Here is a 288,358-nt window from a genome sequence, read left to right on the forward strand (position 1 = left end):
CGGACCGCAGTTCTTCGCTTCCGCCGCTAGCGCGAGCATGTCTCCGTTAGATGCACAAGCGGACGCCATTAGATTCGCCTTGCCCGCCCCGGGCTCTTGGCTCCCCAGTGCGAGGCTGCCTCCGCTGGGGACACAAGCGCTGGTCTCCGTACCACAATTCCTTGACACCGCTACCACCGCTACCCCGAGCCTATCTCTGTTAGACGCACAAGCGGCCGCCATTAGATTCGCTTTTCCCGCCCCTGGATCTTGGCCCGCGGCGCCGGAATTGATTTCTGGGGTGAGGCTGCCTCCGTTAGAGTCACAGGCCTCAGTCCCTGGGCCTCATATCTCCGGCGCCGCTGCCAACGCTAGCACGAGCTTGTCGCCGCACAACGCGCAAACGACTGCCATTCTCTCTCTTCAACAGGCACGCCCCACGTTTTCATTGGCCACAGCCGCTGCGATGCCAGCGCCTCCACACGTGCATGTGATGGAACCTCCACCAGTCTCCAGCAACATCAGAGCGCAGATTTTGGCAGAAGTCCAGGCTGCTGGCGCTCGAAGCGGACCCCAGGCCTATTCCTGTACAACCTTATCCGGAGTTGATCTTCCAGTGAATCACCCACTGCAAACGCTTCTCGATGCCTCTCTCAATTCCATAACTAAGGCAGTTTCCCCCAGGACCCTGCAATCATACCTCACGGCGTGGAGAAGCTTCAGATCATTTCACCAGGCTTTCAGCATTCCCTTCCCAGAATTTTCTCTCCTCACAATTACCTCATACATCTCATTTCTCAACACCGCAAAAAACCTTCAGGCCAGCTCCATCAGAGGTTACCTCAGCGGACTCCAGTTCTTCCATAAATTGATTTTCAACTCCCCGTCACCGGCCATAGCAAGCTCCCAAACATCAATGGTTATCCAAGGCATACGAAGATCCCAACCCGCCCGTCAGGACGCTAGGAGGCCCATTACCTTGGAGATTCTCACCAAATGCATCTCCACCCTCCGCAAGGGATATCACTCCACACATGTTGCCCGCACACTTGACGCCATGTTCACATTGGCGTTCTTCGGCTTTCTACGATGCTCAGAGATCACCACCACATCCAAATTCAACCCTTCAGTTCACCCCACCATGAATGACCTCCAGGTGCTGGATTCGGAGACGATTTCTTACTCGATTAAGCAAAGTAAGACTGACCAGACCAGGAGAGGTCATTTCGTCTACGTGTTCAACATCAATTCACCGATTCAGCCATATCGAACCCTCCTAGCCTACCTTCGCTACAGACAACCCCGGTCAGCGGCCTTATCGGATCCCCTCTTCGTCGACGACTCTAATCGCCCGGCCTCACGCTTCTGGTTTCAGAAGCACCTCAAAGCCGTCCTGCTCCAATCTGGCATCCCAGCAGACAACTTTTCCGGTCACTCCTTCCGCATAGGCGCAGCTACCACAGCCGCCCAAAAGGGCCTATCCCAGCCGCAGATCCAAGCCCTAGGCCGTTGGTCATCAGAGGCTTTTAGAAGCTACATCCGGACAGACTTGTCGCTCCTCAGGGAAGCCCAGCAAACACTCCTTGCCCGTATCATCTGATAGTCTCGGATGTTAGTTCAAACCTCAGCCACTTTGACTCATGATTCCTTGAAGATCGCATCACCTTCGGACCAATCGACTCAAGCAGGCGTCACATTCACAAGTTACCAGTTGTCCAGCTTTGACACCCGGGAACACCTTCGGAGGAGATGGTTCTCACATCTGGGGCTCGGCTGAGCCAGTCTTCTTTGCTGAAGGCGGCACCACAATACAGTTTGTTAACAAGGCAGCCAGCGCTTCCATCTCACGACGTTGTTCTCAAAGTCTCGAAGACTGCACCACTCGCCCAACCGGCCCCGCAGGGGTCCTAGCCTCCAACAAGTGCTCCGTAGCAGTAGGCACCACCAGCAATGAAGCCAGTATCGCAGCAGCGACCGCCCCCGCAGGGGCCCGAGCTTCCAACAAGTGGTCTGTAGCAGCAGGAACCACCAGCAATGAAGCCAGTATCGCAGCAGCGACCGCCCCCGCAGGGGCCCGAGCTTCCAACAAGTGGTCTGTAGCAGCAGGAACCACCAGCAATGAAGCCAGTATCGCAGCAGCGACCGCCCCCGCAGGGGCCCGAGCTTCCAACAAGTGTTCTGTAGCAGCAGGCACCACCAGCAATGAAGCCAGTATCGCAGCAGCGACCGCCCCCGCAGGGGCCCGAGCTTCCAACAAGTGCTCTGTAGCAGCAGGCACCACCATCAATGAAGCCAGTATCGCAGCAGCGACCGCCCCCGCAGGGGCCCGAGCTTCCAACAAGTGCTCTGTAGCAGCAGGCACCACCAGCAATGAAGCCAGTATCGCAGCAGCGACCGCCCCCGCAGGGGCCCGAGCTTCCAACAAGTGTTCTGTAGCAGCAGGCACCACCAGCAATGAAGCCAGTATCGCAGCAGCGACCGCCCCCGCAGGGGCCCGAGCTTCCAACAAGTGCTCTGTAGCAGCAGGCACCACCAGCAATGAAGCCAGTATCGCAGCAGCGACCGCCCCCGCAGGGGCCCGAGCTTCCAACAAGTGGTCTGTAGCAGCAGGAACCACCAGCAATGAAGCCAGTATCGCAGCAGCGACCGCCCCCGCAGGGGCCCGAGCTTCCAACAAGTGTTCTGTAGCAGCAGGCACCACCAGCAATGAAGCCAGTATCGCAGCAGCGACCGCCCCCGCAGGGGCCCGAGCTTCCAACAAGTGCTCTGTAGCAGCAGGCACCACCAGCAATGAAGCCAGTATCGCAGCAGCGACCGCCCCCGCAGGGGCCCGAGCTTCCAACAAGTGGTCTGTAGCAGCAGGCACCACCAGCAATGAAGCCAGTATCGCAGCAGCGACCGCCCCCGCAGCACTCGTGCATTGGTCACGCAACGCGCATTGGTCGCACAAGGGTCACACTCGTGCATTGGTCACGAAACGCGCATTGGTCGCACAAGGGTCACACTCGTGCATTGGTCACGCAACGCGCATTGGTCGCACAAGGGTCACACTCGTGCATTGGTCACGAAACGCGCATTGGTCGCACAAGGGTCACACTCGTGCATTGGTCACGCAACGCGCATTGGTCGCACAAGGGTCACACTCGTGCATTGGTCACGAAACGCGCATTGGTCGCACAAGGGTCACACTCGTGCATTGGTCACGAAACGCGCATTGGTCGCACAAGGGTCACACTCGTGCATTGGTCACGAAACGCGCATTGGTCGCACAAGGGTCACACTCGTGCATTGGTCACGAAACGCGCATTGGTCGCACAAGGGTCACACTCGTGCATTGGTCACGAAACGCGCATTGGTCGCACAAGGGTCACACTCGTGCATTGGTCACGAAACGCGCATTGGTCGCACAAGGGTCACACTCGTGCATTGGTCACGCAACGCGCATTGGTCGCACAAGGGTCACACTCGTGCATTGGTCACGAAACGCGCATTGGTCGCACAAGGGTCACACTCGTGCATTGGTCACGCAACGCGCATTGGTCGCACAAGGGTTCCCAGTCACACTCGTGCATTGGTCACGCAAGCGCATTGGTCGCACAAGGGTCGACCGCCCCCGCAGGGGCCCGAGCTTTCAACAAGTGCTCTGTAGCAGCAGACACTACTAGCAATGAGGTTAGTATCACAGCAGCAACTGCCCCCGCAGGGGCCCGAGCTTCCAACAAGTGCTCTGTAGCAGCAGACACTACTAGCAATGAGGTTAGTATCACAGCAGCAACTGCCCCCGCAGGGGCCCGAGCTTCCAACAAGTGCTCTGTAGCAGCAGACACTACTAGAAATGAGGTTAGTATCACAGCAGCAACTGCCCCCGCAGGGGCCCGAGCTTCCAACAAGCGCTCTGTAGCAGCAGACACTACTAGCAATGAGGTTAGTATCACAGCAGCAACTGCCCCCGCAGGGGCCCGAGCTTCCAACAAAGCTCTGTAGCAGCAGACACTACTAGCCATGAGGCCAGTATCGCAGCAGCGATAACCCTAACAGGCCCTCATCCTTTCGTTTATTAAATTTCAGGTTGTACCTCCGTAACGCACAGCATGGCATTTTTGGGGGGGTGTATGCGTACTTCGGCGGTTGTCCAGCTTTATTTGCATTTGGGGGGTGTGTTCTGGGCTCGAGCCGGTTCCGAGCCCGGAGCACTTGCTCTGAGCAGGGTAGAGTGCTCCGGGTTCGGATAGATCCGGCGGGCTCGGAGCCCACTCCCTGCACAACACGCCAAATACGCATAACCTTCATTCCCATGCTTTACCATCTATCCCAACAAGGAGCTGTTTATTAGCGAGGGCGAACTCGTGAAATGATGTTTTATTAACAAAGTTCGGGAGGAACCTAAGCATATAAATCAGCCCGATGTTCCATCAGCAGTAATCACCTATCAGCCGAGCACGCTATCTCTACTTAATTATCTAGGCTGGTTCACCATCAGCAATCACCTATCAGCCGAGCACGTAATCTCTACTTAATGATCTAGGCTGGTTCACCATCAGCAATCACCGTATCTACCCTATCAGCTCCTGCAAGCTCTATCATAAATAGACAAACAATCTTACCTGTTGCATCTTGTCAGATAAGCATCCCTCCTCCACCCCAGCTCCTCTCATTTTTCTAAAGTCCCGCAGGACCCCCGGGGGGGTGTGTTCTGGGCTCGAGCCGGTTCCGAGCCCGGAGCACTTGCTCTGAGCAGGGTAGAGTGCTCCGGGTTCGGATAGATCCGGCGGGCTCGGAGCCCACTCCCTGCACAACACGCCAAATACGCATAACCTTCATTCCCATGCTTTACCATCTATCCCAACAAGGAGCTGTTTATTAGCGAGGGCGAACTCGTGAAATAGCAATTTCCTGTGGAAAAAGCCCCACAGTATCAGCCCTAAATTCTTGGTTACACACTGGTTATATTTTGTAAAGGCACGTTTAAACCACAATAAAAACCACAATAAAAATCCTTCAAAAGTAACCCATTCCCTGTCATACTCTCTCTTCTTTTTCTTCCTATCCATGTCTTAAATTAGAGCAGTGGTTCTTAACCTTGTTGGAGGTACTGAACCCCACCAGTTTCATATGCGCATTCACCGAATCCTTCTTAATTGGAAAAATAAAATATGATTTTTTTCAAATTCAAAACGGGTATATATTTTACTGGTGCACAAAATGAACCGTGCATCAACATCACTGTGTTTTAAAGAACAAAACCATTAAAACTTTATTTTTACACAAAAACACAATAATGAATATTTACTGCAAGTCAGTGTGACTTCTGCTGTTGCCTTTCAGAGACCAGTTCAGAAATGCGCGGCTTCACCTTAGCAAGTGCCACTCTCATGTCATTTTCGCAACAAAGTCTGTTCCTTTTCTTCGTTTTTATGTCCGGCATCCTCGAAAAGGATTGCTCGCAAAGATCTGTTGTAACAAACGGTATGAAAATCTCCAGAGCTTTCTTAGCAATAACAGGGTACTTTACCATTTGTTGACACCAAAACGTTGAGAGCGTTATTGTTCTGAAGAGTTGCTGTTGAACCTGGCTCTGCTGAATTTCAATGATTTCATCAAGGTATTCATCATTGACATCTGTTGTCTCAACACTAAACGTGAACGGCTGTCTCACCCATGCTGGATATGACTCTCTTCTAGGGAAGTATCCGTCGAGAGAATTTGCAAGCTCATCTAAGTGCGTGGCAATTGCTTGCTTCAGTTCCGCGGGTACAGAAATGTCTCCGATTCCAGATACATTTTCGATCTTACTTACACAGTCGTCTAGCAGGGGAAAGTTTGCGAAGTTATCGTTCTCTGTACGTCATTTCCATAACGGTAGCTTTTTTTGAAAAGCCTTCAGGTTTTCTTCCGCTTCGATGATGTTGACTCCACCGCCCTGCATCTGTTGATTGAGATGATTGAGAGCTGCGAAGATATCAGCCATGTACGCTAAAATGAGAATGAACTCAGAATTTTTGAAGCAATCTGCATGACAATGTTGGTGCTCTTGCAAAAACAGGGCTAATTCCACACGCACGGCAAAAACATGATTCAGCACCTGTCCCCGGGATAACCACCGAACGTTAGAATGGTACAGAAGTACCTCGAATTCAGAGCCCATTTTTTTTACACAGCTCACTGAAGATGCGGTGCCTCAGAGCACTGTTTCGCACATAGTTCACGCATTCCACTACAATTTTTAATACTTCTGCCAGTTTTGGAGGCAAGGTTTTTGTTGCCAACGCATGCCTGTGCAGAATACAATGCGTAACAATGATGTGTGGTGCATCGGCTTTCACTAGCGCACCAAAACCAGACTTTCTTCGCAGCATGACTGGAGCTCCGTCCGAACAAACTGCAGAAACCATATCCCACGAAAGATTGTTGTCTTTGAAGAAGTCATCCATGATTTTCTTCACATCGGCTGCCTTAGTTGTTGTTGTAAGAGGCTTACAAAATAAAAAATCTTCCTTTATCACGTCGTCTTTCACATAGCGCACAAATACAGCAAGCTGGCTTAGATTGGAAACGTCTGTGGTCTCGTCGAGTGGAAGGCTGAATTTTGTCGGGCTAGAAATCAGATCTGCAACTACTTGAGCCAAGATGTCTTTGCTCATGTCCTCTATTCTGTCGCTGATGGTGTCATTTGAAAGAGGAATTTGGGATAACTTGACTTCAGCCGCTTTTCCCAGCATGATATTCGCCATCTTCAACACAGCTGGTTTTATGAGTGTTTCACCAATGGTGTGTGGTTTGCCCTGCTTTGCGATCAGGTAAGCAACTTCGTACGATGCTGTGAGGACCGGTTTGTTTATGGGTACAAAGCCGAGAACAGGCAGAGTAGCCGTTTCATCGAATCTGGCTCTCTTCACCTTGAATTCAGCGAGCGTTGTGTTCTTGTATTTTCCATCTCCATGCAGCTTAAGGAAGTGTGCTCTTAGTTTTGCCGGTGCTAGACTAGAATTGCTCAGCTTGGCATTGCAAATCATGCAGTTAGGACGCTGACTCCCATCACGTTCTGTTATACATGTGAATCCATATTTTACATATTCGTCCGACCAATTTCTTTTTTTGCTCGACATAGTAATTATGAAGGGATTAAAATATTAAGAAATAAATCACACGACGTACAATCACGACAGTCTACTGGGCGCTCTAAATTCCCTGCAGCACAGATAGGCCAAGCGATGTTGCCTGATCACCTGCAGCCAATCATGGTCAATCGGGGCTTGTCATCACCAATCATATGAGTCGGGTGTGTGTCTTGACCAGTAGCGGTTTTAGGCACGGGCGAACCGGGCGGCATTTTTTCATGTCACATGGGGGGCGGCACCGGCACGAGCAGTAAAAAAAACTCTTGGCCGCCGTGAAGCGATTTACTATTATCTATCATTCATTAATTGTGAGGAGAATTCGCGCCCATGAATGCTGAGAAGGTGCCGTGTGTGTGACGGGGAAAGGGGAGGGGCGCACACAGGGGATAGTTCACCTCTCGGTGTTCACATCGAACGCGAATGAAGCGTTAAGCGCGAGTGATTAGATGTTAAGTCAATGCAAAGAAGCGATGACCTACTTGCGGTGCGATTTGCGCAAATGAGGTGGCGCATAAAATATGAACTTTGGTGAAAATTCGCGCCCCGTTAACCAATCAGGAGTCTTCTCTAGTAGTGCCGTGATTATGACATAGCGAGCGGCAGAAGCCCCTCCCATGACGCGAATTCAATTAGAGGTGGTCTCTCCCGGGGTGCAATTCTATGTAGAACCGCCACTGGTCTTGACCTCCGCCGAACCCCTGAGACTGACTCACCGAACCTCTGGGGTTCGATCGAACCCAGGTTAAGAACCACTGAATTAGAGTGAGGGAGAGAAAGAGAGAGAGCGTCTTAATGAACTTAAAGGACTAGTTCAGTCACACATGGAAGTCATCATTTACTCTCCCTCAGTAAAGGTTAGTTAAGTGTTCTTTAGGCTGCTAAGAAATGAGTAGTGCTAAAATGGTTCTGTGGGATTGCTTTGAGAAGCTTAGTATAGAATTAGTATTTTGACCAGCTAAAATGGTTTAAAGTAATTTGTTTAAATGTTTTGCTATGGTGTGTTAGTAGGAAACATCCAGAAGAGCTGTGGCAACGTCTCCACGATGCTTTAAGAAACCACCTGCGAAGCTACAGTATTGTTAAAAGTTTTAGGCACTTTAGTAAAAATGCTGTAAAATTAGGAGGCTGTCAAAAATATTGTCATACATAGATTTTATTTATCAATTAACTTGTATTAACTAAATAAAATCAATATTTGGTGTGTCCATTCTTTGTGGTTAAATCAGATTATGCCCTAGGTGCAATTGTGCCTTGTTTTTCATGTAGCTTTGCAGGTAGGTCTCTAGAAGCATCTTGGAAATGTTGCCACAGTTCTTCTGGATTTTATCTGTCTCATCATATCAGACAGACTGTATGATGATGAGATCGGATCTCTGTTTGGCGCACTGGCCGTGGTTTATTTATATTGTCCTGGATTCCCAGCAAGCAATTTTTGGTTTAAAAGACGTCTATTAGCCGTCTAAACCCAGCCCAGACGTCTAGGCTAAAACAAGGCTAAATTTGGGCTGTCAGTGAAAAGTTAATAGACGTCTAATCACTACCGAAGAATAGCCTAGTCATCAAATAGACCGCTATTAAACGAATACACGTAGACGTCAGTGGTGTGCGGTGGACTTAAAAAATGAGGAGGCAGATTTCTACCCATGTAATTTTTGTTCATCTCTGTACTATTAACAAGTGCGTTTGTCAGTCATTTCAGTGTTTATGTGTGAAAAATTCCTTTTAATTACTACAAGTTCATTACAGTATGTACTTCTGATTTTTGTAGTTTTATATTTTCCCTGCTTTGGGAAAAGGTACATCAACACCACCTTCATCTTCCTCTGGTACTATATTTCCTATATAAGAATTCCAGGGCCAGACGGAATCTGCAGACTTTTTTTGTTAATTCTGCGCAAAATTTTTTTCTTAATCTGCGGAATAGTTTTTATATTGTTTGAAATATGTTGAAAAAAGGTTTTAAAATAAATTTGTTAAAAGATTTGAGAGAATGGGCCTTTAAACTTTACAAAATAAAAGCATTTACAAATCAGCTGTCAAAATTGCAATTAAACCTAAATAAAAACGTTATCAACATGTTTTATAAACACCATAATAGAATATAGACAAGCTTGTTTATTTATAATATACATTTAACATGCAGAATGACATATTTTTATAATGATGATCATACATGTAAATGCTGTTCACAGCTTTAAACTCTGACGATCTCAGTCGTGTTTTTGACTACTTTAATGGATCTTTCAGTGTTACTGTCTCAGCACATGAGATGAAGAAGAAAGGAATTAATGTGGAAAAAAACATAAGCGCTTTAACAAACTTGTTTGCTCATTGCATTGTTGTGTGTGAGTTTGCTGCGTCTGATTACGCAGCGCTTCTTAAACCCAAGTTTTATGTGTAGGCTAAGCTTGCTTTTATCAACAAAAACATGTGATGCAATACGAACACGACAACCATATCGTGTGGACATTTATATAGACAGGCTGCTTCATTAGTGGTTTTTACTTTTGCTTTGCGTGAGGTAATATTCGCTTGTTCTGTAGCCTATTTTAGAAACGATCACGATCTATAAGATTCGCTTGAGAAGTAGACTGTGGGTGTCTTTGGAATCGATCACGCCATAAAATCATCAGATTGCAACACTAAACAGCAGAGCACTTGATGCGTACTCAGCGAAAATATCCGCGGGTACCTGCGGACGCGCATTCCGTCTGGCCCTGATCATTACCAATAGCATCAATTTAATTATTAATAGTCCCAGAAATACTCAAAGCATTTAAGAGATCAAATCAAATAGATGTGACTTACTTTAAACTTGCTCTTATCCTGAGCAAGCCTGATCACAAGCAAACGTTTTTGAACAAATCTGAACCACGTAATATTCTGTCAACAATCGATAAGTCCTCTGCCTCCGCCATCTCCGACACGAATCCTACAGGTCCCAAACTCCGATTAATACAACTAATAAAACTATTTAATTAACGTTCAATCTAATTTAGCGCCCGCAGTTTAAAATGAATGACGAAGACGAGCAGGAAGGCGGGATCTCGCTGATGAGTTAATCCAATCATAGCCCGTTGGAGGCATTGCCTCCTCTCACGTGACTTTTCTCCATTCTTTTCAATTACCCCCACTCAAACTCACGGCACGCTTTAGCGGGTATATGTAAAGTCAATGAGCTTAGAGGAGGCAAGAGAAACGCTGTCTCCCTTTGGAATTCTTTCGAGCGGGGTCGCTGTTTCACACTGTTGTACACGCTGATTTATCTCATATTTCGCTTAATACATTCTATCCGCTGTCCTATTTTATTTCTGAACTGTTAATAATATTCTCATTCGATTATTTTCGAGGGGGAGGGGAGGCACCGCCTCCCTTGCCTCCTCGGAGGAAACGCCCCTGGTAGACGTCTAATAGACGGTGAATTTGGGTCTCTAAGCTAAAACAAGGCTGAATTTGGGCTGTCAGTGAAAATTTAATAGACATACAACTATAGCCACAGAATAGCCTAGTCATCAAATAGACCGCTATTAAACGAATACACGTAGACGTCTAATAGACGGTGAATTTGGGTCTCTAAGTTACAACAAAGCTGAATTTTGGCTGTCAGGGAAAATTTAATACGTCTAACCATAATCATCAAATAGACAGATTATGAATGCCTACATAATAGATAACCACACAATACCCAAAATATTTTTTGTTAACTAAATTGAACATGTTCTTCTCATAAATAGCAATTAATACAAACAAATTAAATATAAAGCTTTTATTAACAAAACCAACAATTGTAAAAAAGACAAAATGGAAAACATAAGCAATAATATAACAAAATCAAATCAATTAAGATTTAAACTTCTTTAGAGTCTTTTTAAATAAAGGACAACCAAAAATAATACAAATAACAATAAAATCTAACAATAGTAAACGGATTCATTGTTATTGTTTTCTATACCCACACCCCCCACTCTCCTTAATAATAAAACATACATTTGTAAAAAAGATAAAATGTAAAACATAAGAAATAATATATTTGTTACCACAAAAACAAATAAATTAAGATTTGAACTTCTTTAGATTCTTTTTAAATAAAGGACAAGCAAAAATAATACAAATAACAATAAAATCTAACAATATTAAACGGATTCATTGTTATTGTTTTTTATACCCACCCCCCCCCCCCCCCCCCCACTCTCCCTGGTGATTGCTTAAAATGCTCCCCGATGGCATTCCTCAATTCTAATTCAGTTGCCGTTGGGAAGCTGGTCATCACGGCATCTGCAAAGAACAAAAAATAAGCATGATAAAAGGCTTTTTGGACATCATCGTGTTTTAGTTTAATTACATTAATTGTGACAGAGTGTCTTTCTATATTTCTTTGATAATAGGTCTCGGTAATATAGCGCTGACATATATACTGATTTGGAAAATGTTTATATCAACACAGACTGATGTCATAAAGGTGATGTATGATTTTAATGATTTAATATATTTTCTTTAAGTCAAAAGACAGACATAAGCTCTCGGAGAAATGTTTACATGCAAACACACGTACATACCTGCAATGACCTTGAACAGAGCGGTCTTCTCAAAAGCTGCCTTTTGCAGCGTACCACCCCCCTTCATATTAAATTTGGTCATAAGGCTGTTTTGCAAAACCCTAAAACAAAAAAAAGGTTAACAATTGGTAACAAATACGAACATGACAAATTGTTTATTTTTTGGAAAAACTTTTACAATATTACAATACTTTGTTGTGAAAACATGGAATAATTATTGAGTATGGTCACCACAATGATTGATTAATGTTGCATGTTTTGAAGGCTTTACCTGTCCAGCATCCTTCTGGTACAGTCTTTAACATTTCTGCCACCGACTTTAAACAGTTTGGACACCTGAGTAACAAATGTAAATGTCAGGCAGATAGAAATTTATGCTTCAGTGTACAAGTGTGCACCGACCTTAAATGTTAATGACCATTGAGCTGCAAGTTTTCCATCATTGACCCTATAAAACTCCCCCTGTAGGTCCCCCCACAATCGGTGTCTGCCTCAATACTGTCTGCCAAAAGTTAACTCTGTGGTAGTAACTAAAAAGTAGTCACGTAAACATTTAAACCTCAACGGTACATCAACAGCACTATTCTAATACACACAGATACTTTTTGTAATCGCTAATTTTATATTGACAATTTAAATTTGAATTTTTTTAACACTGTAATATGCAATCATTTTGGAAGTTTCAAACTTTGTTATGGTACTTCGTCACAAAACCGTCTATTCTATTAGATCCATCTCTGTATGCAACAAGCCATTGCACTGTCACACTTTCAATATTACAGATTAAATTATTTTTGGACTTTATGAAAGGTGAAAGCTTTAGTGAGGGCATGTTGTTGTTGTTTTACCATTGCTGCCCGGGTCTCCATACTCTCCAGCTGCCTTTCCAAGCACTGGAAATCCTCCATAGAGGCCAATGCAGACAGTTGGACTCCAGTGTCTGTTTGAACCCTTTGGCCAACTCTTTTTAATTCTTCTTTTATTTCAACCAGAAGTGTTAGCACCTTTCTTTGAAACCCTAAATGCAACAAAGGCAGTGTTACTGTCAAATAATAAAAAAAGTGTAAGGGTTCAACCCTAGATGATAAATATCTTTGTGAATCCAAGAGCAGATTGAGCAAACGAGTCAAGAGTCTTTTAAACTAAATAGAATTTACTAGAGAAACAAAGGTTCCAAAAACAATATTCCAACACAAAAGACCACTTCAATATAGTTAGGTATAAGCAATGGGTAACGTAAGCTCAAGATTGAACAAAGGGTAGAAAACATGAGTCACTTTAAATAGGGTTAAGTTCAGGTGTAGCGCATCAGGCTTGATTAGGGCGGTGTTGATGTTGGATCCAGAGTAGATCGCCCCCTGCTGGTCCGGAGGTAAGGAGAGATCTCGTGGTAGATCCTTACAGGAGCCCCTCCTCTAAGAACGGCTCCCGACGTTCTCTTGATGGAGTCTCTGAGCGTGACGGAACTCAGAGATGAGAGTTGGGTCCAGAATGTCTCGAGCCGGTACCCAAGAGCGTTCTTCTGGGCCATATCCCTCCCAGTCAACCAGATACTGAGTTTTACCCCGGGACTGACGTGAATCCAACAGTCTGCGTACAGTGTATGCGGGTTGCCCATCGATGATGCGTGCAGCGGGTGCCGGCTTGTGAGCTGGAGAGAGAGAAGAACAAGCAAAAGGTTTTAGTCGGGAGATATGAAATGTAGGGTGAATCCTCATGGACCTGGGGAGAAGCAGCCGGTAAGATACTGGGTTTATCCTCTTAAGGATCTTGAAAGGTCCAATGAACCGTGGAGCCAGCTTGCGAGACTCCACTCGCATAGGGAGGTCCCTGGTTGAGAGCCACACCTTCTGACCTGGGCGAAGTCTTGGTCCTACCCTTCTGCGTCGGTTTGCTTGCTTTTGCTGTTGTTGCCTGGCCCTTTGCAGTGCTGTTCGAGCTCTCTGCCAGGTCCTCTGACAACAGCGAACCAGTTGAGCTGCTGCAGGAACACAGACCTCTGACTCCTGTCCGGGGAACAAAAGCGGGGGAAACCCAAACTGGCACTCAAAAGGGGACATGTTAAGAGATGAGTGGTGGAGTGTGTTATGCGCAAACTCAGCCCATATTAAACGGGAACTCCAGGTGGTCTGATTGTCTGCTGCCAAACATCTGAGTGTCTTCTCTATCTCCTGGTTAACTCTCTCAGTCTGCCCATTGGACTGAGGATGGTATCCAGACGATAGGCTGATGTTGGACCCGATGAGGCTACCGAAAGCCTTCCAGAACCGAGACGTGAATTGGGAGCCTCTGTCTGACACCATATCCTCGGGGAAGCCATGAATCCTGAATACATGCTGCAGGAGAAGGTCTGCAGTCTGGCCTGCTGTGGGAAGTTTGGGTAGGGCCAGGAGATGGCATGCTTTAGAGAACCTGTCCACTACCACGAGAATGACTGTATTACCTTGGGATTTCGGTAAGCCTGTGACAAAGTCGAGAGATATGTGTGACCACGGCCGCTTAGGGATGGGCAGGGGATGCAGAAGTCCTTGAGGGTGGGTTCTGGGTTCCTTGTTCTGGGCACAAACTGTACAGGCAGCCACAAAGTCCCGGACATCATTTTGCAACCTTGGCCACCAAAACCTCCTCCGAATGAGTCTGCCCGTCCTCGCGGCCCCAGGATGACCAGAGGGAAGGGAATCATGTGCCCACTGCAACACATCTGAACGGACTCTGTTAGGCACAAAGAGGCGTCCAGGTGGACCATTACCTGGGTCTGGTTGTTGTTGTTGGGCCTTCTTGACCGCTGTTTCAATGCCCCACTGGACCGCCGCCACCATTCTAGAGGAGGGTAGGATGGGTTCTGGTCTTGGGACCTCCTCTGGTGCGTCAAATTGCCGTGAGAGTGCATCAGGTTTAGCATTCTTGGACCCTGGTCGATAAGAGAGGACAAAATCAAACCGATTAAAAAACAGAGCCCAACGTGCTTGACGGGAGTTGAGTCTCTTGGCATCTCGAATATAGGTCAGATTCCTGTGATCCGTCCAGATGAGAAAAGTATGTTTAGCTCCCTCCAACCAATGTCTCCAGTCCTCTAGGGCTACCTTTACCGCCAATAACTCCCGATTTCCGATGTCATAATTTCCTTCTGCAGGGGTTAGTCGACGAGACAGATAAGCACAGGGATGAAGCTTGTTATCCTTTCCAGACCTTTGAGATAATACTGCCCCTATCCCCACATCTGAGGCATCCACCTCCACTACGAAAGGCAACTCTGAGTCCGGGAGTGTTAGAATGGGGTCTGAGGTGAATAGACGTTTCAGTTTGGAGAAAGCTTGGTCTGCTTTCTCTGTCCACTTGAAAGGTTGAGCTGATCTTTTAGTCAACGCGGTAAGTGGTTCTGCCACAGAGCTGAAGTTCCTAATGAAGCGTCTATAGAAATTAGCAAACCCAAGAAATCGCTGGACCTGTTTTAAAGAGGTTGGGCTGAGGCCATTCTCGTACCGCACGCACCTTGCCGGGATCCATCTGGAGACTACCCCTCGAGACAATAAAACCAAGAAACGAGACTGAGGGCACATGAAACTCACTCTTCTCCAGTTTCACGAAGAGGCTGTGCTTGAGTAAGTGGGACAGGACTTGGCGGACATGTTGGACGTGATCTTGGTAGTTGGTTGAAAAAATTAGGATATCATCAAGATAGACGAAGACAAACTTGTCTAGCATCTCTCTGAGAACATCGTTGATCAGGGCCTGAAACACTGCGGGGGCGTTGACCAAACCAAACGGCATCACCCTGTACTCGTAATGGCCTGTCGGGGTGTTGAATGCAGTCTTCCACTCATCTCCACTTCGGATCCTGACCAGATGGTAGGCATTTCGGAGATCCAACTTGGTGAAGATGGTAGCACCCTGTAGGATCTCGAAGGCAGACGTCATCAGGGGTAGAGGGTAGCGGTTCTTAATGGTTATGTGATTGAGACCTCTGTAGTCGATGCATGGCCTGAGGTCTCCATCCTTCTTCTCGACAAAGAAAAACCCCGCTCCTGCAGGTGAGACTGAAGGACGGATAAAACCACTCTCCAGGGCATCCTTCAGGTACTTCTCCATGGCTAATCTTTCTGGGGCGGAAAGGGAGTAAAGCCTGCCCCGAGGTGGAACTGCTCCTGGAATCAGGTCTATCCCACAGTCGTATGGTCTGTGTGGAGGCAGTGAGGTGGCTCGAGACTTGCTAAAGACTTCTCTGAGATCATCATACTCTGGAGGAACTCGGGATAACTCGGAAAGAGGTGAGGAAGGTATCCTCGTCTGGGTCTCGGGACTAGAAAGCCTGGGTGACTCCGTGGGTTTGGAGGCTCGGGACGACTCGGGATGAAGGGCTGGAAATCTTGTGACGGGCTTGAGCTGTGAGATTGATAGACACCGCTTGCTAGGCATGTCCTGTCTGGCAGGACATCTGGGGGGAGTAGAGGGTTCTGGGATGGTTCCTTGAGTCTCCGGGGAGCGACAAAGAGAGAAAGCAGAGGTGCAACAGTTAGTTCCCCAACTCTGGATACAACCCTCGGCCCAGTTGATCTGTGGATTATGACAGGTTAGCCATGGATAACCAAGAACTAGAGGAAGCTCTGGGGATTGAGTCAGGAAAAATTGTATACATTCCTTATGGTCGCCAACCTCAAAATGTAGGAGTGAAGTGCAATGACTGACCTGTCCTGAGCCCAGTGGTCTGCCGTCCAACGCTGTGATGTTAAGGGATCTTCTAAGAGGAACAATTGGGATGTCTAGCTCCCTGGCTACCTTCAGATCCAAGAAGTTTCCAGCTGCTCCTGAGTCGATGAATGCCCCTATCTGGTGACGCTGATTGTTATGTGAGATGGTTGCCTGTATAATCACTCCAAGGGTACAGGAAGGGGAGAGGAGGTTTACTCTCGACCCAGTTCCCCTCTTCCTGGGCGAGAGCTCGCTTTTCCCGACAATTCAGGGCAGTTGGAACGAAAATGGCCAGAATTTCCACAGTACAGACATCGGTGTTCCCTCATGCGTCGGTCCCTCTCCACCCGGTCGAGTCTGGATCTACCAAGTTGCATTGGTTCTTCTGTATCCCTGGTTCTCCAGTGCCATTCATCAGTTCTGAGAGGTACTTGGGGAAAGCACACACTAGCCCCTCGGTCTCGTTCCTGTTGCCGTTCTCTGAGACGGAAGTCTACTCGGATAGCCATATTGATAAGGGACTCCAGATCGGGCGCAGGATCTCTGTAAGCCAGCTCATCCTTGAGTTCAGGACATAAGGCTTGATAGAAAGTAGCCCTAAGGGCTCGTTGATCCCACCCACTCTCTGTAGCCAGAGTACGAAATTCAATGGCGAACTCCGCCACAGTCCGGGTGCCCTGAGAAAGCTGAAGCAGGCGATACTCCACATCTCCAACGCTGGCTGGGTGATGGAATACCTTCTTCATCTCGCTTATAAACTGCCCACTGTCAGAGGTGAGTGTGGATCTCTGTTCCCACAGCGCCGAAGCCCAGATTAACGCTCTGCCGGTGAGAAGCGTGATTATATAGGCCACCTTGCTGTTCTCTGTGGGAAAGCTGCCAGGCTGCAGCTGAAACACCAGGGTACACTGAGTAATAAAGCCACGACATTTCTCCGGACTACCATCAAACCGCTCCGGTGCTGGAAGTTTCGGCTCTGACAGGGGCGCTATCATCAACTGAGGTGGACTCCCGGATAACTGTTGAGATTCTGTAGGTGCTGCCGACCGAAGACTCAGTTGTTGAAGAACCTCATTGAGCATCTGGTCATGTCTGTGAATGGCTGTTGCTTGTTCTGAAAGGGCAGACAAAATACGATCCACATTAGAGGGTGGTGAGGCTCCTTCCGCTGGATTCATCTCTTTCGGTTCAATCTTGCTGTAAGGGTTCAACCCTAGATGATAAATATCTTTGTGAATCCAAGAGCAGATTCAGCAAACGAGTCAAGAGTCTTTTAAACTAAATAGAATTTACTAGCGAAACAAAGGTTCCAAAAACAATATTCCAACACAAAAGACCACTTCAATATAGTTAGGTATAAGCAATGGGTAACGTAAGCTCAAGATTGAACAAAGGGTAGAAAACATGAGTCACTTTAAATAGGGTTAAGTTCAGGTGTAGCGCATCAGGCTTGATTAGGGCGGTGTTGATGTTGGATCCAGAGTAGATCGCCCCCTGCTGGTCCGGAGGTAAGGAGAGATCTCGTGGTAGATCCTTACAAAAAGTTTCACAACACTCAAAAACTTACATAACAAAAACTTAACATGACAAAATGAGCATGTATGTATGTATGTGTGTGCGTGTGTGCGTGCGTGCGTGCGTGTATATACATACACACATATACACTAATTACTTTTGTCAGACATTGGGAAATTGTCATGTTGGTCTATAGAAAAGAGATAAGAAAACATGTAACACAGAAGCAATTTCTAAAAACTGAATGATGCCAAACAAAATCGGCAATGTACTTTTGCTGGATCATGATTTTTCATCCATTTTCACATAGTAACGATTTAAAAATGAATGGATATTTGATTGATTGTGCCAAATTGCTACAAATGTATAGTTATTTTGTGTAATCTACCATCAGAATTGTGTAGCACATTTCTTACTTCTTATATATTAAAAACATATCAATAACTAGAAACACTGTCCAGATGTTCAGTGTTGTTTATTAAAAAAGTAAAAAGTTAAACAAACAAAAGGTCCTTCTGTTATTTAGAGTGATAATCTTAACAGGCATAACATATATCCATACCAACCTTGAGGATTTCTGCGTTGAGGTGTCCTGGCTGAACGGCTTTGAGTCCCAGCAGCTGTAATGAAGTATGAAGGCATTTGTATTTACAATACTCACACATCAGCAGCTGAAAACAGTGGCAAAACAAGACCATGCAAACCTTCAGGAATTCTGCATTGAGGTGTCCTGGCTGAACGGCTTTGAGTCCCAGCAGCTGTAATGAAGTATGAAGGCATTTGTATTTACAATACTCACACATCAGCAGCTGAAAACAGTGGCAAAACAAGACCATGCAAACCTTCAGGAATTCTGCGTTGAGGTGTCCTGGCTGAACGGCTTTGAGTCCCAGCAGTAATAATGTCTATACTGCCTGTGAATGATGGTTTCAGGGAAAGATAATGTAGAATTCCCGGCTCCAAACCATAGTATGTGTACTGGCCCCCACATACATTCTTGATTTCAAAACCTGAAGGGGTTGCTAGCAGTGTTCTACTGTCTTTTGGAAGAGTATGTCCATGTGTTCTCAATATTCCAAGCAGCTTATTCAACGCAGCGTGTGTCTGACCTGTTGTTGTTGCCCATTTAGCCAAATCTTTGTGTAAAGATGGTGTGTCATCAGAATCTGAAGAATCAAGCTCTGTATTAGAGTCACTAGAATCAGCATTTTCCTTGTATCCGTAGTCTGAATCATGTACTACCGAACCATCAGCAGTTGATGGACCCTCTTCTGCATCTATTTCCGAAGCCAGACCCTCCTCATACAAATGTTCTTGTGTGGATGAACCCTCTCCAGAAACATCCCCTTGCATGGAAGGACCCTCCACAAATAAATCTTGTTGCAACTGTACATCAAATTCCGGGTAATCATCCAAGCTGCTACTCGAGGCAGCAAGTACATCAACTCTGTCTCTCAGTCGACGCCATTCTCTTAGGTATTTGGGATCCATTACTGTTAAATATGATAATAAATTTTACATTACAACTGATTATGAATGTTAGTCTGTAGGACATGTCTGCCTACTAACATCATATGATTTGAAATCAAATAAACTTTATATTTGAAATTGTAATGATGTTAGTAACAGTTTCACATAAAAAAAAATCCCCTCAATTTTAAGCCAGTCTCTTCCACTGAGCCATATCGGTACTAAACAATTGTATGCACACAAAAAATAATTTGTCAACACTGTGCATAACAACAACAAAACTGGTTTGCTACTTTTACTCCTTTGTGTGTTAAATATGGTGTTTTGTTCTGCATATTTATTGCTTTGCTTTGTTCACTGGATAATTATCAATAAAATGTTTAGTGCATTTAAATCAAAGAACGTGGATCACATCACTCCAGTTCTGAGGTATTCATACTGAATTCCTGTCTTTAAAAAGCATGTACTTCAACGTAATTGCTAAATTCAACGCTAGATTTATAAAGCACTGAAAGTTTTAGGGCCTCTTAGCTCTGCTTTCAGTCCGCAGTGACAAAACTATATTTGGTGAATAAGAATTCAGTTTTTATATAGAACAAACAGCCAGAAGCCGAAAGACTATTTGCACATTGTACTTATTACAGGGTGCATAAAGTTGACTGGTACAAACATTTTATTACTTCCACGGTTGATATAAAATAATTTAGACCATGTATCTTGGTGATTGCCATCGGGATATAAAGAGATTTCCAACCAACATAACACAAAGTGCTTTTAAACCAAATCCCTTGCTTTGAGATAACCACTAAATGGCATACTCTAGCCCTGCTATCTGCTAAAATTTCACGGTCCCTACAAAATATCAAATGTAGAATGGAAACATGACAAAGAGATAACACAGAAACTTACTTAAAATGTACTTATTCCTTTTGCCGTCTGTTGATCGCGTTGTTTAGCTACTATACCTGTGGCTTCTGCTCACGTGTTGGTTATTAAAAAAATGGCGTCGGCGGTATTGTTTATCGCGAGATGTGGCCGAATTCTCTACCAACTTCCAAGTCTCGCGTTGGCAGTCGCCAGTACTAGGGCAAATTGCCACCAACAGGTTGGGATATGTAATTGCATGTTTATTTAACAAAGTACAAAATTCTAATCGGGAAATGTAATGTGTGACAGACAAATAATGCAAATTAAAACTTGGCCAAAATTACTTGGTTGTTATGATGTCATGCATCCCACACGCTGTACATGTAAACAATTTTAGACTAGCTGGTTCAATATAGGGCTATAGCCAAGTCGTTGAAATTAGACCACAGATTGCCTTTGTTTAGCCCATACACAGCCTGTCCAATTCAGTGATAAATCGTGGCTACAGATGTCACGAAATAACACTTATTGTTTAGATATTATTGATAATGCTAACATGACGGGAAACATTTCGCCCAAGGGCTAAAAGCAGACTACACGTAGCCCGTCCAATTTAGTGCTAAAACGTGGCTACATATAGACCATGTCAAGAAACACTTGTATTTGTGTAGATGTTGAGACGGCGAACATGAAGGGATATGAACCATGCACTTCCTGGTAATCAGCTGCCTGGACAAAACCTATAGTGCCTCAGTTTGCACTATGTGTGGGCTACAAATAGCTGCTCTGACGACGAGCAAAATAGCGTATACGCTCAGGCTATTGAACATGTCAAAGAAATTAAACCAAATACCTTATAAACGCTGTTCATTTTGCTTACATGATGTAATATCATATATCTCACAAGTTATTTAGCCAAAAACGACTTTAAACAAAATTCTAGGTTCTTTGGGCTAGAAGTGGGTTACACATAACCGGACTACATCTGGTCTATAGTTAACCGAGACGTTGAAATGACGGCTATTGCTTGCTGGGTTACTACAATTAATGTCAAAAGGAATATTTGGAAATGTAAGATGATATTTCCTACTAACACAATATATCCTACTAAAACAATATAGTAAAAGTTAAAAATAAGATGCGAGCAACTTTAATATCATAGAGAAAATTAATCGGCTATGTTAATTCATTTACACTTTACAAGATTGCCATATGTTTAAACCCTTAAGTATAATTTCTAAATAAATGCATTTAACTCTTGTGAGCCATTCAGAGAGAATATGTCAAGGTTAAGAATATTGACAGGACTTTCACAATCAAATTGAACTTACTGCTTAGATGTGAATGACTGGTGGATCTAAAGCGATCCAAAACGACAGCTGAAATGAAAGAAATAAGAATGTAAATTTATGAAAGCTTTACTGGTGTAGACAACAGTTAAACTTGTTAGTGTAGCTCAAGGTCATGATAACTCTCTGTGCTAATAAAAACATCGCTTTTGACTCGGTCTGTTACAGAGGAACCAGAGTGTCTCTGACTAAAACTATTAGGAAAAAACTATCAATACTAATGTTTTTTTGTTTCCAACGTTCTTCAAAATAGCTTCTTCTGAGTCCTGCATAAGAAAGGAAGTCATACATGTGTGACATCAAAATAAGAGATGATGAGATGTTGCATTTTTGGGTGAACTGTCCTTGTAAGTGTACATTGGTTGAGCGTGGAGACGGGACTTCAGTGTGAGGTTTTTATGTGCAAAATGGACTTACTGGTATTGAATGTAAACGGCGATCTAAAGCAGTCCGAAACGACAGCTGAAATAATCATAGTGTTACTGAAAAGGAAAATCATATCATATGAAAATCAACTCCAATGTGGTTACAAATGTATTTCTATTTATACACATACCAGATGATTATTTCATCCAACTTCAGATAAAACTTAAACCTGCACATGAATGCTTGCATGCAATATAAGCGGGTAACTGTAAGGGACTATAGGGATTCCCATTCCCACATAATAAAACTGGACATATCATCAAACTCCAAATATATACAGTACACGCGGTGCAATGATTGGTGCATATGAACTGTGGGCGGTCGCTTGTGCAGCAGAGGTATAAGTGCAAAGTTTACCTCAGTGTGTGTGGGTCAGTCACAGTTTAATTCAACTTTAGTCTCAAATAAATCATTGTTATTCGTCAAATTTGATATATCTGGAACGAGTTTGTCTCGTATAAAAACAAATGCTATACCTTTAGAAGGCAGAGCCTACATTTGATTTGATTATTTATGAGTGAAAGTGGTTGTTATGTATTTTGTTTTGGGAAAAATTCTGTCAGAAAAAAATAAACTGAAACCTTTACAATTACAGTAATAAGACGATTTTTGACATAAAATGAAACAGCAGTAATATTTCTAAATGGGTTATTATCAACATTTTTCAAATAAATTTCAATAAAATCAGTTTAAATAAAAAAAATTACCTGAGAAAAACTCTCTGGCGACTCTGATACAGCTGGAGCTGAGCTGTGCGCGTGCTGGGTACAGACCCCAACTCATGCACCGGTTGGCTGTTTTTTCACGGTTACTGCACCAGACTAAGAATTTAACGTTATGACAGTTAAAGCTACAAATACAAAAAGTATTGATTTTAGTATAATTAATACCTTAATATTTTACATTATTTTCAATGAGTATTTTAGTTTTCAGCTATTTTGCTGTGTTTTTTTAAATGCATTTTATTTAATTGTAGTTTAGAAACTGTAAAAAAAAACTGGAAAGTTTTTAAACATTTAATTTATTCATAAAAATAAAAATGTATCTAATTTAAGTGAATTTGAAAGAAAATATGTATTTAGTAACAATCCATTTGTTAAGCTTGACGTCACGCACCACCATATATGGAAGGGCAAACCGCTTCCGTGTCCAAATGCTCTCAGATAGATTCCACAGTCAAATACAAACATGCGATTTTAAACACTCATGGTGAGCTGCAATATCGGATCTAATGGCCAGACTGACATCATTTTAATCATCTTTTCAGACAGTAGTGTGTACTGTGAGTTTATATAAATTTCACTTTGATATATAGGATTAAACAGTGCTCATAACAAAGTGGTTTAATCTGTTACCTTGCTTGGACCCGTAAACAGTTATATAATACTAATCCAATATAACATAATAACACTTTTCAATGACTCTTTTAGCTGCCCTACCACAAAAATCCACTAGGGTTCTTCAATGCTTACCAATGTTTGCTCTTTAAACTTAGTTACTTGGTATGACATTTAACAATAAAGAAACACATTGAGATGCTTTTTTCACTTTCTTTTTACTTTGTCCACGAGCAGACAAAATGAACAGTGACAAATGGACACAAAATAATAATAAAAATAAAGAAATGGATAATATATGGATTTTAGAAAACGTTACCAAATTAACAATTTCCATTTTTCAACATTTTACGAAGTATTTACAGCATTTTAGAACATTCTAACTGTTAACTTTCTATTACAACAATTATTACAAATTATGTTCATCATGCCAGTAATTGAAACACTCTTGGAAACAGCAACAGATTGCATGCAGGGCACATTACTGGGGTTTTTTGATGTTACACGTCTCCTTTCATCTTTGCCTGGCTCTGTGATGTGCTTTATGGCCTGAGATGAGGTGGAAGGAGCAGAAGTGGAGCAGCTTTCATTCTGAGGCCTCCAGTCTGCAGATCCAGCGCCTCACGGAGTTCTTTCATCTGCCTTCGGTTCTTTTGTGCAGCCAGTTGCTGGTGCATTATGAAGGCATTGATCACAAAGTGGTAAAACAGAGATCGATAGCACTTTCTGGATCCATCGCATGGTTCCACGCTGGGCGTTTTTAGAAGTTTTTAAAAACTTTTATACGCACAATCTTGTTATTTTCTGAATTTCATAAAGTACTGATCATATATGCATTCTTGAGTCCTAGACCTTTCCGACAATACATATTATTAAGTAAACGTATGTGTACCGCCAGACATTGAGCAGTACATAAATGTTTCTTATGCACACTCTTGTAATTTATGAATCAATTATAAATATTGAAATATTTATTCTAGAGTCTTAGACCTTTCCAACAATATAAGGTTTATAAGGTCACAATAAGATAAGTATTCACATGCATAATACTGAAGTAAATGTTTTTTTTCCCGATGGAGGGACAACATTTTTAATGCATACTCTTGTCATTTATAACTCAGTCACTCTTTCTTCATAAATTATTCCATAAAGTACTGATCATATATCGTATATTCCGAAAATATATAGTTTGTCATGATAAGATGAATATTTTGGATGAAAATTATTAAGTAAATGTACGTGTACCACCAGACATTGAGCAGTACATAAATGTTTCTTATGCACACTCTTGTCATTTATGAATCAATTACTCTTCTTACATAAATGATTTTATAAAAACAGTGATGAAATATTTATTTTAGAGTCTAAGACCTTTCCAACGACATAAGATTGGTCACAATAAGAAAAGAATTCACATGCATAACATTGAGCGATGTGAATAAATTGTTAGAGACACTGACAACGTTTAGTTTCATGAAAGTGTGTTCCAATTGTCATGGTGTATGTCCGCCACCTAGTGGCCATTTTCCAGTATTGAAGTCTGCGCAGTGTTGAGATCTAGATCGCCTAGTTTCGGTTCACAACGCGAACAAACTTTGCTTGGAGAAATCTAAACCTGTAAGTTTATTTACTCTCTGTTAGCGTTCATATTATGTGTTAACATGATATTGATTCTTTCATCAATATAAAACATTTTAACACCTAAAAAAACGTGTCACAAAAGTTACCGTTTGGTCTTTGTTTTAACACACATGATATTTATGTTTTAAACTATTTTCTAAAACATAGCACTCAGGTATTTTTTCTTAAGAATTTTTTTTAATATATGGTGTGGTTTTTAAAATGTTTTAAAAAAGTTGTACTGCAACATTATCTAATTGTAACAAAAATGCAACGTTGTTAAAAGTTGTAACTAGATTTTATTTTAGTTGCATATTTTTTTAATACGGTGTGGTTTTTAAAACGTACTGCAACATTGTAACAAAAATGCAACGTTGTTAAAAGTTGTAACTAGGTTATATTTTAGTTGCATATTTTTTTAAATATACGGTGTGGTTTTTAAAACGTTTTTAAAACGTTGTACTGCAACATTACCTAATTGTAACTAAAATGCAACGTTGTTAAACGTTGTAAAAACGTTTTGTGTTTGCTGGGTAGGCCTCCAGGGCACCACACAGATTTTATTAAAGAATTTGTTGGGTTCTTATCAGAACTAGTACTGGCTGCAGACAGAGTCCTTGTTGTTGGTGACTTTAATGCTTTAGGAATGGCTTTTTAAGACACTCTTAACTCCATGAGTGTTAGACAACATGTGTCAGGATCCACTCACCTCCGTAATCATACTTTAGATTTAATATTGTCTCACGGTACAAATGTGGACGACGTAAAAATCCTTCAGCAGAGCGAAGACATTTCGGATCATTATCTGGTATCATGCTTGCTTCACTGGCCTATGGCTGCAGCTCAAGCTCCTAGTTACAAATATGGTAGAACAATAACTTCAACTTCCAAAGGTGCGTCTCTTGATAATCTGCCTGAACTGTCTCAAATCTCTAGCACGAGTAATAACGTCGAAGATCTTGACTTTACCATTGAAAATTTTAACGCTACCTTTATGGAGTTAATATTGTGCCTTAATTAAATAAACTATTCCGGCGTTTTGCAAACAAACTCAATTTTCTTTGCAAAGAGAAATCTCGCCTCGCAAACAAACGGAAAGCAATATGTGCAAATACAAAGGTCCGTTTGAGCGAGAACGCAGATGATTAACAAATATAAATTGTGTTTTACAAATATAAATAAAGGAGCCTAGATAATATTTCGCAAACAAATACAAGCCATCCTACAAATTACTTGTAACCTGTGAACAAAAACAGGACTGCATTTGTATGCCCTAGGTTTAAGTATGTTACGATTGTGAGACACTTGTCTTTTTAAGAGAATCTCTCGGCTCGATTTTCTCACAAATGCAGTTGAGCAACTTCCTCTTCCAAACAGCAGATGGCGCTATAGGGGATCATTTTAACGCTAGTCTTTCCCGGGAGAAGCACCGAAGGATTTGAAACGCGCGCTTGCTTACAGATGACGAACATGAGCGGTGAACAGGTGAGTTTCGGTCTTACTGAATATATATCATTTACCTTTTTGAGGACAATGCCAACCCAACATTAATAGTAACCCCCACCCAATAAATTAAAAATATTATTGTGACCGATCAGTGCAAAGTTAGTAGTGACGTGGCTGAAAAGATAACGCTAGGGAGTTTTTCTTCCCATAACAATAGATCTATCCATTCTGTTTATCCACTTTGTTTCACGGGATATCAAAATATACTTTATATAATTTGTGTAAATAATGATGAAATTCTTGATGCAGAGGACTTTTAAAATAATGCAGAGGTGTATGAATGTATCATGTCACAATATATCACCATTCAAAAATGCTAAATGTATTTTGGATAACTTTAATTTTGGGGAAATATATTGCTGCTTAGACTTTTAGGCCCGGTTTAACAGACAGGAATTAGCCTAAACCAGGATTAGGCCTTAGTTCAATTAGAGTATTTAAGTAGCTTTTATAAACGTACCCCCAAAAAAACATCACTAGTGTGCATCTTGAGACAAAACAATGACCCTGACATGTTTTAAGATATACCAGTTTAAGTTTCTTTCAGTTAACAGCTCAAACATGCATTTTAGTCTAGGCCTAGGACTGGTCTGTGAAACTGGGGGTTATTTTTGTATCAGACGTGTTAATGTCACATCAGATATGGTAAACCAAGAAAAATAAAGGGAACCCCTAAATCACACTACATTAGATTACCTTACCTGGAAAGACCACTGGATCTGCTAATATCACTGACTGAAGAACAGAAAAACATAAGATACTCTTGACCTTTAGCTCAGCTTAATGATTAATGATTGAAGTCAAGGCATTCTGTGAAGGAAACACGCTGTCAAACATAACAAAAGCTACTGAAATATGTCGTTTAATTTATTAAATAATATTATTTTCTCTTTCAATTTATACTATAAAGGTTGCATTAAGTGAGAAAACCTGATGAGAGAAGCTACTGGTTTGTGTTTAACAAGGGTTGTTTTGTAAGTGCTGGTCTCTTACCTTCAGATAAGCCATGGTCCTTGATCGCTGGGTGCTTCATTGCATTGAGATCCTCTACGTTCCACTCCATCCCAATCGTCATCGTGAGGAGCAGAGTACCCAAAGAATTGATTGTCTTTGAAACCGCTTCCGTTCGCTCTATAACGCAAGCCAAAGTAAGCAATCATTTCATTAGCAAACGTCCAAGTGACAGTATAATGGGATCAATCCATTACTGTAAATTTTGACAAGCTCGAGTTTGAGTTGAATACAGTTTCTGTAGAAGGGACTCTACATTGTGGCTTAATGCTACGGCAACACAAAACGTCTCGGTTACGTCTGTAACCTCGGTTCCCTGATGGAGGGAACGAGACGTTGTGAGAGACTGACTGGGGTTTGATCTTGAGAACCTACCTTCTCCGAGATAATTAATTATAAAATGCCAATGGGCTTGGCGAATGGCACGCGCACGCCAGTCTCCGCCCCGTGCATACGGGTATAAAGGAAGATGGCGGCGGTCATTCACTCACCCTTTGTACTGAGGACCCTGAGAGGGCACTCCCGTTCACTGCAGTGATTCGGTGCAGCGTTGTGGCATGAAGTCACAACGTCTCGTTCCCTCCATCAGGGAACCGAGGTTACAGACGTAACCGAGACGTTCCCCTTCAGTCGGTCTCTCGACGTTGTGAGAGACTGACTGGGGATCAATCTTAAACGCCACAGCGCTTGCACCGATATCACGACCTCTAGCGGAGCGACCCTGACTGGGCTAGCGAGTCACAAGAGTGCTACCGCGAGACGTAATCTTCCAGTCATATAGTATTGGTCATACTGAGAAGCCTCTACTGACGGCCTCACGGACAGTGGCGTACGCCTCTAGTAGCGAGGAGCTGTCCGGAGCCGAACACTGGGGAAACACTGCTCTCCTCTTAGAAGAGTGTGTTACGGAGGCCACATCCTACCCGGAGGGGAGGTACATGTGGAGACATGACATGGTCTCCCCGGCGGGGAGAACAACATGCGGAAAGGTGTTAGCCCGAATAGGGGACAATCCAGGTGGGATTACCACCGGCGGGGAGGTCACAGATTCACCAATCGGGAAATCCTGAGTGAGGAATTCAACACACGGGACGACCCAGTGGGGAGTCACTACGTATGGGGCACTAGTCCTAATACAGGGGTCTGCCTGAGCAGGGATGACTCTACCTATAACGGACCTGGTTCTAACAGACGGCTCCGCTCAGTCTGTTACCAAGTGCAATGCTTAGTGATGGATGGAATGCCTATACTTCGCCCGAGAGGGGAAAGTAGGTAGGCTACAATAGCGCACTAGTCTCACCTGGTGAGGGGAGAAGGCGCTTTCGCAGGCGTACGCCCCAACCAGGAGCCCACCCTAAACGTTGGCGGCGTTTAAGGGCATGTGCTGCAACTGGTTCCACGTGGAGATTGTAAAACCTCGTGAAGGTACTGGGCGTAGCCCAACCCGCAGTTCTACAATGTCTGCCAGAGAGGCGCCCTGCCAGTGCCCACGAGTGGAGTGGGCTCTCACTGCCAGCGAGCACGGCGATCCTGGGATTGGTACCCAGTGCGCCACCTCTGTTTGGAGACAGCCCCCCCCCGGGTGCTGTCTCCCAGAACAGACAAAGAGCTGCTCAGAGCTTCTGAGGCTCTGTGTGCGGTCCAGACCGAGGCGCAGCGCGCGTACTGGACACAACACATAAAAAGGTTGGGTCTTCCTCTCCGGAGGGGAGCGCCTGCAGGTTCACCACCTGGTCCCGGAAGGGAGTAGTGGGAAGCTTGGGCACGTCGTCGGGACAGGATCTCAGGACCACGTGAGAATTACCGATCCCGAGTTCCAGGCACCTTTGGGACACAGAGAATGCCTGTAGGTCCCCCACCCTCTTGAAGGAGGTGAGCGCCACAAAGAGTGCATCTTTCATCCAACTGAGGAAGATTGACAATTCTAAGGGGCTCACCAGGGTACCAAGGCCCTGTAGGACCACATTAGGGTCCCAAGAGGGTACGGAGCGCGGCCAAGGTGGGTCCACCCTTCTCGCGCTCCTGAGGAACCTGGTGACCAGGATGTGCTGACGGGGATACTTACCTGCGGGTCAGCACTGATCCGATCAGGCAACTCCGCGGGTTCTCCTCCCGGGGAGAACACCAGGACAATTTGGCGCCACTATAAGCGTATAACCGCCTAGAGGTGGGGCTCTAGCCTGTAAGACAGTCTCCCGGACCGCTAACGGGCAAGCCCTCGTCCCGTCCAGGGGCCAGGCATGGAGGTTCCAGAGGCCTGCATTGGGGTGCCACAACGTGTCCTTCGTCAGGGGAATGGGCCAGGGGGGGCCGTCTTCAGATCTACCAGATCCGAGAGCCAGGTCTGGTTGGGGCAGTATGGCGCCACTCACCAGAACCTGATGCCCCTTTTCCCTGACCTTGCACAGGACCTGTGCAAGGAGGCTCACTGGGGGGAAAGGTGTACTTCTGCTTGTCCCGCGGCCAGCTGTGTGCTAGGGCATCCGTGCCGAGGGGACCCTCGGTCTGGGAATACCATAGCGGGTAATGGGTGGAGTCCGGGGAGGCAACAGGTCCACCTGTGCCTGCCGAACCGCTTCCCACATGAGCCGGGCTGCACGGGGATGGAGTCGCCACTCTCCGCGGGGAGTACACTGTCGAGAGAGCGCATCGGCTGTCTGGCTCAGGTTGCCCGGAAGAAACGTGGCCCGCAGGGATTTCACCTGCTGACTCCAAAGGAGGAGGCGTCGGGCGAGTTGTGATAACTGCGGTGAGCGTAGGCCGCCTTGCGATTGATGTACGCCACGGCAGTCGTGCTGTCCACCCGGACTAGCACGTGTTTGTCCTGCACGAGGGGCTGGAGCCTCCTCAGTGCCAGAAGGACTGCCAGCAACTCTAGGCAGTTGATATGCCAACGCAGTCGGGGACCCGTCCACCGACCCTATACTGCGTGCCCACTTGCACACCGCACCCCACCCTTGCAGGGAGGCGTCGAAACCTGTCCGAGCGGAACCCCCGCTCGGAGAAAGGTCAAGTCTGACCAGGGTAAGAGAGTGCGAAGGCACTGAGGCGTTTTCCGTAATCCGCCTGGTGCAGGCGTGCCACGCCGTCCATGGAACCCGACTCTGCAGCCAGTGCTGAAGCGGACGCATGTGCATCAACCCGAGAGGGATTACCCCCGTCGAGGACACCATGTGCCCCAGGAGCCTCTGAAAATTATTCAGCGGCGTCAAGGGATTCTGACTGATCAACCTCAGACAGCGCAGCACTGACTGTACACGCTCGTTGGTGAGACGTGCTGACATACGGACAGAGTCTAGTTCCATACCGAGGTAAGAGGTGCTCTGCGCGGGGGAGAGCTTGCTCTTCTCCTGGTTGACCCGGAGGCCTAGACGGTCTAGGTGCCGAAGCACAAGGTCCCTGTGCGTGCACAACACATCTCGCGAGTGTGCCAAGACAAGCCAGTCGTCGAGATAGTTTTGCACTCGCACGCCTTGCTCCCTGACAGGAGCTAAGGCAGCCTCCACTAGCTTGGAAAAAACCAGTGGAGACAGGGCCAGACCGAATGGCAGGACCCTGTACTGATTCGCCCTTCCCTCGAACGCGAACCGTAGGAACGGCCGGTGTCGGGGGAGAATAGAGACGTGAAAGTACGCGTCCTTCAGGTCGATTGCCACGAACCAATCCTGGTGACGTACCAAGCCCAGGATGCGTCTCTGCGTCAGCATTCTGAACGGCAGCCTGTGCAGGTGCTTGTTCAGGCGACGCAGATCCAAAATGGGCGCAGCCCCCCGCCCTTTTTGGGCACGATGAAGTACGGGCTGTAAAACCCGGACGACATCTCGGTTATAGGGACGGGTTCGACCGCAACCCTTCGCCTCCTGCCGAAGCACGGAAGCATTCTCTCCTCGCACCGAGGTGTACAGAATGCCCCGAAACTTGGGGGGGCGCTTGGCGAATCGGATCGACAAGTGGCCCGCGACTGCACGCTCCACGCGGGGGACGTGAACATAGCCTCTAGCCGCCCCACCAACCAGGGAAGTCACAGCCACCCAAAGGGGCGCATTCCAGGACTTGGCGAGCTCGTCATGCACCTCCGGGAAGAATGGTAACGGGGCGGGGCATGGCTTTTGACCACGCCCCCGAAACCGCGCATCTAGCCGCGAGCGTTCCGAGGAGGATGTTGTTACACCCTGCAACCCGATGCACGCGGCTGCCCGGGAAAGCATGGCCGACATCTCAGCGTCAGTCTCCTCCGGAGCTCGACTGCCTGACGACAGGAGATCAGAGGAGTCTTCCGTATCCGATGCCAGCAGGCAGCTGTCTGACGCAGCGACAGAGATAGCGTCATCATCCGTATGCGAAGTCTTACCACTATGAGACGGCCGTCTGCCGCTCGTAGGGGACGAACCAGGTGAGCGTGAAGGGGTATAGATGGTCCGCGAGCGTGAAACTGACGGAGCAACATCTATCGGCGTCCCTAAATCACCCCCGCCGCTCGCCAAAACGGTCAACCTCGCCGAAACGGCAGCTGAACACGCCTGGGAAACAGACGGGGTGGTGGCAGCGCTCAAAAGCACGTAGCCACCGTGACCGCAACACCCTGATTGCTATGTCCGCACACACGGGACATACCGCATCAGTGAAACCTGCCTCAGCATGCTTGAGCCCCAAGCAAGTGACACAGGAATCATGGCCGTCAGACTCCGAGATGAGTCTGTCGCACCCAAGGATACAGCTACGAGACATGCTCGTAGCCGGAGGGACTTACCTCTTAAGGTCTGTAGCCTTCTGCCGAAATGCCCAGGGGAAGTCCACCGAAAGGAAAAGTCCGCTGCTCCGCGTCATAAATCCAGCAGGTTCTCGAAGTCGAGTATCGCGTGTAGCATCCGCAAACACACAGGTTCCGAAGAACAAAGGATGAGTGAATGACCGCCGCCATCTTCCTTTATACCCGTATGCACGGGGCGGAGACTGGCGTGCGCGTGCCATTCGCCAAGCCCATTGGCGTTTTATAATTAATTATCTCGGAGAAGGTAGGTTCTCAAGATCAAACCCCAGTCAGTCTCTCACAACGTCGAGAGACCGACTGAAGGGGAACTCAACTCACCTTTACATCCAGAGTCTGGTGTGCTACTAGATGAGATTAAATGGCTGATTCCAAAGTCGATCAATTTGAGCTCCTTCGTTTGTGTGTTGATCAGGATGTTTCTGTCGTGTATGTCCCCGTGGAAGACATTGTGGTCAATGCAGTGTTTGGCTGCCTTCACTGCTTGACGCATGAGATCACCGGCCTGATTTTCCCTCAGACATCCTCTACTATGACTTTCAATGAATTCCTCCAAGGTCTCGCAGGGACATGGATATTCCAAAATGAGGACGTGTTTGCCATCTTCTATAAACCAGTCCAGCATCTCTACAATGTTGGGGCATTTGTCTGGTTTTTGTACCAGCAGATTCAGAGCCACTTCCTCCAACAGATCTTTGTCATGCCCAGGCTGGAAAAAAGGTTAAAAAAAGGTTAGCTCACAGTAGGCAACTTTTCTACTTTTATGAATCATTTGTGTTGATACACACTAAGAGAAATGCATTTTTCTAGTTATCTTATTGTTAGTACAAACCATGTTTTAAGTAACTATGCGAGTATGAAGGACATTTATGAAGGTCTCAAAATTTTTATAACAGTTTTTATAAAAGCATGCACGGTGTGCACAAAACCTGATGATTCATTTTCAGCATGTTATTAAAACATTTCAAACAGCATCTTTCACCACAAATAGAAATCTGACTTTTTGTAAGAAGGTGTTACATGTCAAGTCTGATTGGAAATGGTGCAGAATCTTTGAAGATTTCTGCTCAATTTGTCAAAGGTTTTTGGACCCTACTGTACATATGAAATCTTGTCAACTCACAATTTTAACATATATGTCACCCGGAACTATTTGGATAAATTTGATGGCAACCTGCAAAGAGAAATCATCACATGTAAGCTTAAAAGCAATACACCAAACTCAACAGTCTGTAAATTCATTTCAACATATCTGGATCAACACACTAAATATGTTAAGAATCTTTAACCACTTTAAAGGTTTAAAATGTTTGAAGAATAAAGCAAAGGTGTTTCTACCTTTAGGCAATCAGATCTGCGAGTCCTGAAGGATTTTTATTGTGATTTTTATTGTGGTTTAAACGTGCTTTTACATTTAATATGCTTTATGATTTCATTATTGATCACTAACTGTGCATGATATGTTGAAAATATAACCAGTGTGTGAGTTGAGTTAACCAAAAGACTTATTTGGAGTGAACTTTCTGTACCAAAATAATATGTGTGTGTGTGTAAAGATCAGGTTACGCAGAGCTCATCGGAATTTGGATTTCATGTGATGCTCCACAAATAGTCGGGATAAGCAGTGTGAGCTGGTTGGCTGAGGCAGAACAAAGGAGAGAAAGCGGATTGGACGTGTTCCCAGGATTCCACGTCCGAGAAAGGACATCAGCTTCTCGGACTAAGAAAAGATATCATAAATATTATAAATACCATGCAAAATTGTTCTTCGGTGTGGGTCCTTTGTCAGACGTCGCTTATTTGTGTGAGACGTGTGCGTCTGAGGCAACCCACCCAGCAGCTGTTGTATTTTTGAATCTTCTGATCAATAAACTTCAAGATTTTACGTCAACTGGCCTCTCTCCAATTCTGAACGCGCAGAACATTGAAAAAATGTTCATCAGATGGTGACCCTAGACGCGATTGGAGAAAGGCCTTTAAAGAGAATTGTAAAACTCGGGGATTGACCGAAAATCGGGACGTGACAACTTTAACTTCAACACACTGTCGACAGAATAACATAAGGTAAGCAGAGACCTGTTTAAACAAACTTCTGCAGATTGAATATTCCAAATTTATGTGTTGAGTTTGAAGTATATCCGTACCATTGATTACAAATTAGAAATTGGTGATATTTGTTGATCAGAATAAAATACGATTTTTTATATTATATTACGGGGTAACCAGGCCCGCGTCACGATTTTTATATTACGGGGTAACCAGGCCCGCGTCACAATTTTTTATATTATATTACGGGGTAACCAGGCCCGCGTCACGATTTTTTATATTAAAAGATGGGGTGAGAGGCCCGCGTCACGATAGTTAAGAAGAACTATTGTTGTTAAATACTTTTGAAACGCCTATAAGTAACCAGGCTTATTGCACACCAAAAGGCATTTTTAAAACACTGTTGGTATAAAGTCCACGGCATGATAAAAATGAGATAATTGTGAAATCCTTTTAAACACCTGCAAGTATAAAAATCTTGCGGCATGATAAAAGTGAATAAACAGGGATAAATGCTTTTAAAACGCTAAAGATACGCTAAAAGCTGATTAAACTGTGTATATTAATTGTGTATTTTATACTGTAATATTATTGTGTAATATGTCTGAATTTGAGAGGAAGTGTGCGGAGTATGGGTGTTCCCTGTAATTATGCAATGGGAAAAAATTGTGGATATGTTAATGGCTCAGTCGGAGCCGAAAAATCATATAAAGGAAAGAAAGATTTGGGAGAGTAAATTGAGTCAGATATGTATGGAAAATGTATGGAAGGAATCAGAGAAGGTGTTGATTAAGATAACACCAAAAATCAGGGAAATGGAGGAAAAAGCGCATGCAAGTTTAAACAAACATGTAGAAGGAGGAAAAGATGTGAAGTGGTTGGAGAAGAATAAGCATAAAAAGGAGGAAGAGAAACTGAGAGAAGAATTACGATTGTGGACACGCATTGTACTGACTGCAATTGCTTTAAGTTCCACAAAAAAGAGCACAGAACATGTGCAGTCGGAAAAGTCAGAGAAAAAACTGATGAGAGAGTCAGGAAGTGCAGGGGCCAGTGTCTCGTGTCATACTGAGACCGCCCCCTTATGTTCTGATTTGAATAAGCTGTTGCCATTGCCCTATGTACCAGCATCACAGCAAGTGCAAGTGAATGTGAAAGATTCCAGGGTGGCGGTAGACATGCCAGATCTAGATGTTTTAAAGGATCAAATAAACGTGTTGACAGCACAATTAGAAATAATGGGACAGGAAACGTTACAAAGAGAGGATAGCATAACAAGCCAAAGAGCACGAGTAGTGCACAATGAGGAGAAAGACAAAGACATGAAGGGACAGGGAGCATGTAACAACAGTGAGGATGGAGGGCCACTGCAGGTATGTAGGGACGTAGTCATTAAAGAAACTATGATGTCTACCCCAGTGTCACAGGGTACTAGGAGTCGTACCAGAGCCTGTCAATCCACTCCAGCCTGTCAATTCACTCCCCCTCAAGAGAGACAATGGGACAGTATGTGTCGCCCAGGCAGTGAGTATGATGAAAGGAATGTTAATGTGCCAAACGCCCAACTAATGTCAGGAGGGGCAACTAATATGCCTCTGATACAGGGCAACCGAGGGGTACCAAAGTACCAGCCCTGGAGCCATAGTGACATGACAGCTGTGCTGGCAAAATCGCCCCCCATTACATCTGGTGGAGGCAGATGGCTTACAAAGTTGATGGCATTGTGCCACGGCACCACCTTGGCGGTGGGAGACATAAGATGCCTTTTAGGCCAAGTTTTTACTGTTTCGCAGATGGCAGAGATTGAGAAGGATGCAAACCTTGAAGACGAACCCAATGACGTACGGTATACCACTGTCAGTACAGCGATCGCCAGGGCCCTCAGAGAAAAATTTCCAACACTCCCAACCGTATACCAAAACATTAAGTTCCGCATTAAGCCTGGTGAGACTGGAGCGAGTTACTATTTTAGATGCGCAGCTGAATAGGAGCAGATGGTAGAAGAAAACAGTCTAAGTAATCCAATTACGCGTGATATATTTAGAACTGCCGTAATGACAGGGGCCCCCAACGGTGTCAAGCAGGCAATGGAATGTAATCCTGACACTCCAGTTGCCAGCAAAGAAATGTGGGAAAGACATCTGGTGTTCCATATTGATAGATCAGTTGATAAACAGGATAAAGAACAGGAGGAATTAGAAAAGACAAAGCAACAATTGTTAAAACTACAATTAGAAATGGCTAAGGCAGACAGTAAAAAACCAAAACAAATGCCACAACGTCCTGTGAGCAGCGGCTTTGACGGGCAGCCCGGGGTAAAGACCCCACCTTTTCCCATAGTCACACCTGCTTTCCTTTCTGGGATTGACAGGTTTCAGCAGAAACTATATACCTATGTATGTAGCAGTCACTAAGCCATTACGAGACATGGTCAAGGAACAAGGCATGAGAAATGTGCAGGCAAAGTTAACATGGACCCCTGAAGCAGAGACTGCGTTCATTAAATTGAAAGGGGAGCTGTCACATGCAGCATATCTGCATAGCCCTGATTACAGCAAGGCATTTTTCCTGGACGTCTCTGAAACAGGGAATAGCGCACATGGAGTACTTTTCCAGAAGCAGTCTAGTGCTAGACGTGTGCTCATGTATGTCAGTGTCCTAATGGACGCCATTGAACAACGCCAGCCGGCTTGTGCCAGGTTCGCTGCAGGATTGGCAAAGATCATTGAAAAGACATCACACATTGTGATGGGTCATCAGTTAACGGTCCTGACCATGCACTCTGTCATGTCGTTTGTCAACTCTGTATCATTTACATTTTCACCGTTGAGGCAGAGAAAATTGTCCAAATGTCTAACGGCGCCAAACATAACATATAAACACGACGGCATTAACATGGCAGATTTGTTCACCAAAGGGGAACCACATGACTGTGCACCAATCACTGACCTGGCATCTCGTGTTCGCCAGGACTTAACTGCAACCCCTATCCCTGAAGCCTCGGACGTGATTACACTTTTCACGGATGGGTGCTGTTTCAGAGCTCATGACGGCTCTTTGGTCTCGGCTTACTCTGTTGTGCAGTAAACAGACTTAGGTTACACCACTAGGGAAGCAGAGAAAATAGAAGGCAAGCAGTCAGCACAGAGAGCAGAACTAATTGCGGTCACACAAGCACTAAAACTTGCAGGCTCTGGTAAAGTCAACATTTACAGTGACTCAGCTTATGTCGTGGGTGCTGTCCATGTCGAACTCGCAGTTTGGCAAAGGAGTGGATTCGTCACTATGTCTGGTAGGCCTATAGCACATGACGCAGAAGCACGTGCACTGTTGGACGCATTGAAAATCCCAGCAGCTGTTGCTGTCATAAAATGTCAGGGCCACTGTAAAACAGACAGTGCTGTAGCACGGGGAAATGAGGCTGCTGACTTGGCTGCCAAAACAGCTGCAGGCTATCAGGTGACCATGATGGTACAGACTGACTGTTCATATGTGAAATTGTTACCATCTTTCAGCAGAGAAACACTTGTGGCCGAACATGGCAAATGCACACCAGAAGAACTGTCGACGTGGACAGAGTATGGGGCCCTGTGTGCACCAGATGGTCTGTGGCAGGCCCCAGATGGCAGACCAGCATTGCCGTGAGCCTGTCACGCTCTATCATGAACCAAGCACACACTATGTCGCACTTGAGTTCAAAACAGATGATGAAAACATTGCAATATTGGTGGCATCCTTTTTTGACGGCTATGGTGTCTAACTTTGTACTTTCATGCGACATTTGTCAAAAACATAACGTCAAACCAACCTTGAAACAGTTAAAGGGCACATTTTTGCCGTTGCGAGGCCCAGGAAAGGAAATCGTGATTGACTTTACAGACATGGTAGAGAGGGTGCAAGGGAAACGGTATTTGTTGGTGATAGTTGACCAATTCACAGGTTGGCCTGAGGCTTTTCCTTGTGGAAAAGAAGACAGTACTGCAGTCATTAAATGTCTCATAAATCATTATATCCCGCATTACGGTTTTCCCAGGCGTATCCGGTCAGATAACGGCTCGCATTTCAAAAATGAGCATCGCTGGGTCAAACGCATGCGTTTGGAGCCGTCTATCATCCTGAATCGCAAGGTAAGGTCGAACGGATGAACCTAACGCTGAAACTTAAATTGTCTAAAATCTGTGCACAGACCAAATTATCATGGCTATCAGCTCTTCCGCTGGCTCTAATGTCTGTACGTTCCTCTGTTAACAGAATCACTGGCTTTACACCTTTTGAATTGCTTACAGGTAGATCTTTTCCAGGACCGTCGACGCCGCTGAAGCCGGACACCTGTGTACCATTTTCACATTGTGTATATTTTGACAAATTGACTGCTATGATTCAACATTTCTCTCAGCAGACTCCCTCTGACATTGCTGAAGAACCTGTCGAGCCCCGTTCACAGTGGGTTCGCCTGAAGAAGTTTCGAAGGAAGTGGAATGAGCCACGCTGGACGGAGCTTCTGAAAGTGACGACAAGGGCGACACCTGGAATCACTTGTCTTCTTGTGGTAACGGTGATCCACCAAACAGGTCGCTGTCAGAGACTGCTGTGGACCTGAGGGCTCAGGTCCAAGAGAGGGAGGGTATCTCTGGAGCAGCAGAAAGTGGGACACAAGCATCAACAACAGTGGCATTAAACATTAAAAATATAATCTAGTGCAAAAAAGGCTGTGGTTTTGACAATTTAGATTTTCAAAAAGTCAAGAGTATATTGAGATAGGTGTTCACAGGAGTACAGATAGTGATAACCATAAACTCATTATAATCAAGGGTTATCAACATTTTCATATAAATTTTTATCGTAATCTCAATATCTTAATTTTCTTTCTAATTCTTTATAATCAATATATATTGTTGTTATTGTGATTTTTCATATTGTAATATTCACATTTTCCATCATTTCCATTTTTCATATTTTTGTATTCACAGTTTTTATATTTTTCATATCCAGTATATTCCATATTTTTATATTGCTATTGTGATTTTTATATTGTCATATTCATGAACGTATGACCATTTAGTCCTTACAATTAGGTACAGTTTGTGTGATTTTAACCATATATATTTTTCCTTAATCGCATATTCCCATTAAGTATACGGAATTTCAACCATTTAAAATTTTTCAAGATTGTGTTTATTGTTCCTTTAAAGTCCAAGACAGGGTAACGAGATGAAGCTGTGGGAAAACTGTAAGCTGTTGGGGATCTTATTAATAATCTTAGGAGTTGAGGTGGAATAATTTTTAGCCTAACTGAGGGTCAGGAAAGCAACAACACCATATCGAGACCGAGACACAAAAGGGCCATAGCCGATACGAGGTTACCATGTGAACAACTCGTAATTAACTATGTTTGGGGTAAGACCACATCATTTACTTTCGACCTATGCGCTGTCATTAATTGTGGGGAAAAAAATAGCTCATGGAGGGGGTACGAGGTATATGTATGTATGGACGGGAATATGGACAGTGTTTGTAAGGCATACCAGTTTAGGCAAACCCATAGGGGCCAATGGTGTCCGTCATGGAATAAGGTAATAGCATATACCGGTGGTTGGACCCCGAAAGAACCCAGCCTTTGGACCCGTACCTCGGCAAAATTTGATTTCAAAATGCAGAGAGATTACAGTGCAAGCCAAAATCCACTCACCCTTTCAATATCCACCAGAACGGGATCAGCCAATTATACAGTTTTTCCTTATAATGGGGGTGCACATGCAAGGAACAGATAGTAAAGCAGTAATAAAATTTGTTGTGGACAGTTCACCTGAGGAGGAAAGAAATGAGACAGTAGCTGAGCTATTATCGGTAGAACAGAAGAATGGGGTGGTAGAAATAGATTACACCATGTTAAAACCAGAAGATATGATAGAAAGAGCCACAGGATATGGGGAAAATAATTTGTGGCTGGAATGGATAATTACCACAGCCAGAGAACAGAGCTTAGATGATTGTGTAGGATGTGCTAATGCAAGACCCCATTTATATATTGAACCAGCCCCGTTGTACCAAAACGATACGTGGGGCTATGAGTGTATGTTGGCATTGACACGGATGGCCAGTCCAAAAAATTGTACCACACTAGCAGCAATATTTCAACCAATAACCAATCTTTCACGGGCAGGTCCATTTACACCAAAGAAAGCAAATTACACTTGTTATGATATTAAACGTCTATCACCAACCAGCAACCTGGGGGAGATAAACAAGGAGTGGTGTGATCAGATCATAGTAGATAATGGGACTAAAATAGGTACGTGGGCTAGGGCAGGTTTGTATTATTATTGTGGGGATCGAAGATTGTTTACTAGGATACCTGAGAAGGCAAAGGGAGTGTGTGCTTTGGTAAGACTGGGAGCCCCAATAACCCTGATAGGAGACAGAGCAGTCAGAACGGAAACCATAAATTCAGCAACATTGACTAGAAGACGTAGGAGACACATTATTACAAAGAGAGCAATAGGTTCAAGTGTAGATTTATCATTAAATAGTCCGACGTATATCGATGCGATAGGAATTCCACAAGGTGTACCGGATGAATATAAGCTAGCGAACCAAGTGGCAGCAGGTTTTGAGAATATACCAATAATAGCTGCAATAATAGATTGGCTAGACAAGGCACTAGGCAAATGGAAATCAGTATTAATGTCGATTGTGGTATCAATAGCTGTATTTGTAGGTATTTTGGTCTCATGTGGATGCTGTTGTATTCCCTGTATCAGATCACTGTGTAACCGGCTGATATTAGCGTCAATAGAAAAGACAGACCTAACCCCACCCAAATATACCATGCCTCTATTGTCTGGCGACCGATTCCTAGATAACGATGATTGTGATGATGTATGACCACTTACAGTGGTCAAGAGAGGGACTGTAGGGTTTTTATTGTGATTTTTATTGTGGTTTAAACGTGCTTTTACATTTAATATGCTTTATGATTTCATTATTGATTACTAACCTGCATGATATGTTGAAAATATAACCAGTGTGTGAGTTGGGAAAACCAAGAGTTAGGATGATATTGATTGTGTTTCCACAGGAAACGGTATGTGTGTGTGTAAAGATCAGATTACACACGGAGCCCCATGGAATGTGGTGGATTGTGGAGGCCTCTATATAATGTGTTGCAGATGATTCAAGAGCAAAGCAGTGTGACCTGGTTGGTTGAGACAGGACAAAGAAGAGAAAGCTGATTGGATGAGTCCTAACCCCCAACTGGAGAAGAGACCCGTCGTGAAATATTATAAAAAGCTGTGAAACTGTTTTCGTGGTTGGTTCTTTGTGTAAGACTTTGCGTCTGAGAACTCACCCAGCAGCTGTATTGTTTGAGACTTCTGATCAATAAATTTCAACATTTTCTTAACTGGCCTCTCTCCAATTTTGAACACGCAGAACATTGTTTTAATGTTCATCACTCACAATGTCCGGCTTCTGCACCTGGTGACGTAAAAATGAAGCTGTATGCCTTATTCTGCATTACATTTTTCATAATTGGATGACACATCGTTAAAAATCGCTTGACTGATAAAATGGCACAACAGTTCAACTATTTACTCTGCACGCATGCAAATGCTTTCTATTTAACCTTTATAATCATTTACGTTATCAATGCCATCTTCATGCACAATTCTTTTGCTGGGTACGGATGAAAGCAGTGGGCTGCTGGCTGACGGGAGGGAAGCTGCATGTCTTGTCAAGTTCAACGTCGTGCCTTGGGTTGTTCCAGGAGAAGCCAACGAACTGCAAACGTCAGCTTCCATCGCTGCTAGCCTCAAAAGCACGGACTCTAATTTCCCTCCCAGAGTGGCCATTCTGTTGACCCCCGATTTCTCCATGGCCTCCACTTTGACCTCAACCTTCTGTAGGGCGGTTTTAAAGGTTTCTTCCAGCAGCTGGAGGTCGCATCGGATCTGTCTATGTGTCCTCTCTGTATTGTGTTGCAGCTCCTCGAAGTTCTTCTCGGTTGTCAAAGCAACAAAACGTTTAATATTGTATTGTATTCATTGTGTTTCAGTTTCTTTCTTACTCTGTTTCAATCTGTCTTCTTTTATTAAGTAATGTGAAAACAAACGGTTTGATTTATCATGGATAAAATATAAATGTATGGATTGCCACATTCATATGATGTAACAATGTTAAAGTACTTTAACTGTGTGTGTGGAATTATTTGGGATTTCATGCAACGAACAAAATAATTACCAGGAACATTGAGAAGAACGACAAAGAACTCTTTCTCATGAAACATTTATTTGAACAAATAACAGTATAAAATACAATTGAATCTTTTTATTGAAACCGATGATTAATTCAGTTCTATAATGGCCTTGTTTATTTGGAGCTTCTGCTGTAATGCAATTTTCTCCTCCTCCACAACCATCTCACTTCTTGTCTTTTTAACGGTGGTTTTTATTTTTTCAGCTAAAAAATGTTGCAAATCCTTGTTGCCGCGAGGACTCCAAACGCCATCCCTCTCACCTGCCTCTTTAAAGACATCTGCCTTGTCATAAAGGCTCTTGGTGTCTGAAGAAAGGGAACAGGATAATTCAGCATCCATGTGAACTCACACTAACATTAAAGGTTAAGATGCAGCATACAGCAGTAAAGAAATTGTTGAAAGTCAAAAGAATTCTCGTAATGTAATGTAAACTCACTATTAACTCTCACTCGCTTTAACTGATATTTGAAATAGGCCAGCTGGACGGTATTGATGGGAGACTGAGAAGCCAACGGACTTTGTATGTCAAACGAGGTCTCCGCATCTTGCTCCTGCATGGATGAAAGCAGTGGGCTGCTGGCTGACGGGAGGGAAGCTGCACGTCTTGTCAAGTTTGACGTCGTGCCTTGGGTTGTTCCAGGAGAAGCCAACAAACTGCAAATGTCAGCTTCCATCGCTGCTAGCCTTGAAAGCACGGACTCCAATTTCCCTTCCACAGTGACCCTTCTGTAGACCAAAGATTCCTCCATGGCCTCCACTTTGACCTCAACCTTCTGTAGGGCGGTCTTAAAGTTTTCTTCCAGCAGCTGGAGGTCGCATCGGATCTGTCTGTGTGTCCTCTCTGTATTGTGTTGCAGCTCCTCCTCGAAGTTCTTCTCCGTAACCTCCATGAAAGCCTTTAATTCCCCCTGCACCTCCTTCTGGACAGAAAACACAGCTTCTCTTTAGGCCTTCGGTTCCTGGACGAAAAAGTCCCTCATGGTCTCGTGCCTTAAGAGGAACTCCTCTTCTGTGGTAAGAAGATCTTCCACTTCAAAGTCATCCTGCTGACCTGCAGACATGTCTGTCTGAAACACAGGACCACCGTAAACAAACGAAGGACATGAACAGGTGATGCAGACGCACTCATACACTTGTTCCTTCTGATAATTTGTTGTTCGACTGTTTAATGCAAGAGCAAATCTATGAAGCAGTCCTGAGTCTATCCCTTCTGAAAACTGGAATAAAGTAACTACACAAACATGATTCACAATAAAATGATGTGGCCGACTCTATACTGAATTATTATAAAAGTGTCTACACTATTTTCCCTTTATGTACCACCAACAATGAAAAGATTTGGCTTAGCATTGCTTTCTACTTGAACTTTTTGAAGTAAAGCAGACTTACCTGTGTAAAGAAGTATTAACGAAATGAAAAAGAGCACTGGAGTATTCAGTCGGTGGGTCTTCGAGCAAGAGAAGCCTAAATACAGAACAGCTCTTTTTATAGCAGGTGATCCACTATGCAATAAGATACAAAGTGAACTGACATAGTAACCTGGAGAGTTGATCTGTACAATAGACTTGAAAATACATTCATGTGATAACCTGCAGACGTCACAAGTAAAATAGGCTTGATGATAAATCAACATGGTAATCTACAGACATTAGCAGACATATATCTAAAGCTACGTGCTCAACACTAAAAATGATCACGTAGACCACACGAAACACTCACCCTATTTTTGTATTTTATTGACTTATGTGAGAGCAAAAAGACACGGACATAAATCGATTGCCATATCGCATCCCCGAACCCGCACGCCTACACCCTCTTCTTGATGTTTAGACTAATAAAAGACTATTTAATTTAAAATGAAACGCATACAACAAAGTATACAATGACAGGCACTTGGATAAAAACCATCCGCATAATCGGACCTAATCAGGACTCTTACCGTGAAGAAAGTATTTTACTCTGTAAAGTCTGTTCGTCAGCCGGTTACAGTAAAGCCGACATCAGCGTAGAAGACGCTCTGCTCTTCGTTTGACCAGTAACAATAGCTGCACAGTATAAATGATAAAAACAGATATTAAAGTTGATAATAAATGCTTAGGAGATAATCGCAGGCTTAGTTATGGAAAAGGGTAACAATCTTATGCCAGAATCATTAGACGCTGTTAAATGGACATGTTGATGTTTTAAGCTTAAGTTAACAAGCTGATATATTTCATACCAAAATATGTTATGGTAATAAATAAAATAATGTGAATTGTTTAATACTACGTTGGTATTTTATACCTGACGTATTATGTGTCATGAGTCTGCCTTCATGTCATGTCTATTCTTGAGGCAGATTCATGACAAAGTCTTGTGTTTTATGTGGAGAGAAACATGTTATTGTCAATCAGGACATAATATGCGTTCTCTCCAGTCTCGTCATTTGGCCCCGTCCCTCTCGTTCCTAGTATAGCTTTCCTCCTGTGTCTCATTACCAACACCTGCCCATCGTTATCTCCTTTGTTAGTCTCCCTATTTAATGCCCTCTTGTCTATTGTCTTGTGCTGGTTCGTTGTATATTGTTCCTGCTCTGTATTACCTTGGTCTTGAGAAATACGTCTAAGTATATTCTAGTCTGTGTTAGTGGTTTGTTTCAGTCTTAGTGTTTTATAGTTAAGTTCTTGTTGAGTGTTTAGTTATCAGTTTATTGTGTACTCTGCTTTTTACCCCCTCGTGGGTTTTTGTTTTGTTTCCTGTGTTATTATTTATTCAAATCCTGTTACCCCTTCATCCCCGCTGCCTGCGCTTGGGTTCTTCCTCTGTGATCCATAACATTATGTTAACGAAATATTTGGCTCTAGTTTATTTTTTATCATTTTGATACGGTGATGTGATGTCACCAGGCGGGCGGTGCGTAAAATTTATATTTATATAGATATATTTATAACTTGTGAACTGTTTAAGAACATGGCTACAAATTATTTTTGTATGTGTATTATAAAGATGAGACAAAGACGTGTTAAATAAGACCGAGGATTAGTGTTTTCTGTGGCGCCGGTCAATTTCGCTTTAGAGGTAAAAAATGTCATTTTCGCATTAGGGATACAAGGGGATTCATTACAGCCAAAACTGTATTTAATGATATTTGGAAAAATTGCTTTTGTCGGCTGTCTTTTTATGATCTAAGATTTCCCAAATATTTACAGGATGACATTGTGAGTAATAAGCTCAAATGTAATTTCGAATTATTTGTCTTTATTGTTTAAAAACAGTGAAGTATTATAATTCATGGATTAATAACCCTTCTATGTGTTTACCTGCAGTCACCTGTGATAGACTTGGTTACTTCAGTTGTGCAAGTTTGCATCATTCATGTAAGTGCACTTATTGTTTCTCTGCATTGTTTAAAAAGTTCACTTCAATAAATGTTTGTATAAAACACTTGTTTCTCTGCAGTCTCCTGAAATCACAATAGACCTGGTGTTCTCGTCTGCAATGACGTGATGAGTGTAAGTAAACGTAATGTTTATGTAAAAAATTGTCACCAGACAATGTTAAAAAAAGGCAGAAATCTTATATCCAAATTGTTTTATTGTATAAAACGGATTGAAAAAAAATGTAAAACTCTAGTTAAGTTATAAATCAAGGAACGAGTGACTCATCCAGGGTTGTTGAAAGTTTTTATATAAAGTGCAATGACACAACAAGCTATATACACAAACACACATCAAGAAAAATAGATAACAGCGAAAAAAAGATACAAATTAAAATAAAATAGAAGTACTTCTTTTTAACGTGTTTCGTTAAATATAATACAAAATAACACGCACTCAAAAATAAGACACGGTGTCTTCAAAGTTTAAAATATGTTGCAGATCTTCCAAGTCCAGAGTCACAAGCTGACTAAGAAGCTGAATATCTTGATTTAAAGATGAGTCTGTAAAATAAAACATTTGCTTAACTTCAATGCAAGTGAAACAATAAAGAGTGGGTATACTAATGTGCCGCTATGACCAATGTGTAAATTAATCTGGTAGCACTTTATAATAACTGCACATTAGTGTTGATTATTTAAGAAGCATTTGCCCCATATTAATAGACATTAGTAAGCAGTTCATAAATACAGCTATAAATGCGTTATTCTTGATTTATAAGCATGTCAAATTTTCATACATTACTAAGGATAAATTCATCATTTCTAAATTAAGGATTAGTTGTGAGTTGTCAGTAGTTCATGAGATCATTTAGCAAGTGTTATATAAATGTGAATTCAAAGAGTTTATTAATCATTTACTATCTTATTATTCATGTAGTTACTCAAACATTCCTGCTGTAATTCATGATTAGTTAAGGTAGTTACAAAACATTTACTAGTTGTTAGATAACGATTTTTGTGAGCTCATCTAAAGCCTTGTAAAGCATTTACAAATGAGAGTTAAAGGCAGTTATCTTCTAAACAGAAAAAGGAAAAACACAACACAGAGGGATACAGAACATAGAAATATTTATTTCAAGCAACAAAATAAATTAAACTGTACAACTGTACATATTAATGAATATAAAACGATTTAATATAAAATGAAAAAACTAAACCTCTGCAAAATCAAAATTGTGCAACTGAACATATAAATTTAAATAAAATGAATTTATATAAAATAAAAACCTCTGCAAAGTCATAGATTTTTTTTATGCACACCTCAAGAACAAATATCACTGTGCATTAAAATGCAACTAGGATTTATTTTAAGTGCAAACATTGCTGAATACAAATTTACCAGTGCCAAAACTGGATTATAAAATACAACAAATGTATTTTTTTAAAACGGTAATATAAAATATTTCAAAACCTCAGTACAAACTTCAAACATTACAGAACAGCAGTGCAGATTGTGGGTGGATTTCGGTTCACATTCCAACTTTAAATATTATTTTGTAAGATTTATTGTGAAAACTTCCCCAGATACTAGGTCAGTTCACTGTCGTTTAAGGGGAAGCAGCTTACCGGAAGCCTTAAAGGCTTTGATAGTATCTTTTACAGCTGGATCCTCCTGAATTACGGCAGCACACTGTGTGGCAAATGCACTAAGTTTAACATGACTGCTGTGGTTTTTAAGGAGTTCCTTATACTTGTCATGTGCAGCTATGTAAAGCTCTGCGATTGGAGCGTTGACCACTACCGTGTTCCTGTCCACGCCAACATGCTTGAAAGCAGCTGACATGGTCCCTCCTCTAATGAAATGCCGAAGAACTTTTTTGTATCGGGCCACCACCTGCTGTGGTGTTTGGGCTGTAATTCAGAAAAAAAAGAATTGTTATTATATGTTTTTGACATCACGTGACATCATGCAGCAAGAACCAGCCAAGAGAGAAACAACTAGGCCTATACAACAGACACTACCTTTCAAAAGTTTGGGATCAGTAAGGTTTTTAATGTTTTTACAAACCTGTCTCTTATGCTTATAGGCTGCATGCATTTGATAATTTTCACAATGTTACTGTCTTTCTGTATTTTTTATTACAATTTATAATAATGGTTTTCAATTATAATATTTTTTTTAAATATCATTTGTAACTTTATAACAAAGCAGAATTTTCAGCATCATTAGTCTTCAGTATCACATGATCCTTCAGAATCAGAATCCTTCATGATTCTTTGACGCATAAAATGAACAGCATTTATTTAATAAAGCAATCTTTTCTAACAATATAACTATTGACTTTACTATCACTTCTAATCAATTTATCACATCCTTGCTAAAAAAAGTATTTCAAAGTAATCAAAAAAATGTTCATGTGTATTATTACAAAGGATTTCTATTTTGAGTATTTCTATTTTACAAAGAAACCAGGGGGAAAAAAATCACACATTCCAAAAAACAAAAGCACCTTAAACTGATAATAAATCTGACTGATGAAGGATCATGTGACACTGAAGACTAGAGTAATGACTGATGAAAATGTTGCTTTGATGAGAGGAATAAATTCTATTTTAAAGTATATTAATATAAATCACCATTATTTAAATTGTAATAATACTTCACAATATAACTGTTTTCTTTTTTCCTTTATTTTCAAACAATGAATGCAGTCTTTAAATAACTGAACCCAAATCTCTGAATGCAGTGTAAGTAGTGGTAAGTAGTTAAGAGCTGTTAAAACGGAGACATACATAAGGCTCATCACATCATACACAGGAACACAAAGCTGAACTCGCATAATAAAACTCAACTGTACTGTAATTTTGAACACGTGTGTTGTGAGACTTACCTGACACCAGTTGCTCTTTTAAATAGTCCCTCTCCTTGGTCAGCTCGTCAATCTTCTCTTTTTGCCACTCTACTCTCAGTTTACACATCTCCAACTCATGGGATTTTCTTTTGTCTGCCAAATGTGCAGTGGGGGCCATGGAGACACCTGATGGAAAGGAATAGTTGATTATTGAATTAACTGAGAACGTTTACTTTCTTGTTATCTTACAAACTCTTACACATTACACAATGAAAGTCAAAATGTCATTACAAAAGTGAATTGTTGACAGCCAGACTGTCTGCCTGAGAGTGCATGCAGTGAGGTACATCCCACTCGCAGCGCCCCCGCCCCCCTGTGCGTCCCCAGTGTGTCTAGCGATTAGCTTGCTAGCCATCATCAATAATGTGTGCCATTGGATAGAGAAACATACTCACCACTAGTGCCACTGACGCACGTCTTCTCCAACGCATCAATTTCCACGCTGTCATTCCTTTTGGCCCGGGTCCGCGGGCCTTTTCGACTTTTATCGGAATTCTCCATATTAGGTTAACACACCGCTGCACAATTCCTTTGTCTCCCGTTGATGACGTTTGGAAGCGCGACTTTTCCTTTGTCGCACACTGATTGCGTATGAAAGCGGCAGCACAATTTCTCATGCCCACCAGATCACAATCGAGATGTCTCTCAACAATCATCATTATATAAACTAAGTAATACAAAAAAATGAGATTTACCCAGCTAAAGAAGATTTTTAATGAGCCCACTTCTATAAAGAAAACCCTGAAGCTTATTAAGTGGCTTCAGAAAAGTAAACCGCTAAAAACTAAAATTAAATGCAGAATATGCCATCGGAAGATGAAAATGAAGAAAAGGACGAACAGTGGAGATCAATATGCTTGGTAAGAAATAAACACACACACACACACAGTATATAAATATATATCAATATTGAAAAATAAATCATCATGTTTTTTTACAATAGGATTTGTCGACAAATTGTACATGGGGAAGGGCAAAACAAATTTCGATCAGGCACAAATCAATCTTTAGTGGATCAAAGGTCTCCTTCAGCAAGTGGATGCAGTTCATGTACAGGTAGGCAAGTAATAACAGTTGTAACATAAACACTAGTATTTTCAAGAGCAGTTTTTTTTTAAATCCGTTATTAATTTATTTTGCAGTAGTGTGTCATTAGGAAATATCAGTTTAAATTACCAAACATTCATTTGGCATTGAATTGTAATAATCTAGTGAGATTTTTGAGATTTGATCTGATCATCATCCAGTATGTCTTGAATGACATGAAGAAACAGTTCTTCTGGATTGAGTCTGTCTGAGTTTGTACTGTGTCTACAAGATGCTTCAAGAAACCTACCTGCAAAGCTAAAGTACTGTTAAACATTTTAGACACTTGTGTAAAAATGCTGTAAAATGAGGATGCTGTCAAAAATAATGTCATGAATAGATTTTCATCGTCAGTTAACCTCTAATAACTGATTAAAATTCAGAATGAAAATTACTTGTCAGCATCTTTTGTGTTTAAAGCAGCTTTTGTCCTCGGTGCACTTGAGCAGAGTCTTTCAGGAGCTTTGCAGGAGGTTTCTTGAAATGTCTTGGAGACAGTTCATCTAGATTTAGTCTGTCCAGTTTCTTCATGTCATTATTGTGAATAGAGAAGCAAAAAGTCAGCTGAAGTGTGCAGTAGTGGGTAAGTCTGCTATTTTCCCTGCTATCTTGTTTTTAACTGTTGAACTGGACTGTTGCCTGTTGTTAGTTATGATTATTTGTGCTTGTTCATTTAATTACTCGTTGATTGAGTGTTAAAGTGTTAGCGTGTTACTGTAGTCACATTGTCTCACAATTGCCATTAGCCCCTCATTACGGCTAGACATTAGTTTTTCACTTAAAAGCATGGAGCTAGTTGATCGCTGTGTGATCCGTGGCCTATTCAAGTCGCTCTGGGTTTGTTTTACTAATCGAGCGTGTTAAGCTCTGCTCTGTTCGCGCTCATCTTAACCCATACTTAAGCAGTGCCTCTGTGCTGGCACGGTACACGTCAGCAGTAGCGTCAGCCCTGGTGTGCAGCCCTCCTCGTGTGATAACCAATGAGAGTAAAGACCTGCGACTCAACCTGCACGACTCCACCGACTCCTCCACATCACACCCTTACTCAAGAAACCCATATTGGACCCCGCTACTACGGACAGTTATCGACCTGTCTCTCTCCTCCCTTTTATTTCGAAAACTCTTGAATGGGCAGTTTTCAAACAAGTCTCTTCATACCTATCCCAGAACAAACTACTGGATGACAAACAGTCTGCCTTCAAAGCAAACCACTCCACTGAGACTGCACTGCTATCGGTCACAGAAGCACTGTGGCTTGCCAAGGCGGAATCCGAATCCTCTGTCCTGATTCTGCTCAACCTATCTGCAGCGTTTGACATGGTCAATAACCAGATACTGCTAGCAACCCTGTCATCTTTTGGAATCTCAGCCTCCCCGCTCCGCTGGTTCCAATCCTAGCTCTCCGGCAGATCCTTCAAGGCGTCATGGAGGGGCTCGCTGTCCACTGCTCACCACATGATCACTGTGGTCCCTCAGGGATCGGTGCTTGGACAGCTGCCTTTTTCCATCAACATGACATCATTGGGACCCATCATACAGGCACACGGCTTCTCATATCACTGTTATGCAGACGACACCCAGATCTACATCTCGTTTCATCCAGACGATACCACTGTAGCAGCTCGCATAACAGCCTGCCTAGATTACATCTCTGCTTGGATGAAGGAACATCACCTCCAGCTGAACTAGGCCAAGACGGAACTGCTAGTGTTTCCGGCACACCCACGATGCAACATGATCCCCCCAATCCAACTTGACAATTCCACAATCACTCCCTCCGAATCAGCCAGGAACCTCGGAGTCACATTTGATGAACGACTGTCCTTCAAAGATCACATTGCAAAGACAACGCGATCCTGTCGATATGCCTTATTCAACATCCAAAAGGTTACACCATATCTCACGGAGCATGCGGCACAACTGCTTGCCCTGGCCCTGGTAATCTCAAGGTTGGACTACTGCAATGCTCTCTTTGCTGGTCTTCCTGCAAAGGCCATCAAACCACTTCAGCTGTTTCAAAATGCAGCAGCACGCCTCGTCTTCCAACAGCCCAAAAGGGCTCATGTGACGCCCCTTTTCATTTCTCTCACCTGGCTACAGGTTGAAGCCCGTATCAGATTGAAGTCGCTGATGTTTGCGTACAGGACTCTACACCGGCATACTTTCACACCCTACTACACTCCTACACCCCATCAAGAACCCTGCGTTCAGCAAACGAGCGGCGCCTTGTAATGTCTTCTCATAAGGGCACTAAATCACTTTCCCGCTCATTCTCCTTCACAACTCCTTCCTGGTAGAACATTCTTCCTAACGCGGTCCGGTCAACCACATCTCACACAACCTTCAAAACACGACTTAAAACCCATCTCTTTAGTTAATTACCCGACAGACAAATGATGAAAAAACAACAACACACTAGTTTCAACAAAAGCTTGACAACTACCTGTTGAGAGAAGTGAGGGTTAGTAACTTTGTATTAGCACCTATCGTACTATTGCTCCCTGAACTCTTTGAAAATCGCTTTGGATAACAGCTTCTGCTAAATGACTAAATGTAAATGTATTACAGTTAATGGCTAAATTAATGTTTGGAAATGTAAACTGATATTTCCCACTGACAGCAAAAGAAAGAAAAGACTGACTTAAAACCCTTTTTAGCTGCCGAAAATACTAGTGTTCTATTCATTTTGCGCACCACTGTATATCTTAAACTCACTTTGTTGCTGTTCCCTATGTAATTTGCATAACATTTGCAAGAATTCATACAATGTCAGTAATTTTACATAAAGAGAACTACATGCCCTTAAAGGTTTTCTCAGGGTCTATGGTTACGCCAGATAGACATGATGGATGACAGCATTGCGGGTAGTTCAGCTACTCTTAGTAAAATGGCAAAGAAAATAAGGGAGGTCTGTGTCACAGCAGTTGAAAGGATGAGACGGCGTACAGGCCAGCAAATTGGTGGAAGAAGGGAGTTTGTTGTGGTCGACGAAAGCCATTTTCGGCACAAAAGAAAGGTATGTTATAGCAATAGTGACTGTAACTAAATGTGAAATATAGATACCAAAATTATTGTTATTATAATCTATCTGTTTATATCTGTGTTTGTTGTGTTTTTTCTCCATTAGTATGGTAGAGGAAGAATGGCTGGTGGGTGGAAAAGAAAGAAGTGGGTCTTTGGGATGTTAGGTGTGAGGCATCAACAGCAGCAAAGATCTGGAAAACCTGTTCTACGTCTTGTGGAGAGAAGATCTCGAAGACATCTAGTGCCTTTGATTGCACATCATGTGAGGCCAGGGTCATCAATTATCAGTGATGAGTGGCGTGCCTATCGCATACTACCCACACTAGGGTACAATCATCACACTGTCAACCATAGCAGGTGGTATGTTGATCCCCACACTGGTGCCCATACCCAACATATTGAGAGGGCCTGGAGATCCTACAAGGAGCAGATCTGGAGGCTTAGGGGAAATCGGACAGAGAGTTTGCTCTCTGACCACCTTGCAGTGATTGAGTGGAATGAATGGCTGGCAAAGAAACACTCTGATGGGGCATTCGGCAGACTGATTTATGACATTTCAAGAAAGTATAAGTAGTAAAATGTAGAATTTATTTTATTCATTTTAGTTTTTATTAAGATTTTGTGTGGAATTTTTGGCACTTAAAATAAAAAAGTACAAAATAACAAAAAAAAATTTCATCAAGTTTCATGGCTGTGTTAAAATTATTTGTCATTTTATATTAAATGGTTTTATATTCATAAATATGTACAGTTTAATTTATTTGTTGCTTGAAATAAATATTTCTATGTTCTGTATCCCTCTGTGTTGTGTTGTGTTCTTCCTTTTTCTGTTTAGAAGATAACTGCCTTTAACTCTCATTTGTAAATGCTTTACAAGGCTTTAGATGAGCTCACAAAAATCGTTATCTAGTAGAGGCGGGGGAAGTGCGGAGGGCTAAGAGCTAGGCTAAAGCTAACACCACACCGGCTCTCTTTACCCAGCATTTTCCTTGCTAATGTTCGATCATTAGTGAACAAAATGGACGAGATAAGACTCCGCATCATCAACAGCAAAAGACTTTTGAACTGCAATGTCATAATCTTCACGGAAACATGGCTACACAGCGGTATACCGGACAACGCTATTGCGTTAGCGGGCTACAACACACACCGGGCGGATAGAACGGCAGAGAAATCCGGTAAGACGAGGAGGTGGATTGTGCATTTACATCAACAAAGCTTGGTGCACGAACTCTGTTATTGTCGGGAGACACTGCTTGGCTAACCTTGAGTTTCTCATGGTTAAATGTAGACCGTTTTATCTGCCACGGGAATTCACTTCTACCATTATAACGGCAGCTTATATTCCACCGGATGCTGATGCCAAGCTTGCTATGAAAGAACTTCATGCAGCCATCAGTAAACAACAGACTGCTCACCCGAAGGCTGCATTTATTGTTGCAGGAGATTTTAATCACTCAAACTTAAAGACAGTGCTCCCTAAATTTCACCAGCATGTTTCCTGCCACACAAGAGGAAACAAAACTTTGGACCATGTCTACACAAATATGGCTAAAGCTTACGCCGCGACACCCCTCCCCCACCTGGGTCAATCTGATCACCTTTCTTTGTTCCTCGCCCCCAAATACATTAACCTCATTAATCGTGTGAAGCCATCAGTAAAGACCATCAAGGTGTGGCCTGCAGGGGCAGACTTTACACTCCAGGAAAGGTTTCTACACACAGACTGGAGTCTGTTTGCTTCTCAGGCCACCAGTGGCTCTCACACGGACATCAACAGTTACACCTCCTCTGTATTGGACTACATAAATTCCACCATTGACAGTGTCACAACCCTGAAGCAGATCACCACGTACCCTAATCAGAAGCCATGGATGAACAAGGAAGTGCGCCTCCTGTTGAAAGCACGTAACACTGCCTTCCGATCGGATGATGCACAGGCCTATAGTACTTCTAGGGCAAATCTGAAGAGGGGCATCAAAAAGGCCAAACACTGCTACAAGCTGAAGCTAGAGGAGCATTTTTCCAATTCTGACCCTCGACGCATGTGGCAGGGCATCCAGGCCATCAGTGACTACAAACCCAAACACTCCACCCCCATAGGCACAGATGCCGTCTTCCTGAACGAGCTTAATGACTTTTATGCTCGCTTTGAGAGAGACAACAAGGAAACAGCTACCAAGCTCACACCCTCTGCTGACCACCCAATCATCACACTTAACTCCACTGATGTTCACAATGCACTAAGTCGGATCAACGCGCGCAAGGCTGCTGGACCAGATGGCATCCCTGGTCGCGTACTCCGGGCATGCTCAGAGCAGCTCGCTGGGGTCTTCACGGACATCTTCAACCTGTCCCTCGCCCAAGCAGTGGTTCCAGCATGTTTTAAATCCACCTCCATTGTGCCCATTCCAAAAAATTCTAACCCGACGTGCCTGAACGACTACCGCCCTGTAGCACTCACACCCATTGTTATGAAGTGCTTTGAGCGGCTGGTCCTGGCACACCTAAAGGACTCTCTACCACCCACACTGGACCCATACCAATTTGCCTATCGAAACAATAGGAGCACAGATGATGCAGTGTCTATGGCGCTGCACTCCGTGCTCACACATCTGGACAATAAGGACACTTAAGCCCGTATGCTGTTCGTAGACTTCAGTTCTGCTTTCAACACTGTCATCCCTTCCAAGCTAATCGTCAAACTTGGAAACCTAGGCATTACCAACCCTACCTGCAACTGGATTATGGACTTCCTGACGAACAGGCCTCAGCTTGTGAGGTTAGGCCCCATCTGCTCCACCACCACCACCCTCAACACTGGTGTACCACAGGGCTGCGTACTGAGCCCCTTTCTCTACTCCCTTTTCACACTCGACTGCAGGCCTTTGAACGGATCTAACTCCTTCATCAAGTTTGCAGACGACACAACAGTGATTGGTCTCATCAGCAACAACGATGAGACTGAATACAGGGTGGAGGTCCGGCACCTGGCCACATGGTGCTCAGACAACAACCTGCTCCTTAACACCTCCAAGACAAAGGAGATCATTGTGGACTTCAGGAAGGCGAAAGGAGGCACACACGACCCCATCCACATTAATGGGATGGCTGTTGAACGTGTTTCCAGTTTTAAGTTCCTGGGGACTCACATTTCGGAGGACCTGTCCTGGACCACCAACACCTCATGCCTGGTCAAGAAGGCTCACCAGCGTCTCTTCTTTCTGAGGACACTGAAGAAGAACCAACTGTCTTCAACTATCCTGGTGAACTTCAATCGCTGCACGATAGAGAGCATCCTGACCAACTGTGTCACAGTCTGGTACGGGAACTGTTCTGTTGCTGAGCGCAAGGCACTGCAGCGGGTGGTGAAAACAGCCCAGCGCATCACAGGGACTACACTTTCTCCCATTGAGGACATCCAGAAGAAACGCTGTCTGCGACGAGCTCGCAGCATTCTCAAGGACTCCTCTCACCCTGCTCATAGACTGTTTACTCTCCTGCCTTCCGGTAGGTGCTTCCGGTGCCTCCGGACAAGAACCAGCAGACTAAGAAACAGCTTTTTTCCCAGAGCTGTTTCATTATTGAACTCTGCCCCCCACTGATTCCTCTACCTCTCATACCTTTAACTCCAATGCTGCTACAACATTGTTTACATTGTTTACATTGCACTACAGGGCTGAATGCATGACTGACTGTACACACCAGTACTTCATGTTATCTGCTCTACCGGACTGTTTACACACACACAGCATCATTTGCACTCTATACTGCTCACTTGCACACCAGGAATATTTAACTGAATGCTCATTTGCACCAATGGACCACTTCCATAACTGCACTAACCTATATACTGCACAGTAATTCTATTAACTACTCATCTATTGCACTGTAACTTCAATAACTGCATTAACTAATCTACTGCACGGTAACTCTATTAACTGCATTTACTCATCTATTGCACTGTAACTTCAATAACTGCATTAACTAATCTAATGCACGGTAACTCTATTAACTGCATATACTCATCTTCTGGACTGCAACCTATTAACTGGATTAACTCGTATACTGCATCGTAACTTTAATAATTGCATTAACTTCAACAACTGCATTAACTCACCTATTGCACTGCAACTTTAATAGCCAATGTCTATTTTACACTATCTAAATTATTATCTGTTCACATCCATCCTGTACATTTATGTTCATAGTATATAGCCATCTGTATATATTGTTCATAGTATATACCTACTTTCATATTTTCATAGAACATACCTACTGCTAAATATTTTTATAATCCATGCCCACTGTATTATATTCTCTCATTGTACTCTGTATTTATTTTAACTGTATATCCTGCACTTGCTAACTGCACTTCTGGTTAGACCTAAACTACATTTCGTTACACTGTACTTGTATATGTGTAATGACAATAAAGTTGAATCTAATCTAATCTAATCTAGTAAATGTTTTGTAACTACCTTAACTAATCATGAATTACAGCAGGAATGTGTGAGTAACTACATGAATAATAAGATATATAAATGTGCATTCAAAGAGTTTATTAATCATTTACTAACACTTTCTAAATGATCTCATGAACTACTGACAACTCACAACTAACTGGTTTGCAAGTAATGTAATCCTTAATTTAGAAATGATGAATTTATCCTTAGTAATGTATGAAAATTTGACATGCTTATAAATCAAGAATAATGCATTTATAGCTGTATTTATGAACTGCTTACTAATGTCTATTAATATGGGGCAAATGCTTCTTAAATGATCAACTAACTATTTACTGATGCTTAAGTAATGTGCAGTTATTATAAAGTACTACCATTAATCTTTATAACATGTCATACGATCATCTACCCAGGACTTGAAGCAAATCTTCAGGACTCTGAGGTTGAGAAAGACGGTCCTGTAGGTTGTACGTCTCGTTTTCTTGTGGGGCTAAGGTCAAGTGGTCTTTCCAGTGTTGTTGCATATTCCTACACACACACACACAAACAAAAAACATGTAATGTAACCATTGAAATGATATCTATGTTTGAGATTACAATCGTTTCATTTAAATATATATATATGTATATATATTCAATGAAAACCAGCTATACACACTCACACATGAGAAAATATAGGTGATACTAATCTGAAAAAAGTAGATACTAAATTTAATTAAAATAAAATAGTAGTACTTTTTTCAAAGTTATTTGTCAAGTATAATAAAAAAACAAGACATGGGATATTCAAAATCTACAACTTACAAGCTGACGAGGAAGCTGAATATTTCCCTCTTGATTTGAAGAGTAGTCTGTAAAATAAAACATTTGCTTAACTTCAATGCAAGTGAAACAATAAAGAGTGGGTATACTAATGTGCCGTTATGACCAATGTGTAAATTAATCTTTATAGCATGTCATAAGATCATCTACCCAGGACTTGAAGCAAATCTTCAGGAGGTTGAGAAAGACGGTCCCGTGAGGTGTACCTTTCATTTTCTTGCGAGGCTAGATCGAGATTGTTATTCAGAGGTATTTGGGGGTTTGATGCCCTCAGCTCCGACAATTTTTGTCGTGTGAGACTCAATTTGAGGTCACTTATAATTTCTGATACCCCAGAACTCTGAAAATGAAAAAAAACGAACATAGTTGATATAAATGGTATCTCACATTATATAAACGTTGTGTTATCACTTCTATCACAAAACCCCTTGAATATACTCACAGTTAGATTAGGGTGGTTTTTAACAATGTGCTTTTCTATGTACTGCATCATTCTTGAGCACACGGGACATCTTATATTTCGTAGCAGCACTCTTCCTCTGGCAAGTTTCAGCAGAAGTTGACGTTCTTCCTGATTTACTATCCCGTGCACGTTTCTCAAATGATGCACTAGACTGTTCACTCGGGCAACGCAAAGGGGGCAATCCAACGTCATCTATAAATGTGTAAAAAAACCTAATTATGAAATTTAATGATTTAAATCTTGAAAAAAATAAGCACCGCGTGTCTAGAAAGACTGCTCGACTTACCTTGATAAAAAGGGAGAAGTTCTTACTGACGCGTCCTCTGGAAATATAGCTACAGCGCAAGTTCTGCCGGGAAGACTCAATCTCGCATCATCCACTACCAATCAACACCTAACCAATCACACCCCAACATAGAATATAAAAGATCGCCACTTACCCCTTTCTACGTCCGCAGTCGAAGCAACCTTGATTCACAGTAATCCATCAGCTACGACTCGCAGACTTCGTTATGTCACAGAACGCATTTTGTGAATACAACGATTCCGACGAGGATTTCATCCCTACGACTCCTGCCAACGTGAGGCGTAGTTCAAGAATCCAATGTCGGGATTCTCCATGGGCCCAGTGGCGGTCAGAAGTGATCTTCAGCAAACTAGAGGCAGCAGGCATTTCAGCCGACCCCGATCTTTCCAGGGACGATCTGCTCGCGCTGACCTTCAACGCCCTGGGCGCCCCACCCGCAACGGCCGACGCATCTCCAACAACATCAGCGTTACCAACCCAGCCCAAACAAGCCGGTAGGAAGCGAACCGGTAAATCCTCTCCGCCTCGGCAATCCAAAAAGTGCCAGCAGCCCACAAAGATCTACTCTCCTCCGCAAGCATCCTGCGATGCTAACGATCAGCTACTGCAGGCCGTTCGATCGCTGTCCGCCACCGTTCAAGGCCTACAAACAAAGATGGTGCATTTCGAGACAGCGCTCAGCAACCCAGGATTTAACATCAGGACGCAGTCCACACCATCGACTGACCTTCTCATCCCCGGAATATATGATCAACCAAGCATCCCGTCGACGTCTACCCCTGTAGCTACTACAAGTATCATCCAGACACCATTCCAGGACGCAACTGCTCTGCCGGCGACAGCACATTTTTCCCTCGCCACCGCCACCTCAGCCAAAGCTTTCGGCAGGCGATTCGTCCCTCCGGCAGAGGCTACGGTATCTCTAAGGAATAACATCATCCAAGGTAAGGACATTAACTTGGCTTTACTCCTACTCCCCTCGCCGGCAGCCGACAGGAAAATGGTCGAGTGCGGTGACGTGGCAGTCTTTCTCCGGACGTCCGAAATGTAAGAAAGCACTCAGACGCTAGGGGTCGGGACATCATAAATTTTAACGGCACTTCTCTTTGTAATAATTTTAACAAATCTGTCTGTTCTTTTCCCCAATGCAAATTCGCCCACGTATGTAGCTTTTGCAAAGACCCACACCCGAAATCCGTCTGCCCCAGAAGATTCAGGCCAGCTATCCGAGAGGAAGCCGGCGATCGGAAGAGAAAATTTTAATTAATCTCGTATCTACTCCCATTAAAGTCCCAATCCTCTCAAACTACCTATCGACGCACCCCGATAAATGTTTCGTAGATTATTTGCTAACCGGGCTATCTCAAGGGTTCCGGGTCGGCATCACGTCACATCTCACAGCCTCCTTCATCAGCTATGTCAGAACCTGCAATCGTCTCATCCATGCTGGAGAACGAAGTTAATAAAGGTTATGTAACCGGCCCGTTCGACTCCCCTCCTTATTCCTTGTTACGGATTAACTCAATTGGCTTTGCCACTAGAAAATATTCAGGTAAAAAACGGCTCATCTTCGACATGTCTTCTCCTCATTCCAGCACGACCGCAAGCGTCACCGAATGCATCCCTCTAGAACCCTTTTCACTACATTACGCATCCGTCGATAACGCTATTAGGCTAATAAAGCTAGCCGGACTTGGGGCTTTGCTAGCCAAGGCCGACATCAAAGACGCCTTCAAAATCATACCGCTACACCCTGCAGATCGCCACCTGTTCGGCGTAGAATGGCAGTCTAAATTTTATTTCGCCGCAAGACTCACATTCGGTTGCAGAAGCAGCCCCAACATTTTTAATTGTCTCTCCGAAGCCCTGTGTTGGATCCTGCTGAACGTATATAAACTGCCCTTCGTCCTACACTTGCTCGACGATTTCCTACTTATTGATTTCCCCAATTCCCAAACGTCCACCCTTGACACACTTGACAGACCTTCGACGACATAGGCGTCCCCTGTCCACTGAGAAAACACAGGGACCATGCACGGCTTTAACATTTCTAGGCATTTATCTCGATTCGGTCAAAATGCAAGCTTCCCTTCCCCGTGATAAACTCATAAGAATCAGGTCGTTCATAAAAGAGTTCTCGGCACGCAACGCAGCTTCCAAACGAGATATGCTTTCCCTCCTAGGCCACCTAAACTTTGCCACAAGCATAATTCCGCAAGGCCGGTCATTCATATCACGCATGCTTACCCTGACTCATTCGGTGTCGGAATTAAGCGATACGATTTCAATAGACGAAGGAAGCCGTTCCGACCTCAGATTTTGGTCTTACTTACTAAATAATTGGAACGAACAAACTTTTTTTATAACGACGCTTCAGAATCACCGCTCGACCCGAAATTGTTTACAGACGCCGCCCCCTCTATCGGCTTCGGGGGATTTTTTCAAGGACATTGGTTCGCTGAGAAGTGGCCACACGATTTCCCCAAACCCGCTTCCGGGTTCGCTTCGTCCGCTCTCCACGAGATTTATCCAATAGCGGTCGCTAGCGTCATATGGGGATCGGCGTGGTCTCGCGAACGCATCACCCTTTACTGCGATAATGAGGCAACAGTTGCCATAATTAACAAAGGGAGATCTCACTGCCAGACGATAATGCCATTCGTAAGACGTCTGATCTGGCAGTCAGTTCTCTATAATTTTATAATCACAGCCAGACACATTCCGGGTCACCATAATGAAATCGCTGATGCTCTATCTCGTCTTCGTCTGCAGACGTTCAGACGACTCTACCCTTCAGCAGACCAGGACCCATTGCGCTGCCCCGATCTAGAGGAGATAAAACTGGACTAGACTATCTTCGACAATCAGTCAGACGCTACATGACCAAAGGAGTGGCCCCGTCGACACTCAAGGCATACACTTCCGCCTGGTCCCAGTTTAAATCGTTCTGCTTCTCCTTCCAAATTCCGCTATTCCCCATCTGGACCTCTTCAGTCTGCTGCTTTCTCGTCCATAATTATGAGAACCGGAACCAGATTACTAGCTGGGAATTCAATTTTATGCAAGGCATCATAATAACGATTATCCGAGCCTCTTCACCAATCCCTCAGTGCGTTTGTTACTTAAAGGCTTTACCCAGTCGGCGCGCAGTCATCCAGATAGACGCAAGCCTATCACACTATCTATATTACACAGACTTATTGATTCCCTCCGCGGCAGGCTTTTTACTCCTTATTTAAACGCACTGCTGGAGGCCATGTTCCTCTCAGCTTTCTATGGCTTCATGCGCCCGGGGGAACTAATGCCAGACTCAATTAAAAATTTCGACCCAACGAAAGACCTTTCGCTTTCCGACATCCAGTTTACCTCGCAAGCCTTCTCAATCACCCTTAAACACACAAAATCCGACACGAAGCGAGCCGGCGCCACAATAAATTTCCCAAAAATCAACACCAGCTTCTGTCCATTCACGTCCATGACGCTCTACTTGAAAGTCTGTCCCAAACCCCCCCCCACTCTCCACTTTTTACTCTACCGAACGGCGCGCCAGTCACTAAAGCCTGGTTCAGAACCAAACTACTGCAATCTCTCGCCCCTCCTGTACATCGGACACTCATTCAGGATCGGAGCAGCCACTACTGCCGCCGAACGCGGAATTCCAGCAGAAACCATCAAACGGATGGGCAGATGGTCATCTTCTGCTTACGAGTCCTACATAAGACTGGACTCCTCTATCATCACGGCAGCTCAACGAGCTATATCCGGTCAAGATCCAGGTAAATTCATGCAATTACTGGTGGTGGTGTCTATTTTCCTCAGTCACCTCGTTCAGTGTCGTTGCCCATCAGGGCCCAGTCTCAGTGTCGTGGCCTATCGGGGCCTCGTCTCGGTGTCGTTGCCTATCGGGGCCTCGTCTCGGTGTCGTGGCCTATCGGGGCCTCGTCTCGGTGTCGTGGCCTATCGGGGCCTCGTCTCGGTGTCGTGGCCTATCGGGGCCTCGTCTCGGTGTCGTGGCCTATCGGGGCCTCGTCTCGGTGTCGTGGCCTATCGGTGCCTCGTCTCGGTGTCGTGGCCTATCGGGGCCTTGTCTCGGTGTAGTGGCCCATCGGGGCCTTGTCTAAGCCAACAAACATCTTAGGGGTTGGCTACGCCCCCGTCTCCATCTTAAGACGGGAAGTGGAGGACTTCGTGGCCCTCCGGATGCGAGCCACGGACAGGGCCTACTCCAAAGAAACCCAATAACCATATTTACCATAACCATATATTCTGTTTACCAGCTGTTTAATAAATGTTCAATACTCTACACTTTGCCTCCCGAGTCTTTCTGGTAGAACTAAGCAAATACGGAGAACAGGTTAGAGTACAAAGAGCATATTTGCAATGACCCGATTCCCGACAAGACTTGACAAGGCAGGGGGGACTTGGACAGAGTTACTCCTTCCATCGGAGAATCACAAACAATCTGACAACGAGGAAAAGAGAGGAAAGAAGTAGCGATCGCAATCAAAGGGAAGAGAGTTCAGGTGCGCGGAATCTGGTGCAAAGCAGGGGGAAACAAGAAACAGCTGGAGGAGATGAGTGTGTGCGTAAAGTAGGTGTGAGTGTATAATACCGTGTGTGATCAGGAGAGGGAAGCACAGGATAGTAAGAAAGACAGGATCATAACAGAGTCAATCCTAGGCTGTGAATCAGGGCTATTAAAGTTTTAAGCTGATATATTTGCACCCTGTGATGATGGTAAATTTTCTGGATCTGCTCAGCAAAGGTCTAAACGTTTCATCCCACTATTATAAGAGATTTGGCGCTGTCTGATCATTTCTGTCCTGCCACTGAAGATAGACCGGTCTCTGTAAGAAAGAGATTCATAAATTGAATGCTTTTTTTGTCCCCAAATATATCTGCAGATTCTAATGCAAAAGTTAAACATGCTATCGATGCCATTGCTCCAGTAAAGGTCAAGATGATAACTGGCAAGCGTAAAGCATCCTGGAGAAACTCACCAGCAGTACAAAGCGTGAAAAGAACACACAGAAAATCTGAGCATATGTGGCAAAAGACAAAGCTTGAAGTTTATTATAACATCTATATAGTCTGCATATACCTTCAATGTTTAGGCAAAGCTGGAGAGAAGATTATTAACTGCAACATAAACAACAGTTTAACTGTGTTTACACTGTAAAAAAGTCAGTCAAATATACAGCAAAACACCGTCAAATTCCAACGGTAATGGAGCGTAAAACCAAAAACTTATTTTTACTGTATTAAATAGATTGAATAACCGTTAATTGTGAGACTGGATAAAACTGTTTTTTACTGTAATCAAATGTTGAAATTATAAATATTTTCTGTGAAAACAAATAAATATGCATACATTTTACAATTAAATATTGTAATGTTGAAAATGTCTGAAAACCTTACATTTTACGGTATTATTTGAGTAAAACTACGTCTTTTGGGGTTGTGCACATTGGAATTCACAGTATAAATCTGTAGATTTTTAAGCAAACAAAAACATTCATTTTTACAGAAGCAATATGTTAAAAAATAGGTTCCACCGTAATAATACAACCAGTAAATACCATTAAAAAAAGCAAATATCAGCAGTAAAAGACAATAAAATTGATAGTATTTTTTATTTTAAAATTCAGATACTGATATACAGATTAATTTACCATTCACCCCCAATTTTGGCAAGTGCTGCATACATCACATACCCAAAATAAAAAGGTTGCTGGTCATAAGTCATTCTGAATAGACACATAACCAACATATATTTTAGATAATTAATAATTATTTCTCCAAATATGCGCTCTATTGGACTAAGAGCCCTGTCAGATTCTGTTTATTAAATGTATTTGAGCACAAATAAACCGGAGAAGACGAGAATGAATGTTGTGTGAGTTTTGATTTCTATTCAAAATAACGAACGTTACAGATTAATTATTTTGCACTCCTGGCATACATTAAGAAATTAATGTCACTGCAAACCAGTTTAATCATAAACAGTGGTCAAATATCGAAGCTGGAGTCTTAAAACTTTCTTGTGATGCTGATTCTGTCCAGATCAAGTAAGAGTGTGATGTTTTGACGAGCAATGCATTTTGAACAACAATAATCCAGCATCACCAGTGATCCTATGACGGGCAAGGGGTTAAAAGTTAGGCCTGCAGTAGGCTATATCATTGTTAAGCTTCTGATAAAAAAATCGACAGCAAAAGAAGATGTTTAAAATAAAGTTCATGGTTGTGAATAAAATGTATTTCAATAATCTTTTTTAATTAATATTTTAAAACACCTTTATGTTATTTTCACGCCATATTATCAGACCACCTTAAGTGGGTCCGCCTTAAATTTGGAGTTTGTGTGATCGCTGTTGATTGGCAGCTAAACTGCTGGTAAACTGTGTACAGACGTTTTACGTTCGAATTTCAGATAATTTATTTTTCTGGTAGTAACATTGTGGGGTATGAGCGAACCATTTCACCCTCTGATCAAACCTCCTCCTAAAAAAACATTTATTTTTTTGTCTGTGTTTTTCAGAGCAAATTTTTTTTTCTCCTAAAGAAACAAAGAACAACATTGCATTGCGGGATGACATCACCTGAAAATGACCAATAGCGCGGCGCGCTGCTGAGCTGTGTGCAGACCGCTCTTTTTTTTCTTGCAGGAGACGCAGTTTGAATGTTCGCGCCATTTTTAGCTGCTTGCACCACAGCATCTTCGGAATTTGTAGATATTCTGGCAATTAATTCGAGGTGAGGTAACGTTACATGCGACTATCTCTGTTATAAAAACCCACCAGCCCAGCTTTTATAGATAATTTTTGGAGTTAGTTTTTTTATGAGTGAGGTTGTGAATTTAGTTCTTATTTTTGAGTTGAGTTAGCATTACTGTGGTGAGGGAAGCATTGCTCTTGATTAGCTTCTGTGTTTAGCGTGCTTAATTTGCTAGGGAGGAATTACTCAAGTACATAGATATGTTAACCTGTAATTTCTGTGGTAAGGTAGTTCAGTCATCAAGGGGCTACGTGCTTCATTGTAAACTTCATCGGAATGAGCCACGTTGTTTATTTCGGTGTATTGAAGCAGACTGCAAGCAGACATACACCAGGTATGGCGCGTTTAAGGCTCATTTTTACCGAAGACACTCGGCCCCTAACGTTACCCATGTCACTGGTGTGGCGATGGTTTCTGCGTTTACATGTGCAATGGCGATGTGTGAACGTCAGTGTCAAAACTCCAAAGAGTTAATAGCTCATCTGAAGAGCCATATTGTGGAAGGACACGTGGTCACTTGTCCAGTAAGAGGATGCACAAATACCTTTAGAGTTAAATCATCTTTTACTGCCCACATGTCACGTAAACACAGAGAGTTTTCAGACAGCAGCATTGGTGATTTATATAGAGAGTCTGCATGTCAATCATCATCTGTTCCAACCACATCAAATGACTTTGTACCCTTGATTTCTGAGCCTGCTGCACAGTCTATTACAGATGAAGATAACATGGAAATGTCCCCTGAATTCTGTGATCTTTTTCTGAGAAACGTTTCACAATTCTACTTAAAATTGCAGGGTCAGTTTCTACTGCCTGCTTCAACCATACAGAACATTGTGGAGGAAATGCAGAACATACATGAGTTGGGACAGACATACATTTTGGGTAAACTTGCATCACTGTTAAAAGATGACACATCATTATCAGAGGAGGACATCAACAAAGTCTGCGAGTCTGTCAAAAGCTATGATCTGTTTACTGCATGTCATACCGGGCCATTGAGGACAGTCTACTCCAGATCTCAGACCTTTAAAAAAGCCTTCAACTATGTGGAACCAAAGAAAATATTTTTGGGGAGAGATGAAAACAGAAAAGATAGGTTTGCCTATTATGTGCCTTTAAGAGAGACTTTGAGAAGTCTGCTAGTGTCTGATCTGTGTTAGAAATCAGAAGAGCCCTCTACTGAGCCTCCTGCTGATGTTCTGTGTGACATAAGTGATAGTAAGCTGTTTAAATCAAATGATTTTTTTTGTCAAAACCCATCATGCCTCAAGCTAGTACTCTATCAGGATGCCTTTGAAGTCGTTTACCCTTTAGGCTCTGCAAGGACAAAACACAAGGTATTAGCTGTATATGCATCAGTGGCAAACTTGCCACTTCATGTACGCTCAGACACAGACCACATGTCTCTTGTCTTACTGTGCAGGGAGAAAGATTTTAAAGAGTTTGGTCATGCTAATGTGTTCTCTGAATTACTAGCAGACTTGAAAGAATTGGAGGACAGTGGGATTGTTGCATCAGATGAAACTAGAGTCAAAGGAACTTTGTTTTGCACTGTATTGGTGGCTTCACTGAAAATTTTAGTTCTTCAAAGTACTTCTGCAGGTACTGCCTGATAACGAAATCTGAATTTCAGGGTGCTGACCCAAATCTGTGTGGACCAGAACGTACCAAAGAGAACTACAACTCTGCTGTTGATCGCCTCCAGATTGACAATACACCAGACGTCGAAGGAGTGAAGTTCAGGTCAGTGTTCAATTCACTGAAATACTTCAACGTTTGTATGCCAGGCTTGCCACCATGTCTAGGTCACGATATCTTTGAGGGAGTTTTGGCTTATGATGTGGCACTGTATCTGAAGTACTTCATAAAGAAAAAAGCATGGTTCACTTACTCCACTCTGAACCGACGCATCAAACAGTTTAGTTACCATGCCTCTGATGCTTCTACAAAGCCATCTGAGGTCAGCCCTCAAGCAGCTAAACTCTCAGGACAGGCTGTACAGAACTGGAACTTCCTCCGATTGCTGCCTCTCATAGTTGGTGACATAGTGACAGACCCCACAGATGATGTGTGGAACTTAACTCTGCAGCTGAAAGATATTGTAGACATGGTGTGTGCTCAGAAAATTTCAGTGGCTCAGGTAGCATATCTTGATATTCTTATTCAAGAATATTTAGAGTCAAGAAAAGCTCTGTTCCCAGAATGCAACCTGAGACCAAAACACCATTTTCTACGCCATTACCCAGCACTGATTCTGAAATTTGGCCCACTGATAAGATTATGGACAATGCGCTTTGAAAGTAAGCACAGTTATTTCAAGAGATGTGCCAGAAATTTGAAAAATTTCAAAAATCTCTGCCATACACTCTCTGAAAGACATCAGATGTTTCAGGCCTATCTAGCAGCAGGTTCATTGTGTCAATCTGTCTTGAAAGTCAAAGATGGTTCTCCATTTTACTCAGTGCTGTACAGTAAAGCCATTCAAGATGCAGTCCAAATGTTTGACTTTACTGAAACCAATACAAAGGTCACAGTAGAGATGATGTACAAGGGAACACAGTACAAGAAAGGACACTTCCTTGTCACAGGGGGCTCTGACTCTGTTGAGTTTGGTGAAGTAGTTCTCATTTTGATTAAGAATGACAGTGTTTATTTTCTGGTGTCGGTGCACGTGACAGAATACCATTCTCAGTATCATCTGCACTCAGTGAGAAAGGAAAAAGAAAAGATGCAGTGTGTGAACATCATTGACTTAATTGATTTCTATCCATTAACATCTTACATGAAGCATGGGTACCAAATGGTTCCATTGAAACACTGTGTGCTGTCACAATAATGGGGCTGTTAGTTTGGTACTTACGAAACACTGTATTAAGGTGTAGTATTAAGCAAGATCAGCTTCATATTTTAAGACCAAAGGTAGGGTGAATGCTGGTAAAGTGGGACACTTTCTGATAATTTACCTTCTGCATAATGTTTAATTATGATCCAAATGTCTTAGCCCCTCATATGATACTATTCTAAATAGCTTAAGAGCTTTACTACACGATACAGAATAAAAAAGAAAGAAACATTAAACACAGGATGGATGAGTCTTCCTCAAACACACATTGACCCCAACCACATTTTTCAAGGCGCTACTGTCAAACTGGGACACCTTTATTGGCAAACTGGGACACTTCAAACACATTAAATTGTTATTTAAATGTAGGCCCAATGAATGAAATGCACAATAACAACATAAACAACAAAAATAATAAAAATCACTTTTTTAAGGAGGGGTGCAGGTACAGCAGATTCTTTCCACCCCTTCCTCCCTCGCCTGTCCACAATATTTTTGTATTGGGTTTAGTTTATTTCATATAAATGTAAAAAATATAAATCTTCATAAACATTTCTTCTTATAGGCTAATTTTATTCCACACAGGCTAAATTTCATTTATTTTTGTTGAAACGTTTTTTGCAAATATTGCACATGTCCCGGCCATCCAAGCTCCATCTTTCTTGTTTTGTTTTTTGGGTTTTGTGTTGGAATTGGCATTGTTTTTTTAAAATCAGTTTACAATCTTTGTTGAAATATCTAGCTAGCGAACTAAACTTATGAGGGGCATACAAAAAGGGAACTCAATTCCCCCATTATAATGACTTAATTGGCTGTCCCAGTTTACCAGTAATACCCTGTCCCAGTTTAACAATACGCTATTGGCAAACTGGGACAGTGTCAAAATCACATAAAAAACAAAACAAAAAGATTCATATGAATGTGATTTTTACAAATTCTGACTCACCATTACATCCTATAACAAAATATATAACAATTACAATGTTTTAATTTTTTGTTTTTTATTATCTTACCATTATTCACCTCAGAATGCTATGTCATTTTACTTTACCATCACGGTTCACTGTATGGTTGTTGAATATGGTGTGCCACACCCCAGGAAGTTATGTCATAGCCACAGAATCTATATTTTTTTATCACATACTTGCTTATGATGAGCTCAGTGTTGATTTTTTGTAATGGAATCATTTACATGTAAAGATAGAAATTAAGAAGCTTAACTGTCCCACTTTACCAGTATTCACCCTACCACTTGGTGTAAATTGACCTTTATTCACATTCTTTTATCAGACATCTCGGAAATGGGGGACAGCATAAGGAGTTCCATTACTAAGGTACTGCCGGACCTGTCTGACAAAATCCTTGAAATTGTACTGGAGGCACTACAATCATTAGGAGTGGAGACATCTGAGGACTTGCAGTTCATCAGTGAGACTGATCTGAACTCTGTCCTGAGACCAGTTCAGGCAAGAAAACTGCTGGCTGCCTGGAAACAAACCAGTAAGTATTATGATTTCATTGCACAATAGCCATGAAGGGCTTTCTGTTTTTTTTCTATTATACTTGGGCCAAGGTCCAAAAAGTAAAATGAATCAGATCATTTGTGATTTTGTTTTACAGCACCAAATACGGACATTTCAAGCCAGGCCAGCATATCGTCTCCATCTTCTTGCTCCTCATTTTCTGCCTCCCCCTCACCCAGTCCAATATATTCTCTAGACTGGATAGATAAATTTAGAATTCCATGTGAAGATTTTCCAGAAGACTTGATACAGTGTCTTCAGAGAGAGAAAAGACCAAAGCCTCGATTGCGGAGGGAGATGATCCGCATCATTGTGAAGGAGATGATGAAAGCCTGTGCCTCTCCAACAAGAAGAGCCTCGACTGAAATTGCAAAAAAACTGGTTGCGATGTATCCCAAGTCACTGCAGGATGTCATAGAGGGGGATGTGGTAGGACAGGGGTACCACTCTTTGGTAAAAACAGATTCAGGCACGAATTGAAAATGTGAAGAGGTCTACTTCACCAGTATTACAGAAGCGCAAACTGGGAGCATCAGATGACACCGATGAAGTCACACCTGAAAAGCGAGCATCTGTTCAAGACACATATGGCTGCATAAAGTGGGATATGAAGTTTTTGCCAGTCAGTGAGACACTGGAAACCCAGCAGGAGAAGATAGAACGTATGAAGATTCTCAGTGAACAGACAAGCTTCAGTCATGAAGAAGTAAAAACTCTAATGAAATGCACCTACTACTCTCAGCGCAAAGCAATAAACAGCGGAGCAGACATGCAAACTATCATGGAAGAGTGGCCTTTTTTGTTTCAGGCGATTGGAATGACAGTCCACTTTGAAGAACTTACTGGGGTACCGCTGAAAGAGACTTTCCTTACCAGTCTGGAAAAGAAGGGAAAACGGCTTCTGGACTTTCTGAAAAACACTTGTGCAGACAAGAGCAAGCGTGTCTTTGAGGCTGTCATAAAGCTTCGGATGCAGAGGGGACAGCTGAAGGGCTGCTCAGAAGACTTTAAAGATATGATGCTCCTCCTTCTCTCCTATTTCGATGAAAAAGAGGAGACCCTCTTCCACTATGTTGATGAAACATGTCTGGCAAAAGAAGTCCATGTGGAAAGCCTGCCTGTGACACCATGTATCATTGTTTGTGGTGAGTTGAAAATCAGTACAACTGCACAGAACCTAAGCTAATGCAAGGATAGGCTATATTAAATGTCTCCACTTTCACTATTTTAAGACACATTTCAATGGTAAAGAGGGTTTTACAGTTACAGTTTTAATTCTTTTACACTTGTATTTCATTCCAAGGATCCTCCTGCTTTGCATCGAGACTGTTCATGCTCAGCATTGACCACAAAGTCGTGAATGACCAAATAACTGACTTCATCTCTGCAATCTGTCTGATGCTTGGTAGCTACTACTGCCTGAATATCCACTATCCACTGGAACTTGGCTCCACACTTGAATTCCTTCAGAAGTAATTGTTTTACTTTTCCCTCGCCTTTCCCTTTTTTTCCTGTTGTATAGTGTTTTATTATGGATTATTGTGTTTATCAAGGTGTTTCTTCAACATTAACCCAGAGAAGGGAATAAAAGTTGAAAAAACTAAGAAGAAGACACTGCATGTGAACCCAAGAGTACTCACCCTCATCGCCGATCTCTCTGATCACGAGTGGCGAGAGACCGTTTAAAGACATTTTGAACGGATCGTTACAGTCAGCTTAACTGTACCTTGACTGGGAACTACTGTGTTGTTTATGTTTTCATCTATCCCAGCTGATATTGAGTACTCTAACCTGATTTCTGTTATCACAGGCTTGCTTTTCAGAGGTTTTGATCTTAGATCTAACTAGGGATTGTTATTGAGAAATGTTCTATATTATATACAACAGAGTTTAAACTATTTGAATTTTGTATTGCCCTAATTAGCAAACAAGTTAAGTGTTGCACTGAACTGTTAACATTGAAATTCAAACAGCACTGTCTGTTACAAACATTACTTGACATTAACTGTTATTATAGCATTTTGTAGCTGTAAGGTTCTGCAAAAATTGATGTCACAAGCCTATGTGCATGTGTGCTTGATTACTTATGTAAGTCATACTTTAAACATGATGCTATTGCATTTCTTGTCATTTATTCATTGAGGCAGTAATTTTTCTGTTTTTGCTTATAGAATTCAGGAAATGAATGTAATTCATGTTTTCCTGAAAATGGTTAATATACATTTGTTAGTTGACTTTAAGTGCAGAGTTTAAGCAGTTTTGGCTTTCTTTTTTCATAATGCCAGGAGAAGCTTTAGATGCTTGTTTGGCCTTTATTTGTTCAAAGCAATATATTGAAAAGTGTGTGTGGAGGTCAAAATATGTTCAAGACAATAAAAATGTCAGTGAAGGACATCTGAGATTTTGTTGCAATGGTTTTCTGATGCATGTGTTTAAGGTTTAAGGTCTAGCTAAGACCCGAGAGTCTCTTTCAAGGTTAGTAAAGTAAACAGATTCTAGAAGATAATTTACACATTTCTCTGTTGTCTCTAAATCTTATTTTGTCTTTATTATGATTAAAAAGGTTTGTTTTGTTCCTGCCCTTTTCAGACACTGAATCTGAGCAGAAACCATAAGGATACTCAAAGGACATGTGACTCTCAGGAAATGGTGAGATTTATATATATTATTATTTTTTTCATGAATTCATTTTCCTTTGTCCCTTTACAATATTGCTGTTTTGTTTTTGTAAACAGCATCAAATGAGAGGGACAGGTGAAACAGTTTCAAGACAATGGCAGGAAAAGCATGCTGAAGATTGAATCAAACCTTGGCTGGAAATATTTGGTATGTGTTTTACCGTAAATCAAATTGTTGAAAAACATCCAGCTACACTGCAACACAGGAAAACTTGTTTTGCACTTATTTTCTTGTTAATTTAATTTCTTGTCTCATTATTTTTGTCAGTTATTATTATTTATGGCGTATGCCCTTTTGTTTTCTTTCTAAATGCAGAAGGGATCTAGCCAGTCCACAATGAAAGCTTCGTTGCCCCCCTGTGAGTCTTCTGGAAGAAATGATGGCGCCTGTATTCTTTGGTTTCCTTAAACATCACACCCTGTTTATACGAGGCTCTTCAATTAAGTCTGCACCCAAAGATTCAATAAGAGGTAAGCAGTGGTATTATTCAAGTTTTGCAAAAGAAAGATGGACAGGAGACACTAATCTTAATTAGCCGAGCTCAGGTTCATGTCCAGGTGAGCAGTTTCATACGATGAAGGAAACTGACGCTATAAAATGTAGATTGAATGATAGGTCTCATGCATTCAGTCATTAACTTCAAGTTCTATGATAAATCAATAGGAAATTTAAATACGTTTTCCAACAAATTATGATTGTGATTAGGGCTGCGTTGTCAATGTATTTTACATAAGTAGATTTAAGAACTGCATACTTTACACCTAAGAAATAATTTATCATTAGATCTGTTGACAGCACGTTTCATTTCTGTGCATTTTGCTCAAGCACTGATCAAACTTTTGAAACTTTGTCCATTTTTTGCTGCAGAGGGGATCCTGCCAGTCCAAAGTGAACTCCTGATGGACATTGAAGTACTCCTGCAGAGCTTGTTTCTTCGACACCATGCGCATTAGAAACTCCACTGAGTGCTTTCCTTCACCAACGCAGGACCCAGTGACTAATTACTGTTGATCGGTCAGGGGCAGGTCATTTTTTGTTTCATGTTTATTAATTCCTCCATGGATTACCAGCCATATATATGGACACATGCTGTATTCTCAAGATCTATGCTGTTTGGTAGGAATAGAGAAAATGATATGTCTGTTTTCAAATGGTATGTCAAATTTTCTCATTGTTTATCAGTAATATTCACTACCTTCGTTATATATGAGCATCTTTAGATTTTTCTATATTTAGCGGTTGCAAATGTAAAATGTACGGTAAACTCATATTGTACTGTATTTTAGCGGTAAAATACCGGCAGCTGTGGTTGCCAGGAATTTACCGTAAAATGTATCTGGTCAAAATAAAATCCTGTAATTTGTTATACAATCTCACTGTGTTTTTTACTGTCAAAGGTTTTAATAAGGTTTAACATATTTCTGTTATTTTTACAGTTATTTACCATAATAGGGTCTATCCTATTACTGTTAAATTAACAACAAATTACTGTAAATATTATTATATTAGAACTTTTTTTTACTGCAAATATCCGTAAAAAGCTTTGGAAAGTTGCATTTTTTTACATAAAATTACCGTATAATTGACAAATATATTAGTTTTTTTCTACCATGATTTTGGTAAAAAAAAGTACGTTGTCTACTGTAAAATTTAGGGTTACAAAACCAGTATACCGTATTGTCAGATTCCACATTTTTTTCACGGTATATTCCTGGCAACCACAGCTGCCGGTATTTTACCGTAAATTTGACAGTTTTGTTTTTAACAGTGTGAGGTGTGCGTATATGACAGCCTGAACACAAACATCACCAAGCAGACTGATCAAAAATTATCCTGGTTGATTCGTCCACAAGCCCCCCAGTTTATAATAAAAAACAGCTGTACAAATGCAGCAGTCATCTAGCAGTTGCAGACTTTTTGCATTGGCCTTTGCAACTGTGTTATGTGATGGAGTCAAACCAGAAGAGTGCCAGTTTCAAGAAAGAAACATGAGACGAACACTGTACAGAACTTTGAGGAACAAAAAGGCTCCAGTTTTTACATATCAACCAATACAGGCAAAACCTGAAAGGGCCACAGTTCAGGTGGACGTTCACTGTATCTGCAGAACCTCACACGACCAAGAGGTGATGGTGCAGTGCAGCAACTGCAATAATTGGTACCGCCCCAACTGTGTTTCTGTCCCACACGAAGCTTTGGACACCACCGCAGAAGAGTGGAATTGTGAAATCTGCACTAATTAAAATGTGCATTATAATGGTTTGTAATAAATCTTATACTTAATGTTTAAGCTAACATTGAAATGTTCAGGTACTTGGGATGATATTGCAGAATATAGAATGAGTAAATGTAACGTCACTAACCATGTCTTTATTCACATGTACGTAGTTCAGAGAAGCAGCATTGGAAACAGGTTAGTGTTGAAATCAATGTACACTGAAAGCACTTAGCTTGAGCATAAAAAGTTATTGGTTTGTTGCAGGTGCTTATGGACGTGTAGTGCAGTCTTGGAGAAGACTTACTGATGACTGGCAAGAATCCAACTTAAGTAGCCAACTGAGTAATTCCATGTGGAGAGATGAGACCAAGACTATGCTTCTGCCTGTGTGTGTGTATGTCTGTGTGCGTGTGTCTGTGTGTGTGTGTGTGTGTCTGTGTCTGTGTGTGTCTGTGTGTGTGTGTGTGTGTGTGTGTGTCTGTGTGTGTGCGTGTGTGTGTCTGTGTGTGTGTCTGTGTGTGTGTGTGTCTGTGTGCGTGTGTGTGTCTGTGTGTGTGCGTGTGTGTGTGTCTGTGTGTGTGCGTGTCTGTGTGGGTGAGTGTAGGAGTGTGTGTGTGTGTCTGTGTGTGTGTGTGTGTGTGCGCGTGTGTGCGTGCGTGCGTCTGTGTGTGTGTGTGTCTGTGTGCGTGTGTCTGTGTGCGTGTGTCTGTGTGTGTGTGTGTGTCTGTGTGTGTGTGCGCGTGTGTGCGTGCGTGCGTCTGTGTGTGTGTGTGTCTGTGTGCGTGTGTCTGTGTGCTTTTCCTTATATCAGGGGCCTGTACCATGAAGCTGGTTTAGGTGGCTAGCCAGCTATGTTTCGGTTTAGTTTGTGCCAACCCTGGGTTTTAGGTACCATGAAAGTAGCTCGGCTTTAATCGGTGTTCGTCGCCATGGTATCTTACGCTGCACGGCTAACCTGCTCCGGGGCAGATTATGTTCTGGATTCGAGATCTCAGACTGAAGTTTGACCAATCAGCTGTGAGCAAAGAAACATATAGGTGACGTAACTGACTCACAGTGCGTGTTAGAATGGCTAGTTATTTTTTATTCTGTTTAATAAAATAAAAATATAAAATAAAATATTGGTTACTATTGTAATGTTAGGATGGCACTCGTAGGAATAAGGACCATACACACGCACGTCTGTGTTAACTCGTAGTCGTCTTTATTAACATTTCACAGGCCATGGCATTACGGATGAACCCCGTACTGCTACCGTAGTCCCCGTCTTAAGCGGGCAGTACATAACGTGCAATGATTACCGTAATGACCATCACTACAACTATATAGGTAAAATCAGATTTTACAGATTTGCTGGCTTTCCCTTACACTCATATGAAATTCAATATACTTATATTCCACTTTTATTGTATCACATGTATTTGCATTGGATTTTTTACATTCTTGTCTGTGGTGCAGAACATCTAGAAACACTTTCAGTTTCACTGTATAAGGACATTTTTCTTTGTCCTGAACAGTAGTTTTTATTAAGGCTTCAATGAAATGACTGACCCTGGTTAATGGCGCAAAGTTTATTAAATGCAAAGGCTTATGTATTCTGTTGTAAAGCAGCCGTTTTATTAAGTGTAATTCTTATATTTTCTTCCGCTTCTCTGTGTTGCAGAACACACCGCTATTTTATATTTCTGAGCTCCGTTGTCTTTCTGCAAAAAAAATTGTTTTTCTGCAGAGCATCATATCAGACTAAAAGGAGACCAACATGCAATCAGTCCGCGTTATTTTTTGGGCAACTTGTTTGACATGAACCATCAGTACACGGTGCATGTTTCATTGATTTTAAACACGTAAGATGTCAGAGTTTAAAATGCAGAAGCGGTGCGTGTCATTTGCCTGTCAAAATAGCCGTTTACAGCTTAAACAAATTTGTACATAAGTTTAGAAATATATGAGAATGAACTTTATATGCACGCAACTCCTCTCATGTGTACTCGGAAGGGAAATGATGAAGCAGATAACTGCTTCTGCTGCCTGAATGGATGTTTTTTGTCCGCACGCAGGTTAAAATTGCAATATGCAGGAGCTTCAATTAACTTTGTTGTAATATTTCTGTACGCATGCCTTACATAAAAAAAGTTGCCCGCAAGGACACGGACCCCTTGTAGTTCCACCGAGGACCCCGCGGATCCTGTTTGCCCTACAGCACTACAGTAAATGTGTGTACTATAGTCGTTTAATTTAACATTAAGGCAATCAGCAGTGTTTCTGAAACACATCTCTCTTGCGTAGACAGCAGAAACATATCAGTCCATGGCTGAAATTCAACTTTGTGTTCATATTGTGGAAATCGCTTTATCCATTTATAATGCGATTGGTTTAGCCATGCTGACGTCACTCGTTCATGTGCACGCGCACGTAAACTAATCTTAGCTTCAGGATCAAAGCTTGAGTTGACAAAGAAACTCCACGAGCTGCTTCATGGTACCAACAAAGCTTGATCACGTTGGTTTGGTTTTGTCAACCCAAAACTAATCCTGTAACCCTGAGTTTGTTCAGCTACATTCATGGTACAGGCCCCTGGTGCCATACAGTGACAACCACTGCTAATAATAAATAATATTGTTTAGAGCTGCAACTAACGATTATTTTAATAATCGATTAATCTGTCGATTATTTGTTCGATTAATCGATGAATCGGATACAAATTTTTAAAAGCATTCATTTTCAACCCTTTATTGAAAAATAGAACTGACATTGCAAAACATATTTCAAAAGCTTTATTATTACTTATTATATTATTATTACAGCTGGCTGTGGTTTACATGATGCATTTCCCATCAAGAAGCCTCTCATGGTTTGCTGTTTTTTTCTGGAATTTTTTCGGGTCTCTCTGATGGTCTTTCCTCTACCTCCGCTCTGCTTTTTTTATTTATTTTTCCTCCGCTATGCTGCGCGGCGCGATCAACTTTTTTTAGTCCTGTGACACACTAGATGCGTGGCGTGAGCGTCTCAGAAGCCTGGCGTGACCGTTTTTAAATCGGCTCCCATGTTAACAGGTTAGAGCTTGCACACTGCCTGCGTGAGACGAGCCGCACGGAAAACGCGCGCATGCTAGGAATTGAATCGACGCCTATTTTTCACGAGACACGCAAGCGTGTTGGAAGCGTTTCCAGGCAAAATAGAATAGGAAAAGATGTTTATATGTAATTTTGTACACGAATACATATTAATGAATGCCATTTTGATGTTTGAAAGCTAATCATCATTTATTTGAACGTATTTTCAAATTGAATTTCATTAAACCAACATCTACACGTTACGGGGTTTACATGTCCACTGTAGAAAACATCAGGACTTAAATCATGTTTATAATGCATTTTTGGAGAAACAGCAAGTGAATATTGAAATAAATTATACATTAATATTCCTATTAAGTATGAGATATTATTACTAAAATGTTGCAAATGAATACTCCAATTAACCACTTTTTTCCATAAAATCTTCCTCCAAGAAAATGCTTAGGCTATATCCAATGAAAAGATACATTGCATTGAATGGGAATATTAATTTATGTCCATCTTATACACATATTGCATAAAGTAAACTCGTGCATCAATTGATTACGTTACATCTTTAATAACATATCTGAGAATCATCTTAATACGAATTGTGGTTCGTATTAAACCCCAAAATGTATTGGTGACTGAATTATTTTTGTTTTTTATGCTCTTAACAATGTGATTAAAAATGGAAAAAAATATGACACACTACAATAACAACGTAGTCTAGTGTGTCATCTGAGTGACGGTCCAACATCAGGTAATAAAGCTACAAAACATTTGGAAATGTTATTTAAATAAACAGACAGCCTACTTACTCATTTTTCGGATTTTGGAAGGTGTAGGTTATGTGAAAAAAGTTTAAACTTGTCGTGAATACAAGACCCTTGTCTGTCGGCGGCCTCCCTCTATGTCACCTATAGCAGCAGCAGCGCGCCAGCGCCGCGTCAGGCACGGTGCTGGTGTGCAAAGATACAGAAAACACGACGCAGCCGCCACAGAGCTGACACGCAACAGAAACGCCACGCTCACGCCACTCAAACATGTGGCGCGCGTTATAGTCGCGCGATACAACGAATCGATAATGAAATTCGTTGCCAACATTTTTAATAATCGATTTTTATCGATTTTATCGATTCGTTGTTGCAGCCCTAATATTGTTCATGACTTTGGTGTGCAGTTATTAAAAACTGAAACAGTGAAAGAAGCCAAAAATCACCACAAGGGTACTTGGGGAGACCTAGAACAAGAATCTGATAGAGTTTCCAGAAAACAATTTGATTTGTTATTTTTATGATTTTTTTAAATGTCTGTATGAGGGACCAATTTTTTGAAACGGGTAAACAGGATGAAAACTTCATATAAAATCCTCCATTGTGTATAATTGAATACAATGTTTTTAATGTCATTTGATACGGAACATGATTCTGAATCAAAATAAAACTTTCCCACTAAATGATTATCTTATAGAATAATTTTTATTAAGTTGATCACACTTGTTAAGCCTGACATCACACCATATATATATATATTTTTTTTAACAATTATTTGTATACAAAACAACATGGCATTACAAAATGTAATAGAAAATACAGTACATGTGCATAAAATAAATACAATTATAATAAAACCATAACCAAACAAAAATATATTTTTTAATAAAAATGAAATAAACAAATTATAAATAATTAAACAAGGGGCAATGGTTTTTCTTGTAAGTCATATTCTAGAATATGTCATACCATATATAAAAGGCCATATGCCGGTTCCGGATCCAAATGATCTGATTGCACAGGCAAACCAAAAAAATGGGAATATACACTTATTGTTTGCTGTAAAAGCACGATCATAACCTTTATCACCATAACGACATGTCCAGACAGCGGTTACTTTTCACAATTCGACTTTTCAAGAGGATCGCTACCGTACAACCCTGTGTAGACGCGCAATGTACTTTTGAGCGTAGATAGCGTGACCGCACTTATCCGAACCGCAGATGGCGTGACTCCAGTAAATCAACAGAGATGGACAGGAAAAAGGTCAAAGTCATCAGGTGCACAATTAAGAAAAAAAAAGAAAAGAAGAAGAGCAAAAGATAAAGGTTTGCAACTATAATGTTCTCTCTGTGGTATGATTACTGTATCCATGTTGTCATCTGAAGGGCTTATGTTAACTGTAGGTTTAATAATTCTTACGTTTGTTAGCCTTTTTGCAATGATGCTTGCGATGCTGATATAAAACATTTGGTTTTAAGTCAACAAACAAGTCAATAATTTCACCATAATATTGTGCTTTGCAACAAAACTGTTACAAGTTCAGTTATTATTTTTACTGATTTCCATCAGTTGGGTTAACGTTAGGCCCTTTAATGAGCAAAAATCATTTTCAAATCTGTAGGTAGTTTCAAAGACGAACATAACCTTTGCTATTTATTTGCTTCATGACACATGTCATGAATATGAAGGAGGTTTTATGCATTGTTACGTCCTATGATGTTATTTGCCTGGGGTCGATGTTTTTTTTTCTCCTCCCTCCTTTTATCTCTCTTTCGCTCTTAGTGGGACGATACGGCCACCTGATTGGCTAATCCATCTGTCAATCATCGGGATGCTCGGTGATGATACATCACGGCTCCACCAATGAGGGCGCGCGATGTGACCTATAAGAGCGCACCTGTGTTGGCTTTCTGTTATCGTTCTGTAATGCACTTTTGCCCTGTACTGTTGTGAAATCTAGTGTTCATTGAGAACTTTGAAAGACAGGCTCACTCTGGCCTTTTCTCTGTGAGTTGTTTCTGTTTTGGTCATTGGACCTGTGATTAAACGGGGAAGAGAAAAGAACCGGTGAGATATCAGGTGATCTACATTTGCCACACTGAGTTATCAACTGTGTATAGAACATTAGTTTAGCTAAAGTAAATTGTTACTGTCCTGGAATTGTCTTATTCCTTAAACTAGGTGAGTCAGCCCAGACAAATGGAACACACAGAAAAGGCATGACGTTTCTTTGCAAATCATTTTATTGTCGAGCAATGAGCATGGTGCAGAGAGAAGGAGCCTCTTCTCTGCCCAACAAATATATACACTCACCTAAAGGATTATTAGGAACACCGGTTCAATTTCTCATTAATGCAATTATCTAATCAGCCAATCACATGGCAGTTGTTTCGATGCATTTAGGGGTGTGGCCCTGGTCAAGACAATCTCCTGAACTCCAAACTGAATGTCAGAATGGGAAAGAAATGTGATTTAAGCAATTTTGAGCGTGGCATGGTTGTTGGTGCCAGACGGGCCGGTCTGAGTATTTCACAATCTGCTCAGTTACTGGGATTTTCACACACAACCATTTCTAGGGTTTACAAAGAATGGTGTGAAAATGGAAAAACATCCAGTATGCGGCAGTCCTGTGTGCGAAAATGCCTTGTTGATGCTAGAGGTCAGAGGAGAATGGGCCGACTGATTCAAGCTGATAGAAGAGCAACTTTGACTGAAATTGTAAGGATCTACCACGAGATCGCTCCTTGCCTCCGGACCAGCAGGGGGCGATCTACTCTGGATCCAACCTCAACACCGCCCTAATCAAGCCTGATGCGCTACACCTGAACTTAAAAGGTACCAAAAACAATATTCCAAAACAATAGACCACTTCAATATAGCTAGGTGCAAACAATGGGTAACATAGGCTCAAGACTGAACAAAGGGTAGATAACATGAGTCCCTTTAAATAGGGTTGTTTTTCAAGTAAACTCTATTTAGTCTAAAAGACTCTTGACTCGTTTGCTGACTCTGCTCTTGGATTCATGAAGAAATCTATCATCTAGGGTTGAACTCTTACAGAAATATCCACTCGTTACAACCGGGGTATGCAGCAAAGCATTTGTGAAGCCACAACACGCACAACCTTTAGGTGGATGGGCTACAACAGCAGAAGACCCCACCGGGTACCACTCATCTCCACTACAAATAGGAAAAAGAGGCTACAATTTGCACGAGCTCACCAAAATTGGACCGTTGATTACTGGAAAAATGTTGCCTGGTCTGATGAGTCTCGATTTCTGTTGAGACATTCAGATGGTGGAGTTTTTCGTAAACAGAATGAGAACATGGATCCATCATGCCTTGTTACCACTGTGCAGGCTGGTGGTGGTGGTTTAATGGTGTGGGGGATGTTTACTTAGCACTTTAGGCCCCTTAGTGCCAATTGGGCATCGTTTAAATGCCACGGCCTACCTGAGCATTGTTTCTGACCATGTCCATCCCTTTATGACCACCATGTACCCATCCTCTGATGGCTACTTCCAGCAGGATAATGCACCATGTCACAAAGCTCGAATCATTTCAAATTGGTTTCTTGAACCAGACAATGAGTTCACTGTACTAAAATGGCCTCCACAATCACCAGATCTCAACCCAATAGAGCATCTTTGGGAAGTCGTGGAACGGGAGCTTCATGCCCTGGATGTGCATCCCACAAATCTCCATCAACTGCAAGATGCTATCCTATCAATATGGGCCAACATTTCTAAAGAATGCTTTCAGCACCTTGTTGAATCAATCCCATGTAGAATTAAGGCAGTTCTGAATGCGAAAGGGGGCATTAGTATTAGTAGGGTGTTCCTAATTATCCTATAGGTGAGTGTAAAAGTGCAGTCAAGATATAGACATTAGTATTGCAGCACGAAGCAAAAATGGCGGACACCCCGTCCCTTCTAATCACCAATATAAGGTGTAATTTACATAAAACAAGGGAAAAAACACAAAAATATCCACCAAACATATATTTGCTGGTTTAGTGTGCATTACCACCCGTGTTACAATGCCATTAAATGAATTAGAAAACTGAATCGCGATCACTGTTGTGAAACTGCAGAGTCATTTACCAATAGTTGTAAATTTAGAAAAACGCAAAAACTTGGCTGTTAGCACTCATGAATATTATAACACTTCAAACTTGGATTAATATTGATAGTTTCTTCGTCATTGAAACAACACTGCACAAGAATTCAATAATTACAGTTATCCTCGCAATAATTTTGTGTGTACTAACATCGGACTGGACTGATACAATCCTTATCCGGTACATGAAGAGAAAACCTTGTAGGCCGTTAAGTGTAGCAATAGCGCCACCTTCTGGAAAGGTCACGCAAGAGAACTTTGTGCACTAATAATGACATGGTAAGACTTAATAACAAGGTTAAATTTGTTAACAATTACTTAATGCATTAACTTACATGAACAACACTTGTACAACATTTATTAATCTAAGTCTTTGTTCATTTACGCATATACTAATATATGTTTAAAATCCAAAGTTATATATGTTAATAAGTTAATGCATCACAAACCTACATGAAAAGTTTTTTATTAACTATGAAACTTTAATAACCAGCCTAATAGCTGTATAAGTGTGTGAGTCGCCATGCATTAAAGAAAAAAATTAAAGACAATTAAAACGTCATCTGTGTCGACTTCTTGTGTTAATAAATTACCAATAATCATTTTTATATTCAGTTAATCTCATCCACCAAAGATCTATTGACGTCATTCGAGGATGGATAAGACTCCGGCTGCACAGCCGCGTGTCTTTGTTGCCTTTTTGTACTTTGTGTTTAATAAATTTTCCACTAACGAATCTGCTCTTGGGTCTTCCTTCTGTCCCTGACAATAACAATCTGACACAATACTGAAAGACAAATTTGAGCAGACTGAGGGCATCTAAACACGTGCGTCTCATGTGTGCGAGTTAGCAACAATGCTTTAATCCTGTAATTATTTAACGGACATATAAGGAAAATTCTGTAGTTCAGCCGAACGTTGCACAACACGTAAGCATCCGGCAGTAATGTTACACGACAATCCAACGTGAAGATCGATAGAATTTTTTTTTCAAAATTCATCCTTAAAACATACAAACAGACATTTAAGAACCTACATTGTGCTAAAACCATCCTACAGGACTAACATGAAACAATGAAAGTTTAATATTATAACAGAGCTACTCAACCGCGTGACTTACCCGCTACAGCAAGTAGACGAATGGAGTCCTGTTTCGGGCAAAACCGGAAGATGTTCTCTCTAACAACCAAACATACACCACCTAGTGCTTAAAACACGAAAATATGGCTACAAAAGTAACACCAGGTTATTTTATATATTACATATCAATTATATTATTTAAAACTTTAATGAGTTATTATTATACATTTTATAATTCTGTGTGTGTAGGGGTACAGATATTATATTTTAACAAGGGAATCATAGTTGCTCTCCAAATAACAATTGATCTCTGTCAGGGATCGGGTCTAGCACTCCCTATGTTGTCTGTGTTGTCCTCTGTCTTTGTTGTGTCGGGCACGTGGAGCTGTTTTGACACCTCCCACCTGTCCGGAGTCCGCGTGATTTTCCCGCCTCAGCTCGTTTCCTCATTAATGTTTAATTTGGTTAACTCCCCTCACCTGGTCTCTCATCTCCCTTTTTCATTGCACTCGACTGGCCTCCCTTTTCCCCATTAGTTTCTTTTTCTTTATATACCGTGTGTTTTCCTTTGTCCTTCGTCAGACCTTTAATGTGTAGACCACAGTCTAGTCTTGCCCGAAGGATTACTTATCCAGTCTGTTCTAGTTTTTGATTTAAGTAATCATTTAGTTCACCCTGTTTTGTCCTGTCTGACTCCAGTGTTTCTGACTCCAGTCCTTGGTGTGGGCATCTATTGACTGTAGCTCCGTCATTACTGACTCTCTGATAGGGGTGTTTCAAGACTCTATTGTTTTCCCTATTTTTAACCTCTTGTCATTGCTTCCTGACTATCTGGGTTTTCCGCCACAGCGGTCTTCCAAACGCTGAACATAATAAAGAGGTTGCCTGTCTGATTCTGCATCTGACTCCTGTGTGTCTCCTGCGCAAAACCACTATTCTGCCCAGTTGCCAATTAGTAGCAAAGTGTCCACGAAACCACTATTCTGCCCAGTTGCCAATTAGTAGCAAAGTGTCCGCAAAACCACTATTCTGCCCAGTTGCCAATTAGTAGCAAAGTGTCCACGAAACCACTATTCTGCCCAGTTGCCAATTAGTAGCAAGGTGTCCGCAAAACCACTATTCTGCCCAGTTGCCAATTAGTAGCAAAGTGTCCACGAAACCACTATTCTGCCCAGTTGCCAATTAGTAACAAAGTGTCCACGAAACCACTATTCTGCCCAGTTGCCAATTAGTAACAAAGTGTCCACGAAACCACTATTCTGCCCATTTGCCAATTAGTAGCAAAGTGTCCGCAAAACCACTATTCTGCCCAGTTGCCAATTAGTAGCAAACCACTATCCGCGAAACCACTATTCTGCCCAGTTGCCAATAAGTAGCAAAGTGTCAACGAAACCACTATTCTGCCCAGTTGCCAATAAGTAGCAAAGTGTCCGCGAAACCACTATTCTGCCCAGTTGCCAATTAGAAGAAAAGTGTCCACGAAACCACTATTCTGCCCAGTTGCCAATAAGTAGCAAAGTGTCCGCGAAACCACTATTCTGCCCAGTTGCCAATTAGTAGCAAAGTGTCCACGAAACCACTTTTCTGCCCAGTTGCCAATTAGAAGAAAAGTGTCCACGAAACCACTATTCTGCCCAGTTGCCAATTAGTAGCAAAGTGTCCACGAAACCACTATTCTGCCCAGTTGCCAATTAGTAGCAAAGTGTCCACGAAACCACTATTCTGCCCAGTTGCCAATTAGAAGAAAAGTGTCCACGAAACCACTATTCTGCCCAGTTGCCAATTAGTAGCAAAGTGTCCACGAAACCACTATTCTGCCCAGTTGCCAATTAGAAGAAAAGTGTCAACGAAACCACTATTCTGCCCAGTTGCCAATTAGTAGCAAATTGTCCACGAAACCACTATTCTGCCCAGTTGCCAATTAGTAGCAAAGTGTCCACGAAACCACTATTCTGCCCAGTTGCCAATTAGTAGCAAAGTATCCACGAAACCACTTTTAGTAGCAAAGTGTCCACGAAACCACTATTCTGCCCAGTTGCCAATTAGTAGCAAGGTGTCCGCAAAACCACTATTCTGCCCAGTTGCCAATTAGTAGCAAAGTGTCCACGAAACCACTATTCTGCCCAGTTGGCAATTAGTAGCAAAGTGTCCACGAAACCACTATTCTGCCCAGTTGCCAATTAGTAGCAAAGTGTCCACAAAACCACTATTCTGCCCAGTTGCCAATTAGTAGCAAAGTGTCCACAAAACCACTATTCTGCCCAGTTGGCAATTAGTAGCAAACCACTATCCACGAAACCACTATTCTGCCCAGTTGCCAATAAGTAGCAAAGTGTCAACAAAACCACTATTCTGCCCAGTTGCCAATTAGTAGCAAAGTGTCCACGAAACCACTATTCTGCCCAGTTGCTGGTACGTAGCAAAGTGTCCACAAAACCACTATTCTGCCCAGTTGGCAATTAGTAGCAAACCACTATCCACGAAACCACTATTCTGCCCAGTTGCCAATAAGTAGCAAAGTGTCAACAAAACCACTATTCGGCCCAGTTGCCAATTCATAGCAAAGTGTCCACGAAACCACTATTCTGCCCAGTTGCCAATTAGTAGCAAAGTGTCCACGAAACCACTATTCTGCCCAGTTGCCAATTAGTAGCAAAGTGTCCACGAAACCACTATTCTGCCCAGTTGCCAATTAATAGCAAAGTTTGGACGAAACCACTATTCTGCCCAGTTGCCAATTAGTAGCAAAGTGTCCGCAAAACCACTATTCTGCCCAGTTGGCAATTAGTAGCAAACCACTATCCACGAAACCACTATTCTGCCCAGTTGCCAATAAGTAGCAAAGTGTCAACAAAACCACTATTCTGCCCATTTGCCAATTAGTAGCAAAGTGTCAAAGAAACCACTATTCTGCCCAGTTGCCAATTAGTAGCAAAGTGTCCACGAAACCACTATTCTGCCCAGTTGCTGGTACGTAGCAAAGTGTCCACAAAACCACTATTCTGCCCAGTTGCCAATTAGTAGCAAAGTGTCCGCAAAACCACTATTCTGCCCAGTTGCCAATTAGTAGCAAACCACTATCCGCGAAACCACTATTCTGCCCAGTTGCCAATAAGTAGCAAAGTGTCAACGAAACCACTATTCTGCCCAGTTGCCAATTAGTAGCAAAGTGTCCACGAAACCACTATTCTGCCCATTTGCCAATTAGAAGAAAAGTGTCCACGAAACCACTATTCTGCCCAGTTGCCAATTAGTAGCAAAGTGTCCACGAAACCACTATTCTGCCCAGTTGCCAATAAGTAGCAAAGTGTCAACAAAACCACTATTCTGCCCATTTGCCAATTAGTAGCAAAGTGTCAAAGAAACCACTATTCTGCCCAGTTGCCAATTAGTAGCAAAGTGTCCACGAAACCACTATTCTGCCCAGTTGCCAATTAGTAGCAAAGTGTCCACGAAACCACTATTCTGCCCAGTTGCTGGTACGTAGCAAAGTGTCCACAAAACCACTATTCTGCCCAGTTGCCAATTAGTAGCAAAGTGTCCGCAAAACCACTATTCTGCCCAGTTGCCAATTAGTAGCAAACCACTATCCGCGAAACCACTATTCTGCCCATTTGCCAATTAGAAGAAAAGTGTCCACGAAACCACTATTCTGCCCATTTGCCAATTAGAAGAAAAGTGTCCACGAAACCACTATTCTGCCCAGTTGCCAATTAGTAGCAAAGTGTCCACGAAACCACTATTCTGCCCAGTTGCCAATAAGTAGCAAAGTGTCAAAGAAACCACTATTCTGCCCAGTTGCCAATTAGTAGCAAAGTGTCCACGAAACCACTATTCTGCCCAGTTGCTGGTACGTAGCAAAGTGTCCACAAAACCACTATTCTGCCCAGTTGCCAATTAGTAGCAAAGTGTCCGCAAAACCACTATTCTGCCCAGTTGCCAATTAGTAGCAAACCACTATCCGCGAAACCACTATTCTGCCCAGTTGCCAATAAGTAGCAAAGTGTCAACGAAACCACTATTCTGCCCAGTTGCCAATTAGTAGCAAAGTATCCACGAAACCACTTTTAGTAGCAAAGTGACCACGAAACCACTATTCTGCCCAGTTGCCAATTAGTAGCAAACCACTATCCGCGAAACCACTATTCTGCCCAGTTGCCAATAAGTAGCAAAGTGTCAACGAAACCACTATTCTGCCCAGTTGCCAATTAGTAGCAAAGTGTCCACGAAACCACTATTCTGCCCATTTGCCAATTAGAAGAAAAGTGTCCACGAAACCACTATTCTGCCCAGTTGCCAATTAGTAGCAAAGTGTCCACGAAACCACTATTCTGCCCAGTTGCCAATTAGTTGCAAAGTGTCCACGACAAAATACACGGACAAACATGGCTCCTAAAGGAAGAAAGAGTCTGTGCCCACTGTGTGAGTGACACTGCGAGGTCGAGACAGAGACACACTTTCTCCTTATTGTCCTCAATGTAAAGATGTGAGAGAGAAACACTTTGAGAAGATGTGGAAGGTCATGCCAGAGTTTCAGAAGTGTTCAGAGAGAGAGAGAGAGCGAGAGAGTGAGAGAGAGCGAGAGAGAGCGAGAGAGAGAGAGAGAGCGGATGTTACTGGGGGAGAACAGACACTTATCAGCTGCTGCTAAATTCATCTTTTAGCTTTTATGCTTTGGCAACCTTGTTATAACGTGCAATCATGCCAATAATGTATTTTGAAAGTGGAAACTACTCACTGGCTGTCATGATTCTCGAGTGGTGAGACAAGGACAGAGGGGTTAGCATATATTTCATGAATAATAAAACAAAGACCCACGTGATGGTAACATTACATAACATGTCATGGGTACAATAACAAGACAAGACTAAAACTACCTACACTTAAACAAGACTAAAATAAACTATCAACACCCACACCCACAAGACATGTGAACTCACCACACAACCACAATAGTCCAGCACAAGACAGAAGACACAAGGGCATTAAATAAGGGAGAAAATCAAGAGGGGAACAGGTGAAGGGCATGAATCAATAACGAGGTAACCAGTGGGGCAAAAAGTGGGTATGCGCTATATGCGCCGCACCATGGGGGGGTCCAACGCGATGGTTTAAAAAATTTTAAATAATAAAAGTTATATACATTTAGGAGGACTAACCGGCTAGGCGGCACCGGTGCCCTCATAAGATTCCATCATATAATTTATTTTGACATAGAAGGGTAATATCGTGAGGGGGCGGGGCGCCGTGAGTTACGTTAAGTACGCAGTAACGTTGGTGAGTTGTCGTTGAAATTTGAATTTGAAAAAGATGGATTAAACCAAAAAAGCCTTCGGGGGCTAAAATAGAAAAAGAAAGATGGAAAAAGGAGATGGCCTGTCAAGGGATGCGACAGCAGCTAAATACGTGGATGGTGAAAGGTAACAGGTAGGATTTAAAATGTGACGTCTATTCTTACAAATACAATATTCATGTTAACAGACTAAAGTTAGCTAGCGAGCTTGCTGGGCACCCGACCGTGGAATCATGAATAGATTTGCTACCAAACTTGGAGACTTGCAAATATAAATGTTGACTGGCAAGTGTTTGCTAACTTAATGCAAAATAATGTTACTGCTGATTTCTACATTTATATTTTGGTTAAACCCTATTGTACCAATGCCATTTGTCAGGATTTGTTTTACCATTAGCTTCATGTTAGCTCAGCTGTGCTGTCAGACATACAGGCTACTTTACATCTGCTGGGTGACATGGAAGCTGCAAGTGTAGCATTCCCAGCTGATGAAATAGACTTTACTCTCTTGCACTGATGTTTATGTCCTTTATTTTCTCGTTAAACACTGTGAGCATCATAAACACCGTAAGAGCTGAATAGAAAGTAGAAACAAACAAACAATAAAAATACACGAAAAATATCTATAAACATCTCCATATCAAAACCGTAACTAATAAATACAGAATAACAATACAAGTATTTACAGTGATATGTTAAGCTAGCGTGACAAGCTAACGTGACAAGCCAGCTTGACTAGCTTGCGTGACAAGCCAGCGACTAGCTAACATTAGTCAAACGTTTCAGAGTAAACCTGACAACATTTAAAGTTTCTCAAAATTATTACAAGAAAACTGACACGGTACCTTGTGCCCTTATCAGCCAGGAGCTAAGTATCCTTAGGACTATGCTTGAAAGCGTGCTTATAATTGTACAACCTCCGCTGCCGATAACATTAGTCAGAATGGCGCTTCACGTAAACCTTGCGCTCATATTCTCTAGCGGCGCTATCAAACTTCCTCTTTCGGATTTCAAAATAAAAGTATGTGCAAAAAGAGACACAAAAGGCCCCAATAAACAAATATGAAATGAAAATGAAATGAAATGAAATACCATAACGAAACAAGTATAATACATTAAAGAATATAACAAACAATACAACAAACAAAGGTCCACCGTTCCATTCCATCTGTAATAAGTCTTGTAAAAGTCCTTTCTCCATATCCAAGGAAAAACACCGACCTCTATGGCGGCAGATGAAAGGGCAGGACAATTCAATGAAAGGTTAATTTGGAGGTCATCAACAGCAAGGGCCACATTTCTCTCTCTTTAAAGATCCGTGCTATATGTGTATGTATGTATGTATATGTGTATATATATCAGCACAGACCTTTAAAGAGAGAGAGATGTGACCCTGTAATGACTTTTATATATGTATGTGTGTGTGTGTCATATTTGTACTGTTAATGTAATTTCAAAAGCAGCACATCCTTACTGCATAATAGTTGTCTTATCTGATGCCATCCCTAGGCTGATTTAAACATTTTATTTAGGCTGCTATATTTAACAGCGAGTTCATTTTATTAAGGTGTGAGGATGGTGGATCAGGAAAGACAGGGGAAAGCAACCGGTACATTAGGTGGAAGTGTAGAGGGAGCTTGATACCAACAGATTAATTTCTTAATATTATTAATATGGAAAAGGTGGGGGTGTAACGGTTACAATGATACACTTGTGTCACGTTTCGGTACGGATCGTTACGTTTTAGATACGGCAAAAAGAAAGAAAGTGCCATGAATACATTTTTATATATTTGTGTCCATATACCATATTATTGTGGTAGGCTTACAGTAGCTGTCTGATATACTTTTAAAATAAACCTTTATTATTTCGAGTCCATACATGATGATGTCCGGCACACTTATATATTTAGCAGGGGGGGGCGCCAAAACTGTTTCTGCATACCCCCCTAACATTGGGTAGTTGCGCCCCTGGAGGTAACGAGAGTATGGGAACAGAGACGAGACCGGAGAGAGTGTATGGAAGGCCATAAGTGCCATAAACACCTCTCTCCACTCAAAACATCAGATTCTGTAATGATCCTGCCACTAAACCAAGAGAAACATGACATGATGCGGCAGAATCATGACACTAGCTATATTGTAAATCAACTTTTGATTCGAGGATATACATGAAAAGGCTCTTTTAATTAATTCAAATAACTAATAAAAAACGATATAAATTATTACAAATGAATTGTATATTAAAGCATTTTTATGTAGGATGATATCAATTCAACTATGGCACACACACACACACATATAGCCTACTCTAGGTAGTCCCAAACTTTTGCGAGCAGTCCACATCGCCATTGCTCTAACAGGCACGTGGAAACGGGTTCAGGGACGCTGCGCGGGGAAGCCCCCGGATTTTTCGGGGGTCCGATGCCCGGCACAATGTCGGAGGGGACCGCCCCGAGCCGACCTGGGGCGGAAGCGCGGCCCCTCGCCCCGGGGGGTCCGGACGCGCCAAGCGAAGAGCTCCCCAGCCGCGCTTCGGCATAGATCCACAGTGTGGCACCAAGCCCGTCCACGGCCCAGTTAAAGCCAATGGGCCCGATCCCATTGCCGTAGTCCAGGGGTGGGCTTTTTGCACTTCCCCCGGGAGACCACGAACGCGATATTCATCCCACTGACCAGCTATCTTTGGCCGGTGGGCTAGGGACCCCAAACCCTCTCACGGATTGGTCCCTCGGTTGCCGGGCCACGCCCCCCGCCACGCCCCCCGTACCACCAAACCACTATTTGTCCACTGACCAACTATTGTTGCCAAAGTGGTCAGGTGACCACCCGGTCGACCCCCGCCCCCCCGTACCACGAAAGCACTATTTGTCCACTTACCAACTATTTTTGCCAAAACGGTCAGGTGATCGCCGGGGTCGACCGGTCAGGTGACCGCCGGGGTCGACCCCCGTGCCACGGAGGCCCTATTCGACCGCTTACCGGCTACTATTGAAAAGGAGAAACGTCCACCTGCGGTTTATTTTAATGGCCCGCACGTAGTAGGTTGGTGGACACGCTTTAGAATAATCTATACGCATTAACGACCCCGTTAGTCTGTTGGTACACTTAAATAGACACACATATGTAAGCAGCAGCTCACGGATTGCTTATTTATTCTTAAAAAATGAGTTTCCACCAACTCACTACACGTGGTGCATTCATATAGACTGCAGGTGGTCACTTCCTCTATGACCTAGTGAAAAACGGGGCGAAAGTCTACGTGCATTAACGACCCTGTTAGTCTGTTGATACACTTTAATAGACATACACACGTAAGCAGCAATTCACATAATGCTTATTTATGCTTAAAAACGAGTTTCCACCAACTCACTACGCGTGGTGCATTCATATAAACTGCCCGTGGTCCCGTCCACCTGCAGTTTATAGTTAATGGGCGACGCGTATTAAGTTCGCGGACACACTTTATAGTAATCTATATGCATTGACGACCCTGTTAGTCTGTTGGTACACTTAAATAGACACACATATGTTAGTAGCAACTCACAGAATGCTTATTTATGCTTAAAAAATGAGTTTCCACCAACTCACTACACGTGGTGCATTCATATAAACTGCAGGTGGTCACTTCCTCTATGACTTAGTGAAAAACGGGGCGAAAGTCTACGTGCATTAACGACCCCGTTAGTCTGTTGGTACACTTTAATAGACATACACACGTAAGCAGCAATTCACATAATGCTTATTTATGCTTAAAAATGAATTTCCACCAACTCACTATGCGTGGTGCATTCATATAAACTGCATGTGGTCCTGTCCACAGACCTCATAGGCGAAGTCCATTCAAATAAACTGCATGTGTTCATTTCCACCTGTAGATTACAGTAGTAGTCCACACGTATGAAGTTCGTGGACACACTTTATAGTAATCTATATGCATTGACGACCCTGTTAGTCTGTTGGTGCACTTAAATAGACACACATATGTTAGTAGCAACTCACAGAATGCTTATTTATGCTTAAAAAATGAGTTTCCACCAACTCACTACGCGTGGTGCATTCATATAAACTGCGGGTGGACACTTCTTGTATGACTTAGTGAGAAACTGGACAAAAGTCCACCTACGGAAGCCGTAAAGTGCCAAACAAAACAACAAATCGCAAAACGCAACACCAAATCTGAAAACACATTAACAAACCATAAAGCACAACAACAAATCCGGAAACAAAATAACAAATCAGAAAACACAACGACAAGTCAGAAAACACAACGACAAATCCAGAAACAAAATAACAAATCAGAAAACACAACGACAAGTCAGAAAACACAACGACAAATCCGGAAACAAAATAACAAATCAGAAAACACAACGACAAGTCAGAAAACACAACGACAAATCCGGAAACAAAATAACAAATCAGAAAACACAACGACGAGTCAGAAAACACAACGACAATTCGGTCAAACCGGAAAAGGTAGGTCTTTTGTGTGACCGGGGTAGTTACTGCTGATTGGAAGGAACCCCTGTCAATCAAGATAAACAGGAAGTACTGTTCTGTAGCTAGCGGCACAGAATAACAAGAAGTAGCTGGCGTCAGTGTACACAAATATATAATGTATTATCCTTATTGTGGGTTCAAATTTGGTGTTTTGCATCTGCTCTGAAAGCATTCCTGACATCGATTAATAGGGAATCGTTTTTTCGTCTGAATAAACCTGCATTCTTCAGGTGTCTTTCAATAGAGCGCAAGCTGATCTTAATATCATGATATGTTTAGAAGCATATCTAGAATCACGCCATATGAATGTCCTTCTTGAAAGTAGTGCTGAACAAACTCCATTATTTTCTATGAAAAAACACACCTGACTGTTTATCTTGATTGACAGGGGTTCCGTCCAATCAGCAGTAACTACCCGGTCACACAAAAGACCTACCTTTTCCGGTTTGACCGAATTGTCGTTGTGTTTTCTGACTTGTCGTTGTGTTTTCTGATTTGTTATTTTGTTTCTGGATTTGTCGTTGTGTTTTCTGACTTGTCGTTGTGTTTTCTGATTTGTTATTTTGTTTCCGGATTTGTCGTTGTGTTTTCTGACTTGTCGTTGTGTTTTCTGATTTGTTATTTTGTTTCCGGATTTGTTGTTGTGCTTTATGGTTTGTTAATGTGTTTTCAGATTTGGTGTTGCGTTTTGCGATTTGTTGTTTTGTTTGGCACTTCACGGCTTCCGTATCCACCTGCAGTTTATTTTCATGGGCGACGCGTATGAAGTTCGTGGACACACTTTAGAATAATCTATATGCATTAACGACCCTGTAAATCTGTTGGTACACTTTAATAGACATACATATGTAAGCAGCAACTCACAGAAGACGGAATTATGCCCTTAAAGGGGTTGTCCACCAATTAAATACACGTGTGCCATTCATATAAGCGTAAGGTGGTAGAATTACCAAAAAACTACAACGCACTACAAATATGGCCGAAACCAGCTTCCGGTTGTGTGCCATGTCTGTAGTCCTGCGTAGTTTTCTTCTTTATTCGATTCCCCAGGCGTTTATAATCAATTAAATGAATAAACAACGACGCGATTCACATATTCAACTTTATTAGACACACATATGTTCGCAAGAACTCACATAATGCTTATTTATGCTAAAAAACGAGTTTCCAACAACTCACTACACGCGGTCCATTCATATAAACTGCGGGTGGTCACTTCCTGGTTGCCATATTTGTAGTCCTTTGTAGTTTTTCTTGTAACTTTGTTTCGCCAGGCGTTTCTTGATTACTTTTTTCCGACGTATTTATATATACACGACTAAAGAACCACCTTATTACCTTAGTACACTTTATACAACATACATATGTTATTATCGACTCGTAGAAGGCTGTATTTTGCCTTAAAATGGGTCGTCCACCAACTTAATACACGTGGTCCATTCAAATAAATGGCTGGTGGTCGCTTCCTGCATGACTTGGCGAAAAACAGAGAAACGTCCACCTGCAGTTTATTTGAACGGGCCACGTGTATTAAGTTGGTGGACATAATACTTATTAGCAATGTTTAACTAAAAAATATAAATTTATGTGTGTCAAAAACCACATTATTCAACGAGTACACTTTATTGTACACATATATGTTGGTATCGAATCATAAAATGCTCATTTTGACTATTAAGATGTCCTCTTTTACGTTCAAGGCTTCCTTTTCAAGCCTCGTCCATTGAAATGAATGGGTTGCAGAGTAATACATAAAAAAATATTTAAAATACTTTTCGGGCACCCACGCATTTGGCCTTTCACTATGTCGCTTGTGGGACTGTGACGCAAGTGACTGTGATGTTTGGGGTCTCTCGGGACCCCCGGGGCCTTTGTGGTAAATGTCCTTGTATACATTGCTCAATGCATGAACCGAAGCGTACACGCGCCGTTATTACATTGCGTGCATGCTCCTAGGCCCGCTCTATGCACGATGCATTCGGTGACGCATACAGCGCATGCACAGTCTGCTGTTATAGCAGCGCTTGTATGCGTCACGGTCTGCTCTATGCACGATGCATTCGGTCTCCCTATTTTGACCTTTTGACACCCAAACAAAGTAACAGAGTCGCCCGGCTTTTCCGCACGGCCGGTGGATGACGGGCGGTTGCTCGTGACCCGGTTTCGGGTCGGTTGCACACATATGCAAAAGCCATTCAAATAAGCTATACGAGGAAATTTCCAGGAAGGTCCGAGGGGTCCCGTACTCTAGATTCTCGCCCGTCAGGCGGCCCCCGACAACATACCGAGAGCACATCGCCCTAGAGGATCAGGGAATATTTTTTGCACCCAATCACAAGATTAAGCACACAGCCTCGTCTCTCATATATAACACTGAACAGCATTAGTGGGAGGTGTTGCTGCACTTTGGGCGCATGCGTACGCTGCGACCGGCAGTGAGAGTGAGTGAAAAGTTTGTCGCGGAAGTTTTAGAGCTTTCGTGTTTGTGTTTTTACCTTCATTTTATTGAAAAAGTTCTTACGGTCCTGTTCTTTATTTTTATTGCGTTGTCTATGTATGCGTGTATACAAAATGGACATTAGAATCGTTTTTGCCCTTTGGACGCTCTCCTTTGGTTTATTTATCTCCGACTCCGTCAAAGGAGCTGTTAGCCATGGAAGGCTACAGTACACCAGAACTATACTGCTGCAACTGAACTGTGGGATAACGTGCGGCACAGATATCATGTCACAACTGCCTGATTGTATCCTAAAAGACCCAGGGGGTAAAACAGCGACAAAGAGAAGGCGAGGCAAGCGGGGAGGCGTCAGGAAACGCTTCCGAAAACAGCGGCTTTCTCGTATTCCTCTACCCTCCATGATCCTCGGGAATGTCCAGTCCCTGAGGAATAAAATGGACGAGCTCCAGGGAAACGTCAACTTTCTGAAGGACTTCAGGGAGTGTTGTGTCCTGGCTTTCACAGAGACCTGGCTGACGGAGTATGATCAGGACACCGATTTATCAATTGATGGATTTGGGGCACCTTATCGACTTGATCGAGAGAGAGAGGTAACGGGGAAATCTCAAGGTGGCGGGGTATGTTTATATTTCAACAAACGATACTGCACTTCTGTGACTGTTAGAGAACGCATCTGTACATCAGATGTTGAACTTCTATCAGTATCGCTACGACCTTTCTACCTACCCCGTGAATTTCCACAACTTTTTATTACAACAGTCTATATTCATCCAAGGGCGAACGCTGCGTCGGCTTCTAACACCATCTTTGAAACTGTGCAAAAAATGCAATCACTCTCACCCGAGGCGCCACATTTTATACTTGGTGATTTTAATCATGTATGTCTTAAGAAAACACAGACAAATTTTTACCAGTATGTTTCCTGCCCTACCAGACGGGATAAAACCCTGGACCTTTGCTATGGATCTATAAAAGACGCGTACAAATCACTGCCCTTACCGCCGCTGGGTTCAGCGGATCATAACTGTGTGCATTTGCTGCCAACATACAAAACTGTTCTAAAAAGACATAAAGCTCAAATTAAAGTAATTAAGGATTGGACCGATGGATCCGTATTATGCTTGCAAGATTGCTTTGATTGCACAGACTGGGAAATGTTTCAAAAGTCCTGTGGGGATGACCTAAATGAATGGACTGATGTGACATGCTCATATATTGCTTTTTGTAGAGACATGATTGTTCCATGTAAACAGGTGAAAATCTACCCTAACAACAAACCATGGATAACTAAAACTGTTAAAGATAGCTTACAGAGAAAAAACTTATGTTTTAAGGGGGGTGACATTGCTGAACTACAAATAGCAAAAAAGGATTTAAAAATAGGAATTCTCAAAGCAAAACGGGACTATAAATACAAACTGGAGAACAAGATGGCAACAAACAACCTTGGGTCAGCCTGGGACAGTATGAAAACCATAGCAGGCCTTCAGAATCTAAAGAGCAGCAGCCCAGTCATGCTGAATGGTTTCAGTTCAGATACTGAGCTGGCCAGTGCTCTTGTTCAATTTTACAATCGTTTTAACATTTTCGATTTTAGTAATGAGATTGACAATTTGAGTAAACAGCTAGTAGACGTACAACATTTTAATATAACGCAAACAGAAGTGCAAAAAGCATTCCTCTCTATAAGAGTTAATAAAAGTCATGGTCCAGATAATATCTGTGGGCGCATACTCAAAACCTGTGCAAAGCAATTGAGTACTCCTTTCCATCACATTTTTAGCAAGTCTTTAGAGGCACAATTAGTACCTGAGGTCTGGAAGGATGCTGTGGTTATCCCTGTTCCTAAATCGAACACCACTAAAACCCTTAATGATTTCAGACCAGTGGCACTCACATCAATAGTGATGAAAGTATTTGAAAAATTGGTGAGGTCTGAAATATTGAGAAAAACAGAGCGTTTACTTGACCCTCTGCAATTTGCGTAAAGACCCCGTAGGGGGGTGGAAGATGCCACAGTCACTTTACTTAATTTACTTTTTAAGCATTTAGATAACAATGGCTCACATGCCAGACTTTTATTTATTGACTTCTCCTCAGCTTTTAATACAATTCAACCTCATATTCTGACCACAAGGCTGCTAGAACAGTTTGATTTAAGCAATAACCTGGTAGGCTGGATCCTCAACTTTTTAACAAACAGGACACAAAGAGTGAGAGTGAATGGCAATCTTTCTGAAAAAGTCTGTTCATCAACAGGCTCTCCACAAGGATGTGTACTCTCACCTTTGCTTTTTATCCTGTACACAAATATGTGCCAGAGCAGGTGGGAAAATAGGACTATAATTAAATACGCAGATGACTCAGTAATTGTCAGCCTGCTCCAAGACAGTGAAACAGGCCACGGTCTAGTCATTGATGACTTTGTTGAATGGTGTGAGGCGTCTCACCTTCAATTAAATGTAGTCAAAACAAATGACATGCTCATTGATTTTAGGAAAAATAAAAAACAAACACAAGAAATTACATCAATTAGTGGTCAAACCGTTGAATGTGTCGACTCATATAAATACCTGGGAATGATAATTGACTCCAAACTCACATTTGGAACTAACTGTGAAGTGGTATGTAAAAAAGGACATCAGCGCCTGTTTTGTTTGAGGAAATTGAGTAAATTCCAGGTTGATAAATCCATTATGACCCTATTCTATCACGCTTTTATTGAGTCAGTTTTATCTTTTGCACTAACAGCCTGGTTTGGCAATCTCACTTTGAAAAATAAAAACTCACTCAACCAAATAGTAAAGTGGTCTAGCAGGCTGATTGGTGAGAAACAGCCTAACGTGGAGACTTTATACACAAAACAGGTACAGCGCATAACTAGCTCAATTTTAAATGACAGTTCTCATTCACTGCACACAGAGTTCCAGCTTCTACCCTCCGGGCGTAGGTTTATTATCCCCAGATGTAAAACAAAAAGACACAAGAATAGTTTTGTTCCTGCAGGCATTACATTGAGGAATAAGTTATAGGCTAGCTATATTTTGCACAAGTGTTCATTCTGTCTTCTTGTAATATTCAATATGTATGTATCATTCTATTCTTTTTTTTTTATACGTGTCTACCGCAAACACAGTTTAACTTAGGTATTTAAATCTTTTTACTTGTATTTATATACAATTCTGTATGCTTATGTATTATTTTATTCTTGACCGATAAGAACTTTTTTGATGATTTTTGATGATGATGTGTGGTAATGTGTGATGATGTGTGACTCTACTGCAAACAAAATCTACCTTCGGGTATAAATAAAGTAACTTGAACTTGAACTTGATTATGAAGGCTTAGTGTTGGGGGAGGTGGATTTTTCATGAAGGTCTAAGAACTTTGGACGTTTGGGGGATAAATGGGGGGCTTCTAGACAAAAATAATCTAAAATGTCCAGACCCTTCGGCCTATCGTTTCCCAATGGGAGAGCTCCCACCTACCATCTATGCCAATGCCTTTTCATTAACTGCTTCGTGGACGACTCTCCCTATTTTGACCTTTCGACACCCAAACAAAGTCACAGAGTCCCCCGGCTTTTCCGCACGACCGGTGGATGACGGGCGGTTGCTCGTGACCCGGTTTCGGATCGGTTGACCCTGTCGGGGCTACGTCCACAAAACACATATGCAAGAGCCATTCAAATAAGCTATACGAGGAAATTTCCCGGAAGGTCTGAGGGGTCCCGTATTCTAGATTCTCGCCCGTCGGGCGGCCCCCGACAACATACCGAGAGCACATCGATCAATCACAAGATTAAGCTCACAGCCTTGTCTCTCATATATGCCTGAACAGCATTGTGAAGGCTTAGTGTTGGGGGAGAGGTGGATTTTTCACGAAGGTCTAAGAACTTTGGACCTTTGGGGGATAAATGGGGGGCTTCTAGACAAAAATAATCTAAAATGTCCAGACCCTTCGGCCTATCGTTTCCCAACGGGAGGGCGTCCACCTACAATCTATGCCATTGCATTTTCGTGGGCGACTCCCTATTTTGACCTTTTGACCCCCAAACAAAGTACCAAAGTCGCCCGGCTTCTCTGGACGATCGGTGGATGCGTGATGCATGCACGTGTGGTTATTTAAGCGCGTGCATGCATCACAGTCTCTTATAGACTCTTATAGCATGATGCATATGCGTAGAGGCCTGTTCTATGCATGACGCATGCAGTGACGCATGCGGCGCATGCACTCGTTACGGCCTGCTCTACGCATGACACACGCAGTGACGCATGCAGCGCGCGCATGCGTTGCGGTCTGCTCTATGCGTGACCCATCAAGTGACGCATACGGCGCATGCACTCGTCACGCCGTGGTCTACGCATGCCGCATGCAGTCGAGGCATGATACAAATTGGGTTAAAGGTTAAAACACTTATTCAGAATTAATACTTGGGTTGTATTTAGTTTGCAATGTGGTTTATAGTTATCTTATTGGTTCTAATAATTGCTATTTCTTCAAGCGATCGATATCCATTCGTTCAGCACCACAGCAATGGACAGCACCTGGTAACGTGGTGCATAAGAAAGTGACCTAGGCTATTTCAGTGAACACGCCTAGAAAGGTTTACCTGTAGTAACGGTGCACCTGTAGTTAAAGTGTACCTGTAATTAAGGTGTACATGTAGTTACGGTGTACCTTTAGAGCATTCGTAGCAGGCCAAGAGACTAGAAATCGGGAAACGCAGCCCAGCTCATTTGCAGAGACTCAACGAACTGAAATGGGTGTGGCAGACAAAGAAGAACATAGGGTTTTTTTCCTGTAGATGGCGTTAGCAGTAAAAAGGTTTCTTCTCGTTTCCTCGCCTCTTCGTCATTCAGGCCGTGACCCCGGAAACTGATCGAGCCACCTTGAACGACAGCTTCATTTAAATGCCCCATGCGGAGACGAGGAACAAAGAGAATATGGGGGTTTCATGACGAATGTTGTATAGGAGATAATGTGACTTATTTTATTAGAAATGGGAAGCACTCGGAGTTTAAAAGTCTGAGCGACAACATAAGAGCGGCAATCACAGGATACGCATCGATAATTTCGCAGGTGAGCAAAACTGTTAAAAATGTTTTACAATTTAAGTCATTGTTACTGCAAAAATACATAATTATCATTTTAGTGCGCTGAAAGTTACTCTTGAACTAAGCAATAATTGACGATTGACTGTTGATTTACTTGGAAATAATGTGCTTTCAATCCCCTGTCGTATAGGTGTTATCTACATCTTATTTTTAGCTTATTCTGATTCTTTGCCAATTCCACTTATTTGTTAGCTATTTTTTGATTGTTGTTAAATAAATATTATGTACAGAGAAAAAAACTGTGGTTGGTGCTTCATGTTGAGTCATCTTCATCTCTAATGAGATGTTGGGGTTACACATAATTTACTCTGCTAATTAACATCATCAATGGAGAATCAGTCTTATCAAAGCGTACATTGCAAATCTGCCACCTCTCACACCTGGCGCAAATTTCAATAATTCAAGGGAAAATGTTTGATGGATGTGACCAATGCCAGTACATCAGTAGGGTTGCCATCCATCTTTTCAAAATATGAATTTTCCCATATTAAACGAATTGTCACAGTGTCCCAAGAAAAATATCAGAATAGCTCCAAATCAGCTGACAGAGAGTCCTATGCAGGGATCCTGTTTGAGGTGTGTTCGATTAGGCTTGAAGCCAAACTCTAGGACAGTGGCCCTCAGGAGATCCCGGATGCATGGTCTATGACTGCGCATCATCGCACTTCAGTGTTTCTCTGTTGACTGAGATTATGATCATTGATTGACGCTTTATCCTCCCTTCAATTATGAAATACCAGATATGAAATATCTGGACCTCTCGGACTCTGTGACTTGAGTTCTGACTGAAAAACACACTGGCGATGATGTACAGCCAATGAAAGAATTCGCTTTATTGGCAAAGTGTATGCAATTATCAATTAAATAATTAAAACAAGAGGTAATAGCATTCTACTACTAATATAGTTAGTGCATATAATAATAATAATGTTGTATTCATGTACAGATTTGTGAATTTACTTAAATAGCTTTTTGTCATTAATAGTGGTTTGTTAATAATTATTTACTCACCTGTGATAAGACCCATAAGGGGAAGGTCCTGAAACACCTTTTTCCCTTTTCTTCCTTTTAGGCTAAATTTAGACCACAGCATATTGGTCCCGAATGCCCGCAAAATCCTTCGGACTGATTGGCCAACTGTCCCAGAGCAGAGTCTTGCACTGAACGACATTTATATAGACAAAAAAATAATTTCCAGTATTTGTGATATTTTTAGTATTCTTCATGGATTGAAATGTTATGTCATATGTTTATATTCCTATTCTTATATATAAAGGTAATCACCATCGATTTTCTAAATGGCCGTTCTTTGCTGAGCTTTAAACAAAATGTTGACAGTTCTTCTTCTGTCTGCATCTGCTCCACAATTACAGGTTCTTCTAACACCTGTTGCTGGTTATGTTGCATGATTACTTCTCGCAACTGACGCACCTCTGCTAAAACTTGATCAAGTTTTTGATTCAGTGAAAGGAAGTCTGAGATCAACTGCATTCAAATTCTTCTTGTTTGCACTGTATGATAAAACAGGTAAACGCAAGTTAAAGTAACAAAAGTAATTACCTTGCACTTCATGAGTCCTTTGGGGTTTTGTTTCAGAGGGTGCTGTTGATGATGCTAAAAATAAGTTTAAAAGGCAAAAGGTCAAATAAGAAATCAAACACTTTGGATTTGGATTAACTGAGATTCATGTTAATATCATCAAAAGAGCCAGTAGATACAGTGGAGAAATATACAGTATATATAGTATTTGATACCTGCTAATTATGTAAATTTGCCATCTTGCAAATAAATGACGGTGTATTTCTGTGGTAGGTTTATTTTAACTGATAGAGACAGAATATCAACAAACAAATTCCAGAAAAAAACATTATATAAAGGTAATAAAATTGATTTTTATTTAAGTGAGTAAAATACTATGTTTTTTCTGGACTTTTGGTTGATATAATGTTTCTTTATATTAAAATAAATCTACCATCAATATGATAGACCTTTTATTTCTTTGTAAGTGGGAAAACTTACAAAATCAGCAGGGATCGAATAATTTTCTCCACTGTATATCCTACTTTGTTTACATATATGTAACTGTTGTAGAGGTAAGGTTTGGATATTCTGAATCTCAACAATCACACTGTATCCTCACAGGCAGAGGTATTCGTTTAGTCTAGAAATGAAAAAATACAATAAATGATGAATAAACTAAATGATTCTTAATAATGCAGTGATCACATTTACATCAATGCAGTTATCAAAAGCTTATCTAAGTAAACAGTTAAATGCACCGAAACAATAGTGTCACGTTTATCATGAATAATATGCATGGTGTACATGACGAAGGAATATAACAGAACATAAATCATTACAGCATTTTTAAGCAATACCAATAATATTTACTCTAAACAGTGTAATAATTAACTGAATCAACAACAGGTTAAATATATCCCCGACCGGGAAAACAAATATATAAACCGATCAGCACAGGTCTGGGCATGTCCTTGCGAAACCGAAAGTAAATAATATATCGCACATCAACAAGACATAATATTAAATCAACTTACTTTTCTTTAATGACTAATACCTTGAGGACACACTTGCAAGATGATCAAAACATAAACTTAAATATGAACTAGATGAGGAAAAGTTTGTGAACAAACTTTATGTTGGCTTGAGAAAGTCTGGTGTAAAAGTTTGAATTGTGAGATAGAAAGGAAAAAGAGGTTAGTGTTATAGATAAAAAGATAAATAGATAAAAAGATAATTAGAAAAAAGATAAGTAGATAAGTTGGTAAGTAGAAAGACAGAAAGACAGACAGAAAGAAAGACAGATTTGCATTTAGTCATTCAGCAGACACGTTTTTCCAAAGCGACTTTTTTTTTCAAAGAGACAAAATTATTATTATATTTTTACAGAAAAGAGCTAGAGAGGAAAAGAGGTTCATAAAAAGATAAAGAGATAAATAGATAAAAAGATAAACAGATAAAAAAAGAAAGAGATAAAAAGAAAGATAAAAAGATAAATAGACGCTAAGATAGGTAGGTAGAGAATAATGCAGAGATTTATAGAGAGTGAGTGTATGTTCATGTTTAAAAGATAAGAATTGTAAAGAAAGAAAGAATAAATGAAAAGAAAGAAAGATGGATGGATGGATGGATAAATAGATAGAGATTAGTGCATTCAGCAGACACGTTTATCCAAAGCGACAAAATTATTATTATATTTTTAAGAAAAGAGATAGAAAGGAAAAAGAGGTTAGTATTATAGATAAAAAGATAAATTGATAAAAAGATAAGTAGATAGGTAGGTCTAATTTTAAAGAAATTTAATAATTAAAGTTAATAATTTTAAAGAAAACTATATTTTAAGAAAAGAGCTAGAAAGGAAAAGAGGTTAATAAAAAGATAAAGAGATAATAAGATAAAAAGATGAAGAGATAAAAAGATACATAGTAGTAAGATAGGTAGGTAGAGAATAATGCAGAGATTTATAGAGAGTGAGTGTATGTTCATGTTTAAAAGATAAGAATTGTAAAGAAATAAAGAATAAATGAAAAGAAAGAAAGATGGATGGATGAATAAATAGATAGAGATTAGTGCATTCAACAGACACGTTTATCCAAAGCGACAAAATTATTATTATATTTTTAAAGAAAAGAGCTAGAGAGGAAAAGAGGTTAATAAAAAGATAAAGAGATAAAAAGAGATAAAAAGAAAGATAAAAAGATAAATAGATAAAGAGTTAAAAAGAAAGATAAACAGATAAAGAGATAAAAAAGAAAGAGATAAAAAGAAAGATAAAAAGAAAGATAGTAGTAAGATAGGTAGGTAGAGATGAATGCAGAGATTTCTAGAGAGTGAGTGTATGTTCATGTTTAAAAGATAAGAATTGTAAAGAAAGAAAGAATAAATGTAAAGAAAGAAAGAAAGATGGAGGGATGGATAAATATATAGAGATTAGTGCATTCAACAGACACGTTTATCCAAAGTGACAAAATTATTATTTTATTTTTTAAAGAAAAGAGCTAGAGAGGAAAAGAGGTTAATAAAAAGAAAGATAAAAAGAAAGATAAAAAGAAAGATAATAAGATAAATAGTAGTAAGATAGGTAGGTAGAGATGAATGCAGAGATTTATAAAGAGTGAGTGTATGTTCATGTTTAAAAGATAAGAATAGTAAAGAAAGAAAGAAAGAATAAATGTAAAGAAAGAAAGAATAAGTGTAAAGAAAGAAAGATGGAGGGATGGATAAATAGATAGAGATTAGTGCATTCAACAGACACGTTTATCCAAAGTGACAAAATGATTATTATATTTTTAAAGAAAAGAGCTAGAGAGGAAAAGAGGTTAATAAAACGATAAAGAGATAAAAAGAAAGATAAAAAGAAAGAAACAGAGCTAAAGAGATAAAAAGATAAATAGTAGTAAGATAGGTAGGTAGAGAATAATGCAGAGATTTATAGAGAGTGAGTGTATGTTCATGTTTAAAAGATAAGAATTGTAAAGAAAGAAAGAATAAATGAAAAGAAAGAAAGATGGATGGATGAATAGATAGAGATTAGTGCATTCAGCAGACACGTTTATCCAAAGCGACTATTCATTTTTTTTTTCAAAGAGACAAAATTATTATTATATTTTTAAAGAAAAGAGCTAGAGAGGAAAAGAGGTTAATAAAAAGAAAGATAAAAAGAAAGATAAAGAGCTAAAGAGATAAAATGAAAGATAAAAGATAAATAGTAGTAAGATAGGTAGGTAGAGATGAATGCAGAGATTTATAGAGAGTGAGTGAATGTTTATGTTTGAAAGATAAGAATTGTAAAGAAAGAAAGAATAAATGTAAAGAAAGAAAGATGGATGTATGAATAGATAGAGATTAGTGCATTCAGCAGACACGTTTATCCAAAGTGACTATTCATTTTTATTTCAAAGAGACAAAATTATTATATTTTTAAAGAAAAGAGCTAGAAAGGAAAAGAGGTTAATAAAAAGAAAGATAAAAAGAAAGATAAAGAGCTAAAGAGATAAAAAGAAAGATAAAAAGAAAGATAAAAAGAAAGATAAAGAGATAAAAAAGAAAGAGATAAATAGTAGTAAGATATGTAGGTAGAGATGAATGCAGAGATTTATAGAGAGTGTGTGTGTGTGTGTGTGTGTGTGTGTGTGTGTGAGTGTGTGTGTGTGTGTGTGTGTGTGTGTGTGTGTGTGTGTGTGTGTGTGTGTGTGTGTGTATGTTTGAAAGTTGGCAGTTGACATTTGGAACATAAACATCTCCCCTGAACATTCCGTCAATGTAAGTCAATGGGACTTTTTGGAGAGTTTGATGGGCATTTTTAGGAAAACCGTAAGTCCAATCCCTTAGAAAAGATATAGCAACTCGAGTGAGACCAGACTGAAGATGCGTGGGAAGTTTAGTGGCTGTAGCTTAAAAGCTCTAGGAGGAGTAGCAGGCAGAAAATTTGGGGCGGAAGAATAATAATAACTAGATGAGGAAAAGTTTGTGAACAAACTTTATGTTGGCTTGAGAAAGTCTGGTGAAAAAGTTTGAATTGTGAGATAGAAAGGAAAAAGAGGTTAGTGTTATAGATAAAAAGATAATTAGATAAAAAGATAAGTAGGTAAGTAGATAGACAGACAGAAAGACAGACAGATTTGCATTTAGTCATTAAGCAGACACGTTTATCCAAAGCGACTTTTTTTTCAAAGAGACAAAATTATTATTATATTTTGACAGAAAAGAGCTAGAGAGGAAAAGAGGTTAATAAAAAGATAAAGAGATAAAAAGAAAGATAAAAAGATAAACAGATAAAAAAAGAAAGAGATAAATAGTAGTAAGATAGGTAGGTAGAGATTTATAGAGAGTGAGTGTATGTTCATGTTTAAAAGATAAGAATTGTAAAGAAAGAAAGAAAGAATAAAGGTAAAGAAAGAAAGATGGATGGATGGATAAATAGATAGAGATTAGTGCATTCAGCAGACACGTTTATCCAAAGCGACAAAATTATTATTATATTTTTAAAGAAAAGAGCTAGAGAGGAAAAGAGGTTAATAAAAAGAAAGATAAAAAGCAAGATAAAGAGCTAAAGAGATAAAAAGAAAGATAAAAAGATAAATAGTAGTAAGATAGGTAGGTAGAGATGAATGCAGAGATTTATAGAGAGTGAGTGTATGTTCATGTTTAAAAGATAATAATTGTAAAGAAAGAAAGAATAAATGTAAAGAAAGAAAGATGGAGGGATGGATAAATAGATAGAGATTAGTGCATTCAGCAGACACGTTTATCCAAAGTGACTATTCATTTTTATTTCAAAGAGACAAAATTATTATATTTTTAAAGAAAAGAGCTAGAAAGGAAAAGAGGTTAATAAAAAGATAAAAAGATGAAAAGATAAAGAGCTAAAGAAATAAAAAGAAAGATAAAAAGAAAGATAATAAGATAAATAGTAGTAAGATAGGTAGGTAGAGATGAATGCAGAGATTTATAGAGAGTGAGTGTATGTTCATGTTTAAAAGATAAGAATTGTAAAGAAAGAAAGAATAAATGAAAAGAAAGAAAGATGGAGGGATGGATAAATAGATAGAGATTAGTGCATTCAGCAGACACGTTTATCCAAAGTGACTATTCATTTTTATTTCAAAGAGACAAAATTATTATATTTTTAAAGAAAAGAGCTAGAAAGGAAAAGAGGTTAATAAAAAGAAAGATAAAAAGCAAGATAAAGAGCTAAAGAGATAAAAAGAAAGATAAAAAGATCAATAGTAGTAAGATAGGTAGGTAGAGATGAATGCAGAGATTTATAGAGAGTGAGTGTATGTTCATGTTTAAAAGATAAGAATTGTAAAGAAAGAAAGAATAAATGTAAAGAAAGAAAGAATAAATGTAAAGAAAGAAAGAATAAATGTAAAGAAAGAAAGAATAAATGAAAAGAAAGATGGATGGATGGATAAATAGACAGAGATTAGTGCATTCAACAGACACGTTTATCCAAAGCGACAAAATTATTATTATATTTTTAAAGAAAAGAGCTAGAGAGGAAAAGAGGTTAATAAAAAGATAAAAAAAGACGTAAAAAGAAAGATAAAAAGAAAGATAATAAGATAAATAGTAGTAAGATATGTAGGTAGAGATGAATGCAGAGATTTATAGAGAGTGAGTGTGTGTGTGTGTGTGTGTGTGTGTGTGTGTGTGTGTGTGTGTGTGTGTGTGTGTGTGTGTGTGTGTGTGTGTGTGTGTGTGTGTGTGTGTGTGTGTGTGTGTGTGTGTGTGTGTGTGTGTGTGTGTGTGTGTGTGTGTGTGTGTGTGTGTGTGTGTGTGTGTGTGTGTGTGTGTGTGTGTGTGTGTGTGTGTATGTTTGAAAGTTGGCAGTTGACATTTGGAACATAAACATCTCCCCTGAACATTCCGTCAATGTAAGTCAATGGGACTTTTTGGAGAGTTTGATGGGCATTTTTAGGAAAACCGTAAGTCCAATCCCTTAGAAAAGATATAGCAACTCGAGTGAGACCAGACTGAAGATGCGTGGGAAGTTTAGTGGCTGTAGCTTAAAAGCTCTAGGAGGAGTAGCAGGCAGAAAATTTGGGGCGGAAGAATAATAATAATAACTAGATGAGGAAAAGTTTGTGAACAAACTTTATGTTGGCTTGAGAAAGTCTGGTGAAATAGTTTGAATTGTGAGATAGAAAGGAAAAAGAGGTTAGTGGTATAGATAAAAAGATAATTAGATAAAAAGATAAGTAGATAGGTAGGTCTCATTTTAAAGAAAGAAATATTTTAAGAAAAGAGCTAGAAAAGAAAAGAGGTTAATAAAAAGATAAAGAGATAAAGAGATAAAAAGATAGATAAATAGATAAAGAGTTAAAAATAGAGATAAAAACAAAGATAAATAGATAAAGAGTTAAAAAGAAAGATAAACAGATAAAAAAATAAAGAGATAAAAAGAAAGATAAATAGATAAAGAGTTAAAAAAAGAGATAAAAACAAAGATAAATAGATAAAGAGTTCAAAAGAAAGATAAAAAGATAAACAGATAAAAAAAGAAAGAGATAAAAAGAAAGATAAAAGATAAATAGTAGTAAGATAGGTAGGTAGAGATGAATGCAGAGATTTATAAAGAGTGAGTGTATGTTCATGTTTAAAAGATAAGAATTGTAAAGAAAGAAAGAAAGAATAAATGTAAAGAAAGAAAGAATAAGTGTAAAGAAAGAAAGATGGAGGGATGGATAAATAGATAGAGATTAGTGCATTCAGCAGACACGTTTATCCAAAGCGACAAAATTATTATTATATTTTTAAAGAAAAGAGCTAGAAAGGAAAAGAGTTTAATAAAAAGATAAAAAGATAAAAAAAGAGGTAAAAAGAAAGATAAAAAGATAAACAGATAAAAAAAATAAAGAGATAAAAAGAAAGATAAAAGATAAATAGTAGTAAGATAGGTAGGATGAGATGAATGCAGAGATTTATAGAGAGTGAGTGTATGTTCATGTTTAAAAGATAAGAATTGTAAAGAAAGAAAGAAAGAATAAATGTAAAGAAAGAAAGAATAAGTGTAAAGAAAGAAAGATGGAGGGATGGATAAATAGATAGAAATTAGTGCATTCAACAGACACGTTTATCCAAAGCGACAAAATTATTATTATATTTTTAAAGAAGAGAGCTAGAGAGGAAAAGAGGTTAATAAAAAGAAAGATTAAAAGAAAGATAAAAAGAAAGATAAAAAGATAAAAAAAGAGGTAAAAAGAAAGATAAAAAGAAAGATAAAAAGAAAGATAAAGAGCTAAAGAGATAAAAAGAAAGATAAAGAGCTAAAGAGATAAAAAGAAAGATAAGAAGAAAGATAAAAAGAAAGATAAAAAGAAAGATAGTAGTAAGATAGGTAGGATGAGATGAATGCAGAGATTTATAGAGAGTGAGTGTATGTTCATGTTTAAAAGATAAGAATTGTAAAGAAAGAAAGAAAGAATAAATGTAAAGAAAGAAAGAATAAATGTAAAGAAAGAAAGAATAAATGTAAAGAAAGAAAGAATAAATGAAAAGAAAGAAAGATGGATGGATAAATAGACAGAGATTAGTGCATTCAGCAGACACGTTTATCCAAAGCGACAAAATTATTATTATATTTTTAAAGAAAAGAGCTAGAAAGGAAAAGAGTTTAATAAAAAGATAAAAAAAGACGTAAAAAGAAAGATAAAAAGAAAGATAAAAAGATCAATAGTAGTAAGATATGTAGGTAGAGATGAATGCAGAGATTTATAGAGAGTGAGTGTGTGTGTGTGTGTGTGTGTGTGTATGTTTGAAAGTTGGCAGTTGACATTTGGAACATAAACATCTCCCCTGAACATTCCGTCAATGTAAGTCAATGGGACTTTTTTGAGAGTTTGATGGGCATTTTTAGGAAAACCGTAAGTCCAATCCCTTAGAAAAGATATAGCAACTCGAGTGAGACCAGACTGAAGATGCGTGGGAAGTTTAGTGGCTGTAGCTTAAAAGCTCTAGGAGGAGTAGCAGGCAGAAAATTTGGGGCGGAAGAATAATAATAATAAGTTTATTTAGCATAACAGTATGTTGGCTCTCTCAAGCCAACATAACTAGATGAGGAAAAGTTTGTGAACAAACTTTATGTTGGCTTGAGAAAGTCTGGTGAAATAGTTTGAATTGTGAGATAGAAAGGAAAAAGAGGTTTGTGTTATAGATAAAAAGATAATTAGATAAAAAGATAAGTAGGTAAGTAGATAGACAGACAGAAAGAAAGACAGATTTGCATTTAGTCATTCAGCAGACACGTTTATCCAAAGCGACTTTTTTTTCAAAGAGACAAAATTATTATTATATTTTTACAGAAAAGAGCTAGAGAGGAAAAGAGGTTAATAAAAAGATAAAGAGATAAAAAAATAAATAGATAAAAAGATAAATAGTAGTAAGATAGGTAGGTAGAGATGAATGCAGAGATTTATAGAGAGTGAGTGTATGTTCATGTTTAAAAGATAAGAATTGTAAAGAAAGAAAGAATAAATGTAAAGAAAGAAAGATGGATGGATGGATAAATAGAGATTAGTGCATTCAACAGACACGTTTATCCAAAGCGACAAAATTATTATTATATTTTTAAAGAAAAGAGCTAGAGAGGAAAAGAGGTTAATAAAAAGAAAGATAAAAAGAAAGATAAAGAGCTAAAGAGATAAAAAGAAAGATGAAAAGAAAGACAGATAACCTGTCTATTAAAGCCCAGGAAAACGAAGATTTTCTTGATTTGAAGAAAAGAGATGACCTTAAATGATCCAAACAATCTTTCAAAACATTATTAGTGTGAAATGATCAATCTGCACCAACCGGGTTTCGAACCGGGAGAGTTCGGCACGGGAGTCAAGCGCTCTAACGATGAGGCCAATGACCATAAAGGTGTCAACACTCGTCTCTAGAGAGTATAAAGTGTAACTCAAGTCCCATTCATTTAGATGGAGTGGGCGTGGTTTAGCAGCTGGCTCACTTTTCAGGACATGTGCGACACGCGCAGAAGACAGACGCTGACACCTGTGAGTCTCTAAACTCTTTTTCTTTCTGATAAGATGCATGCACATTCATTTCTTAATATGTATTTCTGCACTTGAACCGATGTTTAAAGCTGTTGTTCATTCCACATTATCTTCATCTAGTCAAGTTTAACTCAAAGAAGAAGCGCGACACAGTTTAGTTTTACACGTGGCTATGACAAGAGCCGCTGCAGTAAATCCTGTTTGAGTCTCTGTTATGAACGGCTGTCCACTTGTACACGTATGTGTATTAATTATCTTCTGTGTTAAGTCTTTCAAATATTGCCTTTAAAATAGCTTTGCAAAGTCTTTCTGCTAATCCGCGTGGTAAATAATCCCGATAAGACTAATTTACAGAGCCCTTGTGCACTACAGACATGTATTTTGTGTCCACTCATTTAGCCTATTGAAAATAAAAATACTTTGTATTAATATGAATAATAATGATACAGAATCGGAGGACGATGTGTAAAGATAAAGATTCTCTTAGTTTGAGAGTTTATGATCATTATAACTACTTTTACCTCTATGCTATCAAGTCTCAGAATCTTATGCTGTCTTTTTATTATATAAATCAATAATTCTACAGTTTAAGATCATGTGCTTGTAAAAAAGAATTGACAATTAGACACAGGTGTAACAATACACATATTCATTTAATTATTACAAGTAAAAAATATAATTATAGAGAAAAATATATATTACAGATAACACAGTAACACTTGCAAAACAAGCAAAACAAATAAGTGTGTGTGTGTGTGTGTGTTACAGAATGAAACTACTTAACTATTAATTATCTACAGAGGTTACGCTCAGTACACGTTTATTTACATGTGATATTTTAATTTTTATAGGCAACTCCTGGATGAGATCATTAATATTGCCAGTGTAAAACTCAGATGGCACTTGAAATATGTCGTCATCGACAGTCAGAAGGTGACAGGTGTCATCGAGCTCTGTCACTCCAATGACTTCCACGACGGCCTCCGCAACATCAGGCTCTTCTACCTGGTTTAAAAAGAATAGTGAGAGAAATAGGGTGAGTGAGTGAGTGAGGTAAAAGTTTGTGAATATTAATATATTAATAAATATATTCACGTATATAAATTACTTTCAAATAAAGGTATTCTATCGGTTTTTCAAGCAAATAGATGTGAATATGAAGTTTTATTAAGTTATAGTATGTTAGTATGCACATGCATTTCACATGTATTTGCTTAAACATCTGACAGTATACCTATATTTGAGTTCTTGTTCAGTGTACAATACCTTTATGGTAGTGTAGGTGGAAGAATTAAATTTCCCTTTTTCATTTGGGAGAATGGCACCGTGCAGATGGCTTATCTCCACAATGTCTCCTTCATGGATCTCGCAAAGTGCCTCATCCCTCCAAAGAGAAACATCCAAGAGATTGGGACCACATCGAAGTTGCAAGTCCTTGATGGGTACCTCGGACCGTGTCATCCTTGGTTTCCATAACTGCAACAGAAAAGGCCAGTGGTTACAAATTTGTCCTAGGTGAGTACCAAAGTGCATTGAATTTCTTTAATAACTTCTCATATCTGCAGCTTTTAATATATAATACACCCTACTCACTTTTTCCACTTTCCCCAGGAGACTTACGTAACCGCTCCTGGAATACATGTCCTCTTCATCACCATTTAGAGATGGTGATAGTGGACAGAGGGCATGAATTGCAGCGGTCTCTGCCTCCTCTGATACCTGGAGTGCTGCCGTCCTGAACTTAAATTTTTGGTCTCCCACAAACAAGTACATTTGGCCATACCTGCTGGAGACTGTGCTTTTAGTTAAAATATAAGATGAGCCTTGTTCGAATTCTGGATCAGGTCCGTTCTTCCTGTGCAGAATGGTCCTGGTCCCATCAGTCAGAGCGGAAACTGCTGAGGTTTTGTAAGCTGCAATTTGTATTTTTGACCCAATAGACTTAAATGATGCAGCTTTGTCATTTACCTGGGTCTTAATACATTTCACTGCCAATTTTGGGGGCCTGGTGTATGGATGTGTCATTCTGCAGGTGAGGAAAAATAAAAACAATAAGGTTTTATGAGTCATTTTATTGAATTTCCAAACTGATATTGTAACTCAATCAAATAAAATACTTACATGGTAAAAGAATGGTGTATTTTGCTTCAGGTTTAGTGAACTGCTGTTAACAAACAAATCAAAGATATGAGTCAGATAATGCACAATAAGTTAGAAATACGATAAACAATTGTATGTAAAGTTAATATTTTGTCCGTGTTAGTCATTAAATTGTGTTATTTAGTAAAAAAAATGTTTTAACCTATTTTATCAAAGTAATTATATTATTTTGATGAAGTAAAAGTAGTAAACTTACCTCAAATATGATCCGTTGGAGTCGGTTTGTTGTCCAGTTTAATGTCCCGTTGCCGTGGGATACCACTTTAAATATTCCCTGGTTCCCACGCAGACCTTGCACGCGACAATTAATATAATATTGCTGCAGTTTTCTATAAGCTAATATGATGAATGATAATGTATGATTTAAGTCCTGTTTTTGTATGTCATTTTTTATATGATATATGTAAAACTAACCTAGGCTATATGATATTAATATTTAATTTTTATAATTAAATAATTGAGACATAGATTGCGAACCACACACACACACATTGAAAGTGAAATAAGCCTAACATCTGCTGATTTATATTTCCCTCGCAAATGACACTGACATTTCTGTCATCATGTTTTTATTTCTTTTTTTAGGCTTTATCGAAAACCTTATTAAATAAAAAAATAAAAGACAAATATATATTTTAATATTTTATTTAGGTCTGTATTATATAACATAGAGGTTTGTTTCCATAATAAAATGATTGAAGGTCATTACAAAAATAGAAAAAAGTAAAAAATGATATATTGCTTGTTGTTTACTGAGTTGCCAATGGCAACAGTGGGATCTCTGCGTGATTAACGTCGCTCTGTGTTCATCCGGTCCGGATCTTGCTTCAGGTAAGTACTGCAAGATGTGTCAGTCCATTATGCAACTGAATATCATATTGTTTTATTAGAATATAGATTAAAGCAATAAACCATGTGAAGCTGTGAGTTTGTGTGAAAAGATTTTAAACGAAAAAAAGTGATGAAAAGCCTAAAACCCTACTGAATTACTTAACAGCTTAATATGGCTTATTTCTTGGCAAAAATAAATGTAGTCTACCTGTCAAGAGTTCATTAAATAAACAAACAGAAATGTAAAACTATTTATTGATAACAAACATAAATATTTTTTCCACAAATAAATACATTTCTTATAACTGTTTTGAACGGTTGCTAAGCAACTGTAACGGTCACCAGCTGGAGTGCCCTTGAAAACCACTCCACATCAAACTTATCATTCACTCACAAAACTACATCTCCCATAACGCACTTCCCGGACTCATCATCACTGATTGCATTCACCTGTGTCTCATCACCCCATTAATCTCAGTCTATTTATACCTTGTTCACTCATTCACACACTGCGAAGTTTTATTTGTGTCTCACTGCATTTCCGAGCATTTCCCTGGTTTATTGTCATTTGTTTTTTTGGATTTCTTGCCCTGTTCCCTGGATTACCCTTCTGCCTCTGGTCCCTACCTGTTTTGTTTGTTTCTTTGTTGGTTTGTTTCTTTGTTTGGACTGCCTGTCAGTGTATGACCCTTGCCTGATCTTTGGATTACGCCTTTTGGATTGCCCACAAATAAAAGCTGCATTTGGATCTAACCTCCAAGTCTCGGAGCAGTTCGTGACAGCAACATAAAGACTGTAATAGGTCTAATATTAATGACATGTGAATTCAGGTGTTTTCTGACCTCAGCAATCAAATGTTTAACTAAAATACTAAGTATACACTATAGAAGCAATATTGAGTGACTATTCTTGCTCTCCCTTTCTGTTTGTCTGTAAATGTAAATGTTAGATTTTGTGACGTCTTCCACTGCATTCTTCACACTGTCAGCAGCAGCAAGTGTGGCAACAAGCAGCTTAATATCAAGGTAATTGTTGTGTAATCTTTGAAAATGTCAGATCCAAAATGCAGTATATGTCTTTCATGGTTTCGTCTCTTATAAATGTGTTTGGTTTTTTTTTGCAGAATTGGTGTTTGCTGCTGTAGCCCCTTATGTAAGTAAGCCAGTAAAAATCACTTTAGCATTTTAGTCTTTAGGAATTTCTTTCCAAGAAAATGGTAAAATGGTGGTTAAAATAGCTATGGGTCCCGACATTGACTGCATAATTGTTTCAATAATGTTGATTGCTCAGTTAGTGTTCAACTCTTTCCTCATGTAAGTAACACTCAATGTTGATTTTGTATTATTGTTCCTGTAAATGTATCTTTTTCAATAGAAAATACATAAATAAGTAATTAATTATTAAGAGCAGTTAGTTATGATATTTACAGCAATTTAAATGTTACACTGTGACTGACTTGATTTTTTTACGTGTTTGTCTGTCCTGACTGTCCTGTCTTTTCTGTCCATACCTTTTTTCCTAATTCACACAACTTTCTTTTGCTTATTAATTTAAACATATGCCTTTTCCATCTTTTATCTTCTAATTGATGGCCTTGCACATGAAATGCTGCTGCACTGCTTGCTGCTTTGCTTGCTCGCTCTAAACTGCAAGATGCGAATTCAAACGTGCTACTAACCCTTTGCACTAAAGCCTTGCTTGCTATAGCATCTTCAAGAAAAGGCCTAACCCCTGATATCTGATCAATTGATCTGAAAAACTTACATACCAAGATTTACACCAACAACCCAACATCCATACACACTGAACATACATCCTGATTCAAAACTCCGACCTCAGGTAAAACCACTGAGCTGCATCTACAAAAATATATTGTTTGCATATTTCCAAGGACCATTTTTTTCATGACTACTTCAACTCTTCAGGATAATTGATAAGATACATTATTATTATTATTATTATTATTATTATTATTTATTACCTTATTTGAGTTTCACTTTTGTCATTAATTAATACATTTTTCTTATTACTAAACTTACTTGATAAGATACATTATTATTATTATTTATTACTATATTTGAGTTTCATTTTTGTCATTAATTAATACATTTTTCTTATTACTAAACTTACTTGATAAGATACATTATTATTATTATTTATTACTATATTTAAGTTTAATTTTTGTCATTAATTAATACATTTTTCTTATTACTAAACTTACTGTTGAAACAGCACTATGCCAAGAAAAGGAAAGAGGAGTGAATCTCAGAAACAGCGCAGAAAGCTTGAAGCTTCATTTTGCACCAGTAGCCATACCAACACGGTTTCAGGTAGGATTGATACAAACCCGTATGTTCTGTCTGTTGTAGCATCTCATTGTCAAAGTGATCCAAGGTACAAAATCTACTCCAGAGGCCGCCAGTGTACTTGCAATTCCTTAATGTTCCTAGCAGTCCATAATGAATGTAATGAGCTACAAAGTTTCGAGTTAGATTGTATTCTACAGAAAGGTGATGCAGTTTACACTAGAGTCAAACAATCACTCCAGAGTAAAGGACAGTTTGTGGATAGTTTTTTAAATTTTGACGAGCTACCGAGTCAAATTGAGACAAACTTGTGCAGCTATAACGTCCTTAAACTTCCGCAGAGGTTTGGATTTCTGAGAGAAATATCAGCAGTTGCCGAGTTCGAAAATCTTGAGAATACCCTGCAATGTCTCAGTAGTGATGTAAGTGATGCACTGTTGATGTGTGGAGGGATATGTATTGCTGTGTTCAGAGATCACTCAGGGAGGTTTGGTTACTTTGATTCTCACTGCAGAACACCAGATGGTATGTTTGCTGATGAAGGCACAGGTACAGCCGTGCTGTTGACTTTTTTTTGTTTAGAAGACATGATTGAGAGGCTGTTACTATTGTTTCAAGGGTGTTTTGAATTAACAAACCAGACACAATTTGATCTGCTGCCTGTAGCATTCGTAACCACAACAGGTGAAAGTTGGACACAATCTCAAGAACAACCATCTATCTCTTTTAAAAGCACATCTGATGTGTTACAACAATATGTGGAAGATCCATATAAACAGCTAACTGAGGCTAACGTTAATGTGGCCACATCAAGCAATGCACAAGAAGACTTTACAGAGCAAGTACACATGGACGTCGTAATGACCGTCATTCAGAATGAAGACAGATATGAAAAAGTATCACTCAGTGAATTTTCTCATGCCATACAAAATCAAATGTCTTCTCCAAACCAGCAATATCTTAAACCAACAAAGTTGAATCAGCAATCAAACAAAATTAACAAGATTCAAAAGCGAAAGGTATACTGTAAAAAACAGTATGTTTATGACAAGAAAGAGTCACAAGTCTATGATTCTAAAAAAAACATTGAATCTAGGCAAAGACATAAGCAAGCCATGTCCAATAACAAATATTGGAATGATGTGATTTACAAAGAGAGAAAAAAGAGCAATGCAGTCAGCAATTACAGATGCAATGAGGAATATCGAAAGGAAAAAAAGAGTATTGTAAAGAGAAATTACAGGAGTAATAGAGAATTCAGGCAGAGACAAAAGCACTATATCATTGAAAAATACAAGGAGAATAAAGAATTCAGGCAGAGACAAAAGGACTATATCATTAGAAAATACAAGGAGAATAAAGAATTCAGGCAGAGACAAAAGGACTATATCATTGGAAAATACAGAACGAATGCTGTTTTTAGGCAAAGGCAAAAAGACTACTATGCAGAAAGGTGCAAAACTGATTTGTCCTTTTATGAAAGTAGAAAGGACATTTTTAAACAACGCTATTTTCACAATCATCATTTCAGGGCTCGACTGAAAGAATATAATTTGTTCAAATCTCAAAACAGAATATATTCACTTAAGGTTCTTCTCAAGATACAGTGCGGACAAGACATTCAAAACAAATATAAAAAATACAATCTTATGCGACGGCAGATAGAAATGTGGCAAAATACACAGCCTGGTGAAATACAGAATCCAGAGGTTTTAAAGGCATTGAACATTTTTAGAGCTATTATAAAACAAGGACCAACATATGTGTGCACGTGCTGTGCCAGAGCCCTCTTCTCAAATCAAGTGCGTAAATGTGTTCGTGAAAGCTATAAGAAAAATCAGGCAGTTGCTTCACATTGCTTGACTGGAAACTATATTCATATTTGCTCCGACTGTCCTAACCAGTGTTTATTTGAGGAGAGGAACGCAGAGTGGATCTGTCACTGCTGCCACACAACGCTTTTGAGAGGTGTGATACCAGACATTGCGGTAGCCAATAAGCTTCAGTTTAGTTCTATACCTCCAGAACTCTGTGATTTAAATATTCTAGAAAGACACGTTATTGCAAAATACATTCCGTTTGCTAAGATTTTAACACTTCCTAAAGGCCAACAGAAAGCTATAAAGGGAGCTGTAATATCTGTGGCGTCTGAAGTAGAAACAACTGTAAATTGTTTACCCAGACCAAGAAGTGAATCCCAGCTGCTTACAGTGAAACTGAAAAGACGTTTGTGTTACCAAGGCCACTATCAGTTCCAAACAATTAATATGCACAAAGTATTGTCTGCTTTAAGAAGACTAAAAGAAATCCATTCAGAATATAAAGAGATTGTGATTGAAGAAGCCCTCTCAGAAGAAGAAATGTTTGATGAACATGAACAAGTAAGGAATGATATAACTGCTCCTGATGAGGAAATGGAAGCTGCTAACACCGAAGAACAGACTGATGAGAATGAACACAATGATTCAAATGAAGACACTGCAGAAATGCACTCAATGGGACTTGCTTTAGACACATGTCTTCAGCCTCCAGATCTTGGCCAACAGTTTTTGTCTTATAATGATGGAATATTTTGCATTGCTCCAGCAGAGAAGAACAGTCCTGTAAGCATTTTTAAAATCCCTAAACTTGAGTCTATGGCATTTCCAGTGCAGTTTCCCGATGGTAAGAATACCATTGATGATCCTGACAGAGCTAAACATGTCTCTCCCAGCAGATACTTTAACACAAGACTATTTTCTGTTGATAATCGTTGTGCCAGGGATACAAACTACATTTTCTTTGCCCAGTTTGTGACAGAAATGCACATGGCCACATCTAGCATGTCTATTCAACTAAGGAAAGCCAAACCCATGACACGTGACGGTCGTAGAATAAACTGTTCAATGCTGCAGGACGATCATGAATTGCAAAAGCTTGTGCAAAATAAAGATGCTACAAGGTTTATGCAACCCCTGCGTGGAACTCCAGCGTACTGGGAGAAAACTTTACGAGATTTGTTCTCTATTTTAAGACAACTGGGCAAACCGGCATTCTTCTGTACATTTAGTGCTGCTGAGATGAGATGGCCTGAAGTGATAACTGCTATTAAAACACAACAAGGCGAAACAGTGAATTTCTCTGAATTAGACTGGTCAGAAAAATGTGAAATTCTAAGAAGCAACCCAGTCACAGCCATGCGTATGTTTGAGAAACGAGTTGAGGCCTTAATAAGAGATCTAGTCATGTCACCAGCTCAACCCATTGGTGAGGTAGTTGACTTTTTTTACAGAGTTGAATTCCAACAACGTGGCTCTCCACACATTCACTGCTTATTCTGGGTAAAAGATGCTCCAGAGTTTGAAACTCATCAAGATCAAGATGTTTGCGATTTCATTGATAAATACATCTCATGCAAAGTACCAGACCCGAACAATGACCCAGAACTGCATAAAATTGTAACCGAAGTGCAAATGCACAGTCGTAACCACTCTAAATCTTGTAGAAAAACCAACAAGCACTGCAGATTTGGATTTCCTAAACCCCCCATTAATAGGACCACAATAACCCGCCCCAGACCTCCTGATGTAGATGAGTTTGATGAACAACATGAAGCAACAGAAGGCAAAGATGATTCAAATGTAAAAAAGGCTAAAGCAGAGCTTCAAAAAGTGTGGGATCTATTGAATGACTCAACTCAGAGCTTTAAAACCACCGCAGAGATTCTTCGAAAAGTTAACATGACTTATGAAGACTACAGTAATCATATCGAAGCACTTTCAACATCAAATGTAATTGTAATGGAGAGACGGCCACAGGACTGCTGGGTTAATGGCTATAATCCACAGCTGTTAAGAGCTTGGAATGCAAATATGGACATACAATATATTCTGAACCCCTACAGCTGTATCATGTACATTCTTTCCTACATTTCAAAAGCTGAACATGAGATGAGTGATTATCTAAAGAGAGTGATAAAAGACTCAAGTCATGATAACATGTCGGACCGTGAAAGCATGAAGCAGGTCATGAATGCATATGCAAAGAACAGAGAGGTCAGTGCTCAGGAGGCAGTCGCTCGTACATGCAGTTTGAAATTAAAATCAGCATCACGAGCAGTCATATTCATACCGACCGATGATAATGCTGTGAAAATGAGTTTACCAATGAGGTACTTACAGACAATGGATCCTGACTTTGAGAATGTGTGGATGACTGGATTGCCAGACAAATACAAGGCCAGACCAAACAGACCTGAATTTGTCAACATGTGCATGGCTGAATTTGTAAGTGAATATCGCATTGTTTATGGAAGACAGACTAAGGGTAAACATGTTTTGCCACTACAAAAATATATGGGACACATTCAGAAAAGGACAAAGGGAAAACCTGCAGTCATCAGATTTGCCCGTTTCTCTCAACAGAAAAATCCAGAAAAGTTTTACGGTACTCTACTTAAACTTTACTTGCCATATCGCATAGATGAACAGCTCAAGTCAGAAAAATATCCAACTTATACATCCTTTTATTTATCTGCTTCTGTAAAACTACATGGCCACGATGAACTGCAGCGTGTATGTATGATTGTAAATACAAACCGGGAGAAATATGAGAAGCATAATGAGGCTATAGAACAGGCAATTGAGGATCTTGAACAGAATGGCCCACTCGAAGATGCATGGACAACATTAGCTCCAGCCACTGAACAGATCCGATTGGAGAGCATATTGGAACGTGAACCAGCTGATGCTAATCACGTACATGAACAAGATGATGTTCCTGAATACATAGCGTCTACATCTGTCAATAACACAGCTATGCCTGTAATGGAAGCTCCTCAGTTAAATCCTGCGCAGATTCGCAAAATGTATCAAAGTTTAAATCAAACACAAGCTTCTGTGTTTTATGCTGTGCGAGACTGGTGCAAAAGATGTGTTTCAAGTGAAAATCCACGACAGTTTTTATATTTCTTAAATGGAGGAGCTGGAGTTGGTAAATCGCATGTTATTAAATGCATTCATGCAGAGGCATCCAAAATATTGCGTAAGCTTCCGTGTATAAGAGAGCAAACAGACATTTCCAAACCAACTGTTCTTTTAACAGCCTTCACAGGCACTGCTGCCTTTAACATATCTGGAAAAACGCTACACTGTCTTTTAAAACTCCCAAGAAGTTTGAAGCCTCCATACCAAGGCCTGGGAAACAGCTTAGATGAAATCAGGGCAGACCTTTGTAATGCACACATTTTAATAATTGATGAAATATCAATGGTGTCAAAACAGTTGTTTGCCTATGTGAATTGGAGACTGCAGCAGATTAAAGGTAACCAGAAACCTTTTGGTGGACTGTCCGTTCTTGTTGTGGGAGATTTTCAACAGTTACCCCCCCTTGGTAGGGCAAGACCACTCTGTGTATACGAGGAGCATGTGCTGGACTTCTGGAAAGATCAATTTCAGATGATAACACTGACGCAGATCATGAGACAGAGAGATGATATTGCCTACGCTGAGCTTCTTAACAGAATGAGAGTTAAAAAGAAGCATGAAAAACTATCTGATGCAGATAAGTGCATGTTAGAATCCGCCGTAAGATCTTCTCCTGAAGCGTGTCCCACTGAAGCATTACACATCTATGCAACTAATAAAGAGGTAGACAAACACAACAGTGCTGCCATATCTTCTCGCTTTTCTGATATCATTACCATTGATGCACATGACTACAAAAAAGATCCTCGAACAGGTGAAATGAAACGAAATGCTACACCATTCAAAGGTGACAAATGTGATCTTATTGACACACTACAGATTGCTATTGGTGCACGAGTGATGCTCACCAGAAATATCGATGTGGAAGATGGACTGGTTAACGGCACGTTTGGCAATGTTGCAATAACTTCAGCTCAGATCCGAGATGGCATTTCATTTGTGAATCTAATCGGTCTTTATTTAGATAATCTGAATGCCGGACAGAAACATCGCAACAAAGCAGCTGATGGTGATGACAACATTGTATACATTGAGAGGTCTGAGGAACCATTGAAAAGAAAAGGTTCAGTTCGAAGACAGTTTCCCATGAAACTTGCTTTTGCGTGCACCATTCATAAAGTTCAAGGAATGACAACCGATCTTGCTGTTGTATCTCTAAAGCATATTTTTGAATCAGGCATGGCATATGTTGCACTCAGCAGAACCACATCACTTGGTGGCTTGCACATCATTGACTTTGATGAAAAGAAAATCTTTTGTGATCCACAAATAAGTGCCGCCTTGGAGAACATGGAAAAAGCTGATTTTTACAATGTCCAACCACTTCTACACATTGTGCGAGATTTAAATTTGGGTTCAGCGCTCAAAATTATTCATCACAACACGGAGGGACTGCAGTGTCACATGGAGGATATAAAGTGCCACCACGAGCTTTTATTGGCTGATATTGTATGTCTCACTGAAACACACCTGTCAGGCTCAGTTGTTCCTGAGTATTTTCAGATGGATGGATATCGACTGTACAAGCGCAACAGGCATACATCTTACACAAACCATGTACAGCTGGCTAAAAAAAATGGTGGTGGAGTGGCATTATATGTGAAGAATAATGTTCAAGCCCATCCAATAATGTACATGCAGAATGTTACAGACCTGGAATATTTGGTTTTGAAGATAGAGGCCCCCAAACAAGCACTACTCGCAGTAATATACAGACCACCCAGTTTTAATTTAGCAGAGTTTTTGACTAACCTAAATGCTGTTTTGACATCATTAGAGATCATAGATTTCAAGCCCGTCATAGTATGCGGGGACTTCAATGAAGATCAACTGTCCCATGGCAACAAACCTATTCTAAACTTGTTTCAAGCAAAAGGATACACACAACTTATCAGCACCGGGACAACAGAACGGAACACACTTCTTGATCCTGTATTCATAAGTAGCTCACACTCAAATGTCAGAGCAGGAGTTCTACAGACATATTACAGCTATCATGATCCTGTGTATTGTGTTATTGAATAAATGCATTAAACGTGGAGTAAAATTATCTCTTGTTCAACACTTCTGTAAAAGAATTACATGATTTTAAATACAGCAATACAATATATAATTTAATGTACATAATGCCATACGTTAAAAATAAATGTGACTGTCTCTAGTGATTTTTTGTGTGCATTGTTACGACCGCTAGGGGTCAGCCGCAACAGGAAAAGGAAAGAGTCCCAATACCAAGCAGTTGCCAACAATAACTATATTTATTGTTTAAGGGTTTAGTATCAGGGGCAGACACGGCCAAAATAACAAACAAAACAAACTTTTGTTTAAGCTCTACATTTCCTAAAACAAAAGAATAACAAAATACACTTTAAACTTACCTACCTCCCTAAATGAAAACAAGGTGAAAAGATAGATACCAAAATAAAATGGCGTCAAACCCCCTACCTCCCTTGTCTTGGCAAAGGTATATATACAAAATATTTACGTGGCCAATGATGTACAACAGAATCAAAAAATTGTAATTAAACAGGCGTGGGTTGGTTAATAAAAAAAAGAAGTCACAAATCACAATCCTAAGACAATTACTCACAGCACAATCTCAAAAACCCATTAACACTCTTATCAAATAGGAAACACGAAACACAATGGCATGCAGCACTAAAGTCAACAAGGCTCAACAGAAGAAGAGGCCTGTTGAGCGTTTGGGGAGGTCCTTATATCTGGATCAGGTGTGGAGGAGAAACCAATCGCAGCCTTCAACCAATTACCACCAGATACCGCCCACCTGTAACAAACAACTACATGCACATACACAGAGACAATAATACATAAAATGGATTCAATGAGCAAATGACTCAGGCTCATAACACCCCCACCCACAAAAATAAAACATACACTGTTTTACCGATCGACACGGGATAGTGAATCAGCAATGACATTGTCGATACCCTTTTTATGACATATCTTCAAGTTGTAACTTTGGCAGATTAGTGACCATCTCATAAGACGATGATTAGCATTTGACATGCGCTGGAGGAATATAAGAGGGTTATGATCAGTGTAGACAGTAACAGGCTGTGAGCTCGAACCAATGTAGACCTCAAAATGTTGGAGAGCGAGAATTAAGGCAAGAGCTTCTTTTTCAATGGTACTGTAATTAAGCTGATGCTTGTGGAATTTTTTTGAAAAGAAACTAACTGGGTGATTCAAACCAGCAGCGTCTGTCTGAAGTAGGACGGCACCTGCACCGGTACCGCTAGCATCAACTTCTAAAAGGAACGGCTGTTCAAAACAGGGGGCAGCAAGAACAGGGGCACTACAAAGCAAAGTTTTCAAAGCCTCAAAAGCGAATTGACATTCCAAAGACCATTTGAATGGGACTGCTTTGCGTAATAATGCAGTGAGAGGACAAGCAACGTCAGAAAAGTTCTTGCAAAAACAGCGGTAATATCCAGTCATCCCAAGGAATCGACGGAGGCCTTTCCTAGCCGTGGGAACTGGGAAATCAAGGATCGCTTGTATTTTGGAGTTAAGTGGACAAACCTGACCATTACCAACCTCCTTTCCTAGGTACGTAACAGTGGCACAACCAAATTCGCATTTTGACAAGTTGAGTGTGAGGTTAGCATCTCTTAGATGTTTGAAGACATCGTCCAAGGTTCTGAGGTGATCTTCCCACGTATCTGAATAGCACACAACATCATCAAGATAAGCTTCACAATTAGACACATCAGACAACACTATGGACATTAAACGCTGAAAGGTAGCTCCAGCATTTCGAAGGCCAAATGGCATTACTTGGTACTGTAGAAACACATCAGGGGTGGCAAAAGCAGAGATTTCAGATGCTCGACCTGTGAGTGGCACCTGCCAATACCCTTTGAGTAGATCAAGCTTAGTCATAAATTTAGCATTACCCACACGGTCAACGCAATCTTCCATGCGAGGAAGTGGAAAGGAATCAGCTTTTGTCAAAGCATTAACTCTCCTATAGTCGGTGCAAAACCTTGAGGTACCATCTGACTTGGGGACAAGTAGACATGGTGAACACCATGGACTAGCACTAGGAACTGCTAAATTATGCTCTAACAGGTACTGAGTTTCTTGCTTCATCAGTTCTCTCTTAACTGGGTTGACACGATAAGCGTTTTGTTTAACTGGGACATGCCGACCAACATCTATATCGTGTTTTATCACATGGGTAGTTGAAGGAAAATCGTTAAACAAGGTCGGATACCTACTAATCAGATGGGTAATATCGGCATGGGCAGATACAGATAAGTGTGACAATTTTTCTGATAAGTTCGACAACGTTTCAGTGTTCTGTAAACGAGCAGACAGGAACGAGGCACTATTCATTCTCAAATCATCACTTTCAGGTGAATACTCCGATAATGGCACTGTAACTGGTACAACAGTAGCAACAGGTATGTTAATGTCCCTAAAATCAGAACGCGACACGTATGCCTTAAGCATATTAACATGACAAACGCGTGACTTCCTTCTACGATCAGGGGTATTAACAACATAGTCGGTATCTCCTAGCTTCTCCTTAATCTCATAAGGCCCAGCGAATTTAGCTTGGAGTACAGAACCTGGTACTGGAAGTAAAATGAGAACTTTGTCTCCAGTGTGAAATGAACGCTGTACCGCCTTCTGATCATAGCGTTTTTTCATTTGACTTTGGACTGTACCGAGTGAGCGTTTGGCCAACACCCACACCGTATGTAGTCTCTCACGGAATGAACTGACATAATCTAGGACACTGGTTGTTTGAGACGGATGTTTAGTAGAAAGAATTTGCTCTTGCAAAATCTTCAATGGACCACGAACCGTGTGTCCAAAGATTAACTCAGAGGGACTGAAACCGAGTGAGGCTTGGGTAGTATTTCGAACTGCAAATAACAAGAGCGGGATCTCTTCATCCCACTCTTTTTCATTCTCCACACAGAAAGTTCGAAGCATTGATTTTAATGTTTGATGAAATCGTTCAATAGCGCCTTGTGACTGAGGGTGGTATGCACTGGATACCTGATGTTTGATATTTAACTGTTTCATAACCTTCGCGAACACTCTGGACATAAAATTTGTGCCCTGATCAGACTGAATGCATTTTGGCATTCCAAATGTAGTACAGAACTTAACGATTGCTTTAACAATCGTTGGAGCTTTGAGAGAACGTAGTGGTATTGCCTCAGGAAATCTGGTCGACGCACACATTAACGTTAAAAGATAAGCGTTTCCAGACTTCGTTCTGGGCAATGGACCAACACAGTCGATCAGAATCCGTTCAAATGGTTCACCGAGCACTGGTATGGGCCTCAGTGGGGCTGGGGGAATAACCTGATTTGGTTTACCTGCTATTTGACAAGCGTGGCAGGATTTACAAAATTTGGCTACATCTAATTTCATCGAAGGCCAAAAGAAATGCTTCAACAGATAATCATACGTTTTCCGAATCCCAACATGACCAGAAAGTTCATGATCATGCGCAACACTCATTACCTGCTCTCTGTAAGGTTTCGGGACAACAACCTGAAAGACAGTGCTCCAGTCATTATCTGCGTGACTTGGAGTCCACTTACGCATCAGTACGCCATCTTCGAGGAAGTACGCCACAGGATGCTCTGACAGCACAGACGGCTCAACAGTAATTGCCATACAGTGACTCAAAGTTTGATCAACATGTTGTGCTTCAATTAACTGTGGCTTCCCAAAGGATAGATCAACATTAGAAAGTGCACACACATCTATCTTAATTGCCTCAACTTCCTTCTCTGACTGGGCAAAATCATCAACACACATAAAAGAATTAGAAAGATCTACAGTTTCCTTAAATTTGCGAGCTTGAGCTCGTGTCACAACACATGTGCTAAACACATCAGGAAATTCTTCCTTCAACACATCTTCCTCACTCACATTAGGAACATCTATTACTTCCGGTAAACAGAAAACTTTTTTACCTGCCAAATCGTTCCCCAGAATGAGCGATACACCCTTTACAGGTAGTTCAGCTCGGACTGCCAGCTTAACAATTCCTGAAATTATTCCAGATCGCAAGAACACTTTGTGCACGGGAACTTTAACTACTGCAAGATCAATGCCTTGCACTAACACATCAGAATCACAACTTGATTGTTTAGAGAATGATAACACACTTTCCAAAATAAATGATTGCGCAGCGCCGGTATCCCTTAGGATGCGGATACGCTTCGTTTCTGACTCATTTTCGCTCAATGACACAACGCCCTCACAAATAAACGGTTCAAAAGTAGACTCAATCACTGTATTCAAAGAAACATGCCCAGGTAACAAACTATGTCGTTCCACCAATGAAACGCTTTTCGAAGGATATGCTTTCCTGCTAACCTTGCGTTTCAAAGTAGGACAAGTGGCAATGAGGTGACCCACTTCATGACAATAAAAACACTCACGGCTTTCACTATCGTATACAGCAGAAACGTTCTTAGGTGCTGCTGCGGTATCCTTAGAGCTGCGAACCCGTTCAGGGAAATTACGCCTGGAGGATGAAAACACTACTCTATGAGTAAGCACAAACTCATCAGAAAAAACAGCAGCGTCAGAAAGAGAGGAAGCTTTCTGCTCATTTAAGTAAACCACGATTTTCTCTGGTAAACAATTCTTAAACTCCTCCAACAATATTAGCTCTTTAAGCTGTTCAAACGTGACCACCTTGTTAGCAGCGCACCATTTTTCAAACAAATTTGCCTTGTCTCTCGCAAATTCGACAAATGTTTGACTAGAGGTTTTTACATGACTACGGAATTTTTGCCGGTATGCTTCGGGGACTAATTCATAAGCGCGTAAAACAGCATTTTTCATCACATCATAGTCCAAACTCTGTTCAAGTGTCAATGCTGAACAGACTTCTTGAGCTTTCCCGACGAGTTTGCATTGTAATAACAGTGGCCAAATATTTCGCGGCCATTTTAACGTGGCGGCGATTCGCTCAAACACTGTAAAGTAAGTGTCAACCTCGCTCTCTCGAAACAATGGGACTAGTGCAATTTGTCGACTAATATCAAATTCAGGTTGACTTACTTGTGGGTGTTGTTGTGGTGCGGTACTCGGTGTGGAGGCAATGATGGGTGTCGGCACGGTCCCGCTTACACCAGGCACATCAACAGCTGATGGGTGAATAGGTGATATCGCTTTAAGCTCAAGATCCAGCTCCTTGAGCTTGATATCTCGATTAGTTTCCAGCTCAACTGTGCGTACATGTAACACCTGACTCTCGTAACGTTGCCTGCCCAATTCCACCTCTAACTCTTTCAGTTTGATTGCCAGTAAAGGATCGGGCGGAGAAGGTAAATCGACAGGATCCATGCTCACCAGCTCCTCAGAGTCGGGTTTCTCACCCTCACCTGCGGACACCGGCAACGGAAATGCAACACCCGCCGACTCACTCTCCTTTGGCCAAACTCCGAGCTCCACCAAGTGTTTATAAATCACCTCCTTAATCTCCCGTTTCACTGCACCGCGAGGAACTGTGATTTGATATAAATGTGCAACCGAAAACAGATCTTCTTTGCGGCAGATGTCTAATTGCTGGGGCGTTGGTTCAATCGCAAACCTCTCTAGTTCAAATTTCGAGGCCATTCTGAATTCCCTTCCCCTTAAAGTAAAAAACCACTAGCCAAACAACAAACAAAGCAAATTTCATAAGTTCTTATATCGCGATGATGAAACTCCAAATAGGTATTTGAAAATTTCTTTTAAGACGAGCCCCCAATTTCTGTTACGACCGCTAGGGGTCAGCCGCAACAGGAAAAGGAAAGAGTCCCAATACCAAGCAGTTGCCAACAATAACTATATTTATTGTTTAAGGGTTTAGTATCAGGGGCAGACACGGCCAAAATAACAAACAAAACAAACTTTTGTTTAAGCTCTACATTTCCTAAAACAAAAGAATAACAAAATACACTTTAAACTTACCTACCTCCCTAAATGAAAACAAGGTGAAAAGATAGATACCAAAATAAAATGGCGTCAAACCCCCTACCTCCCTTGTCTTGGCAAAGGTATATATACAAAATATTTACGTGGCCAATGATGTACAACAGAATCAAAAAATTGTAATTAAACAGGCGTGGGTTGGTTAATAAAAAAAAGAAGTCACAAATCACAATCCTAAGACAATTACTCACAGCACAATCTCAAAAACCCATTAACACTCTTATCAAATAGGAAACACGAAACACAATGGCATGCAGCACTAAAGTCAACAAGGCTCAACAGAAGAAGAGGCCTGTTGAGCGTTTGGGGAGGTCCTTATATCTGGATCAGGTGTGGAGGAGAAACCAATCGCAGCCTTCAACCAATTACCACCAGATACCGCCCACCTGTAACAAACAACTACATGCACATACACAGAGACAATAATACATAAAATGGATTCAATGAGCAAATGACTCAGGCTCATAACAGCATGTGTGTGTGTATGTGTAGATATAGGCTGTGTTTGTGTGTGTATGGGTGCATGCGTGTGAGTGAGTTTAATAAAGTTTAATAAAAACAAAACAACTTGAATTGTAGCCAATTCAATAATATGTATTTACTGTACTTTTTATTTATTTACTTATCTTTACAAATGACATATATTTGTTTGCTTATTCTAAGTTAGTTTAGTTATATTTGACCTGTGTTTTGAATTCCATAACCTTTTATGTTTTACTTATAGTCATTTTTTCTTGTACAGCTGCTTTGTAACAATGAAAATTGTAAAAAGCATTATATAAATAAAGCTGACTTGACTTGACTTGACTTATGTAATTATATAGTTCTACTGTTATATATCAATATTGCAATATACAATATTCTAAATGTCATTCCAATAAAGCAACTTGAATTAGAGAGAGAGAGAGAGAGAGTATGAGTGAGTTAGATAAGGAATGAATGAAGAGTGAATGTTCCTTTCCAAGGATCGCCACCTTGACGTGGTGGAAAGGCTTGTGTGTTCCAGTGATCCCAAAAGTAACATCATTCTGGAGTATTTCACTTCAGATTGGCGTACTTAAGGGTAGGTTCCAGACTAAGCGCGATCCAACTGGTTATCAGCTAAATAAATGTTATAAGACAATGATTTTGTTGTGTTTACCCTTATGTTATTTTTATGAATAAGAAACAGAAAGAGAGTGAAGTAATGTGTTTGTGCGTGCAAGTGAGTGTGTATGTGCATATGTATTTGTAATAAAATCATAGAGAAACAGAAAGAGAGTGCAGATATGTGTAGAGTGTGAGTGTATGTAAGCAGACACATTTATCCAAAGCAACATTTAAAATTATTCCAAAGCGACAAAATTATTATTTTATTTTTTTAAGAAAAGAGATTGAAAAGAAAAAGAGGTTTGTGTTAAAGATAAAGAGCTAAAAAGATAAAAAGAAAGATAAAAAGATAAATAGTAGTAAGATAGGTAGGTAGAGATGAATGCAGAGATTTATAGAGAGTGAGTGAATGTTTATGTTTGAAAGATAAGAATTGTAAAGAAAGAAAGAATAAATGTAAAGAAAGAAAGATGGAGGGATGGATAAATATATAGAGATTAGTGCATTCAGCAGAGACGTTTATCCAAAGCGACAAAATTATTATTGTATTTTTAAAGAAAAGAGCTAGAAAAGAAAAGAGGTTAATAAAAAGATGAAGAGATAAAGAGATAAAAAGAAAGATAAATAGATAAAGAGTTAAAAAAAGAGATAAAAACAAAGATAAATAGATAAAGAGTTAAAAAGAAAGATAAACAGATAAAAAAAGAAAGAGATAAAAATAAATAGATAAAAAGATAAATAGTAGTAAGATAGGTAGGTAGAGATGAATGCAGAGATTAATAGAGAGTGAGTGTATGTTCATGTTTAAAAGATAAGAATTGTAAAGAAAGAAAGAATAAATGTAAAGAAAGAAAGAAAGATGGAGGGATAAATAGATAGAGATTAGTGCATTCAGCAGAGACGTTTATCCAAAGCGACAAAATTATTATTATATTTTTAAAGAAAAGAGCTAGAGAGGAAAAGAGGTAAATAAAAAGAAAGAGAAAAAGAAAGATAAAGAGCTAAAGAGATGAAAAGAAAGATAAAAAGATAAAAAGAAAGATAAAAAGATAAATAGTAGTAAGATAGGTAGGTAGAGATGAATGCAGAGATTTATAGAGAGTGAGTGTGTGTTCATGTTTAAAAGATAAGAATTGTAAAGAAAGAAAGAATAAATGAAAAGAAAGAAAGATGGATGGATGGATAAATAGATAGAGATTAGTGCATTCAGCAGACACGTTTATCCAAAGCGACTATTCATTTTTATTTCAAAGAGACAAAATTATTATATTTTTAAAGAAAAGAGCTAGAAAGGAAAAGAGGTTATTAAAAAGATAAAAAGATAAAGAGCTAAAGAAATAAAAAGAAAGATAAAAAGAAAGATAAAAAGAAAGATAGTAGTAAGATAGGTAGGTAGAGATGAATGCAGAGATTTATAGAGAGTGAGTGTATGTTCATGTTTAAAAGATAAGAATTGTAAAGAAAGAAAGAATAAATGTAAAGAAAGAAAGAAAGATGGATGGATGGATAGATAGAGATTAGTGCATTCAACAGACACGTTTATCCAAAGCGACAAAATTATTATTATATTTTTAAAGAAAAGAGCTAGAGAGGAAAAGAGGTTAATAAAAAGATAAAGAGATAAAAAGAAAGATAAAAAGATAAACAGATAAAAAAAGAAAGAGATAAAAAGAAAGATAAAAAGAAAGATAGTAGTAAGATAGGTAGGTAGAGATGAATGCAGAGATTTATAGAGAGTGTGTGTGTGTGTGTGTGTGTGTGTGTGTGTGTGTGTGTGTGTGTGTGTGTGTGTGTGTGTGTGTGTGTGTGTGTGTGTGTGTGTGTGTGTGTGTGTGTGTGTGTGTGTGTGTGTGTGTGTGTGTGTATGTTTGAAAGTTGGCAGTTGACATTTGGAACATAAACATCTCCCCTGAACATTCCGTCAATGTAAGTCAATGGGACTTTTTTGAGAGTTTGATCGGCATTTTTAGGAAAACCGTAAGTCCAATCCCTTAGAAAAGATATAGCAACTCGAGTGAGACCAGACTGAAGATGCGTGGGAAGTTTAGTGGCTGTAGCTTAAAAGCTCTAGGAGGAGTAGCAGGCAGAAAATTTGGGGCGGAAGAATAATAATAATAAGTTTATTTAGCATAACAGTATGTTGGCTCTCTCAAGCCAACATAACTAGATGAGGAAAAGTTTGTGAACAAACTTTATGTTGGCTTGAGAAAGTCTGGTGAAATAGTTTGAATTGTGAGATAGAAAGGAAAAAGAGGTTAGTGTTATAGATAAAAAGATAATTAGATAAAAAGATAAGTAGATAGGTATGTCTCATTTTAAAGAAAGAAATATTTTAAGAAAAGAGCTAGAAAAGAAAAGAGGTTAATAAAAAGATAAAGAGATAAAAAGAAAGATAAATAGATAAAGAGTTAAAAAAAGAGATAAAAACAAAGATAAATAGATAAAGAGTTCAAAAGAAAGATAAAAAGATAAACAGATAAAAAAATAAAGAGATAAAAAGAAAGATAAAAGATAAATAGTAGTAAGATAGGTAGGTAGAGATGAATGCAGAGATTTATAAAGAGTGAGTGTATGTTCATGTTTAAAAGATAAGAATTGTAAAGAAAGAAAGAAAGAATAAATGTAAAGAAAGAAAGAATAAGTGTAAAGAAAGAAAGATGGATGGATAAATAGATAGAAATTAGTGCATTCAACAGACACGTTTATCCAAAGCGACAAAATTATTATTATATTTTTAAAGAAGAGAGCTAGAGAGGAAAAGAGGTTAATAAAAAGAAAGATTAAAAGAAAGATAAAAAGAAAGATAAGAATTGTAAAGAAAGAAAGAATAAAGGTAAAGAAAGAAAGATGGATGGATGGATGGATAAATAGATAGAGATTAGTGCATTCAGCAGACACGTTTATCCAAAGCGACTATTCATTTTTATTTCAAAGAGACAAAATTATTATATTTTTAAAGAAAAGAGCTAGAAAAGAAAAGAGGTTATTAAAAAGATAAAAAGATGAAAAGATAAAGAGCTAAAGCGATAAAAAGAAAGATAAAAGAAAGATAAAGAGCTAAAGAAATAAAAAGAAAGATAAAAAGAAATATAAAAAGAAAGATAGTAGTAAGATAGGTAGGTAGAGATGAATGCAGAGATTTATAGAGAGTGAGTGAATGTTCATGTTTAAAAGATAAGAATTGTAAAGAAAGAAAGAATAAAGGTAAAGAAAGAAAGATGGATGGATGGATGGATAAATAGATAGAGATTAGTGCATTCAGCAGACACGTTTATCCAAAGCGACTATTCATTTTTATTTCAAAGAGACAAAATTATTATATTTTTAAAGAAAAGAGCTAGAAAAGAAAAGAGGTTATTAAAAAGATAAAAAGATGAAAAGATAAAGAGCTAAAGCGATAAAAAGAAAGATAAAAGAAAGATAAAGAGCTAAAGAAATAAAAAGAAAGATAAAAAGAAATATAAAAAGAAAGATAGTAGTAAGATAGGTAGGTAGAGATGAATGCAGAGATTTATAGAGAGTGAGTGTATGTTCATGTTTAAAAGATAAGAATAGTAAAGAAAGAAAGAAAGAATAAATGTAAAGAAAGAAAGAATAAGTGTAAAGAAAGAAAGATGGAGGGATGGATAAATAGATAGAGATTAGTGCATTCAGCAGACACGTTTATCCAAAGCGACAAAATTATTATGATATTTTTAAAGAAAAGAGCTAGAAAGGAAAAGAGGTTAATAAAAAGATAAAGAGATAAAAAGAAAGATAAAAAGAAAGATAAAAAGAAAGATAAAAAGAAAGATAAAAAGATAAATTGTAGTAAGATATGTAGGTAGAGATGAATGCAGAGATTTATAGAGAGTGAGTGTGTGAGTGTGTGTGTGTGAGTGTGTGAGTGTGTGTGTGTGTGTGTGTGTGTGTGTGTGTGTGTGTGTGTGTGTGTGTGTGTGTGTGTGTGTGTGTGTGTGTGTGTGTATGTTTGAAAGTTGGCAGTTGACATTTGGAACATAAACATCTCCCCTGAACATTCCGTCAATGTAAGTCAATGGGACTTTTTTGAGAGTTTGATCGGCATTTTTAGGAAAACCGTAAGTCCAATCCCTTAGAAAAGATATAGCAACTCGAGTGAGACCAGACTGAAGATGCGTGGGAAGTTTAGTGGCTGTAGCTTAAAAGCTCTAGGAGGAGTAGCAGGCAGAAAATTTGGGGCGGAAGAATAATAATAACTAGATGAGGAAAAGTTTGTGAACAAACTTTATGTTGGCTTGAGAAAGTCTGGTGAAATAGTTTGAATTGTGAGATAGAAAGGAAAAAGAGGTTAGTGTTATAGATAAAAAGATAATTAGATAAAAAGATAAGTAGGTAAGTAGACAGACAGACAGAAAGACAGACAGATTTGCATTTAGTCATTCAGCAGACACGTTTATCCAAAGCGACTTTTTTTTCAAAGAGACAAAATTATTATTATATTTTTACAGAAAAGAGCTAGAGAGGTAAAGAGGTTAATAAAAAGATAAAGAGATAAAAAGAAAGATAAAAAGATAAACAGATAAAAAAGAAAGAGATAAATAGTAGTAAGATAGGTAGGTAGAGATTTATAGAGAGTGAGTGTATGTTCATGTTAAAAAGATAAGAATTGTAAAGAAAGAAAGAAAGATGGAGGGATAAATAGATAGAGATTAGTGCATTCAGCAGACACATTTATCCAAAGCGACAAAATTATTATTATATTTTTAAAGAAAAGAGCTAGAGAGGAAAAGAGGTTAATAAAAAGAAAGATAAAAAGAAAGATAAAGAGCTAAAGAGATAAAGAGCTAAAGAGATAAAAAGAAAGATAAAAAGAAAGATAGTAGTAAGATAGGTAGGTAGAGATGAATGCAGAGATTTATAGAGAGTGAGTGTATGTTCATGTTTGAAAGATAAGAATTGTAAAGAAAGAAAGAATAAATGTAAAGAAAGAAAGAAAGATGGAGGGATGGATAAATAGATAGAGATTAGTGCATTCAGCAGACACGTTTATCCAAAGCAACAAAATTATTATTATATTTTTAAAGAAAAGAGCTAGAGAGGAAAAGAGGTTAATAAAAAGAAAGATAAAAAGAAACAAACAGAGCCAAAGAGATAAAAAGAAAGATAAAAAGATAAATAGTAGTAAGATAGGTAGGTAGAGATTTATAGAGAGTGAGTGTATGTTCATGTTTAAAAGATAAGAATTGTAAAGAAAGAAAGAATAAGTGTAAAGAAAGAAAGATGGAGGGATGGATAAATAGATAGAGATTAGTGCATTCAGCAGACACATTTATCCAAAGCGACAAAATTATTATTATATTTTTAAAGAAAAGAGCTAGAGAGGAAAAGAGGTTAATAAAAAGAAAGATAAAAAGAAAGATAAAGAGCCAAAGAGATAAAAAGAAAGATAAAAAGAAAGATAAAAAGAAAGATAAAAAGAAAGATAAATAGTAGTAAGATAGGTAGGATGAGATGAATGCAGAGATTTATAGAGAGTGAGTGTATTTTGATGTTTAAAAGATAAGAATTGTAAAGAAAGAAAGAATAAATGTAAAGAAAGAAAGATGAAGAGATAAAGAGATAAAAAGAAAGATAAATAGATAAAGAGTTAAAAAAAGAGTTAAAAAGAAAGATAAAAAGATAAACAGATAAAAAAATAAAGAGATAAAAAGAAAGATAAAAAAAGAGATAAAAAGATTAAAAAAGAGATAAAAAGAAAGATAAAAAGATAAATAGTAGTAAGATAGGTAGGTAGAGATGAATGCAGAGATTTATAGAGAGTGAGTGTATGTTCATGTTTAAAAGATAAGAATTGTAAAGAAAGAAAGAATAAATGAAAAGAAAGAAAGATGGATGGATAAATAGATAGAGATTAGTGCATTCAGCAGACACGTTTATCCAAAGCGACAAAATTATTATGATATTTTTAAAGAAAAGAGCTTGAAAAAAAAGAGGTTAATAAAAAGATAAAGAGACAAAAAGAAAGAAAAAGAGCTAAAGAGATAAAAAGAAAGATAAAAAGATAAACAGATAAAAAAAGAAAGAGATAAATAGTAGTAAGATATGTAGGTAGAGATGAATGCAGAGATTTATAGAGAGTGAGTGTGTGTGTGTGTGTGTGTGTGTGTGTGTGTGTGTGTGTGTGTGTGTGTGTGTGTGTGTGTGTGTGTGTGTGTGTGTGTGAGTGTGTGTGTGTGTATGTTTGAAAGTTGGCAGTTGACATTTGGAACATAAACATCTCCCCTGAACATTCCGTCAATGTAAGTCAATGGGACTTTTTTGAGAGTTTGATGGGCATTTTTAGGAAAACCGTAAGTCCAATCCCTTAGAAAAGATATAGCAACTCGAGTGAGACCAGACTGAAGATGCGTGGGAAGTTTAGTGGCTGTAGCTTAAAAGCTCTAGGAGGAGTAGCAGGCAGAAAATTTGGGGCGGAAGAATAATAATAATAAGTTTATTTAGCATAACAGTATGTTGGCTCTCTCAAGCCAACATAACTAGATGAGGAAAAGTTTGTGAACAAACTTTATGTTGGCTTGAGAAAGTCTGGTGAAATAGTTTGAATTGTGAGATAGAAAGGAAAAAGAGGTTTGTGTTATAGATAAAAAGATAATTAGATAAAAAGATAAGTAGATAGGTCTCATTTTAAAGAAAGAAATATTTTAAGAAAAGAGCTAGAAAAGAAAAGAGGTTAATAAAAAGATAAAGAGATAAAGAGATAAAAAGATAGATAAATAGATAAAGAGTTAAAAATAGAGATAAAAACAAAGATAAATAGATAAAGAGTTAAAAAGAAAGATAAACAGATAAAAAAATAAAGAGATAAAAAGAAAGATAAAAGATAAATAGTAGTAAGATAGGTAGGATGAGATGAATGCAGAGATTTATAGAGAGTGAGTGTATGTTCATGTTTAAAAGATAAGAATTGTAAAGAAAGAAAGAATAAGTGTAAAGAAAGAAAGATGGATGGATAAATAGAGATTAGTGCATTCAGCAGACACGTTTATCCAAAGCGACAAAATTATTATTATATTTTTAAAGAAAAGAGCTAGAGAGGAAAAGAGGTAAATAAAAAGAAAGAGAAAAAGAAAGATAAAGAGCTAAAGAGATGAAAAGAAAGATAAAAAGATAAAAAGAAAGATAATAAGATAAATAGTAGTAAGATAGGTAGGTAGAGATGAATGCAGAGATTTATAGAGAGTGAGTGTGTGTTCATGTTTAAAAGATAAGAATTGTAAAGAAAGAAAGAATAAATGAAAAGAAAGAAAGATGGATGGATGGATAAATAGATAGAGATTAGTGCATTCAGCAGACACGTTTATCCAAAGCGACTATTATTTTTTTTCAAAGAGACAAAATTATTATTATATTTTTAAAGAAAAGAGCTAGAGAGGAAAAGAGGTTAATAAAAAGATAGAGATAAAAAGATAAAGAGATAAAAAGATAAATAGTAGTAAGATAGGTAGGTAGAGATGAATGCAGAGATTTATAGAGAGTGAGTGTATGTTCATGTTTAAAAGATAAGAATTGTAAAGAAAGAAAGAATAAATGTAAAGAAAGAAAGATGGAGGGATGGATAAATAGATAGAGATTAGTGCATTCAGCAGACACGTTTATCCAAAGCGACAAAATTATTATGATATTTTTAAAGAAAAGAGCTAGAGAGGAAAAGAGGTTAATAAAAAGATAAAAAAAGACGTAAAAAGAAAGATAAAAAGATAAATAGTAGTAAGATATGTAGGTAGAGATGAATGCAGAGATTTATAGAGAGTGAGTGTGTGAGTGTGTGTGTGTGTGTGTGTGTGTGTGTGTGTGTGTGTGTGTGTGTGTGTGTGTGTGTGTGTGTGTATGTTTGAAAGTTGGCAGTTGACATTTGGAACATAAACATCTCCCCTGAACATTCCGTCAATGTAAGTCAATGGGACTTTTTTGAGAGTTTGATGGGCATTTTTAGGAAAACCGTAAGTCCAATCCCTTAGAAAAGATATAGCAACTCGAGTGAGACCAGACTGAAGATGCGTGGGAAGTTTAGTGGCTGTAGCTTAAAAGCTCTAGGAGGAGTAGCAGGCAGAAAATTTGGGGCGGAAGAATAATAATAACTAGATGAGGAAAAGTTTGTGAACAAACTTTATGTTGGCTTGAGAAAGTCTGGTGAAATAGTTTGAATTGTGAGATAGAAAGGAAAAAGAGGTTTGTGTTATAGATAAAAAGATAATTAGATAAAAAGATAAGTAGGTAAGTAGATAGACAGACAGAAAGACAGACAGATTTGCATTTAGTCATTAAGCAGACACGTTTATCCAAAGCGACTTTTTTTTCAAAGAGACAAAATTATTATTATATTTTGACAGAAAAGAGCTAGAGAGGAAAAGAGGTTAATAAAAAGATAAAGAGATAAAAAGAAAGATAAAAAGATAAACAGATAAAAAAAGAAAGAGATAAATAGTAGTAAGATAGGTAGGTAGAGATTTATAGAGAGTGAGTGTATGTTCATGTTTAAAAGATAAGAATTGTAAAGAAAGAAAGAAAGAATAAAGGTAAAGAAAGAAAGATGGATGGATGGATAAATAGATAGAGATTAGTGCATTCAGCAGACACGTTTATCCAAAGCGACAAAATTATTATGATATTTTTAAAGAAAAGAGCTAGAGAGGAAAAGAGGTTAATAAAAAGATAAAAAAAGACGTAAAAAGAAAGATAAAAAGATAAATAGTAGTAAGATATGTAGGTAGAGATGAATGCAGAGATTTATAGAGAGTGAGTGTGTGAGTGTGTGTGTGTGTGTGTGTGTGTGTGTGTGTGTGTGTGTGTGTGTGTGTGTGTGTGTGTGTGTGTGTGTGTGTGTGTGTGTGTGTGTGTGTGTGTGTGTGTGTGTGTGTGTGTGTGTGTGTGTGTGTGTGTGTGTGTGTGTGTGTGTGTGTGTGTGTGTGTGTGTGTGTGTGTGTGTGTGTATGTTTGAAAGTTGGCAGTTGACATTTGGAACATAAACATCTCCCCTGAACATTCCGTCAATGTAAGTCAATGGGACTTTTTTGAGAGTTTGATGGGCATTTTTAGGAAAACCGTAAGTCCAATCCCTTAGAAAAGATATAGCAACTCGAGTGAGACCAGACTGAAGATGCGTGGGAAGTTTAGTGGCTGTAGCTTAAAAGCTCTAGGAGGAGTAGCAGTCAGAAAATTTGGGGCGGAAGAATAATAATAACTAGATGAGGAAAAGTTTGTGAACAAACTTTATGTTGGCTTGAGAAAGTCTGGTGAAAAAGTTTGAATTGTGAGATAGAAAGGAAAAAGAGGTTTGTGTTATAGATAAAAAGATAATTAGATAAAAAGATAAGTAGGTAAGTAGGTAAATATGTAGGTCTAATTTTAAAGAAATTTAATAATTAAAGTTAATAATTTTAAAGAAAACTATATTTTAAGAAAAGAGATAGAAAAGAAAAAGAGGTTTGTGTTAAAGATAAAGAGATAAAGGGATAAATGGATAAGTTGGTAGATAGGTAGGTAGAGATGAATGCAGAGATTAATAGAGAGTGAGTGTATGTTCATGTTTAAAAGATAAGAATTGTAAAGAAAGAAAGAATAAATGTAAAGAAAGAAAGAAAGATGGAGGGATGGATAAATAGATAGAGATTAGTGCATTCAGCAGACACGTTTATCCAAAGCGACAAAATTATTATTATATTTTTAAAGAAAAGAGCTAGAGAGGAAAAGAGGTTAATAAAAAGAAAGATAAAAAGAAAGATAAAGAGCTAAAGAGATAAAAAGAAAGATAAAAAGAAAGATAAAAAGAAAGATAAAAAGATAAATTGTAGTAAGATATGTAGGTAGAGATGAATGCAGAGATTTATAGAGAGTGTGTGTGTGTGTGTGTGTGTGTGTGTGTGTGTGTGTGTGTGTGTGTGTGTGTGTGTGTGTGTGTGTGTGTGTGTGTGTGTGTGTGTGTGTGTGTGTGTGTGTGTGTGTGTGTGTGTGTCTGTGTCTGTGTGTGTGTGTGTGTGTGTGTGTGTGTGTGTGTGTGTGTGTGTGTGTGTGTGTGTGTGTGTGTCTGTGTGTCTGTGTGTGTGTGTGTGTGTGTGTGTGTGTGTGTGTGTGTGTGTGTGTGTGTGTGTGTGTGTGTGTGTGTCTGTGTGTGTGTGTGTGTGTGTGTGTGTGTGTGTGTGTGTGTGTGTGTGTGTGTGTGTGTGTGTGTGTGTGTGTTACAGAATGAAACTACTTAACTATTAATTATCTACAGAGGTTACGCTCAGTACACGTTTATTTGCATGTGATATTTTAATTTTTATAGGCAACTCCTGGATGAGATCATTAATATTGCCAGTGTAAAACTCAGATGGCACTTGAAATATGTCGTCATCGACAGTCAGAAGGTGACAGGTGTCATCGAGCTCTGTCACTCCAATGACTTCCACGACGGCCTCCGCAACATCAGGCTCTTCTACCTGGTTTAAAAAGAATAGTGAGAGAAATAGGGTGAGTGAGTGAGTGAGTGAGGTAAAAGCTTGTGAATATTAATATATTAATAAATATATTCACGTATATAAATTACTTTGATATAAAGGTATTCTATCGGTTTTTCAAGCAAATAGATGTGAATATGAAGTTTTATTAAGTTATAGTATGTTAGTATGCACATGCATTTCACATGTATTTGCTTAAACATCTGACAGTATACCTATATTTGAGTTCTTGTTCAGTGTACAATACCTTTATGGTAGTGTAGGTGGAAGAATTAAATTTCCCTTTTTCATTTGGGAGAATGGCACCGTGCAGATGGCTTATCTCCACAATGTCTCCTTCATGGATCTCGCAAAGTGCCTCATCCCTCCAAAGAGAAACATCCAAGAGATTGGGACCACATCGAAGTTGCAAGTCCTTGATGGGTACCTCGGACCGTGTCATCCTTGGTTTCCATAACTGCAACAGAAAAGGCCAGTGGTTACAAATTTGTCCTAGGTGAGTACCAAAGTGCATTGAATTTCTTTAATAACTTCTCATATCTGCAGCTTTTAATATATAATACACCCTACTCACTTTTTCCACTTTCCCCAGGAGACTTACGTAACCGCTCCTGGAATACATGTCCTCTTCATCACCATTTAGAGATGGTGATAGTGGACAGAGGGCATGAATTGCAGCGGTCTCTGCCTCCTCTGATACCTGGAGTGCTGCCGTCCTGAACTTAAATTTTTGGTCTCCCACAAACAAGTACATTTGGCCATACCTGCTGGAGACTGTGCTTTTAGTTAAAATATAAGATGAGCCTTGTTCGAATTCTGGATCAGGTCCGTTCTTCCTGTGCAGAATGGTCCTGGTCCCATCAGTCAGAGCGGAAACTGCTGAGGTTTTGTAAGCTGCAATTTGTATTTTTGGCCCAATATACTTAAATGATGCAGCTTTGTCATTTACCTGGGTCTTAATACATTTCACTGCCAATTTTGGGGGCCTGGTGTATGGATGTGTCATTCTGCAGGTGAGGAAAAATAAAAACAATAAGGTTTTATGAGTCATTTTATTGAATTTCCAAACTGATATTGTAACTCAATCAAATAAAATACTTACATGGTAAAAGAATGGTGTATTTTGCTTCAGGTTTAGTGAACTGCTGTTAACAAACAAATCAAAGATATGAGTCAGATAATGCACAATAAGTTAGAAATACGATAAACAATTGTATGTAAAGTTAATATTTTGACCGTGTTAGTCATTAAATTGTGTTATTTAGTAAAAAAAATGTTTTAACCTATTTTATCAAAGTAATTATATTATTTTGATGAAGTAAAAGTAGTAAACTTACCTCAAATATGATCCGTTGGAGTCGGTTTGTTGTCCAGTTTAATGTCCCGTTGCCGTGGGATACCACTTTAAATATTCCCTGGTTCCCACGCAGACCTTGCACGCGACAATTAATATAATATTGCTGCAGTTTTCTATAAGCTAATATGATGAATGATAATGTATGATTTAAGTCCTGTTTTTGTATGTCATTTTTTATATGATATATGTAAAACTAACCTAGGCTATATGATATTAATATTTAATTTTTATAATTAAATAATTGAGACATAGATTGCGAACCACACACACACACATTGAAACTGAAATAAGCCTAACATCTGCTGATTTATATTTCCCTCGCAAATGACACTGACATTTCTGTCATCATGTTTTTATTTCTTTTTTTAGGCTTTATCGAAAACCTTATTAAATAAAAAAATAAAAGACAAATATATATTTTAATATTTTATTTAGGTCTGTATTATATAACATAGAGGTTTGTTTCCATAATAAAATGATTGAAGGTCATTAAAAAAATAGAAAAAAGTAAAAAATGATATATTGCTTGTTGTTTACTGAGTTGCCAATGGCAACAGTGGGATCTCTGCGTGATTAACGTCGCTCTGTGTTCATCCGGTCCGGATCTTGCTTCAGGTAAGTACTGCAAGTGTGTCAGTCCATTATGCAACTGAATATCGTATTGTTTTATTAGAATGTAGATTAAAGCAATAAACCATGTGAAGCTGTGAGTTTGTGTGAAAAGATTTTAAACGAAAAAAAGTTATGAAAAGCCTAAAACCCTACTGAATTACTTAACAGCTTAATATGGCTTATTTCTTGGCAAAAATAAATGTAGTCTACCTGTCAAGAGTTCATTAAATAAACAAACAGAAATGTAAAACTATTTATTGATAACAAACATAAATATTTTTTCCACAAATAAATACATTTCTTATAACTGTTTTGAACGGTTGCTAAGCAACTGTAACGGTCACCAGCTGGAGTGCCCTTGAAAACCACTCCACATCAAACTTATCATTCACTCACAAAACTACATCTCCCATAACGCACTTCCCGGACTCATCATCACTGATTGCATTCACCTGTGTCTCATCACCCCATTAATCTCAGTCTATTTATACCTTGTTCACTCATTCACACACTGCGAAGTTTTATTTGTGTCTCACTGCATTTCCGAGCATTTCCCTGGTTTATTGTCATTTGTTTTTTTGGATTTCTTGCCCTGTTCCCTGGATTACCCTTCTGCCTCTGGTCCCTACCTGTTTTGTTTGTTTCTTTGTTGGTTTGTTTCTTTGTTTGGACTGCCTGTCAGTGTATGACCCTTGCCTGATCTTTGGATTACGCCTTTTGGATTGCCCACAAATAAAAGCTGCATTTGGATCTAACCTCCAAGTCTCGGAGCAGTTCGTGACAGCAACATAAAGACTGTAATAGGTCTAATATTAATGACATGTGAATTCAGGTGTTTTCTGACCTCAGCAATCAAATGTTTAACTAAAATACTAAGTATACACTATAGAAGCAATATTGAGTGACTATTCTTGCTCTCCCTTTCTGTTTGTCTGTAAATGTAAATGTTAGATTTTGTGACGTCTTCCACTGCATTCTTCACACTGTCAGCAGCAGCAAGTGTGGCAACAAGCAGCTTAATATCAAGGTAATTGTTGTGTAATCTTTGAAAATGTCAGATCCAAAATGCAGTATATGTCTTTCATGGTTTCGTCTCTTATAAATGTGTTTGGTTTTTTTTTGCAGAATTGGTGTTTGCTGCTGTAGCCCCTTATGTAAGTAAGCCAGTAAAAATCACTTTAGCATTTTAGTCTTTAGGAATTTCTTTCCAAGAAAATGGTAAAATGGTGGTTAAAATAGCTATGGGTCCCGACATTGACTGCATAATTGTTTCAATAATGTTGATTGCTCAGTTAGTGTTCAACTCTTTCCTCATGTAAGTAACACTCAATGTTGATTTTGTATTATTGTTCCTGTAAATGTATCTTTTTCAATAGAAAATACATAAATAAGTAATTAATTATTAAGAGCAGTTAGTTATGATATTTACAGCAATTTAAATGTTACACTGTGACTGACTTGATTTTTTTACGTGTTTGTCTGTCCTGACTGTCCTGTCTTTTCTGTCCATACCTTTTTTCCTAATTCACACAACTTTCTTTTGCTTATTAATTTAAACATATGCCTTTTCCATCTTTTATCTTCTAATTGATGGCCTTGCACATGAAATGCTGCTGCACTGCTTGCTGCTTTGCTTGCTCGCTCTAAACTGCAAGATGCGAATTCAAACGTGCTACTAACCCTTTGCACTAAAGCCTTGCTTGCTATAGCATCTTCAAGAAAAGGCCTAACCCCTGATATCTGATCAATTGATCTGAAAAACTTACATACCAAGATTTACACCAACAACCCAACATCCATACACACTGAACATACATCCTGATTCAAAACTCCGACCTCAGGTAAAACCACTGAGCTGCATCTACAAAAATATATTGTTTGCATATTTCCAAGGACCATTTTTTTCATGACTACTTCAACTCTTCAGGATAATTGATAAGATACATTATTATTATTATTATTATTATTATTATTATTTATTACCTTATTTGAGTTTCACTTTTGTCATTAATTAATACATTTTTCTTATTACTAAACTTACTTGATAAGATACATTATTATTATTATTTATTACTATATTTGAGTTTCATTTTTGTCATTAATTAATACATTTTTCTTATTACTAAACTTACTTGATAAGATACATTATTATTATTATTTATTACTATATTTAAGTTTAATTTTTGTCATTAATTAATACATTTTTCTTATTACTAAACTTACTGTTGAAACAGCACTATGCCAAGAAAAGGAAAGAGGAGTGAATCTCAGAAACAGCGCAGAAAGCTTGAAGCTTCATTTTGCACCAGTAGCCATACCAACACGGTTTCAGGTAGGATTGATACAAACCCGTATGTTCTGTCTGTTGTAGCATCTCATTGTCAAAGTGATCCAAGGTACAAAATCTACTCCAGAGGCCGCCAGTGTACTTGCAATTCCTTAATGTTCCTAGCAGTCCATAATGAATGTAATGAGCTACAAAGTTTCGAGTTAGATTGTATTCTACAGAAAGGTGATGCAGTTTACACTAGAGTCAAACAATCACTCCAGAGTAAAGGACAGTTTGTGGATAGTTTTTTAAATTTTGACGAGCTACCGAGTCAAATTGAGACAAACTTGTGCAGCTATAACGTCCTTAAACTTCCGCAGAGGTTTGGATTTCTGAGAGAAATATCTGCAGTTGCCGAGTTCGAAAATCTTGAGAATACCCTGCAATGTCTCAGTAGTGATGTAAGTGATGCACTGTTGATGTGTGGAGGGATATGTATTGCTGTGTTCAGAGATCACTCAGGGAGGTTTGGTTACTTTGATTCTCACTGCAGAACACCAGATGGTATGTTTGCTGATGAAGGCACAGGTACAGCCGTGCTGTTGACTTTTTTTTGTTTAGAAGACATGATTGAGAGGCTGTTACTATTGTTTCAAGGGTGTTTTGAATTAACAAACCAGACACAATTTGATCTGCTGCCTGTAGCATTCGTAACCACAACAGGTGAAAGTTGGACACAATCTCAAGAACAACCATCTATCTCTTTTAAAAGCACATCTGATGTGTTACAACAATATGTGGAAGATCCATATAAACAGCTAACTGAGGCTAACGTTAATGTGGCCACATCAAGCAATGCACAAGAAGACTTTACAGAGCAAGTACACATGGACGTCGTAATGACCGTCATTCAGAATGAAGACAGATATGAAAAAGTATCACTCAGTGAATTTTCTCATGCCATACAAAATCAAATGTCTTCTCCAAACCAGCAATATCTTAAACCAACAAAGTTGAATCAGCAATCAAACAAAATTAACAAGATTCAAAAGCGAAAGGTATACTGTAAAAAACAGTGTGTTTATGACAAGAAAGAGTCACAAGTCTATGATTCTAAAAAAAACATTGAATCTAGGCAAAGACATAAGCAAGCCATGTCCAATAACAAATATTGGAATGATGTGATTTACAAAGAGAGAAAAAAGAGCAATGCAGTCAGCAATTACAGATGCAATGAGGAATATCGAAAGGAAAAAAAGAGTATTGTAAAGAGAAATTACAGGAGTAATAGAGAATTCAGGCAGAGACAAAAGCACTATATCATTGAAAAATACAAGGAGAATAAAGAATTCAGGCAGAGACAAAAGCACTATATCATTAGAAAATACAAGGAGAATAAAGAATTCAGGCAGAGACAAAAGGACTATATCATTGACAAATACAAGGAGAATAAAGAATTCAGGCAGAGACAAAAGGACTATATCATTGACAAATACAAGGAGAATAAAGAATTCAGGCAGAGACCAAAGGACTATATCATTAGAAAATACAAGGAGAATAAAGAATTCAGGCAGAGACAAAAGGACTATATCATTGACAAATACAAGGAGAATAAAGAATTCAGGCAGAGACAAAAGGACTATATCATTGGTAAATACAGAACGAATGCTGTTTTTAGGCAAAGGCAAAAAGACTACTATGCAGAAAGGTGCAAAACTGATTTGTCCTTTTATGAACACACACTGAAAAAAGTGTTTCATTGGATCAAAGTAAAAAAATTGCGTCAACTTGTTACAACTAATTACTTTACTTTAGATAAACTTAAAATTCTTTCTTTGGCTAAACTTAAAATTCTTTCTTTGGCTAAACTTAAAATTCTTTCTTTGGCTAAACTTAAAATTCTTTCTTTGGCTAAACTTAAAATTCTTACTTTGGCTAAACTTAAAATTCTTTCTTTGGCTAAACTTAAAATTCTTACTTTGGCTAATAATGGATAATTAAATCTTTTGAAAGCAAAAAGCTTCTTTGAACCAAATAAAATCTTTAAATTGAATGAAATCTCAAATTATACTTTGTCTTAAGTTTATACAAAGAGAAAACATTTAATTATTTTACTTTACTTTCAAACAAATGTCATTTTAAATATGAATGTAAAAAATGTACAAACTGTATAACAATGTAAACACATAAACCTTTAGAGAAATGTTGTATTGTGAAAAATTGTCAATGTTTATTATATATTTATACAAACACTGACAGTATAAGAGTTTGACAGTATAACAGTTTTCACAATGTCCAGTGCACGACTGAGAGCATCACTTTCACGGACCACAAAAACTGCCATGGTGGTCTTTTCAAATTCTCTCTCCGCTTCCTCCCTCTGGTCAGCCTAAAAACATACAAGAACAGAGCAATTGAGGGACTGTCGAAGGAAAAACACTCCTTTCACATCTGAAGAATTATTTTTAAAATGTAGTTAGCTTTCCTACTCCGGAAGTTGCAGACCCAAAACGTCTCGGTTGCTTCGATTAAAATATATTTATTTGTGTTCTGCTTAACAATGAAATTTGAACGGTTTATAGCAGGAGGGTGATTTAGTGACTAAAACATTTACATTTTTTGGTGAACTAGAATTGGTAACGAGTGCAACGATAATTCTGTTTAGAAGCAAAACACTGCTACACACTTATGAAGCCTTAAACATGATAATGAATGGCGGAAGAGCACTTCGCAGCACTTCAACCTCGGCGCAGTAATATAACTCCTGAAAAGTCACGTTGGTTGTAGTGACGGAAGTGAGAGGAAGCAGGGGAGTTTTTAGGAGAAGAATGAGTGGTGTTATCTATAAACTTCTTTCTGATGATCACAGAACTATATTTGAAAGAATGCATGTAACCAAACAGATCTCATTCCCTATTAACTGCCACATGAGGAAAGTTATACTATGGGAGCAAATGGGGGATGAGATCTGCTTGGTTACTGACAGTCTTCCAAAAATAATCTACCTTTGTGTTCAGCAGAACAAAGAAAATCATACAGGTTTGGAACGGTTAAATAATATAATTTTCACTTTTGGGTAAACTAGCACTTGTTGTTGACATTCAATATGACAATTCTGTCATTATCTACATGCTCTCTTTTCATTTCAAGCCTGTATGACTATTTCTTCAGCAGAATTTTGAACAATGTTGGTAACAGAACAGCACAGCTCCCATTCACTTCTATTGTATGGCACAAAACCAATGCAAGTGAATGGGGTGCTGTTAACAACATTCTTAAAAAAAACTCATGTTCTGCAGAATTACCTGGTATTCTTTGATCAGTCAGCTTGCATCTTCACCAAGGTACATGATGAGGCACTTCAGCAGGCACTCTCTTATGATGTCTATGTCCAGACTCTACAAGATGTACAGTTTTATTAGACGAAAACACTATTGAATTCTAACAATTCTAATTGCATCCACCAATACCTGATCCATAACATTAATAGTATCCTTCATTTTTCATGGAGGACTCCCCCTTTGCTCCTAATAACCTGGAGAAGTTGAGAGCTGTGTCGGTCCAAAGAAGCCAAAAATCTTGATGCGCAAAAATTCAGCATTAATCTGCAAGAAAGAGAAACAGAAAATGGACTTCGTAAAGAACCTGATATTACTTTCAAAACTAGGTGTAAAAATACATATATGTTTAACAGTTTTTGCTGGAAAAGCATGATCTGAGGCTTTGGTTTTCAGGGAATTTGCCTAAAAGTCAGCGCATCCAAGACCTTTTAACTGTGTGCGTAGGTTTCCCATCTTCATTTTAAATCTATGTGTCCACCCGTAGCAACCATTGAATGATCCTTTTTCTGCCAAGCAAGGGTGTTTCTTCAGGTGCTGCCCAATGTGATGGAAATACTCTTTAAACGATTATGTGTGTTTGTATTCACAAAGCATGCATTTATAAGTTGTCAAAGCATCTTTTTGACGGTGATGTTGAGGATGCCTCCTCGACATGTGGCTCTTCAGAGAACTCTAAGTTTTAAATGAACAATGAGGATAAGGATGACGATGTCCAAAATGCCTATGATCAAGCTTAAAATGCTTGAGAAGCTCAGGACGCTTGGCTTTGGTGACACCACAGTCTTTGCATTTCTACATCGAGTTACTTGCCAAAGAGAGGGGTTAGGAAGAGCATAGAAGAGAAAACGATACATTACAAAACTGACCATACAAAGCAATAATTAAGGTGCAAATTACTTACTTTTTCACGTGACTGGATTATTCAGAACCTGTCCTGAAAAACATTAGCCCATCCTACAAAAGACAAAGAGAATTATAAGAAACTTGGGCTCACACATAACGTAAAATCTAAACAGGCGACTTCTTTACAGGGTATGCTGGTAGACGCAATATGTTATTATGTGTTGATGCCCGTCACTTGAAGTCATGTGTTTGGGCCTTCACGTTAATATGCGTTTCGCGCACATAGCTTGGGTTAGGGTTAATCATAAATGAGAGACGTTAGCGTTCGGAAGACACTCGCAGTCTCGTGCACACAATTTTTAGCTGAGCTGACGTTAAGTGTTAAACGAGTACATTGTAAAAACTACTTTCTTAAATAGTAAATAATAAAAATAAATCTTCATAATAGTGTTAAGCCCATACAAAGCGTCTAAAGCGGGCATGTATTTTCTATATGACAAACTCACATTATGAGTATCGCACTCCAGCATACACGAAACAGCAGTTATACTTCTTTTCAATATCAACCCATCTAACCTATTTGCTTGTATAATAATTATTTTATTTCCACTCAGTTTAACTTCATAGTGATGAGGGGAACTTGTAAACTTGGTAGCCGAGTTAGACCCTTCCATCGTAATACTAACCGTATGTAAAACAACAGTATATCACAGTAGTTTATGTAATTATACGAATATGATTTCAATAATAAACCCAAACGTATCTTTAGAATTACTTACCGATTTTAGATATTGTCGTTTTTCCAAGCCGTGTTCATCCATGCGGTGTAAGAAGATGGCGGAGAGATGAACGTCCTCACGCTCGACTACGGGTTACGTTAGACACCACGTGATAATGGGAACGTAATATTTTTAAGTTGTTTCAAAGACATGTATTTACGTTACACTGACAAGTCTTACTTTTAATTTGAATCAACCAAACTTTTTACGTTACAATGATGGCTAGACAGAAAATCAAATGTTTTAAGTCAGATCAAGGTCAAAAACTGCTTTAGAGTAAAGACATGCCTTGTGCGCTTTTTACAGTGCAGAAAGGACATTTTTAAACAACGCTATTTTCACAATCATCATTTCAGGGCTCGACTGAAAGAATATAATTTGTTCAAATCTCAAAACAGAATATATTCACTTAAGGTTCTTCTCAAGATACAGTGCGGACAAGACATTCAAAACAAATATAAAAAATACAATCTTATGCGACGGCAGATAGAAATGTGGCAAAAGACACAGCCTGGTGAAATACAGAATCCAGAGGTTTTAAAGGCATTGAACATTTTTAGAGCTATTATAAAACAAGGACCAACATATGTGTGCACGTGCTGTGCCAGAGCCCTCTTCTCAAATCAAGTGCGTAAATGTGTTCGTGAAAGCTATAAGAAAAATCAGGCAGTTGCTTCACATTGCTTGACTGGAAACTATATTCATATTTGCTCCGACTGTCCTAACCAGTGTGTGTTTAAGGAGAGGAACGCAGAGTGGATCTGTCACTGCTGCCACACAACGCTTTTGAGAGGTGTGATACCAGACATTGCGGTAGCCAATAAGCTTCAGTTTAGTTCTATACCTCCAGAACTCTGTGATTTAAATATTCTAGAAAGACACGTTATTGCAAAATACATTCCGTTTGCTAAGATTTTAACACTTCCTAAAGGCCAACAGAAAGCTATAAAGGGAGCTGTAATATCTGTGGCGTCTGAAGTAGAAACAACTGTAAATTGTTTACCCAGACCAAGAAGTGAATCCCAGCTGCTTACAGTGAAACTGAAAAGACGTTTGTGTTACCAAGGCCACTATCAGTTCCAAACAATTAATATGCACAAAGTATTGTCTGCTTTAAGAATACTAAAGGAAATCCATTCAGAATATAAAGAGATTGTGATTGAAGAAGCCCTCTCAGAAGAAGAAATGTTTGATGAACATGAACATGTAAGGAATGATATAACTGCTCCTGATGAGGAAATGGAAATTGCTAACACCGAAGAACAGACTGATGAGAATGAACACAATGATTCAAATGAAGACACTGCAGAAATGCACTCAATGGGACTTGCTTTAGACACATGTCTTCAGCCTCCAGATCTTGGCCAACAGTTTTTGTCTTATAATGATGGAATATTTTGCATTGCTCCAGCAGAGAAGAACAGTCCTGTAAGCATTTTTAAAGTCCCTAAACTTGAGTCTATGGCATTTCCAGTGCAGTTTCCCGATGGTAAGAATACCATTGATGATCCTGACAGAGCTAAACATGTCTCTCCCAGCAGATACTTCAACACAAGACTATTTTCTGTTGATAATCGTTGTGCCAGGGATACAAACTACATTTTCTTTGCCCAGTTTGTGACAGAAATGCACATGGCCACATCTAGCATGTCTATTCAACTAAGGAAAGCCAAACCCATGACACGTGACGGTCGTAGAATAAACTGTTCAATGCTGCAGGACGATCATGAATTGCAAAAGCTCGTGCAAAATAAAGATGCTACAAGGTTTATGCAACCCCTGCGTGGAACTCCAGCGTACTGGGAGAAAACTTTACGAGATTTGTTCTCTATTTTAAGACAACTGGGCAAACCGGCATTCTTCTGTACATTTAGTGCTGCTGAGATGAGATGGCCTGAAGTGATAACTGCTATTAAAACACAACAAGGCGAAACAGTGAATTTCTCTGAATTAGACTGGTCAGAAAAATGTGAAATTCTAAGAAGCAACCCAGTCACAGCCATGCGTATGTTTGAGAAACGAGTTGAGGCCTTAATAAGAGATCTAGTCATGTCACCAGCTCAACCCATTGGTGAGGTAGTTGACTTTTTTTACAGAGTTGAATTCCAACAACGTGGCTCTCCACACATTCACTGCTTATTCTGGGTAAAAGATGCTCCAGAGTTTGAAACTCATCAAGATAAAGATGTTTGCGATTTCATTGATAAATACATCTCATGCAAAGTACCAGACCCGAACAATGACCCAGAACTGCATAAAATTGTAACCGAAGTGCAAATGCACAGTCGTAACCACTCTAAATCTTGTAGAAAAACCAACAAGCACTGCAGATTTGGATTTCCTAAACCCCCCATTAATAGGACCACAATAACCCGCCCCAGACCTCCTGATGTAGATGAGTTTGATGAACAACATGAAGCAACAGAAGGCAAAGATGATTCAAATGTAAAAAAGGCTAAAGCAGAGCTTCAAAAAGTGTGGGATCTATTGAATGACTCAACTCAGAGCTTTAAAACCACCGCAGAGATTCTTCGAAAAGTTAACATGACTTATGAAGACTACAGTAATCATATCGAAGCACTTTCAACATCAAATGTAATTGTAATGGAGAGACGGCCACAGGACTGCTGGGTTAATGGCTATAATCCACAGCTGTTAAGAGCTTGGAATGCAAATATGGACATACAATATATTCTGAACCCCTACAGCTGTATCATGTACATTCTTTCCTACATTTCAAAAGCCGAACATGAGATGAGTGATTGTCTAAAGAGAGTGATAAAAGACTCAAGTCATGATAACATGTCGGACCGTGAAAGCATGAAGCAGGTCATGAATGCATATGCAAAGAACAGAGAGGTCAGTGCTCAGGAGGCAGTCGCTCGTACATGCAGTTTGAAATTAAAATCAGCATCACGAGCAGTCATATTCATACCGACCGATGATAATGCTGTGAAAATGAGTTTACCAATGAGGTACTTACAGACAATGGATCCTGACTTTGAGAATGTGTGGATGACTGGATTGCCAGACAAATACAAGGCCAGACCAAACAGACCTGAATTTGTCAACATGTGCATGGCTGAATTTGTAAGTGAATATCGCATTGTTTATGGAAGACAGACTAAGGGTAAACATGTTTTGCCACTACAAAAATGTATGGGACACATTCAGAAAAGGACAAAGGGAAAACCTGCAGTCATCAGATTTGCCCGTTTCTCTCAACAGAAAAATCCAGAAAAGTTTTACGGTACTCTACTTAAACTTTACTTGCCATATCGCATAGATGAACAGCTCAAGTCAGAAAAATATCCAACTTATACATCCTTTTATTTATCTGCTTCTGTAAAACTACATGGCCACGATGAACTGCAGCGTGTATGTATGATTGTAAATACAAACCGGGAGAAATATGAGAAGCATAATGAGGCTATAGAACAGGCAATTGAGGATCTTGAACAGAATGGCCCACTCGAAGATGCATGGACAACATTAGCTCCAGCCACTGAACAGATCCGATTGGAGAGCATATTGGAACGTGAACCAGCTGATGCTAATCACGTACATGAACAAGATGATGTTCCTGAATACATAGCGTCTACATCTGTCAATAACACAGCTATGCCTGTAATGGAAGCTCCTCAGTTAAATCCTGCGCAGATTCGCAAAATGTATCAAAGTTTAAATCAAACACAAGCTTCTGTGTTTTATGCTGTGCGAGACTGGTGCAAAAGATGTGTTTCAAGTGAAAATCCACGACAGTTTTTATATTTCTTAAATGGAGGAGCTGGAGTTGGTAAATCGCATGTTATTAAAAGCATTCATGCAGAGGCATCCAAAATATTGCGTAAGCTTCCGTGTATAAGAGAGCAAACAGACATTTCCAAACCAACTGTTCTTTTAACAGCCTTCACAGGCACTGCTGCCTTTAACATATCTGGAAAAACGCTACACTGTCTTTTAAAACTCCCAAGAAGTTTGAAGCCTCCATACCAAGGCCTGGGAAACAGCTTAGATGAAATCAGGGCAGACCTTTGTAATGCACACATTTTAATAATTGATGAAATATCAATGGTGTCAAAACAGTTGTTTGCCTATGTGAATTGGAGACTGCAGCAGATTAAAGGTAACCAGAAACCTTTTGGTGGACTGTCCGTTCTTGTTGTGGGAGATTTTCAACAGTTACCCCCCCTTGGTAGGGCAAGACCACTCTGTGTATACGAGGAGCATGTGCTGGACTTCTGGAAAGATCAATTTCAGATGATAACACTGACGCAGATCATGAGACAGAGAGATGATATTGCCTACGCTGAGCTTCTTAACAGAATGAGAGTTAAAAAGAAGCATGAAAAACTATCTGATGCAGATAAGTGCATGTTAGAATCCGCCGTAAGATCTTCTCCTGAAGCGTGTCCCACTGAAGCATTACACATCTATGCAACTAATAAAGAGGTAGACAAACACAACAGTGCTGCCATATCTTCTCGCTTTTCTGATATCATTACCATTGATGCACATGACTACAAAAAAGATCGTCGAACAGGTGAAATGAAACGAAATGCTACACCATTCAAAGGTGACAAATGTGATCTTATTGACACACTACAGATTGCTATTGGTGCACGAGTGATGCTCACCAGAAATATCGATGTGGAAGATGGACTGGTTAACGGCACGTTTGGCAATGTTGCAATAACTTCAGCTCAGATCCGAGATGGCATTTCATTTGTGAATCTAATCGGTCTTTATTTAGATAATCTGAATGCCGGACAGAAACATCGCAACAAAGCAGCTGATGGTGATGACAACATTGTATACATTGAGAGGTCTGAGGAACCATTGAAAAGAAAAGGTTCAGTTCGAAGACAGTTTCCCATGAAACTTGCTTTTGCGTGCACCATTCATAAAGTTCAAGGAATGACAACCGATCTTGCTGTTGTATCTCTAAAGCATATTTTTGAATCAGGCATGGCATATGTTGCACTCAGCAGAACCACATCACTTGGTGGCTTGCACATCATTGACTTTGATGAAAAGAAAATCTTTTGTGATCCACAAATAAGTGCCGCCTTGGAGAACATGGAAAAAGCAGATTTTTACAATGTCCAACCACTTCTACACATTGTGCGAGATTTAAATTTGGGTTCAGCGCTCAAAATTATTCATCACAACACAGAGGGACTGCAGTGTCACATGGAGGATATAAAGTGCCACCACGAGCTTTTATTTGCCGATATTGTATGTCTCACTGAAACACACCTGTCAGGCTCAGTTGTTCCTGAGTATTTTCAGCTGGATGGATATCGACTGTACAAGCGCAACAGGCATACATCTTACACAAACCATGTACAGCTGGCTAAAAAAAATGGTGGTGGAGTGGCATTATATGTGAAGAATAATGTTCAAGCCCATCCAATAATGTACATGCAGAATGTTACAGACCTGGAATATTTGGTTTTGAAGATAGAGGCCCCCAAACAAGCACTACTCGCAGTAATATACAGACCACCCAGTTTTAATTTAGCAGAGTTTTTGACTAACCTAAATGCTGTTTTGACATCCTTAGAGATCATAGATTTCAAGCCCGTCATAGTATGCGGGGACTTCAATGAAGATCAACTGTCCCATGGCAACAAACCTATTCTAAACTTGTTTCAAGCAAAAGGATACACACAACTTATCAGCACCGGGACAACAGAACGGAACACACTTCTTGATCCTGTATTCATAAGTAGCTCACACTCAAATGTCCGAGCAGGAGTTCTACAGACATATTACAGCTATCATGATCCTGTGTATTGTGTTATTGAATAAATGCATTAAACGTGGAGTAAAATTATCTCTTGTTCAACACTTCTGTAAAAGAATTACATGATTTTAAATACAGCAATACAATACATAATTTAATGTACATAATGCCATATGTTAAAAATAAATGTGACTGTCTCTAGTGATTTTTTGTGTGCATGTGTGTGTGTATGTGTAGATATAGGCTGTGTTTGTGTGTGTATGGGTGCATGCGTGTGAGTGAGTTTAATAAAGTTTAATAAAAACAAAACAACTTGAATTGTAGCCAATTCAATAATATGTATTTACTGTACTTTTTATTTATTTACTTATCTTTACAAATGACATATATTTGTTTGCTTATTCTAAGTTAGTTTAGTTATATTTGACCTGTCTTTTGAATTCCATAACCTTTTATGTTTTACTTATAGTCATTTTTTCTTGTACAGCTGCTTTGTAACAATGAAAATTGTAAAAAGCGCTATATAAATAAAGCTGACTTGACTTGACTTGACTTATGTAATTATATAGTTCTACTGTTATATATCAATATTGCAATATACAATATTCTAAATGTCATTCCAATAAAGCAACTTGAATTAGAGAGAGAGAGAGAGAGAGTATGAGTGAGTTAGATAAGGAATGAATGAAGAGTGAATGTTCCTTTCCAAGGATCGCCACCTTGACGTGGTGGAAAGGCTTGTGTGTTCCAGTGATCCCAAAAGTAACATCATTCTGGAGTATTTCACTTCAGATTGGCGTACTTAAGGGTAGGTTCCAGACTAAGCGCGATCCAACTGGTTATCAGCTAAATAAATGTTATAAGACAATGATTTTGTTGTGTTTACCCTTATGTTATTTTTATGAATAAGAAACAGAAAGAGAGTGAAGTAATGTGTTTGTGCGTGCAAGTGAGTGTGTATGTGCATATGTATTTGTAATAAAATCATAGAGAAACAGAAAGAGAGTGCAGATATGTGTAGAGTGTGAGTGTATGTAAGCAGACACATTTATCCAAAGCAACATTTAAAATTATTCCAAAGCGACAAAATTATTATTTTATTTTTTTAAGAAAAGAGATTGAAAAGAAAAAGAGGTTTGTGTTAAAGATAAAGAGCTAAAAAGATAAAAAGAAAGATAAAAAGATAAATAGTAGTAAGATAGGTAGGTAGAGATGAATGCAGAGATTTATAGAGAGTGAGTGAATGTTTATGTTTGAAAGATAAGAATTGTAAAGAAAGAAAGAATAAATGTAAAGAAAGAAAGATGGAGGGATAAATATATAGAGATTAGTGCATTCAGCAAACACGTTTATCCAAAGCGACTATTCATTTTTTTCAAAGAGACAAAATTATTATTATATTTTTAAAGAAAAGAGCTAGAGAGGAAAAGAGGTTAATAAAAAGAAAGATAAAAAGAAAGATAATAAGATAAATAGTAGTAAGATAGGTAGGTAGAGATGAATGCAGAGATTTATAGAGAGTGAGTGTATGTTCATGTTTAAAAGATAAGAATTGTAAAGAAAGAAAGAATAAATGTAAAGAAAGAAAGAAAGATGGAGGGATGGATAAATAGATAGAGATTAGTGGATTCAGCAGACACGTTTATCCAAAGCGACAAAATTATTATTATATTTTTAAAGAAAAGAGCTAGAGAGGAAAAGAGGTTAATAAAAAGAAAGATAAAAAGAAAGATAAAGAGCTAAAGAGATAAAAAGAAAGATAAAAAGATAAATTGTAGTAAGATATGTAGGTAGAGATGAATGCAGAGATTTATAGAGAGTGAGTGTGTGTGTGTGTGTGTGTGTGTGTGTGTGTGTGTGTGTGTGTGTGTGTGTGTGTGTGTGTGTGTGTGTGTGTGTGTGTGTGTGTGTGTGTGTGTGTGTGTGTGTGTGTGTGTGTGTGTGTGTGTGTATGTTTGAAAGTTGGCAGTTGACATTTGGAACATAAACATCTCCCCTGAACATTCCGTCAATGTAAGTCAATGGGACTTTTTGGAGAGTTTGATGGGCATTTTTAGGAAAACCGTAAGTCCAATCCCTTAGAAAAGATATAGCAACTCGAGTGAGACCAGACTGAAGATGCGTGGGAAGTTTAGTGGCTGTAGCTTAAAAGCTCTAGGAGGAGTAGCAGTCAGAAAATTTGGGGCGGAAGAATAATAATAACTAGATGAGGAAAAGTTTGTGAACAAACTTTATGTTGGCTTGAGAAAGTCTGGTGAAATAGTTTGAATTGTGAGATAGAAAGGAAAAAGAGGTTTGTGTTATAGATAAAAAGATAATTAGATAAAAAGATAAGTAGATAGGTAGGTCTCATTTTAAAGAAAGAAATATTTTAAGAAAAGAGCTAGAAAAGAAAAGAGGTTAATAAAAAGATAAAGAGATAAAGAGATAAAAAGATAGATAAATAGATAAAGAGTTAAAAATAGAGATAAAAACAAAGATAAATAGATAAAGAGTTAAAAAGAAAGATAAACAGATAAAAAAATAAAGAGATAAAAAGAAAGATAAAAGATAAATAGTAGTAAGATAGGTAGGATGAGATGAATGCAGAGATTTATAGAGAGTGAGTGTATGTTCATGTTTAAAAGATAAGAATTGTAAAGAAAGAAAGAATAAGTGTAAAGAAAGAAAGATGGATGGATAAATAGATAGATAGAGATTAGTGCATTCAGCAGACACGTTTATCCAAAGTGACAAAATTATTATTATATTTTTAAAGAAAAGAGCTAGAGAGGAAAAGAGGTTAATAAAAAGAAAGATAAAAAGAAAGATAAAGAGCTAAAGAGATAAAAAGAAAGATAAAAAGAAAGATAGTAGTAAGATAGGTAGGATGAGATGAATGCAGAGATTTATAGAGAGTGAGTGTATGTTCATGTTTAAAAGATAAGAATTGTAAAGAAAGAAAGAATAAGTGTAAAGAAAGAAAGAAAGATGGATGGATAAATAGATAGAGATTAGTGCATTCAGCAGACACGTTTATCCAAAGCGACAAAATTATTATTATATTTTTAAAGAAAAGAGCTAGAGAGGAAAAGAGGTTAATAAAAAGAAAGATAAAAAGAAAGATAAAGAGCTAAAGAGATAAAAAGAAAGATGAAAAGAAAGACCGGGAGAGATCTTTCAAAACATTGTTAGTGTAATCTGATTAATTTGCCCCAGCCGGGTTTCGAACCGGGAGGGTTCAGCACGGGAGTCAGGCGCTCTAACGATGAGGCCAATGGCCATATAGGGATTAACACTCGTCTCTAGAGAGCCTGTAAACTGTAACTCAAGTCCCATTCATTTAGATGGAGTGGGCGTGGTTTAGCAGCTGGCTCACTTTTCAGGACATGTGCGACACGCGCAGAAGACAGACGCTGACACCTGTGAGTCTCTAAACTCTTTTTCTTTCTGATAAGATGCATGCACATTCATTTCTTAATATGTATTTCTGCACTTGAACCGATGTTTAAAGCTGTTGTTCATTCCACATTATCTTCATCTAGTCAAGTTTAACTCAAAGAAGAAGCGCGACACAGTTTAGTTTTACACGTGGCTATGACAAGAGCCGCTGCAGTAAATCCTGTTTGAGTCTCTGTTATGAACGGCTGTCCACTTGTACACGTATGTGTATTAATTATCTTCTGTGTTAAGTCTTTCAAATATTGCCTTTAAAATAGCTTTGCAAAGTCTTTCTGCTAATCCGCATGGTAAATAATCCCGATAAGACTAATTTACAGAGCCCTTGTGCACTACAGACATGTATTTTGTGTCCACTCATTTAGCCTATTGAAAATAAAAATACTTTGTATTAATATGAATAATAATGATACAGAATCGGAGGACGATGTGTAAAGATAAAGATTCTCTTAGTTTGAGAGTTTATGATCATTATAACTACTTTTACCTCTATGCTATCAAGTCTCAGAATCTTATGCTGTCTTTTTATTATATAAATCAATAATTCTACAGTTTAAGATCATGTGCTTGTAAAAAAGAATTGACAATTAGACACAGGTGTAACAATACACATATTCATTTAATTATTACAAGTAAAAAATATAATTATAGAGAAAAATATATATTACAGATAACACAGTAACACTTGCAAAACAAGCAAAACAAATAAGTGTGTGTGTGTGTGTGTGTGTGTGTGTGTGTGTGTGTGTGTGTGTGTGTGTGTGTGCGCGTGTGCGCGTGTGTGCGTGTGTGAACAGAATTAAACTACTTAACTATTAATTATCTACAGAGGTTACGCTCAGTACACGTTTATTTACATGTGATATTTTAATTTTTATAGGCAACTCCTGGATGAGATCATTAATATTGCCAGTGTAAAACTCAGATGGCACTTGAAATATGTCGTCATCGACAGTCAGAAGGTGACAGGTGTCATCGAGCTCTGTCACTCCAATGACTTCCACGACGGCCTCCGCAACATCAGGCTCTTCTACCTGGTTTAAAAAGAATAGTGAGAGAAATAGGGTGAGTGAGTGAGTGAGGTAAAAGCTTGTGAATATTAATATATTAATAAATATATTCACGTATATAAATTACTTTGATATAAAGGTATTCTATCGGTTTTTCAAGCAAATAGATGTGAATATGAAGTTTTATTAAGTTATAGTATGTTAGTATGCACATGCATTTCACATGTATTTGCTTAAACATCTGACAGTATACCTATATTTGAGTTCTTGTTCAGTGTACAATACCTTTATGGTAGTGTAGGTGGAAGAATTAAATTTCCCTTTTTCATTTGGGAGAATGGCACTGTGCAGATGGCTTATCTCCACAATGTCTCCTTCATGGATCTCACAAAGTGCCTCATCCCTCCAAAGAGAAACATCCAAGAGATTGGGACCACATCGAAGTTGCAAGTCCTTGATGGGTACCTCGGACCGTGTCATCCTTGGTTTCCATAACTGCAACAGAAAAGGCCAGTGGTTACAAATTTGTCCTAGGTGAGTACCAAAGTGCATTGAATTTCTTTAATAACTTCTCATATCTGCAGCTTTTAATATATAATACACCCTACTCACTTTTTCCACTTTCCCCAGGAGACTTACGTAACCGCTCCTGGAATACATGTCCTCTTCATCACCATTTAGAGATGGTGATAGTGGACAGAGGGCATGAATTGCAGCGGTCTCTGCCTCCTCTGATACCTGGAGTGCTGCCGTCCTGAACTTAAATTTTTGGTCTCCCACAAACAAGTACATTTGGCCATACCTGCTGGAGACTGTGCTTTTAGTTAAAATATAAGATGAGCCTTGTTCGAATTCTGGATCAGGTCCGTTCTTCCTGTGCAGAATGGTCCTGGTCCCATCAGTCAGAGCGGAAACTGCTGAGGTTTTGTAAGCTGCAATTTGTATTTTTGACCCAATAGACTTAAATGATGCAGCTTTGTCATTTACCTGGGTCTTAATACATTTCACTGCCAATTTTGGGGGCCTGGTGTATGGATGTGTCATTCTGCAGGTGAGGAAAAATAAAAACAATAAGGTTTTATGAGTCATTTTATTGAATTACCAAACTGATATTGTAACTCAATCAAATAAAATACTTACATGGTAAAAGAATGGTGTATTTTGCTTCAGGTTTAGTGAACTGCTGTTAACAAACAAATCAAAGATATGAGTCAGATAATGCACAATAAGTTAGAAATACGATAAACAATTGTATGTAAAGTTAATATTTTGTCCGTGTTAGTCATTAAATTGTGTTATTTAGTAAAAAAAAATGTTTTAACCTATTTTATCAAAGTAATTATATTATTTTGATGAAGTAAAAGTAGTAAACTTACCTCAAATATGATCCGTTGGAGTCGGTTTGTTGTCCAGTTTAATGTCCCGTTGCCGTGGGTTACCACTTTAAATATTCCCTGGTTCCCACGCAGACCTTGCACGCGACAATTAATATAATATTGCTGCAGTTTTCTATAAGCTAATATGATGAATGATAATGTATGATTTAAGTCCTGTTTTTGTATGTCTTTTTTATATGATATATGTAAAACTAACCTAGGCTATATGATATTAATATTTAATTTTTATAATTAAATAATTGAGACATAGATTGCGAACCACACACACACACATTGAAAGTGAAATAAGCCTAACATCTGCTGATTTATATTTCCCTCGCAAATGACACTGACATTTCTGTCATCATGTTTTTATCTCTTTTTTTAGGCTTTATCGAAAACCTTATTAAATAAAAAAATAAAATAAAAGACAAATATATATTTTAATATTTTATTTAGGTCTGTATTATATAACATAGAGGTTTGTTTCCATAATAAAATGATTGAAGGTCATTAAAAAATAGAAAAAAGTAAAAAATGATATATTGCTTGTTGTTTACTGAGTTGCCAATGGCAACAGTGGGATCTCTGCGTGATTAACGTCGCTCTGTATTCATCCGGTCCGGATCTTGCTTCAGGTAAGTACTGCAAGATGTGTCAGTCCATTATGCAACTGAATATCGTATTGTTTTATTAGAATGTAGATTAAAGCAATAAGTCATGTGAAGCTGTGAGTTTGTGTGAAAAGATTTTAAACGAAAAAAAGTTATGAAAAGCCTAAAACCCTACTGAATTACTTAACAGCTTAATATGGCTTATTTCTTGGCAAAAATAAATGTAGTCTACCTGTCAAGAGTTCATTAAATAAACAAACAGAAATGTAAAACTATTTATTGATAACAAACATAAATATTTTTTCCACAAATAAATACATTTCTTATAACTGTTTTGAACGGTTGCTAAGCAACTGTAACGGTCACCAGCTGGAGTGCCCTTGAAAACCACTCCACATCAAACTTATCATTCACTCACAAAACTACATCTCCCATAACGCACTTCCCGGACTCATCATCACTGATTGCATTCACCTGTGTCTCATCACCCCATTAATCTCAGTCTATTTATACCTTGTTCACTCATTCACACACTGCGAAGTTTTATTTGTGTCTCACTGCATTTCCGAGCATTTCCCTGGTTTATTGTCATTTGTTTTTTTGGATTTCTTGCCCTGTTCCCTGGATTACCCTTCTGCCTCTGGTCCCTACCTGTTTTGTTTGTTTCTTTGTTGGTTTGTTTCTTTGTTTGGACTGCCTGTCAGTGTATGACCCTTGCCTGATCTTTGGATTACGCCTTTTGGATTGCCCACAAATAAAAGCTGCATTTGGATCTAACCTCCAAGTCTCGGAGCAGTTCGTGACAGCAACATAAAGACTGTAATAGGTCTAATATTAATGACATGTGAATTCAGGTGTTTTCTGACCTCAGCAATCAAATGTTTAACTAAAATACTAAGTATACACTATAGAAGCAATATTGAGTGACTATTCTTGCTCTCCCTTTCTGTTTGTCTGTAAATGTAAATGTTAGATTTTGTGACGTCTTCCACTGCATTCTTCACACTGTCAGCAGCAGCAAGTGTGGCAACAAGCAGCTTAATATCAAGGTAATTGTTGTGTAATCTTTGAAAATGTCAGATCCAAAATGCAGTATATGTCTTTCATGGTTTCGTCTCTTATAAATGTGTTTGGTTTTTTTTTGCAGAATTGGTGTTTGCTGCTGTAGCCCCTTATGTAAGTAAGCCAGTAAAAATCACTTTAGCATTTTAGTCTTTAGGAATTTCTTTCCAAGAAAATGGTAAAATGGTGGTTAAAATAGCTATGGGTCCCGACATTGACTGCATAATTGTTTCAATAATGTTGATTGCTCAGTTAGTGTTCAACTCTTTCCTCATGTAAGTAACACTCAATGTTGATTTTGTATTATTGTTCCTGTAAATGTATCTTTTTCAATAGAAAATACATAAATAAGTAATTAATTATTAAGAGCAGTTAGTTATGATATTTACAGCAATTTAAATGTTACACTGTGACTGACTTGATTTTTTTACGTGTTTGTCTGTCCTGACTGTCCTGTCTTTTCTGTCCATACCTTTTTTCCTAATTCACACAACTTTCTTTTGCTTATTAATTTAAACATATGCCTTTTCCATCTTTTATCTTCTAATTGATGGCCTTGCACATGAAATGCTGCTGCACTGCTTGCTGCTTTGCTTGCTCGCTCTAAACTGCAAGATGCGAATTCAAACGTGCTACTAACCCTTTGCACTAAAGCCTTGCTTGCTATAGCATCTTCAAGAAAAGGCCTAACCCCTGATATCTGATCAATTGATCTGAAAAACTTACATACCAAGATTTACACCAACAACCCAACATCCATACACACTGAACATACATCCTGATTCAAAACTCCGACCTCAGGTAAAACCACTGAGCTGCATCTACAAAAATATATTGTTTGCATATTTCCAAGGACCATTTTTTTCATGACTACTTCAACTCTTCAGGATAATTGATAAGATACATTATTATTATTATTATTTATTACTATATTTGAGTTTCATTTTTGTCATTAATTAATACATTTTTCTTATTACTAAACTTACTTGATAAGATACATTATTATTATTATTTATTACTTTATTTGAGTTTAATTTTTGTCATTAATTAATACATTTCTCTTATTACTAAACTTACTTGATAAGATACATTATTATTATTATTTATTACTTTATTTGAGTTTAATTTTTGTTATTAATTAATACATTTTTCTTATTACTAAACTTACTTGATAAGATACGTTATTATTATTATTTATTACTATATTTGAGTTTCATTTTTGTCATTAATTAATACATTTTTCTTATTACTAAACTTACTTGATAAGATACATTATTATTATTATTTATTACTATATTTGAGTTTCACTTTTGTCATTAATTAATACATTTTTCTTATTACTAAACTTACTTGATAAGATACATTATTATTATTATTTATTACTATATTTAAGTTTAATTTTTGTCATTAATTAATACATTTTTCTTATTACTAAACTTACTGTTGAAACAGCACTATGCCAAGAAGAGGAAAGAGGAGTGAATCTCAGAAACAGCGCAGAAAGCTTGAAGCTTCATTTTGCACCAGTAGCCATACCAACACGGTTTCAGGTAGGATTGATACAAACCCGTATGTTCTGTCTGTTGTAGCATCTCATTGTCAAAGTGATCCAAGGTACAAAATCTACTCCAGAGGCCGCCAGTGTACTTGCAATTCCTTAATGTTCCTAGCAGTCCATAATGAATGTAATGAGCTACAAAGTTTCGAGTTAGATTGTATTCTACAGAAAGGTGATGCAGTTTACACTAGAGTCAAACAATCACTCCAGAGTAAAGGACAGTTTGTGGATAGTTTTTTAAATTTTGACGAGCTACCGAGTCAAATTGAGACAAACTTGTGCAGCTATAACGTCCTTAAACTTCCGCAGAGGTTTGGATTTCTGAGAGAAATATCAGCAGTTGCCGAGTTCGAAAATCTTGAGAATACCCTGCAATGTCTCAGTAGTGATGTAAGTGATGCACTGTTGATGTGTGGAGGGATATGTATTGCTGTGTTCAGAGATCACTCAGGGAGGTTTGGTTACTTTGATTCTCACTGCAGAACACCAGATGGTATGTTTGCTGATGAAGGCACAGGTACAGCCGTGCTGTTGACTTTTTTTTGTTTAGAAGACATGATTGAGAGGCTGTTACTATTGTTTCAAGGGTGTTTTGAATTAACAAACCAGACACAATTTGATCTGCTGCCTGTAGCATTCGTAACCACAACAGGTGAAAGTTGGACACAATCTCAAGAACAACCATCTATCTCTTTTAAAAGCACATCTGATGTGTTACAACAATATGTGGAAGATCCATATAAACAGCTAACTGAGGCTAACGTTAATGTGGCCACATCAAGCAATGCACAAGAAGACTTTACAGAGCAAGTACACATGGACGTCGTAATGACCGTCATTCAGAATGAAGACAGATATGAAAAAGTATCACTCAGTGAATTTTCTCATGCCATACAAAATCAAATGTCTTCTCCAAACCAGCAATATCTTAAACCAACAAAGTTGAATCAGCTATCAAACAAACTAAACAAGATTCAAATGCGAAAGGTATACTGTAAAAAACAGTGTGTTTATGACAAGAAAGAGTCACAACTCAAAGTCTACGATTCTAAAAAAAACGGTGAATCTAGGCAAAGATATAAGCAAGCCGCCATTAACAAATATACGAATGATGTGATTTACAAAGAGAGAAAAAAGAGCAATGCAGTCAGCAATTACAGATGCAATGAGGAATATCGAAAGGAAAAAAAGAGTATTGTAAAGAGAAATTACAGGAGTAATAAAGAATTCAGGCAGAGACAAAAGGACTATATCATTGAAAAATACAAGGAGAATAAAGAATTCAGGCAGAGACAAAAGGACTATATCATTAGAAAATACAAGGAGAATAAAGAATTCAGGCAGAGACAAAAGGACTATATCATTGGAAAATACAGAACGAATGCTGTTTTTAGGCAAAGGCAAAAAGACTACTATGCAGAAAGGTGCAAAACTGATTTGTCCTTTTATGAAAGTAGAAAGGACATTTTTAAACAACGCTATTTTCACAATCATCATTTCAGGGCTCGACTGAAAGAATATAATTTGTTCAAATCTCAAAACAGAATATATTCACTTAAGGTTCTTCTCAAGATACAGTGCGGACAAGACATTCAAAACAAATATAAAAAATACAATCTTATGCGACGGCAGATAGAAATGTGGCAAAAGACACAGCCTGGTGAAATACAGAATCCAGAGGTTTTAAAGGCATTGAACATTTTTAGAGCTATTATAAAACAAGGACCAACATATGTGTGCACGTGCTGTGCCAGAGCCCTCTTCTCAAATCAAGTGCGTAAATGTGTTCGTGAAAGCTATAAGAAAAATCAGGCAGTTGCTTCACATTGCTTGACTGGAAACTATATTCATATTTGCTCCGACTGTCCTAACCAGTGTGTGTTTAAGGAGAGGAACGCAGAGTGGATCTGTCACTGCTGCCACACAACGCTTTTGAGAGGTGTGATACCAGACATTGCGGTAGCCAATAAGCTTCAGTTTAGTTCTATACCTCCAGAACTCTGTGATTTAAATATTCTAGAAAGACACGTTATTGCAAAATACATTCCGTTTGCTAAGATTTTAACACTTCCTAAAGGCCAACAGAAAGCTATAAAGGGAGCTGTAATATCTGTGGCGTCTGAAGTAGAAACAACTGTAAATTGTTTACCCAGACCAAGAAGTGAATCCCAGCTGCTTACAGTGAAACTGAAAAGACGTTTGTGTTACCAAGGCCACTATCAGTTCCAAACAATTAATATGCACAAAGTATTGTCTGCTTTAAGAATACTAAAGGAAATCCATTCAGAATATAAAGAGATTGTGATTGAAGAAGCCCTCTCAGAAGAAGAAATGTTTGATGAACATGAACATGTAAGGAATGATATAACTGCTCCTGATGAGGAAATGGAAGCTGCTAACACCGAAGAACAGACTGATGAGAATGAACACAATGATTCAAATGAAGACACTGCAGAAATGCACTCAATGGGACTTGCTTTAGACACATGTCTTCAGCCTCCAGATCTTGGCCAACAGTTTTTGTCTTATAATGATGGAATATTTTGCATTGCTCCAGCAGAGAAGAACAGTCCTGTAAGCATTTTTAAAATCCCTAAACTTGAGTCTATGGCATTTCCAGTGCAGTTTCCCGATGGTAAGAATACCATTGATGATCCTGACAGAGCTAAACATGTCTCTCCCAGCAGATACTTTAACACAAGACTATTTTCTGTTGATAATCGTTGTGCCAGGGATACAAACTACATTTTCTTTGCCCAGTTTGTGACAGAAATGCACATGGCCACATCTAGCATGTCTATTCAACTAAGGAAAGCCAAACCCATGACACGTGACGGTCGTAGAATAAACTGTTCAATGCTGCAGGACGATCATGAATTGCAAAAGCTTGTGCAAAATAAAGATGCTACAAGGTTTATGCAACCCCTGCGTGGAACTCCAGCGTACTGGGAGAAAACTTTACGAGATTTGTTCTCTATTTTAAGACAACTGGGCAAACCGGCATTCTTCTGTACATTTAGTGCTGCTGAGATGAGATGGCCTGAAGTGATAACTGCTATTAAAACACAACAAGGTGAAACAGTGAATTTCTCTGAATTAGACTGGTCAGAAAAATGTGAAATTCTAAGAAGCAACCCAGTCACAGCCATGCGTATGTTTGAGAAACGAGTTGAGGCCTTAATAAGAGATCTAGTCATGTCACCAGCTCAACCCATTGGTGAGGTAGTTGACTTTTTTTACAGAGTTGAATTCCAACAACGTGGCTCTCCACACATTCACTGCTTATTCTGGGTAAAAGATGCTCCAGAGTTTGAAACTCATCAAGATAAAGATGTTTGCGATTTCATTGATAAATACATCTCATGCAAAGTACCAGACCCGAACAATGACCCAGAACTGCATAAAATTGTAACCGAAGTGCAAATGCACAGTCGTAACCACTCTAAATCTTGTAGAAAAACCAACAAGCACTGCAGATTTGGATTTCCTAAACCCCCCATTAATAGGACCACAATAACCCGCCCCAGACCTCCTGATGTAGATGAGTTTGATGAACAACATGAAGCAACAGAAGGCAAAGATGATTCAAATGTAAAAAAGGCTAAAGCAGAGCTTCAAAAAGTGTGGGATCTATTGAATGACTCAACTCAGAGCTTTAAAACCACCGCAGAGATTCTTCGAAAAGTTAACATGACTTATGAAGACTACAGTAATCATATCGAAGCACTTTCAACATCAAATGTAATTGTAATGGAGAGACGGCCACAGGACTGCTGGGTTAATGGCTATAATCCACAGCTGTTAAGAGCTTGGAATGCAAATATGGACATACAATATATTCTGAACCCCTACAGCTGTATCATGTACATTCTTTCCTACATTTCAAAAGCCGAACATGAGATGAGTGATTGTCTAAAGAGAGTGATAAAAGACTCAAGTCATGATAACATGTCGGACCGTGAAAGCATGAAGCAGGTCATGAATGCATATGCAAAGAACAGAGAGGTCAGTGCTCAGGAGGCAGTCGCTCGTACATGCAGTTTGAAATTAAAATCAGCATCACGAGCAGTCATATTCATACCGACCGATGATAATGCTGTGAAAATGAGTTTACCAATGAGGTACTTACAGACAATGGATCCTGACTTTGAGAATGTGTGGATGACTGGATTGCCAGACAAATACAAGGCCAGACCAAACAGACCTGAATTTGTCAACATGTGCATGGCTGAATTTGTAAGTGAATATCGCATTGTTTATGGAAGACAGACTAAGGGTAAACATGTTTTGCCACTACAAAAATGTATGGGACACATTCAGAAAAGGACAAAGGGAAAACCTGCAGTCATCAGATTTGCCCGTTTCTCTCAACAGAAAAATCCAGAAAAGTTTTACGGTACTCTACTTAAACTTTACTTGCCATATCGCATAGATGAACAGCTCAAGTCAGAAAAATATCCAACTTATACATCCTTTTATTTATCTGCTTCTGTAAAACTACATGGCCACGATGAACTGCAGCGTGTATGTATGATTGTAAATACAAACCGGGAGAAATATGAGAAGCATAATGAGGCTATAGAACAGGCAATTGAGGATCTTGAACAGAATGGCCCACTCGAAGATGCATGGACAACATTAGCTCCAGCCACTGAACAGATCCGATTGGAGAGCATATTGGAACGTGAACCAGCTGATGCTAATCACGTACATGAACAAGATGATGTTCCTGAATACATAGCGTCTACATCTGTCAATAACACAGCTATGCCTGTAATGGAAGCTCCTCAGTTAAATCCTGCGCAGATTCGCAAAATGTATCAAAGTTTAAATCAAACACAAGCTTCTGTGTTTTATGCTGTGCGAGACTGGTGCAAAAGATGTGTTTCAAGTGAAAATCCACGACAGTTTTTATATTTCTTAAATGGAGGAGCTGGAGTTGGTAAATCGCATGTTATTAAAAGCATTCATGCAGAGGCATCCAAAATATTGCGTAAGCTTCCGTGTATAAGAGAGCAAACAGACATTTCCAAACCAACTGTTCTTTTAACAGCCTTCACAGGCACTGCTGCCTTTAACATATCTGGAAAAACGCTACACTGTCTTTTAAAACTCCCAAGAAGTTTGAAGCCTCCATACCAAGGCCTGGGAAACAGCTTAGATGAAATCAGGGCAGACCTTTGTAATGCACACATTTTAATAATTGATGAAATATCAATGGTGTCAAAACAGTTGTTTGCCTATGTGAATTGGAGACTGCAGCAGATTAAAGGTAACCAGAAACCTTTTGGTGGACTGTCCGTTCTTGTTGTGGGAGATTTTCAACAGTTACCCCCCCTTGGTAGGGCAAGACCACTCTGTGTATACGAGGAGCATGTGCTGGACTTCTGGAAAGATCAATTTCAGATGATAACACTGACGCAGATCATGAGACAGAGAGATGATATTGCCTACGCTGAGCTTCTTAACAGAATGAGAGTTAAAAAGAAGCATGAAAAACTATCTGATGCAGATAAGTGCATGTTAGAATCCGCCGTAAGATCTTCTCCTGAAGCGTGTCCCACTGAAGCATTACACATCTATGCAACTAATAAAGAGGTAGACAAACACAACAGTGCTGCCATATCTTCTCGCTTTTCTGATATCATTACCATTGATGCACATGACTACAAAAAAGATCCTCGAACAGGTGAAATGAAACGAAATGCTACACCATTCAAAGGTGACAAATGTGATCTTATTGACACACTACAGATTGCTATTGGTGCACGAGTGATGCTCACCAGAAATATCGATGTGGAAGATGGACTGGTTAACGGCACGTTTGGCAATGTTGCAATAACTTCAGCTCAGATCCGAGATGGCATTTCATTTGTGAATCTAATCGGTCTTTATTTAGATAATCTGAATGCCGGACAGAAACATCGCAACAAAGCAGCTGATGGTGATGACAACATTGTATACATTGAGAGGTCTGAGGAACCATTGAAAAGAAAAGGTTCAGTTCGAAGACAGTTTCCCATGAAACTTGCTTTTGCGTGCACCATTCATAAAGTTCAAGGAATGACAACCGATCTTGCTGTTGTATCTCTAAAGCATATTTTTGAATCAGGCATGGCATATGTTGCACTCAGCAGAACCACATCACTTGGTGGCTTGCACATCATTGACTTTGATGAAAAGAAAATCTTTTGTGATCCACAAATAAGTGCCGCCTTGGAGAACATGGAAAAAGCAGATTTTTACAATGTCCAACCACTTCTACACATTGTGCGAGATTTAAATTTGGGTTCAGCGCTCAAAATTATTCATCACAACACAGAGGGACTGCAGTGTCACATGGAGGATATAAAGTGCCACCACGAGCTTTTATTGGCCGATATTGTATGTCTCACTGAAACACACCTGTCAGGCTCAGTTGTTCCTGAGTATTTTCAGCTGGATGGATATCGACTGTACAAGCGCAACAGGCATACATCTTACACAAACCATGTACAGTTGGCTAAAAAAAATGGTGGTGGAGTGGCATTATATGTGAAGAATAATGTTCAAGCCCATCCAATAATGTACATGCAGAATGTTACAGACCTGGAATATTTGGTTTTGAAGATAGAGGCCCCCAAACAAGCACTACTCGCAGTAATATACAGACCACCCAGTTTTAATTTAGCAGAGTTTTTGACTAACCTAAATGCTGTTTTGACATCATTAGAGATCATAGATTTCAAGCCCGTCATAGTATGCGGGGACTTCAATGAAGATCAACTGTCCCATGGCAACAAACCTATTCTAAACTTGTTTCAAGCAAAAGGATTCACACAACTTATCAGCACCGGGACAACAGAACGGAACACACTTCTTGATCCTGTATTCATAAGTAGCTCACACTCAAATGTCAGAGCAGGAGTTCTACAGACATATTACAGCTATCATGATCCTGTGTATTGTGTTATTGAATAAATGCATTAAACGTGGAGTAAAATTATCTCTTGTTCAACACTTCTGTAAAAGAATTACATGATTTTAAATACAGCAATACAATATATAATTTAATGTACATAATGCCATACGTTAAAAATAAATGTGACTGTCTCTAGTGATTTTTTGTGTGCATGTGTGTGTGTATGTGTAGATATAGGCTGTGTTTGTGTGTGTATGGGTGCATGCGTGTGAGTGAGTTTAATAAAGTTTAATAAAAACAAAACAACTTGAATTGTAGCCAATTCAATAATATGTATTTACTGTACTTTTTATTTATTTACTTATCTTTACAAATGACATATATTTGTTTGCTTATTCTAAGTTAGTTTAGTTATATTTGACCTGTCTTTTGAATTCCATAACCTTTTATGTTTTACTTATAGTCATTTTTTCTTGTACAGCTGCTTTGTAACAATGAAAATTGTAAAAAGCGCTATATAAATAAAGCTGACTTGACTTGACTTGACTTATGTAATTATATAGTTCTACTGTTATATATCAATATTGCAATATACAATATTCTAAATGTCATTCCAATAAAGCAACTTGAATTAGAGAGAGAGAGAGAGAGAGTATGAGTGAGTTAGATAAGGAATGAATGAAGAGTGAATGTTCCTTTCCAAGGATCGCCACCTTGACGTGGTGGAAAGGCTTGTGTGTTCCAGTGATCCCAAAAGTAACATCATTCTGGAGTATTTCACTTCAGATTGGCGTACTTAAGGGTAGGTTCCAGACTAAGCGCGATCCAACTGGTTATCAGCTAAATAAATGTTATAAGACAATGATTTTGTTGTGTTTACCCTTATGTTATTTTTATGAATAAGAAACAGAAAGAGAGTGAAGTAATGTGTTTGTGCGTGCAAGTGAGTGTGTATGTGCATATGTATTTGTAATAAAATCATAGAGAAACAGAAAGAGAGTGCAGATATGTGTAGAGTGTGAGTGTATGTAAGCAGACACATTTATCCAAAGCAACATTTAAAATTATTGCAAAGCGACAAAATTATTATTTTATTTTTTTAAGAAAAGAGATTGAAAAGAAAAAGAGGTTTGTGTTAAAGATAATGAGCTAAAAAGATAAAAAGAAAGATAAAAAGATAAATAGTAGTAAGATAGGTAGGTAGAGATGAATGCAGAGATTTATAGAGAGTGAGTGTATGTTCATGTTTAAAAGATAAGAATTGTAAAGAAAGAAAGAATAAATGTAAAGAAAGAAAGATGGAGGGATGGATAAATAGATAGAGATTAGTGCATTCAGCAGAGACGTTTATCCAAAGCGACAAAATTATTATTGTATTTTTAAAGAAAAGAGCTAGAAAAGAAAAGAGGTTAATAAAAAGATGAAGAGATAAAGAGATAAAAAGAAAGATAAATAGATAAAGAGTTAAAAAAAGAGATAAAAACAAAGATAAATAGATAAAGAGTTAAAAAGAAAGATAAACAGATAAACAGATAAAAAAAGAAAGAGATAAAAAGAAAGATAAAAAGATAAATAGTAGTAAGATAGGTAGGTAGAGATGAATGCAGAGATTAATAGAGAGTGAGTGTATGTTCATGTTTAAAAGATAAGAATTGTAAAGAAAGAGAGAATAAATGTAAAGAAAGAAAGAAAGATGGAGGGATGGATAAATAGATAGAGATTAGTGCATTCAGCAGAGACGTTTATCCAAAGCGACAAAATTATTATTATATTTTTAAAGAAAAGAGCTAGAGAGGAAAAGAGGTAAATAAAAAGAAAGAGAAAAAGAAAGATAAAGAGCTAAAGAGATGAAAAGAAAGATAAAAAGATAAAAAGAAAGATAAAAAGATAAATAGTAGTAAGATAGGTAGGTAGAGATGAATGCAGAGATTTATAGAGAGTGAGTGTGTGTTCATGTTTAAAAGATAAGAATTGTAAAGAAAGAAAGAATAAATGAAAAGAAAGAAAGATGGATGGATGGATAAATAGATAGAGATTAGTGCATTCAGCAGACACGTTTATCCAAAGCGACTATTCATTTTTATTTCAAAGAGACAAAATTATTATATTTTTAAAGAAAAGAGCTAGAAAGGAAAAGAGGTTATTAAAAAGATAAAAAGATAAAGAGCTAAAGAAATAAAAAGAAAGATAAAAAGAAAGATAATAAGATAAATAGTAGTAAGATAGGTAGGTAGAGATGAATGCAGAGATTTATAGAGAGTGAGTGTATGTTCATGTTTAAAAGATAAGAATTGTAAAGAAAGAAAGAATAAATGTAAAGAAAGAAAGATGGATGGATAAATAGAGATTAGTGCATTCAACAGACACGTTTATCCAAAGCGACAAAATTATTATTATATTTTTAAAGAAAAGAGCTAGAAAAAAAGAGGTTAATAAAAAGATAAAGAGATAAAAAGAAAGATAAAAAGATAAACAGATAAAAAAAAGAAAGAGATAAAAAGAAAGATAGTAGTAAGATAGGTAGGTAGAGATGAATGCAGAGATTTATAGAGAGTGTGTGTGTGTGTGTGTGTGTGTGTGTGTGTGTGTGTGTGTGTGTGTGTGTGTGTGTGTGTGTGTGTGTGTGTGTATGTTTGAAAGTTGGCAGTTGACATTTGGAACATAAACATCTCCCCTGAACATTCCGTCAATGTAAGTCAATGGGACTTTTTTGAGAGTTTGATGGGCATTTTTAGGAAAACCGTAAGTCCAATCCCTTAGAAAAGATATAGCAACTCGAGTGAGACCAGACTGAAGATGCGTGGGAAGTTTAGTGGCTGTAGCTTAAAAGCTCTAGGAGGAGTAGCAGGCAGAAAATTTGGGGCGGAAGAATAATAATAACTAGATGAGGAAAAGTTTGTGAACAAACTTTATGTTGGCTTGAGAAAGTCTGGTGAAATAGTTTGAATTGTGAGATAGAAAGGAAAAAGAGGTTTGTGTTATAGATAAAAAGATAATTAGATAAAAAGATAAGTAGATAGGTAGGTCTCATTTTAAAGAAAGAAATATTTAAAGAAAAGAGTTAGAAAAGAAAAGAGGTTAATAAAAAGAGAAAGAGATAAAAAGAAAGATAAAAAGATAAAGAGATAAAAAGAAAGATAAAAAGATAAACAGATAAAAAAAGAAAGAGATAAATAGTAGTAAGATAGGTAGGTAGAGATGAATGCAGAGATTTATAGAGAGTGAGTGTATGTTCATGTTTAAAAGATAAGAATTGTAAAGAAAGAAAGAATAAATGAAAAGAAAGAAAGATGGATGGATAAATAGATAGAGATTAGTGCATTCAGCAGAAACGTTTATCCAAAGCGACAAAATTATTATTATATTTTAAAGAAAAGAGCTAGAGAGGAAAAGAGGTTAATAAAAAGATAAAGAGATAAAAAAGAAAGAGATAAAAAGAAAGATAAAAAGATCAATAGTAGTAAGATAGGTAGGTAGAGATGAATGCAGAGATTTATAGAGAGTGAGTGTATGTTCATGTTTAAAAGATAAGAATTGCAAAGAAAGAAAGAATAAATGTAAAGAAAGAAAGAAAGATGGAGGGATGGATGAATAGATAGAGATTAATGCATTCAGCAGACACGTTTATCCAAAGTGACTATTCATTTTTATTTCAAAGAGACAAAATTATTATTATATTTTTACAGAAAAGAGCTAGAGAGGAAAAGAGGTTAATAAAAAGATAAAGAGATAATAAAGAAAGAGATAAAAAGAAAGATAGTAGTAAGATAGGTAGGTAGAGATGAATGCAGAGATTTATAGAGAGTGAGTGTATGTTCATGTTTAAAAGATAAGAATTGTAAAGAAAGAAAGAATAAATGTAAAGAAAGAAAGATGGAGGGATGGATGAATAGATAGAGATAAGTGCATTCAGCAGACACGTTTATCCAAAGCGACAAAATTATTATTATATTTTAAAGAAAAGAGCTAGAGAGGAAAAGAGGTTAATAAAAAGATAAAGAGATAAAAAAGAAAGAGATAAAAAGAAAGATAAAAAGATCAATAGTAGTAAGATAGGTAGGTAGAGATGAATGCAGAGATTTATAGAGAGTGAGTGTATGTTCATGTTTAAAAGATAAGAATTGCAAAGAAAGAAAGAATAAATGTAAAGAAAGAAAGAAAGATGGAGGGATGGATGAATAGATAGAGATTAATGCATTCAGCAGACACGTTTATCCAAAGCGACTATTCATTTATTTTTCAAAGAGACAAAATTATTATTATATTTTTACAGAAAAGAGCTAGAGAGGAAAAGAGGTTAATAAAAAGATAAAGAGATAATAAAGAAAGAGATAAAAAGAAAGATAGTAGTAAGATAGGTAGGTAGAGATGAATGCAGAGATTTATAGAGAGTGAGTGTATGTTCATGTTTAAAAGATAAGAATTGTAAAGAAAGAAAGAATAAATGTAAAGAAAGAAAGATGGAGGGATGGATGAATAGATAGAGATAAGTGCATTCAGCAGACACGTTTATCCAAAGCGACAAAATTATTATTATATTTTTAAAGAAAAGAGCTAGAGAGGAAAAGAGGTTAAAAAAAAGAAAGATAAAAAGAAAGATAAAGAGCTAAAGAGATAAAAAGAAAGATAAAAAGAAAGATAAAGAGCTAAAGAGATAAAAAGAAAGATAAAAAGAAAGATAATAAGATAAATAGTAGTAAGATAGGTAGGATGAGATGAATGCAGAGATTTATAGAGAGTGAGTGTATGTTCATGTTTAAAAGATAAGAATTGTAAAGAAAGAAAGAATAAATGTAAAGAAAGAAAGATAAAAAGATAAACAGATAAAAAAAGAAAGAGATAAAAAGAAAGATAAAAAGAAAGATAATAAGATAAATAGTAGTAAGATATGTAGGTAGAGATGAATGCAGAGATTTATAGAGAGTGAGAGTGAGAGTGTGTGTGTGTGTGTGTGTGTGTGTGTGTGTGTGTGTGTGTGTGTGTGTGTGTGTGTGTGTGTGTGTGTGTGTGTGTGTGTGTGTGTGTGTGTGTGTGTGTGTGTGTGTGTGTGTGTGTGTGTGTGTGTGTATGTTTGAAAGTTGGCAGTTGACATTTGGAACATAAACATCTCCCCTGAACATTCCGTCAATGTAAGTCAATGGGACTTTTTTGAGAGTTTGATGGGCATTTTTAGGAAAACCGTAAGTCCAATCCCTTAGAAAAGATATAGCAACTCGAGTGAGACCAGACTGAAGATGCGTGGGAAGTTTAGTGGCTGTAGCTTAAAAGCTCTAGGAGGAGTAGCAGGCAGAAAATTTTGTCGGAAGAATAATAATAATAAGTTTATTTAGCATAACAGTATGTTGGCTCTCTCAAGCCAACATAATAAGTTTATTTAGCATAACAGTATGTTGGCTCTCTCAAGCCAACATAATAAGTTTATTTAGCATAACAGTATGTTGGCTCTCTCAAGCCAACATAACTAGATGAGGAAAAGTTTGTGAACAAACTTTATGTTGGCTTGAGAAAGTCTGGTGAAATAGTTTGAATTGTGAGATAGAAAGGAAAAAGAGGTTAGTGTTATAGATAAAAAGATAAATAGATAAAAAAAGAAAGAGATAAAAAGATAAATAGAAGTAAGATAGGTAGGTAGAGATGAATGCAGAGATTAATAGAGAGTGAGTGTATGTTCATGTTTAAAAGATAAGAATTGTAAAGAAAGAAAGAAAGAATAAATGTAAAGAAAGAAAGATGGAGGGATGGATAAATAGATAGAGATTAGTGCATTCAGCAGACACGTTTATCCAAAGCGACAAAATTATTATTATATTTTTAAAGAAAAGAGCTAGAGAGGAAAAGAGGTTAATAAAAAGAAAGATAAAAAGAAAGATAGTAGTAAGATAGGTAGGTAGAGATGAATGCAGAGATTTATAGAGAGTGAGTGTATGTTCATGTTTAAAAGATAAGAATTGTAAAGAAAGAAAGATGGATGGATGGATAAATAGATAGAGATTAGTGCATTCAGCAGACACGTTTATCCAAAGCGACAAAATTATTATTATATTTTTAAAGAAAAGAGCTAGAGAGGAAAAGAGGTTATTAAAAAGAAAGATAAAAAGAAAGATAAAGAGCTAAAGAGATCAAAAGAAAGATAAAAAGAAAGATAATAAGATAAATAATAAGATAAATAGTAGTAAGATAGGTAGGTAGAGATGAATGCAGAGATTTATAAAGAGTGAGTGTATGTTCATGTTTAAAAGATAAGAATTGTAAAGAAAGAAAGAAAGAATAATTGTAAAGAAAGAAAGAATAAATGTAAAGAAAGAAAGATGGAGGGATGGATAAATAGATAGAGATTAGTGCATTCAGCAGACACGTTTATCCAAAGCGACTATTCATTTTTTTTCAAAGAGACAAAATTATTATTATATCTTTTAAAGAAAAGAGCTAGAGAGGAAAAGAGGTTGAAAAAAGATAAAAAGATGAAAAGATAAAGAGCTAAAGAGATAAAAAGAAAGATAAGAAGATCAATAGATAATAAGATTGGTAGGTAGAGATGAATGCAGAGATTTATAGAGAGTGAGTGTATGTTCATGCTTAAAAGATAAGAATTGTAAAGAAAGAAAGAATAAATGTAAAGAAAGAAAGATGGATGGATGGACAGATGGATAAATAGATAGAGATTAGTGCATTCAGCAGACACGTTTATCCAAAGCGACAAAATTATTATTATATTGTTGTGGAATTTTCTTATTCCTTAATCAAGGTGAGTTTTTTAAACACTTTAGACAAATGCAACACACAGAGAGCATGAGTTACCTTGCAAGGTATTTTATATTTTATTGACATTCAGTCTGCATCAAAAGACATATGCAGAGTGAAGGTGACTCCCTGTTCATTTACAGGGGCTTTTATATGATCCAAACTTCTCCCCCCCCCCCCCCTTGAGCAAGAACGTATCTTTGGTAACACAAATGTGTCGCCATCCCTTATCTTTACCAGAACCTCTTGGTCTTTGCTCAAGGGCAAAGGAGCTGAGTGGTCTGCCACGTAGCAAAACATTTCACAGGAATTTAAGAACAACAAGATAGACAGTCTTGAATCAATTCTTACATAGATTAGCATGAAGAAACCCACGTCAGGAAAATTTCCATCACATTCCCATCTTTTATCATATATGATAACCAAACTCATGATGCCTCAACCTGTAAGATGAGCACTGCCCTTTCTCATACAGATTTCATAGGCCATTGTCATCGTACTCCCTAAATTCCCCTTCCGTGAGATCGATGGTCTGCATCATGAACCTTTGTTCAATTGCAGCCATGCTCCCTATCATCATTCTATTTAAACAGTTCTAAGAACAGTAAATTAAACATGGTAACATAATTATAAGAAATAACAATCCCACTAGAAGTGGCAATGCCACCTGCCTCACCGACGCCCCTCAACCTTGGCTATTCCACCATTTCAACAGACTGTTAGTCATATCATCCGGCTCCCTGATAGCATTCTTCCTGTGTGTTATGATGTCTATTACATTATCAGCATAATCCAGAATGTAGAAACAACAACTGAGCATTTTGCACACACACAGCTTTTCTCTGCGGTGAGCACATCTAAAACTAACCTACTCTGCAATCCTAATTCCCTACTTCCAAACTGTTCAATTCTGTACTTTACTTACCACCTGGTTCTCTGCACTCTGTCTTTTCTTCGGCCTTGTTGGTGCTGTTTGCAACTGTCAACAGGTTTGTGACTTTGCAGGGTAATTGACCCTTTAGCCTCTTCTGGTCCTCTAATTTCAGAAGACTAACTTTCCATGCCTGCTCGAGTTGCATACACCACCAACAACTGTCATTCACTCCTACCTCTTTCTTCTGCATCAGAGCCAATGCACATGCCTTATTGCCTTTGCATTGGTATATTGCCTTTCTCATATCTACGTTCGTTTCTCCTGGGTCTATCCATGTTTTAGCCTCTACTTCCTGTGCCTCTTTTTCTGCCTGCTCTGCGGCCTGAAAATTACTTGGCTGAAATTATATCTGAAGCTTCTGACCTGTGTCTTTCCCCTTCGTCCACCACATCCACCAATACTGACCTGCTTAAACCTTCATCACTTTCCATATTCTTACTCTCATTTGTGAAATTGCTCCCGTTCCCTCATAATTAAAATTTTTCTGAGTTAGAGTTAAGTTTAAAACTTTCTCCTTTGCCTTTTTATTTGGCCGTCCCAGGGGACATAATGGTCCACATTTTAAATTTTGTTGCCTTATCCACCACATCACCTGAGGTACACGTACCTCTACACAAATACATATTTGTTCCCCAGTACCTAGCAGAATTGGGTCCCTCCCCACACTGTCCCTCATCATACCATTTTATTAAACTTGGAATATTGTGTTGCACAGAAACAAAATTCTATAATCTCTAATTTCTCTGGGTTCGATGCGTCCCCGACTCAACAATTGATTCCCTTTGCGAGCACCAATAGTGCCCCTCCTGTCGCTTCAGTCAGCACGACCATTGCGAAGAGCCATTGTGGATGCCATTGTGATGGGCCTATGGTTGGAGTTGCCACTCCTTGGACCTTTTTGCAGTGGGAGGCGTGTCTTTTCCATGACTTCCTGGAAGCTGTGTAATGATTTGTCAGCTCCATTTGCTCCTGCTCTTTTCACCTGCACAAGCATATTGAGAGCAAAAACACAAAAACACATTGCCTTGTAACATCCCCCCTTTTGACGCGTGGTCTAGGCCATGCGTCAAAATCGCAAAAGCAGGGAAAAAATGTTTGGCAAACAGGTGAGGCCATTTGGGCCCCCCCAAACATTGTATGTGTATTTACATGAGCACTCCTTCCAGAGTGCACGCTCAGCTGGTTCTGCAAAATGTTTGCATCTCTGCAAGAGAAAGAGTTTTGTTAGTGATTTCTGGTTGTTGCTTGCTTTGCTGCAAGGTCAGCTTGTCGGCTTCCTGCAAAAATTGTTTCTGATAAAAAGTGTGTGTGGCATAGTCACACACAACAATGGCTGATGGGAGAAGAATGGCAGATAGCATATCAGCAACCGGTGTCTGTTTAAGAATGTTTTTACCATCAGCTTTTAAAAAGTTTCTGTGTTTACACAGTGTGCCAAAATCATGAGCTACACCAAATGCATTTCTACTCTCTGTGTGAATGTCTACATTTTTATTCTTTGCTAATTCGCATGCGCGTGTGAGTGCAATGAGCTCTGCTGTCTGAGCAGAGAAATGGTCCCTAAAAATGATATCAATTGCTTCTTTGCTTTTGGACTTGCGATGTCTGTAATTGCAAACACGCTTTGCGGACAGCTGTCTGCCGCGGTCAGTAATTTCGTGACCCAAAAACCGAACAAATTGTTTTGCCAGCTGGACTTGAGACATTTACTTTTTGTACTTTTCTCTTATCTTTTAGACTGGAAACAAAGGCCTGCGCACCGGTAAATTTGGACATGGCACAACTATGACTTTATTTTTAATCTTTTTAAACTCATTAAATATTGGCCTTATGCCATTGAGGGCTTCTGATTTGAGGCTTCTGTTTTGAGGGGGTATTGCTGTTTGCGTGGATGAAAATGACCCTTGGGCGTTATCACAGCAGGCTCACAGTTCCTAATCCCCAAAAATAATATTTTCCTGTTACCCACATTTGTACGGGCACCTTTACCAAAATTTCTGGTATGTCAACATGCATCATTAAACTATTTGTGTGTGAAAACACTTCAAGTCCCCTTGTTGCTGACAGACAGGCATGATTCTCACGATGGGCGTGCAACAAATTTGAATATTGCACGTCATCCCTTTTAACCCATTCTATGGCGTGCGCACATTTGTCAGAAAAACACCCACAGCTCCCCACACCATTGTAATCAACGTCATGAGGCTCTGTGAGGCAAAACTTTCTACATCATACTTACGTAATTCAAAACTACATCGTACAGCTGTACGAGCGCTGCACTCGGGTCGTGTTGGTATCATGCTCAATCTGTCATCATACACATTATGACTCTGCCCAGCAAATGAATCGGGCAGCAGTCAGACATGAGAAACCTGTGTTGAAATTTGACACTCCCCAACTCACATTGCACCCTTTTGACATAAATTATTTTACATTAGAGCCACTAGCATTTAGGAAAAACACAGCTAGTTTAGACTCTGGCAAATTTAAACACTTCTTGTGAATCACAGTAGGCTATTTGTTGCCCCTGAATCTATCAAAAATTCAAGCGGTTTGTTGCACACAAGCATTGTGCATTTTAGCAAAGTTCAGAAAGCGGTTTCATTCATCATGGAATGTGAGCTAAGCAGATCTTCATTGCATACAGTAGGAAAAAGCATTTCTTCATTGCATATGCTAAGGGAAATCATACTCACCACCCTCGGAATGATGCCTCACCTCCTCACTTCCATCTACCTTTTCTCTTGACCTCCGCGCTCCTCGAGGCTCAGGACAATCATTGCGCCAGTGCCCCGTCTTTCCGCAATTGAAACATTTCTCTGGATCATAGGTGCTAGAGGGTTTAAAACCTCCTCTTCCTTGAGCACGTCCACGCCACTGACCTCCTCTCCTCCCGTTTCCTCTTCCTCCGTGCTGTACTCCGATATTCATTAGAGCCATGTGGAGTTCTTTATCTTGGGTGTTTTTCTTTTGAAACTGTTTCTTGTCCGTTTGTCTTTCGGCGTGCACAGCGTGACGGACGATCTCGCTCATTCTCGCGCGATCTGGCTCGATGCATGATTTTTCCACTTCTCGTCTCAGCTCTTCTCTGAGGTTCCGCAGAAAAGTGGATCTGAGATGTCCTTCGAACGGACCAATGTCTGGTCCGTCTGCATCAGGCTGAAGTCCAGAATGTTCTTTAAACACTTCCTCCAGTCTGGCTAAGAAATCCTCCACTCTTTCATCAGTCTTTTGCACACAAGCAGCGATCTTATCCAGATTCAGAGCTTTGGGAAAAGTAGATTTTAGTCCTTCTAAGAATTCTTCCAGAATTCTCCTGTACTCAGCATTGCTTGCGTGCGACCAATCGACATGTTCCCTTCTCTTATCCTCCACAGGCCATTTACCCTGTAGCTTTCTTAAGTCAGATGGTTTTAGTTTGACTTTCAACAGTCTCTCTAATTCTCTCGTTGAGGGGGAGAATTCCTTGCAAAATGTCAACAGTTCGTCAGCCATCAAAACTCCCCCTTTCTCTGCTGAACTTAGATGTTCCGCTGCCTCTTTCATTTCGGCTTTGGTCCAGGGTCTAAAAACCAGTTCGGGTCCCTCTGGACCTGCCACCTCGACCATAGGGAACTGCTGTCCATCTTCATCGAAAGATTCTTTGCGATAAAGGTCGTTAGACGTATTCTGCCATGCGGGTGAAGTATCCGTCTGTGTCTGTCTTTTTACCGCTCCTCTCGTCACGGGAACTCTGGCGACCAGAGGGGCTGGATGGTCTTTATCCTGCTTTGGGGTTACCACGGGCTGTGGCATGTGCGGCACTGGTGCTGGTGGGGGCACTGGAGCTGCCTCGATCGGGTTCAGATGTCGGTGAGGAGGGACACAATCATCCTCCGGTTGGTTTTTGTAACAAGTCATAGATGGGGGTAAAGGAGACAGAGGGGTTAAATCAATATACTCAGGCAAAACAGGGTACAATGGAGCATGCGGCGGTGGGGGTGTATGACACGGCGGTGGAAGTTCTTCCAAAGCCTTCTTTTTAAAAACATGGTCACGTCTATTTGCTTCCTTTTCCCATAATTCTAAACATTTACACGCTTCGTCATATTTTTCCCTTTCTTTTGTAGACATTTTAAATATGTCTTTTTTCCCCATGTGTTCTCTTATTTTCCCTAATTTTGTGGTACTAAATGTACCGTTTTCTGGAAAGTTAGCTTTTTCTATTAAATAGGGTACACCTTGTAAACTTCCCGTTCCCCACCTTTTCCTCATTTCTCTGTATGTTGGTTTATCCATATCCATATGGGACCTTCCTTGTCCCATTTTTAATTTAGAGTAGTCACTTCTCTTTTCAGACTCTTTAAAATCTATCTCGATTTAGAGTAGTCACTTCTCTTTTCAGACTCTTTAAAATCTATCTCGATTTAGAGTAGTCACTTCTCTTTTCAGACTCTTTAAAATCTATCTCGATTTAGAGTAGTCACTTCTCTTTTCAGACTCTTTAAAATCTATCTCGATTTAGAGTAGTCACTTCTCTTTTCAGACTGTTTAGAATATTTTCAACTCACCGTTTTTCACTTTTGTGCCTTGCACTGAGTTCTTTTGGGATCACGTCAGCTTGGGGTCCGGAGTAGAGTTCTCTCGTCCCTGTATGGGGTTAGAGCTGGATTTGCTATGTCCAGGATGATCAGTCAACTCTAGTCCGTTCTCCGTCAGCCTTGTGATCCCATCCTCGTCGCCAAATTGTTGTGGAATTTTCTTATTCCTTAATCAAGGTGAGTTTTTTAAACACTTTAGACAAATGCAACACACAGAGAGCATGAGTTACCTTGCAAGGTATTTTATATTTTATTGACATTCAGTCTGCATCAAAAGACATATGCAGAGTGAAGGTGACTCCCTGTTCATTTACAGGGGCTTTTATATGATCCAAACTTCTCCCCCCCCCCCCCCTTGAGCAAGAACGTATCTTTGGTAACACAAATGTGTCGCCATCCCTTATCTTTACCAGAACCTCTTGGTCTTTGCTCAAGGGCAAAGGAGCTGAGTGGTCTGCCACGTAGCAAAACATTTCACAGGAATTTAAGAACAACAAGATAGACAGTCTTGAATCAATTCTTACATAGATTAGCATGAAGAAACCCACGTCAGGAAAATTTCCATCACAATATTTTTAAAGAAAAGAGCTAGAAAAAAAGAGGTTAATAAAAAGATAAAAAGAAAGATAAAGAGCTAAAGAGATAAAGAGATAAAAAGAAAGATAAAAGATAAATAGTAGTAAGGTAGGTAGGATGAGATGAATGCAGAGATTTATAGAGAGTGAGTGAATGTTTATGTTTGAAAGATAAGAATTGTAAAGAAAGAAAGAATAAATGTAAAGAAAGAAAGATGGATGGATAAATAGATAGAGATTAGTGCATTCAGCAGACACGTTTATCCAAAGCGACTATTCATTTTTTTTCAAAGAGACAAAATTATTATTGTATTTTTAAAGAAAAGAGCTAGAGAGGAAAAGAGGTTAATAAAAAGATAAAGAGATAAAGAGATAAAAAGAAAGATAAATAGATAAAGAGTTAAAAAAAGAGTTAAAAAGAAAGATAAAAAGATAAACAGATAAAAAAATAAAGAGATAAAAAGAAAGATAAAAAAAGAGATAAAAAGATAAAAAGAAAGATAAAAAGAAAGATAAAAAGATAAATAGTAGTAAGATAGGTAGGTAGAGATGAATGCAGAGATTTATAGAGAGTGAGTGTATGTTCATGTTTAAAAGATAAGAATTGTAAAGAAAGAAAGAATAAATGTAAAGAAAGAAAGATGGATGGATGGATAAATAGATAGAGATTAGTGCATTCAGCAGACACGTTTATCCAAAGCGACAAAATTATTATTATATTTTTAAAGAAAAGAGCTAGAGAGGAAAAGAGGTTAATAAAAAGATAAAGAGATAAAAAGAAAGATAAAGAGCTAAAGAGATCAAAAGAAAGATAAAAAGAAAGATAATAAGATAAATAGTAGTAAGATAGGTAGGTAGAGATGAATGCAGAGATTTATAAAGAGTGAGTGTATGTTCATGTTTAAAAGATAAGAATAGTAAAGAAAGAAAGAAAGAATAAATGTAAAGAAAGAAAGAATAAGTGTAAAGAAAGAAAGATGGAGGGATGGATAAATAGATAGAGATTAGTGCATTCAGCAGACACGTTTATCCAAAGCGACAAAATTATTATGATATTTTTAAAGAAAAGAGCTAGAAAGGAAAAGAGGTTAATAAAAAGATAAAGAGATAAAAAGAAAGATAAAAAGAAAGATAAAAAGAAAGATAAAAAGAAAGATAAAAAGATAAATTGTAGTAAGATATGTAGGTAGAGATGAATGCAGAGATTTATAGAGAGTGAGTGTGTGAGTGTGTGTGTGTGAGTGTGTGAGTGTGTGTGTGTGTGTGTGTGTGTGTGTGTGTGTGTGTGTGTGTGTGTGTGTGTGTGTGTGTGTGTGTGTGTGTGTGTATGTTTGAAAGTTGGCAGTTGACATTTGGAACATAAACATCTCCCCTGAACATTCCGTCAATGTAAGTCAATGGGACTTTTTGGAGAGTTTGATCGGCATTTTTAGGAAAACCGTAAGTCCAATCCCTTAGAAAAGATATAGCAACTGTGGGGATTTTAATGTGTTTTAGAAGTGCTATTACATTTAATATGTTTCATATGCATTATTACTTTTATTCATTCATATGCTTCATATGCAGTATTATTCTATATGCATCATTACTTTTAGAAGTGTTTTATTATTCTATTACTTGCGTACAATAACCCTTAACCTCAAATAATGTGTTGGAGTTAACCATGAAAACTTAAGAGTTGATACTGAGTGTACTCCGAGAGGAAGTGTGGGTGTCACATGCAAAAGAAAGAGGAAGTGACAGTTCAGGTCTCAAAATATATGCATGGAACTGAAAAACATAAAGATGCACACACACATTACATTGTCTGACCTTTTAAACTATGTTGTTGCTGGGTAGAATTGGGCTGTGTAGGTTGTCATTTAATGTTTTGCAGACATTCTGAGAACGATGGGGTGAGAGCTGATTGGACTAATACCAGGCAACACGTCACCGGTCCACAGAGAAGATAGACGGCGTGAAATAACTATAAATATGATGCGGAACTGTTTTCCGGGGTTGTTTTCTGTAAAGACACTTTGTCTAAGGCAACCCAACGGCTGTTGTATTTTTTGAATCTTCTGATCAATAAAACTTCAAGATTTACTTTGACTGGCCTCCCTCCAATTTTGAACACGCAGGGACACATTTAGAATGTCCTACACTGATGAGATCGGTGGTTTCCTGTTTATTATTGAAATTTTAAGCTCACTTGACTGTAAAAGCTGTCTATCATTCTCATTTCTGACAAATAAAAAGAGATTTTAAAACAGTTAAACTGTTTGTTGTCTACAATTATTATTTTTGCCAAGAGTTTATCTTGTAAACATCTTGAGTTTATCTTGGGTCTGGTGGCTCTTCCTCATCATCTGACGATGTGTGCTCGCTGTCCTGAAACATAAGACAAAACCACATCTGTTTTTAACTGCTGTAAATCCATTGTTAGGGTTCTAAGGGCTTTGGAAGAACATGCGGACTAATCTTACTGTCCGGCTGATGAGATCTGTGGGTGCCTGGAAAAATATAATACAATAGAGAGTTGAAGTATACATTTACAATTGGACATCTGCATGTTTATAATTGAAAATTTAAGCTCACTTCACTGTAAAAGCTGTCTATGCCGCTGTCTGTCATTCTCATTTCTGACAAATAAAAACAGATTTTAGTTAAACTGGTTTTTGTCTACAATTCTTATTTTTGCCAAGAGTTTATCTTGCACACATTTGCTGGTGTTTCAGTAAAGTTGATCTGTATTTCACCATATTAAATAAAAAGCACAAAACAGAGAACCTAAATAATAATTATTGGTATTAGAAATACCTTTACAATTCAACTGATGCACACTGTTTCTTAGATTATACGGTAGCTTCAGGAGAGCGACCATAGAGAGCCACAAGAAAACAAGCAAACCAATGCAATGGTAAGATCAATTTGTTTTATTCAATTAAAAACTGTTAATCCTCATCATCGTCCTCATCATCGTCGAAATACTGCATTGAGAGACAAAAAATAACCAGGCAATGCTTAAACCATAGGGTTACAGATAATGTGTAATATTTCCATTACATGCCTCCTCTATGTCCCGATGAGGTGGTGATGGCTGAGGTGGAGGGGGGAGAGGAAGAGGAGGGTTTGGGTCTGGTGGCTCTTCCTCATCATCTGACGATGTGTGCTCGCTGTCCTGAAACATAAGACAAAACCACATCTGTTTTTAACTGCTGTAAATCCATTGTTAGGGTTCTAAGGGCTTTGGAAGAACATGCGGACTAATCTTACTGTCCGGCTGATGAGATCTGTGGGTGCCTGGAAAAATATAATACAATAGAGAGTTGAAGTATACATTTACAATTGGACATCTGCATGTTTATAATTGAAAATTTAAGATCACTTCACTGTAAAAGCTGTCTATGCCGCTGTCTGTCATTCTCATTTCTGACAAATAAAAAGAGATTTCAGTTAAACTGGTTTTTGTCTACAATTCTTATTTTTGCCAAGAGTTTATCTTGCACACATTTGCTGGTGTTTCAATAAAGTTGATCTGTATTTCACCATATTAAATAAAAAGCACAAAACCTTAATGTGTGTGGATAACTATAATGTGTATTGAAGCAGCAGCTTTCACGCTTTACAATGCGCTGGACCAAATATGATGTGATTCACGATTGTGAGAATGTTTTACCAGAACCCAGCAAACATGCCCGTGCGGGCCCACTGTGGGTTTACTGTGGGACAGTGTGGGCAGAGCAAACCCACACCAAACCCCAAGTGGGTCCCGCATGGGTTCGCCCATGTGGGGCCCAAATACGTTTACCCAACTGGGCCCCAACGGGGTTTATCTATGGGCTAACCCACTGTGGGCTTGCCCACAGAAAAACCCACAGGGGCCCTGCATGGGTAATCCCATGCGGGGCCCACATACATTTGCCCAACTGGGCCCCATTGGGGTTTATCAATGGGCTAACCCACTGTGGGCTTGCCCACAGAAAAACCCACAGGGGCCCTGCGTGGGTATGCCCATGCGGGGCCCACATGCATTTGTCTTAATGTGCCCCATGGGCTTGGCCACAGAAAACCCACAAGAGCCCTGCATGGATTCCTTTAAAGACTTTAAAACAGAAATGTAAAATCCACCCCATTGATGATTTCACTGGTCAGTTACATGCAGACTCCCTGTCTGCACATCATTACAGTTAGCAGATACATAATAAGCATTCCTTAAATATTTATAAAATGTTTACTTTCTAAGGCAGTTACTTTTAGCCTGAATATATTTTTGTGAATACAAACCCCACGTCTATTAATCGGTCTGTCATTTACAAGTACATTATACTCACAGTATTCTATATCAACATATCTTTACAATTTACACAGTATTTCTTTACAATTTACACAGTATTTTCTTTTGGGGAAAAAAGCTTTTCAATAAAAAGGCAAGTTTCAGAGTTTCTGTTACATGATATATTGGAATTGGACTGACATTGGGCAAATTAGTTTTTAGACACAAAGACAATAAAATGTAGAAAGTAAAAGCTTGGATAGTTGAATTATATTAAAATTGTGTTGGTTTGTAATTGATCATTTAGAGTCTAATACCAGAGCCTGGTTGCATAAACTGCTTAGATAAGTAAGTAATCCCATTTTTGTATCAAATCTTCTGTAAATCATTTGCTCTAATTAGTCATATTTCAATTAGCCTATTTATGTAAAGTAATTGTCATTGATGCTAAATTGGAACCTAAAACATATCTATTCAGGGAGAATGAATTAACACGGCAAATACGTTTACACTAATTTTAGACATTTAAAATCTAGAAAGATCAAATGGTGGAAACAACAAGCGCCAGTAGGTGGCGGCAGATTACAGTCTTTTTGCACCTCACTCAAACGGCGCGAATAAAATCGCATTGTATGCTGCGTTCAATCCGGAAGTGTAGTGTAGGTCTAGAATGCCAAAGAAAGTTATCCGACCTCTGAACTCGGGGGAAGATCCATCAATCCCGACCTGATACACGTGGTTAAATGGATTGAAGTCGGAAATCGGATATTTTACGTCACAATATCCACAATAATTTACTTTTATACTAATTGTAGCCTATGTTTACAAATAATCCCCAAAAGTACAGTGCAAATAAATAGGCCTAATAATAAGTAGTTTCCATTGAAACATTACAAATTAAACACAGCAAGACATTTTTTAACAGGTAAGTGTAAGCACAATAAAGGTGATTTGTTCTTACATGTTAATTTCATGTTAAGGAAACATGACTGAACCACAGTAGATGATTGAATCATGTTCAACCTTGTGGGAATTTAGATCCGTATATGGATCGATATAAAAATGGATGATTGATGTTGTTTAAATCGGATGTATTTTCCTGCTTGAAGCAGAGAGTTCTACAGTTGCTAGATGTTGCCAGAGATCGGAATGTGGTCAGTGAGTGGGGGTTGCATGTTCTGCTTATGTGAATGTGTAACAATAACCACATCTTATTTTTGGGGAAGAAATGTGTACACTCAAGGATCTTATTGTGGTTTAAACGTGCCTTTACATTTAATATGATTTCATTATTGATTACTAACTATGCATAATATGTTGAAAATATAACCAGTGTGTTAGTTGGGTTAACCGAGACAGCGCTGATATTGTGGGGTTTTTCCATAGGAAATTACTATGTGTGTGTTGAGATCAGGTTACGCACAGAGCGTGTTGGGCCTCTATAATTTGTTACAGATGTCGGGTTTGAAAAACAAGGCAGTGAGCTGGTTGGCTGAGACAGGACAAAGGGGAGACGATCTGATTGGACCCAGGCTGAAGAAGAGATTCGGCGTGAAATATAAAACCATGTGTATGTGTTTTCTGGTGGTCGATCCTTTGTTAAGACTGTTGTGTGTCTGAGGATCCACCGAAACAGCTGTTTGTTTGAGACTTCTGATCAATAAATTTCAACGTTTTCTGAACTGGCCTCTCTCCAATTTTTGAACGCGCAGAACATTGTTTAAATGTTCATCAGATGGTGACCCCGAACGCGGTTGGAGACAGAGCCACCAAAAGAGAATTGTAAAACTCGGAGAGTGACCGAAAATTGGGACGAGACAACTTTTGACTTCAACACGCTGTCGACAGAATTAAAAAAGGTGAGCAGAGACCTGTTTAAACGAACTTCTGCAGATTGGATATTCCAAATTTATGTGTTGAATTTGAAGTATATCTGTTCCATTGAGAAACAATTAAAAATCATTGATATTTGTTGATCGGAATAAAAGGATATTTTTTATATATATATTGGAAGACGGGGTGAGAGACCTGCGTCACGATAGTTACGTAAACTATTGTTATTAAATCCCTTTAAACCACCGGCAAGTATTAAAGCCTTGCGGTGTCAGAAAGAGCGCTTTTAGAATTTCGGCAAGTATAAAAGCCTTTGCTGTTTTATAAAAGTGAATGAACAGGGATAAATGTGTTAAAAAGCGTGTGGGTGACCGACACCATAGTACGCTAAAAGCCGATTAAATTGTGTACTAATTGTCTATTGTATACTGTACCATTGTTGTGTAAAATGTCTGAATTTGAGAAGAAATGTGTGATTTATGGGAATTCCCCTGTAATTATGCAGTGGGAAAAGATTGTTGATATGCTAATGGCCCAATCAGAACCGAAAACTCGTAAGAAAGACAGGAAAATCTGGGAAAAAAATGGAGTGAAATTTGCATGGAGAATGTGTGGAAGGAATCTGAGAAAGTGTTGATTAAGATCACTCCAAAAATCAGGGAAATGGAGGAAAAAGCGCATGCAAGTTTAAACAAACATGTAGAAGGAGGAAAAGATGTAAAGTGGTTAGATAAAAATAAGCATAAAAAGGAGGAAGAGAGATTGAGAGAAGAATTACGCCTTTGGACACGCATTGCTCTGACTGCAATTGCTTTAAGTTCCCCTAGGGGGGGCACAGGACATGTGCAATCAGAGGAGTCAGAGAAAGAAATGGTGAGAGAGTCAGGAAGTGCAGGAGCCAGTATCTCGCGTCATACTGAGACCGCCCCCTTATATCCTGATTTGAATAAGCTGTTGCCCCCGCCCTACATACCAGCTTCACAGCAAGTGCAAGTGAATGTGAAAGATTCGATGGTGGAGGTAGACATGCCAGATCTAGATGTTTTAAAGGATCAAATAAATGTGTTGACAGCACAATTAGAATTCATGGTAAATAAACAGGAAACCATACAAAGAAAGAATAGCATAACACGCCAAAGAGCACAAGTAGTGCACAATGAGGAGGAAGGCAGAGACATGAAGGGACAGGAAGCGTGTAATAACAGTGAGGATGGAGGGCCACTGCAGGTATGTAGGGACGTAGTCATTAAAGGAACTATGATGTCTATCCCAGTGTCACAGGGTACTAGGAGTCGTACCAGAGCCTGTCAATCCACTCCAGCCTGTCAATTTACTCCCCCTCAAGAGCGACAATGGGACAGTATGTGTCGCCCAGGTAGTGAGTATGATGAAAGGAATGTGAATGTGCCAAACGCCCAGCTGATGTCAGGAGGGGCAACTAACATGCCTCTGTTACAGGGCAACCGAGGGGTACCAAAGTACCAGCCCTGGAGCCATAGTGACATGACAGCTGTGCTGGCAAAATTGCCCCCCATTACATCTGGTGGAGGCAGATGGCTTACAAAGTTGATGGCATTGTGCCACGGCACCACCTTGGCGGTAGGAGACATAAGATGCCTTTTAGGCCAAGTTTTTACTGTTTCGCAGATGGCAGAGTTTGAGAAGGATGCAAACGTTGAAGACGAACCCAATGACGCACGGTATACCACTGTCAGTACAGCGATCGCCAGGGCCCTCAGAGAAAGATTTCCAACACCCCCAACCGTATACCAAAACATTAAGTTCCGCATTAAGCCTGGTGAGACTGGAGCAAGTTACTATTTTAGATGCGCAGCTGAATGGGAGCAGATGGTAGAAGAAAATAGTTTAAATAATCCAATTACGCGTAATATATTTAGAACTGCCGTAATGACAGGGGCCCCCAATGGTGTCAAGCAGGCAATGGAATGTAATCCTGACACTCCAGTTGCCAGCAACGAAATGTGGGAAAGACATCTAGTGTTCCATATTGACAGATCAGTCGATAAGCAGGATAAAGAACAGGAGGAATTAGAAAAGACAAAGCAACAATTGTTAAAACTACAATTAGAAATGGCTAAGTCAGATAGTAAAAAAACAAAACAAATGTCACAACGTCCTGTGGGCAGCGGCTTTGACGGGCAGCCCGGAGTAAAGACCCAAACTTTTCCCATAGTCACACCTGAAACTTTTGGCTATGCTCAGGGAGGACATGTCCCTAATTTTCAATTAATGAAACCGCGGGGAGGGTATAGGCCACGGGGCAATAGCGGATGGGCTAGGGGAAAACCAAATGGGGAAGAGGTGCGCTACAGGGGGGTATGTTATCAGTGTGGGGGGACTGGTCATTGGTGGAGAGACTGTCCCATGGCAGTGAACAGCCAGTATATGGGACCACCTGCGGGGGGATGGGATCCTCATAGAGGTGGGCCCAGTGGTCGTGGCAGAGGACCACAAACTCCAAAATACCCGGAGCAACAAGGCCCACCTCCCCACTCGATTCAGGCGCCCTTGAACCCATCTTGGGGCCAGGGGGAAGGCGCGGATTGTTGACGAGGCCAACAGAGAACAATCATGCGAGGTCTGGCTGAGCCTTACATGATTTTAGTGGTTAACAACAGACCACTAACAGCTTTGGTAGATACCGGAGCAACATACTCCACAGTAACGAGGGGCACAATCACTGACAAAGATCTAAGTGATAAGACTGTTGGAGTTATGGGATTCTCTGGAGGGTTCGAACACTGGCATCTTACTGTTCCTCTTACCACGAAAGTGGCAAATCAGTCCCTGTCACACTAATTTTTATACTCCACAAAAGCACCTGTTCCCCTATTGGGCAGAGATCTGTTGATTAAATTGGGTGCAAATATTTTATGCTCACCAGAAGGTGTCACAGTCACGTTCCCGGACGGCACTAAAGTCGACTGTTCACAGGCACACAGTAGAGAGGGCCACCAGCAGGTTTTGCTGGGAGGACCCTTGCAAGAGATGGCAGACATATATTGGGTGGAACTAGATAATTCACAATCAGGAGCCAGAGCACTGTATAAGAGTCAGTGGCCCTGGATCAAAGATTTAGCTGTGTATTTGCCTCCCATCGACCCCCTGCATTGTACACTATTTTATGACCGTAATGACACTGTCACATACCAGGAAATGTTCCATGAAATTGAGGGCCAAATGTGGACACTCACAGGGGAGGGTCTATATGTAGGACAAGAGGGTGTAGTAATTCCAGTTACACTGACACCAGAACAACAGATATGGTATGAAATGGCAGACACAGCTGAACCTCACATTTCTATGGCACTGCATCCAGGCCATGAAGCTCGAGAGTTAGGAGCTATGACAAAAAGGTTGCGCTTGGTGACCGATTGGGAGCCCTCTGGCATTGTTGGGGTTTTGCATTCGCGTATGACAGATTCATATTGGGTACCACTAAAAACGGCTGATAGGGGCCAATTAACTCACCTCGAAATTACAAGAAGCCATGGTCGCGAACTGACAGACGGTCCCGGAGCTGAGCAGTTAATTAACAGCCAGCCGGACGACCTCTGGTCACAAGGTCCAACGGACGTTGGCCTCTGTAACATTGAGCCAGTCAAATTTCAGTTAAAATCGACAGAACCAGTTTGGGTCCCACAATATCCTAACAAAAGGGAGGCAGAGGAAGGCATTGCGCCCACTGTTCAAGGTTTAGTGGAGAAAGGTGTCATTATTCCATGGCGATCGCCATGGAACACCCCGATTTTTCCTGTAAAAAAACCAGGCACAAACAAATATAGATTAGTCCATGACCTGCGTCGAGTAAACAGCCTGGTGACAACACCAACAATGGCCGTACCAAACCCATATACTGCCATCTCAAATTTGACCCCAGCTCACCAATGGTTCACATGCATTGATTTGGCCAACGCTTTTTTCTGTATACCAATCTCAGAAGAATGTAAATCGTGCCTGACTTTCACTTACCGAAAATGTCAATATTCTTATAACAGACTTCCACAGGGCTTCATTTTATCGCCAGGGATATTCAATCAGGTCCTAAAAAATCAGCTGATAAATTGTGTGTTGCCTGTAGATTGCGTTCTAATAATGTATGTTGATGATCTTTTGCTAGCAGCCACAACCAACGAAGATTGCTTAAAAGCGACGGGCGTCATTCTGAGACAGCTGTATGCGTCTGGGTTCAAGGTTAGTAGAGAAAAACTGCAGGTCAGCAGGCCATCTGTTACTTTCATGGGCCGTTTAATCACAGGCCAAGGCACAACATTGTCTGATCGCCAACGTGATGGCATTTTGTCACACCCGAAGCCACACAATGTGAATGACATGCTTTCCTTTCTGGGATTGACAGGTTTCAGCAGAAATTATATCCCTATGTATGTAGCGGTCACCAAGCCATTACGAGACATGGTCAAGGAACAAGGCATGAGAAATGTGCAGGCGAAGTTAACATGGACCCCTGAAGCAGAAACCGCGTTCATTAAATTGAAAGGGGAGCTGTCACATGCAGCATATCTGCATAGCCCTGATTACAGCAAGGCATTTTTCCTAGACGTTTCTGAAACAGGGAATAGCGCACATGGAGTACTTTTCCAGAAACAGTCTAGTGCTAGACGTGTGCTGATGTATGTCAGTGTCCTAATGGACGCCATTGAACAACGCCAGCCGGTTTGTGCCAGGTACGCTGCAGGATTGGCAAAGATCATTGAAAAGACATCACACATTGTGATGGGTCATCAGTTAACGGTCCTGACCACGCACTCTGTCATGTCGTTTGTCAATTCTGCATCATTTACGTTTTCACCGTTGAGGCAGAGAAAACTGTCCAAATGTCTAACGGCGCCAAACATAACATATAAACACGACGGCATTAACATGGCAGATTTGTTCACCAAAGGGGAACCACATGACTGTGCACCAATCACTGACCTGGCATCTCGTGTTCGCCAGGACTTAACTGCAACCCCTATCCCTGAAGCCTCGGACGTGATTACATTTTTCACGGACGGGTGCTGTTTTAGAGCTCATGATGGCTCTTTGGTCTCAGCTTATTCTGTTGTGCAGCAAACAGACTTAGGTTACACTACTAGGGAAGCAGAGAAAATAGAAGGCAAACAGTCGGCACAGAGAGCAGAACTAATTGCGGTCACACAAGCACTTAAACTTGCAGGGTCTGGCAAAGTCAACATTTATAGTGACTCAGCTTATGTCGTGGGTGATGTCCATGTCGAACTCGCAGTTTGGCAAAGGAGTGGGTTCGTCACTACGTCTGGTAAGCCTATAGCACATGATGCAGAGGCACGTGCACTGTTGGATGCATTGAAAATTCCAGCAGCTGTTGCTGTCATAAAATGTCAGGGCCACTGTAAAACAGACAGTGCTGTAGCACGGGGAAATGAGGCTGCTGACTTGGCTGCCAAAACAGCTGCAGGCTATCAGGTGACCATGATGGTACAGACTGACTGTTCATATGTGACACTGTTACCATCTTTCAGCAGAGAAACACTTGTGGCCGAACATGGCAAATGCACACCAGAAGAACTGTCAACGTGGACAGAGTATGGGGCCCTGTGTGCACCAGATGGTCTGTGGCAGGCCCCAGATGGCAGACCAGCATTGCCCATGAGCCTGTCACGCTCTATCATGAACCAAGCACACACTATGTCGCACGTGAGTTCAAAACAGATGATGAAAACATTGCAATATTGGTGGCATCCTTTTTTGACGGCTTTGGTGTCTAACTTTGTACTTTCATGCGACATTTGTCAAAAACATAACATCAAACCAACTTTAAAACAGTTAAAGGGCACATTTTTGCCATTACGAGGCCCAGGAGAGGAAATCGTGATTGACTTTACAGACATGGTAGAGAGGGTGCAAGGGAAACGGTATTTGTTGGTGATAGTTGACCAATTCACAGGTTGGCCTGAGGCTTTTCCTTGTGGGAAAGAAGAAAGCACTGCAGTCATTAAGTGTCTCATTAATTTGTACATTCCGCATTACGGTTTCCCCTGGCATATCCGGTCAGATAACGGCTCACACTTCAAAAATGAGCATTTAAAAATCGTAGAGAAATCGCTGGGTCTAACGCATGCGTTTGGGGCCGTCTATCATCCCGAATCGCAAGGTAAGGTCGAACGGATGAACCTAACACTGAAACTTAAATTGGCTAAAATCTGTGCACAGACCAAATTATCATGGCTATCAGCTCTTCCGTTGGCTCTAATGTCTGTACGTTCCTCTGTTAACAGAATCACTGGCTTTACGCCTTTTGAATTGCTTACAGGTAGATCTTTTCCAGGACCTTCGACGCCGCTGAAGCCGGACACCTGTGTACCACTTTCACATTGTGTATACTTTGACAAACTGACTGCTATGATTCAACATTTCTCTCAGCAGACTCCCTCTGACATTGCTGGAGAACCTGTCGAGCCCGGTTCGCAGTGGGTTCGCCTGAAGAAGTTTCGAAGGAAGTGGAATGAGCCACGCTGGACGGAGCCTCTGAAAGTGACGGCCAGGACATCACATTGTGTCCGTCTATCTGGCAAGGGCGACACCTGGTGTCACTTGTCTTCTTGTGTTAACTGTGATCCACCAAACAGGTCGCTGTCAGAGACTGCTGTGGACCTGAGGGCTCAGGTCCAAGAGGGGGAGGGTATCTCTGGAGCAGAAAGTGGAGCAGAAAGTGACATACAAGCATCAACAACAGGGGCATTAAAAATTAAAAATCCAGTGCAAAAAAGGTGACATTTTTTCAAGCAGTGACATTTAAAAACAGGTACTGTGGGGATTTTAATGTGTTTTAGAAGTGCTATTACATTTAATATGCTTCATATGCATTATTACTTTTATTCATTCATATGCTTCCTATGCAGTATTATTTCATATGCATTATCACTTTTATTCATTCATATGCTTCATATGCAGTATTATTCTATATGCATTATTACTTTTAGAAGTGTTTTATTATTCTATTACTTGCGTACGATAACCCTTAACCTCATTTAATGTGTTGGAAGTTAACCATGAAAAGTTAAGGTTTGATATTGAGCGCACTTGAAAGAGGAAGTGTGGGTGTCGCATGCAAAAGATAAGAGGAAGTAGCAGGAGACAGCGGAAGTCTCAGAATACATGCATGCAACTGAAGAGATACATTTAATGCCAAAAAAGGAGAAAATGTACACACACACATATTCCATTGTCTGACCTTTTAAACTATGTTGTTGCTGGGTAGAATTGGGCTGTGTAGGTTGTCATTTAATGTTTTGCAGACATTCTGAGAACGATGGGGTGAGAGCTGATTGGACTAATACCAGGCAACACGTCACCGGTCCACAGAGAAGATAGACGGCGTGAAATAACTATAAATATGATGCGGAACTGTTTTCCGGGGTTGTTTTCTGTAAAGACACTTTGTCTAAGGCAACCCAACGGCTGTTGTATTTTTTGAATCTTCTGATCAATAAAACTTCAAGATTTACTTTGACTGGCCTCCCTCCAATTTTGAACACGCAGGGACACATTTAGAATGTTCTATAGGTGGTGACATCCGACGTGATTGGAGAAAAGGAGCATTTAGAAGAATTGTAAAAGTCGGGGATTGACCGAGAACTGGGACGAGATAACTTTGAGTCCAACACACGGCCGACAATATAAAAGGTAAGCAGAAAACCTGTTTAAACTAATTTCTGCAAATTGAATATTCCAAATTCATGTGTTGAATTTAAAAGTATATCCGTGTCATTGATTACAAAATAGAAATTGTTGATATTTGTTGATCAGAATAAAAGGAGGGTTTTAAACATTTGAAGACGAGGTTAGATTCCTGCGTCACAATAGTTAAGAAGAGAACTATTGTTGGTTTTGAATATTTGAAGACGAGGTTAGATTCCTGCGTCACAATAGTTAAGAAGAGAACTATTGTTGGTTTTGAATATTTGAAGACGAGGTTAGATTCCTGCGTCACAATAGTTAAGAAGAGAACTATTGTTGGTTTTGGAAGACGGGGTGAGAGGCCCGCGTCACAATAGTTAAAGATAAAACTATTGTTGGAAAATACTTTTGGGACGCCTACACGTAACCAGTCGTGAGTACGCCAAAAGATAAAATTATTGTTGGAAAATACTTTTGAAACGCCTACACGTAACCAGTCGTGAGTACGCCAAAGGATAAAATTATTGTTGGGAAATACTTTTGAAACGCCTACACGTAACCAGTCGTGAGTACGCCAAAAGATAAAATTATTGTTGGGAAATACTTTTGGGACGCCTACACGTAACCAGTCGTGAGTACGCCAAAAGATAAAATTATTGTTGGAAAATACTTTTGGGACGCCTACACGTAACCAGTCGTGAGTACGCCAAAAGATAAAATTATTGTTGGAAAATTCTTTTGGGACGCCTACACGTAACCAGTCGTGAGTACGCCAAAAATAAGTAAACTGTATATATTGAAAGTTTATTCTGTACTGAATATTATTTTACAACCAGTGTAGTAAAAGATAAGTAAATTGTGTATATTTAGAGTGTATTGTGTATTGAATATTATTTTAAAAGAATAGTGAAAGACAATTACAGTGTATATATTGCTTGTGTATTGTGTACTGAATATCAGTTTGTAGAATGTCTGAGTTTGAGAGAGAATGTGAGGAATACGGGTGTGTCCCCGGTAATTTTACAATGGAGTCAGAAATGTATGGAAGGAATCGGAGAATGTATTAAGATAACAACAAAAATCAGGGAAATGGAGGAAAAAGTGCATGCAAGTTTAAACAGCGGCAGAAAGAGCTAAATGGAGCATTATGTGAAGATTGCGCATGACAGAACGAGTGTGTGTGTGTGTGTGTGTGTGTGTGTGTGTGTGTGTGTGTGTGTGTGTGTGTGTGTGTGTGTGTGTGTGTGTGTGTGTGTGTGTGTGTGTGTGTGAGAGAGAGAGGGAGAGTGAGAGAGTGCCAGAAAGGGAGCGAAAGACAGAAAACAGCAACATTTAGGCATTTGTGTTTGTGTTAATGGGAAACCAATGAGAGTTAGGTGTATGTTTAATGTATAAAGCCAGTGGCTGGATGAAGAGGTAGAATGGGTGTTCTGAGAGCATATATACAGTATACAGAGAGAGAAAGAGTTTTCTTAAACAAACACTTTGACTTCTGCAAAGATTAATTGTATTATATTTTATTATAGTTTGCTCATTCATCATGTGTTATAGGTTATGCAACTCAAAGTTCTCAGTTTAATTGTCAATTATTATTATTATTTTTTTTTTGGGAGATTTCCCTGAAATTCTTTAGGTGGAATAAAATTGACCCCAAGGAAAACATCAGAATCAAATTGCTCTGATAATTTTGTATTGGAAAAAGTGAATGTCAAAATCTATTTTTGTTATTACAGACTTTGTTATCCTGGCAAGTCAGAAGGTGAAACAAATGTCCCAGCAGCCACCCCCACATACAGGCCCACCCTATGGTGCTCATCCCTATGAGGGGTACCCATAAGCACTATAACCATACACAAACCTTAACCAATCATGGGGACAAAACAATAGGCAAAGGGGTAATTGAAGAGGGAACGGGGAAGACAGGGAGGCGGGCGGAGCAGGGATCAGTGTTATGCGTGTGGCAGATATGGACACTGGGCAAGACATTGTCCACAACTGGTCACAAGGTCAAGGTCAGCAAAACGGACTACCTGAGGGGGGATGGGGTCCCCAAAGAGGTAGGTCCAGTGGTCGTGGCAGGGGACCACACACCCCAAATAACCCGGGGCAACATCTCTCGTCATTCTCCAACCTACAGGCGCCTATGCACCCTAACATGGGGCCCGGTGAATGGGGCGGAGCAATGTTGGAAGGGCACACAGAGAAAGTTGTGATTAAAGATGGCCTATGACTAAAACCATTACAAGTGAAAGTTTCAGGTCAGTGTCTGTCGCATTAATTCCTGTATTCCTGTAACGCCCAAATCCCTTTATTAGTGAAACATTTACTGATTAAATTATATTTGAGTTAGTATATTGTGTTCAGCAGAAGCCAGATGGGACCAAAGCAAATTGTTACCTTTCAGGTAACACACCTCATGTGGGGAAGAGAGGGACGTAGACATATATTGGGTAGTATTAGACCATAGTGTAGCGCCAAACTATATAATGAATGGTCACTCAACTTAACAAATGGTTCACATGTATTGATTTGGCAAGCGCTTTTTCCTGTATATCCATTGAAGAATGTAAACCCTGTGTGGCATTCACATACCGGGGGTATCAATATTATTACAACAGACTAACCCAAGGATTTTTATAAGCTGCAGATATGCAGACCTAATGTTATATTTCCAGGTCGCATGATCACCTAACAGGGCTTGACGCTTACTATAACACAAGGCAGGATATTCTGAGTCATCCAAAAACCAACCACGGTGTAAGAAATGTTGCCATTTTTGGGCCTGACAGGATACAGTAGACATTAAATCCAAAATATGTAGCTCTTACAACCCCATTGCGACACCTCATCAAGCCATATGGCATGAAGAATCTCAAGGTTGTGTTAAATTGAACATTTAAAAAAAAAGAACGCATGTTTACATACCTTGAGTCCCATTTGGCCCATGCAGCTAACTTGAACTGCCCAAATTAAAAAATTGTCACAGCACTCATTAAATTATTCACAGACGGTAGTTTGAATGCGGCTTATGCAGTGGTAAAGCAGGAAGGACATGAGATGATTACGAGGGATGCAGCAAGGTTAGATGGGAAGCAGTCAGCACAGAGGGCAGAAATGGTAGCAGTGATCAAAGCCTTGCAACATGCTGGTGAACACCGTGTGAACATCTATTCTGACTCTGATTATGTTATCACAGCTGTAAATATTGAAATGCCCTTAAGGCGACGATGTGGCTTTATCACATCGTCTGGTCGACCAATTAAGCATGCGCATGCGGACAGAGACCTTTAGAGGCTCTGATGATCCCTAGGGAGGTGGCCGTAATTAAATGCACTGGCCACTCTAAGATAGAAGGTCCTTTGACTGAAGGTAACAATGCTGAAGATCTGGCAGCAAAAGCAGATGAACCTTAATTTAAAACTAAAATTGGCTAAAATCTGTGCACAGACCAAATTGACATGGCTTGCAGCTCTTCCGTTGGCTTTAATGTCTGTACGTTCGTCTGTCAACAGAATCACTGGCTTTACACCTTTTGAATTGCTTACAGGTCGCTCATTTCCAGGACCATCGACGCCGCTGAAGCCAGAAGCCTGTGCACCAATTTCACACTGTGTTTATTATGACAAACTGACTGCTATGATTAAACATTTCTCCCAGCAGGCTCCAGTTGACATTACCGAAGGGCCCATTTCGGCCCCGTCAGAGTGGGTTCGCCTAAAGAAGTTTTGCAGGAAGTGGAATGAGCCACGCTGGACTGAACCCCTAAAAGTCACAGCAAGGACGTCACATTGTGTTCGCCTATTGGGGAAAGGCGACACCTGGTATCATTTGTCATCTTGTGTTTATTGTGATCCACCAAACAGGTCGTTGGCTGAAACTGCGGTGGACCTGAGGATTCAGGTCCAAGAGAGGGAGGGTAACAGCGAAGCAGAACCAACCACAGGGCCATTACAAATTCTGTGTAAAAAAGGTGACATTTTTTCAAGCCCACAGGGTGAACCTCTAGCACATTGTGTAAGTGAGGATTGTGCATACGGAGCAGGTATTGCAGTGACATTTAAAAACAGGTACGGAGTGGAGAAAGTGAAGCAGCAAAACAAAAGAACAGGTGATTGTGCAGTAACTCACGAGCAAGACGGTAGAACTATTTTCCACTTAGTCACTAAAGCAAAATGCACGGACAAACCAACATATGACAATCTCACAAAAAGCTTAACACAGATGAGAAACTGGTGTGTTGAACATAAGGTGAAGAGTGTGTCCGTACCCCGGCTGGGGTGTGGATTGGACAAACTAGATTTTCAAAAAGTCCAGAACATACTGAAACAGGTGTTCGAAGGAGTACAGATAGTGATAACTATATACTCATTATAATCAAGAGGTACGAATATTTTAATCATTTATACAATCATTTTTCATATTCAATCATTTTATGCAATTATTTTTCATACTCATTATTGCTGTTGTGATTTTTATATTCTCATATTCATTAACGCATGACCACTTATTCCTTACAGTCAAGTACATTTTGTGTGATTTTAACTATACATATATTTTCTTAATCGCATATTTTCATTAAGTATACTGTGTGTTTAACCATTTCAATATTCAAGAGTGTTTTATTGTTCCTTTAAAGTCCAAAAGAGGGTAACGAGATGAGGCTGTGGGAAAATGGGAAGTGTGCGGGAGTACTCCTTGTCATCACCATCATCATAGTAGGAATAATTTTTAGCCTAACTGAGGGTCAGGAAAGCAACAACACCACATCGAAACCGAGACATAAAAGAGCCAGAGCCGATATGAGGTTACCATGTGAACAACTCGTACTTAACTATGTTTGGGGCAAGACCACATCATTTACTTTCGACCTATGCGCTGTCATAAATTGTGGGGGAAAAAATAGTTCATGGAGAGGGTACGAGGTATATGTGTGTATGGACGGGAATATGGACAGTGTTTGTAAGGCGTACAAGTCTAGGCAAACCCATAGGGGTGAATGGTGTCCGTCATGGAATAGTGTAATAGCATATACCGGTGGTTGGGCCCCGAAAGAACCCAGTCTTTGGACCCGTACCTCGGCAAAATTTGATTTAAAAATGCAAAGAGATTACAGTGCAAGCCAAAATCCACTCACCCTTTCAATATCCACCAGAACGGGATCAGTAAATTATACAGGGGAATTTTTCCTTATAATGGGGGTGCACAGCCCAGGAACAGATAAAAAAGCAGTAATAAAATTTGTTGTGAAGAACTCACATGAGGAAGAAAGAAATGAGACAATAGCTGAGCCATTATCGGTGGAACAAAAGAATGGAGTAGTAGAAATAGATTACACCATGTTAAAACCAGAAGATATGATAGAAAGAGCCACAGGGTATGGAGAAAATAATTTGTGGCTGGAATGGATAATTACCACAGCCAGAGAACAGAGGTTAGATGATTGTGTAGGATGTGCTAATGCAAGACCCCATTTATATACTGAACCAGCACCGTTGTACCAAAACGATAAATGGGGATATGAGTGTATGCTGGCACTGACAAGAATGGCCAGTCCAAAAAATTGTAGTACACTAGCAGCAATATTCCCACCAATAACCAACCGTTCAAAGACAGGTCCATTTACACCACAGAAAGCAAATTATACATGTTATGATATTACACGTCAATCACCAACCATCAACCTGGGGGAGATAAACAAGGAGTGGTGTGATCAGATAATAGTAGATAATGGGACAAAAATAGGAACCTGGGCTAGAGCTGGATTGTATTATTATTGTGGCGATCGAAGATTGTTTACTAGGATACCCGAGGGAGGAAAGGGAGTGTGTGCTTTGGTAAGATTGGGAGCCCCGATAACCCTGATAGGTGACAGAGCAGTCAGAACGGAAACCATGAATTCAGCAACTTTGGCTAGAAGACGTAGGAGACACATCCTCAAAAAGAGAGCAACAGATTCAATTATTGATTTATCATTGAATAGTCCAACGTATATCGACGCGATTGGAATTCCACGAGGAGTGCCAAATGAATATAAATTAGCGAACCAAGTGGCAGCAGGTTTTGAGAATATACCAATAATAGCTGCTATTTTTCCAGTCACCCCAAACAAGAATGTAGATAGGATTAATTATGTGCATTATAATGTGATGAGATTAGCAAATATGACAAGGGATGCCGTTGATGGTTTAGCAGAGCAACTAGCGCCAACTTCCCTGATGGCCATCCAGAACCGTATGGCTCTGGACATGCTGCTGGCAGAGAAGGGAGGCGTGTGTTTTATGTTTGGTGATCTTTGTTGTACTTACATCCCTAATAATACCGCTCCAGACGGATCAGTGACCAGGGCATTGGAAGGATTGAAAACTTTGTCTATAGAAATGAAAGAACACTCTGGAGTTGACAGTCCGATTGGGGACTGGCTAGATAAGGCGCTGGGTAAATGGAAATCACTAATGATGTCAATTGTTGTATCAATAGCTGTGCTCGTGGGAATTTTGGTAACCTGTGGATGTTGTTGTATTCCCTGTATCAGATCATTATGTAATCGATTAATCGTAGCGGCTATAGAAAAAAAAGATCTCGCTCCTCCCCCTTACAGTATGCCATTGCTGTCTGGCGACCAATTAATAGACGACGATGAGGGTGATGACAACGATGAATGCAATTATGTGTGACCTTTTTTTTAAAAGGTCAAGAGAGGGACTGTGGGGATTTTAATGTGTTTTAGAAGTGCTATTACATTTAATATGCTTCATATGCATTATTACTTTTATTCATTCATATGCTTCCTATGCAGTATTATTTCATATGCATTATCACTTTTATTCATTCATATGCTTCATATGCAGTATTATTCTATATGCATTATTACTTTTAGAAGTGTTTTATTATTCTATTACTTGCGTACGATAACCCTTAACCTCATTTAATGTGTTGGAAGTTAACCATGAAAAGTTAAGGTTTGATATTGAGCGCACTTGAAAGAGGAAGTGTGGGTGTCGCATGCAAAAGATAAGAGGAAGTAGCAGGAGACAGCGGAAGTCTCAGAATACATGCATGCAACTGAAGAGATACATTTAATGCCAAAAAAGGAGAAAATGTACACACACACATATTCCATTGTCTGACCTTTTAAACTATGTTGTTGCTGGGTAGAATTGGGCTGTGTAGGTTGTCATTTAATGTTTTGCAGACATTCTGAGAACGATGGGGTGAGAGCTGATTGGACTAATACCAGGCAACACGTCACCGGTCCACAGAGAAGATAGACGGCGTGAAATAACTATAAATATGATGCGGAACTGTTTTCCGGGGTTGTTTTCTGTAAAGACACTTTGTCTAAGGCAACCCAACGGCTGTTGTATTTTTTGAATCTTCTGATCAATAAAACTTCAAGATTTACTTTGACTGGCCTCCCTCCAATTTTGAACACGCAGGGACACATTTAGAATGTTCTATAGGACGGAGTGGAGAACGTGAGACGACAAAATAAAAGAACAGGTGATTGTGCAGTGACTCATGAGGAAGACAGTAGAACTATCTTCCATTTAGTCACAAAAGCAAGGTGCACGGACTATCCAATTTATGATGATCACACCCAGAGCTTAAAACAAATAAGAAACTGGTGTGTAGACTATATACTCATTATAATTAAGGGTTATCAACATTTTCGTATTTATCTTTATCATAATCTTTATATATTAATTTTCTTTCTAATTCTTTATAATCAATATATATTGTTGTTATTGTGATCCTTCAATTTTAATATTCACATTTTCCATATTTGCTATTTTTCATATTTTATATTCACAGTTTTCATATTTCATATTCAGTATTTCCCATATTTTCTATATTTTTATATTGCTATTGTGATTTTATATTGTCATATTCATTAACGTATAACCATTTATTCCTTACATTTCTATTTTGTGGGATTTTAACCATATATTTTTTCTGAATTTCATATTCCCATTAAGTGTACTGTGTGTTTAACCATTTAAATTTCCAAGAGTGTGTTTATTGTTCCTTTAAAGTCCAAGAGAGGGTAACGAGATGAAGCTGTGGGAAAACTGTAAGCTGTCAGGGATCCTATTAATAATTTCAGGGGTTATAGTAGGAATAATTTTTAGCATAACTGAGGGTCAGGAAAGCAACAACAACATATCGAAACCGAGTTACAAAAGAGCCATAGCCAATACGAGGTTACCATGTGAACAACTCGTAATTAACTATGTTTGGGGTAAGACCACCTCATTTACTTTCGACCTATGCGCTGTCATAAATTGTGGGGGAAAAAATAGCTCATGGAGGGGGTACGAGGTATATGTATGTATGGACTGGAATACGGACAGTGTTTGTAAGGCGTACAAGTCTAGGCGAACCCATAGGGGTGAATGGTGTCCGTCATGGAACAACGTGATAGCATACACCGGTGCTTGGACTCCGAAAGAACCTAGCCTTTGGACCCGTACCTCGGCAAAATTTGATTTTAAAATGCAAAGAGATTTTAGTGCAAGTCAAAATCCACTCACCCTTTCAATATCCACTAGAACGGGATCAGCCAATTATACAGGGGAGTTTTTCCTTATAATGGGGGTGCACAGCCCAGGAACAGATAAAAAAGCAGTAATAAAATTTGTTGTGGACAGTTCACCTGAGGAGGAAAGAAATGGGACAGTAGCTGAGCCATTATCGGTAGGACAAAAGAATGGGGTGGTAGAAATAGATTACACCATGTTAAAACCAGAAGATATGATAGAAAGAGCCACAGGATATGGGGAAAATAATTTGTGGCTGGAATGGATAATTACCACAGCCAGAGAACAAAGCTTAGACGATTGTGTTGGATGTGCTAATGCAAGACCTCATTTATATATTGAACCAGCCCCGTTGTACCAAAACGATACGTGGGGTTATGAGTGTATGCTGGCATTGACACGGATGGCCAGTCCAAAAAATTGTACCACATTGGCAGCAATATTCCCACCAATAACCAACCTTTCACGGGCAGGTCCATTTACACCGAAGAAAGCAAATTATACCTGTTTTGATATTAAACGTCTATCACCAACCAGTAACCTGGGGGAGATAAATAAGGAGTGGTGTGATCAGATCATAGTAGATAATGGGACTGAGATAGGTACGTGGGCTAGGGCAGGTTTGTATTATTATTGTGGAGATCGAAGATTGTTTACTAGGATATCTGAGAAGGCAAAGGGAGTGTGTGCTATGGTGAGACTGGGAGCCCCAATAACCCTGATAGGAGACAGAGCAGTCAGAACGGAAACCGTGAATTCAGCAACATTGACTAGAAGACGTAGGAGACACATCATGACAAAGAGAGCAATAGGATCAAGTGTAGATTTATCATTAAATAGTCCGACATACATTGACGCGATCGGGATTCACAGAGGTGTTCCAGATGAATATAAGCTAGCGAACCAAGTGGCAGCAGGTTTTGAGAATATACCAATAATAGCTGCTATTTTTCCAGTCACCCCAAACAAGAATGTAGATAGGATTAATTATGTACATTATAATGTGATGAGGTTAGCAAATATGACAAGGGATGCAGTAGATGGTTTAGCAGAGCAGTTAGCACCAACTTCACTTATGGCTATACAGAACCGTATGGCTCTGGACATGTTGTTGGCAGAAAAGGGAGGAGTATGTGTTATGTTTGGTGATCTTTGCTGTACTTACATTCCTAATAATACAGCACCAGACGGATCAGTCACTAGGGCATTGGAAGGTTTGAGAACTTTGTCTATCGAAATGAAGGAACATTCAGGAGTGAATAATCCTATTGGAGATTGGCTAGACAAGGCACTAGGCAAATGGAAATCAGTTTTAATGTCGATTGTGGTATCAATAGCTGTATTTGCAGGTATTTTGGTCTCATGCGGATGCTGTTGTATTCCCTGTATCAGATCACTATGTAACAGAGTGATATTATCGGCAATAGAAAAGACAGATTTAACCCCTCCGAAATATACCATGCCTCTATTGTCTGGCGACCATTTCCTAGATGAGGATGATAATGATGATTGTAATGTTTTATGACCATTTTTTAATGGTCAAGAGAGGGAATTGTGGGAATTTAGATCCATATATGGATCGATATAAAAATGGATGATTGATGTTGTTTAAATCGGATGTATTTTCCTGCTTGAAGCAGAGAGTTCTACAGATGCTAGATGTTGCCAGAGATCTGAATGTGGTCAGTGAGAGGGGGGTTGCAGGATCTGCTTGTGTGAATGTGTAACAATAACCACATCTTATTTTTGGGGAAGCAATGTGTACACTCAAGGATCTTATTGTGGTTTAAACGTGCCTTTACATTTAATATGATTTCATTATTGATTACTAACTATGCATAATATGTTGAAAATATAACCAGTGTGTTAGTTGGGTTAACCGAGACAGCGCTGATATTGTGGGGTTTTTCCATAGGAAATTACTATGTGTGTGTTGAGATCAGGTTACGCACAGAGCGTGTTGGGCCTCTATAATTTGTTACAGATGTCGGGTTTGAAAAACAAGGCAGTGAGCTGGTTGGCTGAGACAGGACAAAGGGGAGACGATCTGATTGGACCCAGGCTGAAGAAGAGATTCGGCGTGAAATATAAAACCATGTGTATGTGTTTTCTGGTGGTCGATCCTTTGTTAAGACTGTTGTGTGTCTGAGGATCCACCGAAACAGCTGTTTGTTTGAGACTTCTGATCAATAAATTTCAACGTTTTCTGAACTGGCCTCTCTCCAATTTTTGAACGCGCAGAACATTGTTTAAATGTTCATCAACCTAAGATGTTTTTAAACGAAAGAACACTAAGTAAGATATGTAATAGTCTATTATTACTTTATGTGGAGATAATGTGGCATTCTTTTGGAGTTACACATTGTTTCATGTAAATCCTTATATAAACATGGTTTAAGAGTTCAAACAAGAATGTTTGTGATTTAAGAGTTCAAACAAGAATGTTTGTGATTATTTGCTCTATGTGCATAAATGCATATGCTAATTTGCAAGAATGTATACATTTTTTAAAGGATTAAAGATTTTATGGATGTATAAAAATATTCATGTGTGTTCCAGAGATGAACAAATCTTGGAACAACACGAGTTTAGTTAAAAGATGGCAGAACAATAATTTGTGTAAACTGTCTCTTTAAGTGTTGTAAAGAAAATCCTTAAATACTGCTTGGTATGTATAGAACTGCCTCTTTTCTTTTGTCAAAGAGTAAGAGGTAGTGCAGGTTGGTGTCCTTTCTAAAATAGCTGCAATGGACGATGTGTCATTACTCAGATGCTGAGACTCAAGTGTGGGGTAAACAAGGCTTTAATAAAGTTATAAAGAAATAACAGCCCACAGGAAGAATAATCCAAAAAAACAGACACTTGACTGGACGATAGATTTGTGGAAGAGCAAACTCGTCCATGTCACACAAAGGTGAGAACAGACCTGAAGGAGAATGGACCATCACAGGGAACCAGCCAACCCGTGGAGAGAGCACTTGAAAACGAGAAATTCCTGAGGCTGTGGTGCTGTGGTGGAGTGCAGTCCAGCTCTGGGCGCTTGCAGGACACTGGTGTATATGGTATGGTATGGTGTAAAAAGCCACCCGCTAGTCCAATGACGGTATCCAGAGGCGTGGTGAAGGGTTCACACGTGTCCTTGTCTTTCCTTTGTTTTAATGGAACAATATTTAAATGAAATAAATACATTTAATAACCTGTTTTATCTGACTCAATCATATGTTTTAATTTAACATCTTACATATAATTGAATACATGTTTTGCTTTTGTCTGTTTATTCTGGAATATATACTCATCCGATTCTCATGTTGCAGCCGGCCGGCAAGAAGATCAGTCTTGGTCACCACCAGAGGTCAATAGACCAGTAACATATCAGATGTCTGTCCCAATAGCTCATCGCTGAAATGCACCTTTAGTTCACCTTAGGCTATTAACACTGAAGTAAAGGTTATTTCTAACCAGAGGCCATGACCACTCCACAGAGATAAATAGACCAATCTTACTTTCTCCAAGGCAGCTTTGTATGCCATAGTTTCCTATGTGCACGTAGATAGAATAATATTACAATAATCAGAGTCAGAGACCTGTGCTGTTCTAAACGGAAATATGAACCAGTCTCTAAGGTCTAAGTACACTTAAACTCATGCCAAGTGTTAGCCGAATCTCTAGAATTCTCAGCTGGATTCTAGTCTGTCACTAACCTGAACGGGATATGCGATAACATGGATGTAGCGGGAATTTTTACGTATATATTGAACAGAACAATACAGAACACTTTTCAAACATGACAGTTTATTAAACATTAAAATTTTCCAGCCAGGTAAGGAAAACATAATTCACAGTCAATTCAAGGTCAATTCAATAATAAAATATCAAGTTAATTAAACTATAACAGCTAATAGAAAGTTCAATAAGTAGAAATTCAATATTGTGTACCTGGCAGGAGATGACACATAATAATTTGTGCGGGAGATCCAAGTTAGTGGAAATTACGAAAAATAACCATGGTTTTACTACAGTTAAAATCAAAAAAACATATTTACCACAAAAAAACTTTAGTTTTGATACCATGGTTTTTCTAAACCATAGTTTAACCATGGTTACTGTAGTAAAACAAGTTTTGACAAAAGTAATCAATGCACCAAAAAAACATGGTTACTACAAAAAAACATTCTAGTGTGTCTTTCTTTTGTTTCTGTTTTGACACAATTTTAACACAGAAACAAAACAAAGACACACTAGAATAAAACAACCAGAAGACACAGAGACAGAAAAGCACAATAATGACATGAGAACATTTGGACAAAACATAGCCACAAGAGACGAACCCTGACAAGATGTCTAAACAAACTGTGTCTATTACATTTTAAAATAAGGTCTATTTTTACAATTACAACATGACAGAAAACATCTTACGTTGGCAATAAGGATCAGGTCTTTCTGGGTCTCCAAAAAGTGCCAATCAGAAGTTAGATGATGCAGGATGGTCTGCAGGTGCAGGATCTCCCATGTCATCAGCATTGGAGGATTTTTGTCGAAGAAGTCCACAGCTCTTGTCCATGGAAAGCTCATGTTCATGCAGAACTTTAATATCTGTGAAAAGCTCAAAATGATTAGCTTCATCATTAAATGTATCTGTTATCACGATCAATATTTTGAAAGCTTTCAGTTTCAGTCAAATTTGCTGTAGAAAATAAACTTGTATTCTACCAAAAACCTTGGATCAAAAATACAGCCAACTAACAAAGCAAAGTAAAAAACGTAGAGTCCTACTGTAGCCTACTTTTGAAGCACGTGCGGCACCACAATTTTCTAAACATCGGTTTTGTTAGGCTGTAAGGCTACTATTAGCAAACAAGCTAACATATGAACATTTCAGCGAATTGTTGTAGTGTTTGGAGGCTACCCTTGCAAAAGAGCTTAAATAGGATATAACATGAAACTTGTTGATAAAAAGGTTTTATAAAACACCCTGCTATTCGCGAATCAGAAAGTCAGTTCCACATAACGATGCAGGCGTTGCTAATCACTAAATAACTAAAAATACCAACAATTTGCGCATTGTCAATTGCAAACATGTACATTTATGAACAATTAAAACTAGCACACCTCGAGAAGGGTAACGGACGACCATCCACATGCTTGCTGCAGTTTTCTTTTCCCAAAAAATGCTTCAAATAACTGTTTTTCACTTTGTGCTGTTAAATTTGTCTACGAGATTTGAACCCCTTAAAAAACATCACAGGCCTATTAAAATATCCGCTGGGGTCTTCGTGCAAGGGAGAAATGAACGCAATAAAACACACGGGGCTCTCAAGTTTTAGGAAAAGTTTGGCGTGAAATTAGGGGAGGAGCCACTACAATTCGGGTAACGAACTCACATAATCACATTTTAAAATATATTCGTAGTCCTTTTATTTTGTAGTATTATTTCACAACATGTTTTACAGTATTTATATTCAAATAAATATATAGGCTTGACACTTTCAGCAACAAAAAAATATTATCTTACATTTTAAAAAGGAAAAAGGATTGCTATTGACCAGATATTATAGGCTATATTTATCCTTCGTAAATATTTTTTTTTATTCTAAATTATATTATTTATCAAATTTAATATTAAACATCTTAATAAATAAATTAAAACAAATTGAAAAATATATATATTTAAATAAGCTTACTGTACCGTGGCTGCGTGGAAAGCTGCAATAGGCGGCAAGCGCAAGAGCATCCCGACTCTGAGGGCATCACTGACTGAGCGTCTTCTTGAGGTAAATTTCTTTTAGCACTTTTATTCACTGTTAATTACAAGTATTAAGAAACACACACATATATGGGTATATAACGTTAGCTTAAAAGGTGTTAGCAAAAACTCCTCCTAATTTTTATTTATATGGAGGTTTTAAATATTTATAAGGAGGTTTTTAGATTTTATAGTAGCGCAGATAACGTTAGTCCAAGGAAAGGAATTCCGACAACTGTATGATATATGGATAATTTACTCTGTTTAGCTCTGTAAAGTGGGTGTTGTAATTTTCTGACAGATTTATACTTTTTACAGATATATATATAACGCTGACTGATTTAAGCTCTCACTTAAGAGCGAGCTCCTGTCACGGTGTGTGGACAGAACCCAAACGCAGGCAGCAGAGTTAAATAACAAAAACTTTATTTAAACAAAAGACCCTCGATGGGGAGAACATGATCTAAAACAAGACAAAACTGTAAACTAAAACTTTCCACAAGGGGAACAAAACAAACAAAGTCCTTTGAATAGTAAATCAACAAAATCCACAAACTTAGAACAGGAACAAACACGATAATCCATAGACAGGAATAATCCAACAAGGTGAAGTGAGGAGGTACGATAATGACGAAATGACAATGAACCGACAAGGGACAGAGGGAAAACTGGGGCTTGATAAAGGGAAAACACTAACAAGGACTGATGACACAGGGAGAGTGGCCACAGGTGACAAGGATGAAACACTAAGGGAAAGCTAACAGGAGGATTGCACGAGGCAGGTGAGGGGACTGAAACACTAAGGGAAAGATGGATCAGGGCTGGAGACAAGACTAACACTAATGGACTGCTAACAGGGAAACAAGGGGGCGGGGCTAAAGGACATGACACCGGAGAGAGAGCATGGCTTCTCAAACCAAAACAATGCTCTTTCTCCACACAAAACACATGGGACTGACATGATCCTGCCACAAGACTCGAAAACCAAGACAAGGAGAGGCAGGATCATGACAGAGCGCCCGCCTTAAAGAACTCCTCCAGGAGTTCTTCAAGATCACACTAAACATGACAAGACTGACAGACACCACAAACACAGAACAGAACACACTAGAGGCAGGGCTGACATGACTAGAAAGGGATTGGGGTTGGACAATAAAATAAACATCAATGGGAAGGGGGGAGGCGGAATTGGTGGGAAAAACTTGGGAACATAACTGGGTGGGGACTTAGGCGGGACAGGACCCTGCTTCCTAGAGCTGGGCGGAGGGGTGGGGTAGGAAGGTCTGGGCATGGAAGGGATACCTCTCTTGGAGTGGGAGGAACTAGAAGGGGTAGGGCATGACAGGACGGCTGTAGTTGGGAACGGCTGGGGCAAGGCTGACTGGGTTGTAGGTTGGAGGGCCGGCTGAGACGGACTGGGTGCAGGAGGGACCACCGGGACCACCGGACTTGGGACCACCGGGACCACCGGACACGGGACCACCGGGACCACCGGACACGGGACCACCGGGACCACCGGACACGGGACCACCGGGACCACGGGACCACCGGACACGGGACCACCGGACACGGGACCACCGGACACGGGACCACCGGACACGACGGGACCACCGGGACCACCGGACACGACGGGACCACCGGGACCACCGGACACGACGGGACCACCGGACTTGACGCCTGGGCAGGGCTGAATACCGGCTGCTGGGCAGGACAGGATGGTGCCACTCTCCTCTGCCTCTTCCTCTTTGACCGGCTCACAGGACGTGTGGCCGGCTGCAGAGTAGCGGTGGGGGACCCCACTATCTCCGTGCTGGAAGAGTCGGACGGGGAGTCCCACGACTCCCTCCGTCCACGCCTACCACGGAGGCTAGCTGGTGGTGGAGCAGAGGCTGGTGGCGCGGCGGTTGTCAACACCCCGAGCTTCAGGGCAAGACCCTCAGGGATGGGGCCCAACGGAGATGCAAAACATGGAGCAGTTGAGACCCTGGGCTCCGGTCGGCTCATGACAAACCTGAGCACACCCTCGAAGTCCAGCGGTCTCAGCCTCCTCGTCTCCGCTGGAGATAGGGGAACCCTGAGGCCGTGGATGAATGCTGCGGTCACCTCCTCCTCTCCGAGGACCACCTCTCCTGCAGCTTCCAGAAACCTATCAAGGTAGTCCGCCAGGTCTGAGTTATCCTGGCGAACGCTGCAGAGGGGTCGAGGCTGGCAGGACCTTGCAGCAAACACTGCTGCCTGCTGGGTTCTTCTTGGTCGGTTCATTCTGTCACGGTGTGTGGACAGAACCCAAACGCAGGCAGCAGAGTTAAATAACAAAAACTTTATTTAAACAAAAGACCCTCGATGGGGAGAACATGATCTAAAACAAGACAAAACTGTAAACTAAAACTTTCCACAAGGGGAACAAAACAAACAAAGTCCTTTGAATAGTAAATCAACAAAATCCACAAACTTAGAACAGGAACAAACACGATAATCCATAGACAGGAATAATCCAACAAGGTGAAGTGAGGAGGTACGATAATGACGAAATGACAATGAACCGACAAGGGACAGAGGGAAAACTGGGGCTTGATAAAGGGAAAACACTAACAAGGACTGATGACACAGGGAGAGTGGCCACAGGTGACAAGGATGAAACACTAAGGGAAAGCTAACAGGAGGATTGCACGAGGCAGGTGAGGGGACTGAAACACTAAGGGAAAGATGGATCAGGGCTGGAGACAAGACTAACACTAATGGACTGCTAACAGGGAAACAAGGGGGCGGGGCTAAAGGACATGACACCGGAGAGAGAGCATGGCTTCTCAAACCAAAACAATGCTCTTTCTCCACACAAAACACATGGGACTGACATGATCCTGCCACAAGACTCGAAAACCAAGACAAGGAGAGGCAGGATCATGACAGCTCCGGCTAACATTAAAGAGCAATAAAATTTTAGTACATTTTAGTAAAAAAAAAAAAAAAATTATTTTAGTAAAAAAATAAAACATTTTAAAGACTGGTTTGTGACCATTTGTGCAGTAAACAAGCTAAACACACAACCGCCCTTTTTTAGCTAAAACAATAGTGGGACAAGCTGTTCAAAGCTGCTATTGTATATTAACTAATATTTGTGTGTGACAGGATCTCACAATTTACTTATTCTTCCTGATGCTTCAAGTGTTATTGCTTTTTGGGGGTCACCTTATGGCCTAGATGTGCTCTGTCTCCATCCTTTAATTCGATGAACTGTTCTTGAATGTTTTTTTAATGATGACAGCATTACGACTGACCATTGCTGAAAAACATGTCAATGAATTCAGTATGACTACTGTTTTATTTTCTTCTCTTCTTTGTTTTTGTGTCAGCAGCAGCTTAACACACCCAAACAGCTCTTTTCAGAGCCTAATCACTTTGAGAGCAAAATCACAGAAAATCTGGAACAGTAAGTATATTGATTTTGTTTGCGTAAAAATGACATATCTGATGGAGAAAGGTTTATATGCATAGATTAAAAAAGTATGCACAACCAGAACAAACTAAATGCAAAACCAAACAACTTTAATTCGATACACTATTTGCAATGTTTATTTGAAGCATGCTTATGACACATAACATATACTGCATTATTTACAATAGACTAATACTACAAAACACTACCTCCGGGGACATGACAAGATATCGAAAAATCAGAAACAGTTTTTACATTTTTTTTTACTTTAGTTAGTGTGCAATATAGCCGTCTGAGCATGAACAACATCAGTAAAGTTAAAATGCTCAAAGTTCACTGCAAATATGACTGTGCGTTCACTGTTTGTTGATTTACTGATCTTGCACCCAGCAACTTCAATATGGTTTGTAAACTATGTAAAGTTGAAGCAATTAAACTTAAATGGATTTAGGCCAAAACAAGATTTGTGTCAGGAGTGCTTCAGGGTCAGTAACTGTTATTCCATTCTTGAAGTCATTCTTAGTAATTTGTCTATTTTTACACATGACAGTTTGTTCTGGTAGTGCCCACCTTTTCTTTCTTTGCAAATATGATTATTCTTTAAGTCAAAAGTTTACATACCCCTTGCAGAATCTGGAAAATGCTAAACAGTTAATAAGAAAATTAAAGGGTTTTTGGTTAGTCTGTTATTTCCTGTGAAAAAAAATCAATGTATTTGTATAGCTTCTGAAAGATATTAATAAATGAAAAAATAAGATACAATAACAATTTTCAGCAGTAGTTATGTTCAGAGGTTTACAGCCACTCGACTTTAAATGAATGGTGTTTACTTCATGAGCATCACTGACTGTTTCTTTCATGTTTCTATCTATAATGTGACTATTGTTATAGTTGTGTATAAGTCTCTTGATTGTCCTTATTGTAAAAATATGAATCTCAACATCATACAGTTACTGCTAGATATAAGTCAAATATACAGAAATAATGAAAAAGCTAAGATTTTGGAGGACCATGATGATTTTTCTGAATATCAGTGGAAAGTTTAATGTCTCAAGAATCAAGAAACCCTTAAACAACTAAACCAAAACGTAAAAACTGTAATTGATTATTCAGGTAACTTCAAACACTATTGAGTATCAGGGGGGTGTAAACTTGTGACCTCAGCTATTTTAAGATAAGAAATTATCTTATTATTATATTTTGGTGTAAACTTTAAGTTAACATGTTTTTTTGTGAAATAACTTGCTAAAGGCAGGACTTACAAAATTTTCTAAATTCCTCTTATTTCCCCCAAAATGTTTAGCATTTTCCAGATTCTGCAAGGGGGGTGTAAACTTTTGACTTCAACTGTAAAATATGTATATGTCTATATATATATACTTCAATAAATTAAGCAGCTGATGAGAACATTCTTCAACCAGACTTTAATGGAAAAGTACAAGAACAATATAACTAAATAACTCATAATACAGTCTAAAAAGTGCTAGCATTAGGGTATGCTACCCAGAAGTGTGTTCCGTCCAATACTTAAATGGTATGTCCAATAAAGAAAGCCTGAAGAACAGCTGAGGATTTAGGAATGTTGCTTACATTTTTGTAGAAACATGGAACAATTTGGAGCTGCGAGTTCTGTTACCAAATGGAGGCGTGTGAAGAATATATTTCATGAGCTCCAAGCTCCATATGAAAATGACACAGACACCCAAGTGACAAGTCCCCAGGAATCTCTTCTGTCAAATTATGAAGCATCATGTTATGAGGACATCACTTGTGACAATTCAGTCATTTCAATACCTGAAAACAACACAGACAACAACATTGACTTTAACAACGATTTTGGAAATTACAGTGATATGGATGATGATGATGATGACAGATTCACTGACTGTCTGAGCAACTTCAGTGAGGAAGATAATTTTTTCAGTGACACCGATGACACCGGCAACTTTGATAAACTGCCAAACGATCTGCGCCAGTGGGTGGTAGAGTCTGGTGTGACACAAAATGCAGCAGACAGCCTACTAAAAATATTAAACAAATACATCCCCTCACTCCCAAAATGTATAAGAACTTTGATGAAAACATCACTATCACATGATTTGAAAATAATTGACGGTGGGGAGTATGTGCATTTTGGCATATTGGAACATTTGCTCCGTAATAAAGATGGACTTCTGTCACAAACTGACACTATTAAACTACAGGTCAACATAGATGGACTTCCATTATTCAAAAGTTCTCTGAAGCAACTTTGGCCAATTTTAGGGAAATTGCCTTTTGAGAGAGATCCATTTGTAATAGGGGTCTTTTGTGGAAACAGCAAACCACACAATCCCAACCAATTTCTTCAATACTTTGTTGAGGAAGTTTCTTCTTTGGAACAAGGATTTACTGTGGGTGAGAGGAAGTTTACTTTGTCCCTGGACTGCTTTATTTGCGATGCTCCTGCACGATCATTCATAAAGCAAACAAAGGGGCATGGAGGCTACAGTGGTTGCGATCGTTGCACACAGGAGGGATCTTATGTGGCACGGAAAATGACATTTCCTGAAACACGTGCCACCAGAAGAACAGATGAGTCATTTGCAGACCTGCGTGATGAAAATCATCATAAAGGTCGATCAATACTGAGCACATTACATTTAGGAATGGTCACACAATTTGTGCTTGACTACATGCATGTTGTCTGTCTTGGTGTGACAAGGAAGATGCTCAATTTTTGGACCAAAGGCAACTTAAAGTACAGACAAAGCTCACAAAAGATCAATGCCATCTCAGAAAAACTTTTACAGATGTCAAAGTACATACCTTGTGAGTTTGCCAGGAAGCCAAGATCACTGTCGGAATTAGATCGCTGGAAAGCTACAGAGTTCAGGCAGTTTCTCCTGTATACTGGTCCAGTAGTACTAAAGGATATCCTCCCAACTCCACTTTACAATAACTTTCTTTCGCTGTCCATTAGCATCTATCTGATGCTTTCTCCAACCCTGTGCACCCACTACTGCGATTTTGCAAATAACCTGATCAAGTACTTCCTTGAACAGTTCAGATCCTTGTATGGGGTAGAGGAGATGGTCTACAACGTTCACTCTCTATGTCATTTGGCAGATGATGTGAGGAGGTTTGGTCCATTAGATGGTGTGTCTGCATTTTGTTTTGAAAACTTCCTGGGACACCTTAAAAGAAAAGTCAGAAAGCCACAACACATTCTTCAGCAAATCACAAATGCTCTAGAGAGGCAGTCTACACAAAACAGATCCACTTACCACCCAGGTAAACCCAAACTCCATGGAAGGCACTCTAATGGACCAACGGTGCCAGATGATGTGTCAAGACTACAGTACAAGAGTGCCACACTTAAAAATTGTGAAATTAAATGCAAGAGGGGAGAAAACTGTGTGAAGATTGATGGACAACTTGGCTTGGTTGAGAACATCTTGTACGACACCACCACTGAAGAAACTTTTATTCTCCATAGAAATTTTTTGGATCTGGCCCCTCTGTACACAGAGCCAATAAACTCCCAAGACATTGGCATCTTCAAAGCTTGTGAGCTTGCTGCACATGTCAAAGTGTACAAGATCTCTGATATTGAGGCAAAATATGTTTTTCTTGCTCTTGGACTTGGATGGGCAGCAACACCACTGTTGCATTTATATTAGAGCTGGGGTTCAATTAACCTTTCCCTGCCTGTTTTTGAAGTTTTGTTTGACAAATGATATTGTTAAATTGTTCAAATCTGTAAATAAAACAAGATTTATGAGAATTTTTCAAATTATTGTTTTATAAGCATAGACTTTACTGAGATAACTCCTGACTTTCCTCCCCTAGTTCTCCTTTAACAAACCATGTACATAAATCTTAATGACTTTACTTGAGTATTGACAAAATGCTGAACTACAATGTTTAATAAGTAGGTTAGTATTTTCCAGAAGTAATTTTACTTTTACAAGTAACTAATAATGGGCAAACCTAACCAGTCTAATTCATGTTTCATTTTTTATTTAATACACTAGATGAACTCACCATTTTTCCATGTCGTGGATTTTTTTGGGACGGAGAGTGGTGGAAGTTGTGAGCAGTAGGTGGATGTCTGGAGAGGATGCTTGCTATTGGTCGCCTCATAAATTTCCCAGCAATATCAAAAAAGCTCAGATGCAACATGAGCAACCAGGAGCTGACTGGAAAATATACAAAGTGCAGTCAATTTACAAAACAAGTAAGCCATTAAGAAAATATTGCATTACCATTAAAGTGCATTTACTTAAGAGCTACATTTTGAAATAGCACCAATGCGGATCCATTTTACATCCCCTAAATTAGGTATGCTCAACTTAATTGGGCAATATGTTAGTGACCGTGCGAAAGAGCCTATATGATGAAGAGTGTCAAACGCAACAGCCAGCTTCTTAAAAGATTCTTTATTTGTGACTACGCCACACAAAAGTAACGCAGCGTTAAGGTCTGTGGAGTTTCCCTTTCTGTGAAAGAGGATGAACAATATTTAAGGAAAACAAAGAAAACTTAAAAGTAGTTCACATCACCTCTGGATGCCTCCAGTATTGAGTAGTTCACAAAAATGTCACTTCACAAATAAAATAACATCAGATTTCTCTTGGAAAATAAAGTAAAGAAATAACCCCAAATAAACAACGGTAGTGACTTGTATGTCTGTAAATAAATCAAAATAAAAAGATGTTCAAATAAAAGGATAAGTCACTCACATTTCTAATATAAAACATGAACCCAAACATATACAGATTACAGTTATATTCATTTTTTCAGACAGATTTAGGAATTTAAAACAACATCACTGCTCATACACGCTTTACACAGAGTATGTTTTCGTATGTTTATAAAATAAATTGCACTCACTCTGTAATGCTAGCGCAATCTCCGTAATCGGAAACAGCTGCTGCTCCGCGCACAATCACTCTCCCCTCGAATATATTTTAAGAATATAAGAGAAACAATGACAGTTTACAACACTTTTAACACCGCTCATAGATTTAAAGAGTTTTAGTGTGCAAAACAAACTCTGTAAACACTCACGTGCAATCACCAACACTGTGGCCCGTATACTCCACTCGGCGACCTACCACACGCACATGATGATCGCGGTGATCGGGAAATCAGAAGACAGTTCAGCGAAACTTACTTTTACAAAACTGTTTATTTTAATATCCGTCTACAGACCTCCTGTTCCTCACCAAAAGCCTGGTTATCCTAACAGCAGATGTCTCTCTCGCTCTCAGTCTTTTTCGTACACTGCAATCATACCTGCGCGCAAGAGCGACCCCCACAGCAATTGAGGAGCTTAACCCATTTGATATTGTTGCCCCGGTTACATGTGTATGACATTGTAACATTGTATCATGCCCAGGATATCAAGGTCGCCCTTCTGTCAGAACTGCGCGAGCTCTACGACACTGCTTTGTTTCGTATCAACACTTGGTGTGTTTGGCTTCCCATAGTGTAGCCTAGACATGCCTGCGATTTTTAAAATAATTATCAAAAAGTTTTAATCGATTTTCTAATATTATTATTTTATTATTATTATTATTATTGTTTTAAATGTCCATTTCTAGTATATATATCACTGATTCTTGAGAGTCGGGACAAAACATGTCCCACATAGAAAAGTCTAATTTACATCAAAAATGAAGAAATTCATCATGATTGACATACTTACAAAGTTAAATCTAAAGGAATTGTATATACCTATGTGATAGTTTTTTTTCCTTTTGGGGAAAATTTGTTTAAATGTATGGTCTGTGGTTAGAAGGCCCATGTTATTGCACTTGTCCTCAGCAAGAGGTCACAATATTAACCATCCCATAAAACTTTAAAAAAGCTCTACAATTGTGAAAACATATACATCAAATAAAAAAGAAGTGTTATAAATATAAAAAACAATGCATGAAGTGAACGTCAAACAATATTTTCCACAAAAATCTGCCTATTAAAGTTGTGTCCTCAGTTTCTGTCAACTCCGTCAGATTTTTTCATAAATCTCATTAAATCAGGAAATAGCATGGTCAGCTATATCCCTGAGGACCCCTTTTCATCTCCCTGCCTGTGGTGAATGCAAGACTACAACACATGCTCTGGTATGTTTTACATTTTTTGATATTTTAGACAAACAATGTCAATATTCCTATGGTCACAGCTGCACCATGTCAATACCATCTTTCTGTTAAGATACTTTTTTTAAACCATAGTGGATTGAATTTAAGCATTTTAGTGAGGTTATTGGGACAGCTAGCAACAGAGGAAAAACTAGCTAGCTGCAGTGTACAATACATGTTTTGGCGGGAAAATACATGCCCTTACGTCAACTCCGTCAGACGTCAACTCCGTCAGACGTCAACTCCGTCAGACGTCAACTCCGTCAGACGTCAACTCCGTCAGACGTCAACTCCGTCAGACGTCAACTCCGTCAGGTTCTATGTCTGATGGAGTTGACCTGTAAGCTGACGGAGTTGACAAATCCACCAATAACCTCTTAATGTGCAAATATAATATTATTTGTGAATATAGTGAAGGGTTAAAATGTTATTTCAGGGTTTTATTTACACATAAATGCAAGTACATAGCATGCATCACATTATTTAACCATAACCACCTGACTTGTAGAGAATGGGGAGGCAGTGGTCTGCTTATTATTGTGTAATGTGTAACTTTCCCAGCACTTTAATATATATATTTATATAGAGAGATGAGAAGCCAGTGTGTAGATTTTAACAACATCTGGTTATGAAAACTACATACCGCACCTTGAGGATTTTACATCCATCCATTCAGCCATCAGTCAATCAATCATGTCAAGTAAATAAAAATCTTATTCTATAGTCTTTCAAGTACATGTGTCATTATTTCAATTTGTATTGTAGGAAAGCATGGCTGGACAGAAATTGTCAGTTGAGGAGCAAAGGAGAAGAAATAGAGAGTACCAACGAAAGAGAAGAGAAAAATTAAACAGTAACATACCGGAATGTAACGCTACATACCGGAATGTATTACATTAAGGGTGGAAAGGCAGGGTTTTGCACACTTTCAGAGTCAAAGAGACAGGATGCTGCAGCAATCTGGACACACATGGATCCAGTCCTAAAATATATCAAAACGAGATATCCACAGGTTACCACCGTGCACTTTTGGTCTGATGGTCCAAGTTAACAGTATAAGAACAAGAAGAATTTTTTCCTTCTGTCTTGTATCCCCCCTATACTTGGGTTTGAAAGAGCAACATGGAACTTCTTCCCCGCTTCCCATGGTAAGGGCGCACCAGACGGCATTGGCGGAACAGTGAAAAGAACAGCTGACAACCTGGTCCTGAGAGGAAATGATGTGACAGATGGACACCATCAGGATAAGTGGCGACCGGGCACTTTTCCCCTTACCATGGGTAAGTCGTCAATTTAGCGCGGTAATGGGCAGATGGGCTCTACTCTAGGGGTGCCGTTGAGCCATGAGGGTCTTTGGTGGGCCCTCGAAAATGGTATTCTGCCCACCTCACATCAAAGCCATAGGGGTAAACGCCCACTCGTCCCGACAAAGTACTATGTTGCCCCCTGACCACAAGTGACCCACTAAGCCACGCCCCCCGCCCACGAAACCACTATTTTGCCCCCTGACCACATATTTAACACCGTCCTGTCGCCCGTTGAAGCACTATTGTGCCCAGTGACCCATTAAGTTCCACCCTCTCGCCCACGAACCCACTATTGTGCCCCCTGACCACATAGGGGTCGCCCATGAAAGCACTATTGCGCCCGGTGGCCCATTAAGCATCACACCTCGCCCACAGACCAACTATTGTGCCCCCTGACCACATAAGGGTTGCCCACGAAACCACTATTGTGACCCCTGACCCCATATGTTTTGCCCACGAAAGCACTATTGCGCCAGATGGCCCATTAAACACAGCACCCTCGCCCACCAACCAACTATTGTGCCCCCTGACCACATATGTTTTGCCCACGAAAGCACTATTGTGCCCGGTGGCCCATTAAGCATCACACCTCGCCCACAGACCAACTATTGTGCCCCCTGACCACATAAGGGTTGCCCACGAAACCACTATTTTGCCCCCTGACCCCATATGTTTCGCCCACGAAAGCACTATTGCGCCCGATGGCCCATTAAGCACTGCCCCCTCGCCCACCAACCAACTATTGTGCCCCCTGACCACATATGTTTTGCCCACGAAAGCACTATTGTGCCCGGTGGCCCATTAAGCACTGCCCCCTCGCCCACCAACCAACTATTGTGCCCCCTGACCACATATGTTTTGCCCACGAAAGCACTATTGCGCCCGATGGCCCATTAAGCACTGCCCCCTCGCCCACCAACCAACTATTGTGCCCCCTGACCACATATGTTTTGCCCACGAAAGCACTATTGTGCCCGGTGGCCCATTAAGCACTGCCCCCTCGCCCACCAACCAACTATTGTGCCCCCTGACCACATATGTTTTGCCCACGAAAGCACTATTGTGCCCGGTGGCCCATTAAGCACTGCCCCCTCGCCCACCAACCAACTATTGTGCCCCCTGACCACATATGTTTTGCCCACGAAAGCACTATTGTGCCCGGTGGCCCATTAAGCACTGCACCCTCGCCCACCAACCAACTATTGTGCCCCCTGACCACATATGTTTTGCCCACGAAAGCACTATTGTGCCCGGTGGCCCATTAAACACAGCACCCTCGCCCACCAACCAACTATTGTGCCCCCTGACCACATATGTTTTGCCCACGAAAGCACTATTGTGCCCGGTGGCCCATTAAACACAGCACCCTCGCCCACCAACCAACTATTGTGCCCCCTGACCACATAAAGGTTGCCCACAAAAGCACTATTGTGCCCAATGGCCAATTAAACACAGCACCCTCGCCCACCAACCAACTATTGTGCCCCCTGACCACATATGTTTTGCCCACGAAAGCACTATTGTGCCCGGTGGCCAATTAAACACAGCAAACTCGCCCACCAACCAACTATTGTGCCCCCTGACCACATAAACGTTGCCCACGAAAGCACTATTGTGCCCAATGGCCAATTAAACACAGCACACTCGCCCACCAACCAACTATTGTGCCCCCTGACCACATAAAGGTTGCCCACGAAACCACTATTGAGCCCGATGGCCCATTAAGCACTGCACCCTCACCCACAAACCAACTATTGTGCCCCCTGACCACATAAGTGTTGCCCACGAAAGCACTATTGAGCCCGATGGCCCATTAAGCACTGCACCCTCACCCACAAACCAACTATTGTGCCCCCTGACCACATAAGTGTTGCCCTTGCAGGCACTATCACGCCCACTGACCCACTAAGCTCCAGCACTGACCACGTTTTAACCTTAGAGCCGTCAAGACAACTCGTCGCCAACGTGAAAGCGCTTGGTCCTGTGGCTCTGAATTTCACATCGTACGAACTATGAGAAGTGAGCATTGGGTGGGCGTACGCGAGGGTCTTTCTGTGACCAAGATTGGCAAGATGTGGCCCTGTCGGCCCAAGCTCGACACACGAGCACCGCTGTGGTCGCAACACACAACGGACGAAATGTGGTGTGGTTTTGGGTCCAAATGCACACTTGACCACGGACCTGGTATGGAAGATGAATGGCTTTAATGGGGGAATGGGATGGCTTCCGTGCTGAGCAGCATGCTCGCTCATCTATTGTGACACGACACGCATGCATCGCGTGCCTCAAGGAAAAGATTTGCTCTGACGACATAAGAACGTCCAAAAACGTATCTCCTTGCAGACTCTTGGTTCCAATGCAAAGTCAATGCAAAGTCAATCAGGACTGTTGGATATGAATGGGAAACTCTTTGAGTTGTTGCATGTTGAGCTTCGATCGCACACGCCCGATATTGACGTATGCCAATGGGGGGACCTAGTCGCATCGACGTGTGCTTTTTCGGGACCCTGGGGTCTTCTGGGGTCTTACTGTGACGAGCCCGCATACAGTTTATTCCCATTAATACTGTTTGTGGCCTACTCAATGGAAGCCCATTCATTTCAATGGAAACTCTTTCCGATTGCACGTGGGAGGCTCCCCGCGTGGCGACGCAGTATTCTTTCGGCCCGAACTCGACATATGTGTAGCGTCACTGTCCCGACATGCAGCAGAAAATGTCCCGTGCACTAGCGTATGCGTTAAAGGTCAAGAGGTCAGCGAACGGACTCTTGAATAATGATCTGATGTGGTAAAATGACTAAGTGTGAATGGGAAACTCTCAGAGGTGTTGCATGTTGAGCTTCGATCGCACACGCCCGATATTTACATATGCCAATGGGGGCACCTAGTCGCATCGACGTGTGCTTTTTCGGAACCCTGGGGTCTTCTGGGGTCTAACTGTGACGAGCCCGCATGCAGTTTATTCCCATTAATACTTTTTGTGGCCTAATCAATGGAAGCCCATTCATTTCAATGGCCACTCTGTTTGATTGCGCGTGGGCTGCTCCCCGTGCGCCTCTGCTATTCGCTGTCGGTCCGAGCTCCACGTATGCGTACCGTCACTGTCCCGACATGCGACGGACAAAGTTTGGCGAAGTTGCGACCGCATTTGTACGAGGCCCACGAGCTGGTAGTGGGAAATGACTTGGTTTAATGAGAAAGTGGGATGGCTCCCGCGGGGGTCCGCTACGTGCTGTCGAGCCTAGCTTGACGCATGTGTCCCGTCGCATTCCCCACGCGAGGCGTACAGAGTTTGGTTTAGTTGCGACCGCATTTAAGGTGCATGCGCCATGCAGACCTCGTTAATCATTTGCCCGGTGCAATAGTTGTTTGGCGTACGTCGCATGGGTACGTCCGATCGCTCCCATCTTTTGGCATGTCACACGGGACGATGGGAATGTCTAACACGTCAATATGCGTCTTGCTACGTTATCCGCATGTCATTGACATGCCTATCTCGAGCCCGAACGAGATGGTCTTGGTGAGCAGGTGCACGACATGACTGTGATGAGGATTTCGAGTGCTTTTGTCTCAATCGCTTTCTCTTTGCATTTTCTGCATGCTATGTGGATATGTCGATCGGGGGGTCCAGACGAGTCATGGTATGCGGTTTGGGGGCTGCGGAACCTTCCTGCGAGAAGACCGCCTGCAATTTACGGGCATGCGTTGGAGTAGCGGCTTCGCGGACATGCTTCGATCGCATTGATTTTCGAGTATGTCTATCATCGGCGGCCCTGACGGAACCCCCTGCGACGGCGTTATCCTGCGACAACGTTTAGAGGTGGTAAAGGCCAAAGAAAACCTGCATGTCCGCGAACACGTACTGGGATAAATGCGACGCGGGCCTTCTCCCGTGCCGCTCCGTAAGGTCGCTCGGTTCCGTAATGCGGACCTTCTGTCACGCGTTCCGGTATCGTCCGCATGTCGAATGCGCGCGCATTTGGTGCATCCCCGTACCAAGTTGCGAACCCTAATCTTAACCCTACCATGCACGCGCAGGCTAAACCGCGCGGCCCAGGCGCATGCGCTCTCGATATGTTGTTGGGCGGCACTCGTGTAGTCAGTGAGCGAAAAAATCGCATTCGTACGACATTCCTATGAAGAACCCACATGCAGTTTATATCCATTAATACTTTTTGTGGCCTACTCAACGGAAGCCCATTCATTTCAATGGTGACTCTGTTTGATTGCACGTGGGACGCTCTCCGCGTGGCTACGCAGCATTCTTTCGGCCCGAACTCGACATATGTGTAGCGTCACTGTCCCGACATGCGACGGACAAAGTTTGCCGAAGTTGCGACCGCATTTGTACGAGGCCCACGAGCTGGTAGTGGGAAAAGACTTGGTTTAATGAAAAAGTGGGATGGCTTCCGTGGGGGTCCGCTACGTGCTGTCGAGCCAAGCTTGACGCATGTGTCCCGTCACATTCCCCATGCAAGGCGTACAGAGTTTGGTTTAGTTGCGATCGCATTTAAGGTGCGTGCGCCATTCGCATCTCGTTAATCATTTGCCGGGCGCAATAGTTGTTTGGCGTACGTCGCATGGGTACGTCCGATCGCTCCCATCTTTTTGCATGTCACACGGGACGATGGGAATGGCTAACACGTCAATATCCGTCTTCCTAGGCTATCTGCATGTCTTTGACACCCCTATCTCGAGTCCGAACGAGATGGTCTTGGTGAGCAGGTGCACGAGATGACTGTGATGAGGATTTCGAGTGCGTTTGTCTCATTCGCATTCTCTTTGCATTTTTTGCACGCATTGTGGATATGTGGATCGAGGGGTCCTGACGAGTCATGGGTTGCGGTTTGGGGCTGCGGAACCTTCCTGCGAAAAACCCGCCTGCAATTTACGGGCATGCGTTGGAGTAGCGGCTTCGCGGACATGCTTCGATCGCATTGATTTTCGAGTATGTTTGTCATCGGTGGCCCTGACGGAAGCCCATGCGACGACGTTATCCTGCGACAACGTTTGGGGTTTCGTAAAGGCCAAAGACAACCGACATGTCCGCGAACAGGTACTGGGATAAATGCGACGCGGGCCTTCTCCCAGGCTAAACTGTGCACATGCGCTTTCGATATGTTGCGGGGCGGCCTGCGCATAGACAGTGAGGGAAAAAATCGCATTCGTACGACTTTCCTACGAAGAACCCATGAGCAATTTATTTACATTGCTCTTTTTGTGCAATTTCCGATTGCACGTGGCCTGAAGAGGATGAGGAGGAAGAGGATGTGCCGCAGCCCTCTCCAGTGCAGCCTGACGCTGCAATTCCATGTTCCTCCTCCTCCCAGCTGGCGGCAGAGCCGAGCCACCCCCAGTTCCCGGACCATGTCGCCATTTTGAGTGAGTTTGACTTTGCCCCTGTGGCCCCTTGAAAGTTACGTGCTGTTTTGTGTGTGCTTTGAGTTAACCTGTCTCTTTTTTGTTGTTTCTCTTTCCAGATCAACTGATGGAGCAATACGCAGCGCACCAAGAGGGTCCAGACCCCACCCCGAAGCTGCGCGATAACGTTGCCAGCAAGGTCTACCGTATCAAGAAATTTATTGCGTACATGGCCGAAGGAGGGGGCAAGCTCCAGACCCTGGAGTTCCTCAATAACACCGAGAGGATGCGTAGGTGAGTCCAGTTGCACACGTTTTTTGTGTGACAAAACAGTGTTTCACGATTGCCGACTGACCGTTTGTCTGTCTCTTTGTTTCTCTGTCTGCAGGTGGGTCAAGAAACTTAAGATAATGGCGATCAAAGACACCACGATCAACCACTACCTTAAGAATGTCGCGCAGTTTCTCGACTACTTGGCCGCCACACCCCCTCCGAACTGACGCCTCTCCAAGAGGGTCTTGTTTGCCATCCGAAGGGAGGTGAGGATGATGCTGCGGTGCATGAAGCGCCCGGTCACATTGCACCAGATGGCCGTGAAACGGGCCAAAGACGGGCACCTCATCTCCAAGACCCTCTTGGAGAAGTGCAGGGAGGAGGCCATGAAGACCATCCCCAAGATTCTCGGTAAGTCGATGTCCTTAGTTGTTAGTTACAGTTCACTAACCTTTACTAACGGTGCTGTTTTTGTGTGTTTCCACAGAGGAACTGGAGTTGGACAAAACACAAAAGACACAGTTTAGACTGTATGGGTTTGTCACTGCGTTCCTGGCCTCTATCTATGGTCACCGCTGTGGGGTGTTCCAGAACATGACCATAGACGAGGTCAGGAACGCTACTAAGACTCCAACTACTTACCTGATCAATGTAAGTGATCTACCTCTGTGTGTATGTGTGTGTGTGTGTGTGTGTCTCTTCTCATGCCACGTCTCCTCTCGACTCAATTCTGACACACGTTTTCTTGCATTTTGTGTCACAGGTGAACATGCACAAGACGAATCAGGCGTTCGGACCCGCCCAGGTCGCCCTCTCCACGGAGGAGTTCAAGTGGTTTGAGCGGTTCCTTAGCTTGAAGGACGATGTGGTTGGCGGGAAGGAGACAAAGTTTTTTTTTTTACATCGACCCCGAATCCGTGCAAAAACCTCAACAACTATTTTCAGGCGGCTTGGGCGGAGATGGGGCTTCCCAAGACGGCGAAGGGGCTTCCGACTTTCACCGACCTCCGATCTGCTATTGCCACCCACGTAAGTTGCGGTTCCCACTATGTTTGAGCTTTTTTCTGTTTCTGTGTGGTTATTGTGTCTAAATCCTCTTTTCTTCTCTCTACAGGCAAGGAACAGTGGGAGCGTGGAGGAGAGGTCGAAGGTCTCTCGCTTTATGTGCCATGACACGAGGACGGCAGACAAGTTCTATGCCTTTAACCTTACCAGCAAAGAGGCGTGGGAACACCGGCAGCTCTTCGAAAAGGTGCTGGAGGGTGCCGATGTGACGGAGGGTGCCGATGTGACAAAGGGGAAAAGTCTGCTGGCGAGCAAGGTCACCAAGAAGCCTTGCAAGAAACGTAAGCGAAATGACGACGATGCGTCTTCCCTCACTTCTAAGAGCACCAGCGAGGACGAAGCCGAGCCTGAATACCAGGAGTCGGGCGTGTCGGCTTTAGAGTTGGAGGAGGTAGGTTTGTCTCCTGTCACAGTCATCATGTCTGTTGCAAATTTTGCCTCCTGCCTGTTGCTAACCTCTGTCTCTCTTTTTTCACGTAGAGCTCGTCCGAAGGGGAGCCATCGTCGTCCCAGCACATGAGGAAGCTCGCCATTATGTTGACGCCACTGAAAGGGAGGTGGACCCCAGCAGAGTCTCCGGTCCGCCGACAGCCCGACGATCGCCCCTCCAGCGCCTGATTGCATGCCTGAGCTGCCACCCTGCGCCCCTGTTCTCGCCTCCTCGTATGCCCCTTTTGCCCCACTTACACCACCCCTCCCAGCCCACTGTCACCACCCCTCCCACCTCCACTTGTTCCGTCCCGTTCTTTATTGTTTTTGTTCCCGGCCTTCCCAGAGACCCTTCACCTCACACCCACCCTTGTTTTTCCCTTGTTGCTGTTTTTTAATGTTCATTGATGTTCTGTTCTGTAAATAGTTTGATTGACATGTTTGTTATAATAAATTTTACACTGAGTTTTAAATGTCCATTTGCCTCTGACTCACTTGATTCTCCAAAATATTCACTTAAGGTTAACTTAAAGTAACTTGCAGTTGTTCAACTTAAATGGGATTAACCAATAACTTAAGCTACAATAACTTGGTGATAAAATAACTTAGAAATAAGAAATCTACTCTTAACTGCTCCACTTACCTGTAACGTAATGATAAAATAACTTAGAAATAAGAAATCTACTCTTAACTGCTCCACTTACATGTAACTTTATGATAAAATAACTTAGAAATAAGAAATCTACTCTTAACTGCTCCACTTACCTGTAACTTGATGATAAAATAACTTAGAAATAAGAAATCTACTCTTAACTGCTCCACTTATCTGTAACTTGATGATAAAATAACTTAGAAATAAGAAATCTAGTCTTAACTGCTCCACTTACCTGTAACTTGATGATAAAATAACTTAGAAATAAGAAATCTACTCTACATTGCATGACAATACTGCTACAATAACTTACACAGAAGATGAAAAGTGACAAAAGACTTTGTAATCTGTTTCACCTAAGCATAATGTGCATACACGGCCTGCGTCAGATGCTATAACATTCATACTCTGTACAAAAAAGAGCTAAGAATACATACAGCATCTTTTTACAGCATCTGAGGAAGGCCATGTATCCATATGAGCTGAGTATGGCCTGTGACCTCTGTATTTGTGTCTTTTGCATATGCTCATCATGCTCTGCAATGTATTACATTAAATGGCATGTGTTTGCATTCTAACTTGTGTCTTTTGACTGCATCTGATGTCTGCCCTGCATGCATGTCAGCTCATTTGAACCGTGTGCATGATCCAATTACATGAAACTCACTTTGTGTTTTTTTGTTCCCCAGGTTCCACAGTCTAGCTGTCCCATGTGCAACAGGGACATCACAAATTTTAAGCAGCACCTGAGTGGGTTCCACGGAATCAAAAATGTAGAGGAGCGCCAGCTATGGCAGAAGTTGGCAAGGGGGAGGGTCTATCTAGGAGCACAGACCTGCCCCTTGTGCAAAGGTTTTTACCGGCAATTTGAGAAACACTATAAATCGTCGCATAGAGACATATCTGTAAGTCATTCATAAAACACATTTCCTTGCTTCCTTTGTGCTTTGTTTTCTAAAAGGTTATTTGTCAATTTGTCTTTTCCAGTCCAATACGAAGAAACGTCTCCTAAAGAAAATGGACAGAGAGGTCACGATGGATAGGTTGCGGAAGCTGAAGGCCAGCAACCCTGCTATCCCCATGGTGACCAGGATAGACGAGCTGCCATTCCATGCGGGTAGGTGTTAGGTTGTCAATTAAAAGTGTGTAGACTACTCAACTGCTGTCCCACGACACAATACATCTGGAGTGTTCTGTGACACTCGTGTTTTTTTTCCAGGAAACCCCATCGCTCCTGAGACCCCCAGCGTGAGCTCAGACAGCTCGACCGCCCTCCCTTCTTCCCCTGCCTCACCTGCCACCAGCTGTCCGTGTGTCACTCCTGAGTGCACCACCCCTAACCTCAGCCCTCCTGGCAGTGCCGTGCCTGCCACCCCTTCCTTCAGCCCCTCTGTTACACCTGAGCCCACTACCCCTTACCTCTGCTCTCCCGACAGTGCCTTCCCTGCCGTGCCCACCACCCCTTCGTTTAAGCCCTCCCCGCCACACATTTTAACTCCCATACCAGCCTCTGCTGCCTGTGCCAGCCAGGGTAGTTTTTTCAGTCCCCTCCTGTTCAGTGAGGATGAACTCGACAAGCTGGAAAACCTCGGTATGTATTAAGCCGTCACTGTAATCTTAGTTAGTTTGTTAGTGAGTTTGTTCCAACGCTGAAAACTAAACCAATGCTTTGTTTTATCACAGATATTCTCACCATCTCCCTTTCTGAGGAAGAGGCCATTCGAGAAGCTATGGGTAGGTGTTCTATTGTGCTTTCGATGCTTCTATGGTGGAAGAAAAGTCAGCAATTTTACTAACTCTCTCCTTTTTCAGGTCACAACTTCACCATCAGCCAGGTCCAAGACCTGGGTTTTAGTTTTTTGATGGATTTATAGTTTTTTTTTTGTTCTGAGCTGTTCTGTTATGTGTTTTATGTGTAAATAGTTTTAAAAATATAGTATACTTTGTTCATTGGTTAATAGTGTAGATTTGTAGTTTTAAAATGATTGTACATAGTTTGTTTGCATACGTTTGTGATGACCCATTCATGTTATAAATAAAATGAGATTTTCCTAAATGCATTGTCTCTTTTATATGACTGCACAACTATCGCTTAAGTTTGCTACCCGAGTCTTCCAAGCAGGCCTCTTCGTTCCTGTTCCCACGGCAACCTGGAATTGGACATCAACGTACCATTTATGGAAACCAAATTCTCTAGCTGCTCAATTCAATTATGTCTTTTTTGTTTCAGAATAATGTCAAGCTTGTAAATTACAGAATATATCTAATAATATAAAGCAATATATTTAACAATGTATGTTTAACCGAAAGTTGACAAAGTTTAAATCACCATACATATAATGCAGTCTAACAATGCACATAAGAAATCACATGATACCTATAATGTACATGTATAATGTAATGAACGTATTGGCTAATGGGCAGAATAGTGCTTTCGTGGACACATAGCTGTGTATTGGCTAATGGGCAGAATAGTGCTTTCGTGGACATTTTGCTATTAATTGGCTATTGGGCAGAATAGTGCTTTCGTGGACACATAGCTGTGTATTGGCTATTGGGCAGAATAGTGCTTTCGTGGGCATTTTGCTATTAATTGGCTATTGGGCAGAATAGTGCTTTCGTGGACACATAGCTGTGTATTGGCTAATGGGCAGAATAGTGCTTTCGTGGACACATAGCTGTGTATTGGCTAATGGGCAGAATATTGCTTTCGTGGACACATAGCTGTGTATTGGCTATTGGGCAGAATAGTGCTTTCGTGGGCATTTTGCTATTAATTGGCTATTGGGCAGAATAGTGCTTTCGTGGACACATAGCTGTGTATTGGCTAATGGGCAGAATAGTGCTTTCGTGGACACATAGCTGTGTATTGGCTAATGGGCAGAATAGTGCTTTCGTGGACATTTTGCTATTAATTGGCTATTGGGCAGAATAGTGCTTTCGTGGACACATAGCTGTGTATTGGCTATTGGGCAGAATAGTGCTTTCGTGGACACATAGCTGTGTATTGGCTAATGGGCAGAATATTGCTTTCGTGGACACATAGCTGTGTATTGGCTATTGGGCAGAATAGTGCTTTCGTGGGCATTTTGCTATTAATTGGCTATTGGGCAGAATAGTGCTTTCGTGGACACATAGCTGTGTATTGGCTAATGGGCAGAATATTGCTTTCGTGGACACATAGCTGTGTATTGGCTAATGGGCAGAATAGTGCTTTCGTGGACATTTTGCTATTAATTGGCTATTGGGCAGAATAGTGCTTTCGTGGACACATAGCTGTGTATTGGCTAATGGGCAGAATATTGCTTTCATGGACACATAGCTGTGTATTGGCTAATGGGAAGAATAGTGTTTTCGTGGACATTTTGCTATTAATTGGCTATTGGGCAGAATAGTACTTTCGTGGACACATAGCTGTGTATTGGCTAATGGGCAGAATAGTGCTTTCGTGGACACATAGCTGTGTATTGGCTAATGGGCAGAATAGTGCTTTCGTGGACATTTTGCTATTATTTGGCTATTGGGCAGAATAGTGCTTTCGTGGACACATAGCTGTGTATTGGCTAATGGGCAGAATAGTGCTTTCGTGGACACATAGCTGTGTATTGGCTATTGGGCAGAATAGTGCTTTCGTGGGCACTTTGATACTAATTGGCAAATGGGCAGAATAGTGCTTTCTTGGACACTTTTATACTGTAGTGTCAAATGGGCAGAATAGTGGTTTCGTGGACTTCTTAACCAAAAGGCCCACCGAGGCAAAACTTATTTTACGGTGCTCGGGGCGACGTCTGGATCGAGTGCGAGTCACTTCCGTAAAGGAATTCCGATGTCCATGAAACCATTATATTTTTCAATGGGATAAACCTAAAGTGGGACTTCCGTATCTCTGGTCCGCGGTGGTCTAGGGGGTCGAGACGCACGTTCCCGTTCACGCCTCGACCCGCTCCTCTGGGAACGCAAGTTTCAGTAAGATCTGAGAAAGTTGAAAATTTTGTGCGAAAAAACTATAAGGGGCCATGGAGTTTTTTCGGCGAAAATTTGCAACTTGCTCGGATCTTTTCCAAACTCGGGATCCCGAAGCAGCGGGTCCAGGCGTGAACAGGAACGTGCGTCTCCAGATCCTGGACCGCCGTGGAGCAGAGATACGGAGGACCCACTTCTGATTTATCCCATTGAAAAATATAATGGGTTCGCGGTCGTCGCAATTCCGAGTCGGAAACGTGTCCGTCGCATTGCCGTGGGAATGCCGATCGCCGTAAAACGTTTCTCGACTCTCTGGGATGAAGTTTCACTATTGGGCTAAATAGTGGTTTCGTGGGCACATAGCAAGTGTAGTGGCAAATGGGCAGAATAGTGGTTTCGTGGACACATAGCTACGTATTGGCAAATGGGCAGAATAGTGGTTTTGTGGACACATCGCTACTGTAGTGGCAGATGGGCAGAATAGTGGGCTTCTGGTCAACTGCCTTTGCTGTAAACTGATGCTGGGCAGAATAGTGGGTTTATGGTCAACTGCCTCAGCTGTAAACTAAGACAGGGCAAATAAGTCAGCTTATGGTCAACTGGCCTTGGTATTAACAATTTTTAGGCAAAATAGTGGTTTTGTAGACACTTGGCTACGTACCAGCCACTGGGCAGAATAGTGGGTTCGTGGGCACTTGGCTACGTACCAGCCACTGGGCAGAATAGTGGGTTGGTGGACACTTGGCTACGTACCAGCCACTGGGCAGAATAGTGGGTTCGTGGGCCCTTGGCTACGTACCAGCCACTGGGCAGAATAGTGGGTTCGTGGGCAATTTGCTTCTAATTTGCCCCTGGGCAGAATAGTGCTTTCGTGGGCAACACTTTGCTACTAATTGGCACATGGGCAGAATAATGGTTTCGTGGGCACATTGCCACGTACCAGCCACTGGGCAGAATAGTGGTTTCGTGGGCACTTTTCTACTATTTGGCACCTGGGCAGAATAGTGGTTTCGTGGACACTTTGCTACTAATTGGCACCTGGGCAGAAAAGTGGTTTCGTGGACTCCTTAACAGAAAGGCCCACCGACATTAAACTTGTTATAGGGCGCTCGGGGCATCGTCCGTATCAGAGCCAACGTGACCCCCTGCCTCTCCCGGCAGGACTTTGACAAGACAGCGAATCAGGGGGCCATAAAGCGGGTGCGCGGGCCGGGGGGCCGTGGACAGTGTGCCCTGGCCACCCCGCCACTCCCGGGCGGAGTTTGACGCAAAAGTTAGCTAGAGGGCAGAATAGTGGGTCTGCGGGACGGGGGGGGCGTGGCCGGTGGTCCCACGCAAACCCAGCCTCTCCCGGGCAGAGGTTGCCAAAATAAGTGGTCAGGTGGCAGAATAGCGGGTCCGTGGGACCGGGGGGGCGTGGCCGTTGACCCCGCCTCTCATTGGGGGAGGTAGTGGGTCAGGGGGAAAAAAAGTCGGTCCGTGGGACGGGGGGGGCACTTTCCTAATTGGGGGCCGGGCCGAACCGCGAGACCCCCAGCCATCGAAACGCCGGGCATCGGGACCATTCATTTAAGCCTGCGGTGGTACGTGCAATGTCCCCCTGGTGTGTGATGGCTAAACTGCAAGAATGGGCATTATTTCGTGGGATAAAATGAGCAAAACTGACCCCTCAGCGTTCGCTTCGCCTGGGCTCAAGCCGGCCCACCCGAGTCCGCAGGACCCCTTGGGGCGTGGGCGAAGCACGGACGTCGCCTTGGGACCCCACAAAAATTTTTGGAGTCCGGCGCGCAGCGTCCATGAACCCACTACCACGGACCATCAAATAAATTGCCCGTGTTTTATGGTGTCCTAACGGCATGGAAGTGGAAGATGTGATGGAGGAGGAGTTGGATGAGGAGCCTCTGAAAGGTCCTGAGGGTACTGTGACAGTAACGACTGTTAGCAGCCTTAATGATGGAGACTGGCTAGCAGTAGTATATGATGACCACTGGTGGCTGGCCAAGACCATTGCTGTGGATACTGAGCATCAAGATGTGAAAGTGGAGTTTCTGCATCCCCATGGTCCAACAGCAAAGTATCAGCCTAAGCTTCTCACAAAGGATGTCTGTTTCTGCACAGTTGAAGACATCATAGTGAAATTAATGGGACATGCATCACCACTCCAATTAAGAACACGAGAGATCTACAGCATAGCCCCTGATGTGATGGACTTCATAGAGCGTGAGCATGTCCGACGCCTGCTGCTCAAGGCATAAGCGCAGGTTAGGCAAAAATGAACTCTTAAGTAAGCTAATTGAACCCGATTCTAAGCTACAGATTATGTGTTGCAGTATTGTTGTCAAGGAATGTCAATTTAAGATCACACCCAGTATGAAGTAGGCAGTGCAGGGCAATCACACATCCAACACACACACATACACACACAAACAGACACACACACACAGACACACACACACACCACTTGTAAATGACTACTTACAAAGGAGGAAAGGAAGAGGAGAAGAGGTGGATGAGAAAAAGGAGAGCAGGAAGTGGTGTAGGTGATGAAAACAGAGGGGGAGGAGGGCCCCTGGTTTCCCTTATTGTTTTTTTGATAGTTGAAAACGGTGTATGTGCAATATGTTTATTAAAGTTTGCTTTACAGTAAGTTCAATATTCTAATAAGTAGTTTTAGCAGTAGTGTTTAAAAAGCACATTTGTTCAATAATCATCAATGCACACATATTTTTTGTCAACACCGTCAGTTTTTCGTCAACACCGTCAGATCTTTGTCAACAGCGTCAGATGTATGTTTTTGTAAATCTTTTGTGGAAAAAAAATATTCTTCCTTCAGTTTATGTTGTTTTTGTAATAAAGGACCATCTGATCTACATCCTCTTATGTCTTACAATATTGAAATTAAAATCAAAGTTTGAAAATGCAAATATTTAGAAATCTGGGTTTTCAGAATAGTGTGAAATCACAACTCAACTTTATATATTGTATTCTTTTTATATATCAGAGTAACTAAACACTATTACAACATACTTCCGAATTTAAGATTCTTGTTGGATTGGAAAAATTAAAATTGTATACTTTTTAGTGTGTCTGACGGAGTTGACACAAAGCCAGTTCTGAAGGGAAACATGTTTATTTGTTAAAAATGTGTTTTTATTTAGAACCTGTTCCTTTCCATGGTTAAATAGCTAAGATCTTTCTCTGCAGAAACATATAACTCTAATTGATATAGTGTGTATTTAAAAAAAAAGTTTTTTAAAACGTGTTTTGTCCCGACTCTCAAGAATCAGTGATATATATGTTCTTGTTTTCAAAACATGGGCCCTAGTTAAAGCCTACAGAGTGTGCTTTTCTATGCAAATATCAGGAAGATTGCTGATCAATTATTTAAAGAAATGTAAGTCACTTACACTTTGGAGACACAATTTGTCTGGCGAAAATTGATCCAAATAATTCCTCTGGCGAGCAGGTTCACACGCGCATCTCCAGCCGGTACAAATGATCATTTTCAAGGATTATTTTCGAGTCATTAGGACTGAAGTTATTTAGCGCCACCTATCGATGTTTTTTTTATTCACGTGTGTCAAATTTTCTGTTGTATAAACGTTACAAAAACAGATTTTGGATCATGCAACACACAGTAATATTGTACATTACAGTACAGTAATGTAGTCTACTTGTGATCACCACACGAAAGTCACATTCACAACTTTTATTTTGCTAATATTTATCCTTTTTACTGATAACTCTATGTAAAAGTGCTTTACAAAGATACTTCAAGTAGTAAAAACAAAAGTTAATAGTTATAACATCATGAAAGTTACTGTGAATGTAAGGTTAATATAACTAAAATGTTTAGGTTTAAGAGCAATCAATTTTAATTTTATGATGGAATTTGCCTGAATTTTATTCAGAGCTTTTATCTGTTTTGACAAGCTGTCAGTCTAATTTTGTCACTCTTGAGTTTAACAGAATTGAAAAAACACTGTAATGGAATTACCACAATAAATATAGTAATACAGATTAAAGGCAAAACTAGAGTGGTGATTTTTGTGATTATGTGAGTTATTTACAATTCTTAATCTGTAAAATGGTATTACAAATTTCAACTGTGTGTATTTATTCTTCTGTAGAGGATTATGAAAAGGCCAGACAGAAGGCCAAAAAGGCTGAGACATCCTCTTGTCTTGCTTCAGAAAATAACACCATTCCACCGAAAAAGAAAGTGAGTTTCCTTGTTTTTGGATCAAAATTAAAACACATCTATCTTCCAAACCACGTTTTCATCTTGGAGTAGCCAGACTCTGAGAGAAGTAGTTCCGAAAACATTGTTCAATGTATCAATGCAAAACTTCATGAAGTAAAATCACTAAAGTCTTACATTTGACTGAAAAAAGTTGGCTAGTCCCTGATCGACTGTGAATGAAAACACATGTTTTGTTAATAGTGCTATGCTGAGATCCACAGAATCAGTAGGGATTTATCAAAATCAAGGACTGGAATTTACCATTTTTTAAAAGGTATTTTATTGAAATTTTGATGGCATCATTTTCTTCTACTTACACCAGACCAAACTCAAAATACCCTGATGAGTGTTATTCTTCTGATGAAGAAATCATAAGAAAACGAAAGCCATCTGTGCCAGTTCCACCATCACCACCATCCCCACCATCACCACCTTCACCACCATCACCACCTTCCCAACCAGTTCCATCTGCACCAACTGCCCCACCAGCACATGCAACTGAGCCAAAAAGGCAGCAAATTACACGTAAGCATTGCATTGCGTTTTTTTACGCATAATAAAAAGTTAATGTTGTTATTAGCATGTGAACCTGGATGACAAAACTTAAGTCTTAAGTAGCACGGGATAATTGTTGAGTAAAAGCCAAAAATACATTTTATGGGTTAAAATTATAGATTTTTCTTTTATGCCAAAAACTATTAGGATATTAAGTAAAGATCATGTTCCATTAATATATTTTGTACATTTCCTACACCAAATATTTACAACCATAACATTTTTTATGAGTGGATGGCCTGCTACATTGCCTCTGATTAACAACTTTCACATAGATTTTATTTCATTGCAACCTTAGATTCCAGAGTTTTAAAAAGTTTTATCTCCACCAGATATAGAATGCTTAATTATTCAGCTTTGGGATTATGTAAAAATTTTAATTTATAAAAATGGATGCATAAGACTTTGTTGTCCAAGGTCACATATTATGTTTCAAGATAATTCTAAAAAAATTAATTAGTACAAGTTAAGTTTTTTCCATGGTTATATTTTCTCTGTTTCACGGTCTCTGTTTACATGTCTATCTCTTTCATTATATATCAGATATTACTTTAGTTTACTTTACCCTCGTGAGATCCAGAAAACAAAATGTTTTGATGTTTCATTTTTAACTTTAAATTAAGGATTGTGATTGAAAGATACATGTTACAGACATTTACTTGTGTTTCTTTTAGGCAAGGAAAGTTTATTTATATAGCAAATTGTATACTCAATGGTAATTCAAAGCGCTTTACATAAAAAACAAAAACAAGGAATTTAAAAACTTCTGACTTGATCCAAGTGCTAAGTGATCTGTAAATCTGCAATGTATTTCAGTCATATAGGGTATTTGCATTAAGTGATTTATAAATGAATAACAGTATTTTAAAATCAACTCTAAAAGTAACTGGAAGCCAATAAAAGGACCAGAGGACTGGTGTATGGTCAGATGTTCTGGTTCTAGTTAGAATTCTAGCAGCAGCATTCTGTATTGGTTTTCTTGGGAATCCTAAATTAAAAACATAAGCAATATCTAATTTCCATAATGACCAAAGCAATCTACAAAGAGCAGCACAATTTACGCATAGTTTAAGACATGCTTTTTTGGGGCATTAAATAAAGGCACAGATCCTGTTGCGTGAAGCTTTTAAATAATCAACTCATTAAGTTTGCATCTGGAGATGAAACTACTATAAATGCATATGCAATAAGGTCTTAGTTAGTAAGCTGTTAGTAAATTGCTGGGTCTCAGGAGAATATTACTTTTACTTTCCCTAAACTTTAAACAAGCTTAACCATTACCAGCTTAACACAACCAGCTACCATGCTTTAGAACCTTACCAGCATATCCTGTTCTTTCAACAGGGTTATAGAACATAGCATCTTTGTAGAGCCTACAAAAAAGTATAAATGGAAATTCTGCTGTGACAATATATTGGAGTTTAATAGATCTATACCACATTTAATATGTCATAATTTACTGTCAACAGCAACAGAACGACACATAATATGTCAGCTAGAACACCTCAAAGAAGAAGTTGGAGTCATCAGACAACTTCTTCTTAGACTGACCAACCAAAACACTGCAGCTGCAGACCTGCCAGAGGGTGTCCATTTGCCCCTTAAAGATAGACTGCACCTTGAACAACTGGAAGTCAGGCTGAAACAGGAGGACTGCTACAATGCAATGGTACATTTGCTTTTAATCCAAAATTTAAACAATTCATCAAACATCAAAGTTTGATTTCAATCAATAATTTCCATATTTCATTTTTCATGATTTTAAATTATTCAATATTAAAGATATAATGGTTCTATTTTTACAAAAAAGTTTATTTTGAATTTATGTAGAAAACAGTATAACAAAAAAAATACTTAGACTGGGACACATTTTGTACTGAATGGCTTTCCTGTAGCTCAGTGGTTAGAACATTGCACATACTCAGAAACAAAATGTATAGTGTAATGAAATGTAAGCCACTTGGATAAGGGTTCTGCCAAATGAATAAATATAAATCTAATGGTTACAGTTTCATTTAAGTTGTCTAGTGAAAATACTGAGTGTAATACTTCCTTATTTTAGACAAAGTATCTGGCAACAGTTGGTGGTCAAAATACTTCCGCCAATACAAGACGCGTTCTGATGCGCCTGATTACCAACCCACTGGCCCAGCAACTGTGCTGGAATGGTTCTGGCCAGAAGTTGGCATTTAGGAAATTGCTGGTCTGCAAAGCAGTCTTAGGTATGTACAGAATCTACACGCTTTACCATCAGTATGCAGGAAGGCAATTTTGCACTTAGCTGTCTTTTATAAATGTGCTTCAGAAACACAATATTACAGTTAAACCAGAAAATAAATGTACATAAAGAAATCTGGGGTAAGAGCTCAACTAAAGAAAACATTGATCACTGTTAGGGTGACTTATTATTGTTCATGTTTTATTTAGTGATTGTGATGGTTAACAACAAGTGTTTCTCCTTATTGACTACACAAAAATATTCAACCTCATTACCTTATAATCTTTAACACTGGACAATGTTGATTTAACGCTGGTGATGTTTGCTGTGTACATTTACTTTGAGCAATAACACATATTTCAGAGTGGTAGGTGTAGTTTAAGCAGGTTTTGATGCAAAATTATTTAAGTACGGTATACTATGTTTTGGAATGTGTTAATTGCAATCACATTTTTGACAGATGTGGCTTGTAGAGGGTTTTTTATCTGAACTCTTCACTTGTTTTGTTTATGTCCCACTTAGATGCAGTTAACAAATGCAGCCAGGCCACAGAATGTGAAGTGGAGGCGAGCATCAAATTGTGGCTTCGCAATGCCAGGGATAGGGATGGGGGACGGCAGGAAAGGGCCAGAAGAAGAGACATTACTGTTGCCCCTCATAATCATTTTTAATTTTCTTTTATAATTTTTTTAATGTTCTGTGGTTATGTTTTTCTGTTATGCAGTTTTAATGTTACAAATAATTTTCAATGTATCTAACTGTTATTAATATTGTCTGTTAATAAATATCTTTTTTAAATCATTAGCCTTAGTTTATTACTGTTTTAAGGACAGCTGTTCTGCATATGCATCAATAGTAATATTGAGGTGTTCTGCAGGTTTTAAGGATAACAATTTTCCAAACTCTATGTTGGTATGCCCACACCCAGCCCACACTTCCCCCAGTGTACCCACAGCATGCCCACACTTACCCTAGTGTGCCCACATTTCCCCCACACCCAGCCCACACTTTGGGCTGTCCCCTTAGGGCCCCAACTGGGCCCAATAATGTGGGGCCCACACGTGCCCCGCATTTCACGCCGGTAGTGGGGCCCAAAGTGGGCTGCCCATAGTGGGCCCACATTTTCTGCCCACAGTGGGCCCACATGGGGCCCAAAGTTACATGTTTGCTGGGATGTTGCAGCATCTGGTATTTTGAGAGGTAAGAATGACATGTTTTTATTTTTGGAAATTATTGCTTTTATTTTCGGGTATATACACATTCACATGCATCTGTGGTTTACAAGAACTCTTTATAGACGCAAGACATACAAACGTACTCGGTTACTTACGTAACCTCGGTTCCCTGAGATACGGGAACGAGTACTGCGTAGCAGGACGCTATGGGGGAAAACTCCTTTTTCTCCGATGACTGAAGCAATTCAAAAGCGCAGTGAAAACTGCACGGTGATTGGTTGGAAAAAAGCAGAGCTTTGAACCAATCGTAGCGGAGCTGCCGGACCAATGGCGATGGCACCCGCCAAAATGGGCGGGGCTTATGGCTATATAAGCGGACACATCGCCGTAGGGTCTTCAGGTTACTTCGACTGAAGCGACGACACAGCAGCTCGTAGCACGGCAAGGAACGCAGTACTCGTTCCCGTATCTCAGGGAACCGAGGTTACGTAAGTAACCGAGTACGTTCCCTATCGATACTTCACTCGTACTGCGTAGCAGGACGCTATGGGGAACAAGTATAATCACGCCGTGCTACAGATGGAACGAAAAACATAAATGGTCTCGGAGCCTGGGCTCGGAGACGGGGTAAAGCAGGGAAACCCTGAAAGCGGTAGAGGCCAAGCTAGAAGGTGGCCTAGACCGGTTATCGTCCCAAAGTAATTAAGTGCTGGCGTAGCCATAGCCATGGCTCAGCGACCTAATTCAAGCAGAAAGGACCCGGGCCTGAAGGGCCGGAACGTCCAGGTTATAAAACCTTGTAAAAGTGGACGGCGAAGCCCAGCAGGCCGCCGCACAGATATCTTTTATAGAGACACCGCTATACCATGCCCAGGAAGAGGCAACGCCTCTAGTGGAATGGGCTCTAATTCCCGTGGGGCATTGAAGGCCCAAGGAAGAGTAAGCCAGCGATATAGCCTCAACTATCCACTTCGATAGTCTATGTTTCGAGACCGAGGACCCTTTGGTGCGGTCACCGAAGCACACAAAGAGCTGTTCCGACCGTCTGAATGGGGCGGAGCGCTCAAAGTATATTCTTAACGCTCTGACTGGGCAGAGCAGACTAAGCTCTGGATCCCGCTCTGAGGAGGGGAGAGCAGAGAGCGAAATAACCTGTGCTCTGAACGGAGTAGAGAGCACCTTAGGTACATAGCCATGTCTTGGTTTGAGAACGACTCTGGCGTCGCTAGGCCCAAATTCCAGACAGGATGAGCTCACAGAGAGAGCCTGTAAGTCACTCACACGCTTCACCGATGCTAAAGCGAGAAGCAGAGCGGTCTTGAGCGTCAAAGGACGGAGGTCCGCAGATAGCAGCGGCTCAAAGGGAGGACCCTTTAGAGCCCTCAGGACCGTGGGCAGATCCCAAGAGGGAACTGTAAGAGGGCGAGGGGGGTGTAGCCGCCTGGAGCCCTTCAGGAAACGAACGACAAGATCGTTCTTGCCCACTCCTTGTCCTCCGATGTGGGTATGTGAGGCTGAAATAGCCGCCACATAGACCTTGAGTGTGGAAGGGGCACGGCCGTTATCCAACAACTCTTGTAAAAATGACAGTATCAGTGATACGTCACAGGACACTGGGTCAGCGCCGCGTGTTGTACACCAGGAGGCGAAGACAGACCATTTGAGGGCGTAGAGGCGTCTAGTAGACGGAGCTCTAGCTTGTGATATGGTGTTCAGTACGCTCTCTGGGAGGTCCGTAGGCTCCCGTCGAGAGGCCAAAGGTGCAGAGCCCACAGCTCTGGCTGGGGGTGCCATATCGTGTTCCCTGCCTGAGAGAGGAGGTCCCGCCTCAGGGGAATGGGCCACGGGGCTGCTATTAGCAGCTGGGAGAGATCTGCGACCCAAGGCTGGTTCGTCCACAGAGGGGCTACCAAAAGCACTCGGTGAGCTTGATCCCTGATTCTCCTGATCGTCTGCTGCAAGAGCGCGATCGGGGGAAAAGCATAGAGGAGCCGGTTGGGCCAAGCGTGGGCCAAGGCGTCCTTGCCCTTCGAGAAGTACGTCGGGCAGTGAGTATTGTCTTCTGAGGCGAAAAGGTCGACTTCTGCCTTGCCGAAGAGTTTCCAGATTTGTTGAACCGACATGGGGTGGAGCGTCCATTCGTCTGAAGGAACATTGCTCCGAGATAGCATATCTGCTCCCCGGTTCAGTTTGCCTGGAAGGTGAGTTGCCCTCAGTGAGCGCAGATTGGACTGGGCCCATTCCAAGAGGTGAGAAACTAGGGAAAAAAGGCGTCTTGAGGAGAGGCCTCCCTGGTGATTTATGTAAGATACTACCGTCATGCTGTCTGATCGGACTAAGACGTGACGATCTTTTAGCACCGGTAGGAAGTAGCTGAGAGCCAACCATACTGCCTGCATTTCCAGGTAGTTGATATGGAGGCTTCCTTCCTGGTTCGACCAGAGGCCGAAGGCCGGGTCGCCATCGCACAGAGCCCCCCAACCCGTGTTGGAGGCGTCTGTCGTGACCACTTTCCGACTGGATGTGGAGCCCATGGGCACACCCTGCTCTAGCCAAAGGGGATCTTTCCACGAGGCTAGGGCGGTTACGCAGGCTTGATTCACCACAACACGCAGTCGACCAAGACGCCAAGCGTGTGGAGGAACTCTGGGCTTCAGCCAGTACTGGAGGGGGCGCATCCGGAGGATGCCCAGACTCAGTACCTGAGATGCAGAGGCCATCAGACCTAGCATTTTCTGAAAAACCCTGAGGGGGCGTGAAACCCCGGGTGTGAATGAGGCCGCGAGCCGTCGAATGACCAGAGCTCGGTCTGGAGAAATTCTGGCGGTCATGCGTTTTGAGTCGAAGACTGTTCCCAGGAACAAAATGTTTTGGCTGGGTGACAGTGCGCTCTTGGCAAGATTGATCCTGAGTCCCAGGAACTCCAGGTGGCTGAGGAGGAGGGATCTGTGAGACTTTAGCTCGTCCTCCGACTGGGCTAGAACAAGCCAGTCGTCGAGGTAATTCAGAATGCGGATTCCCTTCTGTCTGAGAGGGGAAAGAGCCGCGTCCATGCACTTCGTGAAAGTGCGGGGAGCTAGAGAAAGTCCGAATGGAAGGACCGTGTATTGATAAGCAATTCCCTCGTAGGCGAATCTCAAGAATCGTCTGTGACGAGGGGCTATCTGAATGTGGAAGTAAGCATCTTCCAGGTCCAGGGAGAAGAACCAGTCCTCTGGGCGTATTTGCGAGAGGATCTGCTTCATCGTGAGCATCCTGAAGCGCCGTTTCATAAGGACGTGATTCAGATGCCTGAGATCGAGGATGGGGCGGAAGCCGCCGTCCTTCTTTGGTACTAGAAAGTACCGGCTGTAGAAGCCTGACTCGATTTGGTCTGGGGGAACCATTTCTATGGCTCTTTTTCCCAGTAAATTCCTCAACTCCGTGCGCAGAACGTGAGAATTTGAGTCCTGCACTCGGGTGGGGACGACCCCGCGAAAGCGCGGGGGTCGACGAGCAAACTGGAGTGAATATCCTTGGGATATTATTTCCAGAACCCAGTCTGATACCCCGGGGATGGCTCTCCAGGCCTTGGCCCGGGTGGCAAGGGTTTGGGTGTAGAGAGGAGATACGCCGCCTTTTGGGGGCTTGACTCCCAGGAACAATGGAAGAGGAAGTTTGCTCTTTTTTTGACAAAGTTTGTGTTTTATTAAACATTTTGCAGAATGTGGTGTGGGCGTTAGAAAAGGCCCCGCACTTACAACATTGCATTTTAACAAAACATTTTTGCCGGCACCCGGAACTGAACGGGGTGACCTGGCAGACATGAGAGCAGTCTTTGAAGGAGGGCCGGCTGGAGCGGGCCCTGTAGCCTTCCTCTTCCTCGCATAGGGCTCAGGATGGGGCCTGAGGCGCAGGGTCCAGCGTGATCTTTGGCCGGGGACCTTGTCGCTGAGGATGCGGGAAGCGCCGTCCAGATCGGGAGCGCTGACGGTTGTCAGCTCCCGAAGCCTTCTGAGCAGCAGGGGTTCTTACCGGCTGTTGCGTAGAGGCTGGCTTAGGATGGCTCGCCACCGGTCGAGATCCGGGTCTTTTAGGCAGAAAGTGCCTCATGGCTTGCGAAGACTTCTGCGCTGCCGTGAAGCGTTCTGCGAAACCCTCCACCGCCGGTCCGAAGAGGCCGGTCGTGGAAATAGGAGCATCCAGGAAGGGGACCTTATCCGCATCCTTGATCTCCGTGAGCGTCAGCCATAGATGACGCTCAAGCACCACCAAGCTGGCCATGGATCTGCCTATCGCCTGGGCCGTGGCCTTGGTGGCGCGTAGAGCAAGATCCGTCGCGCTCCGTAGCTCTCTGAAGAGCGCAGGGTCAGGGTCGGACTCATCCATGCCTTGGAGGAGCTTGGCCTGATAGACCTGGAGCACAGCCATGGAGTGAAGCGCTGAAGCCGCCTGGCCTGAGGACGAGTATGCGCATCCAGCGAGGGCCGAGGTGGTCCTGCACGGCTTGGAAGGATGAGACGCTTTAGCCCTCCATCCGATGGCGGCAGGCGGACACAGATGTGCGGCCACCGACTCATCGAGGGGGGGTATCTTCTCGTATCCTTTTTCCTCTGCGCCGTCCACGGAGGTGAGCGCAGAGGAGGAAGAAGGTCGAAGACGGGCCGAGTAGGGGGCGCGCCATGACTTCGTGAGTTCGCCGTGAACTTCTGGAAAGAACGGTGAGTTACGTTGACGAGGAGCCTGACGGCGCCCCGGCAAAAACCACTCGTCCAAGCGGCTGCGAGAGGGTTCCTCTGGGGGAGACCACTCCAAACCCAGCTCGTTGACAGCCTTCGTGAGGACCCGGAAGAGCTCGGAGTCCGCACTGGGGGCGTGTCCGCCGGGTTCTGGAGAGGCGAGGGGGCGGGGTCATCCAGCGAGCCCGCTAACTCCTCCCCGTCTGAAGCCGCTAACGACATGGCGTCGTCATCCTCCGGTTCGTTTCCACCGAACGAGATCATGTCACAGGCGGCCGCCAGTGGACGCTGATCTGTTCGGGTGAAACAAACCGGGGAAACATCTCTCTGCGGGGAAAGCGAGGCACGGCGTGCCGGCGTGAGCTCGCGTTACCCCGAGCGCTTAGCTCCTCTACCCCGCTGCTTCTGTTGCACACAGTCCTGTGCGAGCAGCGGCGGCGGGGATCGAGGGGCGGAGTCACTCTCTGAAAAGAAAGCTATCCGCGAGCGCAGAGAGGAGAGACTCATACTCTCGCAGTGAGAGCATTCCGTCTCTTTTAGCGCGTTCTCTGCGTGGGAGAGACCCAGACATGAAACGCACTCGTCGTGACCGTCGACAGCGTGCAGGAAAACCCCACACGAGCGACAGGGACGACGCGGCATTGTAGCGCAGTGAAAACTGCACGTAAATGCCGCAGGAAATTTGCTCTAAACGCTCTCTGAAAGAAAGCGTGAAAATTGCTCTTTAGATTCGCCGGATAGCGGCAGGGAAAAGACCGGCTGGATCGCTAAGCCGCTCACACGCGAAGACGCCAACAGAAGCCGCCGGAGCGAAGCCGCTGATGAATCCGCTGGAGCGAAGGCGCTGAGCCGAAGGTCGAATCCGCTGCAGGTGCTCTCTCGACGGCGAAGCAGTCAGTCTCGGGAAGCGAAGACGAGTCGTCGCTGAAGGAGAAGAGATCTGAAGACCCTACGGCGATGTGTCCGCTTATATAGCCATAAGCCCCGCCCATTTTGGCGGGTGCCATCGCCATTGGTCCGGCAGCTCCGCTACGATTGGTTCAAAGCTCTGCTTTTTTCCAACCAATCACCGTGCAGTTTTCACTGCGCTTTTGAATTGCTTCAGTCATCGGAGAAAAAGGAGTTTTCCCCCATAGCGTCCTGCTACGCAGTACGAGTGAAGTATCGATAGGGAACTGTATATTCTAAGCCTTAACCCTACCCCTAAACCTAACATCACAGAAAACCTTTTTTTTTATTATAATTTTGTATGTTTTTTAGGCAATAAAGTTTACGAGGACACAGAAAGCAAGCACACACACGTAGTTTACATATTTACATATTTGGACACCCCCTTCTCGTGAACAGGTTTGACTGCTTTAGTCATTTCCGTGACAACAAATCTCAAAGCATATAATGATATTCTAGGGAACTGTGTGCTTCTCATTTTAAAGCAGCAGTTTGGGATGGGTCTAGAAATGCATAGTTTAATAAAGCAATAAGCCCCAAGAAGCCGTGGGTTACAGTGCATTTTATAACAGCTAAGGGGCGTTGTTAGGCACGACGCGAAGCGTTAGGCTTATTGCTTTTATAAAACGGTTCATTCATATGCATAGTAAAGTTTCATGAAATAAAACAACAAATATCATGTAATTATTTTAATAGAAATATATTCTTCCGCCAAACAAAGTAGTTCCCCAGAAACAGCGGCTGCCAAGCAACACAGACGCAGAACACAATGAAAAATGTGCCTAAAGACTGTGGTGTTTATCTATTAACATTAACATGTATCTATTTTTATACATGAACATTGTTTTAAAGTCAATAAACATACGTGTAACAAAGTTCCATAAAAGGGAAGGAAGGAGACGGGAACCGGCGAACATAAACTAACTTTTAATTAATAAATAACTCAAACGTAAATACCACACCATAAAATCCAGGCCTGTTCCTCTCTCACTGACGGTCCGATCGTTCGTCCTTTTATATGCTCCACAATCTCCTCCGTGATACGAGACCGTCGCACGTACAGTAGGGATGGGCGATACCACACTTTTTTTATGCGATACGATACCGATATTTTTTCTTTAAATTTAAGCTATACTGATACCGATACCGATACTGCTATCATTTTTAAAGTGTATGAGAATTTTTTCATTTTTATAATAGAATATAATTACAATTAAAGACAAATTACGACTTGTACTGGCCATTAATAACATATTTATTATAAAAGGTTAATTTAACAAATAATAACAATGTTTAAACCACATTCTTCCAAAAATTATGATGAAATAACGTAAATCCTAAAAACATTAACTGTGCATTTTTTCACTGTCATTTTAAACAGGCCATTTTTCTTGAACTGTTACACTTACTGTACAGAACTATTACTGTACTGTACTGAAGTTTCCTATCGCAAACTTTCATTTGTGTGCGCGCACAAACACACTTATTTTTATTTGCCTATTTGTACCAAGTGACAAGGGATTACACGTAATAGGTTAACTAATGACCAGCTCTTTGTACCTGGATAATTTTTTCCTCCCTGGAAAGTCTCCTGTAACGTCTTTTGTCGGACAGATGAAGACTGGGCAGAGGAAGACTGAGCACGGGCAGCTTGGTTTCGTTCAACCTCTTTATAAGTTTCAGGGTGTGTCGTTTGTAAATGTTTAAAAAGGTTTCTAGTATTATTGCTATGTGCCACTTTTTTATCACATATATTGCATCGTGCAATACTCTTTTCAAATGTAGAAAAATAGCACAACACCACGCTACGTTTCCTCTCTGCCATCGTGCCGCTCTGTTTAAAATGAATGCGTTGTCCACGTGACCACACAACTCGCGCTTCACCATCAAAATACATCCATTACGTATGGGTAAAGTCCACTACGTCATCGCGCTACAGACTGCACGCACGCACGCACAGCCGGCTGGAAAGTTTTAACATTATAAACACCGTCACCGATTGACATAAACACTGCACAGCTTTGATAACATTTAGTCATGCCTTAATTAAGATATCGATACTTTTTATGAAATATCAATACCTAAACAGTAGCTTTCGAGTATCGATATATCGATACTATAGCATCGATGTGCACATCCCTAACGTACAGCTGACGCTCGTAAACACTGCACGCACCGGCCTCGCATCCCAACTCTCGTGCCGCCTACCTCACTACAATACCTTTTCCGGCACACCAGGACTGAAAACAACTAACAGAGCACAGAGTCTGTTTATGAGTATTCACCTCATTTCTAGACTTTTTGATGTCTTCAATTTCTCTTTCATTCATTTCAGCGTGTCATCTTTGTTATTGGTCTAATTTGTCTGTCATGTCAATCTCTTCACAAAATCGGACATTTTGACAATTATTTCGCTGTACGTAGCAAGAGTGGAGCAGTGATTCTAGGTAATGCGGTCAGCCGTTATATATCGGGGTATTTTATAACGGCTTAGATCTCTGCTCAACCAATCAGAATCAAGGACCAGAACTGACTGTTTTATAAAAAGACATCGTTCATTGAGTCAGTGTAGAACAACTTGACTGGTCTGCATAAAGCACATTTGGTGTGACTTTTAATTCAACTTTGAGCCAAAAACTCGTCACCCAACACCAATGACTTGTACACAGTCAGGAGTAGTCTACGACTGCCTTTGTATATCATTTTGTTTCCATCTCTTTCGCAACAGTTTTAGAAGCATCTTTTCTGGTCCAAAATGGCTGTACCTTTATGTACAAGTGACTGATGTGGAGTGATGAGTTGAACCTTGTCTTTTATATAGGATCAATGTCATGTGGGAATAGAAAAGTCCCTTCCAAACTATTGCTAAAAAATTAGAGGCACATAGTTTACAATATCATTATATGCTGCAGCAATAAGATTTGAGGTCACAGAAATGAAACTGTTCATTAAAAACAAGCATCTCAATACTTTTGTTGATATAGTGAATGTTAATTAAGTTGATATGGACCTTTGAATAAAGCTCTTAGTTTAGTACTAAACATCCATGACATTCAAAACAAAATTGTAATTTAGCATGTGCAAAATCACTCATTTTTGCCCTGTCGTATAACTATATTAGTATTTATATATTTATTCATTTTTAAATGCTTTTAAATGCCCAAAAATGCTGACAGACCTTTAGCACTGATCTCTACCATTCTGACAAGCACAACCTAAGTGGTAAGCATCTCCTCCACAGCCACCCTGTGTTCCGGTTACTACCAGTGTTTGCCCCAGGACTCTATTACCCACGGTCCTCCACGCTCCGGAATCTGTTTCGTGTCTGCAATCCCCACACCTGTCAACAATCCCCTCAACACCGATGGACTATATATTCTCTACCTGTGTCTTCTGTCAGTATAGCCTTTCAACGTCAGTGACACCTCAAATTTTAGAAGAGTATTGGTGAATAGCCACACTCTAAACCCAAATACGTTGATTCAACCTAAAAAAGTTATGGAAACTCGTTCCCCTAAAAAAGTTAATTTTGTCTTGTTGAACAAACAAGAGATTTTAAGTTTAAGGTACTTAAACTTAACATACAACTACATTGGAAAGTATTAGTAATTAAAATGAACATAATATGTTATAATAACAAAAAAATACCAGTTTAGGTAACTCAAAATACTAAATAGCACTAAAATTGATATTCTTTTATTGAATTTAATCTACAGTGCACAATAAGACAACAAAAAATACATCTTAAAATTATTTATTTTCATGTACAAATGCTACATTTCCAAGAGGTAACATACAAATTGACTTTCACTGTTATGCATCTTTGCCAAATCGTAAATAGGTGAAATAATTACTGCATAAACATTTTCCTCTAAAGCAATCATTAATATTCTGCCTTTTTAAAGTTTTAAAGGCATAAACATTTGCCAAACTTTCACATTTTGTAATGTTGCATAAACATTTGCCTCACTTAGAATAGGCACAACATGTACTCTTATATTGTTTAACTGTTAAGAGTCAAAAAATTCTTAGGGTGTTTCAACATAAAACAAACTTGACAGACCCTAAATAGGCACATTAACATGCACTCTTACAGTGTATCACTATGCCGTAAAAACATCTAACTCTAAACAGGCATAGTCACGACAGGAACTTGTCTTAAATGGTGAGCTGATTTGACAGTGCTAAAACTTTGCCTTTTAGCTCCTTCTTACCCAGACATAGCATCACCTGCTGAATGAAATGAAAGGTTTTGGTCATACACTTGGGATAGTCCAGATGCAGGGCATAGGTCAATCCAAAAAGAAAACACATGGCCTGAGGAAGGTTTTCCAAATTGTCCATCACCACATTCCCTCCAAGATAATTCCCACCGAGGATGGATGGAGGTGCAAGGACTGGGGAAGCTGTGGTTCACTTTCCTTGGTTAGGATTCCAAGTGCCACATCCTGAAATGACGTCTCGTCAGCTGAAGACTGGATATAAAAGTGGAAATAATAAAAACTAATTTTAGCTATCTGATATAAGATGAGATTTGAAAAAAATTATACTTACAAAGCATGCTGTAAAGAACTCAGTTGGGTCATCACCAAGTATTACTGGAAGCCCTCTTAAAGCAGCACATCTCATGTCAGCAAGGTCTGATGTCTGAGGTACAGTTGAGGCAGAGAGAAAATAATTTCAGAAAATGTCTATTAACCATTGTTCTCTCCGTTTTGATTAACAGTCTTGAAGTATCTTATCATAACGGTCTGACTTTAAAATGATGCTGACATAAACTTAAATTAACAAACCTTAATTTGTTGAAGAAGATCATTCAAAATCTGGCCTGTGAGACCTCTCTTTGACCTAAAGATCTGGATTAATTGTGGACAGTGACGATCAAGAGAGTGATAGAACTCCTGTTTGAGGTTCTTCCCAACCACCCGGCTGAATTCTTGGTACACCTAAAAGTGTCAGGATTTGGCCAGGGTTGTTCCGGTTTTTGGCCACTAGAGGCCCCATTGTGCCTTTTTGACCTTTTTGTTTCCAGTTATTAGTTGCACCTGTGCCTCGTTTCCTTTAATGTATTTAAACCCTTAGTTTTCCTCAGTTATTTGCTCTGTGTTTGAATGTTGGCACACAGCCTCAGTGAAGCTGTGAATGTTTGTTGCGCCAGTTGGACTCTCTTGTGGTACTCTGTTTTTTTGTTCTCGTTTATATTTTTTGTTATCTTTGGAGGCTTTATCTACTGTACCTACTACCTTGGGGATTTACCTTTTGACTAGAAGGATTACTTTTTCCCTTGGATTTACTTTGGATGTTGTGGATTTATAATTTAACCTGAAGAACTTTACTTTTATTTGATTAAATCTCCGTCTCAAATATTGCTCTGTTTGCCTCATCTTTTGGGTTCTGAAGATTATCAGTGGCTCAGTTGGTTAAGTGACTGTTTCTCACACCGGAGACCCGAGTTCAAAACCGGGTCCTGACATAAAAGAGTACAAAAAACATTTAAAATCAAGGAATTTAGATTGGTTGCACTCAAATTTTAATTCACATTACCTGACTTTCTAAAATTATTGCTGGCCAATGCTGAAGCATCTGGCTTACTGGAGGTTTGTCAATTACAATTTCTTTTCTTCGGAAAGATAGTGTTAGATCCATCCTCTGACTGATGAAGACTGCACTCTGGGTTTTTTCTTCATTTCATCCACCAATTCCTGTCTGTATATTTCAAGGGTGGAGGCATCCAGTCCATCAGGACAATCAGGTAGGTAGTTGACTTCTCCTTTCCTGGGTTTCTTAATGTTCTTGTTTGGGGGATCTTGACTGGCAGAATATCTTCCTCTTTTCCCAGCATTAACCATAACATCTATGTGCCCAAGGTTCCTCATTTTTGACCTGTAATTGCCCATTTTATCTTTTAAACCGTGTGTCCACCCACAGTATCCAGAAGGTAATCCTGATTCTCGAAGGCATGGGTGAGCCTCCACCAATGCCTTAGCAACATCACATATATCAGAAGAAGTTGGGTAAGCTTTGAAGGAGTATATGTTCTCTGCCAGCTTTTGAAGGATGTCGTGTTTCAACTCCTTAGTCAACTTTAGGAAAGTTCCATCTCTCAAGTAAATTAAGTTTGCTTGACGCATCCTATACTCTACGTCAACAGAAAATTTTGGAATGAAAAAGACTTCAGGCCTTTGCATTTTCTTTTCCTGGGGTGATGTGGAGACCAGTACTGTATCTGTTGAACTTGCAGCATCACTTAAAGCTTCACTTGATGCCTGTGTATCACTTAACGACAGTGGCATCAGTTTAATCAAGGGAATGATTTTCACAGTTGGTTTGTGAGGGAACTCTGACAAATCAGTAAGATTACAAAATTCATTATCAAAATCTGGATCTCGAAATTGCAAAGTAAAGTTATACTCTAGTGCCAGAGAAGTTGAGAGACAACTAATAAAATCTTCAAGTGAGCATGGCTTTGTTGTCAGTTTGATTTTTCTAATATCCGCATCTGTTAGAATAACTCTCAAAATCATAGGAGAATCCATCTAAGAGCAACGCTTTAATGTCACCATCAGTTTACTTTTTACATTATATGGTGATAGTGGAAGGATATAATTCATGTCTTCAAGTTGAAGCACACAGAATGATGGTGTATCTGGGCAGCAAAGCTCATAAGACAGGAGGTGTTCGGAATACCATGATGTCATGACTTTGCACACAAACAGTTTTTCTGTGTTCACTGCAACAATGTGAGTGATCTGCTTAAAATCAGGTAACCCTGAACATGAGCCAGCTGAAAGTAATGACGTACTTTTCACTTCAGTCCTGCATGTTCAAAATTTGAAGAAAGTCGAAGAGACAGTTTTTCCCAAAAAGTTTAAGTAAAATGTATTATCAGATGTAAAAGCTTCTTTCCAGCTGGGGTTGTTTTTCCTCACAGACGAGTTAAAAACAACTAAAAACAAACTTCCGGTTTACAGATATTTATAATATATGTGATGTCGAATCTCTGTTCAGGCTCCTCCCCTTCCTTGGGGCGGGCGTTCATTCCTCTGGAACCAATCACCTCGGGACACGTTAATCTGACTCCATTTCCCCGCAAACTGTTGGTTTTCTGCAAAACATGATTTTGAAAACAGCCTGTCTAGTAGCAGAATGTGATTAATGACAGGAACATTCTTTCGCACACACACACACACACACTCTCTCGTTATCTTAAACTCAGCTCCTGCATTCCTTACAGCTCTTGTCTCTCACTCCTGCAAACTAGTTTTCAAGATTAAAAACAAGCACAGCATAAACATACTCATATCATTATATTTGACAGTAAAACAACAGTAAATATAAACTTATAATGCATAGAACATCGTAAACCCATCAATCCCTCTCTTGACCTCGAAAGAAGTCACAATTCCTGGTCCTCCGTGTCGTTATTATAGCTAGATAACAATGGCATATTAAATGGTTGGGGCTTTCCGGTTTCTCAATAGCTGCTCTTACTAGGCGATTACACAGTGATCTAAGGCAAGGAATGCAACAACAACCACACGTAATCAAAATTGCTACAAATACCCCTATGGACATCACAATAGACATTACTATTGCTTTCCATTTTCCCAATGTTTTGTCTAGCCAATCTCCAATAGGATTATTTACTCCTGAATGTTCCTTCATTTCGATAGACAAAGTTTTCAATCCTTCCAACGCCCTTGTCACTGATCCGTCTGGGGCCGTATTATTAGGGATGTAAGTACAACAAAGATCACCAAACATTTTCTGCCAACAACATGTCCAGAGCCATACGGTTCTGGACGGCCATCAGTGAAGTTGGTGCTAGTTGCTCCGCTAAACCATCTACGGCATCCCTTGTCATATTTGCTAATCTCATCACATTATAATGCACATAATTAATCCTATCTACATTCTTGTTTGGGGGGACTGGAAAAAGAGCAGCTATTATGGGTATATTCTCAAAACCTGCTGCCACTTGGTTCGCTAGTTTATATTCATTTGGCACTCCTCTTGGGATCCCTATCGCGTCGATATACGTTAGACTATTTAATGATAAATCTACACTTGAAACTATTGCTCTCGTTTTAATGATGTGTCTCCTACGTCTTCTAGTCAATGTTGCTGAATTCACAGTTTCCGTTCTGACTGCTCTGTCACCTATCAGGGTTATTGGGGCTCCCAGTCTTACCAAAGCACACACTCCCTTTGCCTTCTCAGGTATCCTAGTAAACAATCTTCGATCTCCACAATAATAATACAAACCTGCCCTAGCCCACGTACCTATTTTAGTCCCATTATCTACTATTATCTGATCACACCACTCCTTGTTTATCTCCCCCTGGTTGCTGGTTGGTGATTGACGTTTAATATCATAACAGGTATAATTTGCTTTCTTTGGTGTAAATGGACCTGCCCGTGAAAGGTTGGTTATTGGTGGGAATATTGCTGCTAGTGTGGTACAATTTTTTGGACTGGCCATCCGTGTCAATGCCAACATACACTCATAGCCCACCGTATCGTTTTGGTACAACGGGGCTGGTTCAATATATAAATGGGGTCTTGCATTAGCACATCCTACACAATCATCTAAGCTCTGTTCTCTGGCTGTGGTGATTATCCATTCCAGCCACAAATTATTTTCCCCATATCCTGTGGCTCTTTCTATCATATCTTCTGGTTTTAACATGGTGTAATCTATTTCTACTACCCCATTCTTCTGTTCTACCGATAATGGCTCAGCTATTGTCTATTTCTTTCCTCCTCAGGTGAACTGTTCACAACAAATTTTATTACTGCTTTTCTATCTGTTCCTTGCATGTTTACCCCCATAATAAGGAAAAATTCCCCTGTATAATTGGCTGATCCCGTTCTGATGGATATTGAAAGGGTGAGTGGATTTTGGCTTGCACTGTAATCTCTTTGCATTTTGAAATCAAATTTCGCCGAGGTACGGGTCCAAAGGCTGGGTTCTTCCGGGGTCCAACCACCGGTATATGCTATTACCTTATTCCATGCCGGACACCATTCACCCCTATAGGTTTGCCTAGACTGGTACGCCTTTCAAACACTGTCCATTTTCCCGTCCATACATACATATACGTCGTACCCCCTCCATGAGCTATTTTTCCCCCACAATTAATGACAGCGCATAGGTCGAAAGTAAATGATGTGGTCTTACCCCAAACATAGTTAATTACGAGTTGTTCACATGGTAACCTCGTATCGGCTATGGCTCTTTTGTGTCTCGGTTTCGATATGGTGTTGTTGCTTTCCTGACCCTCAGTTATGCTAAAAATTATTCCTACTATAACCCCTGAAATTATTAATAGGATCCCCAACATTCAACACGATTCAACTATTCTGCTGTCCAGAAATTCATACCATCTCATCACGATCTGTATACATCATACAAATGGATATTATACAGTATATTATTTGGTCCCCACTGTGTATTACAGAGACAGGGCAGTATTTGGTACTATATAGTCTTTTTAGGTTATTGTTATGTAACCAAAAGTGAACCTGTAGAGAACGTTCCCATTAGGTTATTTTTAGGTTATTCTTATGTAACCAAAAGTGAACCTTTAGAGAACGTTCCCATTAGGTTATTTTTAGGTTATTCTTATGTAACCAAAAGCGAACCTTTAGAGAACGTTCCCGTTAGGTTCTTTTTAGGTTATTGTTATGTAACCAAAAGCGAACCTGTAGAGAACGTTCCCATTAGGTTATGTTTAGGTTATTCTTATGTAGCCAAAAGCGAACCTTTAGAGAATGTTCTCTAAAGGTTCTCTTTTGGTTACATAAAAAATAACCCATAGAGAACGTTCCCCTATGGTTCCCAAAAAAATAACCAAATGGGAGCCATTTGGGAACGTTAGGGAAACGTTCTGTGTTTGCTGGCAAGAGTGTAGGAAAAGGCCATCTACCTCATGAACATGAACACTGTTCTACTGTTCCAGAAAAACATGTGCAGTACACAACTATATATACTCATATTTATCATATACATGTATATGTTATACATATCATATTCAGCAATCCACATTTCCCTGCTTAACTTGTGTATAACACAGTATCATTTGTATAAAGCATATCTGGACATCTATGTGACCAGACATGTCATTTCCGGAGGTCGCATTTGTTTATTGTAAACTTTACATCATATACTGTATATGTGTCATGTTTCAGGTTTATGTGATCAAGGTGGTCACCTTATTTCATGAACTATATCTGTGTTAGTTTAGGTCTTATCTTTACCTGTTTGTCTGTTTTCTCTCTCAAAAATGGGGGCTTTAGCTAACAGGTTTGTTCCAAAGAAGGAAATATCTTCATAATCTTATTTCCTAAGAAAATAACCTACCCACATGTCACTCAAACTGAATGTTCACTCATGTTCTGCTGTTGAATGATCGTGTGACATGTTAAAAGATCCAAAGAAGAAAACATTGAAATAAGATTTTGAAATATCTTAATTTCCTAAGAAAATAAACTACCCACATGTCCCTAAAACTGAACGCTTACGCATGTTCTGCTGTCATTGGATGCATTATATTGTGTTTTTTCTAATATAGAATGAAACATTTAGTTGGTAATAGGTCTCATATATTTTTCTGATATAATATGGGCTATGGGCCTCATTTATGAGTTTGAGCACTTGAACACCTGCACGCACACCAAATATTTGATTATATTATTATACTACTAAGACAGGAACTGCACGTACACCACACATACTTCAGTAGACATGTCTAATTCATCGCACATAGTCACAGACACTGGGTTGCTCATTATTATACTAAACCAGGTCTCGGCAACAGTCGGCCCAAAACTGGCCCGCCAGTAATCAAATCTGGCCCGCACCAAAACCATTATTTATTTTACCTGCAGCTGGTTCTGAAATAGATACGTCACAATCACTTCTTTAATGAATTTGACTTCAAAATAAAAGTACGAGAAAGTTTTTGCAGCAATGTTTTATTTTCATTTGAAAAGTTCTGAAAGATATTTGAAGGCATCTGTCGATCGCTAGACATTCTTCTAAAACAGACGTAATATGGGGTATGAAAACTGTTAGTTTAATTTTATGAAGGCTATTTTTTTTGTCTAGCGATCGCTCGCTTAGCCCTCTTGGTGATTTACCTCTTTGCTGCTGGATAATTGTCACATGTACACCGCATGAGCCTGAAGCCTGAATAATAGCACAATGGCATGCGTGTCAACTACAAATGCCTCCTCCATTTGCGGAGGTGCGCGAGCGACAAGAGGTCTGATACAGGTTCATTTCATAATAAAAAAAACATTACATTTATATTTATTCCTCTTAAGGAGACATTGTGTCACTTACCCAATGTAACTGTTGCTCTTCTGTAATAAAATCTTAATAAACCTCGATTTCATATGCGACCAAGGCCGACAAATGTGGTCTCCGAAGGATTCATGCAGCATTCGAAGAAGCAGCTACTTTGTCCACGTTTCTAAAAGTACATTCTAAAATGCTGTTACGATTAAGGTTTGACGTTTTAAGACCGCACTTCCCCTTGTTTTGGTCTATTACCTCCAGTAATAATAAAGGCTCAAAGTGCATTTTATCTTTTACAGTAGCTGTGTGTTCAAGGAAATAAAATAACGAAAATCTAATTTACTTCAGATATTTTATAGTTATTTTACACACTCTTTAAATAAAAATTTAATAAAAAAATAGGCTGTAATGTCACAGAATGTCGGACTGAAACATAACTGCTCTTTTTCAGCCTACTACTAAGAAGTTTTTTACAAACGTAAAACATTAGGCTTACTAAATACATTTTATGTCTGAGTGGTATTTGGTTTACCACTGAGCGTAATGTGAGCGGAGCGTTTGCTTGGTCCGTGAGCGACTGAGCGAAGCGTCATTGAGCAAAATATTGAGCTCGCTCACATGCTCTGCTCAGCCCCAACACGTAAAATTAAAATAATATTACGAAATATCTACATTTCCTAAGAAAATAACCTGCCCTCATGTCACTCAAACTGAACGTTCACGTATGTTCTGCTGTCATTGGATGCATACGTTACTGTTGAATGATATTGGGAAACGTTAAGTTGTTAAAAAGTTCCTAAGAAGAAATCATTAAAATAAAATTACGAAATATCTACATTTCCTAAGAAAATAACCTGCCCACATGTCCCTAAAACTGAACGTCCACGTATGTTCTGCTGTCATTGGATGCACACATTACTGTTGAATGATATTGTGAAACGTTAAGTTGTTAAAAAGTTCCTAAGAAATCATTATAATAAGATTACGAAATATCTACATTTCCTAAGAAAATAACCTCCCCACATGTCACTCAAACTGAACGTTCACGTATGTTCTGCTGTCGTTGGATACATACTTTACTGTTAAAGGATCGTGTGAAACGTTAATTTGTTAAAAAGTTCCTAAGAAAACATTAAAATAAGATTACGAAATATCTTCATTTCCTAAGAAAATAACCTGCCCACATGTCCCTAAAACTGAACGTTCACTCATGTTCTGCTGTCATTGGATGTATACACTCACCTAAAGGATTATTAGGAACACCATACTAATACTGTGTTTGACCCCCTTTCGCCTTCAGAACTGCCTTAATTCTACGTGGCATTTATTCAACAAGGTGCTGAAAGCATTCTTTAGAAATGTTGGCCCATATTGATAGGATAGCATCTTGCAGTTGATGGAGATTTGTGGGCTGTACAACCGAGCATGAAGCTCCCGTTCCACCACATCCCAAAGATGCTCTATCGGGTTGACATCTGGTGACTGTGGGGGCCATTTTAGTACAGTGAACTCATTGTCATGTTCAAGAAACCAATTTCAATTGATTCGAGCTTTGTGACATGGTGCATTATCCTGCTGGAAGTAGCCATCAGAGGATGGGTACATGGTGGTCATAAAGGGATGGACATGGTCAGAAACAATGCTCAGGTAGGCCGTGGCATTTAAATGATGCCCAATTGGCACTAAGGGGCCTAAAGTGTGCCAAGAAAACATCCCCCACACCATTACACCACCACCACCAGCCTGCACAGTGGTAACAAGGCATGATGGATCCATGTTCTCATTCTGTTTACGTCAAATTCTGACTCTACCATCTCAATGTCTCAACAGAAATCGAGATTCATCAGACCAGGCAACATTCGTCCAGTCTGCAACTGTCCAATTTTGGTGAGCTTGTGCAAATTGTAGCCTCTTTTTCCTATTTGTAGTGGAGATGAGTGGTACCCGGTGGGGTCTTCTGCTGTTGTAGCCCATCCGCCTCAAGGTTGTGCGTGTTGTGGCTTCACAAATGCTTTGCTGCATACCTCGGTTGTAACGAGTGGATATCTCAGTCAAAGTTGCTCTTCTATCAGCTTGAATCAGTCGGCCCATTCTCCTCTGACCTCTAGCATCAACAAGGCATTTTCGCCCACAGGACTGCCGCATACCTGATGTTTTTCCCTTTTCACACCATTCTTTGTAAACCCTAGATATTGTTGTGCGTGAAAATCCTACTAACTGAGCAGATTGTGAAATACTCAGACCGGCCCGTCTGGCACCAACAACCATGCCACGCTCAAAATTGCTTAAATCACCTTTCTTTCCCATTCTGACATTCAGTTTGGAGTTCAGGAGATTGTCTTGACCAGGACCACACCCCTAAATGCATTGAAGCAACTGCCATGTGATTGGTTGATTAGATAATTGCATTAATGAGAAATTGAACAGGTGAGTGTACGTTACTGTTGAATGATCGTGTGAAACGTTCAGTTGTTAAAGAGATCCTAAGAAGAAAACATTAAAATAAGATTTCACTGATATCTTGTTAGGAAATGAAGATATTTTGTAAATATGTAAAAAGAACTTGTCAGACCAACCAATCTCCTTCAACTAAACACATTAATTGATTTAGCTCAAGGCCAGCCAGAATAAATTTGCCATGTAAAATTAAAGTGTGCACAGATACATCTGTAAGATGTCTGCTAAAGATCTGGAGATCTGAAAAACATCTGCTGTGTAAAATCATGCTAAACATCTTGTATGACATTTGATAGCAGATGTGTCAGAGAGACATGAGCAAACAATGTCTTGCAGATGTAAATAATCCAATAAAATAGATATCTTTCAGATATACAGTAGGTACAGTCTCTTCAGCTGTACTTCTTCAATATGTAGGGCCCTATGATTTCAGCGATGCAGAAAACATGGACGGAATCGCGGAATCCAGAAATAAAAACAGAACTTACTGTATAACACGGATTGTCACAGAATTTTGGCAAATTTTGGATTAAATCATTTTCAAAACCCATTATAACCCATTTACAAATACCTGTTCTTTGCCATGGTTTCATTAATTGACAAATACAATGACAGAAATGCATATTCCCTGTTTATATATGCGCCGTATAGCCTATATGTGATGACGTTACGTTAGTAAGCCGTGGAATTACGCCATATTTATAAACATTTATTCAAAGCTGAGACGATCATGTCGAAGAGACCATCTGAGACTGTGAAGTCATCCAAAAAACTGGACAGTACAAAAAGTGCTGCAAGCAAGGAGGATCATTGCCTCAAAATCCGTCGTCAAACCTACTTACCTCACGTCTTTGAGCAACACACACATGGAAGCCGTACCGAACAAGATCAGTGGGAAGAAAATGTGTGTTGTGGTTGATGAAACGACTGACATTCGAGATCGCAGCGTTTTAAACATTGTTATAGGCAAGTCAGTAATAATCGGGGATCTTAATAAGTATAATAACAAATGTAATCATACAATTAATTTTTTGTACTTAATTCCCTTTTGGTATTTAAAATTCAATACATAGAGGCAGATTGTTGCTGCTGCGAGAAATAAATAGAAAATGTAACTAGGTTTAACCATCAGACGAGTATAGACCCATATAAACAGCAACTTGTGAATATACAGTTGGAAAGAGATTCAATAGAAGGGAAGGAAGGAGGCGGGAACCGGTGGACATTTAAACAATAAAACTTTAATTAAACAAACAATAAACACAGAAGAGCCACCTCACGGTCGACTGCCGGCCAGAAAACATAAACACAAACTTAACATATGTCTGGGCCCGGTCCTCTCTCGTCAACAGTCCTGCCGGTCGTCCTTTTAAGCTCCTGATCTCCTCCGTGAGAGATGCGGGACCGGTGCGTGCACAGCTGATTGCACTTATCACTCACGCCACCGGCCACGCCTTCCTCACCACAACAGTCCGGTGTAGGAGAAATTAAAACGGATTTCATAGGGCCCTAAATATGTGCTGACTTTTGTTTACAGTCTATTCAAAGATCTTCTCTCATCTTGAGTCGGCACGTCTCAGCAGACGGGCAAGAGTTTAGAGGTTTAGCGGTGAAAGAAGTTTAGCGGATTGCAAGAACTTAAATCTACCGGCACTAAAAATCATACAGGGTAAATTAATAAGGGTTTACATTTGCTCTATGCATTCAATCAATGCTTTATTCGGTTTGAATCGTTTTCAATATATAAGAATAATGTAGGGACGGTTGTTTATTTTTCATTCATTGCTGAGTTGCATACAGAGCTTTAGTGTTTGTATTCGCTCTGTGTTTTTTGATAAATTGAGAAAAAGCGAGTGAGATCAGAGTGCCTGTGCAAAACTCTGCGCGTGTTTGCTCGTGTGTATTGCGATGCGCGTCATTTATAAAAATGAGCCCTGTTGATGAATTGTATACTGCGGTCAGGCAAGCCTCCACTTTGAAAATGACCCAGCTGGCATTCGACTGACCTTAAACATTTCAATGTGGTTGAAATAATGTCAGTTTATGAAAAAACATTAATTCAATGTCAAAACAACGTTGAACACCAAATGGTTGAAATGGTGTTGTTAACTCACTATGGATTCAACATAGAAATATAAATAAAATTTGAGTTGTACGTCAAATCAACATTATTTTTACAACCATGACTTTTAAACATTTTGTTGAAATATATCAGTAGAAAAATAATGTTGTTCCAACATCCAAACAATGCTGATAAATTAACTGTTGAAAAAGTGTTGATACATGATACAACGTTGAAAGATCAACTCTGAATTAAACGTTTGTTGAGTTGTGATAAAACACTTCCTCTGCAATAATGATATTTTGAATAGAAATCAGTTTGTAATGGAAATTTTCTAGTCTAGCTTCTTGATGTGTCTATCTATATGTTTATGAAGTTTTTATCCATGTTTTCTTCTCTATGTTATCATGTTTTTCTCTATACGCGTCATACCACTCTGCCTTTGCCCTCGAGCAGAGGCCAAGATGTTCTGTTTGGAATAACGGGCATCACTTCTCGGAAACCAGCTCGGGATTCTGGCTAGGGGGCAAAGGGAGGGGGTTTTCACGTTTTAATATATAAACTCTGGGTGCAGAAGGAAAGAGTGCCTTTGCTCTGCACCATGCTCATTGCTCATGATGCAGATTAAACGACAATAAAATACTTTGCAAAGTACCTGATGTCTCTGTATATTGCGTTTGTCAAAATTGACTCACCTTGATTAAGGAATAAGAAAATTCCACAACAATTTGGCGACGAGGTATGGGATCACAAGGCTGACGGAGAACGGACTAGAGTTGACTGATCATCCTGGACATAGCAAATCCAGCTCTAACCCCATACAGGGATGAGAGAACTCTACTCCGGACCCCAAGCTGACGTGATCCCAAAAGAACTCAGTGCAAGGCACAAAAGTGAAAAACGGTGAGTCAAAAAGATTCTAAACAGCCTGATTAAGGGGAGACTACTTAGCGCTAAACAGTCTGATTTAAGAAGGGGGGACTACTCTGAATCGTGTTAGATTCTAAACAGTCTGATTTAAGAAGGGGGGACTACTCTGAATCGTGTTAGATTCTAAACAGCCTGATTAGAGGGGGGACTACTCTGAATCGTGTTAGATTCTAAACAGCCTGATTAGAGGGGGGACTACTCAGAATCGTGAATATGGATAAACCAACATACAGAGAAATGAGGAAAAGGTGGGGAACGGGAAGTTTACAAGGTGTACCCTATTTAAAAGAAAAAGGTAACTTTCCAGGAAACGGTACATTTAGTACCACAAAATTATAGAAAATAAGAGAACACATGGGGAAAAAGGACATATTTAAAATGTCCAAAAAAGAAAGAGAAAAATATGACGAAGCGTGTAAATGTTTAGAATTATGGGAGAAGGAAGCAAATAGACGTGACTATGTTTTTAAAGAAAAGGCATTGGAAGAACTGCTACCACCGAAAACTCCATTGTACCCTGTTTTGCTTGAATATAATGATTTAACCCCTCTGTCTTCTTTACCCCCATCTATGACTGAGTACAACCACCAACCGGAGGATGATTGTGTCCCTCCTCACCGACATCTGAACCCGATCGAGGCAGCTCCAGTGCCCCCACCAGTGTCTCCACCAGCACAAGTGCCGTCTCCACCACAGCCCGTGGTGCGTCAAAAGCAAGAAAGAGCGCAACCAGCACCGACAGATAAAGAACTTTTGACATTTTGCAAAGAATTCTCACCCTCAATGGAAGAATTAGAGAGACTGTTGAAAGTCAAACTGAAACCATCTGACCTGAGAAAGCTACAGTGTAAATGGCCTGTGGAGGAAGTATTTAAAGAACATTCTGGACTTCAACCTGATTCAGACGGACCGGACATTGGTCCGTTCGAAGGACATTTCAGATCCGCTTTTCTGCGGAACCTCAGAGAAGAGCTGAGACGAGAAGTGGAAAAATCATGCATCGAGCCAGATCACATGAGAATGAGTGAGATCGTCCGTCATGCTGTACACGCCGAAAGACAAACAGGCAAGAAAGAGCTTCAGAAGAAAAACACACAAGATAAAGAACTCCACATGGCTCTAATGAATATCGGAGGAGAACACGGAAGAATAGGAAAATGGCGAGGGAGTGGAGGTTTTAAACCCTCTGGCATGTATGGAGAGAAGTGTTTCAATTGTGGAAGAACGGGGCACTGGCACAAAGATTGTCCTGAGCCTCGGAGATCGCGGAGGTCAAGAGAAAAGGTAGATGGAAGTGAGGAGGTGAGGCATCATTCCGAGGGTGGTGAGTATGATTTCCCTTAGCATATGCAATGAAGAAATGCTTTTTCCTACTGTATGCAATGAAGATCTGCTTAGCTCACATTCCATGATGAATGAAACCGCTTTCTGAACTTTGCTAAAATGCACAATGCTTGTGTGCAACAAACCGCTTGGATTTTTGATAGATTCAGGGGCAACAAATAGCCTACTGTGATTCACAAGAAGTGTTTAAATTTGCCAGAGTCTAAACTAGCTGTGTTTTCCCTAAATGCCAGTGGCTCTAATGTAAAATAATTTATGTCAAAAGGGTGCAATGTGAGTTGGGGAGTGTCAAATTTCAACACAGGTTTCTCATGTCTGACTGCTGCCCGATTCATTTGCTGGGCAGAGTCATAATGTGTATGATGACAGATTGAGCATGATACCAACACGACCCGTGTGCAGCGCTCGTACAGCTGTACGATGTAGTTTTGAATTACGTAAGTATGATGTAGAATGTATTGCCTCACAGAGCCTCATGACGTTGATTGCAATGGTGTGGGGAGCTGTGGGTGTTTTGCTGACAAATATGCGCACGCCATAGAATGGGTTAAAAGGGACGACGTGCAATATTCAAATTTGTTGCATGCCCATCGTGAAAATCATGCCTGTCTGTCAGCAACAAGGGGACTTGAAGTGTTTTCACACACAAAAAGATTAATGATGAGTATTGACATACCATACATTTTGGGAAAGGTGCCCTTTCAACTGTTGATAACAGGAAAATATTATGTTTGGTTGATTCGGAACTGTGAACCTGTTGTGATAACGCCCAAGGGTAATTTTCGTCCACGCAAACAGCAATACCCCCTCAAAACAGAAGCCTAAAATCAGAAGACCTTAATGGCATAAGGCCAATATTTAATGAGTTTAAAAAGATAAAAAAAAATAAAGGCATAGTTGTGCCATGCCCAAATTCACCTGTGCGCACACCTTTGTTTCCAGTTAAAAAGATCAGAGAAAAGGGAGCACCCGTTGAATGGCGGTTCGTACAAGATTTGCAAGCAGTTAATGCCGCAGTACAGCCACGAGCACCAAACGTACCCAACCCGTATACCATTCTCAGCCAAATTCCGCCTGAGACGAAATGGTATACGGTGATTGATTTGTCAAACGCGTTTTTCAGTGTGCCGGTAAACCCAGACTCACAATACTGGTTCGCCTTTTTATTTGATGGCAGGCCATATACATTCACACGTCTATGCCAAGGGTACTGCGAATCACCGACCATTTACAACGAGGCACTGCGACAATCACTGGAGCCATTCCATCTCCCGAAGGGGGTGGCATTGCTTCAGTATGTGGATGACATTCTTTTATGTGCACCCACCAAAGCGCAATGTGAAGAACACGGTACGACTGCTCACTCATTTGGCACACGAAGGACACAAAGTGAATATCTCCAAAGTCCAGCTGGCAAAACAATTTGTTCGTTTTTGGGTCACGAAATTACTGACCGCGGCAGACAGCTGTCCGCAAAGCGTGTCTGCAATTACAGACATCGCAAGTCCAAAAGCAAAGAAGCAATTGATATCATTTTTAGGGACCATTTCTCTGCTCAGACAGCAGAGCTCATTGCACTCACACACGCATGCAAATTAGCAAAGAATAAAAATGCATACAGTCACACAGATAGTAGATATGCATTTGGTGTAACTCATGATTTTGGCACACTTTGGAAACACAGGAACTTTTTGAAAGCTGATGGTAAAAAGATTCTTACACACAGGTTGCTGATATGCTTTCTGCCATTCTTATCCCATCAGCCATTGTTGTGTGTGACTATGCCACACACACTTTTGTATCTGAAACTATTTTTTGCAGGAAGCCGACGAGCTGACCTTGCAGCAAAGCAAGCAACATCAGAGACAGACAGATTGTCTCCAGAAATCACTAACAAAACTCTTTCTCTTGCAGAGATGCAAACATTTTGCAGAACCAGCTGAGCGTGCATTCTGGAAGGAGTGCTCATGTAAATACACAGACAATGTTTGGGGGGGCCCAAATGGCCTCACCTGTTTGCCAAAACATTTTTTCCCTGCTTTTGCAATTTTGACACGTGGTCTAGACCACGTGTCAAAAGGGGGGATGTTACAAGGCAATGTGTTTTTGTGTTTTTGCTCTCAAAATATTTGTGCAGGTCAAAAGAGCAGTAGCAAATGGAGCTGACAAATCATTACACAGCCTCCAGGAAGTCATGGAAAAGACACGCCTCCCACTGCAAAAAGGTCTCCAAGGAGTGGCAACTCCAACCATAGGCCCATCAAAATGGCATCCACAATGGCTCTTCGCAATGGTCGTGCTGACTGAAGCGACAGGAGGGGCACTATTGGTGCTCGCAAAGGGAATCAACAGTTCGAGTCGGGGACACATCGAACCCCGAGAAATTAGAGATTATAGAATTTTCTTTCTGTGCAACACTATATTCCAAGTTTAATAAAATGGTATGGGGAGGGACAGTGTTACCCTAATTCTGTTAGGTACTGGGGAACAAATATGTCTTTGTGTAGAGGTACGTGTACCTAAGTTTATGTTCTGGATAAGGCAACAAAATTTGAAAATGTGGGCCATTATGTCCCCTGGGACGGCCAAATAAAAAGGCAAAAGAAAGTGTTTTAAATATGAGGTAACGGGAGGAACTTCCCAATAAGAGCGGGAATAAGCAAGTGATGAAGGTTTAAGCAAGTGATGAAGGTTTAAGCAGGTCAGTATTGGTGTATGAGATTGAGGAGATAAAGGACACAGGTCAGAAGGTTCAGATATCAGTGCAGCCAAGGAATTTTCAGGCCGCAGAGCAGGCAGAAGAAGAGGCACAAGGAGTAGAGGCTAGAACATGGATAGACCCAGGAGAGACAAACGTAGGTATGAGAAAGGCAATATTGGAGTGAATGACAGTTGTTAGTGGTGTATGCAACTCGAGCAGGCATGGAAAGTTAGTCTTCTGAAATTAGAGGACCGGAAGAGGATAAAGGGTCACCCTGCGAAGTCACAACCCTGTTGACAGTTGCAAACTGTACCAACAAGGCCGAAGAAAAGACAGTGCAGAGAACCAGGTGGTAAGTAAAGTACAGAATTGAACAGTTTGGAAGTAGGGAATTAGGATTGCAGGGTAGGTTAGTTTTAGATGTGATCACCGCAGAGAAAAGCGTTGTGTGTGTAAAATGCTCAGGGTCAGTTGTTGTTTCTACATTCATGATATGACTGAACAGCCTGTTGAAGTGGTGGAATTGCTAAAGTTGGGGAGTGGGGCTGAAGCAGGCGGTGTTACCAATTCTAGTGGGATTTTAAGAATTGTTTAGATAGAAGAATGAAACCTGTAAGAGAAAGGGCGTTGCTCATCTTACATGGTCAAAGTATAAAGATTTTGGTTATCATATATGATAAAAGGGGGGAATGTAATGGAAATTTTCTAGTCTAGCTTCTTGATGTGTCTATCTATATGTTTATGAAGTTTTTATCCATGTTTTCTTCTCTATGTTATCATGTTTTTCTCTATACGCGTCATACCACTCTGCCTTTGCCCTCGAGCAGAGGCCAAGATGTTCTGTTTGGAATAACGGGCATCACTTCTCGGAAACCAGCTCGGGATTCTGGCTAGGGGGCAAAGGGAGGGGGTTTTCACGTTTTAATATATAAACTCTGGGTGCAGAAGGAAAGAGTGCCTTTGCTCTGCACCATGCTCATTGCTCATGATGCAGATTAAACGACAATAAAATACTTTGCAAAGTACCTGATGTCTCTGTATATTGCGTTTGTCAAAATTGACTCACCTTGATTAAGGAATAAGAAAATTCCACAACAAGTTATTTAATAATGATGGAATTTATACATTTGCAGACTCAGTAGGGTTAGGGTTTAAGTTAGGGTTAGAACTGAACTATTAAAATAATTCTAAGGTGCTTTAAGGCAAACCTGCAGGTGTATGCTGTTCAAAAGCAGTGTATCATCCACACTCTCTGTCTGTCCTCCTAGACCTGAACATATCTCTGTCGGCAATATCTGTTTCTCTGGGTTAAAGCCTAACAATTTTTAAATTAGATCCATATAGAGAGATCATTTCTACTGGAACAATTTCTTTAATAATATAAAGTGGACTCAAGTTTGGTCATTACCTCAAAAATTCCTCCTCATAAGGTTAGTTTATCCTACAAAGGTGTTCCTACACAAATTTAAAATTGACATTGATTTAAAATGCTCTTTCTGTGAATGCTCCATTGAAACAATTTCTCATTTTTGGTCTTGCCAATATACCCATATTTTAAAAACATTTTCTTTATCTTACAAGCATGTGATTTGGGTTTGTTGGGTTTTTTTTGTATTAAAGGATCGCTCTTTAAAATAGTTTGGTTTTATTATACATTTTTATTTCTATGTAAATTTCACATTCATAAATGCAAGGTAAAGCTCTCTTTTTATGGTGCTTGAAATTAAAATGTATGTAGATGTGATGTCAAAATATAAAAATAGTAAAGCAATTTTTAACATTTTTAATATAAATAAGAAAAAATATAATGAATGGTGCTGACCTAAAGTATAAATTGCATTGCAATCCTATGGAATTTTTATCATGAATATCTATTTTTTATTTTATTATGTTCTTCTTGTTGAGGCATGTGAATTATTTGTTGTTATATGAGATACCGTTGTTGACAATATAAAATCATAAAAAAGCCCTTTTTTACTGAGACCAATTACAAGGACTTGATTGGAGGACGGCGCTTGTCCATCACACAATTAAAGGCGGTGACTGGAACTGGATTCTATTGGCTCTGACGGTTCCAGACAATTGCGCATGCACGAAGTGGGTCTGTGTCGTCACCTTCAGGCTAGAAGATTCTCTGACACTGGACCGTTTGGACGGAATCTGGCGGTAACAGCTCAAACGTTAAGTCACATTTCATAACTATAAAATTCCTAAATACATTTTGAGTGTGCCTGACTCTGGCCACATATTAATACGTATTGTGTTAATTAATATTATGTGTATGGGCAGACGTTTAACCGCGAACCGCCGTTCTGTGTGTGCACGTGCATGTGGGCAGAAGTTAATTTAACCGCGAAGCGCCGTTGTGTGTGGACTAGTTTGACCGCGAACCGCAGTTCTGTGTACGGGCAGACTAACTTTAATGTTTAACCGCGAACTGCCGTTGTGTGCTAGCTTAACGCGGTGCGTGTGTGTGTACGGAGCGGGTAGACTAGTTTAACCGCGAGCCGCCGTTGTGTGCTAGCTTAACGTGTGTGTGTGTGTGTGTGTGTGTGTGTGTGTGCCGGTGCTTTGGTGTTGGGGATGTCTCTGTTGGTTGAACGTAGCACATTGACACACTTTTCATACACAAACTTTATAAAATAATGTTGAGATTTCATTCTTCTTCCTTATCTTTTACAGATATTTTATGAAGAACACAACCGGAAAGTCTCCTTCAAAGGTGAGTTGTCCCCAGCCCTAAACCCAACCATCTATTTGAATCTGAAAGTAACTGTTATAAAACTAAAATCATTTACATTTTTGTAAAATTTAAATATACGTTGATGTGGAAGATATTATTAAAAAAAATTGCACAGCTTGATGTAACATTTTATTACTTTTTTTTTTCAATTTGAATGATTTTCTTTATTCAGGGTTTCCGCTGGGTCTTAAAAAGTCTAAAATTTCAAAATCACAATTTAAGGCTTTAAGTCTTAAATTTGCTGAAATATGGTGTTCTAGGTCTTAAATCGTTTTAATCGGGTCTTGATGTTCCTATGTCCATGTAAAGCTCATTGAAATGCTGCCACCGTGCTGGAATTTTTTTTTGTTATACATTTTTTTACTACTGTAAGCTCATTTTGTTTAAGCAACTAATTTAGATGCAAGAACTGGGTGCCGGCGCTGTGAGATGTACTCGGCCAGATTCGGCTCGAAGTCGTGCATCTTCGGATGCGGGGGGTTGATTTAAATACCGCTGTAATTTCTTGCTTTTCAACCGCGGTAAGAAAAAATCCATATCAGCCCTAACCCAACCATCTATTTAAATCTGAAAGTAACTTTTATAAAACTAAAATCATTTACATTTTTGTAAAATTTAAATATAGGTTGATGTGGAAGATATTATTTAAATAATGATGGGCACAGCTTGATTTAAAGTTTTATTACTTTTATTTCAACTTAAATGATTTTCTTTAAACATTTATGCTTAAAAATATTTAGTTTTTATATTTTCACTCCCAGATGTATCACAAAAAATGGAGACGACAAAATGCACAATTACGGGCATTGGTGGAGTCTAGTGATTCAGATGAGAATCCAGGTGCCTCAAATGAAAATGAGAATTCTGGCCTCTCTTTTGCTGATAGTCCAGCAGACATACAGACACAAGAGCAGTCTGATACAGGAGAAGACGAGTATCGAGATGATCATCACCCGCCAGACAGTGATGGTGAAAGTGATTCAGAAATTGGAACTTTGTCCGAGGAGGAATCAAGTGATCTAAGAAGTGATTTGGCAAAATGGGCTGTAAAAAATAAGGCAACGCGCACATCGGTTGATGAGCTGCTCTTGGTGTTACGTAAACATGGCCACCGGCTGCCAAAAGATGCCAGAACCCTTTTAGGAACTCCACCTGAAATAGAAGTCAGGGATCTATGTGGTGGCCAATTCCTCTACTTTGGTGTGGAGACGGGACTTTTAAAAATGTGCTCACAGTATCCCGATTTCTTTTCATCAGAAAATGAGATGCTACTAAATTTCAGTGTAGATGGTGTGCCATTGTTTAAATCATCCAATGTACAAATGTGGCCCATTCTTTGTAGTGTGAAAAAGTTTGAGCCGTTTATCGTTGCACTATTTTGTGGAACTGCAAAGCCAAACAGCATTCCTGATTACACGTCTAGTTTTTTAACAGAACTAAAGGGACTCCAACAACATGGGATTGAGTTCCAAAATGGAACATTAAATTTAAAAGTGAATGCTTTTATTTGTGATGCCCCAGCGAGAGCATTCCTAAAATGCATCAAGTCCCACAATGCCTACAGCAGCTGTGAGCGGTGCACCATTGAAGGACATTATGTAAGTCACAGAGTTGTATTCAACTACCAGTCGTAGGAGAAGATTGATGCAAGAACAGAAGATGACTTCATTAAACAGGCATATCCCATACACCAAACTGGTTGCTCACCCCTGATCGCTGCAGGCTTGCAGTGTATACAACCGTTTGTGCTAGACTATATGCATGTTTTCTGCCTAGGGGTTGTCAGACGATTGCTGAACTTTCTAAAACAGGGACCTAGAGAGTGTAGGCTGTCCTCAAGGCAAATTGGAGAAATTTCAGCAAAACTCTTGTCCCTCAGTGGAAAGCTGCCAAGAGAATTTGCCCGACAGCCACGAAGTCTAACTGATCTGGACCGATGGAAAGCGACGGAATTCAGGCAGTTTTTACTCTTGTGGGAATTTAGATCCGTATATGGATCGATATAAAAATGGATGATTGATGTTGTTTAAATCGGATGTATTTTCCTGCTTGAAGCAGAGAGTTCTACAGATGCTAGATGTTGCCAGAGATCGGAATGTGGTCAGTGAGAGGGGGGTTGCAGGATCTGCTTGTGTGAATGTGTAACAATAACCATATCTTATTTTTGGGGAAGAAATGTGTACACTCAAGGATCTTATTGTGGTTTAAACGTGCCTTTACATTTAATATGATTTCATTATTGATTACTAACTATGCATAATATGTTGAAAATATAACCAGTGTGTGAGTTGTGTGTAACCAAGCCATAATCGCTGATATTGTGGGGTTTTTCCATAGGAAATTACTATGTGTGTGTGTTGAGATCAGGTTACGCACAGAGCGTGTTGGGCCTCTATAATTTGTTACAGATGTCGGGTTTGAAAAACAAGGCAGTGAGCTGGTTGGCTGAGACAGGACAAAGAAGGAAAAGCGGATTGGACCCCGCCATGGAGAAGAGATTCGACGAGAAATATATAAGCTTCTGAATGTGTTTTTCGGGGGTCGATCCTTTGTTAAGACGTTTGTGTGTCTGAGGATCCACCGAAACAGCTGTTTGTTTGAGACTACTTCTGATCAATAAATTTCAACGTTTTCTGAACTGGCCTCGCTCCAATTTTTGAACGCGCAGAACATTGTTTAAATGTTCTTCAGATGGTGACCCTGAACGCGGTTGGAGAAAGAGCCACCAAAAGAGAATTGTAAAACTCGGAGAGTGACCGAAAATTGGGACGAGACAACTTTTTACTTCAACACGCTGTCGACAGGATTAAATAAGGTGAGCAGAGGCCTGTTTAAACGAACTTCTGCAGATTGGATATTCCAAATTTATGTGTTGAGTTTGAAGTATATCTGTACCATTTGAGTAGAAATTAAAGATCATTGATATTTGTTGATCAGAATGAAAGGCCGTCACGAGTTTTATTTACATTAACAAGACGCGGTGAAAGGCCCGTCACGAGTTTTATTTACATTAACAAGACGCGGTGAAAGGCCCGTCACGAGTTTTATTTACGTTAACAAGACGCGGTGAAAGGCCCGTCACGAGTTTTATTTACGTTAACAAGACGCGGTGAAAGGCCCGTCACGAGTTTTATTTACGTTAACAAGACGCGGTGAAAGGCCCGTCACGAGTTTTATTTACATTAACAAGACGCGGTGAAAGGCCCGTCACGAGTTTTATTTACGTTAACAAGACCGGTGAAAGGCCGCGTCACGAGTTTTATTTACGTTAACAAGACGCGGTGAAAGGCCCGTCACGAGTTTTATTTACGTTAACAAGACGCGGTGAAAGGCCCGTCACGAGTTTTATTTACGTTAACAAGACCGGTGAAAGGCCGCGTCACGAGTTTTATTTACGTTAACAAGACGCGGTGAAAGGCCCGTCACGAGTTTTATTTACGTTAACAAGACGCGGTGAAAGGCCCGTCACAAGTTTTATTTACGTTAACAAGACCGGTGAAAGGCCGCGTCACGAGCCATATTTATAAAGGTACAGTAAAAGCCGATTAAATTGTGCATATTGTGTATTGTATACTGTACCATTGTTGTGTAAAATGTCTGATTTTGAGAGAAAATGTGCGGAGTATGGCTGTTCCCCTGTAGCTATGCAGTGGGAAAAAATTGTTGATATGTTAATGGCTCAATCAGAACCGAAACATTATAAAAAGGATAGAAAGATTTGGCAAGGCAAATGGAGTCAAATTTGCATGGAAAATGTGTGGAAGGACTCTGAGAAAGTGTTGATTAAGATCACTCCAAAAATCAGGGAAATGGAGGAAAAAGCGCATGCAAGTTTAAACAAACATGTAGAAGGAGGAAAAGATGTGAAGTGGTTAGATAAAAATAAGCATAAAAAGGAGGAAGACAGATTGAGAGAAGAATTACGCCTTTGGACACGGATTGCTCTGACTGCAATTGCTTTGAGTTCCCCTAGGGGGGGCACAGGACATGTGCAATCAGAGGAGTCAGAGAAAGAAATGGTGAGAGAGTCAGGAAGTGCAGGAGCCAGTATCTCGCGTCATACTGAGACCGCCCCCTTATATCCTGATTTGAATAAGCTGTTGCCCCCGCCCTACATACCAGCTTCACAGCAAGTGCAAGTGAATGTGAAAGACTCGATGGTGGAGGTAGACATGCCAGATCTAGATGTTTTAAAGGATCAAATAAACGTGTTGACAGCACAATTAGAACTAATGGTAAATAGACAGGAAACCTTACAAAGAAAGGATAGCATAACAAACCAAAGAGCACAAGTAGTGCACAATGAGGAGGAAGGCAGAGACATGAAGGGACAGGAAGCATGTAATAACAGTGAGGATGGAGGGCCACTGCAGGTATGTAGGGACGTAGTTATTAAAGGAACTATGATGTCTACCCCAGTGTCACAGGGTACTAGGAGTCGTACCAGAGCCTGTCAATCCACTCCAGCCTGTCAATTCACTCCCCCTCAAGAGAGACAATGGGACAGTATGTGTCGCCCAGGTAGTGAGTATGATGAAAGGAATGTTAATGTGCCAAACGCCCAGCTGATGTCAGGAGGGGCAACTAACATGCCTCTGTTACAGGGCAACCGAGGGGTACCAAAGTACCAGCCCTGGAGCCATAGTGACATGACAGCTGTGCTGGCAAAATTGCCCCCCATTACATCTGGTGGAGGCAGATGGCTTATAAAGTTGATGGCATTGTGCCACGGCACCACCTTGGCGGTAGGAGACATAAGATGCCTTTTAGGCCAAGTTTTTACTGTTTCGCAGATGGCAGAGTTTGAGAAGGATGCAAACATTGAAGACGAACCCAATGACGCACAGTATACCACTGTCAGTACAGCGATCGCCAGGGCCCTCAGAACAAAATTTCCAACACCCCCAACCGTATACCAAAACATTAAGTTCCGCATTAAGCCTGGTGAGACTGGAGCGAGTTACTATTTTAGATGTGCAGCTGAATGGGAGCAGATGGTAGAAGAAAATAGTCTAAATAATCCAATTACGCGTAATATATTTAGAACTGCCGTAATGACAGGGGCCCCCAATGGTGTCAAGCAGGCAATGGAATGTAATCCTGACACTCCAGTTGCCAGCAACGAAATGTGGGAAAGACATCTAGTGTTCCATATTGACAGATCAGTCAATAAGCAGGATAAAGAACAGGAGGAATTAGAAAAGACAAAGCAACAATTGTTAAAACTACAATTAGAAATGGCTAAGTCAGATACCAAAAAATCCAAACAAATGTCACAACGTCCTGTGAGCAGCGGCTTTGACGGGCAGCCCGGGGGGAAGACCCCACCTTTTCCCATAGTCACACCTGAAACTTTTGGCTATGCTCAGGGAGGACATGTCCCTAATTTCCAATTAATAAAACCATGGGGAGGGTATAGGCCACGGGGCAATAGCGGATGGGCTAGGGGGAAGCCGAGTGGGGGAGGGGTGCGCTACAGGGATGCATGTCATCAGTGTGGGGAGACTGATCATTGGAGGAGACATTGTCCCATGACAGGGGACAGCCAGTATATGGGACCACCTGCGGGGGGATGGGATCCTCATAGAGGTGGGCCCAGTGGTCGTGGCAGAGGACCACAAACTCCAAAATACCCGGAGCAACAAGGCCCACCTCCCCACTCGATTCAGGCGCCCTTGAACCCATCTTGGGGCCAGGGGGAAGGCGCGGATTGTTGACGAGGCCAACAGAGAACAATCATGCGAGGTCTGGCTGAGCCTTACATGATTTTAGTGGTTAACAACAGACCACTAACAGCTTTGGTAGATACCGGAGCAACATACTCCACAGTAACGAGGGGCACAATCACTGACAAAGATCTAAGTGATAAGACTGTTGGAGTTATGGGATTCTCTGGAAGGTTCGAACACTGGCATCTTACTGTTCCTCTTACCACGAAAGTGGCAAATCAGTCCCTGTCACACTCATTTCTATATTCCACAAAAGCACCTGTTCCCCTATTGGGCAGAGATCTGTTGATTAAATTGGGTGCAAATATTTTATGCTCACCAGAAGGTGTCACAGTCACGTTCCCGGACGGCACTAAAGTCGACTGTTCACAGGCACACAGTAGAGAGGGCCACCAGCAGGTTTTGCTGGGAGGACCCTTGCAAGAGATGGCAGACATATATTGGGTGGAACTAGATAATTCACAATCGGGAGCCAGAGCACTGTATAAGAGTCAGTGGCCCTGGATCAAAGACTTAGCTGTCTATTTACCTCCCATCGACCCCCTGCATTGTACACTATTTTATGACCGGAATGACACTGTCACATACCAGGAAATGTTCCATGACATTGAGGGCCAAATGTGGACACTCACAGGGGAGGGTCTATATGTAGGACAAGAGGGTGTAGTAGTTCCAGTTACACTGACACCAGAACAACAGATATGGTATGAAATGGCAGACACAGCTGAACCTCACATTTCTATGGCACTGCATCCAGGCCATGAAGCTCGAGAGTTAGGAGCTATGACAAAAAGGTTGCGCTTGGTGACCGATTGGGAGCCCTCTGGCATTGTTGGGGTTTTGCATTCGCGTATGACAGATTCATATTGGGTACCACAAAAAACGGCCGATAGGGGCCAATTGACTCACCTCGAAATTACAAGAAGCCATGGTCGCGAACTGACAGACGGTCCCGGAGCTGAGCAGTTAATTAACAGCCAGCCGGACGAACTCTGGTCACAAGGTCCAACGGACGTTGGCCTCTGTAACATTGAGCCAGTCACATTTCAGTTAAAATCGACAGAACCAGTTTGGGTCCCACAATATCCTAACAAAAGGGAGGCAGAGGAAGGCATTGCGCCCACTGTTCAAGGTTTAGTGGAGAAAGGTGTCATTATTCCATGGCGATCGCCATGGAACACCCCGATTTTTCCTGTAAAAAAACCAGGCACAAACAAATATAGATTAGTCCATGATCTGCGTCGAGTAAACAGCCTGGTGACAACACCAACAATGGCCGTACCAAACCCATATACTGCCATCTCAAATTTGACCCCAGCTCACCAATGGTTCACATGCATTGATTTGGCCAACGCTTTTTTCTGTATACCAATCTCGGAAGAATGTAAATCGTGCCTGACTTTCACTTACCGAAAATGTCAATATTCTTATAACAGACTTCCACAGGGCTTCATTTTATCGCCAGGGATATTCAACCAGGTCCTAAAAAATCAGCTGATACATTGTGTGTTGCCTGTAGATTGCGTTCTAATAATGTATGTTGATGATCTTTTGCTAGCAGCCACAACCAACGAAGATTGCTTAAAAGCAACGGGCGTCATTCTGAGACAGCTGTATGCGTCTGGGTTCAAGGTTAGTAAAGAAAAACTGCAGGTCAGCAGGCCATCTGTTACTTTCATGGGCCGTTTAATCACAGGCCAAGGCACAACATTGTCTGATCGCCAACGTGATGGCATTTTGTCACACCCGAAGCCACACAATGTGAAGGACATGCTTTCCTTTCTGGGATTGACAGGTTTCAGCAGAAATTATATCCCTATGTATGTAGCGGTCACCAAGCCATTACGAGACATGGTCAAGGAACAAGGCATGAGAAATGTGCAGGCGAAGTTAACATGGACCCCTGAAGCAGAAACCGCGTTCATTAAATTGAAAGGGGAGCTGTCACATGCAGCATATCTGCATAGCCCTGATTACAGCAAGGCATTTTTCCTAGACGTTTCTGAAACAGGGAATAGCGCACATGGAGTACTTTTTCAGAAGCAGTCTAGTGCTAGACGTGTGCTCATGTATGTCAGTGTCCTAATGGACGCCATTGAACAACGCCAGCCGGTTTGTGCCAGGTTTACTGCAGGATTAGCAAAGATCATTGAAAAGACATCACACATTGTGATGGGTCATCAGTTAACGGTCCTGACCACGCACTCTGTCATGTCGTTTGTCAATTCTGCATCATTTACGTTTTCACCGTTGAGGCAGAGAAAACTGTCCAAATGTCTAACGGCGCCAAACATAACGTATAAACACGACGGCATTAACATGGCAGATTTGTTCACCACAGGGGAACCACATGACTGTGCACCAATCACTGACCTGGCATCTCGTGTTCGCCAGGACTTAACTGCAACCCCTATCCCTGAAGCCTCGGACGTGATTACATTTTTCACGGACGGGTGCTGTTTTAGAGCTCATGATGGCTCTTTGGTCTCAGCTTATTCTGTTGTGCAGCAAACAGACTTAGGTTACACGACTAGGGAAGCAGAGAAAATAGAAGGCAAACAGTCGGCACAGAGAGCAGAACTAATTGCGGTCACACAAGCACTTAAACTTGCAGGGTCTGGCAAAGTCAACATTTATAGTGACTCAGCTTATGTCGTGGGTGCTGTTCATGTCGAACTCGCAGTTTGGCAAAGGAGTGGGTTCGTCACTACGTCTGGTAAGCCTATAGCACATGATGCAGAGGCACGTGCACTGTTGGACGCATTGAAAATTCCAGCAGCTGTTGCTGTCATAAAATGTCAGGGCCACTGTAAAACAGACAGTGCTGTAGCACGGGGAAATGAGGCTGCTGACTTGGCTGCCAAAACAGCTGCAGGCTATCAGGTGACCATGATGGTACAGACTGACTGTTCATATTGAAATTGTTACCATCTTTCAGCAGAGAAACACTTGTGGCCGAACATGGCAAATGTACACCAGAAGAACTGTCAACGTGGACAGAGTATGGGGCCCTGTGTGCACCAGATGGTCTGTGGCAGGCCCCAGATGGCAGACCAGCATTGCCCATGAGCCTGTCACGCTCTATCATGACCCAAGCACACACTATGTCACACGTGAGTTCAAAACAGATGATGAAAACATTGCAATATTGGTGGCATCCTTTTTTGACGGCTATGGTGTCTAACTTTGTACTTTCATGCGACATTTGTCAAAAACATAACATCAAACCAACTTTAAAACAGTTAAAGGGCACATTTTTGCCATTACGAGGCCCAGGAGAGGAAATCGTGATTGACTTTACAGACATGGTAGAGAGGGTGCAAGGGAAACGGTATTTGTTGGTGATAGTTGACCAATTCACAGGTTGGCCTGAGGCTTTTCCTTGTGGGAAAGAAGACAGCACTGCAGTCATTAAGTGTCTCATTAATTTGTACATTCCGCATTACGGTTTCCCCTGGCATATCCGGTCAGATAACGGCTCACACTTCAAAAATGAGCATTTAAAAATCGTAGAGAAATCGCTGGGTCTAACGCATGCATTTGGGGCCGTCTATCATCCCGAATCGCAAGGTAAGGTCGAACGGATGAACCTAACACTGAAACTTAAATTGGCTAAAATCTGTGCACAGACCAAATTATCATGGCTATCAGCTCTTCCGTTGGCTCTAATGTCTGTACGTTCCTCTGTTAACAGAATCACTGGCTTTACACCTTTTGAATTGCTTACAGGTAGATCTTTTCCAGGACCTTCGACGCCGCTGAAGCCGGACACCTGTGTACCACTTTCACATTGTGTATACTTTGACAAACTGACTGCTATGATTCAACATTTCTCTCAGCAGACTCCCTCTGACATTGCTGGAGAACCTGTCGAGCCCGGTTCGCAGTGGGTTCGCCTGAAGAAGTTTCGAAGGAAGTGGAATGAGCCACGCTGGACGGAGCCTCTGAAAGTGACGGCCAGGACATCACATTGTGTCCGTCTATCTGGCAAGGGCGACACCTGGTATCACTTGTCTTCTTGTGTTAACTGTGATCCACCAAACAGGTCGCTGTCAGAGACTGCTGTGGACCTGAGGGCTCAGGTCCAAGAGGGGGAGGGTATCTCTGGAGCAGAAAGTGGAGCAGAAAGTGACATACAAGCATCAACAACAGGGGCATTAAAAATTAAAAATCCAGTGCAAAAAAGGTGACATTTTTTCAAGCAGTGACATTTAAAAACAGGTACGGAGTGGAGAACGTGAGACGACAAAATAAAAGAACAGGTGATTGTGCAGTGACTCATGAGGAAGACAGTAGAACTATCTTCCATTTAGTCACAAAAGCAAGGTGCACGGACTATCCGACTAATGATGATTTCACCCAGAGCTTAAAACAAATAAGAAACTGGTGTGTAGACTATATACTCATTAGAACCAAGGGTTATCAACATTTTCGTATTTACCTTTACCAAATCTTTATATATTAATTTTCTTTCTAATTCTTTATAAGCAATATATATTGTTGTTATTGTGATCCTTCAATTTTAATATTCACATTTTCCATAATTTAATATTCACATTTTCCATATTTACTATTTTTCATATTTTTATATTCACAGTTTTCATATTTCATATTCAGTATTTTCCATATTTTCTATATTTTTATATTGCTATTGTGATTTTATATTGTCATATTCATTAACGTATAACCATTTATTCCTTACATTTCTATTTTGTGGGATTTTAACCATATATTTTTTCTGAATTTCATATTCCCATTAAGTGTACTGTGTGTTTAACCATTTAAATTTCCAAGAGTGTGTATATTGTTCCTTTAAAGTCCAAGAGAGGGTAACGAGATGAAGCTGTGGGAAAACTGTAAGCTGTCAGGGATCCTATTAATAATTTCAGGGGTTATAGTAGGAATAATTTTTAGCATAACTGAGGGTCAGGAAAGCAACAACAACATATCGAAACCGAGTTACAAAAGAGCCATAGCCGATACGAGGTTACCATGTGAACAACTCGTAATTAACTATGTTTGGGGTAAGACCACCTCATTTACTTTCGACCTATGCGCTGTCATAAATTGTGGGGGAAAAAATAGCTCATGGAGGGGGTACGAGGTATATGTATGTATGGACTGGAATACGGACAGTGTTTGTAAGGCATACCAGTCTAGGCGAACCCATAGGGGTGAATGGTGTCCGTCATGGAACAACGTGATAGCATACACCGGTGCTTGGACTCCGAAAGAACCTAGCCTTTGGACCCGTACCTCGGCAAAATTTGATTTTAAAATGCAAAGAGATTATAGTGCAAGTCAAAATCCACTCACCCTTTCAATATCCACTAGAACGGGATCAGCCAATTATACAGGGGAGTTTTTCCTTATAATGGGGGTGCACAGCCCAGGAACAGATAAAAAAGCAGTAATAAAATTTGTTGTGGACAGTTCACCTGAGGAGGAAAGAAATGGGACAGTAGCTGAGCCGTTATCGGTAGGACAAAAGTATGGAGTGGTAGAAATAGATTACACCATGTTAAAACCAGAAGATATGATAGAAAGAGCCACAGGATATGGGGAAAATAATTTGTGGCTGGAATGGATAATTACCACAGCCAGAGAACAGAGCTTAGACGATTGTGTTGGATGTGCTAATGCAAGACCTCATTTATATATTGAACCAGCCCCGTTGTACCAAAACGATACGTGGGGTTATGAGTGTATGCTGGCATTGACACGGATGGCCAGTCCAAAAAATTGTACCACATTGGCAGCAATATTCCCACCAATAACCAACCTTTCACGGGCAGGTCCATTTACACCGAAGAAAGCAAATTATACCTGTTTTGATATTAAACGTCTATCACCAACCAGCAACCTGGGGGAGATAAATAAGGAGTGGTGTGATCAGATCATAGTAGATAATGGGACTGAGATAGGTACGTGGGCTAGAGCAGGTTTGTATTATTATTGTGGAGATCGAAGATTGTTTACTAGGATACCTGAGAAGGCAAAGGGAGTGTGTGCCATGGTGAGACTGGGAGCCCCAATAACCCTGATAGGAGACAGAGCAGTCAGAACGGAAACCGTGAATTCAGCAACATTGACTAGAAGACGTAGGAGACACATCATGACAAAGAGAGCAATAGGATCAAGTGTAGATTTATCATTAAATAGTCCGACATACATTGACGCGATAGGGATTCCCAGAGGTGTTCCAGATGAATATAAGCTAGCGAACCAAGTGGCAGCAGGTTTTGAGAATATACCCATAATAGCTGCTATTTTTCCAGTCACCCCAAACAAGAATGTAGATAGGATTAATTATGTGCATTATAATGTGATGAGGTTAGCAAATATGACAAGGGATGCAGTAGATGGTTTAGCAGAACAGCTAGCACCAACTTCACTTATGGCTATACAGAACCGTATGGCTCTGGACATGTTGTTGGCAGAAAAGGGAGGAGTATGTGTTATGTTTGGTGATCTTTGCTGTACTTACATTCCTAATAATACAGCACCAGACGGATCAGTCACTAGGGCATTGGAAGGTTTGAGAACTTTGTCTATCGAAATGAAGGAACATTCAGGAGTGAATAATCCTATTGGAGATTGGCTAGACAAGGCACTAGGCAAATGGAAATCAGTTTTAATGTCGATTGTGTTATCAATAGCTGTATTTGCAGGTATTTTGGTCTCATGCGGATGCTGTTGTATTCCCTGTATCAGATCACTGTGTAACCGGCTGATTTTATCGGCAATAGAAAAGACAGATTTAACCCCTCCGAAATATACCATGCCTCTATTGTCTGGCGACCATTTCCTAGATGAGGAGGATAATGATGTTTGTGATGATTTGTGACCATTTTTTAATGGTCAAGAGAGGGATTGTGGGAATTTAGATCCGTATATGGATCGATATAAAAATGGATGATTGATGTTGTTTAAATCGGATGTATTTTCCTGCTTGAAGTTGAGAGTTCTACAGATGCTAGATGTTGCCAGAGATCGGAATGTGGTCAGTGAGAGGGGGGTTGCAGGATCTGCTTATGTGAATGTGTAACAATAACCACATCTTATTTTTGGGGAAGAAATGTGTACACTCAAGGATCTTATTGTGGTTTAAACGTGCCTTTACATTTAATATGATTTCATTATTGATTACTAACTATGCATAATATGTTGAAAATATAACCAGTGTGTGAGTTGTGTGTAACCAAGCCATAATCGCTGATATTGTGGGGTTTTTCCATAGGATGTTACTATGTGTGTGTGTTGAGATCAGGTTACGCACAGAGCGTGTTGGGCCTCTATAATTTGTTACAGATGTCGGGTTTGAAAAACAAGGCAGTGAGCTGGTTGGCTGAGACAGGACAAAGAAGGAAAAGCGGATTGGACCCCGCCATGGAGAAGAGATTCGACGAGAAATATATAAGCTTCTGAATGTGTTTTTCGGGGGTCGATCCTTTGTTAAGACGTTTGTGTGTCTGAGGATCCACCGAAACAGCTGTTTGTTTGAGACTTCTGATCAATAAATTTCAACGTTTTCTGAACTGGCCTCGCTCCAATTTTTGAACGCGCAGAACATTGTTTAAATGTTCTTCACTCTATACTGGACCGGTTGTTCTCAGAGGCATTCTGCAAGACAATTTTTACCATCACTTTTTGACACTGTCAGTTGCCATGTCCATACTGTTGGACTCCAATGGCATTACACAGATGTTATCCATTGGCTACACTGAAGAGCTTCTAGTATATTTTTATAGAACATCTACCAAGCTCTACAGCCCAATCTTTCCATCCTATAATGTCCATGCCCTGATCCACTTGGCTGAAGATGCAAAGCACTTTGAAACATCTTTGAATGACATCTCTGCCTTTCGGTTTGAAAACCACCTGCAAAAAACTAAAAAAGTGTGTCAGAAATGCAAAAAACCCAATTGCACAACTATCGAAGAGGATAGCAGAAATGGACAATGCAAAAATTCCTATCTCACCTGCAGTACATGGGACATTTGTGTCAACTCCTGTTTTTTTTGGGACATGCCTTTGCCTTGGTAAAGGAAAGAAGGCCAGAAAAGACATGTGTGTGTGATGTGTACAGTCTCAACACTTTGGACAGTTTTTTCACCAGTCCATGCGACTCAAAACTGATTAACATTGCTGTACTGCGTGATGAAAGAGGGAACAAAAAACAAGAGCTGATTGAGGAGAAAAAACTGAAGCACAAGGCAGTTTGTGTACCATACAAAAGTGGCTACGTATTTATGCCATTGCTTCATGGCAGTGAAAGGAACTAATCAGCCTAGGATAAGTGACAGAAGAAGATGAGTCCACTAATAGCTGTTCATCTTTTAATGTAATTTTTTAGTTACAAATGATGGTCATTCACTTTAACTTTTGGATAGCATTGTTCGGACTTGTCTCATTTGTTTTTTCTATAGACCAGAACAATGTGGGCCAGAGCGGTGTGGAGAGAGGAGACCATGGAGATGGAGGAAGTGATACCATCATGTTGGGTTAGGAATGATGGTGTATTGTGGCCTACACAAGGAGCTACGAGAGCGTTGAAGGCCTGCAAAGAACCAGAAGAGTCATGGACAAAATTCCCGTTAATAAAAATTAAGATTCAGTCAGGTATGTGTTTTGTAAGGCAAAGACTTATGTCATACAGTATATGAACGTAAGGCAAATTTAAAATCGTCAACACATACATATGGACATTTCTTATTTTTTCTCTTTTACGTGAACATTTAAGTGTATCTTTCTGTCTCTTATGTATGTTTGGTCATTTCTAGCCTGCTATAATGTCAGTTTTGCTTGTTTATTTGCTGAGACACTTATTGTTTGGTTTTATCTCAAACAACAACAAATAGCCATACAATTAAAAGTAACTAAAGCAGAAGCACAACACAAATGGTCTCATCCAGAAAAAAACAACAAAAAATATTTGAGAGGAGGAAGCAAAAAGCTTATTTAGTCCTGCCCCTTCCTCAAAAAATCGTATCATGCAATTAAAAAAATATATTGTCATTCAATAGCCTGTTTAACGTAGACTGTTGGCATGCAAGATGATATCCGCTTATAGACATGTATTTTATAATAGCCAAACCTGCATTTTTGCCCAGTTAAATTTGTATATTAAGACTTACTCATTT

The 288,358-nt window shown here is 40.2% G+C and overlaps 1 protein-coding gene and 1 long non-coding RNA gene across 2 annotated transcripts; one reads left to right on the plus strand and one right to left on the minus strand.

Annotated features, from left to right (window-relative positions):
* Positions 1-218,674: 218,674 nt before the first annotated feature.
* Positions 218,675-221,041, minus strand: LOC306906847. Its single transcript, XR_013787865.1, has 3 exons — positions 220,939-221,041; positions 220,179-220,651; positions 218,675-219,459 (listed from the first exon to the last, which is right to left on the minus strand). It is a non-coding gene; the product is annotated as an uncharacterized lncRNA (long non-coding RNA).
* Positions 221,042-230,253: 9,212 nt separating this feature from the next.
* LOC306907051 (uncharacterized protein) lies at positions 230,254-231,952 on the plus strand (the record flags this gene model as incomplete). Its single annotated transcript, XM_079478877.1, has 6 exons — positions 230,254-230,392; positions 230,469-230,632; positions 230,745-230,849; positions 230,927-231,010; positions 231,096-231,437; positions 231,527-231,952. 6 exons carry the CDS (start codon positions 230,254-230,256, stop codon positions 231,662-231,664), a joined length of 972 nt encoding a protein of 323 aa, XP_079335003.1. The 3' UTR covers positions 231,665-231,952.
* Positions 231,953-288,358: the final 56,406 nt, after the last annotated feature.

Source organism: Barbatula barbatula (assembly GCF_947034865.1).
Source record: "Barbatula barbatula genome assembly, chromosome: 17".
Taxonomy (NCBI): domain Eukaryota; kingdom Metazoa; phylum Chordata; class Actinopteri; order Cypriniformes; family Nemacheilidae; genus Barbatula; species Barbatula barbatula.